At 42.3% G+C, this 288,358-nt stretch overlaps 7 protein-coding genes across 9 annotated transcripts; 6 read left to right on the top strand and 1 right to left on the bottom strand.

Annotated features, from left to right (window-relative positions):
* The first annotated feature begins 99,151 nt into the window (after positions 1 to 99,151).
* Positions 99,152 to 104,042, top strand: LOC109891888 (aquaporin-5-like). The gene is made up of 5 exons (XM_020484357.1): positions 99,152 to 99,352; positions 102,521 to 103,087; positions 103,303 to 103,464; positions 103,668 to 103,748; positions 103,875 to 104,042. Exons 1-5 carry the CDS (start codon positions 99,152 to 99,154, stop codon positions 104,040 to 104,042), a joined length of 1,179 nt encoding a protein of 392 aa, XP_020339946.1.
* A 1,252-nt stretch (positions 104,043 to 105,294) lies between these two features.
* itga2b (integrin, alpha 2b) lies at positions 105,295 to 120,393 on the top strand. The gene is made up of 31 exons (XM_020486317.2): positions 105,295 to 105,705; positions 107,057 to 107,187; positions 107,356 to 107,453; positions 107,842 to 108,013; positions 108,501 to 108,550; positions 108,752 to 108,797; positions 110,194 to 110,313; positions 110,573 to 110,617; positions 110,966 to 111,009; positions 111,100 to 111,165; positions 111,327 to 111,379; positions 111,554 to 111,629; positions 112,344 to 112,479; positions 112,790 to 112,975; positions 113,970 to 114,015; positions 114,126 to 114,233; positions 114,761 to 114,816; positions 114,916 to 115,067; positions 115,432 to 115,542; positions 115,701 to 115,768; positions 115,950 to 116,097; positions 116,334 to 116,426; positions 116,839 to 116,918; positions 117,232 to 117,312; positions 117,689 to 117,794; positions 118,029 to 118,181; positions 118,402 to 118,500; positions 118,781 to 118,897; positions 119,118 to 119,219; positions 119,394 to 119,516; positions 119,765 to 120,393. Exons 1-31 carry the CDS (start codon positions 105,524 to 105,526, stop codon positions 119,885 to 119,887), a joined length of 3,171 nt encoding a protein of 1,056 aa, XP_020341906.1. The 5' UTR covers positions 105,295 to 105,523; the 3' UTR covers positions 119,888 to 120,393.
* A 272-nt stretch (positions 120,394 to 120,665) lies between these two features.
* Positions 120,666 to 185,719, top strand: LOC109893207 (protein FAM171A2-like). Its single transcript, XM_020486316.2, has 8 exons — positions 120,666 to 120,930; positions 142,020 to 142,247; positions 151,858 to 151,950; positions 167,159 to 167,317; positions 167,895 to 168,074; positions 177,289 to 177,402; positions 180,500 to 180,626; positions 181,074 to 185,719. The coding sequence occupies exons 1-8, from the start codon at positions 120,765 to 120,767 to the stop codon at positions 182,722 to 182,724; spliced, it is 2,718 nt and encodes a 905-aa protein (XP_020341905.1). The 5' UTR covers positions 120,666 to 120,764; the 3' UTR covers positions 182,725 to 185,719.
* Positions 185,720 to 186,211: 492 nt separating this feature from the next.
* Positions 186,212 to 215,742, top strand: LOC109893206 (synaptogyrin-1-like). 2 transcript variants are annotated; one of them, XM_020486314.2, is made up of 4 exons: positions 186,212 to 186,785; positions 206,927 to 207,164; positions 208,136 to 208,281; positions 210,584 to 215,742. In XM_020486314.2, the coding sequence occupies exons 1-4, from the start codon at positions 186,672 to 186,674 to the stop codon at positions 210,791 to 210,793; spliced, it is 708 nt and encodes a 235-aa protein (XP_020341903.1). In that variant the 5' UTR covers positions 186,212 to 186,671; the 3' UTR covers positions 210,794 to 215,742. The 2 variants fall into 2 exon arrangements, with proteins under 2 accessions (XP_020341903.1, XP_020341904.1); XM_020486315.2 differs by lacking the exon at positions 210,584 to 215,742 and adding an exon at positions 208,926 to 209,810 and having other exon boundaries at positions 186,278 to 186,785.
* On the bottom strand, positions 215,647 to 222,440 carry LOC116374448 (serine-rich adhesin for platelets-like). Its single transcript, XM_031827184.1, has 7 exons — positions 220,725 to 222,440; positions 220,199 to 220,344; positions 219,948 to 219,984; positions 217,069 to 219,211; positions 216,409 to 216,806; positions 216,136 to 216,253; positions 215,647 to 215,965 (listed from the first exon to the last, which is right to left on the bottom strand). The coding sequence occupies exons 1-7, from the start codon at positions 220,773 to 220,775 to the stop codon at positions 215,853 to 215,855; spliced, it is 3,006 nt and encodes a 1,001-aa protein (XP_031683044.1). The 5' UTR covers positions 220,776 to 222,440; the 3' UTR covers positions 215,647 to 215,852.
* A 9,271-nt stretch (positions 222,441 to 231,711) lies between these two features.
* Positions 231,712 to 253,107, top strand: LOC109893205 (beta-1,4-mannosyl-glycoprotein 4-beta-N-acetylglucosaminyltransferase). The gene is made up of 3 exons (XM_020486312.2): positions 231,712 to 231,918; positions 249,148 to 249,436; positions 249,538 to 253,107. The coding sequence occupies exons 1-3, from the start codon at positions 231,893 to 231,895 to the stop codon at positions 250,852 to 250,854; spliced, it is 1,632 nt and encodes a 543-aa protein (XP_020341901.1). The 5' UTR covers positions 231,712 to 231,892; the 3' UTR covers positions 250,855 to 253,107.
* Positions 253,108 to 273,179: 20,072 nt separating this feature from the next.
* LOC109892212 (beta-1,4-mannosyl-glycoprotein 4-beta-N-acetylglucosaminyltransferase) lies at positions 273,180 to 286,593 on the top strand. 2 transcript variants are annotated; one of them, XM_020484647.2, is made up of 3 exons: positions 273,180 to 273,578; positions 282,167 to 282,437; positions 282,569 to 286,593. In XM_020484647.2, exons 1-3 carry the CDS (start codon positions 273,553 to 273,555, stop codon positions 283,883 to 283,885), a joined length of 1,614 nt encoding a protein of 537 aa, XP_020340236.1. In that variant the 5' UTR covers positions 273,180 to 273,552; the 3' UTR covers positions 283,886 to 286,593. The 2 variants fall into 2 exon arrangements, with proteins under 2 accessions (XP_020340236.1, XP_031683043.1); XM_031827183.1 differs by having other exon boundaries at positions 282,167 to 282,467.
* Positions 286,594 to 288,358: the final 1,765 nt, after the last annotated feature.

Raw genomic sequence — 288,358 nt, 5'->3', positions numbered from 1 at the left:
TAAATACAGTGTTTTTTTTTACTCTTACCTGTGTCCTGCGCCTGACTCCTTCGCTATCTTCTAGATAGACTCTGACAGTAGGGAAGCTAATGATCCATCATGTATGACATTCCTGGGAGTGTGTAAACTTATTTTTTTAATTATCATAGTATTTGTGTGTTCTCTATAGTTATGTACTTGAAAATGTATAAATTGACCCAATTTGGCACATTTGGGCAAACTCCTGGCAGATACAAAATATTGTGTGATTAGTCTAAAACTATGCACACACACACACTGCTGCCATCTTGTGGACAACATCTAAACAACAGCTAGAATCCTATCTCAATGTATGGTCTGTCTCTTACATTTCAAAGATGAAAAAACTAAATAGAAAACACATTGTTTTTTTGATTGTATTATCTTTTACCAGGCCTAATGTTTTATATTCTCCTACATTAATTTCACTTTTCCACAAACTTCAACGTGTTTTCTTTCAAATGGTATCAATAATGTGCATATCCTTGCTTCAGGTCCTGCCCTACAGACAGTTAGATTTCTTAAGGGGTTTTAATGGCTGTGATAGTGTAATGCTCCGGGTGTCGTGGGTGTGGAGTCAAACGCAGGAGACAGAGAGTGCAATGCTGTGCTCTTTAATGCACCACAGGGTGCTCACAATAATAACGGCCCCAAACACGGGGAATGAAAAATGTACAACTGAAAAATGCACGACCAGGAACATACACGTTCCTCTACTACAGAGCCGAAGGTTACAATAATTAATCCCGCACAACAAACATGCGGGCCGGCTGTCTAAAGAAGCCCAACTAATCAACACAAACAGGTGCTCCCAATAAACATACAAGGACGGGGAGGAAAGACAATCAGTGGCAGCTAATAGGCCGGTGACGACGACCGCCGAGCGCCACCCGACTGGGAAGGGAAGCCACCCTCAGTCAAACTCGTGACAGATAGGAGAAAACGGAGTTTGGATCAACAACAATCTAGTTACTCCACAATACTAACCTAAATGACAGAGTGAAAAGGAGGAAGCCTGTACACACACAATAAAATATTTTTTTAAATGCATCCTGTTGGCAATAAGGCATTAAAGTAAAACTGCAAAAAATGGAAATAAATAAACGTTATGCCTTGAATGCAAAGCATTATTTTGGGAAAAAAATCCAGCACAATCCATCACTGAATATCACTTCATACTTTCAAGAATGGTGGTGGCTGCATCATGTTATGGGTATATTTGTCATCGGCAAGGACTATGGAGTTTTTTTTTTTATATAAAAATAAACGGAATAGAGCTAAGCACAGGCAAAATCCTAGAGGAAAACCTGGTTCAGTCGGCATTCCAACAGACACTGGTAGACCAATTCACCTTTCAGCAGGAAAATAACCTAAAACACAAGGCCAACTATATAGTAGAGTTGCTTTGAATGTTCCTGAGTAGCCTAGTTACAATTTTGACTTAAATTGGCTTGAAAATCTATGACAAGACTTGAAAATTGCTGTCTAGAAATGATCAACAACCAACTTCACAGAACTGGAAGAATACTGTGCAAATATTGTACAATCCAGGTGTGCAAAGCAAACAGACTCACAGCTGTAATCTCTCCAAAGAGGATTCTAACATTTATTGATTCCGGGTGGTGAATACTTATCTAATCAAGATATATTAGTGATTTGATTTTCATAAATGTTTTCCAAATGTTGCACATTGACATAACTTGGTATTTAATTAACTTAGTACTTGAATCCCACTTTGTAACACGACAAAATGTGGAAATGTTTAAGGGGTCTGAATACTTTCTGAAGGCACTGTATTTGGGAATGAGTTAACAGAATATGAACTTTTAAAAGTGTGATTTTCACTGGACAGTTACTTTAAGCTCTCATATAGAAATATGGTCACATATGGACCTTATGGAGCTTAGTCTTGAATAGGTCTTGAATAGGCTTACATTGACATTTTGGTCAGTTAGCAGACACTCTTATCCAGAGTAAATTACAGTAAGTGTATTCGACTAGGGTATGATTAACTGTCACGGGCGTCGTAAGAAGTGGACCAAGGTGCAGCGTGGTGAGCGTACATATTCCTTTTTATAAGAATGTCGCCAACAAAAACAATAAACCTTACAAAATGACCGTGACGCTTAACTTTGTTAGAGGCATCATAGCACTGTTAACTACCCACACTGAATGGAGGAAAAAGGGCTACCTAGGTATGATTCCCAATCAGAGACAACGGTAGACAGCTGTCCCTGATTGAGAACCATACCAGGCCAAAACATAGAGATAAAGAATCCTAGAAAACAAAACAGAGAATGCCCACTCCACATCACACCCTGACCTAACCAAATAGAAAAATAAAACGGCTCTCTAAGGTCAGGGCGTGACATTAACGATGTCTCAAATTTGTCGTTTTGGTCTTTAACTCAACAGGCTAATTATGTTACTTTTCATAAGAAGCTTGGTGGTATGAGTTCTATGCCTTTAGCTCAGTCATCAGGACGAGAGAGTGTGGGCTGCTGTTCATGAATTAAAAGTGTTATTTTATTATCAACTAATGCATACTTGCCAATTTCTGTACATGCCAAAGGTAATGTAAGACATGCCAAAGGTAATGAAATACGCCAGCAAAAAATGACACTTCCAATTTTCTTCTTGAATATACAACACAGAGTTGAAGTCGGAAGTTTACATACACTTAGGTTGGAGTCATTAAAACTCCAATTTCAACCACTCAAAAAATGTCTTGTTAACAAACTATAGTTTTGGCAAGTCGGTTAGGACATCTACTTTGTGCATGACACAAGTCATTTTTCCAACAACTGTTTACTGACAGATTATTTCACTTATAATTCACTGTATCACAATTCCAGTAGGTCAGAGGTTTACATACACTATGTTGACTGTGCCTTTAAACACCTTGGAAAATTCCAGGAAAAGGCCAGCATCTCAGAGTCGCCTCTTCACCGTTGATGTTGAGACTGGTGTTTTGTGGGTACTATTTAATGAAGCTGCCAGTTGAAGACTTGTGAGGCGTCAGTTTCTCAATCTAGACACTCTAATGTAATGGTCCTCTTGCTCAGTTTTGCACCGGGGACTCCCACTCCTCTTTCTATTGTGGTTAGAGACAGTTTGCTCTGTTCTGTGAAGGGAGTAGTACACAGCATTGTACCAGATCTTCAGTTTCTTGGCAATTTCTTGCATGGAATAGCCTTCATTTTTCAGAACAAGAATAGATGATGAGTTTCAGAAGAAAGTATTTTGTTTCTGGCCATTGTAATTGAACCCAGAAATGCTGATGCTCCAGATACTCAACTAGTCGAAAGAAGGCCAGTTTAGCTGCTTCTTTAATCAAAACAACAGCTTTCAGCTGTGCCAACATAAAATGTTACAATTTTTAGCTAACACAACGTTCTATAGGAACACCGGAGTGATGGTTGCTGATAATGGGCCTCTGTACGCCTATGTAGATATTCCATAAAGAAATTCTGCTGTTTCCAGCTACAGGAGTCATTTACTACATTAACAATGTCTACACTGTATTTCTGAGCCATTTGATGTTTTTCTTTCAATAACAAGGACATTTCTAAGTGACCCCAAACTTTTGAACTGTAGTGTATGTAAATATTATACATCTTAGTCTAAACAACAACAGATATTTGAGTAGTAACATGTAGGCTATTATTACTAAAACATAATTTCAGTTGAACATTAAAAAAAACTCCATGCCAGCGGTGGCCCACTTTGTTCCACTGATCTACCGGGTGAGCTGACTTCTATTCCAGCCCAGCAATAGCACACTTGATTATCAATGACCTGTCCTATCGAATAGCTTGCACTCTCCCTTTACTGACAGCAGGAGCTTCAATTTCACCCTCTTTAATGCCTGTTATCTATAAATCTATTTGGAGACTGTGTTTTAATTTACAATGATTAAGTCAAGATAGCTAGCTAACAGTAAGTTAGCTAGCTGATGAAATGTCATTTACTTTGCTAAACTGTGTGTGAAGTTAGTTAGCTAGCTAGCTAGCTAGCAGATTAGTTGAGTTAGTCTAAAAAGTGTCTGGCTAGCTAGCTATTAATTTCTTGTTTTTTTACATTCAAAAAATGTATTTACTTACTTGAATAAGTAAATACCCACTGCCTAAGTTTTTTCGGTCCTTACAAATACTAAATAATGCGCAATCTTCACAATATTTTCAGTGGTAGCAAAGCGCAGCCACAAGAAAAAAAAACTCTTTCACCAGAGAGGTTTTGAAAGTGTTGTGACATTTGACTTTACCAGCGTAATCCACTGTCGGCCATGCTTCATAACTGGAAAATTGTCACTTGAAACTAGCATAGGCATCAACTACCTGAACTGAAAACAGTGACGCACATAACACACAACACCCCTTCTACGCGTGCGTGTGGGAGGGTTTTTGAACTGTAACCTCCAATCAAAATCTTAACCATTCAAACCATCTTTGTAATACAACATTCTTCAGACCTCTAAGGTAGGCGTGACAACTACATGATTTTGGAGGTGTGGCAATGCGAGACCACTCTTCGACTGACCCTTTCCACAAACCCTTATAATGTGGTTGCACTTCAGAGTGACGTTTGCTGGATGTGTCAAATTGCGTTAATCGATTGTGGCTAAAAGAAGCATCTGAGAACACAAGCAAAAGTTTTTGTGGAAAATGTGGTCTTGCCAAACATTCCGGCAGTAAAATTAGTTGGTTGTGATTTATTATGCAAGGTTAGTGTTTCTCATTCCTGGTGCCCACAGTGGTGCCCATGGAATTCTGTGATGGAATATTCCGGGCCCACGGATCCTCTGTCAGAATGTTGAAGCTGATGTGCTTGGCAGGTGCTACAAACCTATGTATGTGTGTGTGTGTGTGTGTGTGTGTGTGTGTGTGTGTGTTTGCATGGTGCTCTTCTTCTGTCCAACTTCATAACCTGTTGCAGTGCCTACTAAGTGTAATGAAAGGGCATAACCAAGGTGAGCTGTCTTTCATATCAGTTAGGAGAGCTCTCTGCCTTTGTTGCTGTAATGAAACCCAGAGTAGAGTGGTCGGGGATCGATAGGTGCTCAAGACCTTTGTACTCTCTAAACTGACAAGATACCAATGCGTGTGTTTGTACAGTATGTGTGTGTGTGCATGTACAGTGGGAAGAAAAAGTTTGTGAACCCTTTGGAATTGTCTGGATTTCTGCATAAATTGGTCATAAAATTTGATCTGATCATCATCTAAGTCACAACAATAGGCTAACACAGTCTGCTTAAAGTAGTAACACAAACAATTATAATTTTTCATGTCTTTATTGAACACACCATGTAAACATTCACAGTGCAGGTTGGGAAAAGTATGTGAACCCTTGGATTTAATAACAGGTAGACCCTCCTTTGGCAGCAATAACCTCAACCAAATGTTTTCTGTAGTTGGGGATCAGACCTGCACAACTGTCTGGGGGAATTTTGGACTATTCTTCTTTACAAAACTGTTTCAGTTCCACAATATTCTTTGGATGTCTGGTGTGAACTGCTCTCTTGAGGTCATGCCACAGCATCTCAATCAACTTAAGTTTCATCTGTCCACATAATATTTTGCCAGTAGCAATGCGGAACATCCAGGTGCTCTTTTGCGAACTTCAGCCGTCCATCAATGTTTTTTTTGGACAGCAGTGGCTTCTTCCATGGTGTCCTCCCATGAACACCATTCTTGTTTAGTGTTTTACGTATTGTAGACTCATCAACAGAGATGTTAGCATCTTCCAGAGATTTCTGTAAGTCTTTCTGACACTGTAGGATTCTTCTTAACCTCAATGAGCATTCTGCTCTGTGCTCTTGCAGTCAGCTTTGCAGGACGACCACTCCTAGGGAGAGTAGGAACAGTGCTGAAATGTCTCCATTTATAGACCATTTGTTTTACCGTGGACTGACGTTTAGAGACACTTTTGTAACCCTTTCCAGCTTCATGCAAGGCAACATTTCTTAATCTCTGAGATCTCTTTTGTTTGAGGCATGGTTCACATCAGGCAATGCTTCTTGTGAATAGCAAACTCACATTTTGTGAGTGTTTTTTTATGGGGCTGGGCCGCTCTAAACAAAATCTCCAATCTTGTCTCATTGATTCAACTCCAGGTTAGTTGATTCCTGACTCCAATTAGGTTTTGGAGAAGTCATTAGCCTAGGGGTCCACATACTTTTTCCAACCTACACTGTGAATGTTTAAATGATGTATTCAATATAGACAAGGAAAATACAATAATTTGTGTGTTATTAGTTTAAGCACACTGAGTTTGTCTATTGTTGTGACTTAGATGAAGATCAGATCAAATTGTATGTACAATTTATGCAGAAATCCAGGTAATTCCAAAGGGTTCACATACTTTTTATTGCTACCGTACCTGGGTGGCCTTGGTCTCTGGCAGAGTCTCTCACACCAAAGCCACAGGGCTGGCTGGTCCTCATGTCTCTACCAAACACCAGACCTCTACAGTCCCAGGCAAAGCAACATGCTCTGGATATAGTGCACACTCCCATTCCTCAAACACATTGTCATCAGTAGTCGGACTTTCCTGTCTCAGTGTCTGCACTCTTTCACTGAAGATATAATTTTCCTCATCTGCCGTGAATGGAAAAAGATTGGTTGATTTACCACTGTAGCTTGATTTTTGACTTGTTTTTCCCCCTTGGTGAATATTTTGTGTGAAACGGATGCCCATGCCACAGAGTAATTATTTTCTTTCCTGCTGGGTGACATTCAACCCACTCAGACGGACAACCCACACACACTGACAATGATCCACACGCACACGCACACGCACACACACACACACACACACACACACACACACACACACACACACACACACACACACACACACACACACACACACACACACACACACACACACACACACACACACACACTCCTCTACCGCCCCCGAACTTCCTCCCATGCCTGCTAGGAAATTTATACAAACTATAACCATGTAATGTCTTTGTCTCTCTTGGGAGACTAAGACTGATAATTATCTTATTTTGGCATCTTATGGCAATTTGTTACTGACTCACTTGGGCTTTCACTGCCACATATATTTTGAGTGTTTGTTCACCTATGAAGCTCTTTGATAAAGAGGTCTCTGTTTGCTTTTAACATGTTGGATGGGGAGTGCTTTGGAACAGACCTGTGTTCAGATAGTATTTGTTTTCTTTCAAATACTCCAGCTGTGCTTGATTGAGCTTGCCTGGCACATTAGAACCAATCGGATAGTCCCAAACATACCAAATTCTCCTGTCATGACGCTCGCCCCTTTCAGTGGATCTGCTAGGCAGAGAGGTGAACAACCCCCCCTGTTAGGAGGGGTGTCGATTTTGTGTAATTTTGTGACATCATGAAAGACAGTAGGACAACATCATTTATCTCTTAAACAACACAAATGACAAATTCATTCTCCTGTCATAACACTAGCTGGCTAATGTTATCTAGTCTTAGCCAGCAGTATACCACCCTGCATACCACTGCTGTCTTGCTTCTGAAGCTAAGCAGAGTTGGTCCTGGTCAGTCCCTGGATGGGAGACCAGGTGGTGTTGGAGGGCCAGTAGGAGGCACTCCTTCCTCTGATCTAAAAAATATCCCAGTTCCCCAGGGCAGTGATTGCGGACACTGCCCTGTTTATGGTGTTGTCTTTCAGATGGGATGTTAAATGGGTGTCCTGACTCTCTGAGGTCATTAAAGATCCCATGGCACTTATTGTAAGAGTAGGGGTGCCAGTGTCCTGCCAGTGTTAACCCCAGTGTCCTGGCTAAATTCCCAATCTTTATTTTAATTTAATAATTTTTTATTTATTTCACCTTTACTTAACCAGGTAGGCTAGTTGAGAACAAGTTCTCATTCGCCACTGCAACCTGGCCAAGATAAATTATAGCAATTCGGGACATACAACAACACAGAGTTACACATGGAATAAACAAAACATAATCAATAATACAGTAGAAAAAAATTAAACAAAAAGTCTATATACAGTGAGTGCAAATGAGGTAAGATAAGGGACTGAAGGCAATAAATAGGCCATGGTGGGGAAGTAATTACAATATAGCAATTAAACACTGAAATGGTAGATGTGCAGAAGATGAATGTGCTAGTAGAGATATTGGGGTGCAAATAAATAAATACTGTATGGGGATGAGGTAGGTAGATAGATTGGCTGTTTACAGATGGGCTATGTACAGGTGCAATGATCTGTCAGCTGCTCTGACAGCTGGTGCTTAAAGCTAGTGAGGGAGATATGAGTCTCCAGCTTCAGAGGTTTTTGCAGTTCGTTCCAGTCATTGGTAGCAGAGAACTGGAAGGAAAGACGACCAAAGGAGGAATTGGCTTTGGGGGTGACCAGTGAGATATACCTGCTGGAGCGCGTGCTACGAGTGGGTGCTGCTATGGTGACCAGTGAGCTGAGATAAGGCGGGGCTTTACCTAATCTGGCCCTCAAACCATCACGGTCACCTAATAATCCCCAGTTTACAATTGGCTCTTTCACCCCCCCTCCTCTCCCCTGTAACTATTCCCCAGGTTGTTGCTGTAAATGAGAATGTGATCTCAGTCAACTTACCTGATAAAAATAGTCAGAAATCTTGCTAAATAGCGGTTTTCATAAATTAACATTATGACAAAACAATAACACAAACATTTGTGTCTGCATTAAGTAACATATTCCTCTCAATTGCAATTGTTTTGCTTGACTCGTTGACATTATAACTATTGACATTTGGTTCCACCGTAATGTTTTGTCACCACTCGATATGATTGGTCATATAAAAACCTTGGGACCCAAATGCATAATGTGTGCTCTAACTCCCCCTTGTGGTGTTCTGGAGCAGTGAAGCCATGACGCGGGGTACCTCTAAGTCCCACGGTGCAAGACCGCAACTTTTAAAGGAGGAACCACTGTAGGTAATTATTAAAGTGACTTTGCATACATGATAACAACAGAGAGTACAGTGGTGTAAAAGGGGGAGAGTGACAATGCAAAAGGTCTGGGTAACCATTTGATTAGATGTTCAGGAGTCTTATGGCTTGGAGGCAGAAGCTGTTTAGAGGGGGCAATGCAAATAGTTTGGGTAGCCATTTGATTAGATGTTCAGGAGTCATGGCTTGGAGGTAGAAGCTATTTAGAAGCTTCTTGGACCTAAACTTGGCGCTCCGGCACTGCTTGCTGTGAAATAGCAGAGAGAACAGTCTATGACTGGGGTGGCTGGAGTCTTTGACAATTTCTAGGGCATTCCTCTGACACTGCCTGGTGTAGAGGTCCTGGATGGCAGCAAGCTTTTCCCCAGTGATGTACTGGGCTGTTCGCACTACCCTCTGTAGTGTCTTGCAGTCGATGCTGAGCAGTTGCCATAAAAGGCAGTGATGCAACCAATCATCTGAGGACCCATTGCAAATATTTTCCGTCTCCTGAAGGGGAATAGGTTTTGTCCTGCCATCTTCACATAAATAAGATGAAAATAAGATGTAAACTGCATTTATTTTCAGAAAACTTGTGTAAATGTGTAAATATTTGTATGAACATAACGAGATTCAACAACTGAGACATAAACTGAACAAGTTCCAAAGACACATGAAATGGAATAATGTGTCCCTGAACAAAGGGAGGGGGGGTCAAAATCAAAAGAGACAGTCAGTATCTTATGTGGCCACCAGCTGCATTAAGTACTGAAGTGCATCTTCTCATGGACTGCACCAGATTTGCCAATTCTTGCTGTGAGATGTTACCCCACTCTTCCACCAAGGCACCTGCAAGTTCCCATACATTTCTGGGGGGAATGGCTCTATCCCTCACCCTCTGATCCAACAGGTCCCAGATGTGCTGAATGGGATGGAGATTCGGGCTCTTCGCTGCCCATGGCAGAACACTGACATTGCTGTATTGCAGGAAATCTTGCACAGAACGAGCAGTATGGCTGGTGGCATTGTCATGCTGGAGGGTCATGTCAGGATGAGCCTGCAGGAAGGGTACTACATGAGGGAGGAGGATGTCTTCCCTGTAATGCACAGCATTGAGATTGCATGCAATGACAACAAGCTAATTTAGATGATGTTGTGACACACCGCCCCGACTATATGGACCCTCCACCTCGATCCCGCTCCAGAATACAGGTTTCGGTGTAACGCTCATTCCTTCGACAATAAACGCGAATCCGACCATCACCCCTGGTGAGACAAAACCACAACTCGTCAGTTAAAGCACTTTTGCCAGTCTTTCCTGGTCCAGCAACCGTGGGTTTGTGCCCATAGGCGACATTGTTGCCAGTGATGTCTGGTGAGGACCTGCCTTACAACAGGCCTACAAGTCCTTATTCCAGCCTTTCTCAGCCTATTGCAGGCAGTCTGAGTACTGATGCAGGGATGGTGCGTTACTGGTGTAACTTGGGCAGTTGTTGTTGCCATCCTGTACCTGTCCTGCAGGTGTGATGTTTAGATGCACCTACACATGGTCTGCCACTGTGAGGACGATTAGCTGTCCGTCCTGTCTCCCTGTAGTGCTGTCTTAGGCGTCTCACAGTACGGACATTGCAATTTATTGCCCTGGCCACATCTGCAGTCCTCATGCCTCATTGCAGCATGCCTAAGGCACATTCACGCAGATGAGCAGGGACCATGGGCATCTTTCTTTTGGTGTTTTTCAGTCAGTAGAAAGGCCTCTTCAGTGTCCTAAGTTTTTCATAACTGTGACCTTAATTGCCTACTGTCTGTTTATTGAACTGTTTTTATTTCACCTTTATTTAACCAGGTAGGCTAGTTGAGAACAAGTTCTCATTTGCAACTGCGACCTGGCCAAGATGAAGCATAGCAATTCGACACATACAACAACACAGAGTTACACATGGAATAAACAAAACATAGAGTCAATAATTCAGTAGAAAAAAGTCTGTAAGCTGTTAGTGTCTTAATGACCGTTCCACAGGTGCATGTTCATTAATTGTTTATAGTTCATTGAACAAGCATGGGAAACAGTGTTTAAACCCTTTACAATGAAGATCTGTGAAGTTATTTGGATTTTTATGAATTATCTTTGAAAGACAGGGTCCTGAAAAAGGGCTGTTTATTTTTTTGATAAGTTGATAAGTTGAATGATTGTGTATACGAATACTTTTGAAACAATAACAATGTAATTTAGTCTTCTAAATGAGAATTGGTTGTTTTATGGTAACTTATGCACAGTCAGTAGCCACACCCGGGTGAGCGCAAACATGATGAGACGGCCCCTTTTCTACCCAAGTATAAAAGCCACCGTGACGGAATTCACACCAGACCATGCAAACCACAGTGTAAGATAAAGCTGCAAATGGTTGAATTTCTAAGTCCAGAAAGAACGTGGGAGCTTGCGCCACACGTTTGAAATGGTTGAATTTCTATTAGGCCAATCTACACACGGTGTAAGCCTGGTGTTACAAATGGTTTGAAACTACAACTCTACCAAAAGACCAGACGGCGTGGAGTGCGAGCTACACGGCTGGAAATGGAATGAACTCTGAAATATTGATCATGAAAGAAGACATGAATCCTAGACTACAACCTGTATCAATCTGCAGATGAAAATGTGTGCAAGTCTAGTCCGAGAACACTGACAACAACCCGGAAGCATCTATAAAATGAGATGAACCTGTCACACCACTACGACCCCGAAGACTCTACAAAGGACAATGGTGATCTCTACTGGGAAAAACAGAGTCTTACCTCATCGACCAACTATCCTAGCCAGCTTCACGTAAATACATTGCATTACTTTTTCGAATGAGCGATATATTAGTGGCATATGTATTTGTATTTCCGTGAGCGTAGCTTCCCCATTGTCCTAGAGGCCCATTCATTTTTCTCCCTTCCTTCCCCCCTTTCTCTCTCTATCTATCGTGGTATAACTGTCATGTTTTGTTAAGTCCTCTAGGGAAGGTATTTACTGTATAATGTTAGGATGTTTTATATATTCTGCAATTGTTTAATTAGTTGGAAAATAAATAATTGAGCCAATATGTGTATGGATGACTCATCAAGTAAAGTCTGGGTTTGTGCAGACTACAAGGAATTACGACGTTCAAGAATGAGACTGATCGAGGTAGAATTCATTAATTAGCGACTGTTTTAATAAGATATAAACATATACAAATAGTTATTTTCAGGAAGTAGTAACTCTGTAACGACATTTTCCCGTGGTGCCCCGAATTCCTAGTTAATTCATGTTTACATTATTAGTTTAAATCACGTAATAATTAAACCTAGAGAATTGATTTGATAATAGAACAGTCTGCACTTTTAATGATAGTGAAGACACGACACTCCCCAACTGGTACTCCAGGCAGGCTCAATCAAACCCCCAAAAAACATTAAAAAGAAAACCAACAAGATTTGAACTCAGGTCTGTTTTAGAATGCTTTCAACAGGATACATGTACAATTATTCCAGTCATTGCTGAGAGGTTAACTCATCCATTGAGATCAGCAACTCAGAAAGAATGACCCACGCACACCACGCATCTTCTGCCGTCCTCCTCCTCTCTTACTTGCTCCATTTGACTTCTCATTGGAAGGCATTTAAAGCATTTTTAAATGTTAAAAAGAGGAAAGCGTGGCATCCGATTAAAGTATACTAGCATAATTGTGCTGGCGACGACGAGTGGTCCAACGAAAGCAGAGCACTGTGGTTCCACTCTCTCCGCCCATCCATCCATAGGTGAATGCATAATGAAGAAAGAGAAGATTGCAGTCAATCTGTCAATGAGTAATGGAGATGACGTCAACATATTTTATTCTCTTCAAAAAGCGCCAGGTGGCTTGGTTCTACCACCCACCACTGGGCACACATTGTTGAATCAACGTTGTTTCCACATTATTTAAATTAAATTACCTTGAATAGACTTTGATATGACGTCTATGCCCAAACAAAGCACAGCGTATTATTAGTACAATGAATGGAAATCAATGGTATGATAAGTCACCACCTGTTATCTGTTATTTCTAATGTTTAATTTAGTGTTGTTCAAATGCAACTCATTCATAATGTTGATGACAAACACTGATTAATCGTGAGAGGAGTCTGGCTATATCCTTCTGCTCCAGCTTGTAGGTGTACTACAATACCAGATTCAGTACAGGTTTGGCACTATATTGTTTAAAATGGCAAGTAGCTGTTTGCATGCAACCCCTTTTAGCACGTTATCAGTTAATGGTTTGTTTACACGCTAGCTGAGGGAGACGCTTTTGGAGAAAATTTGCTGATGTAAGCGAAGCGAATATTAAAAAGGATCCTCCCTCGGGAACCGATAAACTGAAGAAAAAAAAAAGAAAACTAGGTACTGTGAAAAGGAATATTAATAATTTTCTCTCCAAATAGGTCAAACTGCCTGAGGCAAGGGAAGGAGAGCATCTGAGGAGAAGCGTGCTTGCCTTTTCAATGCATCACATTTCACAGCAACACTCACATCAATGCTGAGGAGGGCCTCAGAAAAACTGCTCCACTTTTTAAGAACAAAAGTGTGGTGTGGTGTGTGTGTTTGCCACGTGTGTGCGGGAGTGTACTTTGAATTTGTTAACTAGGAAGGCAGAGGGTGACATGTAGTTTAAATTATTTGTTACCTTTAAGCTTTGCGTATACAACACACCATGTGAAATATTACTGTAATGCAACCACAGGATCAAATGAGTTCTATTCATCTGGCTTGCATGGATGTGCTTGTGTTCTTGTTGTAAAATGAGTGATGCTTCGCCAGGGTCTAAGCGATACCAAGTGTTACAGTAGCTATAAAAATGATTCATATGAGATCTGAAGACCACAATCAAACCTTTATATTGCTGCATTGTATCTGAAAAAGATTCAGAACATCCACTTGTCAAAGGGCAAGTCCAATTGTGTTTTTTTAATGAAAGTGTATGGTTGGTTCTATGCCTGGACCACGTCTATGACTCCCATGTGAGGTTAGGTTTGATATAGAGCTACTGTGAAAACTGGGGAAGCAGCAATGAGTAACAAGAGGGAATTATGTGTCATTATATATCATAACTAACAGAAGATAGTTGCATAGTTGTACTGATGTATCCAAGCCAACCAAACTGTATCTGTAGAAGTTTTCTGAAATTATGTTTATCCCTCTGGTATATTCATTATACATCATACCAGAAGTTTACTTAGTATTGCTTTTTCTTATTTTATAGTTTTCATTTTACTTAATGTTTTCAATCCAACCAAACTGTGCTTTCCTCAAGGGTGGTAGATTTGTGTTGTGGATTTGAGACTGTGTCCCCCTTTAGTGGTGCTGCCTGTCTCTGTAACACTCTGCAATGGTAGTGCCTGTCTCTGTAACACTCTGCAATGGTAGTGCCTGTCTCTGTAACACTCTGTAATGGTAGTGCCCGTCTCTGTAACAAGTGGTGACCACTCCTCCATGCCTGTTGATACGATCTGACTGTCATCCACAGCTACTGGATCCCTTATCGGTCTATCAGTGGAGGCTGCTGAGGATAGGACGGCTCATAATAATGTCTGGAATGGAGCAAATGGGATGGCATGCATTTGATACCACTCCAAATTGCATGCATTTGATACTACAGCCAATACCATGAGCCCATCCTCCCCAATTAAGGTGCAACCAACCTCCTGCGCTGTCTATGTGGGCTGAGGCTCAGAACAGCACCTGTGCACACTCACACTGATGGGGGGAGTAAATTGTGGTGAAGGCAAAGGCTGCCTGTTCCTCCAGCACACAGCCTGTCTGTCCTCTTCACAGCCCACAGCACCTCTCTGTGCTCGCTGGCTTTTACAGCCTCATCCATCATCTACTGCCTCAACGTGCTGCTCTGCAGCTCCTGTCCACTCACCAAGTCCACTTATTTATGGTTTCGACACCAAGCCAACAGCCAGGAGCCGTGTGTGTATGCGTGTGCACGTGAGTTTGTGTGTATTCTTTCTACTCTCTGCAGGGTAAGGCTCCATTGGTAATTAAGCAGACGTCTAGTCCTTCTGCCACAGCCTCTACCCCCTTGCCTTCAAACACACCAAAAGGAAGACAAATCTAAATACGGTTCAACAAAGATTCAGTCAACAAGACCATCCATGACTTTAAGCTTTATATCTCTGGCACCGTGTGGAACAAACAAATATAAGGGTCAAGTGATTACATGAAGACTTCCACACAGGGACAATATAATAATAATAGAGTATTTGTCTCTCCCTGTGTCTGGTTGCTCTAGTCTATACACAGCGTGGTGGCATACTCTTCTCTCTGTCCTTCCATTTCTTTCTTTCTTTCTTTCTTTCTCTCTCTTTCTTTTTATTTCTCTCGCCCCTCTCTCTGTCTCTGTCTCTCTCGCCCTCCTTCCCTCAGGCCCATGTGAGTCACACGCATCCCCCAGAGAGACATGGTCATTGATTAAAGCTTGAAATTAAAAGCTGTCTAAAAAGAGGCATGTCCGCCTCCAGGTGTATAACACAGCACCACAGTAATCAACCCTGTGGAGAAGGAGAAGGAGGGGTTTAAATGTCAGCTCTGGGGAGTGTTAGGGCAACCCAATGTCTCTCAATGAGTAGAATAACCCAAGAGGGATTTTTATTTGTCTGTTTTCTATACTGCCGCTATGAATACGGCTGATGGTGGGAGTTTGATGTGAGGGCATTGACAGTGCAAAAAGTATATATAATGTAATTTTAGAATGTAGTTGTTGAATGAAAAGTACTGTAGGAATATTGAATGTGAGTGCATGTGCTGTATAGTAACTAAAGTGGAGGAAAAGTGCATCGACAAGGGCTTTGCTGCGAACTGACTTCATAGTACAGTGGTGAGGGAAGAATAGGCTACACAGGGGAGCATGTAGGCCACACCGTAGTTAGGAGAGGAGATGCTCCATTCATCCTGTGGCCAATTTCATTCTGCGCTACCTAGGGCTGTACATCTTTCCACCGGACAGGGTGATGGGACATGATGGATGGCTGCAGCTGCTGTGGAGCCACTGCTGACATTACCATCTCAGGATGCATGATGGGATAGAGCCAGCTCTCTGCAATTACTCAGGTCTCATACCATTTACACAATGGGCAAATCTATTTTGCAGGGCCCCTGGTGAGTGGGGTTTGCTCATTTTCGATCATTCCATTGGTCCTAAGAAAAAACATCCTCCCCCAACCCAGGGCACTGGGCCATGCTAAATGAACTTGCCCATTATAACCCAACACCGAATATAAAGAAGGAGAGGAATATATTTACAGTGCATATACACTGGCAGCCAAGTATATTGGCACCCTTGCACTTTTCTTAAATAATTCCCTATTTCCTCACAAAGAAGTTGAAATATAACTCCAGTTAAAAAAAATCATTTAGTAAAGAAAAACAAATGGCATGGACAAAATTATTAGCACACAAGAGCTAACAGTTGGTTGTACAGCCTTTGGCCAAGATAACTGCTGACAAACCTTTCTTGTAGCCATCATTGAGCCTGCTGCGCCTTTCTACTGGAAATTTGGCCCACTCTTCAGCTGCAAACTGATCCAATTCTGCTATGTTTGTGGGGTGCCTTCTACCAACGTCTGTTTTCAGACCACATAAAAAAGGTTTTCGATGGGATTCAGAAGAACAGTCTAATGGTTCTTCTTGCACCCTTACTGGGTGCTTTTTGATGTGTGTTTGGGGTCGTTGTGCTGTAAGACCCACAACCTCCAACAGAGAACCAGTTACCAATGACCAAATAAAGCATTCAAATATATGTAAAAAAACCACCCTGCCTACAATCAAACAGGGGGAGGTTCGATAATTCTGTGGAGTTGCTCTTGTACTGGGGGCCTTGCACGTGTTTTACACTTTTTAAGATTCCAATATTCATCCCAGTGTCCAAAAAAACAGGGTCTCCAAAGACAAACAAAAATGTAATGGTTCTGCAATGTTGAAGATCAAATAACATGTCTGCAGACCAATTTTTTATTTTATATTTAAACATTATTTGAGAAGAAATAAGGTATTATTTAAGGATGCCTAAATATTTGCCGGACACTGTAGGAACAGAGGGAGTACACAGAACAGAGCATATCTAGAAGTGATTAATACAGTAGGTGTGACGGTCATCGTCGTCTGATGAGGAAGTATCGGACCAAAGTGCAGCGTGGTAAGTGTTCATGACTTTTATTAAACTGAACACTGAAACAAAAATAACAAAGTGCAAAACGAAACCGAAACAGCCCTGTCAGGTGCAGAACACTAAACAGAAAACAACTACCCAGAAAACATAGGTGGGAAAAAGCTACCTAAGTATGGATCCCAATCAGAGACAACGATAGTCAGCTGTCCCTGATTGAGAACCATAGCCGGCCAAAACAAAGACATACAAAAGATAGAATGCCCACCCCAAATCACACCCTGACCAAACCAAAATATAGACATAAAAAGTTCTCTAAGGTCAGGGCGTGACAGTAGGTTCCCCGAGTTGTGATTTTTCTGAGTAAATGCATTGCTACCATGTTGAGTCCTGAAGAGCCCAGAATTAGTTAGCAACCCCCCTGATCCCTGACAAAATAACTCACCAACATCTCAACCCCCACCTCAGCCTTTCTCATTTCAGCTCAATGAGGAATGGGATACATTTGCCAAATATATTAAGGAAGAGCAAGGTGTGTTCTCTCAAGAGGTGCATACACACACACACACACACGCTCACACGTATGCGCACAGGCAAACACACAAACACGGAGGCACACACACAGATGCACACACAGGATTTAACATTAACATACAGTGTCTTGAGGCTGGATGGTGTTGCCCCCATCGTTGATTATATGCCAGGCCAGATTGATGGCTGAGAAGTTTTCTGGATCACGTCCACTCGCTAGGCCTTAGAGGGTGACAGGCATCACATCTTCCAGCCAGCAGACAAGACAGTTAATAAAGCGAAGCAGACACACACACTTACACAGACACAAACACTTCATTATTTGCATAATAATGTAGTTGGTTCATGTATAAATTCCCTGGGTAATCGGAATCATGGGGCTGATTATCAATATAATTTTGTAATTTGCAATTCTAAATGATTCCTCTGAGACATGGACAGCAAATCCTCTTTGTAATATAGAGATCAAACCAGCAATTTCTTCCATTTTATTTATCTGAATATGCAATTACCCACGAGGAAAGCTACATGTAGTTAACTACTGATTTGACTAGTGCTAAATGTAATAATTATTGAACACTGTAAAGACTTCATATAGTTTAAGATTATGTTGATATCCACTCCCATCTATAATGAAAATAGTTAGTACATTTCTTCCATGAAACTGATGTATTATTTTTCATTACACTGATAAGCTATCTGGAATCTGAAAAAAAAATACCCAGATGGCATGTTTGATGCAAACCAGACTGTTTTTATAGTAGTTTTGGTGCTTTTCCACTGCAGGACCATGACATTCCGGGCTGTGAATATCAGGGTTCCTACTTAATTTCCATTTGCCCATGGCCTGCTTGATTCCTGGAGCCAAGCTGGATATTCAGCCTGGTTTGATATCTGGTACTGACATCGAACAAAGTAGGCCGGTGGGTGGAGTTACAAATACCCGTACTCAATGATTGGCCTCACGCAATGAGGTCACAGTGTTGCGTATGTTGTTAATACTCATGTTCGAGCCACTGGCACCATTTTTATAAGAGAAGGAAAATCTAACTACGAACATTACAGCTACACCAACGAATAACTCTAAATTTAAAAACAAATAATGGAAGCAGCAAATTGGTCAGTTGGAGATGTCCAAGCGATTTTGAGCATCTGGTCAGACTCCAGCATCCAGAGGCAACTGGATTCTTCCAGGATTGAAAAGGACTTCAAAAAAATATTGGATACATTAGCCGAGATGGGAGTCCATAGGTCAGTAAAACAGTGCAGGGAAAACATTAAGAAACTCAAACAAGAATATATAAAAAGATAAAAGACCACAACAACAAAAGTGTATCAGACAGCGATATTTAAAGCCATGATGACGCCGAGTATCGTTGACCAGCACGGTAATACATTGTTAGCTAGTTAGCTGTAGCGTGTGAGAATGAGAATGAGCACTGCGCTAGACGTGAACCAGGATTGATAACTCGTCATATAAATATGATTGGAAGGCCAACGCCATGGACTTAGCTATATGTTTGACTTTAGCCGGAGTATCTGAATTTACAATATACAAACAAACATACTACAATATACAAACAAACATTCCTGAACCTACAGACTCAGAAGAAGCTGCATGTGGAAATAGTGAAGCCAAAACCTCAGAGCCCAGCACCCTCAGACAACCTGAGCTCTGCAAACCCCTGAGCTCTGCACCCCCAGCCCAGGCACCAAGTGTCAATGTCAATTGATTGTCATGTTCACTTGTTTAGCCATAATTACACAATTTAGAGGTCTTCAAAGGGGGTGGGCAATGTCATCCACAGAGGACTTTTGTCATGGCAGTGTTATGAGACAGTGTGGATCTATGAATGTACAGTCTATATAAAACTGTCAAACTGATTCAATTAATCATATTCTGACCCAAGATCTTTATTATTTGCATTGGTATATCTGGTTGGCTCCACACTGGAAAAGATTTTAAGAAATTTCATGAGACAATACAAACTGCACTCACGCTGACTGCCCTTAGGTTTGCTTTGGAGTCTGTACCTTATCAATCCTGTACACCATTACGTCTGCCTATATACATTACAAAAGTATGTGGACACTCTTATTCCAAAATTATGGGCATTAGTTGGTCCCCCTTTGCTGTTATAACAACCTTCACTATTCTGGGAAGGCTTTCCACTAGATGTTGGAACATTGCTGCGGGGACTTTCTTCCATTCATCCAGAGCATTAGTGAGGTCGGGCACGGATGTTGTGCAATTAGGACTGACTCACGGTCAGAGTTCCAATTCATTCCGAAAATGTTCGATGGGGATTAGGCCAGGGCTCAGTGCAGGTCAGTCAAGTTTGTCCACACCGATCTCGACAAACCATTTCTGTATGGACCTCGCTTTGTGCACTGGGGCATTGTTATGTTGAAACAGGAACGGGCCTTCCCCAAACTGTTACCACAAAGTTGGAAGCACAGAATCGTGTAAATTGACACTGTATGCTGTAAAGTTAATATTTCCCTTCACTGGAACTAAGGGGTCTAGCCTGAACCATGAAAAACAGTCCCAGACCATTTTCCCTCCCCCACCATACTTTACAGTTGGCATTATGCATTCGGGCAGGTGTGCATAGTTTGCATTAACTGGTGGTCAGTCCCGTTTAACCTGTGTGCTTTTCCTTTCTTTAAACTTTATCTATAGTCGTGTCTTTCGATCGGACATTAGGTCTCACCCGTATACAACCTATAAGCTATTTTCCAGGGGTCGTAAATCCCTAGTCAGCACCCTATTTTTCTGTTGTTACTTGTTCTTTTGACGTTAATATCTCGTATCTCACTCTGCTATATTAGGCTTCCCTTTTTTCTACATTTTTGGGACTTTATTTCAGTATTGTCTTTTGAATCGGATCTATGGTTAATTCACTTTTGTTAATTGACCATTTGAGTTATCTAGTTCGCATAGAATTACCGTCCTATCTCACCAAACCTATTTTATATCCTCGCCTCTCTTCAATTTAGGAATTTATTTAGGTATGTCTTTTGAATTGGATCTATGTTTAATTTACTACTGTCACGGTCGTGAGGAGCAGGAACAGGGCGTACTGGACTGCCGAGGCGCACTGTAGGCCTGGTGCGTGGTGCCGGCACTGGTGATACCGGGCTGGGGACACGCACCTCAGGGCGAGTGTGAGGAGCAGGAACAGGGGGTACCGGACCCTGGAGGCACACTGGAGTCCTGGTGCTTGGTGCCGGCACTGGTGGTACCGGGCTGGGGACACGCACCTCAGGGCGAGTGGGAGGAACAGGAAGAGGGTGTACTGGACCCTGGAGGCACAGTGGAGGCCTGGTGCGTGGTGCCGGCACTGGTGGTACCGGGCTTGGGACACGTAACTCAAGGCGAGTGCGAGGAGCAGGAACAGGGCGTACTGGACCCTGGGGGCGCACTGGAAGCCTGGTGTGTGGTGTCGGCACTGGTGGTACTGGGCTGGTGACACACACCTCAGGGTGAGTGCGGGGAGCAGGCACAGGATGTACTGGACTGTGGAGGCGCACTGGAGGTCTGGAGTGTAGAGCTGACAACCTGTCCTGGCTGGAAGTTTATTTTTGCCCTGCAGGGCGCTGGCACAGGACGCACTGGGCTGTGCAGACTCACCGGAGACACAGTACGCAGAGCCGGCGCAGGATTTCCTGATCCAAAGAGATATACTGGAGGCCAGGAGCGCTGAGCCGGCACCCTCCTTCCTGGCTGAATGCCCATTCTAGCCCGGCCAATGCGAGGACCTGGAATAGAGCGCACCAGGCTAGAATAGCGCACTGGAGACACCGCGCACTCTACCGCATATCATGGTACATGACCAGTAACAAGCTCACCACAGTAAGCACAAGGAGTTGGCTCAGGTCTCCTACCTGCTCATGCAATCTCCTCGTGAGCCCCCCCCCCCAAAAAAAACTAAAACAATTATTGGGGCTGCCTCTCGGGATTCTGTGCTAGCCGTGTACCTTCATATCATCGCCGTTCCTCTATTCTCTGGTATTTTTCCTCGTAGTATCGCCGTTCCACTTTCGCTGCCTCTATCTCCTCCTTAGGATGGCGATACTCCCATGGCTGTGTCCAGGGTCCTGCTCCATCTAATATCTCCTCCCAGGTCCATTTCCTCTTTAAGCGCTGTTCCTCCTTTTCACGCTGCTTGGTCCTGGTTTGGTGGGTTTATCTGTCAGTCGTCATAATGAGGAGATCAAGGCGCAGCGTGATAAGCGTACATAACTATTTTAATGGAAATAGTGAACACTGAACAAAACAACAAAACGAACCGTGAAGCTATATGACTAGTGCAAACAGGCAACTAAACATAGAATATAACCCACAAAACCAAAATGGAAAATGACAACCTAAATAGGATCCCCAATCTGAGACAACAATAAAAAGCTGCCTCTGATTGGGAACCAATTCAGGCCACCATAGACCTACATTACATAGAAACCAAAACCCCATAGTTGTACAAAAACACACATACCACCCTCATCACACCCTGACAAAACCAAAATAATAAAGAAAACAAAGCTAACTAAGGTCAGGGCGTGACAACCACATGTTAATGAACCATTTAAGTTATCCTATTTGCACAAAATCACCGTCCTATCTCACAGCACCTATTTTATATCCCTTGTTAATAACCTCTCGGCCTTTTCTCACAGACCTCAAATATTAAGCTAGTTTTATTTATGGTAGTGCACAGGTTCCTCAGGTCTTTGCGGACCTGAATGATTTTGTTAATACACAAAGTATTAGACTGTCCCGGTGAATCTGTTTAGAATACCTAAGTTCCTATCCTTGATTAATTCTAGGTGTTTAGAATATCAAGTCCAAGATGTCTTAAAATATTCCCCCAAATTCGTGAATAAAGACTTACTGACCATGTCTCGTAGGCTGGGAAAAGCAATGTCGGTTGGATCACGTCACCGTTTCTGTCGCATACCAGTTTGCCACCGGCCTGTAAAGAACCCTCAGAAAGGGGCCAGGTCTTTAATCTACGGATGTTTCATCCGCCCGTGCACGGTTTCGGTGTCTCTCTGGACCGACAGAAGCAGGTATTGAGAAGCACGTATTGAGATCCGGCTCGAAGGACCAAATTGATAGGAGAATTTTGTTATCAATGTTCATAAACTTCAATTAACCTACTCAATCTGCAACCCAGAGTTTGTAAGATTCTGGTTGAATGAAGCAGACAAGAGTCCCAGCTTACACAAAATCAAAGTGTTTATTCACGAGGACCCCCAAGTCCGTTGTACAAAACCATTCATTTTATACTGGCTCCTTACGCACATACCTTCACACACAAACAGTAGGTATCCTACGCACATACTGTATGACTACCCAGCCGACAGTTCCATTCCACCCAGATTAGGGAGACCTTGAGAAGTACTCCCTGTCCTCTCCCAAATCTCTCAGAGGCCTAGCCAGGTTGGCGCCGAAGCTACGCCTCGCTCAGACAGTCTGTGTTTTTCCACTATACAGACACATGGTTTAACCTAATTCTGACTAAAAACTACACACATCATCAGATTATAATTTTATGATTCTAATCAATTTCATACAACTATAAGGTTTCAGAGTGAGTTAATTCATCATTATCTTTCAACATTAAATTATTTTATCAGGAACCCTGCTCTACACAATGTTCTCAGCCTGGTATTGACAATTTACGGGTTTGTCAATGCAATTATATTTTTTGTAAATGTTTTGTAAAAATAGATTCTTCGTCTTGTCTAAAAACATGCTATCTGGGTACTCAGACTAGGCTGTAGATATGCCATACAAGCTTTCACAGACTTCAAAACTATCTCCACTGAGTGCCACTGACAGCCAGACAATTACATTATATGACTTGCTATATATGACTGGCTCAGCAATTACACTAGGCTTATATGACTTGCTCAGCAATTACACTAGGCTTCTTCTCAATCTTCTTTCTACTGTGAAACCATAATTGAGATTTCAAAGCACTCGTACCATGAATGTCATAGATAGCTTCTCAGGTACTGTAATAACAGCATTCTGACTGCTTTCCTTGTAGGAATATTCACCTCGGCGAGGGTTCGTCTTTAATTGTAATAGAACGGGCTGTCAGGAAGAAAAAAGGTTGAAGTAAAAAGTGGACGCTCATATTCTGCCGGTTCTACGTTTCTCATTTCAGAGAATGGATGGGATGGGCGCTTTAAAGTTCAACTGCCCTTTAGACTGCTGTGCTTTGGCAAAGTGGGTGGGGTTATATCCTTCCTGTTTGGCCCTGTCCGGGGGTGTCCTCGGATGGGGCCACAGTGTCTCCTGACCCCTCCTGTCTCAGCCTCCAGTATTTATGCTGCAGTAGTTTATGTGTCGGGGGGCTAGGGTCAGTTTGTTATATCTGGAGTACTTCTCCTGTCCTATTCGATGTCCTGTGTGAATCTAAGTGTGCATTCTCTAAGTCTCTCCTTCTCTCTTTCTTTCTCTCTCTCGGAGGACCTGAGCCCTAGGACCATGCCCCAGGACTACCTGACATGATGACTCCTTGCTGTCCCCAGTCCACCTGGCCGTGCTGCTGCTCCAGTTTCAACTGTTCTGCCTTATTATTATTCGACCATGCTGGTCATTTATGAACACAGCCTGAAGAGGACTGGCCACCCCACATAGCCTGGTTCCTCTCTAGGTTTCTTCCTAGGTTTTGGCCTTTCTAGGGAGTTTTTCCTAGCCACCGTGCTTCTACACCTGCATTGCTTGCTGTTTGGGGTTTTAGGCTGGGTTTCTGTACAGCACTTTGAGATATCAGCTGATGTACGAAGGGCTATATAAATAAATTTGATTTGATTTGATTTAGAACCAACTTCTCTGGTTTTAACAGGCTTATGTGTCATCAATGAATTATAGTGTAAAACAAAATACTACAAAGTTGGATAATTTTTGTCATAAAGTCAGTCACATCCAAACAGAGTTTTGTAAGTGAGTCACGTCTTACTGTAGGTTTGGGTATGCATTACTTACATGCCTACTTTAGGAGAATGATACTGTAGCTAGTGAAATACATCAGCCTAATTTGCAATGTGATGTAGCATATCAGAAGAAGATGTGCATAGCTCACGTTAGCTAGCTACTTTGTTAACAACAGCTAACTATAGCCCATTGGCATTTGGGGTCAATACAGGGCAGGCATTTGGATACTAGCTTCCTAGCTAATAATAGGATGTAGCCATTATCTTTCATTACCCGAACTGGCTAGCTAATGATAGCTAGCCAGCCAACTAATTTCAACCCAGATTTGCAAGTTAGGTAGCTAGCTATCTAGCATTCGGGAGCTTCATCTGCTAACCCAAAATAACATGCCAATTCTCATAAAAGTTTATCATGTATTTTCTAGGGCAAAAACAAGTGGAGGATGGTACAAATATAACTATAACTCTAGTAGCAAATAGCAAAATGAATCAGCAAGAATTCAGCTACTTACACAGCTGATTGCAATGGCATTAGAGTTCTGTAGTTACAGTCCCTCTATTAGCATATAAATGACCTCCAAACTATATGTTATAGCTATATATTTATTGAGTGATGATATTTCATTTAATTCACAGGCTGTGTACAAAACCTGGTTGATTTGTTGTTCGGCAGCATCATATGGGAAGCCTGCTACCATATCAGGAGCATATCAGGAGCTTATTTACAATGACAGCCTACCAGGGAACGATGGATTAACTGCCTTGTTCAGGGGCAGAATGACATATTTTCACCTTGTCAACTCAGGGAATCAATCAAGTAACCTTTTGGTTACTGGCCCAACGCTCCAACCAATAGGCTACCTGCTGCCTCAAATGTAATCAGTGCTGTGTGTATTCACATACAAAACCTTCCTAATATTGAGTTGCACTCCCTTTTGCCCACAGAACAGCATCAATTTGTCGGGGTATCAAAAGATTTCCACAGGGATGTTGGCCAATGTTGACTCCAATAGTTCCAACAGTTGTGTCAAATTGGCTGGATGTCATTTGGGTGGTGGAGCATTCTTGATACCACACGGGAGTGTGAAAAACCTAGCAGCATTGCAGTTCTTGATACGCTCAAACCGGTGCGCCTGGCACCTACAACCATACCCTGTTTAAAGGCACTTAAATATTTTGTCTTGCCCATTCACTCTCTGAATGGCATACATACATAATCCATGTCTCAATTATTTCAAGGCCCTCTTCAACCTGTCTCCTCCCCTTCATCTACACCGATTGAAGTGGATTTCACAAATTACATCAATAAGGGATCATAGCTTTCACCTGGATTTACCTGGTCAGTCTGTGTCATGGAATGAGCAGGTGTTCTTAATGTTTTGTACACTCAGTGTATGTGTATCTTGTAGGTGCCAATGGACTACTCTTGCCCCCGAGTGAGTAATGCCAACCAGTCAGTGCCATGCTGGCACCTGTCCGTCATGAATTAGCTGTGAATCACGGTCTCTGATTGGCTATGTTCAACAGTATACTGCTAGCTTCCATGACTGTATGGTGACAGTCTTTCTCTCTCTCCCTCCCTCTGTGATATAAAGGAAAGGGGATACCTAGTCAGTTGTACAACTGAATGCGTTCAACTGAAATGTGTCTACCACATTTAACCCAACCCCTCTGAATCAGATAGGAGCTGGGTCTTATATAGGAGCCAACGTTCGTGAGAGGAGCCTGGAGGTAATCTATGCTGCCATAACCATCAGGCTTTCGCAAACACCTCAGAAGGGACAAAAGGTGATTACTAATAAGACAGTACATCACAAGTGTTTAGTAATATCACCCTTTAATTAGTTTCACTCATCAACACTTCCTAATTTGTTCTACAGACAGGCAGAAGAGATGCTTTCGAAATCAATCCTCTGATTGAATGACAGGTTGATACTGACGTATGAATTGGGAGAGCAATACAATTATGCAAGACATCTATTACTTTTCATTGTCTTTTGTTATTATTGAACCTAATGGTACTGTATTCTTGTCAGGGAACTCCTGTCTTAGTTACTTGGAACTGTTACACTTGAAAGTTATAAATACATTGTTCAGCAATTGCAATCTTCTCATATAGTCTGTAGGCTACTGACCAATGCAAAGATTCCTCCTGCATTACATTACATACAGTAGTTGGAAGGGACTTCATCACTCACTGGAGACTTTAAAGACAGAACCTCCCAAGAGAGCTGTGCATGTCAGTGAGAGGTTAGAAAGCCAAATCCTTATTTTTGCTCAAACAGACAAATATAATGCCATTCTAGTTCTGGTTAGACAGCTGAAGTTGTACTCTACACACAACTTATTTTAGTTTGCTACTTAATTTGTTAACTGTGAAATTGCATTTTTCCCCCAAAGTTTAGTAGGGGTTCATAACAGGCTGATTGGTCGACTATTTGAGCCAGTAAAGGGTGTTTTGTTATTATTAGGTAGCAGAATGATTTTTGCTTCCCTCCAGGCCTGAGGTCACACACTTTCCTGTAGGCTTAGATTGAAGAGAGGAGTGGCAATTTTGGCCTCTATCATCCTCAGTCATTTCCATCCAAGTTGTCAGGCCGAGGTGGATTGTCATTGCTGACAACAATACTTTTTTCACCTTCTCCACACTCACATTACGGAATTCAAAATTATAATGCTTGTCTTTATACAGTAATTTGGTCAGTTTTGCATATGGATGTCTAGGTTCAGAATTTGTGGTTGACATGACATGCCTAATTTTGCCAATGAACAAAATAATTAAAGTAGTTGGCAATATCATTGGGTTTTGTGATGAGTGAGCCATCTGATTAAATGAATGATGGAGCTGAAAACTTAATTTAAGGTGCTCCAAAGCTTTTTACTATTGTCCTTTATATAATGTATGTGTTTGATAGTACAGTTTCTTCTTACTTTAGTCACATGATTTCTTAATCTACAGTACAGTCGTGGCCAAAATGTTTGAGAATGTTACAAATTTGAATTTCCACAAAGTCACTGCTGCTTCAGTGTCTTTAGATATTTTTGACAGATTACTATGGAATACTGATTACTATGGAATACTGATTACTATGGAATACTGATTAATATGGAATACAAAATCAGCAGGGGATCAAATACTTTTTTCCCTCACTGTACATTTGTTTTATTTGATGACTTTATTATTTCATTATTATTATTTAATGATTAGCTGCTGCCTATGCTGTCTGACAAAATTATTATTTTGTAGTGCTTCAAAGTAAATAAGGCATACTTTTATGACTGCTGAATACCAACTATCAATCACTTAGATAAGGGATGGGCAACTTTGATGGGGTGGGGGCCATAAAAAAACTGATGTTATCAAGAGGGGCCCCAGTGGCTCGTGGGTCTGCCACTGGCTCGTGGGTCTGCCACTGGCTCGTTTTAAAGTTAATTTCCTGCAATTCTTTACATTTTGCCATCGGATATAATGTGCTGCAATTCTACACATTTTGCCATGGGGTGGAGGCAAATGTTTCCAGTTTTTAATATGATAACTGATGATCAATGGGCCCTACCCCGGTCGGTATTTCGACCATGCTTAGTAACTTACTAATCTAAAAGAAAATTGCTGACATGGGCTAATTGATTGACTACTGATGCGCAACCAAATTTCTAAATCGCACATTCTGTATTTTTTATTCTTACTCTCAACAGTAAATTGAGATCCTGACTGAGTCCCCCCCCCCCCCCCCCCCCCAAAAAAAAAGTCAAAAATTGGTCCACGGACCTACAAAAGGGGGGCCAGTTGCTCATCCCTGACTTAGATCATGTATTTTCAGGGAGAGATACCTTGCGAAGCAACAGTTGCTCTTTATATCAACTCACGAGACCGTGCATTCTTCTCTTTTCTGTAGCAGGGGTAAAAGAAACACAGACTGGAAAAATAGATGTGCGATGGATTTTGGTAATTGTAGTTCATTACCACGTTTTATGTGCTAATCTATGTAGAATTTTGGCCTGTTGGAAACAAACATTTCCTACTACATTACACAGTTCAGGCTGGATCTGATGTACTGTATCTCTAGAGAAACTGCAATGTGGGCATTGAGCACACAGAAAAACCCAACAAAATGGAATTCAAATGATAAAAGGTTAATTAGTTGTTTAAAAAAAGAAAAATAACCAACAAATTACCAGAATGTCAGTTAATCACTCAGCACTAGTTTGAAGCTTTTTCTTGAGTGGACTGATTGATGAAACCTCTCTGTTGATATCACATACAGTACATTACCAAGCATTTCACACATAATATCCAGATACGGACTGTTACCACTTGGTGGTCTATAGCAACTTCCCAACAAGAATAGGCTTTAGGTGAGGCAGAATTTGACATGAGATCCTCTCAAAGCTTTACAGGAATATGACTCTGAATATGTGTTCACATAGAGTATGCACCACTTCCTTGCTCTCTCTCTATGCTGAGTCCACTGAGCCGTTGGGCCTGCCTTGCTACCTTATTTGGATAATGGTGGGCAGGCCTCTTGCTAGCTGTCACTTCAAATTGAGCGGCTGTAGCTCAATGGCTAGAACTCGAATTGCTAAGGGGCTGACCCACATGGGGGGACATGTAGGGACAATGGCGTGGCACAGATTCAAGAAAACAGTTGCTTTCAAACTAGGAATTAGGTGGCTAATTGAGTTAAGACAGTAATTCTGCTCATAGATAAGGCGTCAAGGAATTCCACATTGACACATCCAGCCCAAAGCGGGAGGTTTAAATAAAATGCTTTCTTAGTCACCAAAGTACCAGAGCATGTCTTTAAGAAAGACAAGAACGGGTCAATTAAACAACTTCAAAAGTGATCTCTTTGATTTCCACAATGCTTCCCTAAGACCCAGTCACACTCTCCAACCTTTACATGACAACAGCCAATGGATGCAGCAAGACTAATCCGGACCAGACCTCATGGGTTCCAAAAGTATTTGTTTTACTACAAACGGACATGATCTCCCTTCATTACATTGCCTCTCATGACATGAATATTGCCCTTGGAATCGCCAATGCAATCCAGTAAGTACACAACCTTGTTACAGTGCATTCAGTGTGTTGAATATAGGCACATAAAAGTGAGGTGCCTCTCGACTTTATATCGACTTAATATCATCAGAGCCTTTGGAGATGCTTATGATATATTTTTCTCTACAAATGTATGACCTATGCACTATGTATGAATTGCAAAAATCGCTGAAGTTAGAGACTTTTATCTCCCTCACCAACTTCAAACATCAGCTATCTGAGCAGCTAACCGATCGCTGCAGCTGTACATAGTCTATTGGTAAATAGCCCACCCTTCTTCACCTACCTCATCCCCATACTGTTTTTATTTATTTACTTTTCTGCTCTTTTGCACACTAATATCTCTACCTGTACATGACCATCTGATCATTCATCACTCCAGTGTTAATCTGCAAAATTGTAATTATTTGCCTACCTCCTCATGCCTTTTGCACACATTGTATATAGACTCCCCCTTTGTTTTCTACTGTGTTATTGACTTGTTAATTGTTTACTCCATGTGTAACTCTTTGTTGTCTGCTCACACTGCTATGCTTTATCTTGGCCAGGTCGCAGTTGCAAATGAGAACTTGTTCTCAACTAGCCTACCTGGTTAAATAAAGGTTAAAAAAAATAAAAAAAAATAAATAAATAAATGTACTCTTGAGTGGGACCTGACATAAATATTACAAAGTACATCAATGAGACTATGAGGCTTGACTGACATTTTTTTTACAGGGTTATCTCTATGACAGTCACCGGCACAGCACTGCTGGAACGGTGCATGTTATTGGAGTTTCCTCGTCATTAGGCGGTAAACGTCAAGGAAATACCACCCGTTTAATCTCGCTGGGCATCGAGCCAAACTACTCTCCTCTTTGATTTTCGTTCTTTTCCGTCAGTTCTCTCTCTTTCTTCTTTATTCTCTGTTTTTTTTCTTTTAATCATTTGTCCTTTTTTTAACTCTCTCTGATTTGTAGCGGTGGCTTCTATGCTGGATATTCTCTCTGATATTGTCTCTGTTGCAGTGTCTCTGTCTCTCGTTCTTTCTTTCTTTCACTCTCTCTCTCTCTTACACATAGTAATTCCCAGGTTGGTAAGACAGGTCACATGATTACATCCATCTCTCCATTCACCCCTCTCTCCGTCCGTCTGTCTGTATGTTCATCTGTCCATGCGTCCATGCGTCCATAAATCCATCCATCCATCTCTCCATCCCCAGGAATGGCATCTGTTCCTGGTGACACTGCACTTGCTTTCTCTCTGGAGTTCCTCAATGGGTTCTGAAAGGCTTCATAACTCAACAGATTTCCTGCAGGTCATTCAAGCTGTTCATTCCACTGCTCACATCATTTCCTCTTCGGAATTGAACTAATACACTGCACAAAAATATAAACGCAATATGTAAAGTGTTGGTCCCATGTTTCATGAGCTGAATTTAAAAAAATAACAGAAATGTTCCATATGCAAAAAAAAAGCGTAATTTTCTCAAATTTTGTGCACAAATTTGTTTACATCCCTATTAGTGAGCATTTCTCCTTTGCCAAGATAATCTATCCACCTAAACAGCAAAATCATTACACATGTGCACCTTGTGCTGGGGACAAGCAAAAGCCACTTGTGCAGTTTTCTCACACAGATGCCTCAAGTTTTGAGGGAGCGTGCAATTGGCATGCTGCCTGAAGGAATGCCCACCAGAGCTGGGGGGGGGGGGGGGGTGCTGATGAGTATTTCTGTCTGTTATAAACTGGGCCTGGCTCCACAGTGGCTGCACCGCTGACCAGTTATGTGACATCCATAGATTAGGGCCTAATTCATTTACTTCAATTGATTGATTTCCTTACATAAACTTGAACTTAGCATAATCATTGAAATTGTTGCGTTTATATTGTGGTGCAGTATATATACAGTATGTGGCACTGCTAGTCTTGACATAATGCACTGCTGGTTATCTATTTTATTTTGTTTTGTCTCCCACAATGAAATCGGGAAGGGGACTGTGGATCTGTCTCCATTCGACCATAAGTACTTTTGTACATTGGGCGGCAGGTAGCCTAGTGGTTAGAGCATTGTGTCAGTAACCGAAAGGTTGCTAGATCGAATCCCCGAGGTAAAAACCTGTCTTTCTGCCCCTGAACAAGGCAGTTAACCTACTGTTCCTAGGCTGTCATTGTAAATTTAACTGACTTGCCTGGTTAAATAAAAAACAAATAAATTGAAATTATTCACACAAAGTCTCAGACAGCACTGGCCTGATTTTGATGAAACACGGGTGAATGACACGGCTTGCCACAGAGATCAGGCTCAATTTTGCCTCGGGACCCATAAGGTTCAGCATGATGGATTTTCCGCCATTTGGAATTTTGTGAAAAACACTTAAAACGTGACTCTTCTGGCGCCGAATGAACGATCTGCACAAAACTTGACATGTATCATCTATGGACAAAGGTCTCTCAACGCAATATTTCCAGACTAGTACCTAAAACACTATTGATCAATAAACATTCACGTAGGCGTGGTCTAGCACAAAAATGCATATAAATCAGGATATTTGTATTCTAACACAATTTGGTACACATGTTGCAAACACTGTCAACATATTCAAGAACATTCATTTCAGCCTCTTGGTTGCGCTATAACAGGCACGTATTTACATCTCTTGATCTGTTTTACTCAGAGCGCTGAAATTTGGCACACATGCTCAGGGATATAACCCACTCGATATCTCAGACACCACTAGCCCGATTTGTACAAAATTACATTGATTGACCCAAGGAGGACCCTGCAGCATTCGTGTTGTAAGACATGTTTACTGTTCACTTGTTTGTTTTTTTGCGCGTTGGCTGATTTGTTATGATTGGGAATAACATTTGTATGACTAGAAAATGAGTGTACAGATATAGATGTTTACAGGCAGAGATATCAGCTATTCAATCAGCCAAGGAATTTGGCATGAGTCCATGTAATTGATCAACTCCATAGTAGTCTACTAGCTGATCAGCAATCCCCTACAGTAGCTGCATGAGACTTAGCAATCAGCTTTATAAGAGGGGTGTGTGAGAATTACCATCACAGTACTGTCACATACTTTAGCGTGAAATCACTTAATGTAAGCAAACCCCACTGTTATCAGTCATCACATGATCATTGCATGATTTCAGTATGTCCATTGAATAACTTAGCTTTAATTTAATTAGATGACTTTGGCATAACATACAGTACGTGCCTACAATGAGATTGTGTGGACACATTCCCCTACTATTTTACCCATTTGCATAAAGTTTTCAGGTGAAATTCCTTCATATGGGGAATGCATGACCAGAACAGGAACACTCTGGGTGAATCTCTTTTGTAATCAATGTGTCTCCTCTGCCAGCTATGTATACAAGGAGGCAATTTACAGAAAGGGAAAATGCATATTGTAATGTCATATACATGCTCCTCTTACAAACACCAGGTGGTAAAGATTTAACCTTTTGGACACTGCCACATGCAATTAACTGGTACCAGTTAATTGCATATGGCAGTGTCCAACGGCTTCAAAAGACTAGTCATTATGGTTGTGTAGAACCGTTATAATTCAGCCCAATTGCTAGATGTGAAAGAGCAGCTAATGCATTGAGCGTTAATGCTGGTCTTTATCTTTGCTCACCAGCTTTGGTGGATTGTTGTGAAGGATTTGTATCCTCTAATTACTTTCGCTATTGATACCAATGACCTTTATAGTTCATTGCTTTGTCACACGATGTGATTGTGTGTGTGTGTGTGTGTGTGTGTGTGTGTGTGTGTGTGTGTGTGTGTGTGTGTGTGTGTGTGTGTGTGTGTGTGTGCGTGCGTGCGTGCGTGCGTGCGTGTGTGCAACACTATGGATAATTAACAATAACACAGGGCTTTCATGTCACGGTACAAAATCAACAACAAAAAATTGCGTCTGGGCTGAGTGTTTGTCAACATCTGTTAGAAAACTGAACGATGCCCACAGATCGAAAGAGACTTGAGCACACACACACACACACCCACATGCACACAGATAAATTGTCATTTCAAGTGGTATTTTTATGAACATCGAGCATATCTCTTTGAAACGATCACGACCCGAAAGGTGCTTGGAGTCTAATTCTAAGGGCTTTATTTAGTATGTCTGTTGAACATTAATATGGCGCCATAGAACACAGTACCAAAACAATGCCCAGATGCTCAACTCAAAATGGGAATTAATTTGAAAAGGAAAAAGAGATTACACTCTCAAAGTAATATCCAGGCAATAGGATAGCACTTTTCATTGGGTAGTTATTGCATTTAAAAAAACTAATTTCCAGGAAATACACAAAATTAAGACATGGAAATTTTTATTTATTTTTATTTTACCTTTATTTAACCAGGTAGGCAAGTTGAGAACAAGTTCTCATTTACAATTGCGACCTGGCCAAGATAAAGCAAAGCAGTTCGACAGATAAAACGACACAGAGTTACACATGGAGTAAAAACAAACATACAGTCAATAATGCAGTATAAACAAGTCTATATACAATGTGAGCAAATGAGGTGAGAAGGGAGGTAAAGGCAAAAAAGGCCATGATGGCAAAGTAAATACAATATAGCAAGTAAAATACTGGAATGGTAGTTTTGCAATGGAAGAATGTGCAAAGTAGAAATAAAAAAATAATGGGGTGCAAAGGAGCAAAATAAATAAATAAATTAAAATTAAATACAGTTGGGAAAGAGGTAGTTGTTTGGGCTAAATTATAGGTGGGCTATGTACAGGTGCAGTAATCTGTGAGCTGCTCTGACAGTTGGTGCTTAAAGCTAGTGAGGGAGATAAGTGTTTCCAGTTTCAGAGATTTTTGTAGTTCGTTCCAGTCATTGGCAGCAGAGAACTGGAAGGAGAGGCGGCCAAAGAAAGAATTGGTTTTGGGGGTGACTAGAGAGATATACCTGCTGGAGCGTGTGCTACAGGTGGGAGATGCTATGGTGACCAGCGAGCTGAGATAAGGGGGGACTTTACCTAGCAGGGTCTTGTAGATGACATGGAGCCAATGGGTTTGGCGACGAGTATGAAGCGAGGGCCAGCCAACGAGAGCGTACAGGTCGCAATGGTGGGTAGTATATGGGGCTTTGGTGATAAAACGGATTGCACTGTGATAGACTGCATCCAATTTGTTGAGTAGGGTATTGGAGGCTATTTTGTAAATGACATCGCCAAAGTCGAGGATTGGTAGGATGGTCAGTTTTACAAGGGTATGTTTGGCAGCATGAGTGAAGGATGCTTTGTTGCGAAATAGGAAGCCAATTCTAGATTTAACTTTGGATTGGAGATGTTTGATATGGGTCAAATAGATAATAAAATAAATAAGTAACAATAAAACCTCCCAGAAAGTGCTTACTGAGATGGACAAAGCCTTTCTTTCTCTGGACAAAACTTTTCTAAGGGTGTGGTCGAACAGTTTATGTTGATATAAATGCCAGAAATGTATAAATCCAATGAGCACAGCTTTGAAATATATATTTTTTAAATCTTTTTGGCTGCATGGTGTAGTGCAATCACAAGGGAGAGAGCATACGTCAGCTAACATGCTGCAATGCAAACAGAGATTGCTAACCCACTGCTAAAAGTGCCAGGTTGTTGGGCCTTTATGTACATTTTATGTTTATTTTGATTAGATACATTTTTTTTATGTAACCTTTATTTAACTGTACATAATGTACAAGTCTATTAACATAAATATATCTAGCTCTCATCTCCCTGTCTGTGCACATTCTCAGCCTGCCACAGAAAAGCTGTCTGGTAAACCTGGGAACAATTAATATTTCAGTCTAAATGGATATTTATAGAAAGAGCCTCCAGGCCTTTTCCTTATAGCTTAGTTCATTAATATCTGACTGCAGCCCTAACATGGACACAGTTTCCCAGGGGGAATGTACAGTGCCTTCAGAAATTATTCTCACCCCTTGACTTTTTCCACATTTTCTTGTGTTACAAAGTGGGATTAAAATGAATTTCATTGTAATTTTGTTGTCAATGATCTACACAAAATACATATCTATACTATCTACTATCCCACTATCTATACAGTGGGGCAAAAAAGTTTTTAGTCAGCCACCAATTGTGCACGTTCTCCCACTTAAAAAGATGAGTGAGGCCTGTAATTTTCATCAAAGGTACACTTCAACTATGACAGACAAAATGAGAAGAAAGAAAATCCATAAAATCACATTGTAGGATTTTTAATGAATTTATTTGAAATTATGGTGGAAAATAAGTATGTGTATATAAATAGAAAATAAAACATTAGATACATTACATACAGTATGTATTCAACCCCCTAAGTCAATACATGTTAGAATCACCTTTGGTAGTTATTACAGCTGTGAGTCTTTCTGTGCATGTCTCTAAGAGATTTGCAAACCTGGATTGTACAATATTTGCCCATAATTCTTTTTTTTTAATTCTTCAAGCTCTGTCAAGTTGTCATTACTAGACAGCCATTTTCAAGTCTCGACGTAGATTTTCAAGCCAATTTAAGTCAAAACTGTAACTAGGCTATTCAGGAACATTCAATGTCATCTTGGTGAACAACTCCAGTTATGTTTGCCCTTGCGTTTTAGGTTATTGTCCTGTTGAAAGGTGGATTTGTTTCTCAGTGTCTGTTGGAAAGCAGACAGAAACAGTTTTTACTTTATCCTAAAAAAATCTCTCTATCCCTTGCCAATGACAAGCATACCCATAACATGATGCAGCAACCACCATACTTGAAAAAGGGTGTGTTGTGTTTTCCCCCCCATTTTTTTTTTGCAGTATTGATTTAGTGCTTTATTGCAAACAGGATGAATTATTTTTTCTGTTCAAGCTTCCGTATTTTCACACTGTCATTTAGATTAGCATTGTGGAGTAACTACAATGTTGTTGATTCCTCCTAATTTTTCTCCTATCACAGCCATTTAACTCTGTAACTAGTCTAAAATCACCATTGGCTTCATGGTGAAAGCCCTGAGCGGTTTCCTTCCTTTCCGTCAACTGAGTTAGGAAGGACGCCTGTATCTGTGTAGTGACTGGGTGTATTGATACAACATCCAAAGTGTAATTAATAACTTCACCATTCTCAAAGGGATTTTCAATGTCTGCTTTTTATTTAATTTTAACCCATCTACCAATAGGTGCCCTTCTTTGGAAAACCTCCCTGATCTTTGTCGTTGAATCTGCGCTTGAAATTCACTGCTCGACTGAGGGACCTTACAGATAATTGTATGTGTGGGGTACAGAGATGGGGCAGTCATTCAAAAATCATAAACACCATTATTGCATACTAGTCCATGCAACTTATTATCTGACTTGTTATGCACATTTTTCCACCTGAAGTTATTTAGGCTTGCCATATATCAAAGGGTTGAATACTTATTGACTCTAGACATTTCATCTTTTAATTTTTCATTAATTTGTAAACATTTCTAAAAACATAATTCCACTTTGACATTATGGCGTATTGCATGTAGATCATTGACACAACATCTAAATGCAATCTATTTAAATGTTTATCGCAATCTCTTCATTCAAAATCATGGACACCCCTACTGACAGTTGTGGCTGCTTTGTGTGATGTATTGTAGTCTCTAACTTCTTGCCCTTTGTGCTGTTGTCTGTGCCCAATAATGTTTGTACCATGTTTTGTGCTGCTACCATGTTGTGTTACTACCATGCTGTGTTATCATCTGTTGCTGCCTTGCTATGTTGTTGTCTTAGGTGTCTCTTTATGTAGTGTTGTGTTGTCTCTCTTGTGATGTGTGTTTTGTCCTGTATTTATATTTATATTGTATTTAGGTTTTATTTTTCATCCCAGGACCCGTCCCCGCAGGAGGCCTTTTTCCTTTTGGTAGGACGTCATTGAAAATAAGAATTTGTTCTTAAAGGGCTTGCCAGGTTAAATAAAGATGAAATTAAAATTAAATGCAGGCTGTGACGCAACAAAATGTGTAAAGAATCAAGGGGTGTGAATACTTTCTGAAGGCACTGTAATTACTTATTTATGATCAGCACCTGAATAGGGGAATAGGAGATTACAGATGAGTTAGAAATGGAAGAGCTGTCACGTTCTGACCATAGTTCTTGTGTGTTTTCCTTGTTTTAGTGTTGGTCACGACATGAGCTGGGTGGGAATTCTATGTTGTGTGTCTGGTTTATCTATTTCTATGTTTGCCCTGGAATGGTTCTCAATCAGAGGCAGGTGTTAGTCATTGTCTCTGATTGGGGACCATATTTAGGTAACCTGTTTTGTGTTGGGATTTGTGGGTGGTTGTTTCCTGTCTTTGTGTTTTATGCACCAGTTAGGACTGTTCCGGTTTTCACGTTTATTGTTTTGTATCCTGTTCATGTTTGAGTTACCTTATTAAATTAACATGAACTCTAACAACGCTGCGTTTTGGTCCACCTCTCCTTCCCAGGAAGAAAGCCGTTACAAGAGCATGTAATGTAAATGTTCTAACTCTGCATGGGCTCAATCGTCAAGTCATCTATTATATGTTTTGTAACTTATTAGGCCCATGTTTGCTTCACTCTGACTGTCTGTCTCAATGTTAATGTCGACAATGTATGTGTCACGCCCTGACCATAGAGAGCGGGAGGCTCTGGCAGCTCTGGACAGGCGGGAGGCTCTGGCAGCTCTGGACAGGCGGGAGGCTCTGGCAGCTCTGGACAGGCGGGAGGCTCTGGCAGCTCTGGACAGGCGGGAGGCTCTGGCAGCTCTGGACAGGCGGGAGACTCTGGCAGCGCTGGACAGGGGGGAGAACCTGTAGGGAGGAGACAGAGAGACAGGCTGGTGCGGGGGGCTGCCACCGGAGGGCTGGTGCGTGGAGGAGGCACCGGATAGAACGGATCGTGGAGGCACACTGGAGGTCTCGAGCACCGAGCCTGCACAACCCTACCTGGCTGGATACTCCACGTAGCCAGGCCAGTGCGGCGAGGTGGAATCGACCGCACTGGGCTGTGCTGGCGAACCGGGGACACCATGCGTAGGGCTGGTTCTATGTACCCCAGCCCGAGGAGACGCACTGGAGACCAGATGCACTGAGCCGGCTTCATAGCACCTGGTTCGATGCCCACTCCAGCCCGGCCGATACGTGGCGCTGCTATGTAACATACCGGGCTATGCCTGCGCACCGGGGACACCGTGCACCTCACGGCACAACACTGTGCTTGCGCGGTCCACCTGTCTCCACGGTAAACACGTGGAGTTGGCTCAGGTTTCCTACCTGACTTAGCCACACTTCCCGTGTCCCCCCCCCCCCCCCCCCCCCCCCCCAATACATTTTTGGGGCTGCCTCTCGGGCTTCCTTGATCGCCGTGCCAACTCCATTCACCGGTATCCCTCCTCGCACTGTTCCAGAGAATCACAGGCGGGCCCCGGCACTCTCCCTAGTTCGACCGACCACCTTTCAATCTCGTCCCATGTTGTCACCTCCTCCAGATAGCGCTGCTCCTTACCACGCTGCTTGATCCTTTGGTGGTGGGTGATTCTGTAACATCGTCTTCCTCCTCTTCGGAGGAGGAGTAGTAGGAGGACCAATGCACAGCGTGGTAAGTGTTTTTATTTTTAATAATGTAATGAAAACAAATAAAAATGACAAATGAACAGTCCTGTATGGTGAAGAAAAACACAGACCAGAAAATAATCACCCACAACTCAAGGGTGCAAACAGGCTACCTAAGTATGGTTCTCAATCAGGGACAACGATTGACAGCTGCCTCTGATTGAGAACCATACCAGGCCAATCAAAGAAATCCCAAATCATAGAAAAAAGTACAGACTGCCCACCCCAACTCACGCCCTTACCATACTAAAACAAAGACAAAACTACAGAACTAAGGTCAGAACATGACCGTTGGTTAGGTCGGGGTGTGACTAAGTGTTGGTTATCTAGGTGAATATATATATATCTATGTTGGCCTGGTATGGTTCCCAATCAGAGGCAGCTGTTTATCATTGTCTCTGATTGGGGATCATACAGTGGGGAAACCTGTCCACACACTCAATCAAACAGACTCCAACCTCTCCACAATGGCCAAGACCAGAGAGCTATGTAAGGACATCAGGGATAAAATTGTAGACCTGTACAAGGCTGGGATGGGCTACAGGACAATAGGCAAGCAGCTTGGTGAGAAGGCAACAACTGTTGGCACAATTATTCGAAAATGGAAGAGGTTCAAGATGACGGTCAATCACCCTCGGCCTGGGGCTCCATGCAAGATCTCACCTCGTGGGGAATCAATGATCATGAGGACGTTGAAGGATCACCCCAGAACTACATGGCAGGACCTGGTCAATGACCTGAAGAGAGCTGGGACCACAGTCTCAAAGAAAACCATTAGTAATACACTACGCCATCATGGATTAAAATCCTGCAGCGCACGCAAGGTCCTCCTGCTCAAGCCAGCGCATGTCCAGGCCCATCTGAAGTTTGCCAATGACCATCTGGATGATCCAGAAGAGGACTGGGAGAAGGTCATGTGGTCTGATGAGACAAAAATTGAGCTTTTTGGTCTAAACTCCGCTCGCCGTGTTTGGAGGAAGAAGAAGGATGAGTACAACCCCAAGAACACCATCCCAACCGTGAAGCATGGAGGTGGAAACATCATTCTTTGGGGATGCTTTTCTGCAAAGGGGACAGGACAGGATGACTGCACCATATTGAGGGGAGGATGGATTGGGCCATGTATTGTGAGATCTTGGCCAACAACTTCCTTCCCTCAGTAAGAGCATTGAAGATGGGTCGTGGGTGGGTATTCCAACATGACAACGACCCGAAACACACAGCCAGGACATCTAAGGAGTGGCACCCGTAAGAAGCATCTCAAGGTCCTGGAGTGGCCTAGCCAGTCTCCAGACCTGAACCCAATAGAAACTCTTTGGAGGGAGCTGAAAGTCCATATTGCCCAGCGACAGCCCCGAAACCTGAAGGATCTGGAGAAGGTCTGTATGGAGGTGTGGGCCAAAATCAAAAGTGTGCAAACCTGGTCAAGAACTACAGGAAACGTATGATCTCTGTAATTGCAAACAAAGGTTTCTGTACCAAATATTAAGTTCTGCTTTTCTTTTGTATCAAATACTTATGTCATGCAATAAAATGCAAATGAATTACTTAAAAATCATAATGTGATTTTCTGGATTTTTGTTTTAGATTCCGCCTCTCACAGTTGAAGTGTACCTATGATAAAAATTACAGACCTCTACATGTTTTGTAAGTAGGAAAACCTGCAAAATCAGCAGTGTATCAAATACTTGTTCTCCCCACTGTATTAAGGTAGCCATTTCCCCATTGTGCTTTGTGGGATCTTGTCTAGGTATAGTTGCCTGCGAGCACTACTTTGAGCGTCACATTGTTCGCGTTATTGTTTTTGTTCTTTAAGTTTCTCTTCCAAATAAAAGGATGGAAACATACCCCGCTGCATCTTGGTCCATTCCTTATAACGATCGTGATTAATCCACTTCAAACCTAACCATTAGGTATCCGTTCAGTTGGTCCCAACAACAACATGGTCCTGTTACACTCTAAGTTAACTTTGTACTCTTTAACTATCTAAATCTATATCTATCTTGTTTTTGTAGAGATCATTCCACTTAAAGGGATTGGAGGAGTGGTTTACAAATGGGAGCATTGTCCTTTGACACGCTCCCACCAAATAATTCTAATTTATAGGATTTGACTTTGTTAACTTTGCACTATTAAAACATTCCCAACATATTTGATGTCTAATTTTAGTAGATGAATCCACTTAAAGGGATCATCTGAGTTGGTCACAAATGGGAGCATGGTCTTGTGACACGCTCATACTGTCTCCTACCGTTGAATCCTAATTAAAAGGATATGGTTCATGACAGGGTCGAAGAAGTTCCTTGTTGAGGAATGAGGCACCAACTGTCAACACTAATGCATATGTAACACTCCCCAGGATCAAGGCAGAGCAGGCTAAGATGTGTGGGGGTAGCTCCAGGGGAAGCAACACCTTAGACCTAGCCCATTAACACTTCTCATCTCTATTACCCACTGAAATGTAATGAGTTGTTTCAGGCACCGCTGTGTTTTTACTTTTACGGTGACAACCATTCGTAGTTACCCATGTACTAACTTTGGTTGTAGTTACTGTAGGCCTACCAACTTTTACAGCTATTCTATTTGCAATTGATTTAGGTCATTTCTCTCATTTCTGCTGTATTAATTGTTGTTTTTCCTTTGATTTTCAGATCATAGAAAGTTGTGCACGAGTACAGAAAAGTACAGTATGTAGCACAGGTACAGTATGTGCCTGCAGCATGTTGAAGTGAATAGGTTCAGTGCAGTACAGTTTCCTGAAAAGAGAATGATTGAGGACCAGTGCTTTTTTTTAGTCACAGTACATCTATGTCTATGCTATTGAGGTGATCTTGAACATGCTCATTATTACACCTTCATTCTAAAATATCCACTACAGACCACTTGACCAAAGATCCACTTTTTGATCGAAACATGGTGTAGGCCTAACTAGCCTAGTTACAATTAAGTGGTGGGGCAGTTGTGTGTGCAGGCCCTACTTTCTTTCTACAAGTTTTCTTTGGCCCAGCACCTCCTAACAATTGATGTGCATTGTTCTTAGACTGTTATGTCCGGAAGGATCCAAAAGGGACAGTCAGAGGAAGATGACCATGTGCTGGAAAAACAACTGCTCTGTCTCCTGTTGTCAGCTACGTCCCCCCAATTACTTCCTATCCAAAACGGTCTTTGTTCCTGCCTAAACTAAACTAAGCTCAATTCCACTTATTTATGAGGGATGTTCTGCCTGCACACTGTCTCTCACTGCTCTAAGCTTTTCATTTCAGTACTGTCAGATGTATTATACTGGTGGTTGCAAAGCTACCAATCAGAGAGGAAAACAGTTGTTTGCTCACCATCACTGCTTCACCAGAAGTGTTCTAGCTGCCCATTCGTTGAGCATCATTTAAAAAGGGATTAGCCATGCAAATGAACCCCTATCCCTTTAAGTGGGCTGAAAGTTCAGCAGCAGCTGAGTTCTTCTCTGCTAATTACAGCTGAATGACTGCTAAATTAAACTGCAAATTAGAGACATTTAGAAACATCAGCTGCTTAATATGATTCACACCCAATTTCCTCCTTGATGTCTGTCTCTTCTCTCTATAGCTGCAGATTTTTGAGCCTCTACTGTGATCTCTGAGAGATGACGCATTTAATCTTCCTTGAAGACCTGATTCTAAAGGGAGTAGGCTACTGCATACTTTTCAGGATGTAAGTTGACTTTAGGTGGCCACTCCAGGAATTGACCTGCTGCCACTTATCATATATTTCTTGGTGTTGTGGCCGTTAACAATGGTTGTCCAGTATTTTATTTGACCTTTATTTAACTAGGCAAGTCAGTTAAGAACAAATTCTTATTTTCAATGACGGCCTAGGAACAGTTGGTTAACTGCCTGTTCAGGGGCAGAACAACAGATTTGTACCTTGTCAGCTCGGGGGTTTGAACTAGCAACCTTCCGGTTACTAGTCCAACACTATAACCACCCCAGATGAGCTACATTCTACTATAATAGGCAGATCACACTGGCTAGCTAAACCTTATATCTTTAGAGTATGCCTAGCTAGCCACCTGACTAACACACTAGAATGGTGCATCATTGGTGATTCCAAAGATACCTCGAACCCTGAACTAAAAGAAACCCAAAAGAGTCTATTCATTTACATTCTCAGATACTGAAGTTGGACAGAATTGTATCACTGTGTTGTTAGGTTTTTGCAACCTAGGTTCAAAGGCCTTGCTTTCATCCTTTACCCCAGGCAAGAGTGAGAGCTGTGAGCCTATGCCATTATTACGGGTGGATATTAATTCCTGGGCACAGGAAGTGGAATGATCACAAGACCCCACTTATCTGAACTAAAGGGCTGATTTGACTTCAAAGGTCCATTCACAGTTGGTGGTATTTCTGGTTCTGAAGCCTGGGTCTGCCTCCACTTCTCCACTCTGGACTGTTATCACCTAGTTTGTGTCCCAAATGGAATCCTAGTCCATATATAGTGCACTACTTTTGACCAGGGCCAATAGGGCTCTATATATGAAATAGGGTGCCGTACTGTATGGGATGCAACCCTACACTGTTCAAATACCTCTGGTCCAAACCATGAAGGCACCGGCAGCCCCATGTTTTATTCAAATTTGCAATTTAATAAAAAAAATATGACCAATAGCTATGAAATGTGTCCTTGTGTGTGTGCACTTATGTAAAACCAAAGTTTAACTAGCCAGTGTTTTTGAAGACCATCAACAAAGGCGTGTATAGGCTGTTGGGATATTTATTTAGGACTCTGAGAACTGATTGTAACTTTTTTTGTTCCTCAGAGAATATTAAATACTTACAAACAGTAAATGCATTCAAACAGAATGAATGAGAGCTTATGGCAAATTGCTTTTCAAAACAAATGAAAGTTATTTTCTAGTTATCTTACAGGAGCGCATGAGTAAGCCCAAAGCTTTTTAAATGTTTAAACACATAATGAAAATGCATAACAGACAGTCGTAATTTTTCACAATAACACTACAAATAATTTTCCTTTTCATCATCTTACGCTTTCTTACAATATACAGTGCAGGAGTATATGGATGTAATGGAAGGTATTGGTATACAGTACAGGACTGTACGGGGTAATGGAAGGTATTGGTATACAGTACAGGACTGTATGGGGTAATGGAAGGTATTGGTATACAGTACAGGAGTATATGGATGTAATGGAAGGTATTGGTATACAGTACAGGACTGTACGGGGTAATGGAAGGTATTGGTATACAGTACAGGACTGTACGGGGTAATGGAAGGTATTGGTATACAGTACAGGACTGTACGGGGTAATGGACGGTATTGGTATACAGTACAGGACTGTACGGGGTAATGAAAGGTATTGGTATACAGTACAGGACTGTACGGGGTAATGGAAGGTATTGTTATACAGTACAGGACTGTATGGGGTAATGGAAAGTTGGTATACAGGACTGTATGGAGAATGGAAGGTATTGGTATACAGTACAGAACTGTATGGGGTAATGGAAAGTATTGGTGTAGAGGACTGTATGGGGTAATGGAAAGTATTGGTGTAGAGGACTGTATGGATAAATGGAAGGTATTGGTATACAGTACAGGACTGTATGGAGTAAAGGATGACAACTAACAGGGTGGAAAATAAACAAAGGAATTCAAGTTAATTTTCTAGCTATAGTGTGTTCCATTTCTACATTACAGCAGCTGTTGCTCTAGTCCTCTTATTTGTCAAAGATAATGAATTGCATTGATTGATATCCTTGATATCTCTGCAAATGAGTTCATCCCGGCATGGTCAGAGTCCCCCCCCCCCCTACCCCACCACTCCCCCTAAAATAAAAAAAATTGAATGTGTCAGCCAGACAGCCACTCACATACTATAGATTTCCGATCGCTGCCCATGATGCTGAAATTGCGATATGTCTATGCGGCTGCCTATCAAATTGATGATAGGCTTTCTGTGGTGCCAGGGCATGTAGCCTATAGTTTTGCTTTAGCTAATGGATACAGGTTTATTGGTAGGCCTATTTGGTCATCATTCTCATGTTAAGCCTAACATTTAACGGAGCTATGCACGGTGTCGCAATACTGACATTTAGACTGCTGACCGGCTGCAATAATATCATTTACTTCAAATAATGCAGATTGTAACAGCATACTAATCAGCTACCAATAGATTCTTTTTATATACTGTACAACTGTCCTGTATAGTGTACCTGAACCTGCATGACGTAAGCAATCCTCTTGCTCTCTCCCAACTTGGATAGAAAGTTGTGGTGCGTCAAACCAGTCTCTTAATGCTAAATAATACAGTCAGTCCACTCTCAAAACACTAGCTTACTTGGGATCGATTCATTATGCAGTATAGCCTACTATCTATAGGTACAGCATATACAGTATTAAGCTGCAATTTATAAACTTTTTATAAAAATGTAACATCAAACAGTCAAGCAATTTTCCTTAAGTATTCCTTGCTGTCTCTTTTCTCTTCTTTCTCGTAGAAAAAGGTTTCTGCGTCAATACTCTTTTTTTCTAAATAGAGGGCTATAGTAACTACAGTATGCGACTGTGTTGCCTTTTTACGACGGCCTGTAGGCCTAAGTTGCGGGCCCGACTGTTTTCCTATACTAAGTAATGACAACCCAGACAGTCTTTTCTGAGACGTGTATTATATGTACATTATGCTGCACACAATTTAAACTTAGTCTTGAATGATCTATGACAAGATAAGGGACTGTTGCTATTGCAGCCACACAACTGAAAAACCCGGTTCACCAGTACGAACGAAATCACAAACCACTTTTTGTTTGAGCCCTCAAGAACCGTTGTCCACTAAAGATGATAATCTGTTTGCGTCTACCAATTTATTGTCTGTCCTGTATCCAGACGATCAGTCCACAGAGCTTCCTTCACAGTTAATCTCTTTCCGTAATGTATTGAGGCCAAGTAAAGCTGTTGCAGAACCAACCCAGCCAGCCAGCAACTGCTTATTTCAAGCACCACTCCCTTCTGCCCAGTTTCCCTGATTTTGTTACGGCAATCAAGCTGTTTTTAACCATCCCTGTAACTGTCGCTTCTGCAGAGAGATCGTTTTCTAAACTAAAACTAATAAAGGACTACTTAAGAAGCATTAGACTATCGGTCTGATATGTGCCTTTGAAGACCTGATTAAGGTCCCACATTGCACTGGCGCCGTTGTAGACTTGACCACGGCATTTGTACATTGCACTGGTGGCGTCGCAGACTTGACCACGGCAGTTGTTCACTGATATCCCCACACTTTCAATCAGTTCAATGATTTATTTTTCGAGCCCTGAGGCACTTTAATCAGTCACATTCTTGAAGCCCAAGAAACAACACTTAGCTTTCTAGTATATATGGAAATTAAAAAGGTTTATGAATAAGTTATTGGAGGGTTACTGGCAAAATTATGTATTAAAAAAATGTTTGACTTCAATGGCAGGCGCATGGGGCCCCCCCTGCCTTGGCTGCGGGGGTGTCCGGTACGCCAGTGTCATGACAATGCTGAGAAGGATGAGTTCTTCTCCTCTCTTCTGGACTCCTTCCTTTGTGGTTTATAGTGCTATTGATCCAAGCCTCATACCATCTGTCTCTCCAACACATTGCTATTACTGCTGCTGCCTTTCGACTAACCCAGATTTGTCTCCCCTGTTTTTGATGCTCCTATTCTCAAAAAATATTTTTCTTGTGCACAGTTATTTGTGTCATAAGTGAGCATTTTGTAAAAATATATATTCTCTTCTATCCTTCATTTATCTTAAGGCAGATATGAAGTATGTTTGCAGTTTTTCACAATTGTTTACACACTAAAATTGGCGCGAGTGCAAAGGGTCCTACAGTGAGGGAAAAACGATTTGATCCCCTGCTGATTTTGTACGTTTGTCCACTGACAAAGAAATGATCCGTCTATAATTTTAATGGTAAGTTTATTTAAACAGTGAGAGACAGAATAACAACAAAAAAATCCAGAAAAACGCACGTCAAAAATGTTATAAATTGATTTGCATTTTAATGAGGGAAATAAGTAATTGACCCCCCCCCTGCAAAACATGACTTAGTACTTGGTGGCAAAACCCTTGTTGGCAATCAGAGGTCAGACGTGTCTTGTAGTTGGCCACCATTTTTACACACATCTCAGGAGGGATTTTGTCCCACTCCTCTTTGCAGATCTTCTCCAAGTCATTAAGGTTTCGAGGCTGATGTTTGGCAACTCGAACCTTTAGCTCCCTCCACAGATTTTCCATGGGATTAAGGTCTGGAGACTGGCTAGGCCACTCCAGGACCTTAATATGCTTCTTCTTGAGCAACTCCTTTGTTCCCTTGGCTGTGTGTTTTGGGTCATTGTCATGCTGGAATACCCATCCACGACCCATTTTCAATGCCCTGGCTGAGGGAAGGAGGTTCTCACCCAAGATTTGACGGTACTTTGCCCCGTCCATCGTCCCTTTGATGTGGTGAAGTTGTCCTGTCCCCTTAGCAGACAAACACCCCCAAAGCATAATGTTTCCACCTCCATGTTTGACGGTGGGGATGGTGCTCTTGGGGTCATAGGCAGCATTCCTCCTCCTCCAAACACAGCGAGTTGAGTTGATGCCAAAAGAGCTACATTTTGGTCTCATCTGACCACAACACTTTCCCCCAGTTGTCCTCTGAATCATTCAGATGTTCATTGGCAAACTTCAGACGGGCATGTATATGTGCTTTCTTGAGCAGGGGGACCTTGTGGGCGCTGCAGGATTTCAGTCCTTCACGGCGTAGTGTGTTACCAATTGTTTTCTTGGTGACTATGGACCTAGCTGCCTTGAGATCATTGACAAGATCATCCCGTGTAGTTCTGGGCTGATTCCTCACCGTTCTCATTATCATTGACACTCCACGAGGTGAGATCTTGCAGGGAGCCCCAGGCTGAGGGAGATTGACAGTTCTTTTGTGTTTCTTCCATTTGCGAATAATCGCACCAACTGTTGTCACCTTCTCACCAAGCTGCTTGGCGATGGTCTTGTAGCCCATTCCAGCCTTGTGTAGGTCTACAATCTTGTCCCTGACATCCTTGGAGAGCTCTTTGGTCTTGAAAGGGAGTCAAATACTTATTTACCTCATTAAAATGCTAATCAATTTATAACATTTTTGACATGTGCTCTTCTGGATTTTTTGTTGTTGTTATTCTGTCTCTCACTGTTCAAATAAACCTACCACTACAATTATAGACTGATCCTTTCTTTGTCAGTGGGTAAATGTACAAAATCAGCAGGTGATCAAATACTTTTTTCCCTCACTGTATGTGTATCTGGTGTAGAGAGTCAGGCGCAGGACAGCAGATATGAGTAATCAACGTGTTTTTACTCAATGTCAAAAATACAAAGTAACAAATACACGCACACCATGACAGACCGAAAATACAATAAACAATCACACACAAAAAAACATGGGGAACAGAGGGTTAAATAATGAACAAGCAATTGTGGGATTGAAATCAGGTGTGTAAAACAAAGACAAAACAAATGGAAAATGAAAAGTGGATCGACGGTGGCTAGAAGGCCGGTGACGTCGACCGCCGAACGCAGCCCGAACAAGGAGAGGGACCGACTTCGGCGGAAGAGGCACAATGACCCAAACCTGTAATTCATTTAGCAGAACCCTACATCAAATCTGAAATACTACAATACTGCTTCACACTCAGATTGCAATTCAATAGCAAACATTTAGCAAAACACAACACACTATTCTCTACCTTTGGTACAACCTTCACAACTGAAATGTATTTTGTGCAAATAAAAAGAAACACTGTTCAACAAGCTAAGCTCAATTACCAATTGATCACTTTCCCTCTTCACTTGTGCAAACACTAATTTCGTGAATGCAAAATTAACAATCAGACCTTTTGTGTGAATTAAAAAGACCACAGGTGTTTGGAGTACAATGGAAGCAAACTTGGCAGAGTAAAGAGAGTAAAGGTAAAGGTGGAGGTGGGGGTAGAGGTAGAGGAAGACCAAGAACAAGGAGAGTAATCTCTGATGAAATGCAGGCGACTTTGATGTACCATGTGGTCAACCAAGGTTTGACCTTGATAGAGGATGGGTAGAGAGTGAAGCCCAATCTGAGCATCTTCACCGTAGCATCCATCATCTGGACGTTACAAAATGAGAAAAGGTATGTATTGCAGACATCGGACTTTTCTACTACTTTTTACTACTTGACAGTAGTACAGCATAAAGCACAGAAAAGACTGTAGATTCCAATACATACTGTAAAGGGAAACAAAGTAAATGTTTAACGTATTACTGTATGTATGAAATTAGGAGCTATACTACATTGTAACAGGTTTGTCTTGTATACTGTATTACTGTAGTGTTTACTGTACTGTATGCTATGCTATTTTGATTTTGTAGAACGCGTCTATTTACAGACGAACAGCAGGCTGCCATTGTGCAAATGGTAGTTGAAAATAATGCCATAAGACTGTGGGAAATCCAAAAACAGATTATTGAAAACAACATCAGAGTGAGCTTTTCAACCATAGCCCGCATCCTGCATTTGTGTTCCTTTCTTGTTTGAGTACACACAAATACAGTGTAACAACAGCTTAGTCTTTACACTAAAATAACTTCTGATAGTAGTGTTTTGAATATGTACAATTAGTGTGATCTCGGTTGTCACTAAGTTAGAGTGTGTGTGTGTGTGTGTCATTTGTATGCAGAGTTTCATTTTAAGCAGAAAGTACATGATTTTGTTTGCTGTGTTTTATTGTGCTAGATGTCTGTGGAGTTTGGGGAAATTGGATAACTGTTTTGTTTTGATTTTTGTGTACCTGAGACGTAGTTTCAGCAAACGTGTGTTAACATTTGGGAAAAACTGTAATATGGCAGTGTATTTTTTGACTTACTTTAAGACATTTCGATAAAAAAAAGGGTCATATTGAATATGGTAATTCATGCACTCAGTATGATTGCTATTCATGTAACTGTCTGTCTTTGATTGTGTTTGTATGTGGGTGTGTCCCTCCCTGCGCACTAAAATATCTACAATGCCTTGCAAAAGTATTCATACCCCTTGGATTTCTATTTTGTTTTTTATTGTGTTACAAAGTGGAATTAGAATTGATTTAATTGTAAACAGAAATGTCAACAATCTACTGAAAATACTCTGTAATGACAAAGTGGAATATTTTTTGGTTTGTTTTTTGATTCATAAAAATGTAATAACTAAAATATAGTCGTTGCATAAGTATTCAGCCCCTTTGTTTAGGCAAGGCTAAATTAGTTCAGGAGTAGAATTTGGTTGAACAAATCCATAAATTACATGGACTCACTCTGTGTAAAATAATAGGGATTGACATGATTTGACATGATTTGTGATTTGTGACCCTTCCTCTGTCCCCAATACATACATCTGTAAGGTCCCTTAGTCAAGCAGAGATTAAACTACAGAGAGCAGTGATTGGTAGATGGATAACATTATCAAATCAGAAATGGAATATCTAATTAAGCATGGTCAATTTAATAATTATGCCGTGGATTATGTATTAAACCACCCAGATACATCAAATATACAGTCGTCCTTCTAAACTGAGCTGCAGGACAGAAATGAAACTGCTCAGTGACGATACCATGAGTCCATTGGTGATTGTAAAACAGTTACCGAGTTCAATGACTGTGATGGGAAAAAACTGATGAATGCAAAAAATACCAAAACATGCATCTTGCATGCAACAAGGCACTAAAGTAATACTGCAAAGAAAATGTGGCAAAGAAATTAACTTTATGTCCTGAATGCAAAGCCTTATGTTTGGGGGAAATCCAGCACAACACATCACTGAGTAACTGCCTCTTAATCTTCAAACATGGTGGTGGCTGCATCATGGTATGGGTATGCTTGACATCAGCAAATACTAGGGCAGTTTTTCAGGATAAAAATAAAGTAGATGGAGCTAAGCACAGGCAAAATCCTAGAGAAAAACCTGCTTCGGTCTGCTTTACACCAGACACTGGGAGAGGAATTCACCTTTCAGCAGGATAATAACCTACATCACAAGGCCAAATCTGCACTGGAGTTGCTTAACAAGAAGACAAGAAGGTTCCTGAGTGGCCAAGTTACCGTTTTGACTTAAATCTGTTTCAAAATCTATGCCAACATCTTGACAGAGTTTGAAGAGTTATTAAAATAATAATGGCTAATATTGCACAATACAGGTTTGTAAAGCTCTTAGAGATTTGATCAAGAAGACTGACAGCTGTGCCAGAAAGCTTAAATTCTTGTTAATCTAACTGCACTGTCCAATTTACAGTAGCTATTACAGCGAAAGAATACCAATCTCTTGTTTGAGGAGAGTGCACAATTTTGAACATAAAAAGTTATTAATAAACAAATTTGGCATATTTGGTCTTGAAACAACATTTTGAAGAGAAATGCCTTGGTTCATTGGATCAGTCTAAAACTTTTCACATACACTGCTGCCAACTAGTGGCCAAAATGTATCTTGCACCTGGGCTGGAATAATACATCATGGTCTTTCTCTTGTATTTCAAAGATGATGCTACAAAAAAAGAACGGTTGTTTATATCTTTGTATTATCTTTTACCAGATTTTTTGAGTGTTATTCTCCTACATTACTTTCACATTTCCACAAACTTCTAATTGTTTCCTTTCAAATGGTACCAAGACTATGCATATCCTTGCATCAGGGCCTGAGCTACAGGCAGATAGATTTGGGTATGTCATTTCAGGCAAAATTGAAAGAATTGGCAGATCCATAAGAAGTTTCAATATAATATAAAATGTAGTCATTGCATAACATTTTATTCCACTTTGACATTATTTCGTGTAGATTGTTGACACAAAATTACAATTAAATCCATTTCATCTCACTTTGTAACACAATAAAATGTGAAGAAATCCAATGGGTCTCAATACTTTTGCAAGGCACTGTCTGGTTGTCCCTGTTCTGTCTTCCTTGTCATCAGCAGCACCAGCCACCTGCGGGCATGTTTCCTCTCTCATCTCACCATCACCCCCATTCCAGAACTATTAAAAAGCATTGGCTTGTAGGCTTGGGAAGGGCCAAAAGCCATTTTAATTATTTGAATTAGTCTTAGTGGCAATCAAGAGCTAACCTTTCAGACTGCATCATCCCTTCAGGGAGTGTGAGGGGAAGCTTTGCAGGGGTGCTGTGTGTGTGTGTGTGTGCGTGTATGTGTACGTACATGCATACATGCTTGTGTGTGCGTGCGTGCATGTGCGTGTGTGTCTGAGGTTGTGACTGGTCACGGCAGGCCTCTGCACACACACAGGGTATTAATAATCTCATTCTCTCATCACCTAACATCAACCAACCGGATGTCAAAAAGCTCTGCTGTGATTTCAGTTGTATTAATACAAATAATCCAGTAGATGGGATTGATATAGAGCCAAATATGCTCCACAATATTGCAGCAATAAGGTCAAATAAAATAACAACAACAACAAAGTAAACAGGATAAGATAGAACAGAGGAGGCAGGAGCAAACAAGCAAGGAAACCACTTCCAGCCAAACACAAGCATTTCGATTGTTTTGGCCAACGGAATACCGAAATGTCCCATTCCAAGAAGAAGAGGAGGAACAGGGTTAAATTCACTAGTGTATATCGAACAATATATTTGCACTCAGATGAGTTTTGTTTGTACTTCATCTAATTGCCACAGGGGACAGGGAACTGATGGGCTGCACCTGTACAAAATGCACATGATATAATGTTATTATCAGTGAAGTAATACAGCATCACCTGGTTTCAGCTAAAAAGATGCAAAGCACTGCCAAACTGATGATTTCATTCTTCCACAAGCAGCATTTTCATAGCAGCTACGTCAGATGCAAATTGCCTATTTGTTTTTTCATCAAAAATAGCTCCCTATTTCCATAGCCTGTAAAACATGAAATCGTTCCACTCTATAATTGCGCGATAATCAATACAAATGTAGGACGTTTACAGATTACTGAGGCACAAGACTTTTATGGGAGCCAATCATTACATTGTTGTCTATGTCATGCTAATGGTACAACCAGTCAAGGAGTAAGCCTGCAGATCCATAGAATACAGATCATGTATTCTAAGAAGAGCTATAGCAGGAAGTCAGCATACGGTGCCTGGAGCATACGGATGTTTCTGTCTGTGACTCTGGTTATCATCTATCCCCAAATGGAACAATGACATATTAGTGCTATTCAAGTAAACAAGTTGTACTACTTTGAGATGCATCTCTACTAAAGGGACCCTGATCCATTATGAATACATTATAGCTATAATAAACTTCATAGGTGTTCAAGTTGGAGAGGATTTCAATTGAACCATTATTTTCTAGATCCTTCTTTTCCATTTCAAAGCTAGGTGTTCCAAGTTCACATATTGATCGTTGTTCAGAGGCCTTTTAGTGGAAACAGAACACTCACCATGCCCATCAATGTTCTGTCTATCGTCTGCAGTAACTCACAGCTAGGCCTCTGATAGGCCGTTGTCCTCTGAATGCAGCTGTGGAAACCACAACGTAGCACCCCATATAGTAAAGCACTGGCACTTCACACATACAGTTGGCAACCATTAGTGAGTAAGATGTGAAAATAGCACCGATTTTTTTCGAGGAGCTAGGCTTGGTACTCTAGCACAGCCCCAAGACAGTCAGATTGTACCTTAGAAGGGTGACCCATATCCATCAATACAGCATATATACTAAGAAGCTGTTTGTGTCTCTATAACTACACTAGATATCATTTTGAGTCCCTTTTATGAAGATCAAGCCCTGCCACAGTTGACGGTTTGCATAATTATACATACATGATTTAAAAAAAACACAAATAAACAGGCTAAAGAGCATACAGTTTCTAATCGTCAGAAAACCCCCATGTGGCTCACAAATGTGTATTACATGGTTAAATGATTAAACAATGATTGACTCATGAGCCAACGGCTGAAAAGAACTGATCTTAAATTCTGCCTGCTGTAGCATCTCTAAGCTACAGAATGTGTGTGGCTTTATCATCTGGTACAGTAGATCTACAGGTAACTGCCTAAATAAAAGAAATACAAGCAGGGGCTTCCACACAGGTGTGGTTCCTGAGTTAATTAAGCCTTTAATGCTTATAGTCTCCTATAAAAATGCCCAGTTGCCCGTTATTTTCGCTACCACGGCTAGAAGAAATCTCAGTGAGTTTGAAGGACGAGTCTCAAAGGAGCGTAGGGGGTTTAAGGGTGTGTGTGTGTCAATTACATAACAAATTACACCATTCATGGCATTAATTGACTCATCAAACAATGAGTCAATGACATTGGTGTTAAAAATTCCAAATGATGTTATATCACTTTCCCATGTATCACTCTATAATAAAAAAAAAAAAAGTGGAACCCCTCCTCTAGCAAAGTCTGCCTTTATATAATACCAAACATATTGCTGCCTGTCATCAACTGAAACACTTCACTGCGACATCCTAGCTAATCTGTGGAGAGATTAGGATGTGTGGAGTGGAGGAGCACATCGGAGTGGCCTCTTCCTGCTTTTATCTTAGACAAAAGACAGCACCTTCCCAACAGGTTGTTCCTCAGAACAAGTGTTACATAGCTTTGCTCTAGCCTGGGTTGTGTCTCATTACGGTTGGATGAGTTTTGTGTGTGTGTGCATGTGCGCGCGCGCGTGAGCGTACATCAGACAGAATGATGAATAGGTCTTCCGGTCCCCACAATTTCCCTGAGCCTTTATAAAGCAGGTGGCTTCAATCTGCTTACAGCAAATATGCCCCATCCAGTATAATGTATGTAAATGTACAACAAGTATGGCATTGATTATGGTAATCAGATGCACCGACCCAACGCTCACACATGAATGAGATTTAAACCCATAATTAATTTATGCAGGATGCCAGATTTATAGGTCTAGCTTCTCATTATACAAGTTAATTTGGGGTTCAGGAGTAGTATGGCAGAGTTATTTATACATATGGCACAGTGCTTCCACGGTGTATCTTCTAGCTTATCTCTCACAGGCGAACTGGAAGGGGACTAGCCATATAACATCCCGTGGGAGATATGGTTCCACTGAAGTCCATCTGGCAGTTTTTACAGGTGAACTGTTAACATCCCCTTCGACTTTTGCAAAGAGCTGATGCATTTATCCAGTCAAGCAACTCAACCTAGTGCCAGGGTTGAGGTCAATTGAGTTTCAATTCCAGTCAATTCAGGAAGTACACTGAAATTACATAAAAAATTCTCGGCAACATATTTCAATGAGGAAAATGTGGAATTGGAATTTGGTTATTTCTGAATTGACTGGAATTTAAAAGGAGTCCACCCCAACCCTGCCTGGTGCACATCTTGTTTTAGCAGAGTAGCCCTACTTATTAAAGCCATTGCACGGTTCTGACTGTGTTGCCGATTGTGAGATTGAGATTTACGCTTGCCAAATGTATTTGTTGCGTCGCTTGAAATAATTGGTAGTTGTGGTAGTTAATCTAATTTGGTAATGTACCTCATCTGGTGAAAACCTAGCCTGGTATAGTCCAGTCTGTTTCAAATCAAATCAAAGTGTATTTGTCACATGCGCTGAATACAACAGGTGAAGCCCTTACAGTGAAATGCTTACTTACAGGCTCTAACCAATAGTGCAAAAAAAGGTATTAGGTGAACAATGGGTAGGTAAAGAAATACAGTAAAAAAGACAGGCTACATATAGTAGTGAGGCTATAAAAGTAGCAAGGCTACATACAGACACCGGTTAGTCAGGCTGATTGAGGTAGTATGTACATGTAGATATGGTTATAGTGACTATGCATATATGATGAACAGAGAGTAGCAGAAGCGTAAAAGAGGGGTTGGCGGGTGGTGGGTGGGACACAATGCAGATAGCCTGGTTAGCCAATGTGCGGGAGCACTGGTTGGTCGGCCCAATTGAGGTAGTATGTACATGAATGTATAGTTAAAGTGACTATGCATATATGATAAACAGAGAGTAGCAGCAGCATAAAAAGAGGGGTGGGGGGTGGCACACAATGCAAATAGTCCGGGTAGCCATTTGATTACCTGTTCAGGAGTCTTATGGTTTGGGGGTAAAAACTGTTGAGAAGCCTTTTTGTCCTAGACTTGGTACTCCGGTACCGCTTGCCATGCGGTGGTAGAGAGAACAGTCTATAAATAACACTTTCAATATTTGGAAGACCCTCAGTCCTCTACACAATATTGTGCTGCTGATGCCAGGTGCCATAGCAGTCTCTTTCTGCTGTAAAGCAGAGGGTCACCAAGCATGTGGTGCAGGTGATGGGGGACTTCATTTAGCAAAGAACACAGTGACGCCTCCATGCTGTGCCCTTTTGGCCCCGAGGCTCATCCATGCCTGCAGAAATAAATTTGGGCAGATGAACACCACTTGTGGCAGGAGCAGAAGGGACAGAGGTAGAGGGGTCAGAACGTGGAGCATTGGTGCTGTGGTGCTGTAGCCAGCAGGCTCCTTGATGAGCAGCTCTCTGAAGGCTAGCTGTGAGATGGGGGGCTTTCCACAGCTCTTAGCCATTTCCTTGTGTAGGATGAATGCATTCACCACAGCAATGTCGATGAAATGATAGAAGAAGGTCTTGTACCATTTCATCGTCTTATGGAGAACATTGTAATAGCCTATCAGTGCATCTGACAGGTCCACACCTCCCATGCTCTTGTTCTAGTCCTTTATTGCAGTTGGAATGAGGATATTTTTTGCGTTCCATGCCACAGTAGCTCTGAGACAACAGGTGTCCGGCTGGATGAACCAGCTTCAGTGGGGGATGGACACCTTGGCACTGGGGGCTCCCATTCAGAGTCAGTGTCACTGTGAAAGAAAATGTTCAGTTAGAATAGTTTCACATTTGAGCCCTGTATCAACAGGTATAATATACAGATATATATAGAGTACAGGGAACATAAGGTTGAATATATTATTATAGAACTGCTAGATCTACTGTCTCATTTATATTATGACATACCAGCTAGATCTACACATATATACAAACATACCCCCACCCACAATATATAGCCAACGTGTACTTTACACATTTCATTACATTTTTATATATTGCTACTAAAATTTTAAAAAATCACAAATAATATTTTATATTATTAATTTCAAACAACGGCATTAGCATGAGAAGAACTTACCAGTCCAAAAAGATGTCCTCTCCGTTCCCAAAAAAATCCTCCATTTGGGAATCAAAGCTATGCTAGCTAAATTAATCGTCCTCCAACAATCTCTGTCTCACTTTCCCGATCAATTTCTTCTAAAATTGTGTGTACATCTGTATATCTAGACTTAGATTTAGCTTTCCCTGACTTAGTTGCCATACTGATTGATATATAAACAGCTGAAGATGCGCTTTACCAAAATAGTGCGTAACATGAGTGGTTCCTTCCAGTATCAACCTTCAATGGCGAATGACCCTCTTTACGCCGGGGTTTACTACATGGGTTGGTCTTCCAACACATAACCAATACATATTGCCGTTTACCTCAGCTCATTCGCTATCGACCAAGCTAGATTTCAAGACGATCAGTGGTCATTGGGTTAAAATACAGTCAATCAACAAAACAGCGGTCATATCATTGGTGCACAATGATGTCATTATTTGTTGTCTTCAAATCGATTTCTTTCAGTCAATACGTCCCGCGAAATTACCCATCAGTTTGGTTGTGTTTACAAACCAGTTGATTGCAATGAAACCAAACATGACTGGATAAAGTCACGTTTATTGTGTGTATTTACATCGAATGTGTCGTCGAAAATTGAATGAGACGGAATTCACGACACAAGCGGTTCACAAAATGTTTCGTGTTAGGCTATAAAAAAAATAATTATCAAACAAAAGACCATTCATTGTGTAACAATGAGCATTGGGAACAGAGGAAGATCGTCAAAGGTAAACAATTTATTTTATTGCAATTTGTGATTTTGTTACGCCTGTGCTGGTTGAAATGTTTTTTTTTATGGGGCTCTGTCCTCAGATAATCGCAGTAAATCCTTTTTTAAATCTGACAACGCAGTTGGATTAGCAAGATTCTAGGCTTTTGAAACATGAGACACTTGTATTTTCATGAATATTTAATATGACTATTTATGTAGCGATCATCCGTATGTTGTCGAATTTAATCCCGCTAATGGGTTCGGTGCGCAGAGAGGTTAACACAGTGTCCAAAGAAGGGCCAGAGGTATACAGAATGGTGTCGTATGCGTAGAGGTGATAAATAAGCATGCCCCACTCAAATAATGTAGAACTAAGAACAGATATAGCCCTTGGTTCAACGCAGTCTTGACTGCCCTTAACCAGCACAAAAACATCCAATGGCTTTCTGCATTAGCATTGATTAGCCCCTGTGATATGCAACTTTTCAGGGAAGTCAGGAACCAATATACACAGTCAGTTAGGAAAGCTAAGGTTAGCTTTTAAAACAGAAATTTGCATCCTGTAGCACTAATTCCCAAAATGTTGGGGACACTGTAAAGTCCATGGAGAACAAGAGCACCTCCTCCCAGCTGCCCACTGCACTGAGGCTGGGAAACACTGTAACCACCGCTAAATCTACGATAATCGATCATTTCAATAAGCATTTCTCCACGGTTGGCCATGCTTTCTACCTGGCTAACCCTACCCCAGCCAACAGCTCTACACCCCATGCACTTCTGGCTCTTCTTTGGACACTGTGTTAACAAACCTCCAACTGATCTTCAATGCCATCCATCACTCCTTCTGTGGCCTCCAACTCCTTTAATTGGTAGTAAAACTAAATGCATGCTCTTCCACCGATTGCTGCCCTCACCGGCCCGCCCGACTAGCACCACTGCTCTGGATAGTTCTGACTTAGAAAATGTGTACAACTACACATAACTAGGTGTCTGGTTAGACTGTAAACTCTACTTCCAGACTCACATTAAGCGTCTCCAATCCAAAATTAAATATTGAATCGGCTTCCTATTTCGCAGCAAAGCATTCTTCACTCATGCTGCCAAACATACCCTCGTAAAACTAACCATCCTACCAATCCTTGACTTCGGCCATGTCATTTACAAAATAGCCTCCAACACTCTACTCAGCAAACTGGATGTAGTCTATCACAGCGCCATCCGCTTTGTCACCGAAGCACCATATACTACCCACCACTGCAACCTGTATGCTCTTGTTGGCTGGCCCTCGCTTCATATTCATCACCAAACCCACTGGATCCAGGTCATCTATAAGTCTTTGCTAGGTTAAAGCCCCACATCTCAGCTCACTGGTCACCATAGCAACACCCACACGTAGCACACACTCCAGGAGGTTTATTTCACTGGTCATCCCCAAAGCCAACACCTGCTTTGGCCGCCTTTCCTTACAGTTCCCTGCTGTCAATGACTGGATCGAACTGCAAAAATCATTGAAACTGGAGACTTATACAGTATCTCCCTCTCTAACTTCAACCATCAGCTGTCAGAGCATCTTACAGATCTCTGTAACTGTACACAGCCCATCTGTAAATAGCACACCCAACTACCTTATCCCCATATTGTTATTTATCTTTTGCTCTTTGGCACCCCAGTACCTCTACTTGCACATCATCATCTGGAAACCTACCACTCCACTGTTAATGCTAAATTGTAATTATTTCGCCTTTATGGCCTATTTATTGCCTAACCTCTCCAATCTTCGACATTTGCACACACTGTATATAGACTTTTTTCTATTGTGTTATTGACTGTACGTTTGTTTATACTGTGTGCAACTCTGTGTTGTTGTCGCACTGGTTTGCTTTTTCATCCCCCAAGATCTTTCATTCGCTCTTTTGACTGTCCATCAGCTCCTGGCTGAACAGTATGTCACAGCCACTGACAAAGTACGTTCCTGCACTCCTTACTCTGTAGTGTAGCAGGAGTTCCATCACTGTAGCATATTCAGGAATAGATTTTTGGCCATTCATCTAAAATGCAGTTTCTGTTTGTCACAGACGGACAATATTAATATGAGATGAAAGGTGAGTTCCTAATGAGTTCAGGATGAGGGCAGACATTTTTATTAAGAGAGACCTTTAAAAAATATGCACATTTTCTCTAACAATAAATATACAAATGTGTATTTTACAGTTATAAGGAAGGTGAAATCTTATAGTATACATGTTTTATAATTTAATTATACTATATTGTAACGAGTGCGCTGAGAGTCGGGAAGTAAGTTCAGGGAGTGAGTGTTTTAATAAATAAAAGAAACGAAACACAAACAACACACTGATATGAAAACAGAGTCAATAACAACCGAGGAAAGTCCAAGGGGAGTGACAGATATAGGGAAGATAATCAAGGCGGTGATGGACTCCAGGTGAGTGTCAGGAGGCCCAGGTGCGCAAGACAATGGTGACAGGTGTGCGGGATAGTCAGCAGCCTGGTGACCTAGAGGCCAGAGAGGGAGTATACGTGACATATATTTAGAAGGCATATAAGTAATGTCAAGCCATATTCATACAGTTTTGTTGAATAGGACATCATAAAATAGTTAATATTTTAAATTTTTTCTAATATTTGTACTGTGTACTTGAGCTTGTGTCCTCAAAAGTGACTACATATCAGCAAGTTAACTATATGTAGTTATATTTAACTGGTTTAAAGCATGTTGGGAATATACAACACCATACTGTCACGACTTCTGCCGAAGTCGATGCCTCTCCTTGTTCGGGTGGTGCTCGGTGGTCGACGTCACCGGTATTCTAGCCATCATTGATCCATGTTTCATTTTCCATTGGTTTTGGCTTGTCTTCCAACACACCTGGTTTCAATCCCATTCATTACCTGTTGTGTATTTAACCCTCTGTTTCCCATCATGTCTTTGTCAGAGATTCTTTCTTGTTTCAGTTTCGTGTTGTTTGTATTTGGTGCGCGACGGGTCCTCGTACCCAATTTGTTTCATTTGTATTTATGGTTTCGGAATTATGTTTTGTTTTATTAAATTACTCCATTTATCGAGTTTATTCTCCTGCGCCTGACTTCCCTGCCACCAATACACACGTTTGTGACACATACTATGGAATACAATGGTTCAACCAAAAAAAGTATTCAGACCCCTTGACTTTTTCCACATATTCTAAAATTGATTTAACAAAAAAAAAACTCATCAATCAACACACAATACCCCATAATGACAAAGTCAGAACAGGTTTTACATTTTTGTTTGCTAATTTGGGGGAAAAAAGTACTTTGTTGAAGTATCTTTGGCAGCGATTAATGCAATTCTTCTTGGGTATGACACTAAAAGCTTGGCACACCTGTATTTAGAGAGATTCTTCCATTCTTCTCCCACTCTGCAGATCCTCTCAAACTCTGTCAGGTTGGATGGGGAGCGTTGCTGCACAGCTATTTTCAGTTCTCTACAGAGACATTCAGGTTCAAGTACGGGCTCTGGCTGGGCCACTAAAGGACATTCAGAGACTTGTCCCGGAGCCACTCCTGTGTTTTCTTGGCTGTGTGCTTAGGGTCGTTGTCCTGTTGGTAGGTAAACCTTCGACCCCGTCTGAAGACCTGAGCACTCTGGAGCAGGTTTTCATCAAGGATCTCTCTGTACTTTGCTCCATTAATCTTTTCCTTGATCCTGACTAGTCTCCCAGTCCCTGCCGCTGAAAAACATCCCCACAGCATGATGCTACCACCCCCATGCTTCACCATAGGGATGGTGCCAGGTTTACTCCAGATGTGACGCTTGGCATTCAGGCCAAGGAGTTCAATCTTGGTTTCATCAGACCAGATAGTCTTCTTTCTCATGGTCTGAGAGTCTTTAGGTGCCTTTTGGCAAACTCCAAGCGGGCTGTCATGTGACTTTTACTGAGGTTTGAGTTTCGTATGGCCACTCTTCCAAAATGGCCTGATTGGTGGAGTGCTGCAGAGATGTTTGTCCTTCTGGAAGGTTCTCCCATCTCCACAGAAGAACTCTAGACATCTATCAGAGTGACCATCTGGTTTTTGGTCACCACCCTGAGTAAGGCCCTTCTCCCCCGATTGCTCAGTTTGGCAGGGCGGCCAGGAGTCTTGCTGGTTCCAAACTTCTTCCATTTAAGAATGATGGAGGCCACTTTCTCTTGGGATCTTCAATGCTGCAGAAATGTTTTTGTAACCTTCCCCAGATCTGTGCCTCGAGACAAAGCATTTCTCAGAGCTCTACCAACAATTCCTTTGACCTCATGGCTTGGTTTTTTCTCTGACATGCACTGTCAACTGTGGGACCTTTAAATAGACAGGTGTGTGCCTTTCCAAATCCTGTCAAATCAATTGAATGTACCACAGGTGGCCTCCAAGTTGTAGAAACATCTCAATGATGATCAAGGCAAACAGGATCCACCTGAGCTCAATTTCGAATCTCATAGTAAAGGGTCTGAGTACTTTTGTAAATAAGCCATTTCTGGGGTTTTCATATAAATTCGCAAACATAGCTTAAAACCTATTTTCACTTTGTCATTTGGGGTATTGTGTGTAGATCTCTGAGGATTTTGTTTTAATTTAATCAATTTTATAATAAGACTGTAACATAACAAAATGTGGAAAAAGTCAAGGGGTCTGACTACTTTCCTAAGCCACTGTATGTGGATTATTTTCTTAACTAATGCACTGATGTGGTCCAATTTTACTGCTGCTCTCTAATTATTTGTTACCTTTCTTTCTTATTATTCTTTGGAAGGTATTTTTTCTTAACTGCATTGTTGGTTAAGGGTTTGTAAGTAAAGCATTTCACTCTAAGGTCTACCTACACCTGTTGTATTCGGCGCATGTGACAAATAAAATTTGACTTGATTTGACTATATGAAATAGGCTGTCAAGAATCACTACATGACCAAAAGTATGAACACCTGCTCTTCGAACATCTCATTACAAAATCATGGGTATTAATATGGAGTTTAATCCCCCTTTTCTGCTATAACAGCTTCCACTCTCATGGGACTGCTTTCCACTAAATGTTGGAACATTGCTGCGGACATTGATGAGGGCACTGATGTTGGGCCAGTAGGCCTGACTTACAGTCAGTGTTCCAATTCATCAGAAAGGTGTTTGATGGGGATGAGGTCCGGGCTTTGTGCAGGCCAGCCAAGTTCTTCAACACCGATATCGACAAACCATTTCTGTATGGACCTCGCTTTGTGCATGGGGGCATTGTCATGCTGAAACAGGAAAGGGCCTTCTCAAAGCTGTTCCCATAAAGTTTGAAGCAGACTCATCTGGAATGTCATTGTATGCTGTAGCGTTAAGATTTCCCTTCACTAGATTGGGGTGGCAGGTAGCCTAGTGGTTAGAGAGTTGGGCCAGTAGCCAAAAGGTTGCTGGATCAAAACCCTGAGCTGACAAGAGAAACCAAACTTTACAGTAGGTACTATGCATTTGGGCAAGTAACATTCACCAAACCCAGATTCTTCTGTCAGACTGCCAGATGGTGAAGCATGATTCATCACTCCAGAGAACGCGTTTCCACTGCTCCTGAGTCGAATGGCGGCGTGCTTTACACCACTCCAGCTGACGCTTGGCATTGTGCATGACAATCGTTGGCTTTTGTTCGGCTGCTCGGGCTATGGAAACCCATTTCATGAAGCTCCTGACAAACAGTGATTGTGCTGACGTTGCTTCCAGAGGCAGTTTGTACAGTGTATTTTCCCCATTCTATGCTTGATAAGTAGTTCCCTTATTCTACCGCTTGGCACTGTGTGTAGGTAGGCCTGTGCGTAAATTTACGCACACTTTCAAGCGAACATTCATATTGATAAATCTCACACTTTGCGTGGAAATGATCCTATGAGCAATTCACGCACAGATTGTGCCTACACATGATTGAAAAATAAGGCCCCTGAACTATAAAAACGGAAATTGTATGTTGTATAATCCACCCTGAAGTCTAGGCTCCCTTTGTGGTGAAACACGTTGATATGCATGAAGATGAATATTGAATGGGAAGGAGAGAGACAAATGGAGAAAAATGTGTTGATATCAAATTTGCAATAAGGCGATATTGTGAGAGCTAGCCAGTTTAAGGGCTTTATACCAATTCCATGGAGTAGATCTCTGATCAAAGGAAATCAGTCATTTGTTGTCGACAATTAATCAAACAGCTGCAGTGGCAGGTAACCTAGAGGTTAAAAACGTTGGGTTCGAATCCCTTAGCCGGCAAGGTGGAAAATGATGCTGTTCTACCCCCCCAATTAACCCACGAACCCACGGGCACTGATGATATTGATTAAGGACCTAGAAGTGCTCAAATATAATGTTGCACATCAAAATAATATCACTTTATATACGCATAATTTGTAGACAGGTTTTCAGTGGTATTGCGAGATGCGAAACAAGTTTGACAGGTTCTTTCCTATTCTGATCTAAAATGTTGACTGTCCTATACGATGTGCTGTAGTCTAGCCTGGTTACAACAGGATGTTAATACCTTGACCTCACACCTCACTGTCAGTTATTACTAGTATCTATACGTTTGATGATGTGTCTAGATCTCCCATTTTAATTTCCTCCAAGGGAAATGTGTTTCCAGATATCCAGAACAGATGTTTCCTAAACCAAAGCCGTGTCCTGATTTCATTAGCGTGCTCTGCCCTTCTCTGAACCCTAGATAGGGATACAGTCAGAAGGCAGTAGTGAATCACTTGGTACATGATAACTCCCTTTGTTGATAAGACAACCAAAGAAGCTAAGCAAGCCAAAGTGTGAGATCAAATGTTGGATGTAATAAGTCATATCTAATATGGAGTGATATTAGTGTCAACAGAAATGTAATCTTTTAAATATGTTTTCCAAATGTGTGTAAATGGATAGAGAACACATCTTCAGGAATTGAATAATTGAGTATGATTTCAGTTGAAGCTAAGCTCACTTCTGAATCTCAGATCTCAGCAGATCTTGTGCAGTGTACTTGACTCAGCTCTGTGGAGACTTCTGCTAAGGTGACAGGCAGGGTGAAACCCGTTTCAAGGGAAAATGCTGACATTGTCAAAATAACACCTGCCCACAGAATGAGCTCACCCCAGTCTACTCCTCTAAAGTAGAAACTTGCTTGTTGTTTACAAAGAAAAGTCAAACTTTGCCAATTAATGACCCTCAACGTTAAACGCCAGCGTTAGACGGTGAGGTAACAAACTCGATAGTCCAGCTGTTTTCAATGTGTTGGCATTTGTGACACGTTATGTTACCTTTCATGGGTAAATATAGTTATTTATGAAATATTACCAACACTTATTTCATTATGTATAAACCTTTCTAAGCAAGTATATGCGTTCACAATGGCTTGTTCATTAACGTTATTGTAATATGATACCTTGGCATTGTATTTGCTTGTTATTGCAATGATAAATATAGTCACATATTTGGTACTACATTTTAAATTATAATTCATAATAATTTATAAAAAAAATTGATTTTATTTTTTTCACATATTTTGAGCCAGTTGAGAACAAGTTCTCATTTACAACTGCGATCTGGCCAAGATAAAGTAAAGCAGTGCAACACAAACAACAACACAGAGTTACACATGGAATAAACAAATGTACAGTCAATAACACAATACAAAAAAGTCTATATACAGTGTGTGCAAATGGCGTGAGGAGGTAAGGCAATAAATAGGCCATAGGAGCGAAGCAAATTAACACTGGAGTGATAGATGTGCAGTTGATGATGTGCAAGTTGAAATACTGATGTGCAAAAGAGCAAATAACATTCATAAAAACAATATGGGGATGATTTGAGTAGATTGGATGCGCTATTTACAGATGGGCTGTGTACAGCTGCAGCGATCAGTAAGCTGCTCAGAGAGCTGATGTTTAAAGTTAGTGAGGGAGATATAAGTCTCCAACTTCAGCAATTTTTGCAATTCGTTCCAGTCATTGGCAGCAGAGAACTGGAAGGAAAGGCGGCCAAAGGGGGTGTTGGCTTTGGGGATAATCAGTGAGATATACCTGCCGGAGCGTGAGCTACGGGTGGGTGTTGTTATCATCACCAGTGAGCTGAGATAAGGAAGAGGTTTACCTAGCAAAGCCGTATAGACGACCTGGAGCCAGTGGGTATGGCGACGAATATGTAGTGAGGATCAGCCGACAAGAGAATACAGGTCGCAGTGGTGGATGGTAAATGGGGCTCCGGTGGCAAAACGGATGGCCTGTGATAGACTGCCTCCAGTTTACTGAGTAGAGTGTTGGAGGCTATTTTGTAAATGATATCGCCATATTCGAGGATCGGAAGCATGGTCAGTTTTACGAGGGTATGTTTGGCGGCATGAGTGAAGGAGGCTTTGTTGCAAAATAGGAAGCTGATTCTAGATTTAATTTGGGATTGGAGATGTTTAATATGAGTCTGGAAGGAGAGTTTACAGTCTAGCCAAACACCTAGGTATTTGTAAGTCAGAACCGTACAGAGTAGTGATGCTAGTCAGTTGGGCGGGTGCGGGCACCGATCGGTTGAAGAGCATACATTTAGTTTTACTAGCGTTTAAGAGCAGTTGGAGGCCATGAAAGGAGTGTTGGCATTGAAGCTTGTTTGGAGGTTTGTTAACACAGTGTCCAAAGAAGGGCCATATGTATACAGAATGGTGTTTTCTGCATAGAGGTGGATCAGGGAATCACCCGCATCAAGATCGTTGATATATACAGAGAAAAGAGTAGGCCCAGAAATTGAACCCTGTGGTACCCCCATAGAGACTGCCAAAGTTCCCGGACAACAGCCCCTCCGATTTGACAAACTGAACTCTATCGGAGAAGTAGTTGGTGAACCAGGCGAGGCAGTCAAGGTAGACAAAGAGGAATGTGTTTGCTCAAATTCTTCTTCTGATATGATATTGACACTGAACTATTGCCAGTTGTCTTTCAGACAAAATGTTCCTTCTCTATCCTCTAAGATGCAGCATGTTCTTTTTCATTGTTTGTCTTGCTTGAAAGGTCAGAAATGACTGATAGTTTTAGGCCTCAAAGCTAGAGATGTAACCTGTATCCCTTAAAAGAATAAACATCCAATTGACTTCATACGATATGTACCAAAACCAAAGTACAAAGTCAGTTGGTGGTATTTTTTGGGAGTGTCTGAGCAAATTCATATGTCAATGTGGTGTCCTGGTGAGAACCCTTTCATCTTGCCAGCATTACATCAACAATTGCTTTCTTATAATACTGTTTATTTTCCAAGATAGATGGCTCAACCCCTGTCTAAGTCCAAGGCCCATACACACATAAAAATGTATCAGTGTGATAAACCGATAGTTTTGCTGTTATAACAGAACCGCTTTAAATCAATATGTTTTCCCGCTTGTCTTAAATGCGGTGGTATGCTCCCCCGTCTGTTTATGTTAGGCAGGGGATGAAGATTTACCGGTGTTCCATCTTTCTTGTAACTGAAGAGTGCTTTTCTACAATGATTAGCAAAGCAGACATGGGACCTATTTTTTTAATAGGTCTCATCCACAAAAAATGTCAGACGTCTGCCAACTCAGAGGGTCTCGTAGACAGTGATTGTTGTTTAAACGCTTGACCACATTGCTTTATGTTCTTTCTTTTTTTCTTGGTATCCTTGAGACAAACTATGTGATGGCGGGGCTTTTGAGGTGGAGGGAGAAAATCTCTAACTATTGACAGCTTACTATATATTTTCATTTATATACTCTCAGATTTATATTGTGACAAAAATAACATTTAAGTGTCCCATTAGATACACCCCAATATATTGTACTAGGCTGATTTGATACACATGTGCAATATTATTGTAACGACCGTTGGTGGAAGAAGGTGAGGACCAAGATGCAGCGTGGTAAGTGTTCATCATTATTTTAATAAACTGGACCCTAAATACATCAAGGAACAAAAGAAACAACCGAAACAGCTCCGTCAAGTGCAAAACACACTAAACAGAAAATAACTACCCACAACCCATAGTGGGAAAACAGGCTACCTAAGTATGGTTCTCAATCAGAGACAACAATTGACAGCTGCCTCTGATTGGGAACCATACCAGGCCAAAACCAGAAATACAAAACATAGAACAAAAACATAGAATGCCCACCCCAACTCACGCCCTGACCAAACTAAAATATAGAGATAAAAAAGGAACTAAGGTCAGGACGTGACAATTATACATATTTAGGAACATAAGAACATTGTCAACATTGTTATTCTGTAGCTCCCCCTCTCTCAGTGAGATCATGGTGGCCTCAGCAAAAACATAAACATATCTTGTGTATAAGACCTGTAAACAACTATTTTATAAAACCATCCAGTGCTTGACTTGGACTGAGATATGTACCGGTACTGGTTACATCTGGGTGCTGGAGATCCACAATATTCGAAGCTTCTATTCGAGGTGTCGGTACTCAGCTGCGGTGAGCCCCTGCCCTGAAAATATAATCTTGTTTTCAGGAGAAAACAGCCCTATTGAACCCTAATCCTCAATCCCCTTTCATTAAATGTAATTTGTCTCTCATCTCGCACAATAGCGCACACAAAGCCATCGAATTGCGTCTGTATCTTATTTAAAGGTTTGAAGTTAGGCTGATGAAAATAGGTGTAGTAATTGAATTTTTAAATGCTGACACGTTGTGATATTCCTCTACCTGGGAAGGAAAGAAATCACCACAGATGAGTCCCCATGCTCAGGTGATACCCTCCGAATGCCTGAGGAATTGTAATGACTGCTCAAAACCTATTTCAGTAATTCCTTCACCAAAAACGTTGTTTTGTCCTATAAATGCTGAATATGAAGTGTACTGGATGAGATTCCATAACACACCAATCAATCAGGTAGGTCTTTTGGCCTGATGGCCACTCATCAGCCTTTTTGTTAAAGGAATATACTGTAATATTTGTACATATAGTAGCTCTATAGTCAACCAAATCAATAAATTCATTAAATATGGCACATTACAAAACAAAGCAGTTCAATCATTCTCATAGATCATTATATGATGTTAACATCCTAGATTAAGGGAAGGAAGGGGTTAAGGTGTGCATTTCTTAAGATTGAGGTCAATGTTCAAGCATCTTCATGAGTAGACACATACATGAACGCATATAGCCTACCCATATACATACGTAAACATCCGGTGCCCCTGGACACAGACCAGGACCAGTCCATGTCTGGAAAACCGTCCCTCAGGCATCCACATATCCATCCTCTCAGTTATTGGTAGAGATGGACATCAGAAATCAGGCCTGTAATTGCATCCCACATCTTGTTACGACGTAATTCAAAATTCAGGACTGTTTTTACAAAATACGTGTGTCAAGATAAGTTCTGATCCACATTTCCTCTGACACAACATCACTATTCTTCCAATTCAGTGACGTTTAGCACACATACACGAAAAGGACATTCAACTTGTTTCCAAGATGGTTCAATAGACATATCCAAAGGGACCTATATTCCGATGTTCCATTCCGATAAGGGCTGGAACTGATTTCAATACCATGGACCAGTATCGGATTCATTTAGGGTATTTCCAGATCATATGTATAAATCGTCCATTGCCACCACTACAGAGCTAACATTTGTCAGACACTTTCACTTTCAATGACTTTCAATTTCCTAGGAGTAAGATATGCTCTACGCAGAAATATTAAATGGATTATTTTATTCCGAACAGAGTTGGACTCTTTGCATGTTTTTCCAGATATTTCCCATGTTTCAGGAGAAAGGTGGACACTCAAATTATTCTCCCAGCACAGTGCTACACCGTGGCATACAGAAGATCTGGAATTATTAAGGAGTTTATAAAGTTGACTAGCTACAGTATGTGTCTTTTGGACAAAAACAATCCCCCCCAAAAAATGTTCGGTCTACTCTCCCACATGTTTTGAAAAAAGTGACCTTATTTGTAAGTAGAGTAGGAAGTCTTTATTAGGTAAATTGAATTAATTTCTGAGTTGTTCAAGCAATCTCATATTGTTGTCATCAAAGAAATCAGAGTCCGTGGAAATGGCCGCTCATCAGCCTGATTGCAAAAAAACATGATGTGTCCTGTTGAGTCAGAGACTGACTCCTAAATAGTTTCCTCGCACCATCTCCTTTCTGTCATTACCACTGAGAAGTCATAGGACTGGATAGATCTACACCAGACCTAGAGTGCCAGATGGGTGGGATTTGCACTTTTGGGACTATTGCACCAGTTGCACCAGGTAATATAAATCAAGCCTATTTGAAGCATCCGCAATGAATTGATTAGGCATGCTGAGCTCCTTCCATCAGATGTATGACTCAGGTAGTTAAAGACCATTGTGTTTGAGAGTAAGAGGTGGATCATGAGGGGTTGGTGGCTGCTGAGTGCTAAATGAAGGAATAGGTAGATGTCAGTGGAGAGGGTGCATCAGGGTTGCCTCGGGGGGTGGATGAGAGTGGGGTGGGGACATCATTATTGACTCCAGCTTTCTGAAGCTAATATGGATGATGACGCACATGATGAGTGGTGACCTGCCAACGTCACCGTAGGTGTTCATCTTTATCACAGCGGCTGCTTGCCAGTGAGGTGGCCATATGTCACTAAGCACATGGATGGATCGGCACAGCCTGCGCCCTCTGAGGGTACAGCCCACCTACCCAGCACAGAGGCCTGAGGTCTGTTCAGGAGGGTGAAACTGTAGAACTTTAAAAAACAAAACAGAGCAGACATAATTGGACTAACTTGCACATTGTTTGGAGTTTTGTGGAACAGGAAAAATGTACCCTAGAACATCCTGAATATTGTATCATATTGTTTGTTGTGGTTTGTGTACTGTTCAGTACCATTTTAAAAAGAGATTTCACCTTGTCATTTAAAAAAAAAATTCAACTGTAATTTGGAACTTACCTCTGACTCTCTGGTGTCTGTGTTGGTGTGGCCGGTAATCCTAAAACCTGAAAGGTTGATCTTCACTGTATTATCTCCAAAGGGAATTCTAGCAAGACGATGGAAGACGTTTGGTGTCTTGATATCTTTATATCTTTAATGTAATCGCCTTCATGACAATGCTTGTCTCAAATTAATTGGCTTATTTATCCCTTTTGTCAAGTAAGACATCTAAACAGGGTAACCAGAGGACCAAACAGGGTAACCAGAGGACAGAACAGAATAGAAACCAGGGAATCATTCAACAACCTGCAATTCATTGCTAGAAAACATTTAGGCCTAGGCTACAAGCTGTGATGTACACGGTGACAGTCAGTCTGTATAACAGTGTTATGTTGCAGCTTTCTGGGCTATGTTAATTCAGTGCTGTGTGTTTATTTTTAGAGCAGTCCTCTTGGAATTTCTTCTCTGAGTTGTTGCAGATTTTTTCTCAATGACTTCCCTGAGGAAGGAAGACACCATGCAGATTAGTTCATCCCTGGCACATAGGGCTCTGGTCAAAAGTAACGCACTATGTAGGGCTTAGGGTGCCATTTGGTTACCCAAGATGGCGTAGCAGTAGGTCGTCCTGTCCTGTCGTGTACCTGTATATATCGTTTCTTTTTCATTTTTTACATATTTTCTCCACATATCTCTTTGAAAACATTTTGCTAAACCCTAAGCTTCCAAATACTCTCCTGCAACCCGACTCACCCAATGTAGCTATTTTTCCTAAAGTATTTATATTTACTTCGGGACCCCTCAACTGAAGCTAGCCAGCTAACCAGCGGGTATGCTAGCGGTCTTCAGCTAACCGGTCATCAGCTAACATGTAGTTCGGAAAGTTCTCGCCTGTTCGTACAACGCGACTTTAACCAGAGCACAACGGACCTATTTATTTTTCATCCCCGGATTCCCACCGCAAACGGAACATCTTTCAGCTGGATTTTTCAGCAACTAGCTATCTAGCTAAACCGCAACCCCGGATTACTCCTGGCTAGCGTTTCCACCCACTTAGCTTGAAGCTAGCCCGGCCGTAGCACTTGTGCTACCACCGTAGCATACTCCTGAGCTACAATACCCGGGCCCACGACCGGTCTACCGATGTCATCGCATGAAGAGGAATAAACAGACTCACCCCATCGCGATGTCCCCCAAAGGCTAACTCTCTAGCCCTCGCTATCTCCCTGCTTGCTAATTCGGCCTGCTAACTGTTAGCTTGTCCAGCTCCGGTCCGCTAACTGCTACCTTGTCTAGCCCGGGCCTACAAACTGTTAGCTTGTTAGCACAGGCCTGCTAACCGCCTGAATCGCCGCGTCCCAAAAGCTCACCGGACCCATATTTACTTTCTATCTCTTTTGACTTTTAATTTGTTTATACCTTCCGGAAACCTGCCTCACCCAATGTGATACGGAATCGCTATTATTTTTTATTTATTTTTAGAACACACTCAAGAACCTCCAGAAGCTAACCAGCTAACTAGCTACAAGCTATTTAGTCATTTTTTAAAACCTGGATAACACTCGCCAGTCCAGCTTCCCTGCCCCATCCACCGCTGCCCCCTGGACACTGATCTCTTGGCTACATAGCTGATGCACGCTGGACTGTCCATTAATCACGGTACTCCATTCTGCTTGTTTGTTTTATCTGTTGGCCCCGTTGCCTAGTCTACGCCATTTTACCTGCTGTTGTTGTGCTAGCTGATTAGCAGTTGTCTCACCTACTGTTTTAGCTAGCTTTCCCAATTCAACACCTGTTATTACTGTATGCCTCGCTGTATGTCTCTCTCAAATGTCAATATGCCTTGTATACTGTTGTTCAGGTTAGTTATCATTGTTTTAGTACACAATGGAGCCCCTAGTTCCACTCTTCACGCCCCTGATAACTCCTTTGTCCCACCTCCCACACATGCGGTGTCCTCACCCATTACTACCAGCATGTCCAGAGATACAACCTCTCTCATCATCACCCAGTGCCTGGGCTTACCTCCGCTGTACCCGCACCCCACCATACCCCTGTCTGCGCATTATGCCCTGAATATATTCTACCATGCCCAGAAACCTGCTCCTCTTATTCTCTGTCCCCAACGCTCTAGGCGACCAGTTTTGATAGCCTTTAGCCGCACCCTCATACTACTCCTTCTCTGTTCCGCGGGTGATGTGGAGGTAAACCCAGGCCCTGCATGTCCCCAGGCACCCTCATTTGTTGACTTCTGTGATCGAAAAAGCCTTGGTTTCATGCATGTCAACATCAGAAGCCTCCTCCCTAAGTTTGTTTTACTCACTGCTTTAGCACACTCTGCTAACCCTGATGTCCTTGCTGTGTCTGAATCCTGGCTCAGGAAGGCCACCAAAAATTCAGAGATTTCCATACCCAACTATAACATCTTCCGTCAAGATAGAACTGCCAAAGGGTGAGGAGTTGCAGTTTACTGCAGAGATAGCCTGCAAAGTAATGTCATACTTTCCAGGTCCATACCCAAACAGTTCGAACTACTAATTTAGAAAATTACTCTCTCCAGAAATAAGTCTCTCACGGTTGCCGCCTGCTACCGACCCCCCTCAGCTCCCAGCTGTGCCCTGGACACCATTTGTGAATTGATCGCCCCCCATCTAGCTTCAGAGTTTGTTCTGTTAGGTGACCTAAACTGGGATATGCTTAACACCCCGCCAGTCCTACAATCTAAGCTAGATGCCCTCAATCTCACACAAATCATCAAGGAACCCACCAGGTACAACCCTAACTCTGTAAACAAGGGCACCCTCATAGACGTCATCCTGACCAACTGGCCCTCCAAATACACCTCCGCTGTCTTCAACCAGGATCTCAGCGATCACTGCCTCATTGCCTGTATCCGCTACGGAGCCGCAGTCAAACGCTCCCTAAAACACTTCTGTGAGCAGGCCTTTCTAATCGACCTGGCCCGGGTATCCTGGAAGGACATTGACCTCATCCCGTCAGTTGAGGATGCCTGGTCATTCTTTAAAAGTAACTTCCTCACCATTTTAGATAAGCATGCTCCGTTCAAAAAATGCAGAACTATGAACAGATACATCCCTTGGTTCACCCCAGACCTGACTGCCCTCGACCAGCACAAAAACATCCTGTGGCAGACTGCAATAGCATCGAATAGTCCCCGTGATATGCAACTGTTCAGGGAAGTCCGGAACCAATACACGCAGTCAGTCAGGAAAGCTAAGGCCAGCTTCTTCAGGCAGAAGTTTGCATCCTGTAGCTCCAACTCCAAAAAGTTCTGGGACACCGTGAAGTCCATGGTGAACAAGATCACCTCCTCCCAGCTGCCCACTGCACTGAGGCTAGGTAACACGGTCACCACTGATAAATCCATGATTATCGAAAACTTCAATAAGCATTTCTCAATGGCTGGCCATGCCTTCCGCCTGACTACTTCAACCTCGGCCAACAGCTCCGCCCCCCCCGCAGCTCCTCGCCCAAGCCTCTCCAGGTTCTCCGTTAACCAAATCCAGATAGCAGATGTTCTGAAAGAGCTGCAAAACCTGGACCCGTACAAATCAGCTGGGCTTGACAATCTGGACCCTCTATTTCTGAAACTATCTGCCACCATTGTCGCAACCCCTATTACCAGCATGTTCAACCTCTCTTTCATACCGTCTGAGATCCCCAAGGATTGGAAAGCTGCCGCAGTCATCCCCCTCTTCAAAGGGGGAGACACCCTGGACCCAAACTGTTACAGACCTATATCCATCCTGCCCTGCCTATCTAAGGTCTTCGAAAGCCAAGTCAACAAACAGGTCACTGACCATCTCGAAACCCACCGCACCCTCTCCGCTGTGCAATCTGGTTTCCGAGCCGGTCATGGGTGCACCTCAGCCACACTCAAGGTACTCAACGATATCATAACCGCCATCGATAAAAGACAGTACTGTGCAGCCGTCTTAATCGACCTTGCCAAGGCTTTCGACTCTGTCAATCACCATATTCTTATCGGCAGACTCAGGAGCCTCGGTTTTTCGGATGACTGCCTTGCCTGGTTCACCAATTACTTTGCAGACAGAGTTCAGTGCGTCAAATCGGAGGGCATGCTGTCTGGTCCTCGGGCAGTCTCTATGGGGGTGCCACAGGGTTCAATTCTCGGGCCGACTCTTTTCTCTGTGTATATCAATGATGTTGCTCTTGCTGCGGGCGATTCCCTGATCCACCTCTACGCAGACGACACCATTCTATATACTTTCGGCCCGTCTTTGGACACTGTGCTATCTAACCTCCAAACAAGCTTCAATACCATACAACACTCCTTCCGTGGCCTCCAACTGCTCTTAAACGCTAGTAAAACCAAATGCATGCTTTTCAACCGGTCGCTGCCTGCACCCGCATGCCCGACTAGCATCACCACCATGGATGGTTCCGACCTAGAATATGTCTATAAGTACCTAGGTGTCTGGCTAGACTGCAAACTCTCCTTCCAGACTCATATCAAACATCTCCAATCGAAAATCAAATCAAGAGTCGGCTTTCTATTCCGCAACAAAGCCTCCTTCACTCACGCCGCCAAGCTTACCCTAGTAAAACTGACTATCCTACCGATCCTCGACTTCGGCGATGTCATCTACAAAATGGCTTCCAACACTCTACTCAGCAAACTGGATGCAGTCTATCACAGTGCCATCCGTTTTGTCACTAAAGCACCTTATACCACCCACCACTGCGACTTGTATGCTCTAGTCGGCTGGCCCTCGCTACATATTCGTCGCCAGACCCACTGGCTCCAGGTCATCTACAAGTCCATGCTAGGTAAAGCTCCGCCTTATCTCAGCTCACTGGTCACGATGGCAACACCCATCCGTAGCACGCGCTCCAGCAGGTGTATCTCACTGATCATCCCTAAAGCCAACACCTCATTTGGCCGCCTTTCGTTCCAGTACTCTGCTGCCTGTGACTGGAACGAATTGCAAAAATCGCTGAAGTTGGAGACTTTTATCTCCCTCACCAACTTCAAACATCAGCTATCTGAGCAGCTAACCGATCGCTGCAGCTGTACATAGTCTATTGGTAAATAGCCCACCCTTTTTCACCTACCTCATCCCCATACTGTTTTTATTTATTTACTTTTCTGCTCTTTTGCACACCAATATCTCTACCTGTACATGACCATCTGATCATTCATCACTCCAGTGTTAATCTGCAAAATTGTAATTATTTGCCTACCTCCTCATGCCTTTTGCACACATTGTATATAGACTCCCCCTTTGGTTTCTACTGTGTTATTGACTTGTTAATTGTTTACTCCATGTGTAACTCTTTGTTGTCTGCTCACACTGCTATGCTTTATCTTGGCCAGGTCGCAGTTGCAAATGAGAACCTGTTCTCAACTAGCCTACCTGGTTAAATAAAGGTGAAATAAAATAAATAAAAAATAATCCAAATATTTGATTCCTCAGAACAATTAACCAATAGGATAGTCTATAGAAGTACATTAATAGCTTTTGAAAGAAATACACTGTCTGTTCTGGGGCTTTTTCTTTCTTTGTTGCGGCGGTTGTAGCCACAACACACCAGACCTGAAGTACTGTCTCAGCTCTGTCAAGGGAATCTCATGGAGAATGCACATTGGATATGTCACTTAAAAAGTATTTCTCTGTTGGTACTATAGGCTTCTATAGTCCATGTCACCTCCTTTCAGTCGTGATTATGGATGATATTTGTCAGGATTTGGCCAGGATTGTTCCGGTTTTGGCCCCTTGATGCCCCCATTGTGCCTTTTTGACCCTTTTGTTTTCCCTTGTTTCCAGTTATTATTTGCACCTGTGCCTCGTTTCCCTTGAATGTATTTAAACCCTTAGCTTTCCTCAGTTCTTTGCTCTGTGTTTGAATGTTAGCACCCAGCCCCAGCGATGCTGTGAACATTTGTTACTCCAGTTGGACTCTCTTGTGGTACCGTAATTGCTGGACTATTAAGCGCACCTGAATATAAACCGCACCCACTGAATTATTAAAAAATATGTATTTTGTACATAAATAAGCCGCACATGTCTATAAGCCGCAGGTGCCTACCGGTACATTGAAACAAATGAACTTTACACAGCCTTTAAACGAAACACGGCTTGTAACAAAAATTAAACAGAGGCCTACCAAGAAAGTCATAGGTCACTATCTTCCTCCTCCTGTGCACTGAAACCACTGAAGCCATCTCCTTCGGTGTCGGAGTTGAATAGCCTCAGAATTGCTTCATCCGATGTTGGATCGTTTTCATTGTCGCTCTCGTCACTTTCATCCGGAGGCAAATACCCTGCTGAGCTCATGCAGCCCCTTCAACACACAGTAGTCCAGCCTTTCGAAACCCGTTGATGATAGTGGATTTTTTGACAATGCTCCACGCTGTCAGGACCCACTGGCAGACTTGACCATAAGTTGCTCATCGCATGCGGCCCGTTTTAGTGAAGGATTTCTCCCCACTTGTCATCCAAGCCCTCCACTGAACAAGGAGCGCCACCTTAAATGCACGATTTACACTGATGTCGAGTGGCTGCAAATACTTTGGGCCATCTGCTTTTCTTCCCTCTGAAAGCTTTTGTTGTCTTTTTGCACTGAGTCAGTTCCTCACGCTGCTTTCCAACGTCTTATCATCGACTCATTAAGGCCAAGCTCCCGTGCAGCAGCTCTATTTCCTTTTCCAACAGCCAGATCGATCACCTTCAACTTGAAAGCTGCATCATATGCATTTCTCCGTGTCTTTGCCATGATGAGGGTGACAAAATTACTACCGTAATCAGAATGATGGGAAGTTTGAGCGCGCTCGATTTACGTCACATTATGTGACGGTGCTCAGTTTTTTGGCAGCATGAATCTTGTGAAAGCGGGAAAAATCCATAAATTAGCCGCGTCATTGTATAAACCGCGAGGTTCAAAGCATGGGAATAAAGTAGCGGCTTATAGTCCGGAAATTACGGTACTCTGTTTTTGTTCTTGTTTATTTATTTTTGATTATCTTTTGAGGCTTTTGCCTGCTGTACCTACCACCTTGTGGATTTTCCTTTTGACTTTATGACCTTTATCTCTTGGAATTACTTTTGACGTTGTGGATTTATATTTTTGCCTGAAGAACCTTCCTTTTTACTTTATTAAAACACCATCTCAAGTACTGCTGTGTCTGTCTCATCTTCTGGGTTCTGCCGACTATTAGTGGCTCAGTTTGCCAAGTGACTGTTTCTCACACTGCAGACCCGAGTTCGTAACCGGGTCCTGACAATATTGTGAGTGGGCTGCTCCCCTCTGTCACCTATATGATGTGTGACTGTGAGAAGTTGGAGGGGGTGGTGGGAGGAAGGTAGATGGTCAAAGGTGTAGCCCTGGTTTACACTTCATGAGTATTCAGGCTTCTGCACATATTAAAACCTGGTTTAGTTGACTAATTTGGTTCAAGCACAGGTGGAGACTTTGTAGGTATTTAAATTGGAGCTGAAGTACAGTAGACGTGTTTTTAGGGGGGTTATCAATATTGGGTTAGACGTGCAGGTGTAAACCTGGTCTGTAAGAATATTGGGTCTGAAACATAGCCGTGGGAAGTAGTTTGGGGGTGCTGTTTTAAAAATAGTACCCCTAGGTCCTATGGCTATGGGCTGAAATACAAGTGTAGACGTGGTCTGTATGAATTTTGAGGCTTTGTCGCTGGGGTAGACCTGTTTTATGTGAGTATGCGCATGGATTTACATGGTAATGGGGTGTAGGGATACAGAAAGCTCATACAGGTAATCTATTTCCCATTCAAATCCTTTCTGGCAGCAAGTTTGTGTTAGTAACAACAAGTGAATGGGGCTGGGGCACATGTGTTTTACCCCTTTACTATGAGTTTATCTATGAAATTATTAGCGTATACAGGTCAGAAGTCATAGGACTAAGATATGCAAATAACAAGGTTGGGATGTGCAGCAAATAGCTGGATATGGGTTATGCTTGGTGACTTTGGAAATACAGGCCTAAGTAAAGTGGGTAACAGGGCTGAGATAGGAAAGAAACAGGGATGAGGTGTATTGGCAAAGGAACTGGGGTCTATGAGTAACAAATTCATAGATCACTATTTGAAGCATCAAATAACACTATTTTCTGCATCAAATAAGCTTGTTGACTAATCAGCTTGTTGACTAATCGTCACTATTTATACATTGAGACCACATGTGCATTTGCCTAGCAGTTAAGAGTGTTGGGCCTAGTAACTGAAAGGTTGCTGGTTTGAATCGCTGAGCCGACTAGGTCAAAAATCTGTTGATATGCCCATGAGGAAGGCACTTGTACTTAGTTCCTCCTGTAAATCGCTCTGGATAACAGTGTCTACTAAATTACTAAAATGTCATGTAAATGTCTCTCTCTACATCAATCAGCTACATTGGTGACCAGGGATCCTTTTGATATGCCTATGAGGCCTGGGCTCACACATTTTCCTAGAGAGAAGCATGTGTTGTTGACAGTTCTACAGTCTCCATTAGAGGCCCAGGCTTTTGGCATAGTTGGTAAAGCTCTAATTTCTGCAATATAGGATTGTGCCTTCCACAGCACTTGATATACATTGATTGGTAGGTTACACTACTGAACAAAAAATATAAACGCAGCACGTTTATGATCCCATGTTTCATAAGCTAAAATAAAATATAATTTTCCATATGCACAAAAAGCTTATTTATCTCCAATTTTGTGCACAAATTTGTCAACGTCTATGTTAGTGAGCATTTCTCCTTTGCCAAGATAATCCATCCACCTGACAGGTGTGGCATATCAAGAAGTTCATTAAACAGCATGATCATTACACTGGTTCACCTTCTGCTGTGGGCAATAAAAGGCCACTCAGTTTTGTCACAACACACACACAGATGTCTCAAGTTTTGAAGGAGGATGCAATTTGCATGCTGACTGCAGGAATGTCCACCAGAGCATTTGCCAGAGAATCTAATGTAAATTGTTCTACCATAAGTTTCCTACAACATAATTTTAGATTTGGCAGTACGTGCAACCGGCCTCACAACAGCAAACCACGTGTAACCATGCCAGCCCAGTACCTCCACATCCAGCTTCTTCACCTGCGGGATCGTCTCAGACCAGCCACCTGGACAGCTGATGATACTGAGGATTATTTATTTTGGTAATGTGAGGAAGAACATATTCTGTGCCTCTGCCCAGCCAGGACTGAATGAGAAATCCATAGATTAGGGCCTAAATGAATTTATTTCAATTGACTGATATCTTCCAGCCAGTCAGAATGTGAAATCCATAGATTAGGGTTTAATGTGAATTTATTCCAATTGACTGATTTCTTTATGTGAACTGTAAAATTGTTGAAATTGTTCATGTTGTGTTTATATTTTTTATCAGTATAGATACGTCAAATACAGTCAGAGACACCTTTGCTGTTTGTCTCGGTACTCAATACATAAAACACCTTGTGATGGTGTTCTTTGTTCATGTGTAAATGCATGAAATGTACATTATGTAAAACATGTCTCACTCAGTCATAGTTAGTAGAATAATGAAAAGATTGGCAAGATTTTAGCACAGTTCACTTTTAGTTAGAAAGTTAATCATTTAAGCCACCTAAATATACACACATTCACTGAACATTTAGTATTTGAAACTCAAACATTCATTTCCCAACTGCTTTTTATATGATACTAAAGGCTCTTGATCATTCTCAATACCAGATATTCCAATGCATCCATCATTATGCATGCCCACCATTGTATTTGGAACTGCTATTTGAGAACTCATCTGGTTTAGAAATCAAACTCTTGTTCTCTTATTGCAGAGCACATTGTACAACTGTTTTTAGAGAAGATTGTATTGTAAGGTATGCTATATGTGTAGGCTATGTGTTACAGGTTTTGGCTTTTCCATTTCTGTTTTGAGGTTGGACTTTTAGCGTGTAAAGCACACTGATTGGTGTCACCTCGTTAATCAGTATGTGTTGCACCTGTGCTGGCTTGTCCATCTTGTTAGACGGAAGGTGTTTTACCTGTGCTGGCTTAGGTGATATTTAAGAGTGGCTGGCCTAGTTCTCCAATTGTCTTGAGAGATGTGGAGTCTACACCTTTAGTTGGCTTTCCCGATTTATATAAAAACGTTCCTTTGATCTTCCCTGTTTTCATTTTGCTCAACTTTTTGGTTTGCTTCCTGTCTTTAAGTTTGCTGTGGGATTTTTTGTTGCCTCTTAGTGGGCAAATTTGATGGTTGTCTTTTAGAATTGAGGCTGTTCTGAGGGCAAAAGTGTGTGCGACTCAATATTAGGAAAATGTTCCTAACGTTTTCTACACTCAGTGTATGATTGAATGTTTCTTGAAGCCTGCAGTTAGTTACTTGAAATAAGACGCTCAAAAATCAGCTCCTCCCTCGACGCGATCGATCAACTTCACGTTTAAAGGCTTCGGCCCACCACCTAGCTGGCTAGTTATTTTCATAAACTGAAGTTCAATTTCATGAAGAGAACAATGTTTCTTGAAGCCTGCAGTTAGTTACTTGAAATGAGACACACTGTAGAATCTTGACAAAACATTACTCAACTATTGAATTCACTGACAGAGAGAGATAATGAAACACAAATTGACGTGTACAGTAGCTGGCTAGTCTAGTCTCTAACGTTGGCTAGCTTTCAATAAATTGGATAAATGGTCAATGGAGTTACCTCGAGACAATTTGTATTGAAAGCTGTATATTTCAAGCGCACAGATATATCTTATTTCATTCTGGGAGATAGCTAGATATCTCTGTTCATCTTCATCAGACAGCAGCTCACATTTTCACAACATGCTGTGTTTACATTGTATTGGCTGCCTTTATCACAAGGGGTGCGTGTGGGAGTTCTGATTGGTTCCAAGTGTAGTCGTTCAGCAAATTTGCCTGAGTGTTCGAGTGTTGAAATATACTTTATGGTTAATCTGCAAGAATTGAAGGAGCCAACAAATGTTATAGTCATAATGTTTTACTGTCGTATACAAAAAAACAATCTCCTCCCTCGACGGGATTGATCAACTTCATGTTTAAAGGCTTCAGCCCACCACCTAGCTAGTTTATTTCATAAACTGAAGTTCAATTTCATTAAGGGAACAACAAGTGGCTGCCCAGTCACATGGCTTCCTAAATCATTGCTAAGAAAATGTAACATTATTGCAGTTTTCAGATTGGTTACATGCTAGTGCTACGTAGGAACTACAATCCTTTCTGAAAGTATTCCCACCTGTTTTTTTTGTCACTGGCAATACCCCATAATGTCAGTGAAATTGTTTTTCAACATTTAAAAAAATGTATAAATGTAAAGCTGAAATGTTCTGATTTAATAAGTATTCAACCCCTTTGTTATGGCAAGTCTAAATAAGTACAGGATTAAACTTTTGCTTAACAAGTCATACGTTGAATGGACTCACTCTGTGTGCAATAGTAGTGTTCAATGTGATTTTTGAATGACTAAATTATCTCTGTACCCCACACTTACAATTACCTGTAAGGTCCCTCAACCGAGCAGTGAATTTCAAACATAAAGACCAGGGAGATTTTCCAATGCCTCACAAAGAAGGTCACATATTGGTAAAAAAAAAGCAGACATTGAAAATATCCTTTGAGCATGGTGAAGTTATGAATTACACTTTGGATGGTGTGTCAATACACCCAGTCACTACAAAGATACAGGTGTCCTTCCTTACTCAGAGGAAGGAAACCGCTCAGGGATTTCCCCATAAGGCCAATGATAAGTGACTTTTTAAAACAGTAAGATTTAAATGGCTGTGATAGGAGAAACCGAGGATGGGATCAACAACATGGTAGTTACTCCACAATACTAACCTAATTCACAGAGTGAAAAGGAAGCCAGTACAGAATAAAACATGTTCTAAAACTTGCATCCTGTTTGCAAAAAGGCGCTAAAGTAAAAAATGTGGCAAAACCATTTTTTTCCCTTGTCCTGAATACCAAGTGTTATGTTTGGGGAAAATCCAATACAACACCTTCCATAATACCACGCTCCATATTTTCGAGCATAGGGGTGTCTGCATTATGATATGGGTATGCTTGTAATCATTAAGGACTGGGGAGTTTTTCAGGATAAAAAAAAGAAAAGGAATGGAGCTAAGCAGAGGCAAAATCCTAGTGGAAAACCTGGTTCAGTCTGCTTTCCACCAGACAGAGATGAATTTACCTTTCAGGAGGACAATAACTTAAAACACAAGGCCAAATCTACACTGGAGTTGCTTACTAAGAAGACAGTGAATGTTCCTGAGTGGCCGAGTTACAGTTTTGACTTAAATCTACATGAAAGTCTATGGCAATACCTGAAAATGGTTGTGTAGCAATAATCAACAGCAAACTTGACAGAGCTTGTAGAATTGCAGAAAGAATAATGGGCAAATGTTGCACAATCCAAGTGTGGAAAGCTCTTAGAGACGTACCCAGAAAGACACACAGCTGTAATCACTGCCAAAGGTGCTTCTGCAAAGTATTGACTCAGGGGTGTGGATACATATGCTCAACAAAAATATAAATGCAACATGCAACAACTGAAGATTTTACTGAGTTACAGTTCATATACGAAAATCAGTCAATTGAAATAATTAGGCCCTAACCTATGGATTTCACATGACTGGGAATACAGATATGCATCTGTTGATCACAAATACCTTTGAAAAAAAGGTAGGGGCGTGGATCTGAAAACCAGTCAGTATCTGGTGTAACCACCATTTGCCTCATGCAGTGAGACATCTCATTTGCAGAGTTGATCAGGCTATTGATTGTGACCTGTGGAATGGTGTCCCACTCTTCAATTGCTATGCGAAGTTGCTGGATATTGACGGGAACTGGAAAACGCTGTTGTACACTTCAATCCATACCACCCCAAACATGCTCAATGGGTGACATGTCTCGTGAGTATGCAGGACATCGAAGAACTGGGACATTTTTCACCTTCCAGGAATTGTGTACAGATCCTTGCAACATGGGATCGTGCATTATCATTATGAAACATAAGGTAGATGACAGCAGATGAATGGCAGGGCCCTTGAAATTGCAATCTATAAAATACAATTGTGATCGTTGTCTGTAGCTTATACCTGCCCGTACCATAACCCCACCTCCATCATGGGACACTCTGTTCGCAACATTGACATCAGCAAACCTCTCACCCACACACGCCATACACACCATCTTCCCGGGATAGTTGGAACAGGGATTCATCCTTAAATAAAACTTCTCCAGCATGCATACTAATGGCCATTGAAGGTGAGCATTTGCCCACTGAAGTCTGTGAGGAAGACGAGCATGCAGATGAGCTTTCCTGTTACAGGACAGTATGTGCATAAATTCTTTGGTTGTGCAAACCTTCAGTTTCATCAGCTGTCCAGGTGGCTGGTCTCAGACTATCCCGCAGGTGAAGAAGCTGGATGTGGAGGTCCTGGGCTGGTGTGGTTACACGTGGTCTGTGGTTGTGAGTCCAGTGGGACATACTGCCAAATTCTCTAAAACAGCTGAGGCGGCTTATGGTAGAGTAATGAACATTCAATTCTCTGGAAACAGCTCTGGTGGACATTCCTGCAGTCAGTATGCAAATTGCACCCTCCCTCAAAACTTGAGACATCTGTGGATTTGTGTTGTGTGACAAAACTGCACATTTAAAGTGGCCTTTTATTGTCCAAGGTGCACCGGTGTAATGATCATGCTGTTTAATAATTTTCTCTATATGCCACACCTGTCTGGTCGATGGCAAAGGAGTAATGCTCACTAACATGTAAACAAATGTGTGCAAACATTTTGTGATGTGATTATAGAAAATGTAGGATCTTTTATTTCAGCTCATGAAACATGGGACCAACACTTTACATGTTGCGTTTATATTTTTAGTCAGTATAAATGATATTTCTGTATTTAATTTAACAAATGTGCAAAGATTTCTAAAAACATGTCTTCACATTTGTCATTATGGGGTATTGTATGTAGATGGGTGAGAAAATAAATCATTTTAATCAACTTTGAAATCAGGCTGTAACACAGCAAAATGTGGAATAAGTCAATGGGTATGAATACATTCTGGAGGCACTGTAGCTACCCCAGAAGTTTCTAATAACATCTGTATAAACTATATTTGTGAGTCACTTTGTTATGCTGCAAACCGAAGTCAATGTACTAGGGACAATGTTGGCAAAATGATTGATTGATTATTTTTCTGTACTTTGACTAGCTAGAATGAATCAGGTGCAACTGTTTGGGATGTGGCTGGCAGGCAGAAGCATTTTACATGCCCAGTAGTGAATATTTATTGTCCCGCAAAGACCCAAACGAAGTTCCATAACCTGATGGCATATCTAGAACCAGACTACAAGATGCCATGTCTAAAAACAGTGATTGCCCGGATGGAGAAATTGTATAGATGTCCATCATTGCTGAGTGGGTAGAGGACAGCAGGAAGGTGAGTGCCATCTGGTAGCCATGACTGCAGTAGATGGAACTGCAGTGCTCCCTAGCAGTCATGCGTGGGGCCATATCTGCATTGTGAATTCACATGTCATTTTATGATTTTTTTTTCTTATCCTTGAGTAAACATTTAAGTATATAGCTTGGACACATTTGTGACTTCCAGGTCAAAAAGGTCAAACTCGGTGATTAAAGAAATGTTCCTTTCCCTTGAGCAACACTGTGCATAGGAAGTTAATGTACCGCTACCACCAATCCAGTCCTGAAAGCATTTAGTCACAAAAATTATGTTTTTTTCTGATTTTTTAAAAACATTTTCTCAATCGCTTTGGCAAAAATTTTTTTAAAGCACTCTTAATAACATTCTCTAAACTGTAAGTGCAATTGTCACAACTGTTTTATGGGATTTCACAACTCTATTGCATGTCTACAAAATGTGGTAACTCACCCAAAACATTGAATTCATGCTTCAAAACCTACTTATTAATGTTTTTTTCTTTTTTGTCATCGTGTGTGTCGTACTGGTTTAAAATGTTTAGATGTTTTTTCACCACGGCAGTCAACCCTAGAAATGTTTGTTATATACAGCTTTTTAGATACCAATTTCAACAGTAGGTCAAAGTTTACTGGGAAAAGTCAATACTGTACAGTACTGTAGTACACAGGAAAGGAAAAAGTGTAAACAGAAAATTTACATTTGCATGTCTATTTTTACATATTTCTTACATGTAAAGTCATATATAGTGAACAGAAAACTGGCCACAAAATGGCATCCATGCAAAAACAAATACCCGCAACAATGAAAAACCTGCTATAGTTCTGTAAAAAACAAACAATAAATTGTACCTCCTCACAGTACGTAACACTACAAGTTCCCATCTTCTTGGTGGACATCCTGTCGCTATTGTTGGTCTGGCCAGAGATTTGTCAACGTCACATCTGATGTTTTCACATCTGAAATCTCCTTGCGTGGCGCAACCATCCCCTGCAATGATCACCTGTGATGTCCTCACAAGCAGTATTCATGGCATCTAACAGGGACATCTGATCTTGTGTCCGATAGTCATATATTCCACCTCCATGCTGAAAAAAACTCTATCGGATTCAGGAACGGGGAGGATGGTGGAAGGAACTCCATTGTTATCCTTTCATGCGCAGAAAAAAAACTTCCCCAACAATGTTGGTTCTGGGGAAGCTGACATTATCCCACACAGTCACATAATTTGGCAAATCTGGTCTAACGTAATCTCTTTTGTGTTCTGGTACCAGGTGAAGTTGAGTGTTATAGGGCCCAATGTGTGGAATATGTGTGCTCACACCATTCTCAGAAATGGTAGCACACATTGTAATATTGCCCCCGCGTTGGCCTGGTGTGCCAATTGTGGCTCGCAATGAGATTGCGGCCACGTCTCCTGCCTTTGGCCAGATCGAACCCAGCCTCGTCCACAAAAACTAGAATGTTGGTAATTTCATGTCCTTCCAACTACATTATTCTCTATATAGTAACACAGACACAAAATATAAATTGAGTTTTGTACAGCCTATTCTAGAATCAGACAGTTTAGTAAAGTAGAAATGTTTTCTGTTCTTATGGGTATCTACAACTTTAAGAAGTATATACAGGCATCATTGAAGTACAGAACTCCCTCCTAGTCATTTGACTTTTTTCACAACTCTGTTGATATTTGCAAAGATATTGTTGTCATTTATGATTGCACTTTGGATCTCTCTTAGCCTGATGGAATTTTTGGCTATGACCATGTTGCACATTTCTTGTTCTTGTTGATGGCTGAATACTGCTGCTCTGCCACCAGCAGGTCGTTGTGCAGTCCTATCATACAGACAGACAGAGCAACATAGGACAAGCAAGACGTAGCATACAGACAGAGCAGCATAAAACAAAAAGCAGCAAGACAAAATTCATAAAAGCAACAAAGTGTTTCCACACCTCACAAGCTACAGACAACAGACAACATGGAGAGCGGCAACACACAGCTAGGGACCACAAATCTGATTGACCTTTAGCCATGTCTTCAAGCATTTTGTGAAAGTGTGATATGTGGTGCAGTTATGTGTGTCTGATGGCAGTGTATTCCAGACATGGGAAGCTCTCACAGAGAATGCAGATTTACTAAAGGTGCTTTTCCTTAGGGGAACTATACAGTCACCTCTCATGGCAGACCTTGTGGATCTGCTGCCATATGTCTGGGTTTTCTGTTTAACAAAAATATTGAGTGGAGGGGGAGCCAGGCCATTGAGGATCTTGAATACAAGACATTTTCAGACTTGCATTTACCTTTACAATAGTGGCTGTATTGTTGTGAATTAAATTATGTAACAAAAGTTTTAAAAATAAATTTATATATATTTAAAGTAAAGGACAAGTACATTATTTACCTGTTTTCCCTATGGAATGTTTGCACAATTGATGACACTGTGGACCTGTTTACATTAGGATGTACTCACTGACCAGCCTCTTCCATTGTAAGACAATGGTTTATGACATGGTCCACATTTGTGGCTCTGATTTCATCAGGAACTCTTAATCTTTGCCTTCTACCTCTTCGTCTATTATGTCTTGCCCTAACACCACCACCACACATTCAAACACATCTTATTTCTCTTCCACGAGCATGTAGCTGCTGTTCAGGGTTGTGATGTTCCTCCATGTTCAAAAATGGTAGTGTTTGTGCCGTGGGCAAGCTCCATATATATGCTACCAAACTTGATTGGTTGATTGGTTGATTGGTAAGATTGTGATTCCTATTTCATTACTATGTCACCTGGCACCAATTTAGCAGACATCACACACATTCCATGTCATAGATAATTATAGAAAATACCTGTAAGTGCATCGAGGACGTTGTCTCCACAGTGACTGTACGTACATACCCCAACCAGAATTCATGGATTACAGCTAACATTCGCACTGAGCTAAACGGTAGAGCTGCCGCTTTCAAGGTGTGGGACTCTATCCCGGAAGCTTATGCTATGCCCTCTGACGAACCATCAAACAGGCAAAGCGTCAATACAGGGCTAAGATCGAATCATACTACACCGGCTGCGATGCCCGTCTTATGTGGCAGGGCTTGCAAACTATTACAGACTACAAAGGGAAGCACAGTGGCGAGCTGCCCATTGACACGACCCTATGCTCGCTTCGAGGCAACCAACACTGAGGCATGCATGAAAGCATCAGCTGTTCCGGACGACTGTGTGATCACGCTCTCCGTAGCCGACGTGAGTAAGACCTATAAACAGGTCAACATTCACAAAGCTGCGGGGCCAGACGGATTACCAGAACGTGTGCTCCGGGCATGTGCTGACCAACTGACAGGTGTCTTCACTGACATTTTCAACATGTCCCTGATTGAGTCTGTAATACCAACATGTTTCAAGCAGACCACCATAGTCCCTGTGCCCAAGAACACGAAGGCAACCTGCCTAAACCTGCCTACTATAGACCTGTAGCACTCACGTCCGTAGCCATGAAGTGCTTTGAAAGGCTGGTAATGGCTCACATCAACACCATTATCCCAGAAACCCTAGACCTAATCCAATTTGCATACCACCCAAACAGATCCACAGATGATGCAATCTCTATTTCAGTCCACATTGCCCTTTCCCACCTGGACAAAAGGAACACCTATGTGAGAATGCGATTCATTGACTACAGCTCAGCGTTCAACACCATAGTACCCTCAAAGCTCATCAATAAGCTAAGGACCCTGGGAATAAACACCTCCCTCTGCAACTGGATCCTGGGCTTCCTGATGGGCCCCCCCTGATGGTAAGGGTAGGTAGCAACACATCTGCCATGCTGATCCTCAACACTGGAGCCCCCCAGGGGTGCATGCTCAGTCCCCTCCTGTATTCCCTGTTTACCCACGACTGCACAGCCAGGCACGACTCCAACACCATCATTAAGTTTACAGACGACACAACAGTGGTAGGCCTGATCACCGATAACAATGAAACAGCCTATAGGGAGGAGGTCAGAGACCTGGCTGGGTGGTGCCAGAATAACAACCTGTCCCTCAAAGTAACTAAGACTAACGAGAGGATTGTGGATTACAGGAAAATGAGGACCGAGCATGCCCCCATTCTCATCGACAGGGCTGTAGTGGAGCAGGTAGAGAGATTCAAGTTCCTTGGTGTCCACATCCCCAACAAACTAGAATGGTCCAAACACACCAAGACAGTCGTGAAGAGGCCACGACAAAGCCTGTTCCCCCATGGGAAACTAAAAGGATTTGGCATGGGTCCTGATATCCTCAAAAGGTTCTACAGCTGCAACATCGAGAGCTTGCATCACTGCCTGGTATGGCAATTGCTCGGCCTCTGACTGCAAGGCACTACAGAGGGTAGTGCGTATGGCCCAGTACATCACCGGAGCTAAGCTGCCTGCCATCCAGGACCTCTACACCAGGCGGTGTCAGAGGAAGGCCCTAAAAATTGTCAAAGACCCCAGCCACCCCAGTCATAGACTGTTCTCTCTACTACCGCATGGCAAGCGGTACCAGAGTGCCAAGTCTAGGACAAAAGGCTTCTCAACAGTTTTTACCCCCAAGCCATAAGACTCCTGAACAGGTAATCAAATGGCTACCCGGACTATTTGCATTGTGTGCCTCCCCCAACCCTCTTTTACGCTGCTGTTACTCTCTGATTATCATATATCCATAGTCACTTTAACTATACATTCATGTACATACTACCTCAATTGGGCCGACCAACCAGTGCTCCCACACATTGACTAACCAGGCTGTCTGCATTGTGTCCCGCCACCCACCACCCGCCAACCCCTCTTTTATGCTACTGCTACTCTCTGTTCATCATATATGCATAGTCAATTTAACCATATATACATGTACATATTACCTCAATCAGACTGACTAACAGGTGTCTGTATATAGCCTCTCTACTGTTATTTTTCACTGTCTTTTTCACTGTTGTTTTTATTTCTTTACCAACCTATTGTTCACCTAATACCTTTTTTTTGCACTATTGGTTAGAGCCTGTAAGTAAGCATTTCACTGTAAGGTCTACACCTGTTGTATTCGGGCGCAAGTGACAAATAAACTTTGATTTGATGTCTGACAGATTTTGATAATTGAATGGATCATGTTGCATGTGATGGTTCACATGATTAAAGAATGTTTAGAAGTTGTGAAGAGTATGACATTTTCACTGAGAATCAATTAATCCGTTTTGATCAGCAAGCCATGTGCACATAGTAATTGTGCAAATTGTAGACAATTTACTTACTCTTTTGCACACGTGCCAAAACACATGAAATTTGCTTAAATTATATATATTTTTTAATCTGGTTTGAACAAGAAACTTATTGTTCAGAGATTTTAACATATTGCTTTGAAAAAAAAAATCTAATTCGAGAATTGAGCCAAAGCGATTGAGAAAACTGTAATAAACGTTTAAGTCTATAGCTTGGATCATTTGTGACTTCCATGTTTAAAGGGTTCCCCCTCCCTGTTTTTCCACATAAACATGGTTGACTGAAATTTCCAGCCCTCACTCTTTGAGGTAGCCTCTAGGGAGGACATTTTTGAAATAAGCCCTGAATATCCCTACTGATTTAATGTCCTTCTGGTCATACAGACCCAGTTGATGATGAAGAATGGACTAGAAGACTGGTCTGGACTGGAGTATCCTCTCTGTCCAGCATCCAACACAAACCTGTTTTCCTGTAAAAACAGGGTGAAGATAACAAGTCTCTCTCCAGTATAAACAAGCTGAGAGATTTATTGAGTGCCTGCTACATTTGTTGGTTCCCCATTATAGAAGATTCTCATTCTTGAAATAATAATGAAAACACATTATTTTTTGTGAGTGGAGTGTCATTGCATAGTATGCATACAATACATATCTGGAACTCAGCAGGTACAGTATATGACAGGGAGAGAGGTCTAGCTAAATATTACATCATTTTAGCAAGTCTATCCAACACGATGAGACAATAAGTATGTGTTGTATTTCAACTTGAACTCTTCACGGTGATATGAAGCTTCAGGGAGGATCCCCAGTATCACGGTAAAGTGGTTCCAAAGAGCCAATGTCTCTCATCGAGCTCATTGTGATTGGTTAATGGGATGTGTAAGCTCCCATGGCTATTCCAGTGACATCTCTGGGTTTGTGTACTTTGCAGTATTCCCACTATGTCGAGCATGTACTGTTTGACCACAGAGGATAGCGTTTGTTTTGTAACCACTTTGTCAAAAGTGACTACATGTAATATGTAGCATGATAAAGGCTACCAGAATATTGTGAATAATTGTGCAAATGTATCTGCTTTTCTCTTAATGATGAATATAACATTTTACAAATACGGACATAATGGTTCTCCATGTGCTGAAAGTGTCCATTTAAGACGGTAAGTTGATGAAAATTGAACATACGCGTTTTGAACAGTTTGGAAAAAAGGACAGATCAAGAACAATTGAGCACTCTGTTCCAATCAGTGGCTTTATAGATATAGACAAGCACAGCTCCTCAAACTAAAGCAACTGAATGGAGAGGAGTGACCGATAGAAGCCCTAATATTCTGTCACAGTTCACTGTAAACCCTCTCTAGGCTTCTGCTGATGATCACCGTCTACCATTTAGCCATAGGAAACACTCTCAAACAATTGACCAGTTGAACAACACCCATTGGCGACACTACCATTTATTCAGCAATTAGATCCTGGTCCAGTGTCATCGTGATGCGACGTGAACACTCCTGGCTATCACTAATCTGTCCGGAGCTGGAGGACAGAGAACGGGAGACCTTGAAGGCCCGGGAGCCTCAACCTTGATCGTTTTCTGAGGCATGCGACTTGCCTGCCAACATAAACTTCTCTCCACGTCAGCTCTTATTTCACTGTAATGTCCGAATACAATACTGAGCGAGGCGCCATAGGATTGTTTGTGTTCCGCTGAACCACTGCCGTTTCTCTATCCAGCAGCCTTGCCTCTCTTGGATTCTTCCTGTCTCAGTGTCTCTTTCTCTCTCTCTTGTATAGTAAGTGACATATAAGAAATATGAACTAACGCATTGTACAATTACTTGGCTTTTCATTTCATCTTTATAGATTCACATGTACCCTTTAAAAGAAGATCATGGGATACTCTGAGTTGTTTGATTAGGCTCACTGCTTTGTGTCGGGGGGAGCCATGAAGCTCTGTTTTAAACGAGTGCAGATGTTACCAAGGTGATGTCAATTACGTGCAGACTTACTGTAGGAGAGGGATTTGCCGTCTTTTGGGGATGAAGGGTGGAGGTAACTCTCAAAATTGTGTTTTTAGCAGTTTATTTGCAAAACAAATCTGGAGCACTACATCAATGTACAAAAGAGATGAATGAACTACATTGTATTTTGAGAGAGGACCTGACGAGTGGATGTTCAGTTCAGTTAAGTGTTGTAGTGCTGGGCTGGTGTAAAAGCCTGCTTACTGAAGGTCACCAGAACAAGGTTTGGTGAGTACTACTACAGTATATCTGACTGAGTTGGTGATTTTTCAAAGAAGCAATGTTGCCCTCTAGTGAAAATAGTCTTTAAAAGCATGCTGTTCAACTTGTCCTTTTGAGCTTGTTTACTGGCTTTCTGAAAGCCATTAGAAAACTAAGGTTTAAGAACACATGCAGACATGTACGCACAAGTGCGTGCACACACACATTTTAAGCAGTCATCCATCTCCCCACATTATGCTCTTAAACCCTTTTTCTCCTTATCCCTCGTTCCCATTAATAATATTAAGGTTGTTTGACTGACGCATAGCTAATGATTTCACAAACACAACTTAAACCATAACGCCGCTGAATGGTTATTTAGCGTACCAAACAAGCTAACATTGACATTTTGCCACATTTATGATGTGCTTACTACAGCACACAAGCCTTTCCAAAAAAAGCTTTCCAGTCGTGCAATAAGAAAGTGTTTATGATTCCTTCATTAGATTAGTATAACTGCAATAAAATTTTAAAAAGCCAGAGAAGCTCGATAATAAATTCCCTGCTTCAGAAAACACTCTTTTTCAATAAGGTCTGACCATTTCCATCCTCAAATGGTTCTGGCAGTGTGCATTACGACTTCTGACTCTGCTGCCAAGGTCATATAGCCATCAACAAAATAAAACTTAGCTGCTAAATGATGTTGGCTGCGTCGCAAATGGCACCCATAGCCCTTGGTCAAAAGTAGGAGTGCTCTATGGACACTGGGCAAAATAAGTGCACTATGTAGGGTGTCATTTGAGACGTAGGCTGTGACTCAGTTTTTCCAGCCCAGTAGAAAGACATAATGAGACAATCAGACCATGAACAGCGCATTGGAACAGGTGTCATCGGAACTAATCACGATTTACAAGCCGTTTGCATTTGGCGTAACCCAACCCAGGACAGGCCAGGGGCCCCGAACAGGGCCTATATCAATGAGATCGTTGTGTTTTGTTTGACTCCTACACAGCTACAGTGCCTTCGGAAAGTATTCAGACCCCTTGACTTTTTCCACATTTTGTTAGTTTACAGACTTATTCTAAAATGTATTAACAAAAAAAAAGAAAATCCCTCATCCATCTACACAAAATCTTCTTGGGTATGCCGCTACAAGCTTGGCCCAACTGTACAGCTATTTTCAAGTCTCTCCAAAGATGTTCGATCGGGTTCAAGTCCGGGCTCTGACTGGGCCACTCAAGGACAGAGATTCAGAGACTTGTCCCGAAGCCACTCCTGGGTTGTCTTGGCTGTGTGCTTTGGGTTGTTGTCCTGTTGGAAGATAAACCTTCACCCAAGTCTGAGATCCTGAATGCTCTGGAGCAGGTTTTTATTAAGGATCTCTCTGTACTTTGCTCCGTTCATATTTGCCTCGATCCTGACCAGTCTCTGCCACTGAATAACATCCCCACAGCATGATGCTGCCACCACCATGCTTCACTGCTGCAGAGATGGTTGTCCTTCTGGAAGGTTCTCCAATCTCCGCAGAGGAACTCTGGAGCGATGTCAGAGTGACCATTGGGTTCTTGGTCACCTCCCTGACCAAGGCCCTTGTCCCCCGATTGCTCAGTTTGGCCGGGCGGCCAGCTCTAGGAAGAGTGTTGGTGGTTCCAAACTTCTTCCATTTAAGAATGTTGGAGGCCACTGCGTTCTTGGGAACCTTCAATGCTGCAGACATTTTGGTACCCTTCCCCAAATCTGTGTCTTGACACAATCCTGTCTCAGAGCTCAATTAACAATTCCTTCGGCCTCATGGCTTGGTTTTTGTTTGCTCTGACATGCACTGTCAAGTGTGGGACATTATATAGACAGGTGTGTGTCTTACGAAATCATGTCCAATCTATTTAATTTACCATAGGTGGACTCCAATCAAGTTGTAGAAACATCTCAAGGATGAACCATGGAAACAGGATGCACCTGAGCTCAATTTCAAGTCTCAACCCAATTGAGATGTTTTGGGATGTGTTGGACCACAGAGTGAAGGAAAAGCAGCCAACAAGTGCTCACCATATGTGGGAACTCATTTAAGACTGTTGGAAATAACATAATTGTGTTTGAGGTGTATTCTTTTTTGTCAAAGTAGATTAGTTTAAGACTACCAAGAAACACTGTGCCACCCTGATTTAGCCCACTGCAGTAAAAGGTTAATGAGGGGGAACACCTTAATCGGTATAAGACACAGGTTTGTGACAGGCCACCCATTGGATTGGGTCATGAGCAATACAATAGACCAGGCAAAACTTTAACAAATATATATAAAATTGCCATTACAATAAATACTTAGGACTACAATCACATTACTGTCACATTACTGTCACTTTTAGTATGGAGGAGCACAGGGAGTGGTACAAACTACAAACGAAAGCCTACAACCCTGAACACGGCGTGAACTACGTTTAGGACGGATGCCAGTATGAGTTAGCTCCAGCCAGAGCTCCGCAGCTCAGACTATTGCAGTTTTGCCTGCCATCTTGTACTCCAGCACCATGGCCACGCTCCTGCTCCCCCGCACTGCCCTAACAGCTGTGCACCACAGTTTATATAGGAGGCAATGAAAGAGACAGTAGCTTAGGGGATGCTCCAATCAGGAGGTTGGTTAAAAAGTTCAGACCTTTAGGCACAGCAAATCACAAAGTCACAGCACACACATGCAATCAATTAAGGTCAATCATTTGTGAGAGCATGCAAATATCAGTGGAAATTCTATTCATAGAAGAGCTAAAGTCCACCCTATTATTTATTGAACTGCATTGTTGGTTAAGGGCTTGTAAGTAGGCATTTACAAGACTCTGCTAGGTAAAGTCCCGCCTTATCTCAGCTCGCTGGTCACCATAGCAGCACCCACCCATAGTACGTGCTCCAGCAGGTGTATTTCACTGGTCACCCCCAGGGCCAATTCCTGCTTTGGCCACCTCTCCTTCCAGTTCTCTGCTGTCAAAGACTGGAACAAACTACAACATTCTCTGAAACTGGAAACACTTATCTCCTTCACCAGCTTAAAGCACCAGCTGTCAGAGCAGTTCACAGATCACTGCCCCTGTACATAGCCCATCTATAAATATCCCAAACAATTACCTCATCCCCTACTGTATTTATTTTGCTCCCTTGCACCCCAGTATTTCTACTTTGCACATTCACCTACTGCAAATCTGCAATTCCAGTGTTTTTAATTGCTATATTGTATTTACTTCGCCACCGTGGCCTTTTAATTGCCTTTACCTCCCTTATCTCACCTCATTTGCTCACATTGTATATACACTTGTTTTGTGTTGTATTATTGACTGTATGTTTGTTTTACTCCATGTGTAACTCTGTGTTGTTGTATGTGTCGAACTGCTTTGCTTTATCTTGGCCAGGTCGCAGTTGTGAATGAGAACTTGTTCTCAACTTGCCTACCTGGTTAAATAAAGGTGAAATAAATAAATACATTTCACGATAATGTCTACATCTGTTGTATTATGTGCATGTGACAAATACAATTTGACTTGATTTGACATATACACACAGACCTTTATAGGGCCTGTGGTACTTCATAGATGGGAGGCCTGTCAGAAACTTATGGAGCTCTCTGGTTCTCACTCCATCAGTCAAAATAATGACTGATGGCTTTAGATGCCACTGCCAATCAGCTCTTACAACTGAGTTATGAATGATTAACAACAAACATATTAATACTGTACATAAATTCGGCCTATTTGCTCTATCATGAAGGTCAAGACATTTGTACAGTCTCAGGGTTTGGGGCCCTGAACAAGACTGGACATGATAGCTCATCTCACCCATGGCTCTTTCTGAATGATTTTCTATGACGAATTGGCACTAAAGAGTTTCACATGGGCATAGAGGGAACACTGGGTTGTTTGTGGGCACAGATTTTTGGCGCTGGAGAAAAACTGATAGCCCAGGCAAACGCATGGCGCCAGAGTGTAGCCTACCAGACACCTCTTCTCTCTAAATTAGGTCAACGAGATGCAATGTCCCCGTCCTTTAGAAAAAAATATATAAAAGGAGCAGTGTAGGCCTACCGTTGAGAGATGTTGGAATATCGTTAGAATTTTACAATCCTCCTGTTTTTTAGTTCACAGGGTAAATATGTTTCCTTTAAATGTTCCCTTTTGGCAGCAATTACAGCTGTGAGTCTTTCTGGGTATGTCTCTAAAAGCTTTGCACACTTGGATTGTGCAGTATTTGCACATTATTATTTTCAAAATTCTTCAAGCACTGTCAAGTTGGTTGTTGATCATTGCTAGACAGCTTGCCATACATTTTCAAGACGAATTAAGTCAAAACTGTAACTAAGCCTCTCAGGAATATTCACTGTCATCTTGGTAATCAACTCCAGTGTGTATTTGGTCTTGCATTTTAGGTCATTGTCCTGATAAAAGGTGAATTTGTTTCCGTGTCTGAACAAGCAGACTAAACCAGCTTTTCCTCTTAGATTTTGCCTGTGCTTAGACCTTGCCGATGACAAGCATACCCATAACATGATGCAGCCACCACCATGCTTGAAAATATAAAAAGTAGTACTCAGTGATATGTTGTGTTGGACTTGCCCCATACATAAAGCTTTGTATTCAGGACAAAGTTCATTTCTTTGCCTTTTTTTGCAGTTTTACTTTAGTGCCTTATTGCAAACAGGATGCATGTTTTCAAACAGGCTTCATTCTTTTCACTCTGTCATTTAGGTTAGTATTTTGGAGTAACTACAGTGTTGTTGATCCATCCTCAGTTTTCTTCTATCATGGCCTTTAAAGTTCCCATTGTCCTCATGGTGAAATCCCTGAGTTGTTTCCTTTCTCTCTAGCAACTGAGTTAGGATAAATACAATATTGGCCTCTTGCTAGATTGAGGACTATACTAGATAAATGGATGTCAGCTCAACTGGATTTATAACTATTGCTGAGTGTTGAATTATACAAAAAAAAAGAAATATGTTATTTGGGGTCTCCTTTGACATACCAAATCACTGCTTAATTTTCATGCAAGGAAAACTGGGTCCGGTTTTGTAAGGGTTAAACACCATATGACGTGATTAGAAAAAAATCTGGGCCCGTCATAGCCCATATAAAACAATTTCACAGCTTTATTACAAGGGTCCGCAGTTGTATCTGGTTAGGTTAGCCTACCAGATCAGGAAAAACTCTGGGCCCCATGAAAATAACCTCACGCCTCGAAATGTTGAGATGGTATTGACGTTTATATTTTAAACAATGGGTGGTGGGAATGGGCATCCATACACTAGTGACATCTGCTGGTCAGGAATAAATATAAGCCTATTTGATGTTTACCAGTTCCTTCAGAAAGTATTCACACCCCTTGACTTTTCCACATTTTGTTATGTTACAGCCTGAATTCAAATGTATGAAATTTAGATTTTTGTCACTGACTTACACACAATTACCCATAATGTCAAAGTGGAATTATATTTTTCTAAATATTTACAAAATAATCAAACATTTTAAAGCTGAAATGTCTTGAGCCAATAAGTATTCAACCTCTTTGTTATGGCAAGCCTAAATAAGTCCAGGAGTAGAAATGTGCTGAACAAGTCACAATAAGAAATTCCTTTTGTGGAACTAGTTGCTCTCGTTCAGACTCACCACAAATCAAAGCCTTCAGTGATTGTCCAGAGGTTCAAATTTAACTTCCATTTTCAGAAATCAGGTCAGTCTGTTGCTAACTTTGTTGCGGAATTATGTGAGCTCTCTGAACATTGTGAGTTTGGGGCTGTTATAGAGGACATGCTCCGTGACTGATTAGTCTGTGGCATTAATGAGGACAGCACACAGCGCCGTTTGCTGGGGGAAGCCACACTGACTTTCAAAGAGAGCATTGGAACTACCTCAACGGATGGAAATGGCCACTAGTAAAATATTCAAAAGACCAACAGTGTCAGTTGTGCAGTGCATCAGATGACAAAAGAGGCAGGAAAAAGGGGAAAAGCAGTGGAAAGTTTCAGATGTGGGGGAAAACATTAGGCAAACAACTGTAAGTTCAAGGATGCGGTCTATCACAATTGCAACAGAAAGGGATAATTAGCAAAACAATGCATGGGTCCTAGGAGCAAGCAAGATGGTGGGCAGACCATGTTCACAGCATCGAAGCAACAGTCAGCAGCGCACCACCTAGAGAACGCAGGGGAGGAAGAGCATTGCTCCTACAACATGTTTAATGCGAGTGAGCCGCGTGCAGAGCCTATTAATGTTACAGCGGAGGTAGATGAGGATGGAGGTTGACACGGGGGCCTCTACCTCTGCTGTCTGTGAGGAGACCTACAAACAAATGTGGGGCTCGAAACAGGCTTCTGCCCTCACACCGGCAGGAATCAGACTGTGTACATACACCGGGGAGACCATACCATTGCTGGGGGCTCTGGAGGTGGACATTGCATACAACAGCCAGGAAGCGAGAGCACGGCTCCTGGTGGTAAAAGGGAATGGCCTTAGTTTACTAGGGTGTGACTGGCTCACCAAAATACAACTGAACTGGGGTGAGATAAAACACACACACACACACACACACACACGTGTGAGATTTTCAAAGATGAACTGGGCACACTGCAGAGCACTGCAGATAAGCTGTTCGTGGATCCTCAGGCCGAGCCTTGCTTTTTCAAGCCCAGGACAGTGCCATACACCATGAAAAAGAAAGTTGAGTGTAACGGTTTTCTTCCGTTGAAGGAGAGGAGGATCAAAATGCAGCGTGGTTAGAGTTCAACATGTTCAATCAAGACCGTACACGAGAACACTACAAAATAACAAATGTGAAAACCGAAACAGTCCTATCTGGTTCAATGACACAAAGACAGAAGACAATCACACACAAAATATCAACAAAAAAAAAACATGGCTGCCTAAATATGGTTCCCAATCAGAGACAACGATAAACACCTGCCTCTAATTGAGAACCAATCTAGGCAACCATAGACTTCCATAAAAACCTAGACTAGAAAACACCCCATAAACATACAAAAAACCCTAGACCAGACAAAACACATAAATCCCCCATGTCACACCCTGACCTAACCAAAATAATAAAGAAAACAAAGATAACTAAGGCCAGGGCGTGACATTGAAGATGAGTTGGAGCGGCTGCAGGAAAAAAAACATCATTACTCCCATTCAGTTCTCCCGCTGTGCAGCTCCAATCGTTCCCGTTCTGAAAAGTGATGTCACGGTGCATATATATTCCAGTGTGTCCCATGGCCATGTAAATGTCAAAAGTGAGTCAGGAGTCAAATGTGTTAGTGTGACCACTGCATGGGGAGTATTGGCAGGCCATTGAAAGTTCAGAATCCAGTCTCATAATTTAATCTCTGTTAGCTACAAACTGAGACATAGTCCTCCTAACGTTTCTGGGGAGTGGAGAGGAGAGGGACTCACAAATAAGTGGGTCATCATCGGATACATGGGGAATGGGCCAGGCATGGAAAACAGATTAGGCACACGTAGCCATCTGAGAGAATCGGCCCCATAGAAGAAAAACAAGTTGCTCGACCTTTGCAGAAAAGCAAAGGAGGAGGGAAAAGTAAAAGGAACAAGTGCACAACACCTTAGATTCTGTTACCGCCTACTCCCTGTGATGGTGCCATGGCACACGTGACTGTCACAGTCCAAATCCCCTATACCCATTTATCCATTAGTGGTAAGTACTGAGGGCCACTCAAAGCTGTTTTAATCAGGGGAGGGGGTGCATAAAGGAATTCTTTGTCAGTAAGGAAGACAGGAAAGCAGGAGAATGAGGAGACAAGGAGGCAGGAATCAGTAGAGATGATGGAGGATATGACAATGGATCGATGATTAATAACTGAAGGACAGCAGATTCTACACTAACTGAATTAATTGATATACCGTATTTAATTGCACAGCATCTGCAGCTAACCATTCTTAACTTTTGCTCTAGTTATAAGAAAAAAAAGACTATAGTCTGCTTTTTGAAGATACCCACCTCATGTTTTTACATGACAAACATTTCACAAATGCAGGCCTCAATAGTCTCCCCTTGTTAACACACACACACACACACACACACACACACACACACACACACACACACACACACACACACACACACACACACACACACACACACACACACACACACACACACACACTGTAGTTGTCACACCCTGACCATAGTTTGCTTTGTATGTTCTATGTTTTGGTTGGTCAGGGTGTGATCTGAGTGGGCATTCTATGTTGGATGTCTTGTTTGTCTGTTTCTGTGTTTGGCCTGATATGGTTCTCAATCAGAGGCAGGTGTTAGTCATTGTCTCTGATTGGGAACCATGTTTAGGTAGCCTGTTTGGTGTTGGGTTTTGTGGGTGATTGTTCCTGTCTCTGTGTTTGTTACACCAGATATGGCTGTTTTTGGTTCTGTTCTTGTTTTTTTTGTATATTGTTCTATTTTCATCTTTATTAAAGATGTATCAAAAATAACCATGCTGTGTTTTGGTCCGCCTCTCCTTCAACAGAATAAAGCCGTGACAGTAGTCTCCCTGTTTTCCATTTTATGTATAATGTCCTACTATGACATTCCCTGTCATCTACATTCATCCCCATCTCCACATGTTGTTGAAACACCATCTCTCCATATCATATTTTACAGTTATACCTGTCCTGACTCAACCAGCCTCAGGTACTGTATCAGTTTCCATGACCTTGGTAGGAAACGATCTCTGCAGGGGAATCTCAGTATAACTGTACTGCCATTGTTCCTAACTGACCTTCACATGCTTTACTGTGGTTGTGTTTAGTTCCCCCCCACCCTCTCTTAGTCACCCTGTTACACTAAAGCTTCCCTGGCCACTCTCTGTGATGAGAGAGCTTCCTTTGAGGGGATGAAAAATGCCTCTCTCTTGGCATCCTTTACCTGCTACGCTGGCTTAAAATGCTGTATCTGGATAGTTTTTGGGGTGGACAGTATCTTGATCAATTTATTTCAAATGATCCTAAACTCTGGTTGACCCCAGGTCAAAAGGAAAGTACAGCTTTTTGATTAATCCCAGGGCACCGCTAATTGCAAATCAGTTAGTTGGCTTTGGCTTGTTCAGCTCAATCCTCAGCCACACTTCTCTTCTACCTGGAAGATAGAAAGCTTCAGGTAACCATATAATCCTCTCTGGTGAAGCACTTTTCTTTGAGAAACAGAGGCAAGGGGGAATGTGAGAGAGTTAGAAGAAGGAAGAGGGGAGACTCCCCAGCTGCAAAGAGAGACCAGAAGTTAGCGCCCCCTCGCTAGTGGCCGCTCATTACCTATGGGTAAATCTGTGGCCCCCCGGAAAGAAGACACCACTCGACATTTACCGGCAGCCATCTGAGAGTACAGGAAAGCAGAAAGCCAAAACATGCATTGGCTAAGCTAAGCCTCCCCACCTCACCTCCACCTCCACCCTTACCCACCTTCAGAACACATCACAATACAAGCAGTATACTGAGGGGACAGGTAAATAATCGCAGTGGGGAAAGAAAGAGGCCACCTTCCTGATATATGCGTCACACAGCGGTAGATGCCCCCTCTATATAGGTTCCCATTGCAGTCCCTTGCGGTTGTTTGGTTCTGCTGCTGCTGACTCCTGGATGTGTTTCATGGCAGAGCAACAAACAAACAGAGAAACAGGACAACAGAGAGACAGAGATTCATTCATCCATCATGCAAGTCCTTTCCAGTCTGGCGTTGGTTCTGAAGAACATTTGGACACTTTCCTTCCTCCGGGATCTCCTGTGTGAATTTGTGGGCACTGCCATCTTCCTCTTCACCAGTCTGGCCTCAGTGGTGCTATGGCCCCAGCTCCCAGCCTGGGATGGGAGCCTCTCCAGTCCCACCAGTGATTATCATCTCCATGACTTGTCCTCAGAGTCCGACCCATCCTTTCTCTCGGACTCCCAGCCCCTCTCCGATTGCCACCCTGACCCCCTGCATGTGGCCTTGGCATTCGGGGCCTCCGTGGCTGTGGTGTCTGTGTGCCTGGGTCCTGCTACCTCTGGAGGAGGGGTCCACCTGAACCCGGCTGTGACCCTGGCTCTGGCTGCAGGACTGAGGGTGAGCCCCTGGAGAGCTATCCTCTACGTGGGGGCACAGCTCCTCGGTGCACTCTGTGCTTGTGCACTTCTCATGGGAATGGTGCCTGCCCCGCTCAGAGGGCATCTGGGGCTGAACGAGGTCACGAGTCACGTCTAATACATTTTTATTTGATTCTAGGTTGTAGTGAAGTATTGTTTTTCTGTAGTATTGTAGCTTCCGAAAAGTCATTATTAGAAATGTTTTGCCAAAAACGTAATGTATTTTTGTATGGGCTTAATTGATTATGGTTGTTTATAAACATTTTAACTTAATGAATCCAGGTCTGATATCTGTAAAAAAAAATATTTTTCCAGGTAGGTTTGGGTGTCCACCCATGCCAAGCCTTCACAGTGGAGACAGCCATCACCTTTCAGCTGGTGGTCTGTGTCCTCGCCACATCTCGACCCACATCAGCCTTCCACCTCCTGGGTCCTGTAGTGGTCGGCTTGTCTGTCATTCTGGGGAATCTCGTGGCAGTAAGGAAGATGCCAGATCCTATTTGTGTTTGTTTAAATTCTGTGTGACCATAATAGAGTTTCTATGGGTAATTTGATGGATTTTGTCTATTAAAACATTTTGTAGATCTTTACATTTTTTCCTATGACTTATCTTTTGATTTCATGCCCCCCCCTCTCTCTTTTTCTCCCCCTCTCTTTCTTTACCTTCAACCTTTGACCAGATTGAGTACACTGGCTGTGGGATGAATCCTGCTAGGTCTTTTGGTCCAGCTGTGGTCACTTTAAAATTTCAAAACCATTGGGTGAGTCTGGCCAAACACAAGTTGACTCTATGAAATTACAAAAGTATATTGACACCATTTACTAACATCACACCACAGTTCACACATACAAATCTACTTACAAAAAAGTTTCTCTCTCCTCTGCAGGTGTATTGGGTGGGGCCGTGTGCGGGGGCATTACTAGCTTGCCTACTACATGACTTGGTGCTCTACCCACGGTGGGGTAGCCCTGGCGACTGGTTGGCTGAGTTTAAGGAACTGTTTCCCAAGGATCCACTCAAACAGCCCACCACCTTGGAACACACAGTGGAGTAGAAATGGAGGCAGTTATCTTACCATTGTCTGACCATTGACCAAAGGTGACCACACACACCATTCTCTGATATCTGACCATTTGCCACTGGTGTACACAAGTGGTCATGCTAGCTGGGTCCATCGTTGAGTACCACTGAGTGAAGAAACTCAACATTTGTACACATCTACAGTATTCATGCACATCTACAATGTAGCTATGATAATATACTCTGCTGTATTCTCTGGGAGACTGCTTTCTCCTCTCTTTTCCTGAGTGTTCTGGATAGTTCCCTTTCTGGCCAGTTATCTGATATTTCAGAACTGAACAAAACACTAATCCACCATCTCAGGTTCTTCACAATCATGTTGTTTGTCAGTTTGACTTCACTTTGTGCATCTTTGTACCTCTCTGAGATGTTAAACCATCTATAGAAGCAGATCATGTATATTCAGACCAAAGCCTGGACATGTCAATTTGTGTCCAAGGCGATTTCATTCAGGTCAGTTAAAGTACGGGTACCAGCTGTATAATCATTCACATTATGCGACAGATCACTATAATATGTGTTTTTATATACCACTATCATGGTGTTTGTCTTGTTATACATATTTAAAAAACGGCTGTATGACTCAGTAAAATTTTCTTTATTATATCATGAATTTTACATTTGTTTTTCACTATATTGAAACGGAACGTAATGTTTTTCATGTCCTCTGTGCAAGAGTTTATTAAAGCTGAAAACCAAACTGAGTCGTTCTACGGTGTTTACATGGGGGGGTGTAAAGTGGGTGTGAAGCTACAGGAGTCATTTTGTGTCCGGTCCACTTACATGTTCCATCTGTTTCCATGAAATGTCATGCCCTGGGGAGGACTCATCTAGGAAGGAAGGGCTTGGGTGTAATTGACCAGTGTCTCCATAATCTCTCAAACCCAACAACCCTGCCCTGTGCGTTGTTCTGTGTGTCTGTATCTGTGTCTGTGTGTGTCTGTGTCTTTCTCTTTCTCTCTCCCAACAATGAAAAAAAAATAGAAAAATGTGTATTTGGATCCACGTCACGATAGTTTTATACCTTGGTAATGCACACTCTTGAATCGTGTACTTATTTTTTTCATTTATGTACTATGAGACATTGTTTACGGGTTAATATAACACTATAAATATATGTGCCAATGTGTCTGAAAGCTGCAGTTCTGTTCTGACAGACTGACATCTCTTCCCTTCATGTCACAAAATATTCTCTGCGAAGTCCTATCTGCAGGAAACAGTTAGTTACACTCCACTCAACACAAGCAATGAGAGCCGCAAATAAATTTTGCCTAGCAAGAAAAAAATCCTTCAACTCACATCAACAACTCTGCCCTATCTATGACAGCCCTCTCGGCATTACTGTGTAAGTTCCCTGACTTGCGAAAAACAACTGAAGATGATAAGAATTACTCACATAGGAAGAAGACATTTGGATTCCAGTTTCATTTGCAGTGAGGGAGACATAGAAGAGCTATGAAAAAGATGGAGGAACACCGGATTCATAGATCAATACAAATGATGGGTCTCCTGCTATTTGCTCTCCCACATTACTCTGACACCTTAAATCTAAACCTGGTTAACTTCACTGAGTTCTCTGGCCCTGAGGGAAGCTTCTTTGGCTTCTCTGCAGATTTCTATCAGTTTAGCAACAAAACGTGAGTATTGCAATATACTATTTGGTAAATTTTGGCTTTGCTTCATTCAGTAGGCTTTGCATCATTATTAGGGTATCTGTTAAACTACACTGTATAGTTAAAAGTATGTGGACACCACTTCAAATAGTGGATTCGGCCATTTCAGCAACACCCGTTGCTGACAGGTGTATAAAATTGAGCACACAGCAATGCAATCTCCATAGACAAACAATTGCAGTAAAATGGCCTTACTGAAGAGCTCAGTGACGTTCAACGTGGCACTGTCATAGGATGCCACCTTTCCAACAAGTCAGTTTGTCAAACTTCCGTCTTACAAGAGCTGCTCTGGTCAACTGTAAGTGCTGTTATTGTGAAGTGGAAACCTTTAGGAGCAACAATGGCCCAGTCGCGTAGTGCTAGACCACAGGAACTCACAGAACGGGACTGTCGAGTGATGAATCACGCTTCACCATCTGCAGACCGACAGATTAATTTGTGTTTTGCGAATGCCAGGAGAACGCTACCTGCCCAATGCATTGTGCCAACTGTAAATTTTGGTGGTAGAGGAATAATGGTCTGTGGTTGTTTTTTATGGTTCGGGTTAGGCCCCTTAGTTCCAGTGAAGGGAAATCTCAACGCTACAGCATACAATGACATTCTAGACGATCCTGCGCTTCCATCTTTGTGGCAAAAGTTTGAGGAAGGCCCTTTCCTGTTTCAGCATGACAATGCCCCTATTGACATCCAGGCTGTATCACAACCGGCGGTTATTGAGAGGCCCAGCGTCGTCCGGGTTTGGCTGGTGTAGGCTGTCATTGTAATTAAGAATTTGTTCTTAACTGACTTGACTAGTTAAATAAAGGTTACATGTAAAAATGTCAACAACAACAACAAAAATTGACAAAGCGAGGTTCGTACAGAAATGGTAACTCGAAATCGGTGTTGAAGAACTTGACACTCCTGCACAGAGCCCTGACCTCAACCCCATCGATCACCTTCCTGATGAATTGGAACGCCGACTGAAAGCCCGGCCTAATCGCCCAACATCAGTGCCCAACCTCACTAATGTTCTTGTGGATGAATGGGAGCAAGTCCCCGCAGCAATGATCCGGCATCTAGTGGAAAGCCTCCCCAGAAGAGTGGAGGCTGTTACAGCAGCAAAGGGGAGAACAACTCCGTCTTAATGCCCATGGTTTTGGAATGAGATGTTTGACCAGCAGGTGTCCACATACTTTGGGTCATGAACTGTATATGCTGGTATTACTCTCATATTAAATTGGGCAAGGTATGTGGAATTTGAATGGCTTTTCATTAGCTTCTTGTCTGAAATCCCAAAGAGAATATTTGAACCATAGTATTTTCTGTCCCACAGCATCAGTGTTGTGGTTGGGGCCCCTAGAGCCAACACCAGTCAGCCAAGAGTCACTGAGGCGGGGGCTGTGTATCTCTGTCCCTGGGCACAGACAGGAGGGGCCTGTACTACCATGACCTTTGACACAAAAGGTAAACTTTTACTTATCATAAGTCCTATTCATGCATTTCTCAATGTTTTCTAAAGCTGTGAACATGTTATCATACTGTAGATCAGTAAGTAAGTAAAGAAGATATTTATTTATTCTGGGCTCAATTACAAAAAAGGTTGACAAACTGAGCTGTCTGATGTAACTACAGGTGATGAGGTTTATCCTCACCAGAACTTAGTGATAAGCTCTTCAAAGTCCCACCAGTGGTTTGGTGCTACTGTGCGATCCTCCGGAAACTACATTGTGGTGAGTTTTTCCAGCCGTTGTGGCACAATACTGTTACCACTCTCTCACTCTTTGAATTCTCATAAACCAGTCACTCATTTTGCTTTGAGTCTGAAGGCTGCTATATACAGTCACTGTGCAGTATAGAATGCATCAGATATCGATCCTCTAAATCTTTTACAGAACCCCTCTCCCTCCCTCAATTTATTTTCCTTCCTCTCCCAACCACCGATCCCCTCTCTCTTTCTACCAATGTGTGTATGCCTCTGCTCCTTCTTAATTTGACTTTCTCTCTCTCGCGGTCATTCTCTTCATCACTTTGTGTTACCCTTCTCTATATCACGTTCATTCTCCCCCTCTTTCTCTTTCTCTCCTCCCTTCTCTCTCTCCCTCCCTCCCCCTGCACCAGGCCTGTGCCCCCCTGTTCCACTGGAACGTAATAGACGTGGGGGAACGTGAGGAGGCCCAGAACACTCCAGTGGGGACCTGCCTAGTGTTGAATACACTGACGGGGGAAACGGTCAACTTCTCCCCCTGCAGAGACGTCATGACTGAGAAAAATTACAAAGCCCTGAAGTACAGTAAGAGATATTAGTCATGCCAGTAGTACCTGTACAGTACAGTAAGAGATATTAGTCATGCCAGTAATACCTGTGCAGTACAGTAAGAGATATTAGTCATGCCAGTAATACCTGTACAGTACAGTAAGAGATATTAGTCATGCCAGTAGTACCTGTACAGTACAGTAACAGGTTCCTCTGTTGTCCACTCAAAACTTAAAGGCTGCATTTATACATGCAATCCAATTTTGATCTTTTGCCACTAAATGTTATTTTAACCAATCAGATTGGGCAAAATAACAGAATTGGGCTGCCTGTGTAAACACAGCCAAACAAGCATCTTGTCAGAAATCTTTTGGTAATTGAGTATCATTCTCACTGCTATGCCACAAAACACCTCGGGTATTCCTTCTTAAAATAGCAGTTGACTTCATGTTCAAACGTTTGCCTGCTGGTCTTTCTTTCTACTCTGTATGTTTTCATCTTTGATCCTAATCTTGATTCTCAGCTACCGACAGACGATACTGTGAAGTGGGATTTAGCTCTGACATAACAAAGGTGCCCGCCCTCCAAACATTTCTCATCAAACTTTTTCTTTTTGACTCATATAATGTTATATACTACACAGCAATGTACAGTAGCAGAGTAGATAAGTTAGATCCACATAGTTTATGATACTGTAAGGTAGTAATTACACCAACAGTGTTATGATACCATCTATAACAATCATTTGATTTGTTTCTTGCTGTACTATTCTAGGAGGGAAGGCTCCTTATCGGTGCTCCTGGAGGCTACTATTTTCAAGGTAAGATGTGCCATCTGGTGCCATTATTAGCCAGGTTAAACTAGATTTCACGCTACACCTGAGGTAAATCTGCCTGGGCATAAAATTGCTGGGGCATAACATTTGCTGCTGGGGCATTGGAGCTGGATGCCACACTTTCTGAGGCTGCTGGGGGATGGGGAGTTGGTTGCTTCCGCTGCTGGGGCATTGGAGCTGGATGCCACACTTTCTGAGGCTGCTGGGGGATGGGGAGTTGGTTGCTTCCGCTGCTGGGTATTGGAGCTGGATGCCACACTTTCTGAGGCTGCTGGGGGATGGGGAGTTGGTTGCTTCCGCTGCTGGGTATTGGAGCTGGATGCCACACTTTCTGAGGCTGCTGGGGGATGGGGAGTTGGTTGCTTCCGCTGCTGGGTATTGGAGCTGGATGCCACACTTTCTGAGGCTGCTGGGGATGGGGAGTTGGTTGCTTCCGCTGCTGGGGCATTGAAGCTGGATGCCACACTTTCTGAGGCTGCTGGGGGATGGGGAGTTGGTTGCTTCCGCTGCTGGGTATTGGAGCTGGATGCCACACTTTCTGAGGCTGCTGGGGGATGGGGAGTTGGTTGCTTCCGCTGCTGGGTATTGGAGCTGGATGCCACACTTTCTGAGGCTGCTGGGGATGGGGAGTTGGTTGCTTCCGCTGCTGGGTATTGGAGCTGGATGCCACACTTTCTGAGGCTGCTGGGGATGGGGAGTTGGTTGCTTCCGCTGCTGGGGCATTGAAGCTGGATGCCACACTTTCTGAGGCTGCTGGGGGATGGGGAGTTGGTTGCTTCCGCTGCTGGGTATTGGAGCTGGATGCCACACTTTCTGAGGCTGCTGGGGATGGGGAGTTGGTTGCTTCCGCTGCTGGGTATTGGAGCTGGATGCCACACTTTCTGAGGCTGCTGGGGATGGGGAGTTGGTTGCTTCCGCTGCTGGGGCATTGAAGCTGGATGCCACACTTTCTGAGGCTGCTGGGGGATGGGGAGTTGGTTGCTTCCGCTGCTGAGGCATTGAACAAAAATGGGGTGGACAAACACTAAAATACTAAGAACAAGAAATATAAAATGTCACCATACATGGTTCTTAGGCTGGTGGCTTCCATTATTGCATTGTTCAACACTCCTAGGATAAATGTATCGACTAATAGCCCTGTTGTTGGAACGTCTCCGGGAAGGTTGATGATGACTGAGCATGATTAATTATCATATTGTCATATAGTCTCGCAAATGCCAGACCTAGGGCAACAACATGTCAGAACATTGTTAAAGTGGGAGGCAACCTGCCTGCTTAATTTGACTAATGTTACTGAAAATATTATGAAATAAACATGTATAAACATGACTAAAGTGTCTTCTCCAAATGATGGTTGCGGTGTTTAACCTTTCTGTTGCAGGTCAGATCATCAGTGCAGGACTGCCTGACATCGTCGACAGTGCCAAGAGCCAGAATGCCAAACCTTATGTGGCAGGACAAACCCATTCCCCTGAGACTGGTGGATACGATCATTACCATGGTAAGAGGGTGGCATGCAAGACTTGTGGTCTAATGCAATGGTTTTCAAGCCTCTTCTCAGAGAGGCCAAGATGTTTCACAATTCTGTTGCAACCCTGAACTAGCAAACCAAATTCACCTAATTAAGTGCTTGATGATTAGTTGTATCAGGTGTTCTACCCCGAAGAGAGGTTTGAGAACCACTGGCCTAAAATATTCAGTACAAAGATATTCAGTGACATTCTTCTCAGTTCAATAAACCCGAAAGTTTTCGCCAACAGGGTATTCTGTGGCCACTGGCGAGTTCACTGGAGACTCAATACCAGGTGAGAAAGTTCCCGTCAAAAGTGTCCACACAACCAGATAATTACTAGCCCGGTCCCAGTTTGTACTGTCATTCCGACTCATTGTCATGCCAAACATTTATTCATGTTTTGCATGACAAAGAATGGCAAGGAATGGAATATTAGCACATAGGCCCATAGAGCGGTGCCCAGACTAGAGAATAACACTTCCTACGTTTTATGTGCCTGGTAGTGATGGTGACAGCTGTACAAAACCTTCAAACGTTTGTCAGTAAGATACAAAAGGTTGAAACGTTTCTCAATAATTTATTCATTAAGTCTGTTTTACTGTGTTTTAAATCTAGTACAAGTATTTATTTTCTGTTTCAGATTATGTGGTTGGAGTGCCTAATGATCGCAACACAGCAGGCTCAGTAAGGGCTCCCAATGGCGTTATGATCATTTACTTTTCATATTCATTTATTAGAGAGTGATCTAAGCTAATGTTGTGGCTTTGTATCCAGGTCAAAATCTATAATGGAAACACACCTGACTTTTTGGGAGTTAAACGCACATTCTTCGGCTCTCAGGTAAGACTGCATTTCCATCATTTCCATCACATTTTATTTTGATTGACTTGTTTACAGGAGAGTGATGAAGAAGTGTCTGTACAGATATGCCTTTGTGTTGATATCTGAGTCATGAGCCACGTAAGTCCACTCAAAACCACATGCAAACTTTCATCTTGCAGGTGGCCTCTTACTTCGGCCACAGCGTTGCAGTGACTGATATTAACAATGATGGGTATGTCAGAACTCTCATACTTACTTTTTTTTGTCCTTGATCATGGAAGTATTAAACGTGAATTAACCACCTGATTAACATCTAAGCCACTGGTTGCTGGCTTGGTGTCTCAAGGAACCATGAAAGAGAGCTCAAATGTCCAGCCATTCTTGCTCTGTCCTCTGTCCACTACAGAATAGACGACATCCTAATCGGGGCGCCCCTCTTCATGGAGCGTGTGTCGGGCCAGCAGTTGCAGGAGGTGGGCCAGGTGAGTGAAAACCTGATGAGTCCTGTGTGGTCTAGCACATGGGAGCATAGTGTGCAGCCTAGCACATGGGAGCATAGTGTGCAGCCTAGCACATGGGAGCATAGTGTGCAGTCTAGCACATGGGAGCATAGTGTGCAGCCTAGCACATGGGAGCATAGTGTGCAGCCTAGCACATGGGAGCATAGTGTGCAGCCTAGCACATGGGAGCATAGTGTGCAGCCTAGTACATGGGAGCATAGTGTGCAGTCTAGCACATGGGAGCATGGTGTGCAGTCTAGCACATGGGAGCATGGTGTGCAGTCTAGCACATGGGAGCATAGTGGGCAGTCTAGCACATGGGAGCATAGTGGGCAGTCTAGCACATGTGAGCATAGTGTGCAATCTAGCACATGGGAGCATAGTGTGCAGCCTAGCACATGGGAGCATAGTGTGCAGCCTAGCACATGGGAGCATAGTGTGCAGCCTAGCACATGGGAACATAGTGTGCAGCCTAGCACATGGGAGCATAGTGTGCAGCCTAGCACATGGGAACATAGTGTGCAGTCTAGCACATGGGAGCATAGTGTGCAGTCTAGCACATGGGAGCATAGTGTGCAGTCTAGCATATGGGAGCATAGTGTGCAGTCTAGCACATGGGAGCATAGTGTGCAGTCTCCATTCACCTTTTTTTTATACCCAGCTCCGAGACAATGGATGTGTGTAATCCTTTCCCAGGTGAGTGTGTACCTGCAGAGAGAGCGCTCCACCTTCCACTCCAAGCCAGACCAGAAGCTGACAGGTTCCCAGTTGTACGGACGCTTTGGCAGCACCATCGCCCCCCTCGGTGACCTAGACAAGGACGGTTTTAACGGTGAGGCTCTGATATACAATCATTTGACTTACAATATATGTCTCTTCCCTTCTAATATAGTAACTGCCTCAGGGGCAGCAGAATCAGTATTATCTGATTTTCTGGGTAACTTAAACAAGGAATAATATTAAATGTGAAAATATCCTCTTCAAAACACTTTGTTTCCGAAAGGAGATTAATCTTTGAGTTCATGATTCCCTCTTGAAATGCTACATTTTCTAATGGTGAGGAATGCTTTTGTCATAGCAGTGTTTCAGTGCACTCCGTCCGTGGATTACTCATCACTATAAAGTGTTTCTGTCTCTCTCAGATGTTGCTGTGGGAGCCCCATCCTCGGGCGTTGAAGGGAGGGTTTTCGTCTACATGGGGACTAGTGATGGACTGTCTCCCCAGTATACCCAGGTCATCGAGAGTCCCTTCCGGTCCCTAGGCTCTCCAGCACAGTTTGGCTTCACCCTGAGAGGGGCCACTGACATTGATTCAAATGGCTACCCAGGTTAGTCTGAAAACGAACTCTTCGGAAACTGTAGGCTTGTTTACCTTGATTTAGAATAGATGTGGATTAGATTATATTGGCTGTTGTGTTTTGACTTGATGTGTTTTGACTTGAAGTATTTGATTCCAGCCCAAAAAATGTGAAATAATAATCTCATCAAGATTTGAGAAGTTATGGAACAACAAACCTTACCCCGGCCAACAATTCCCAACAATGTCCCTACCTCTCTTGTTAAGCCACAGTGTCAATCCTGCCAAGGCCACTTGGAGATGTCAACCTGTAAGATCACGTGGAGGTCACTCTCTTCCCTTACAACTCCACAATCAGCCTCTGGCGCAGTTCAACAACAGCAGCAGCAAAGATTTCTGTTGTCTTTTTCATTGTAGTTGACTACTACCCAAGGACAAATTGCCACTACTTAACAAAGTCCTTTCAGTCCCAGTAAAAACGTCCTCTGACATGTTGTTTGTCTCCCGTCCCCCTGGAGACGAAGGCAAAGTTTCTCGGACACACGAGAGAGAAACAGAAAGGTCACTCATCCAGTAGAGTGGCCAACATTTGTCGGGGGAGAGCACTAAAATGGAGATACATTTAGTGTCCCTTGGAGACTAGTGAACTACTCTCAACACAGCAATGCTTTTTGATGTGCAACACCTCTGGCTTTTAAAGACACTCATGGCGCTCTTTGTCTCTTGTTCCCCCAGTGAGCCTGTTACAGTTCAACTTTTTTTTCAGCTGACCTCTTTTCCTGAAAATAGTTTTGTTTCCTACTTTAAGTTTCTTAGGAGTCACTGTGATATGAAAGCAGAGGTCCTGGCTGTTACCAAAGGGCAATCAATCCCATGGACTATTCTTTTGATAGCACTTTCTCATGAAAGGGTATCAATCATGTCATTTTTTCCAAAGCTGTTTCGTGACTTTATATTTCTTATGTTTCAAGACTAGAAAAATAAGAGCTTGCAACTTGTTATTGTCAATCTTTGTTGCCTCACAGATCTAATTGTTGGTGCATGGGGAGTCAATAAGATTGCTGTGTACAGGTACAGTAGTGTGAGACAAACAAACTGAAATGTTATCTGGAGCAAGGTTAACATTTGTATTCACAATGTACCCACACCGTCTATTCTCTGTTTGTGTGGGGTGGTACCAGGGCTCAAGCCGTGGTGATGGCCAAGACCCAACTCTCCCTCTACCCTGACTTCCTGAACCCAGATGTCAAGGAGTGTCAGCGCCCCACCACCAACGAGCCTGTGGCCTGGTAAAGATTCTTCTCATACCAGAGTATCATACCATTAGTGTGGGCATTATCCATAGCCGTGGGAAGTTGTTTGGGGGTTCGGGTGCTGCGTTAATTATGATGTGTATTTGATATTTTTGTATTTTCAAGGGGTGGTGGGGGTGCTGAAAAAACATTTTGCCTGCACTACAAACACTATTTTGGTCCGCTAATACAGCACTATTAAAGGTCCAGTGCAATACTTTTGTGACAAAATTTCTTTTAAATCAATATTATTTTTTATTGCAATTTTCAGGGGGTGCTGCAGCACCCAACTGGGAAGAACATTTATGATGGACAAATGTTGGTGGGCACGGCAAACGTGCACGTGTTGTCACCATGCAGAATTGCTGTAGTATCCTAAGTGCCAAACATTTATTAAGATGTGTGACTTGTCTGGACAGTTCCTGGTTGTGTTAGACTGATCTTTCCCACGATGATGTGTGAATTTGTTATTGTAAATTACGGAATGGCATTATGACTGATGCGGTCTGTCTCTCTCCTTACAGCTTCACAGTCATGATGTGCATTAGTGTGTCTGGCCACAGCATTCCAGAGGAGATAGGTAGGAGACGCATACTGTCATTTATTCCTGTGGAAACATACACATTCTCCTTGAGTTTGAGTTTTCTGTTTGTTGAAGACACTAAATCCACTCTTGTAGTTCTAGATGCAGAGCTTCAGCTGGACAAGATGAAACAGACAATGGCCAGGAGGACCCTATTTCTGCAGACCAATCTGCCCCAAGAGTATTTTCAGCTAACCATTCAGAGAGATGTGGGAGTGGTCTGCAGGAACCAAACCGCTTACCTACGGGTGGGTTGCTTGTGCCAGTTTAGCCAATTTATAGACCTGTATTTTGGTTTACAATGGTCAGTGCTCAAAACCTGAAATAAAACCATAATGGTGCAGCAGTGTTCTTATCATGCTGATGCCCCCAAGTGGCCATTCACTGAAGTGACACTACAACAGGCTCCAATTACAATACCATTAGTAACCTCACAAAAAGGTTGTGAACACTACCATTGTCAGTGGCAACAGACAAACCTGAAAGGGGAATAGATTTATATTGTCTTAACACTACGTGATCCACTAAACTGCAGTAGATCTTTACTGAATTTCAACTGAATTGAGGGTTAATTGCATCAATGTCAGTACTGCGTCCTGTCTCTCTTTCCAGCATGAGTCAGAGTTCAAGGACAAGCTCAGCCCCATCTTCATCTCCTTGAACTACAGCCTGTCCAACTCCCAGGAGGCCATGCTGCATGGCCAGAGAGCTGTGGTCGCACAGGTGACATCACGCATTACATTCTAAATGTATTAAAACATTTTCATTTGCAAAGGAATAACATTTATAAGTGGTAATTACACAGTCGAAACCTATGAATTAGCGTAGGTGTTTGTTTCTTTGGGTATAAAAATGTGTGTATGTGTCTGTGTGTTGTGCAGACCAGGATCATTCTGGACTGCGGAGAGGACAACGTCTGTGTCCCTGACCTGAGGCTGACTGCTGAAGCGTGAGTGTCAAACTCCTCTGAGTTCCTCATCACTCAGTAGTGTCATCTGTTTTCTTGGTCATTCTACATGTTCAGGAATTTGACCAAGTAAAGTCTCGTGGGATCAGTGTGCGGAGAAAATAGAGTTTAGTTAGAGCATGTTATTCCGGTCTACTAATACAACCCTTTGACCCATCCTCAGAGGTACTGACCGTCTTCTGATAGGGGATGACCACCCTGCCCTGCTGGTCATCACAGCAGAGAACAGAGGAGAGGGGGCCTACGAGACCGAGCTGGAGATACGCCCACCAGCCAACACACACTACCAGAGTATGGTGACTGACAGAAAGGTGACTGTGACTCTCCTGTTCATAATAAAAGGGAATTGTTAACAGAGTGGCATCAACTGTCCCACACCTGCAGGAAAAACTATGAGCCCAGAGTTTTGCTGGTTAGGTTATTTGGTCAGCATAGCCTACCGGCCCTACGTAAAACACACTGTCTGCGTCTGAAATGGCACCCTACTCCCTATATTGTGCACTACTTTTGACCAGAGCCTCATGTCTGAGTGTGCCATCTCTCCCAGGGCTTCAGCAAGTTGATTTGTGCTCAGAAGAAGGAGAACCAGACGGTGGTGATGGTCTGTGAGCTGGGGAACCCTATGAAGCAGGGCCAGAAGGTAACCACCATGTTATTAAATATAGTGTAAGTAAATACCCTTGCAAGTGCCTTGCATGAGTCAGAACGGCTCATTGGAGCCGGAGCCTATCTCCTGTTTCTGTAGCATGAGGCAGCTTGATGGACAGAACACTAATCTATCACCTTAATCTCCTGAATGCTGTCTGAGTGCCAAGCAGAGACTCATTGGGTACCTTTTTTACAGTCTGTAGTATAACTTGGCCGGGGATCGAACTCCCAACCTTCCAAACTCTGGCCGGACACACTGAGTTGGCATGGAATTACACATAGAGTAATAGCGCCGTTCTGGAGCTTCACTGTCAACGGACGTGGATGACATGTGACTGTGTTTGCAACAGCTCTGTCAGTCTGAATGATACAGTACAGTATGTTCTTCTCTCTGTCTGTCGTAGCTCCTGGCCGGTCTGTTCTTCAGCGTGGGGAACCTGGAGGAGGTGGAGAATCACGTGTCATTCACATTACAGATCAAAAGGCAAGAACAACACTTTCATCCCGTCTTGTGGTTTTAATGCCTTCGATGCTACCAAGGCTTTGTTTTTGTATTTTTAATACAACATTTTAATGGGGAAATTCATGATCACTAAAGTTAATGTTTAGTGTAGAGTGATCAGCACAATGTAAGGCATATTTAGGGTCTTTGAGATACACATGGTTTACATGCTTGTTAATCAAGTTGTCTGTATTTTAGACATTCAAGGTGTCAGCTGAAGGTTCATGGCCTTTCTAATGACACAAGGGAAATGGTCAACATTCATTCAGCTTCTTCCTTCCTTTATGATCTCTAGCAAGAACAGCCAGAACCCTGACAGTAATGTGGCCCATCTGAGGATTGATGTCAGCGCTGAGGCAGCTCTGGAGATGCGGGGGTGGGTGGGCCTTCCTTCATTGTCCTCCAATTATCATCAGAGCCATAAACTGTGCTGTTTTGTGCTACCATGGAAATGAGCACTACTCCTGACTCCCGAGACACACTTTCTGTGTGACAATTCAGAGCTGCCTATCCAGACAAGTAGCAGACTGAATATCTAATATCCAAAAGGGATGAGTGATGTTTGCCAATTGGAAGATGTTGTCCTAATAAGAGCGTAATACAGTACAGTAACACCATGGCTTCCTCTTGTCCTTGTAGTTATTGGCTTTCCCAGGACACGTAGTTACTAATTATCACTAGGACCAGGCTAGTGTTATCAGTGTTGTCCTCAGCGTTTGGTCCACCCTTGTAGCCTGTTGTTTTTTGGACAGGGGCTCCTCTCCACCTGAGTGTGTCCTGCCCATTGCCAAGTGGGAACAGAAGGAGCATCCTGCTGACCTAGAGGAGGTTGGCCCGCTAGTGGAACACGTCTATGAGGTAACCTTTTTATGGTTCACTCGGAAAAGAAACAAGAGCATTTAAGACATTTGTCTCTCTGAGGTTGGTGCAGTTTTAGGTCAAAATGAGTAACATCTATTTGAAGAGTCCATAAGGCCCTTCTAGAGTAGGTTTTGTATATGTTATGTCATATATAAGCAAAGACAATGAGATCCAACTTTAGTGAGCGAAATCTGAAAGGATGTATTTTGTTGTTGTTGTTGAAACACTCAGTTGAGAAACCTGGGTCCGAGCACGGTCAACGCCAGGGTGCAGGTAGAGTTCCCTACCCATCACCATGGAGACGTCCTGCTCTATGTGTTCGCCAATGCTTCTGAGGATTTCCTCACCTGCCACACTGACTCCCCTGACATCGACCCATATCAGGTGAGAGAGGTAGCATGATGTGGCCCTGCAGTGTGCCAGACAGCAAATCTTTCTATAGCGGGAAAACTATGTCGTTTTTCCATGAATTATGTTTCATTTAAAAGGAGATCCCTATTTTATTTTTTATTTGCCTTAAATAGAAGCAAAACCAGATTTTCTATTGTTCTTTTGATGATGTTTTGGTCATATGAAATTGGAGTACACTCTTCTGTTTTGGCAGTTGGTGAAGACCGGGAATGCTACTGTTGGTAAAGTGTATAAGGTCAAACAGAATGAGGTGGCACAGCAGGAGCCTCAGCGCAAAGAGACCGTTCACGTGGTAAACAAGTGTCGCCTCACTCGATTAACATAATGACATGCATCAGTGTACTTCTGACAGCAATACAATCAAACTGTCTTGTCTTTACTTGATACTGTACGATAGGCTAGTTCCTTTTTGCTGCAATTTCAGGGACAACTTGCAATATTCTATATGTGCCACAAGAGGGGGCTAAACAACAAAATATTACATTTCATGTGGATGGGTACATTCCATTGATGTGTAATGGGGGAAACAGGTTGACTCAGTTAGGTCTGTTCCTCTCTCTATTTCTCTACAGAACTGCACCAGTGGAGATACCTGTCTGAGGTTTGTGTGTGAGGCCACAGGTCTGGAGAGAGGCTGGAGCGCTGTGGTGAAGGTGATGTCTCGACTCTGGGTACAGACCTTCCTGGAGGTGAGAGGGAGGGAGGCAAAAAGAGGGAGGGAGAGATAGGGAAAGAGAGAATCACAGTGACATATTTTCCACACAATCTTTAACTATATCTGCATTCATAGGTGTAAAGGAAAAGCGCTCCAAGACAGCTCTGCATAATTTTGAGATAGCATTTTGTAAGATCTTACTTCGTTGACATTATTCCGTAATGATTATGGAACCCTCATTCTGTTTCCCCTAGAGGCCCTATGAGAATTATGTTCTCCACTCTACAGCACGCTTTGAGGTTATAGATATGCCCTCCAAGATCCAGCCTGAAGAGCTACCAAGTGGACAGGCTGAGGTAAAAAAAAAAAGTTTACCCTTTCCACTAGTGTATAGACAACACTTATTTACTAATGACATAAACGGCTGACTTGAGGCACATACACAACCGTATCTCACAAAGTAACAATTTCTTCAGTAGTCATTGGACAGATTTAATTAGAGCCAGTTGACCATGTGTGTATGTGTGTAGACCCAGACCAGTGTGGTGTGGAGGGCTCCTGATGGAGAGAAGGAAGTGCCGGTGTGGTGGATTGTTGTGGCTGTGGTCTCTGGCCTCTTCCTCCTTGCTCTGCTAGCTCTGATCTTCTGGAAGGTAATGTACTGACATCGTTAAAACAGCAGGTGGCGCAAGATTGGGCCCTATAACTGGGTAGCATTTAGAAGGTGCTACTCAGCTATCATCTAAGTATTGATCACTCAGTCTTTTTGAATGATATGTTTTCTTAAAATGGAGACAATTTAGAGGGGACATAAAGGAGAATGTCCTCAATGACACACGAATTAAACCCGGAATCGGGAAACAATATGTGGAAATGTAAATGTTTTGTGTTTATGCTTCAGGTGGGGTTCTTTAATCGCAACCGTCCCCCGTGTGATGATGATGACGATGCAGAACACCTAGCTGGGGCTGGACAGTCAGAATACGCTGAGATGCCCACAAACACAGAGGACAAGCAAGCATAAACAACTGCTGTATCACCCTGGAAACCCTGGTGTTTTATGTATTTATTTTGGTTTGACAGACGCCCACACGTTTTCCGAGTGTTAAACTGTTTCACATGGTTTGTAAATGTTGCTGTGGGCTTCTTGTTTTACTCCCTATAACTGCACATTTTCTAAAGATGCAACCTGAAGATGTTTTTTTTTTAAAGGGTAACTTATAGCTGTTGCATTTTGTATTAAAATAATCATATAATCGCGATTAAACACTTTGTGTCCTTTTGAAGCCAAACTGGCATTCCAATGTTCACAGAGGGGATATCCTTGTTAGTGTGATGGCATCGGCCTGCTCTCTCAGCAACCATTGTGTTGGGGAGACCATCATGACTCACTGAAGGCTGAGCCAGCTTCCTGTTGTTGTAGAGGGGAGACCCTAGTGATAATAACACTCAGACCCGGCAATCATGTGTTTATAATTAAAAAGAATAATAAATAAATACCCAGATATGGCAAGAAAAGTACAATACTTACACATGCTTGTTTTTTTGTTACATTGACATTTTATATGCATTTCAAAACAACTGCAAATGAATAGCGGCTATTGTGTATGCAAACAGATAGATAGCCTACTTTTAAGCGATATGGAACACTGTGTTCTTACATTTGTAACTACACCGTCCTCCTAATAGGGTTCGAGATGGACTTATAAGGGCCCATAGACCTTCATAGGGGCCCATCTGTGAACACACTCTACTTTGGTACCATTAGGGGGCGATCACGACCACCCACTAAGCAGAGCAAGAGTCCCCTCCCACGTAGGACAATGGAATTGTGAAGCCACTCCGGAGCGCGAGCCGAGCAAGGAGTAGGCATCCGAGGCAGCGTGAAAAGGGAGCAGTCAATGCCAACCTCAAAAGCAATATGGATGAATGGCCACCTAAGTGGAATTGGTGATGTCGCAGTGAGAATGCCACCACCGCACATATCACGTCTTCTTTTTCTCTTTCTTTTTCTCGGCAATCTCTGGGAAGGATTTGCTAAATCCATTCCGGACCAGGGAGCACTTGGTGAGTTATTCGTAGAGATTCGTCAAGGTTCGAGTTGAGGGGAAAGTCTGTGATGGCGAGTATGATAGGCTGCTATAGCTAACGCATTGGATGTTGTTATTATTTGTGCCCCTCTCAGTGATGAGGATGTGTTATTATGTAACCGTCGCATTTATTCAGCTATAAATCTCTACGCACGAATGAATACAATGTAGTCGCCGCATGCTTTGGTCTTGTGGCTACTTCATTGCAGAATAGGAAACAAAGGATACTGAAGTGCAGCACCCTCCCCTGATGGGCCATCTGTAGGTTAAATCTGTAAATCAATCTAATTTAACGCTAGGCAATATATCCGATCAATAGCAGTTGCATTATTCCGTTACGATGTCCAATAGCAATTAGGCTATGATGAGGCGTCAGCTTAGTTCAAACTTCTATCCCTGCCCGTTAACTTTATGTAACTTTGGAAGATCTCAACTAGATCTTTTCAATTAGCAAACGGTCAATTGTCAGACACCAATGGTTAGTAGAACTATTTTTAAAAAAATAATCTAAATCAATAAAATCATTCCATGCGAGAAAAATAGGCCTATAATATATTGTGCATTTGTGAATGCGAGATGGTCGACAAGCTTGTTTTGGCTACTGTCATTTGCACGCACCCATTGTTGACATTGTTCTTCTTGTTGTTGTTATGTCCCAAGAGGCCTCATGAATGACCAAAGGACATTTTATATTTTCAACAATGCTTGTTTGGGGTTCACAGGACTTTTGACACATTTCATTTATCCTGTTTCAAATCAGTTTCTCAGCAGGAATCATTTCACAATTTTATATTATTATTATTATTATTATTATTATTAAATAGGCTGTCCTGAGTCAGTAGACTATGGTTTGCAATTAAACAAACTGATATAGGCCTACTGCCTGTCATTGTAACTGAACAGGAGAAAGGGGGATTTTCAAGGTGCTTGAAGTGGATGCTAGTGTCAATGCTTGGTAGTGATTTAGACCCCCTCTCCCATACAGTTCCCTATCCTTCAACTGGTCCAAGCACGGTTTAGTTCAGATACTTTCAATATGTTGCATTTCCTTGTAGATGCCTCTTTTTATAGCTAAGCAGGCTTTTAAGAAGTCGTGTCCGCTATCTATATTTCATTAGTTGAGCTGTTTCCCACTGAAAGAAGCCTATTTCTGGAAGAGGTGCTTATTGCTTAGTGCTTTGGACAAGACTGTCAAGATGGGTAGAGCTTCTTAATAACCCATACATGTCAAATTCAGTGTCATTTAATATTTTAGCTTCTCTAATCTTATCTATGAATAACCATAGATTATCCATGTGAAGACCACTAGTTTCACAGACTCAGCAAACTGGTTGTGGTTGGTCTAATAGTTTGTCCTTGCAGTATAGCTATATAGATTCAACTTTCTTGAAACACTTTCAAGTGGGAAATCACATCAAAGTCTCTAGCACCTTGTTGTTATACCATGCTATTACACTGTGGGTTTATAGAAAGTATCCCAACTGGAGAGACAGGAAATGTTGATTCATTCATTTGAAGGTGTTGTCATCAACCATATTGATTTGTCAGACGATGTTCTTTCATTACTTTATCATAGAGCTCATGACCTCAATCTCTCCTCAGAAGTAGAGGTCCCTTTGAAGCAGTCAGAGAGTTTCCCATCCGAAGCGAAGTTGAGTCGCTGAAAGAATTAGGCTTTTGTGGATTGAACTGAGGTCGATGGGGAAAAAGCTGGAGTGTCTTTCTTTTTTTTTATCGCAGTAGAAGTTCCTTTCTTTTAACAGCTCAGTAGCTCAGCAAGAATGAGATGAATCACCACAGCCTATTCAAAAAAGTATCATATTACCAACGAAATGCTTGGTCTAGGAATTAAAAGGAAATTATTTCAGAGATCAGTGGAGGGTGATGCTGTGGACAAAGTCAAATCGTGACCGACTGTCGTCTTGTCAGCTCAGCTCCTCCTGAAGATTCATATTTAGTTATGGGTAGGTGTTTGTATACGTCCCAAATGGCACCCTATGTCCAATATGCCCGGGTTAAAAGTAGTGCACTTCATAGGGAATAGGGTGCCATTTGGGACGCACACTCTCTGCAGCATCGGTAATCAAGGCATACATATTAATGGATATACTGTTGAAATGTATTATGTAGGGATTAAACCGAGTCATGGGGATGTTATCTATTCATCATTTAGTCTAATAGCGCAATATTCAATGTAAGCCTGATGTCCCCAGAGAGCAGGTTTGTATGGTAGAAGAGTTAAGGATACTTAGAAATACTATATATGAAAATGGTCGCATTTTTCTTTCAAACAAATTTGACTTTTCACTGACATTAGAAATCCTCATATCTGAATTATTGTCCTGAAAAGGAACTTTTGATTCCAGGTCATCTTCAGTATGATGTTAACCGTGATCTTGATTTGTCTTAACATTATTCCATGCTGAATTCTGAGATCAGAGTGACTGAGTGGAACGTGTCTTCTCTTTGTCCTCTCTTCGTCACTTGATGTTGTTGCCATTGTAATCTGTCCATGGTGAGTCCTGCCCCTTCCCCTCTCAGTGACCTCTATGTTGTCTCCTACCCAGTTGAGGCAGTTTGTCACATGTCCATTTGTGGCTTTCTTTTGAAGATCGTGTTTATCTGTCTTACAAGAGCCAGGTGCTGTCTGTCATTCAGACAGAGATATTCATACGGTTGTTGATGCTTCTATGGTACAAATCCTTGATTTTTCAAACGTCTGAGGTGTATTGCTAGCTACTTAGCGCCTGAGGTTGGTTACATTTTTTATGCGAGGACGGAGGCAGTGTTGCTATTGTTGAGTTCAGGGGTTTATGTAAAAGCATCAGCTGTGTATACTTGCAGACTGACTGTGCCCACTGCCCAGAGCAACAACCAAAGCATGAAAAATGTGTGTTATTCTTGGGCTGTTTCTGCATGACCAACACCTAACTGTTCTAATCGGTCTGACAACCTTTGCAGCCTGCCCCGGTCTGCGGACAATAGCCTGCTGATGCCTGGCCAGGCAGGGGTCATATGTGAGATGACTGCCATGGATTTGTGTTGTCTGTACGCCCCATCTTTCTCCCACTGCCGCTGGGCAGGTGAACCATACAGGCTCAAATTCATAATTGTTCAGATTCGTAATTGTTTGGCAGAACAGTCCCTTCTGTGCCCTGAGATCTAGGTTTTATTGTGTTTTTATTGAGCAAAATTATACATTTTCTTGTTTGTTTTCTATCGATGTCATGGGGTAATTTAGTGACAGGGTGGTTGTTCTGTATAGCTACACGTCAGGGGTAGTCTGTCCATATCTATACACTGCTGCACTTTGAGCCTTTGAGTTTGTTTAATTTAGGAAAACTACTCACATGAATAAAACATTTTAAAGACACGTGATCAAGGTATAAATTGATAGTTATTTTAAAATACAATCCATTTTTGGGCTAAATTGTGGTCGATTTGCAGTGTACAAATTATTATAATTATGTTTCCGGCCCCCGGACCATACGCTCCAACAAAAATTGTCGGTTGGTGTTTTATCTTTTTATGCCTCCAGCATCCATATAGTTTTTCCTTCATTGTGGTCATTGGGGACCCCTTTCGCTTACGGTGACAACCTCTCCAGGTCATATTATTTGATGTTTAGCCACAAATAAAATCTTGTGGATCTTTTGAAAATCTCAAAATTTAACATCTGGTTAAATTGTGATGTGAAAATGCTGTCTCACTAATCCGTCCGGGGGAAATAGAAGGCAGTGTAGAGTCAACATACACTTGTGTCAAATATGGAAGCAATGTCAAGAAGGGGTCAGTTGTAATTAGCAATTCAATCGTTTCTTTTTAATTATACATTCTACTGCTGGGAGTGGAGCTGAGACACGGGCAAATGAGTTGGTTTCTACGGAAGAGTCGTAGCCTGGTCCATGATCAGTTTGTGCTGTCTTGCCAAATCATATGGTCACAACGACCATAGGAGTTGGCAAGACAGTATAATAATGATCTAGGACCAGGCTAGAAAGAGTGGTCTATCTGACTCAGGAACTTGCTCTGACTGACATCCTGTATTAGGATTCAGAGCACCGTGGACCAGGACCAGCCAGGCTGTTTTGCTGTAGCGGTAGCCTATGAAGGGGGGCTGGCTGTCTGCTGAGGAATTTTTGCCCAGGCAGCTGTACAGTGGGAGGAATCCGACTGTTGACACCTAACACCCTCTCTCCTCTCAGAGGAGACTAGTAGAGCTGTCTGGACATAGCATAGTAGCACTGCATAGCACCCCTTTGAAAATATAGACAGCCTAACACACCCAGCGCAGTCCTGCTACGACAGAGACACGCCCTACTCATTGAGTACTCAATATTTTCTTTTATTCTATAGAATGTCTTTATTGGTTGTTCTTAAAGCACAACAAAAGTCATGTCCGTACATGGATTACTTCACAGCAAAAGTTTTCCATGGTTTTTGTGTGCAGGACACAGGTTAATGGTGCTTCTTGTTTTTTAGACCATACAGTACTGTGTATATATAGGTGGACCGTCATTCAAGTTATACACACATGCACTTATTCTTCCTAGGCTGATGATGGCATATTTGAACAAATAGCATTCGTACTGGACATTTTGTTGACACAGGTCGCATTTTTTTTTTTTTTAAGTCTTTTAAGACCAACAACTGTTTCTTGTTTCCGCACAATGGGTGGATCCCTGAACCGTGGCTCTTTCCTCGAATTCTTGCCTTGTGATTTTATTTTCCTCCTAATGACAAGTTTATTCTGGAATGAGATTAATTTACTCCACAATTGAGCCTGATAAAATCTAAACAACCTGCCTTGTCTCGAAACAAGGACTGCCAGCAAGCAATACCTAAATACACTGCTAAAAAAAATAAAGGGAACACTTAAACAACACAATGTAACTCCCAGTCAATCACACTTCTGTGAAATCAAACTGTCCACTTAGGAAGCAACACTGATTGACAATACATTTCACATGCTGTTGTGCAAATGGAATAGAAAACAGGTGGAAATTATAGGCAATTAGCAAGACACCCCCCAATAAAGGAGTGGTTCTGCAGGTGGGGACCACAGACCACTTCTCAGTTCCTATGCTCCCTGGCTGATGTTTTGGTCACTTTTGGATGCTGGCGGTGCTTTCACTCTAGTGGTAGCATAAGACGGAGTCTACAACCCACAAAAGTGGCTCAGGTAGTGCAGCTCATCCAGGATGGCATAACAATGCGAGCTGTGGCAAGAAGGTTTGCTGTGTCTGTCAGCGTAGTGTCCAGAGCATGGAGGCGCTACCAGGAGACAGGCCAGTACATCATGAGACGTGGAGGCCGTAGGAGGGCAACAACCCAGCATCAGGACCGCTTCCTCCGCCTTTGTGCATGGAGAAGCAGGGGGAGCACTGCCAGAGCCCTGCAAAATGACCTCCGGCAGGCCACAAATGTGCATGTGTCTGCTCAAACAGTCAGAAACAGACTCCATGAGGGTGGTATGAGGGCCCGACGTCCACAGGTGGGGGTTGTGCTTACAGCTGCCTGCAACATCCTCCAGCATGACCGGTTTGGCGGTGGGTCAGTCATGGTGTGGGGTGGCATTTCTTTGGGGGGCCGCACAGCCCTCCATGTGCTCGCCAGAGGTAGCCTGACTGCCATTAGGTACCGAGATGAGATCCTCAGACCCCGTGTGAGACCATATGCTGGTGCGGTTGGCCCTGGGTTCCTCCTAATGCAAGACAATGCTAGACCTCATGTGGCTGGAGCCTCATGTGGCTGCAAGAGGAATGCATTGATGCTATGGACTGGCCCGCCTGTTCCCCAGACCTGAATCCAATTGAGTACATCTGGGACATCATGTCTCGCTCCATCCACCAACGCCACGTTGCACCACAGACTATCCAGGAGTTAGCGGATGCTTTAGTCCAGGTCTGGGAGGAGATCCCTCAGGAGACCATCCGCCACCTCATCAGGAGCATGCCCAGGCGTTGTAGGGAGGTCATACAGGTACGTTTAGGCCACACACTACTGAGCCTCATTTGGACTTGTTTTAAGGACATTAAATGAAAGTTGGATCAGCCTGTAGTGTGGTTTTCCACTTTAATTTTGAGTGTGACTCCAAATCCAGACCTCCATGGGTTGATAAATTTGATTTCCATTGATAATTTTTGTGTGATTTTGTTGTCAGCACATTCAACTATGTAAAGAAAAAGGTATTTAATAAGAATATTTCATTCATTCAGATCTAGGATGTGTTATTTTAGTGTTCCCTTTATTTTTTTGAGCAGTGTATATCGTTTGACTTGCTATATAGTTTTCAGTTTGGCTAGGATACTCACAGTTCATATCCAACTTTCCTGCCCTTAGTAATGGATGAATTTCTGCTCCTTGGAAAATGTGATATTTGAAAAGGCTTCCAGTAAGAAACCATATCAAATCCTCTGTGGATTGGCATTTAAAACTAAGTCCCCTCATTATTTTCTGTTTCTATTATCTCACTCTGTTAAGTAGGCTTCCACATTTTAATATGGATTATGTTTGAGAACAGTTGACTAATTTGGCATGTAAGCTTATTTGCCACACATACCCGTTTTATAAAAATGTCCAAGGAGAATTTGCTTCCATATTCCCAAAATACAGTTGGCACACAACGTATTCTGTAAAGAAAGAATGACTCAAAAAGACTGGTAAGCGAATAACTTTTTTTCAACGCTCTTATCCAAAGCGATTTTACAGGAGCAATGAGGGTTAAGTGCCTTGCTCAAGGGCACATCGGAAGGTTTTTCACCTAGTCGGCTCAGGGATTCGAAACAGCGACCTTTCAGTTATTGGCTCAATACTCTTACCTGCCGCTTTATGACATTGCAAAGAAAATGCAAAAAAGTTGCAGGAAATTATGGACACGACAATGTGGTCAGTTACGCAACTACCCTTTCTCGGTGTGAGGGTGAGTGAGCTACATCGTCGTATAACCGTCATATCTTTCCTTGATTTATTATGTTAGGTTAAGGCATGATCAGCCATAATTCAATTGTGAGATACTGACACTGTACACGGTTGTTGTATGTATGTCAGTGCCATATACTGTATGAAAGGCTCTGTGTATGTAATTCACCTCCACATGCTAGTTTCTCTAGCTACTCCTCTTAATCTTCTCACTGACCACATGCAGTACAAGCCAATGTCATGTCCCAGGCCAGCTTTAAACATCTGGGCTAGGCTGCAGAGATCCAAAACATCTGGACATGATGACCAAGTTGTATTACTGCATCCCAGCAAGCTGCCGTGGCCTCACTCTGACCACAGATTATTCTGAGTGTAACCAGATCGTGCAATTGTGTTTTTTTTCCCTTCCAGCAGCTGTTTGATTCAGATACCACTCTTTTTGCTCAGAGTGCTACGAGTGCCTAAACACTGTAGATTCAACTCTTCTGTAAGTTATGTATTACTATCCAACACAAAAGCTTTTGATACCATTAATATGTACTAGCTGGGGTTTTGTGTGGGCGCCGGGTGAGCGTGTTCGGCGATGATTGCCATGGTAACAAATTGCCGCATTCGGCCTGTTGTGTAGACATCAGGTGCTGTGGAATTGTGACTGTTAACTATGGAAGTGTCGTTCATTTGCACAACACTCATTCATGTGGTGAAATCATGTGATTTTATTGGATTATTCACCACTTCCTTCTTGTGCAAACGAGCAGAAACAATTACTGTTACCCAGCAATGAAAAGTAGTGACCCCCTTAATGATATGAATCAGTGTTCATAATTACAGATCAGAAATGACTATTGGTTTCATATGGAGCAGGATGGCACCGGTAAAGAAAAAGCAGGGACGGTGCATTTAACTCTGAGTTGATTGTAACAGTTATGTTTCTACTTCATCAATCAGAAATGGTGCCATCTGTTTGATTGGTGTGTATTATCCTGTTTTCTCATATCAAGAGTATTTAGTGTCCTCTCCTTTTTCCTCTGTGGTAATCAAGGGGACTAGCCTCTTGTCACTGGGATCCTGGCTCTCAGGGAGAACACAGTAGGGGGAACTGTTTGTGGACTTTGGCTTGGAACTGTGTTTTCCTGTACTAGAACAGTCTTGATGTGTCCTGTGAGGCTGTGCTTCCACATGGAACAATGTCTTGCACCAGGGCCAACACTGTCTGACCGGTGGATGGGTTTCCTCTCTGGGGACACTAAGCAGTAGTTTGACACTTGGAAATCAGCCATATCAACCTGTGTGTACTTTTCATTTCATTGAAACTTTTACTCATGTAATGACAAGCTAAGCTATCATCGCTTGCAGAGTTAGTCAGAAACCTCCACGCATGTTACGACAAAAGCAGCAAATCATTCACTTTCTAAGCTTATCTTATGCTGGAGAGGAGCTGTAATTATTCTGAAATGTCTTGCTAAAGATAAAGTGCTTTTGGGGCCCTTCTTGTGTGTAACCAAAGATAGCATTTTTAGCATGTAGGTGGTAGGGTTCAAGCTGAAAGTCTCATCCAAAGCTGTAACCCAACTTTAAGGACCCCTAACAACCTTCACACACCATATAACTCTCCCCCTGGGCCCTGGTAGATAATGGTGTTGAGGCCTGAGAGAGATCCTCTCTACTGATGTACTCCAGCTGTGGACCTAACCATGGACCCCCCCCCCACCCACCATGTCTCTCTCTTTCCAGCTCTCTTTGCTCTCTCTCTCTCCTCTCCCCCTCTGAGGAAGTCCATCATGATGACTTCCAGCAGGTCAATGCGAGTAGGGAGGAGGTGATTTGGTTTGATTTATCTCCTCTTAACTCTCTCCTCGCCCTTGGTACCTCTACCTCAAACCCTTTGTGTTTCATTTGCGTTAAGAGTGAGTCAGTCTTCTTAGATCAAAGAGTTTCCAAGGAGGTTTGACCTTGCTCACAGCAGAAGGACAGACTGTGATTGTGACACGTAAGCCTTCCATCCTATCTGCCCTCTCAGGAAACTCACCCAAACAGTTTTACAAGGCTGTCCAGATTGAGGAAGCCCTTATGGGGGAAAAACCCCACCAGATTTCACATATTTTGCACATGCAACAATTGATTTTATAATGTTATTATTATAAATAATGTAAAACCATGTGGTTTTGGAAAACTTCACGTGATGCTATTTCACGTGAAGTTCTGTGAAATCTGACCATGTACTCTCTCATCATTGATTACATTTTTTTAATCTGAATGGTTTTCAAATTGCTGAGAGAAGTACATTTGATCAATGATGAGAAAATGGTCAGATGAACAAATAACTAAAATAGCAGTGCAGACGGCACTCATTTGCTACGTGCAGAGATGTACTGTATTATAGGTAATGAATGTGTAGGGGACTTTGAGAATTCTACAACAACAACAAAAAAATTTAGCTCAACAGTGTGCCATTTAGCTTGAAGCTAAAAATCCTTCATTGAAACAATACCAAAGCTGTCACTCCACCTGTGTTTTGGTGAAAAGCTGAGCGATGGGCCTGGAGAAATGTAACCCACTCTCAAATTCGTAGACAGAGCAAAATGATATTTTTAGCCATGTTTTGTGGCTATACAGTGTTTGTTTACATTTGCTGTTTACAAACATTGTAGTAAAACAAGCTTGTATTTTGGGTTGAACTAAGCTGATGAGGCATTTATAAGTTATATTCTTCAAGAATCAATGGGTATATACAGTTGAAGTCAGAAGTTTACATACAGCTTAGCCAAATACATTTAAACTCAGTTTTTCACAATTCCTGACATTTAATCATAGTAAAAATGAGGTTAGGATCACCACTTTATTTTAAGAATGTGAAATGTCAGAATAATAGTAGAGATAATTATTTAAGCTTTTAAGTCTTTATTAACTAACATTCCCAGTGGGTCAATACCAATACCACTCCAATACCTCGACTTTGTTGTCCTTAAGCCATTTTGCCACAACTTTGGAAGTATGCTTGGGGTCATTGTCCATTTGGAAGACCCATTTGCGACCAAGCTTTAACTTCCTGATGTCTTGAGATGTTGCTTCAATATATCCACATAATTTTACTGCCTCATGATGCCATCTATTTTGTGAAGTGCACCAGTCCCTCCTGCAGCAAATTTCCCCCAAAACATGATGCTGCCACCCCCGTGCTTCATGTTTGGGATGGTGATCTTCGGTCTGCAAGCCCCCTTTTTCCTCCAAACATAACGATGGTCATTATGGCCAAACAGTTCTATTTTTGTTTCATCAGACCAGAGGACATTTCTCCAAAAAGTACGATCTTTGTCCCCATGTGAAGTTGCAAACCGTAGTCTGTCTTTTTTTAATGGCGGTTTTGGAGCAATGGTTTCTTACTTGCTGAGTGGCCTTTCAGGTTATGTCGATATAGGACTCATTTTACTGTGGATATACCTGTACCTGTTCCTCCAGCATCTTCACAAGGTGCTTGCAGTTTTCGCACTGAAGTACGTTAATCTTTTGCCAGGTCGCAATTGTAAATGAGAACTTGTTCTCAACTTGCCTACCTGGTTAAATAAAGGTGAAATAAAAAATAAATAAAGTAAAATCTCTAGGAGACCGAGCGCGTCTCCTTCCTGAGCGGTATGACGGCTGCGTGGTCCCATGGTGTTTATACTTGCGTACTATTGTTTGAACAGATGAACGTGGTACCTTCAGACGTTTGGAAATTGCTCCCATGGATGAACCAGATTTGTGGAGGTCTACAATTTTTTGAATATCAGAAGCTTCTAAAGCCATGACATAATTTCTGAAATTGTCCAAGCCGTTTAAAGGCACAGTCAACTTAGTGTATGTAAACTTCTGATCCACTGGAATTGTGATACAGTGAATTATAAGTGAAATAATCTGTCTGTAAACAATTGTTGGAAAAATGACTTGTGTCATGCACAAAGTAGATGTCCTAACCGACTTGTCAAAACTATAGTTTGTTAATAAGACATTTCTGGAGTGGTTCAAAAACAAGTTTTACTGACTCCAACCTAAGTGTATGTAAACTTCCAACTTCAACTGTATCATTAAGTCCAAAAATGGATATAGCAACTAAGGATTTTTTAAAAAACATACAATTTCATTACCTACCTTACCAAAACAACGTGTGAAATCATATTTTCACATATGTTCACACGTTGAGCTGAAATGTTCATGTGAAAACTTAAGACACGTGTGATGTCCGTTGTTCACGTGTATTCAATGTAGAGTTCACATGATACCACCACCTTTTCACAGATGAGGAGAATACCATTTTTCACCTCACATGTGAATTGCAGTTTTACAAGAAATTAGCATTTGTTGTTTACAAACATTGTAGTAAAACATGCTTGTATTTTGGGTTGAACTAAGCTGATGAGGCATTTAAAAGTTATAATGTTTTTATAAGTTAAACATTCAAATGTTGTCATGTGTAGTTTCGTGGTATCACATGTTGAAATGTTGCATCCCCATTTATTTCACATTAAATCATGTTTTCACATGTGCTCAAATGTTTTCACATGTGTAGTTTCTTGATATCGCATGTTGCTTTTACATTTTATCACATTAACTTCACATAAGATCACGTGAAATTCATGTGGTTTTTCCATAAGGGAAGTTCTTACCCATGTCAGATACAAATTCTACAGAGCTATTCATCAGTCAAAGTGCTCCACCATATCAAGCAGTCTCAGGAGAGCTGTCTGTCTGTCTGACTGACTGGATGGAGGGCCAGAGTCTGCTGGCTACTGATGAGGGTCACAGGCAAGGACAGACATTCCTGCATGGCTGTGGTCTGTATGCTCCTGCTCCCCCCACCTCTCTCTTCTTTAACAAACAAGACCGCTATCTCTCTTTGGCTCTCTCTGTGACGGAGCCCTTGTTACTGAATTGCATTCTGGAACAATTACTGCTTGCACTGAGACCACCTGATAGTGAGTGTGTAATCGATGGCACATTTTAAGAAGAGACCACAGCAGTGTGTATAGAGGCATCGGGACAGAGGAGCTAAAGACACACAATGAAGATTTTACACCCTCGTTCAGTGGAGGCATCCTCCTCTGTGAATTTCATAAAAATAGTGAAACATTAAAGTTATAATTTTTAGATTCAACTATACTGAATATATTCACATCACCAAATAATTGATTAAAACTAGAGGTCGACCGATTATGATGTTTTCAATACCGATACCGATTATAGGAGGACCAAAAAAAAAAAGCCAATAGATTTATCGGATGATTTAAAAAATATAAAAAATGTATTTGTAATAATGACTAATACATCAATAAAATAAATGTAGCCTCAAATAAATAATGAAACATGTTGAATTCGGTTTAAATAATGTAAAAACAAAGTGTTGGAGAAGAAAGTAAAAGTGCAATATGTGCCATGTAAGAAAGCTAACGTTTAAGTTCCTTGCTCAGGACATGAGAACATATGAAAGCTGGTGGTTCTTTTTAACATGAGTCTTCAATATTCCCAGGTAAGAAGTTATAGGTTGTAGTTATTATAGGACTATTTCTCTCTATACCATTTGTATTTCATATACCTTTGACTATTGGATGTTCTTATAGGCACTTTAGTATTGCCAGTGTAACAGTATAGCTTCCGTCCCACTCCTCGCCCCTACCTGGGCTCGAACCAGGAACACATCGACAACAGCCACCCTCGAAGCAGCGTTACCCATGTAGAGGAAGGGGAATAACTACTCCAAGTCTCAGAGCAAGTGACGTTTGAAACGCTATTAGCGCGCACCCCGCTAACCATTTCACATCGGTTACACCAGCCTAATCTCGGGAGTTGATGGGCTTGAAGTCATAAATAGCGCAATGCTTGAAGCACAGCAAAGAGCTGCTGGCAAAATGCACGAAAGTGCTGTTTGAATGAATGCTGGTGCCTACCATCGCTCAGACTGCTCTATCAAATCATAGACTTAATTATAACATAACACATAGAAATACAAAATACATGAATATGGTCGAATCCGTAAACTATCATCTCGAAAACAAGACGTTTATTCTTTCAGTGAAATACGGAACCGTTCCGTATTTTATCTAACGGGTGGCATCCATAAGTCTAAATATTCCTGTTACATTGCACAACCTTCAATGTTGTCATAATTACGTAAAATTCTGGCAAATTAGGCGGCCCAATCTGTTGCATATACACAAGAGAAGTGACAATTTCACCTGGTTAATATTGCCTGCTAACCTGGATTTCTTTTAGCTAAATATGCAGGTTTAAAAATATATACTTATGTGTATTGATTTTAAGAAAGGCATTGATGTTTATGGTTAGGTACACATTAGAGCAAGGACAGTCCTTTTTCGCGAATACGCACCGCATCGATTATATGCAACGCAGGACACGCTAGATAAACTAGTAATATCATCAACCATGTGTAGTTAACTAGTGAATATGATTGATTGATATTTTTTTATAAGATAAGTTTAATGCTAGCTAGAAACTTACCGTGGCTTACTGTATTTGTGTAACAGGCGGGCTCCTCGGAGTGCAATGAGAGGCAGGTGGTTAGTGCGTTGGACTAGTTAACTGTAAGGTTGCAAGATTGAATCCCCGAGCTGACAAGGTAAAAAAATCTGTTGTTCTGCCCCTGAACAAGGCAGTTAACCCACCGTTCCTAGGCCGTCATTGAAATTAAGTATGTGTTCTTAACTGACTTGCCTAGTTAAATAAAGGTAAAAAAAAAAAAAACTGCCAAATCCTTGTCCAAAAATACCGATTTCCGATTATGAAAACTTGAAATCGGCCCTAATTTAATCAACCATTCCGATTAATTGGTCGACCTCTAATTAAAACACACTGTTTTGCAATCAAGGCCTACAGTAGCTGCCGGAACTCTATAGGGTAGCACCATGGTATAGCCGGAGGACAGATAGTTTCCGTCCTCCTCTGGGTACATTGACTTCAATGCAAAATCTAGGAGGCTTATGATTCTCACCCACTTCCAAAGACATGCACAGTAATTATGACAGCTTCCAGAGGACATCCTCCGAGCTCTTGCAGCATGAACTGACATGTTGTACACCCAATCAAAGGCTCAGATAATGAATCTAGCTAGTTTGCACATCAGTGCATAAAATGAAGAAGCAAGAGAGAGAAAGAGCCAGCTATATATTTTTTTCTCTCACTTTCACTTACAGTATTTGATCCCCTGCTGATTTTGTACGTTTGCCCACTGACAAAAATATAATTTTAATGCTAGGTTTATTTGAACAGTGAGAGACAGAATAACAACACAAAAATCCAGAAAGACGCATGTCAAAAATGTTATGAATTGATTTGCATTTTAATGGGGGAAAAAAGTATTTGACCACCCTCTCAATCAGAGAGATTTCTGGCTCCCAGGTGTCTTTTATACAGGTAACGAGCTGAAATTAGGAGCACACTCTTAAAAGGAGTGCTCCTAATCTCATGTTCACAGAAGCAATCAATCAGATTCCAAACTCTCCACCATGGCCAAGACCAAAGAGCTCTCCAAGGATGTCAGGGACCTACACGAGGCTGGAATGGGCTACAAGACCATCACCAAGCAGCTTGGTGGGTAGGTGACAACAGTTGGTGTGATTATTCGCAAATGGAAGCAACACAAAAGAACTGTCAATCTCTCTCGGCCTGGGGCTCCATGCAAGATCTCACCTCGTGGAGTGTCAATGATCATGAGAACGGTAACGAATCAGCCTAGAACTACACAGGATGATCTTGTCAATGATCTCAAGGCAGCAGGGACCATAGTCACCAAGAAAACAATTGGTAACACACTACGCTGTGAAGGACTGAAATCCTGCAGTGCCCGCAAGGTCCCCCTGCTCAAGAAAGCACATATACATGCCCGTCTGAAGTTTGCCAATGAACATCTGAATGATTCAGATAATAACTGGGTGAAAGTGTTGTGGTCAGATGAGACCAAAATGGAGCACTTTGGCATCAACTCAATGTGTTTGGAGGAGGAGGAATGCTGTCTATGACCCCAAGAACACCATCCCCACCGTCAAACATGGAGGTGGAAACATTATGCTTTGGGGGTGTTTTTCTGCTAAGGGGACAGGACAACTTCACCGCATCAAAGGAACAATGGAGGGAGCTGAAGGTTTGAGTTGCCAAAGTCATGTTTTGCAGAGGGGTCAAATACATATTTCCCTCATTAAAATGCAAATCAATATAACATTTTTGACATGTGTTTTTTTTGTTGTTATTCTGTCTCTCACTGTTCAAATAAACCTAGCATCAAAATTATAGACTGCTAATTTCTTTGTCAGTGGGCAAAAGTACAAAATCAGCAGGGGATCAAATACTTTTTTCCCTCACTGTAGCTAGTGAATGCAGCTAGCTTGTTCAGCCTACTCAAACACCAGGCTCTAACGGCGAAGGATGCGATGTTAGATAGCTGGTTATGGCTATCCAACACTGTAACTCTTCCAAGTTAAGGTAAGCTTTTGGTTTTATTAATTTATTGCATCCCGGGGCCCACCGGTGTAATTACTAAACTGCTAGCTGACTGTACACTGTACTGCATGATTCTAGTGGGTTTACAAACATGTTAGTTATAGTAGTTATGTTGACTATGACTGTAGCTAATATGGTGACAACGATGTAGGCTGTGTGTAACAGTTATATGGTTTGGCTTGGATTTTTTTTTTCTTGATCTGAGACAGCTGATGTGTTGTGCACTGAAGTCCACAAGCAAAGGGAAAAGGTAAGGGAGTGCGTAGATTCGAGTAGGAGTTATACAACGAGCAGAAATTATCATGCTGTTTGTATGTGGCTGCTATGAAAGTAAACTGTGTTTACGTGTTATCAAGTGTGTATTCATTCCGCCGATTCTGTTGAAAAACATTTCTTAAATTGAAGCAAACGGAACCAAACTGGGATTACAATATAAACTATTTTGCAATTGTTGGACTGATGATTACACCCTAGATCAACTTGATGCAGGCAAGAGTGTGCAAGGCGGTATTGAATGTGTTACTGTCTGTCACCTTGATTACTCAAATGAATTCCCTCAACCTGTGTACCTACGTTATAAACTTTCATTCATAGGCTACGTTAGATTGTTGCAACCTCATGATGGGTATAGGGAAGATTTTAGCCTAAACCTATTGACGTTACATTGAGCTGGGTGAATGGAATATGAATGACAGTCATATTCTGTAATAGAAATAAGGCCATGCTCATAATAAAAAACAACTTCTCCCTCATCTTAAACGTCACCGACCGGCACTGTCCTCGTTCACCCCCTAAACCTCATTGTTAGTAACCCTCACGTATGCTTGAATAGGTTTGTGCGTCATGTCTGGGGAGGCTAAAGAAAGAAAGTGTGTGAACGTTGAATAACAGATGATTTCTATTCAAATAGCCTACAGTACCTCAATCAGCAAAATCACCAATTTATATTGAGTTGTGTAGTGTGAGCGAGGTGTGAAGTGACTAGATGAGATTTGGCACGTAGCCAGAATGAGATGGCTCAGATCAGATCGTGGTGGGTAATGTGTGTGTTAAACAATAGAATGGAAATGAGCCTACTGCACATACAGGAAGAGCTGGCTGTGAGCAAACATGGAAATGGGACATTGTTGGATTGCAGGAATACTTACCTTCCTATTCCAAGGCCACCCTGCTGCTCAGCTTCCCTCAGCCTTTTCTGAATACCCATCTGCAGAGGGAGGAAGGGAAGGAGAGAGAGAGAGAGGTGGGGAAAAAGAGGTACCAGAGGGAGGGAGAGAGAAAGAGGAGTGAGCGAGGGTGGGGGAGCCTATTCTCATTGACGAAAGTTGAAGGAGCGGCACTGCAACAAGATTTTAATTGACATATGTGCATACACTTTTCAATTTACATCACATCTTTGCCTTACCTTTTGTTGCAGCTGGCAACATTCTTGCTCTGCATCTCCAATTTGCCTTAAACATCAGAGTAGCCACTAGCCGATAAACAAGTGTAACGGCGTTAAAACCTGTTATGGCTGCAATCCCCCTATCGGGATAAGTGTCATCAACAACCGCTGAATAGCATAGCGCTACATACAATAAATATTACTATAAATATTCATGAAATCACAAGTGCAATATAGGAAAACACAGTTTAGCCTTTTGTTAATCTACCTGTCGTGTCAGATTTAGAAATGTTGCTTTACAGCGAAAGCAATCCACGCGTTTGTGTAAGTTTATCGATCGCACGATAAAACATTAAGTACACTTAGCATCAGGTAGCTCGGTCACGAAAATCAATCATATCAATCGTTTACCTTTGATGATCTTCGGATGTTTTCACTCACGACTCCCAGTTACACAACAAATGTTGATTTTTATATCCAAAATACCTCAGTTTGTTTGTCACGTTATGTTCAGAAATCCACAGGAAAGAGTGGTCACGACAACGCAGACGAAAAACTATGTCTGAAGACTGTTGACACGACAGGAAAAGGAATCTGGTTCATATCCCTTTAAATCCAGCAAAGGGAGGCTATGGAACATGGAGTTTTCAAAATAGAAGCCACTTCCTGTTTAGATTTTCCTCAGGGTTTCTCCTGCAATATCAGTTATGTTATACTCAGACAATATTTTGACAGTTTTGGAAACTTTAGAGTTTTCTATCCAATACTAATAATAATATGCATATATTAGCAACTGAGACTGAGGAGCTGGCCGTTTACAATGGGCACCTTTTCATCCAAGCTACTCAATACTGCCCCTGCAGCCATATGAAGTTAAGAATGTGCCATAAACTCACTTCAGAGCTAGCTTGAAATGTTGCGGATGGAGCCATCCAATCAGTAACTTTGAGGTGTATCAAACTGTTGGTACGTTGTCAAGGAGTGCGGTAATGTGTGTTGCAAAGCAGAGGTTCACTGGTTCAAGCCCAGTATGGGGCAATTGGACAGTGGTGGAAGCTAAGCACACTGATCCCCGCAAGCAACTTTTCATCTAAAACAACGCTTTTACACTCTTAAATAATACAACCAACCCATATTACACTCTTGAATATTGCAACAATTCACAACCATATGCAAACAATTAAAGGGTTTATTTCTTGTTCGTACATGCATTAAATTAGTTTGCATAGCTGGCTAGCTAGTAACGTTTGCATATCAAACATGAATGTTGACCCCTCATATGAATATAAAGGTACAGTAACTATCATACAGTGTCGTTCATAGTATAATATCTACAGAGCTTGCTTGGTAGCAAACTAAACTAAATGATTTCTGCATTCTCCTTTGCTACATCAGCTAGTTAGCTGAATGCTGACGTTAGGGGACATTAGCTGAACCATAGCTAGATAGCGCTTAGGCCTACATTACCACTTCAGCGTATTACATGAAAGGCTCACCCATTTTGAATGTTATATTGTGTTTGTGCATCTCTGAGTTATGTTCTATTGATTCTCTGGGTCATTTCATGTTTTCATGTGTATCTGAAATATTGGCATTCAAGCAGGCAAACTTCACGCCAGTATGACATAGCACTGATTAAGTCGCTCTCACTACACTGGAAGTTAATAGGAATACGATTTTTAAATTGCGAAAACGTCTTTCTTACATGTCAGATTTCAATAATGGCTGATATCATAACTCGGGAGGATGTCTTCTCTCGAATAAGCCATTGATCATATTTTTGCGATATTCCTATCTCGAGAAATGTGTAATTTATTGGAGGGTCTAGCACATTTTTCCTACTCGTCTGCCTCTTTAGTCCAGGGTGCATTGCATGGTGCCGTTGCCAGAGATATTATAGAAATGAGATAGGAATCCAATGAATGAAGGATCGTACAACGCCCGACTGGTCGACCAATCGCGTTCATGCTGTGTCACGCGGTTGCTAAACTAATCTCGAAAGTACGAAATTGAATGATTCCAAAGCTATACGATATTACAGATAGCAAGTTAATTATCTCACCTCTCAGAAAAGAGGTTGACGAAATTCATGCACATGTTGAGTTTTTGAGCTAGCGCTCAATAGACTCACATTCATAGCTTGAAGGAGAGCGCCCCTTGTCCCAAAATCATCCAGAATGCAACGCGTGACCATTGGCGTATCATTTTCAACGTTTCCGATCTCCTCAAAAGTTTATCTACCTTGGCGAATGTTAGACTCCACTTTGAGAGGCACATTGATCTGCAGGTTGAACATGGTGAGATTGTAGAGTCCTAATTTGATAGCTGTAAAATTACCTAAACAAACTGCGCTAACTAGCTACTTTACATTCTGGTATTGTGCGTAGTTACATTTGCTAGTACGAACAAGAAATAAACCCTTTAATTGTTTGCATATGGTTGTGAATTTTTGCAATATTCAAGAGTAATATTTGCAAATATAATATGTCTTAATTTCAGTTGTTTCAAAAACATTCTGGGCTATTGCAATTTACACAGCACTAGTGTTGGGCTCAACGAGATAATTCTGTTTATATTGCCCTGCTTGGAGAGGAGCGAGTGTCGTACACAACTTCAGGACGTAGTGGTCAAGACGTGGCAAGTTTACAAGTTTACATTACAGTAATAAGTCCATTCTCAGGATTTTGTTTGATACCTCTCGAGAATCTCCTTCACCTTTCATCAATGTAAATAGAACCAAAGAGATATGTACCAGAGAGTGTTGTTGGAAAGATAGCGAGAGAGAGAGGGGGGTACTGTAAGCCAGTTCAGTGTCAGGTTTAATATGACATTTAATTTGCATCTCCTTGTATTTCCTGACATGATTTCAGCCTTTTGGCTCTGTATCCTCAAAAATCAAGGAGGCACTCTCAACAACCTCAGCTTGCTGCATTGGCACAATAATATTCTGCCTAGCACTACAGTATATGGTGGACCACCAACAACCTACTGAAGTCTCAGAGAAAGTGTTTTTGTAATCTGGGCACATAGAGGAATTGAGTACCCCTATTGAGTACAGGTTCATACAATGTGATTTCCCTCATAGCTTCATGTGGGTTGTTGTGTTTGTTGATTCATGTTATATGTTAATTATGGAGATGATATCATCTTCTCGGTATGGCACCATGGAATCACTGGGCCTTGTCCTCCGTGCTAGATGGAGCTGGCAAGCGACCCATTTTCCCAACATTCTTATCTGGGGACACCTCATAGCAGCCTGCATCAATTGAGCCATTGACCCATTTAGAATCGAAAGAGTTTTCTGAAGGACACTCTGGAAAATGTGAACTGGGCCAATCAATGGTCCTGTGAATTGGCTAGCCGTACACACTTTTTAAAATTGTTTTATTTATTTCACATTTATTAAACCAGATAGGTTGTTGAGAACAAGTTCTCATTTACAACTGCGACCTGGCCAAGATAAAGCAAAGCAGTGCGACAAAAACAACACAGACAGACACACACACACACAATTCTGCATATTGTTATCACCTACAGAGTCTGTATCACGGTATGTTGAGAGAGAGTATCACAACCAATAAAAGCAACTGTTAACTTCCTGTCAAAAGACCTTGGACTGTGTGTGTGTGTGTGATCTCATGTTCACGAGAGAGGATATTTTCCATGGAATATATTCTTGAACTGAATAACTAGAATTGTACTGAACAGCTTATAAGGAGTATGCCTGTATGATCCAGGTCATCACCATGGGTACTAGAAAGCACATGGTCATAGCAGTGGAATCAGCCAGCAGTTCTGCCCCTCCAGACAGTTTGGCTGGGGTTTGGAGGATCAATCGAATCTGATGGCAGAAGTCCCAGCATGTCCTCATAGGGTCGGGCACTGTACCGCTAAAATCCATTAAATGCTTTTTGATCTCATGGTAAACAACGATGAGTCATCATGCCTTGTCAGCTGAGAACTAGAACACCTGAACAGAGACAAGCTTGCCCAGTCACCTACTTTATGTAGGGTAAGATGACACTTTAATTTTTTTAAATAAGAGCAACACATTTCCTATCGTTAGCTGCAAGGGAACTTAGAAATTACAACCCAGCTATATGTGAAAAAGCAGAACAATCTGCATGTTCTCAGATTGTACGATGGCATACAAGTGTAGCCTCCAACTTTTAATCAAAACCAAACAATACTTTTGTGCGTTCACTGCAAATTATCCTGTTGATTTCTGATTTAGTTTGAATAATTGAATCATTCTATTTCCTGTCTCTCCACAGAGGTGCTCATCAGAGTCCAGGTGTTTGACAACAGTGACCTTTCACCTCTGGCAGAGGCTGCAGTGGAGGTTTATGGGAACCAGTCTAACTTGGCATCCAGCAAGGCTGCCAAAGATGGTGTCGTCATGGTCACCTTCCTGTACCGCCCTGGCACCTGGGTCATTGTCACGGCAACAAAACAGGGCTTTGTCACTAACTCCGCCCCCTGGCATGCCAGCCGCATCCCCTGTAAGTATTGCGTTTCATCCCTAACATATCACTCTTTCACCTCAGGAACGAAAAGAATGTTGTGTTGTTGTGGTTTACCACCATTCCATCAAAGTCTTATTCATGCTACTTTATGCGATCACGTTATGAGAACTTACTCCTCACAAAGCTATGTTTTAAATACTGATGGTTAAACTATGCAAGTAATTGAAGAATTACCAGAATCCTTTGGGACGTTTGATGGAATCCAACAAGCCGTCTCTGCCAATCTATCCTCTGTGGGGTGGGGACAGTCCTACCCTGTTGTTGTTGTTTAACCTCAAATCCCCACCCCATTTCCCCTCCATTGCCTTCTCCTCTCTGGGTCCACTGCCAGGGTGTTATCCATGTAACACAGTCTGCAGTATCTCTGTGTCCACCCGCCCACCCCATCTCACCCAGTTGTTGCTGTAGTTATATCCCACCCTCGGAGCTGCAAATTCAGCGGTAAGGGAAAGAGCTGTCCTGTCGGCACTAGCGGCTGGAAGCCACTTAGCTATTAGTGCTGGTTTACTTTTAGCATTAGAGCCAAAAGGTGACAGGAGCCCGGGCCTGTATGAACTGTATGTTGTCTTCCACCATTCACCCTTAAGAGTTAAGCAACCCCATGGTTACATCATGGGCCCTGGTCAAAAGTAGTACACTACATAGGGAATAGGGTGCCATTTGGGATGCAGGCAATGGCTGTGGTGTTTTTAGAGCATCTCCTCTCTGACATGCACTGGTTCTTGAGGGTAGAATTGCATGGATGCCGTCATGCCATGGATAGGGCTGTGACATTTTTTTTTAAATAACCGTGTAATCGACAATTATGGATGAAGACCGGTCATGAAAAGAAAATAACCGTCATAACGGTTTTAATAAAAAAAAACTAACCAATTTCATATTCAAGTCGACAAATTTTACACAAAAGCCGCAAAGTAAAAGTAATCCTGATTTTACATCTAACAGCCAATATAAGGACAAATGAGAGGAAGAAAAACTAGCCAGTTTTAGAATTTGATGTTTTGGAACAAACAGCTAACTGAAGATGGGATGGCCGGGCAATCAAAAAGAGGACGTGCGGTAGGGTTGGGCGGTATCCAGGTTTTCATACCGTCATAGGTTTCTGTACCATACAGGGGTATACGGTATTACCAGAAGTGCACACAAGGGCCGCTATTTACATAAATTTTTTAATTATATTTTTTGGGACGCACAAAACAATTTAGGCAACAGGGCTCTTGATCCAGGAGGGGATTGAATGTCTCTGCTGTAACCAAGAAGCTTGATCTTGACCTCAAGCCACTTAGCTAACAAATGAGAAAAACCAAATGTATAGCTGGACCCCTGAGCTGGACATAATTTATTTTACACATTAGATTTGTTATAGTTATACTTAACTTATAATCCGTGCTTAATTTGACCCGGATCCTGCCAGGACAGATTTGACTTAGTTTGTTCCGGCACCTATTTGCAGAGATCCGGTGCCTTTCACGGCATGATTTATTAATTGTGTCACAGTTCGCACTATAAACATTCTAATAAAAGTGATCAGAGTTAAGTCAAGTTGCCTCCTCAATATTTCTACCGCCCACTCAGAAAAAACATATTGTCAAAGCGCAGCGATCCTTCACTGATTACAGACCTGGTCTCTCATTTCTACATAGAGGTTATGGGGAAGGTCGGTGGGGTAAGTAGCTGATCTTGACACAGGTCTTGGTAGTGGTGATCAGCTAATGAAGAGGTCCCTATGTAATCTTGTCAATCTTGTCTTGCCAAATTAAAAATGGATAAAGAAAGACAATCGAGTTTTATGACATTTTCAAGCCCAAAAATAAAGAGAAAGATCGTGAATCGAACCCGAAACAAGCCGGAGAAGAGGAATGAGGGGCAAATTGTTCCTGATCGCAATGCCTTAGCTAGCAGTGCTGCTAATCCCGCCAGTTCAGCACCACCATAGGCATTTCCGCTAGCTAGTAGGCCTACTGGTGAGTCAGACTCAGCGGGAGAGGGGGACTGGGAGCTGGGGAGGGTTTGGGGGACAGTGAATCCACTGACGAAGTGCTTGGAGCAGGTGCAGTTTGGACGGAAGCTCAGTTCAAGAACAAGCAAATGTATAACTCCTGGTGTTTCATGCAAAATTCAAAGCTGGGCTGTACAACATGCAAAAAAGTAGGGAGCTTTGGTCTAGAAAAGACTAGAGGGATTAAAGTAGCAAAAGTCTGCAAAAGACCTGAGACTGGGATGGAGATTTGTCTTCCAACAAGACAATGATCCAAAACATAAAGCAAAATCTACAATGGAATGGTTCAAAAATAAACATATCCAGGTGTTAGAATGGCCAAGTCAAAGTCCAGACCTGAATCCAATCGAGAATCTGTGGAAAGAACTGAAAACTGCTGTTCACAAATGCTCTCCATCCAACCTCACTGAGCTCGAGCTGTTTTGCAAGGAGGAATGGGAAAAAATGTCAGTCTCTCGATGTGCAAAACTGATAGAGACATACCCCAAGTGACTTACAGCTGTAATCGCAGCAAAAGGTGGCGCTACAAAGTATTAACTTAAGGGGGCTGATTTTTCAGTTTTTGATTTGTTAAAGTTTGAAATATCCAATAAATGTTGTTCCACTTCATGATTGTGTCCCACTTGTTGTTGATTCTTCACAAAAAATACAGTTTTATATCTTTATGTTTGAAGCCTGAAATGTGGCAAAAGGTCACAAAGTTCAAGGGGGCCGAATACTTTCGCAAGGCACTATCTTTCGTCAAAGGTTATGATGAGTATTACTGTTATCTGGCGTAGCTCTCTGTAATTACTCCAGATATTTTGGAGCCATTTCTGAACATGGCGTCAATGTAAACTGAGATTTGTGGATATACATATGCATTTTATCGAACAAAACATAAATGTATTGTGTAACGTGATGTCATATGAGTGTCATCTGATGAAGATTATCAAAGGTTAGTGATTCATTTTATCTCTTCTGCTTTTGTGACTATCTTTGGCTGGGAAAAATGGCTGTGTGTTTTTTGGGGATTTGGTGGTGATCTAACATAAATATATGTTGTGTTTTCGCTGTAAAACATTTTTAAAAATCGGACACGATGGGCAGATTAAATGGACTTGACATGGGGAGAGTCATTGTGGGAGATTTTGAAAACTAAGGTAGAAATACATTTTTCCTTTACAAACTAGGCCATTCCAAGACATTTAAATGTTTCCCCTTAAACCACTTGAGTGTTGCTTTAGCAGTATGCTTAGTGTCATTGTACTGCTGGAAGGCAAACCTCTGTCCCAGTCTCAAATCTCTGGAAGACCCGAAGCCTTATCTTTGTGCTTAGGGTCGTTGTCCTGTTGGAAGTTGAACCTTCACTCCAGTCTGAGGTCCTGAGCACTCTGGAGCAGGTTTCCCTCAATAATTTCCCTGTATTTAGCGCCATCCGTCATTCCTTCAATTCTGACTTGTTTCCCAGTCCCTGCCGTTGAAAAACATCCCCACAGCATGATGCTTCACTGTGGGGATGGTCTCTCGGGGTGATGAAAGGTGTTGGGTTTGCGCCAGACATAGCGTTTTCCTTGATGGACAAAAAGCTCAAATTTTAGTCTCATCTGACCAGAGTTCCTTCTTCTATATGTTTGGGGAGTCTCCCACATGCCTTTTTGTGAACACCAAATGTGTTTGCTCATTTTCTTTCTTTAAGCAATGGCTTTTATCTGGCTACTCTTCCATAAAGCCCAGCTCTGTGGAGTGTACGGCTTAAAGTGGTCCTATGAACAGATGCTCCAATCTCCGCTGTGGAGCTTAGCAGCTCCTTCAGGGTTATCTTTGGTCTCTTTGTTGCCTCTCTGATGAATGCCCTCCTTGCCTGGACCGTGAGTTTTGGTGGGCGGCCCTCTCTTGGCAGGTTTGTTGTGGTACCATATTCTTTCAAAAATAATTATAGCTGATTTAATGGTGCTCTGTGGGATGTTCAAAGTTTGGGATATTTTTTTTATAACCCAACCCTGATCTATACTTCTCCACAACTTTTTCCCTGACCTGTTTGGAGAGCTCCTTGGTATTCATGGTGCCGCTTGCTTGGTGGTACCCCTTGCTTAGTGGTGTTGCAGACTCTGGGGCCTTTCAGAACAGGTGTATATATACTGAGATCATGTGACACTTAGATTGCACACAGGTGGACTTTATCTAACTAATTATATATTCTGAAGGTAATTGGTTGCACCCAATCATATTTAGGGGCTTCATAGCAAAGGGGGTGAATACGTATGCAGGCACCACTTTTCAGTTTTTTAATTTTTTTAGAATTTTTTGAAACAAGTTTTTTTTTTGTCACTTCACCAATTTGGACTATTTGTGTACGTACATGACATGAAATCCAAATAAAAATCCATGTAAATTACAGGTTCTAATGCAACAAAATAGGAAAAACTCCAAGGGAGATGAATACTTTTGCAAGGCACTGTATACTCGAGTATGTGGGGTGTTCTGCAGTGACATCTAAAATGCTTTAAATTAATCAGCACCTTGGAGAGCTCTGTCCATTTCACCACCATAGATAGTAGTCTACTTGGCTCTTTAGTTTGCCTGCTTCAGATGGAATGGAGCATTACTGTAGCTCTTTCCTCCATTATACCAACTGCAGCATACTTTTTTTTTTTACCTGCGCTCTCTGATACTTTAGCCTGCATTTAATGGCATATGGTCATAATGATTTAATGAGAAACAATGTTAATCCAAGTGGTAAACCTCTTGTCTTTTTAGTTCTCTTTTTGTATTTCTTTTTGTGTTTCTCATTTTCACAAACCCTTTTAATTGCTCTTTTATTTCATGCCTGCATTTGTCCCTAGCCATTGTTGTCTCTGTCAACAAGTTCTCTCCACAGAGCACACACACTGTCAGCAGACCTTAACATTGTCTATTTCTGTATACCCATAATTCCAAACTTCATTGTCCTCAAGTTATCCCCCTGGGCCCTGCCTATTAACCCAATTAAGTTTCCATGGATTCTGGAATCATTCTGAAGTGAACTGGATTGATTAAATTAACTTCACTTGGAATATATTTCATAATATATGTATTCTCTATAGGTCTATACTATAATCCTATTCTATTTAATTACAGTATATCCATATAAATCCTGAGACATTTTAACAAGGCATTATATGGAAATTCGAGAGGGCTGCAGAGTGCTGACAACAGAACAGAATCATGTCTTTGATGATTGTGATAATGAGAATCCGCTCAGTCTGTTTGCACTTCACAAACTTTATAGACACTTAAGCCATTATGACATTGCAGAAATCTGAAGGGGGATGCTAGCCTGGTCCCAGATCTGTTTATATAGTCAACTCATACGGTCGTTTATCATAGGGTAGGATTTGGCAAGACCGCACAAACAGATCTGGGACGAGGCTGGCGATATACACCATTGTGTCCCTATCACAATAACTACCATATATTAAAGAATAACTATGGGTAACTGTTAACGTACTATAACCATGACTCAACAATCTGAGAGAGGGTCAGCCATGCATCCTTTGTCCCTTATGCTTTCAAACCCAAAATGCCTTCCACCTTAGAGAGATGTCTCTTCAACAGTCTCCGTCAGTAGTGTTCTGTTTATCACTGACTTTGTTCGCCCCTCTATTCTTCGCTTGTATTTTATTATCGTTGGTCTAAGAGAGATCAACATTTTTTTTTAAACTGCAGTGTCCTACAGCCCGACTAGGCTATCCCCTCCAGCTCTTCTATAATCTGTGGTTGTCATGCAAGTCCCAGGGATGGATGACTCACTGCCATCGCTCAAAATATTCCTTGTGCAGCGAGACGAGGTGTCTCTTGCTCACAGCTCTTGATTGACTCAGCTGAAGTCAGAGGACCGAACCCGAACTGAACACAACCTGGAAGGATGGATGATAAAACTGGTGTCTTGGAGGCATTTTAGCGTTGCTTTCTTGTTATGTTGACTCTCTTTCCCCTAATGTGGATTCTCTCTCTCACTTTTCCCATCTCCATCTGTCTTTCCTCCCCATCCCCCTTCCCTTCTCCCCTGTGTCAAATTCACACAGAAAATGTCTCCCTCTGTTGCACAGTCTTTTCTGGCTCTAGCTCTGGCTCTAGCTCTGGCTCTTGTCTCTCCCTCCATCTGTGCCTCAGGCCCAGTGCTGTATATGCTCTGGTTTGACAAGCAGTCACCTTCCCTTTTCTCTGCTTCCCATGGTGGAGAATATTAGGCACTGTGGGATCTGCCTGTGTGTGTGTGTGTGTGTGTGTGCGTTTGCGATCTGTGTGCTTGCGTGCTTGTCTGTGTGTGTGTGTGCATGAGAGAAAGGGACGAATGTCCCAGTTCTCTCAGTTAAAGCAGCGTCTATGAACCTGGGCTGGCGTAAGCTGCCAGGCTCACGCTAACTGTAGCTCTTGGAAAGCATCCACCCACACACACAGCATACTCATACAGCCTAATAATTCAAGCTGCAGGGAACAGTGTAAACACTGCATGCTGCTTCGACTCTCCTTGTCAACCACAGTGACTTCAATACAGACATCTGCACACAAAGCTTTCCCTTTATGGAGTGATCAGCATTTAACATGCAATACACAGTCTATATCTTACCAAGCTGTAGATATATTGTGCATCTAGTATAATAAAATATATAATAATAATTTTAATTATTGTCTTTTTAGCTCTTGCAGATTGTATCAAGCAAATGACAACTGTATACCAATTGACGTATGCAGATGAGTGTGCACTTTTACTGTAAGGATCTGTGCAATGAAAAAATTCACAAAAAGCTTGATAAATGTCTTGATGTCTCTGCTGCCTTATGCACACAGGCTTATAGCTCAGGGGGTACATCAGTATCAGCAACAACCTGATTCTTCTCAATAACAGATTTAAAATTTTTATTTGACCTTTATTTAACTAGGCAAGTCAGTTCAGAACAAATTCTTATTTTCAATGACGGCCTAGGAACAGTGGGTTAACTGCCTTGTTGAGGGGCAGAATGACAGATGTTTTACTGGTTAATTCATTCATGGTTCAGTCCGGTTAAACCAGGCTAGATAGGCACTGGGCACTGCAGCTTACTCCAGCCACCATGCTAATGTGTCCTAGAGAGTAGCCAGCACTTGCTACAACTTCAGAGAGTCCAGACAGCCCAAGGCTACACTGGTCAGTGGGTATAGTCAGATCCCTAGAGACAGATGGGGGATAAAATGTTCTGGAGAAAACAATGCCCAAATACCACACAGTTGAGTTGTCATTTCTGCTGATGCTAAGCCAAGTAAAAAATGCCATTCAATAAGTTACTCTACTTCAGTGGTTCCCAAACTGTGGGGCGGGAATGGCCTCCAAAAACTCAGTCCTGCTTTCAACTTACTCCTGAAAGTTGTGATAGTATAATGCACAAGGTGCAATTTTTGAAATTGGGTAGTGCATCAGCAGTTTTCCTCTTGTCAAGTCAGTTATTACAGAGAGCTATTTGTAACTTAGAAATGTCCAGATCAGCTAAAGTTTTTGTAGCAAGGTTTTTTTTAATCACATGAACACATAAGATATGGGGAAACGTGTAGAATTGTAGAAAATGAGCCATAAAACTGCAAATGTTTTCTCTGCACCCCATGAGAAAGTGTATCGAATTGCAGGAAATTAGCTTTAACACTAGAACCGCTAGGCCTTTAAGATAATGAGCAGTAATTCTGACTGCAACGATCTAACAGTGTAATTAATACATTTCATATATGCTATCGCAAAAATTATAATTTTGTTGTGTTTATGAAGGTCTTGGGTAAGATTAGATTTTTTTTAATACATTTTATTTAAAATAAAAATAGGATTTTCATGAGTTTGTTACTGTAGGCTATATGTAAAAACAAAAAAACAACTAAAAACACCAACATTCAAGTGTTCAATCTGTTACCAGATGTCGCGTTCTAGTTTCTTAGTCATCGAAATGGAGGTAGCGCATGATCTCTCTCTGTAGCGATCCCGTGACATGCTATCTCCAAAGAAAGGTATCCAATACATTTTGGGCTGATAATCGTCCCGTAGCATTGTCACCGGCTTGTTCTATCCAAACGGTGCTGTCCCTTCCTCACTCCTGTCTCACGGTTTCATTTTGTGGTAGCCCGGTCAGCTTTTTTTGCTCAATAGGCCTCGGAGGTGTCATGGTTAATTTCTTCCCCACCATTTAAGTTGTTTTCATTCATATTTTTGAAAATGTACACACACACTCACTGTGTATTCCAAGTAGGCCAGAATAGACTGTTTGGGCTGCTGTTCTTCATTCACAATTGGTGATTACATGATTATGTATCATTCCCTTCCTCTCTCTAATCAACTCACCTATTCTCCCCCATTATACTACTTTTATTTATTTCATCTGTTGTAATACGTGTGAAATTATACTAGAGAAAGTGCCGTGAGAAGGAGCGGAGCAAGCACTACTGTCGGGAGACGGAGAGGCAATAGTGGAAAACCATTAATAAAATGACATGCCTTCTTAACTGATCATAACTTCCGTTCTGTTTGTGCTATTAAGATTCTAACAACGACAGTGTGTTATGTAGATTTGTTAGGAAAGGGCAAGGACAGAGGGGGACATGACTTAACAAGTGTAAGAGTAATATTTATTTTTCTTTCATGAGCAGTCCAAATGACGACAGCTTTTCTAGTGTTAAAATGGCAACAACAAAAAAGCCTCCATCCCATGGAAAAATGTGTAGAATGGCAGGAAATAAGCTTTAAACCTGCAAAATGTTTTCTCCACCAACAAGAGGGATGTGAAACATTTGTGTCATGAATAGTGCTTGTACCCATAGAAATATATATATACCCGGTGTGGGATGTTCCCAATGCTGGAAGGGTGGCCTGAGTGAAACATTTTGAATGGCAGGAACCATGCTCTCTGTAATACCCCACTTATACCTAATGCTAATACCTGACAACAAACAAAGACAGGTCCTAGGTTTCACCAAATAGTGCTGCTTGTTTAGTCTACACCCTTTCGAGATTTATAATCCAATACATGTAACTCTCTTGACCAGCAAAGCATACACCTGTCACGAGTGTAAAGAACGCTCACATCCTTCCACGCCCCCTGAACACAAACGCGAAAGAATAGAGATGCTTGTCAATGTCAGGAGTGTTTTGAATCTATCCTGAGCGCTTTCCCTCTGGGTGGATTTCAATGCCTCGTCACAACTGTTATTGCTCATTGCCAGTGTCTCCTCCCCTAGTGGACTCGGGTTGCAGACACACACACACACACCTCTCAGACTGCCTGTCAGGGAGGGAACTCTCAGGTGAGATGCACTAGGATTTCCTCACCACACGTGTATATAGTATCCTCTGTGGACCGCTGATGAATGAGGTGGCCTGGTTTCTTTATATAACCCCACGCTGGCTGTATTTTTGTCTTGCTGCAAGGCTGGAAACACTTTGAAGGGAGCAAAATAGGTCATGACTGTCTCTCTGTGTTTGATAAACATTGTTTTGTTATGACTGGGAGTGGGGGGGTCAAAACGGCAGCAGTCAACAGAGACAGGTGTCTGTCTGATTGATGACAGATCTGTCATACCTAACTCTCTCTCTCTCTCTCTCTCTCTCAGTGTATGCTACAGTCAGCCTCTACCTGCTCCCCCAGCGGCCTGCCACCCTGATCCTGTATGATGATGTAGTCCAGGTGCTGCTAGGATCCCCAGGTGAGTCTCTACATACTATACGTGCCTGGTCCTGTATGTGGTTCTGTATGGCTCAGTTGGTAGAGCGTGACACTTGCAGCACCGGGGTTTGACACTTGCAGCATTGTAGGTTTGTTTCTCGGGGCCCACCCATTTGTGAAATGTATGTATGCACGCATGACTGTCAGTCACTTTGAATAGAAGCATCTTCTAAATGGCATATACAAAAATATGAAAAATATATACCTGTCTCCACATTATACTTTCACGTATCTCTCCTCTTCTTCCAAAGGCAAATCTCCATTACAAAATTGCTGGCTTGTGGCTTTTTAACACGTCTCCATATGGCCTTAGATCAGTAATCACACATTTGTAAATATAAATACTAAACATTTTCACATGGTTGAGGGCCCAAATATATTTTCACAGTGGACTGTTAGGGTTGAAATAACACATAAAGCATAGCATTGGGTTCAGTACACCCTAGCACAGACAGACATTGCCGTCAGCCATCAACCATTGATGAAATGCTTCCTTTAAAATCAATGAGAGCTGCTTCACTGCCTGTGTTGCGCTCACGTTGCGTCACGCCCAATGGCAGCATCCAAGCTCAAGAATCGCCATGGCTAAATTCTCTATGGCTGGCCTCCCGAGTGGCACAGTGGTCTAAGGCACTGCATCGCAGTGTTGCGGTGTCACTACAGCCTGGGGTTCGATCCCAAACTGTGTCACAACCGGCCGTGACTTGGAGTCTCATATGGCGGCGCACATTTGGCCTAGCATCATCCGGGTTCGGGGGGGGCTTTACTTGGCTCACCGCGCTCTAGCGACTGCAGAATGACTTTGGTTGTCATTTGAACGGTGTTTCCTCCCAACACATTGGTGCAACTGGCTTCTGGGTTGAGCGAGCGAGTGTTAAGAAGTGTGGTTTGGCGGGTCATGTTTCGGGGGGACGCATGACTCGACCTTCGCCTACCCGAGCTCATTGGGGAGTTGCAGCGATTAGACAAGATCGTAATCATGAAATTTGGGAGAAATGGGGGGGGGGGGGGGGGGGGGGGGGGTGTAAAAAATTACAAAAGTAAAATGGCTGACGCGCGTGCGTGTCCATTCTATCATGTGAATTTAAATAATGACATCACGAGAAGCTACTACTAGCTACATTGACTAGCTAGGTTCACAATGTAAACAAAAACAACTTGTGAAATCATTTAGAAGAACCACTAGCAACAATTTAAAGGTTCATTAAGGCAGAAAATACTCTGCCATTTCCTGGTTGCTATGTTTATGTGACAAAACAAACATAGAAAATCATTGTACCATCTATACTATATATTATATTATTTCAATAATCCAGCTTTTTGAAGCTGGTTTACAAAAACGAATTTAAGAACAGGAGGCACAGAAATCTACCACTTCTTAGACTTGCTTTCAATGAGACTGACAGATCTATAACTCTTGAGAATTTGGTCTGGTCGCCCAAAAAGTTACATATTGCAGATTTAATGAGTACCTGCGAAAAACTGGACCAAAGCTATTGTACTTACGCATAATCGTATAGAATAAAGATGCTCTCCCTCTCTGCTCTTCTCCGCTCTCAAAACAACGCTCGGTGTAGCAGGTAAAACGCAACACAAGCCTTATAGTGGAGCTGAAGAGTAATTGGCAGAACAAATGGAGCATGCTGTCCTCTGACAACGCGGGCCTCTCTGTATTCAAAGTCAGTTACATCACTAATACATCACTCGGCCGCTACACTACAGCAAAAGAGAAACAGGCTTTTATTGTCTAATCAGCTAATCACAGCTCTTAATTTTGTGTGTACGCGTGCGTATGCAGATGGTGTGTGTTGTGTTTATTACCCGACCGGTAAATCAATACAGAAAATGAAGCATCCAAACGAAATCGACCTAGATAGAGTGCTGTATATCTGCCTCAAGGCATTTCTAGGCAAACCAAACAGGCTGTAAATGTCTTCCAGAATTTACACCTGTTTAGGAATTGGCTGGGTGTAAAGTCCACGCTTAGTTCATCTCTAATAAATCAATTCAAGAAAGACCTATAGATTCACTGGTCGTTGTTCCATATGATTTTAATAATTGCTTTCACAGCAGCAGCGGCAGCAGTACGTACTATTGTTGTGTTGTTATAGCCCACATTATGGGATGTGATAAACGTGATAGATACTGTCTGTTTAGTGATACCCTCTGGGTGTGAACATCTCATTTAAAACCCCTTTTTTACATCAGCAGTTGTCACAAAGTACTTTACAGATACCCAGCCTCAAATCCAAAAGAGCAAGCGATGCAGAGTTGGATGCACAGTGGCTAGGAAAACAATCATGACATGCAGTTGTGGGTGTGTGTGTGTGTGTGTGTGTGTGTGTTCCGGGGAATGCTGGGTAGGAACAATACTCAATTTTAGAAAATGTTCCATCTTTCCCTCTGTACTCCTCTTAAATATACAGTACGAGGTGTTAGCAATAGGCACATTGTACACCTCCCTGTCTTCTCGCCATCCTTCTTCCTCATTCTCGTCATCTCTGTCAGTTTCTCTGCTTACGCTGCCAGTACGGTGCTGTACGTGGTGCCACAGCCCTCAACGTCCTGTCACCTGTCCAGTCCAATGAGTGAGCCAGAATGATGTAATCCGCTCCAACCAAGGCCCCTTAAGAAAGCTGTACATGCGACATGCTCCCACTTTCTCTGTAGATCATGCTCTCTCTTTCTCTCTCTCTCTTCCTTTCTCTCTCGCTTTCTCTCTCAGACCCACACAACACACATTCTCTTTACTGTCGATCAACTGAATCTCCATACCTCCTAAATCTCTCTCTCTTCCCCCTCCTCTCTGAACTGTCAAGCCCAGGGCCCCTGATGCAGCGGTTTTCCCTGGTCTCCTTAACGATCCCAGAATCCGGGACTGACGTGACTGTATTTGTGCGTGTGCGTGACAGGATGAGAGGCATTTATTGTGACTGCAGCACATAGATTTTTGGTAGCAACAGCCTCAATGAGAGCCCTGTCTGTCCACTTCATTTATGCCCCAGACAGTTTTCTTTATTCCTTTGCTATTCCCTCTGTCCAAAGGGCCTTTCATGCCATAATTGACTACATATTACTCCACCCCCCCCCCCCCCCCCCTGTGGGATTTTAGTAGTGTGTTGGTGATTTATGTGGCGAGGAGGGGCATCCTTTACTTGTTCAATTGATTTGGGTCTACCTGAGGTAGTTGTATGTACAGCTGTTGTACAAACGTAACCCACCAGACATGTCTTTTCACTGTCCCCAAATTCAGAAAAAAAACTCCCTTCCATCTCATATTGCTCAAATCAACAGCCAGCCTGGTTTACAAAAACAGATAAAGCAACACCTCACAATGCCTCTCCCCCATTTTACCTAGATATTTTGTGTGTACTGTATGTATTGATATGTAGGCTGTGTGTGCCATTTCTTTTTATTTATGTAGTTCTGTCCTTGAGCCGTTCTTGTCTATTAATGTTCTGTAATATGTTTCATGTTTTGTGTGGACCCCAGAAATAGTAATTCTGCTTTCGCAAAAGCTAATGGGGATTCTAATCAAATTGAAGAGAAAAAAAACCTAACCAGATTGATTACCCCTGTGTTCTTAGTTAGTTAGTCAGGTTTGAATAATACTTTAATTGAATCAGGATGAGATACAGTTACCCAACTCTCTTGTTAACACGTTGGAGCATCTGGCAACTTTTATAGAGGGACATGAATGGAGGATGTGGTTGTTTTGCTGACACACACACACACACACACACTCTCCCACTCTCTCTCTCAATGCCTCCAGGGTAGTCTCGCTCAGTCAGTTAAGCGAGGAGCAGTTTAGTACGTTTGCTCTGCTGTATCTTTAAGTGGTAGAGACGAGTCTCTCAGGAGGACCAAGCACGGTAGTGTGTCGCGACGAAGGCTCTAGTATCAGGGAGAAGACAGACAGTAGATCCCTGTGCTGACGGATAGGAACTGATGAGAGGCCATCTGAAAGTGCAGCTCTCAGTGCTGAGGCTAGTCACCATGGAGACGACCCGGTGGCAGGAAACTAAAGTGTTTTGAAGAGGTGGAGGAGTGCCAGTAAGGGGGGGGAGAGAGGAGAGGGGGGTACTTTTCAAGCTGTGTTTGACAAAACCCAAAATGCTGTGTTTGGTAGAATGAGATTGTTGGTGTGACTGTGTACTTGAAAGCATGTAGCACGTGATTGGCGTAATTAAGCTGTGTAATCACAAGGTATGTTAGCTGTTTAGTAAACATTGTAGCCTGTTTGAGTGTTAGTGCATTCTGTGTTATTGTCATTATGGTTGAAACATCATTGCGCAAGTAGTAGCAGCCAATGTATATCATTCAAGGACGGCCTGCAATGAATGCATCATTGTACAACCTTGATCTTTTTACCTCTTTTGTTACATTGTTGTAAAGATGATTCAATATACGTTACCCACTTAACACCATCTTTGCCCATAAAACCTACCTGTTAAGTCTCTTGGGTCAGACGTCATGATAATGCATTACTGGCGATTAAAGCAGTGTTACACACAATTCATTGGAGCAACACGGAAGGCAAAGTTATCCCCTCGACAGTCTTTTGGTGGAGGCATATGCAGGCTCTGGAGGTATTATGCTGCGAGTGGTTGTTAGCCAGTCATAGGCCCTAGAAGTGTGTTTACTCATCTGGTTGTGTGTCTTATCTGTGTGCTTCATGATAGGAACCATAGCAGGGATATCAACAAGGCTATTTCTCAGCTGGCATTGAGCCTGATGTGTCCACATCGACAGAAAAACCTCCAGGGAAGTGAATTGGTTGTCACAAAAAAAATGGGCAAACACATACAGTGTCAGCAGTAAGTGACTGTAACCTAGCTAACACAAATCGTGCTGTAATTCAATCAATCACTGCATCCCAGCTGCACTTCTAACTCAAATATCATGCCTTTACAACACACACACACACAACATTATGTACATTTAGAGCGGCCTCCGCGTCTGGCATATGCTGCTCTGTGGTGGCTACGCTCGGTGATCACACTTTCCCATCATGCCTCCCTCCATATGCTCTGCCCTGTCCATTGTTTTTCTCGATGCTCTGTGATGTCTTACTGAACACCTGGGCCTTGTCCGTTGGTATGGAAACAAGGGAACAAACTTGTTCAATCTCATTCCGCTGTCTCTAAGCCTAGCCATGTCGCAGCATCAAGCCATTTTATATGTTGAATAGTGCTGTGGCGTATAGCACAAGTATTCAGCAGCACCCATTTAGTACGAAGCCCTGTCTTTGAGTCTGGATGAGGTAAGGGGCATACATTTTTGTGAGTATGGAACATTTCTGTGATCTTTTATTTCAGCTCATGAAACATGGGACCAACACTTTACATGTGGCGTTTATATTTGAATTCAGTGTGTATATATACAGTTGAAGTCAGAAGTTTACATACACTTAGGTTGGAGTCATTAAAACTTGTTTTTCAACCACTTCACAAATTTCTTGTTAAACAAACTATAGTTTCGGCAAGTCGGTTAGGACATCTACTTTGTGCATGATACAAGTAATTGTTCCAACAATTGTTTACAGACAGATTATTTCACATATATAATTCACTGTATCACGATTCCAATTCCAGCGATCGATTATTTGGTCCCCATACACCAACAGCGATCACGACACGCAGTTTAAAATATCAAAACAAACTCTGAACCAATGACATTATTTTGGGGACAGGTCGAAAAGCATTAAACATATATGGCAATTTAGCTAGTTAGCTTGCACTTGCTAGGTAATTTGTCCTATTTAGCTAGCTTGCTGTTGCTAGCTATTTTGTCCTATTTAGCTAGCTTGTAGTTGCTAGTTAATTTGTCCTGGGATATAAACATTAGGTTGTTATTTTACCTGAAATGCACAAGGTCCTCTACTCCGACATTTAAACCACACATAAAACAGTCAACCAAATTGTTTCTAGTCATCTCTGCTCCTTCCAGGCTTTTTCATCTTTGAACTTGTATGGTGATTGGCATCTAAACTTTCATTGTATTACTACACCAACCGGCAACACAGTTCGTTATTCAATCAGCCACGTGGGTATAATCAATGAGGAGATGGCACGTGGGTACCTGCTTCGATAAACCAATGAGGAGATGGGAGAGGCAGGACTTGCAGCGCGATCTGCGTCAGAAATAGGAATGACTTCTATTTTAGCCCTTGGCAACGCAGATGCTCGTTGACGCGCAATAATTGAATAACATAGATTCCTAAATTTATTTTGCAGCGCACGTGACGCGAGTGGTGTGGTCAGCCTGTAAGTTGACTGTGACTTTAAACAGCTTGGAAAATTCCAGAAAATTATGTCATGGCTTTAGAAGCTTCTGATAGTCTAATTGACATCCTTTGAGTCAATTGGAGGTGCACCTATAGATTTATTTCAATGGCGTACCTTTAAACTCAGTGCCTCTTTGCTTGACGTCATGGGAAAATCAAAATAAATCAGCCAAGACCTCAGAAAAATTGTAGACCTCCACAAGTCTGATTCATCCTTGGGAGAAATTTCCAAATGCCTGAAGGTACCACGTTCATCTGTTCAAACAATAGTACACAAGTATAAACACCATGGGACCACGCATCTGAAATACCGCTCAGGAAGGAGACGCGTCCTGTCTCCTAGAGATGAACATACTTTGGTGCGAAAAAAGGGGGAGGAAAAAGGGGGAGGCTTGCAACCCGAAGAACACCATCCCAACTGTGAAACACTGGAGTGACAGCATCATGTTGTGGGTGTGCTTTGCTGCAAGAGGGACTGGTGCGCTTCACAAAATAGATGGCATCATGTGGCAGGAAAATGATGTGGATATATTGAAGCAACGTCTCAAGACATCAGTCAGGAACTTAAAGCTTGGTCGCAAATGGGTCTTCCAAATGGACAATGACCCCAAGCATACTTCCAAAGTTATGGCAAAATGGCTTCAGGACAACAAAGTCAAGGTATTGGAGTGGCCATCACAAAGCCATAACCTCAATCCTAAAGAAAATGTGTGGGAAGAACTGAAAAGGTGTGTGCGAGCAAGGAGGGCCTACAAACATCAGTTCTGTCAGGAGGAATGGGCCAAAATTCACCCAACTTATTGTGGAAAGCTTGTGGAAGGCTACCTGAAACGTTTGACCCAAGTTAAACAATGTAATGGCAATGCTACCAAGCACTAATGGAGTGCATGTAAACTTCTGACCCACTGGGAATGTGATGAAAGAAATAACAGCTGAAAGAAATCATTCTCTCTGCTATTATTCTGACATTTCACATTCTTAAAATAAAGTGGTGATCCTAACAGACCTAAAAGTAGCCACCTTTTGTCTTCATGACTGCTTTTCCAACCGTCTTGAAGGAGTTCCCACATATGCTGAGCACTTGTTGGCTGCTTTTCCTTCACTCTGCGGTCCAACTTATCCAAAACCATCTCAATTGGGTTGAGGTCGGGTGATTTGTGGATGCCAGGTCATCTGATGCAGCACTCCATCACACTCCTTCTTGGTTAAATAGCCCTTACACAGCCTGGAGGTGTGTTGGGTCATTGTCCTGTTGAAAAACAAATTACATTACCACTAAGTGCAAACCAGATGGGATGGCTTATCACTGCAGAATGCTGTGGTAGCCATGCTGGTTAAGTGTGCATTGAATTCTAAATAAATCACCAGCAAAGCACCGCCATACCACCTCCTCCATGCTTCACAGTTGGAACCACACATGCAGAGATCGTCCATTCACCTACTCTGCATCTCACAACCAGCACACTCTAATTGAAGATGGTCTGGCCCTTCTGATAATTGTCAGAATTGCCAGACCGCCAATCTGCCCATGCCATGGGAGTTTTTACATGGTGTGTCCATCATGATAAAGTACTTAGAGTGCCTCCAGAAAGACATTGGAAAGCTGTCAAACCATCCCAGACCACAGGCACCTCTGCCCCCTCAGCCAGCCACTGAACTCTAAACTCAATGGGGTTAGCGTTAGCATTGGCTCTACAGCGCAGCACACAAAGAGTTGCTCCCCAGTCCTCACTCACTGTGTTTTCCAGTCTTGTTGACAGATGGCACGCTTAGGCTGAGCTTTCACCCCAGCCAAACCCTGGCTCTGGGCGGCATCAATAAGACGAGATCACACAATGCAGGGCACCGCCATTCATTTGTCACCTCTAATGGCGGTACCCCCTCAAGGTCAAAATCACTCAGTTGTATGCCTGCACGTTTAATGCAGAAGGCAATGCGTTTTCTATCTTCTATGCATGGCCTTACTTTTTGTGAGTGAATGAGTAATTACATTATATGGCCCAATGAAACTCCAACACGCTTTGTGAAATGGAGTGCAGTACTTTTAACTGGGTGGAATGAATCATTGTCCTATTCCCTCTGGGGGTCTCTTCTTAATCGTACTCAACCAGGCTTTCAGCAGATATGTAGGTGATGGATGACCCATGTTCTCTCTTGGGACCCCTACTGCCACTCTCCCCCTTTGATCCCTTTGACCCCTGCAACCACCCCACCACTCCCTCCTTGGCCCTTCCCTCCTCTCAGAGCAGAACCCAAGGAGTGACTCAGTCTGCCTGCCTCTCAGGGCCATTGCAGAGTCCTTTTGAGGTTTGTTTGTGTGAGTCTTCAAACTCCCCTCTCCTCAGTCCTCTTCTCTCTCCAGCTTTCCTTTATGCCATTGCATCCTCCTCAGTCTGGCTGGGATCCTGCTCTGCTTAACAGACGGGCACTGTTCAGAGCTCCTCATGGCAAGAGGACCCAGAGAGGACCACCTGTACCAACCAATCAGCTCTGTGTTTTCTAGAGCCATGCCCCAGATCACGTCCCTGCCCTGGGCTAGCTTCAGTGAAGGAAGGGCAGCAGCTTGGCCCCTCTGATGGAGGGGGGCTACAGAAAGGAAGGAGCACAGAGGCAGGAAAGGGATGGTGAAGAATAAGAAGTTAAAGCACAGCTCCACCAAGGAGTGGTCTGGCTTCTATGAGGAAGTCCACACTTCACAGGTCCATATAATTATACTGAACACAAATATAAACACACATGACAGGTGTGGCATATCAAGAAGCTGATGAAACAGCATGATCATTACTCTGGTGCACCTTGTGCTGGGGCAAATTAAAGGCCACTCTAACATGTGCAGTTTTGTCACACAACAAAGATAATTTAATGTTAATTTCTCTACCACAGGGATGTCCATGATAGCAATGACAAGTTTCAAGTTCATAGACCACTATGGGGTGGATTTACAGTGGTTTAAATGGACACGTAAAATCTGATTATTTTTATTTGTCTAACTCTTTTGGCCAATCCCTTAGCTTTTTTTCTGAAACTATGTTAAGCCGTGTACGATTTAGACTCATTTGGTCAATCTCAATCTCTTTAGGGACTATTGTGATGAGTCCAAAGACCAACTTTGGAGTGAATCTGACTTTTACTCTATGAGAAGACACATCTTTTCTGATTTATTTTAAGCATTAGCGTTACATAGTCCAAAAAGTTTTTTTAAAGATATCAATGCCAAACTTAATTGTTCATCATGTTAACGTCGTTGATCACCTAGCAACTCTCAGGTTGATAGGCCATTCAGAAGTGGATTTACAAAGGATTTACACTGAACAAAAATATAAATGCAACATGCAACAATTTAGAAGATTTTACTGAGTTACAGTTCATATAAGAAATCAGTCAATTGAAATAAATTCATTAGGCCCTAATCTATGGATTTCACTTGACAGGGAATACAGATATGCATCTGTTGGTCACAGATAGCTTTAAAAAAAGAAAAATAAGTTGTGTGGCTCAGAAAACCAGTCAGTATCTGGTGTGACCACCATTTGCTTCATGCTGCGCAACACATCTCCTTCACATATTGATCAGGCTGTTGATTGTGTCATGGGGACTGTTGTCCCACTCCTCTTCAATAGCTATTCGACGTTGCTGGATATTGGCGGGAACTGGAACACACTGTCATACGTGTTGATCCAGAGCATCCCAAACATGTTCAATGGGTGGCATACTCTGGTGAGTAAGAACTGGGATATTTTCAGTTTCGAGGAATTGTGTACAGATCCTTGCGACGTGGGCGTCCGTTATCATGCTGAAACATGAAGCGATGGCGGCTGAATGGCACAAAAGTACGCCTCGGGACCTCGTCACAGTATCTCTGTGTATTCAAATTGCCATTAATAAAATGCAACCGTGTTTGTTGTCCGCAGCTTATGCCTGCCACCGCCACAATGGGGCACTCTGTTCACAACGTTGACAACAGCAAACGACTCGCCCACACAACGCCATACACACGGTCTGCCATCTGCCTGGAACAGTTTAAACTGGGATTCATCCGTGGAGAGCACATTTCTACAGCGTGCCAGTGACCATCGAAGGTCAGAATTTGCCAACTGAAGTCGGTTACGTAGCCGAACTGCAGTCAGGTCAAGACCCTGGTGTGGACGACGAGTTCGCAGATGAGCTTCCCAGGTGTTCTGGGGTTGTGAGGCTAGTTTGACATACTGGTAAATTCTTGAAAACGAAGTTGGATGCAGCTTATGGTAGAGAAATTAACATTAAATTCTCTGGCAACAGCTCTGGTGGACATTCCTGCAGTCAGTATGCCAATTACACGCACCCTCAACTTGAGACATCTGTGGCATTGTGTTGTGTGACAAAACTGGACATTTTAGAGTGGCCTTTTATTGTCCCAGCACAAGGTGCACCGGTGTAATGATCATGCTGTTTAATCAGATTATTGATATGCCACACCTGTCAGGTGGATGGATTATCTTGGCAAAGTTGAAATGCTCACTAAAAGGGATGTAAATAAATTTGTGCACAACATTTTAGAGAAATACGTTTTTTGCGCGTATGGAACATTTCTGGTATATTTTATTTCAGCTGGGACCAACACTTTACTTGTTGTTGCATTGATATTTTTGTTCACTATAAATGGACACACAAAATCAGATTTCCTGATTTATCAATAACTCAGCCATATCTTAACCAAGCTTTTCTCAAATTATGTTAAAAGATGTACCATGGACCTACACCCGAATGTTGTGTTATTTGCACTTATGGTTCACGAGAAGAAGTTCCACGATGGAGGAAAATCTATCCTGAAAGACCTAATGGGTCTTTGAGGCAAATTTGTTCAGCATGAGGAAAGACGTACAATGACTGTTCAATGATCCATGACCAGCTCAGATAATCCCTACCATTGTGACAATGAGTCATCATTAATGCTGCATCAAATGCTGCATCAAATGTACATGATCCTAGGGGCATTGGCAAACACAGTGTAAGTAACTTCATTTATGTGCCCCTAATTGCACCGAATACTTCTGTTTATCCTACAGCTATTGTATGCAGTAATCATGAGCCTATGAACCAGAGTTACACTGTTAGCACTGAGGTGGTGTGCCCTAGTAGGAAGACCACTTTGTGCAGCTCACCCTGCACTACCAGCTCCAATATAACTAACATGAGTAAGTCTACTTCTGATAAATTTCCCAGTAAAGCATTAAAAACAATCAAGCAACCCAGAAAAGTGCTAAAAATAGCCCATATTAACATAAGCAGCCTGAGAAACAAGGCCCATGAAGTCAAGAACTTGCTTGTAACAGATGACATTCTGACTATCTTTGAGACTCACTTAGATAGTACCTTTGATGATACAGTGGTAGCAATACATGGTTATAACATCTACCGAAAAGACAGAAATGCCAACGGAGGCGGTGTTGCGGTCTATATTCAAATCCACATTCCTGTTAAGCTTAGAGACAATCTAATGTTAAATACTGTTGAAGTAATATGGCTACAGGTTCATCTGCCTCACCTAAAGCCCATTCTTGTGGGAAGCTGCTATAGACCACCAACAGTCAGTATCTGGATAATATGTGGGAAATGCTTGATGCTCGTATGTGATATCAAAAGAGAAGTATATTTTCTGGTTGATTTAAATGTTGACTGGCTATCATCAAGCTGCCCACTCAAGAAAAAACTTCAAACTGTAACCAGTGCCTGCAACCTGGTTCATGTTGTCAGTCAACCTACCAGGGTAGTTACAAACAGCACAGGAATGAAATGATCAATATGTATTGATCACATCTTTACTAATGCTGAAGAAATTTGCTTTAAAATGGTATCCAAATCCATAGAATGTAGTGATCACAATATAATAGCCATATCTAGGAAAAACCAACGTTCCAAAGGCTGGGCCTAATATAAGAGGTCACACAATAAGTTTTGTAGTGATTCATATGTTGATGATGTAAAGAATATTTGCTGGTCTGTGGTGTGTAATGAGGAGCAACCAGATGCTGCACTTAACACCATTTATGAAATTGCTTATTCCAGTTACTAATAAGCATGCAACCATTTAAGAAAATGACTATTAAAATTGTTAAATATACCCTTGGCTTGATGAGGAATTGACTAATAATATGGTTGAGAGGGATGAGGCAAAAGGTATGGCAAATAAGTCTGGAAGCCCAACTGATTGGCAAACATACTGCAAATTAAGAAATCATGTGACTAAATAAACTATACTTTGAAACAGATAAATTATATAAAGAATGATAGTAAAAAGCTTTGGGGCACCTTAAATTACTTTTTTTGGGGGGGGGGGGAAGCCAACTCGGCTCCATCATTCATTGAATCAGATGGCTCATCACAAAGCCCACTGATATTGCCAACTGCTTTAATGACATTTTCATTGGCAAGATAAGCAAACTCCGCAACAAACGCTGACGCTACACATCCAAGTATATCGGACCAAATTATGAAAGACAAGAATTGTACTTTTGAATTCTGTAAAGTCAGGGTGGAAGAGGTGAAATAATTATTGTTGCCTATCAACAATGACAAGCCACCGGCTCTGACAATCTGGATGGGAAATTACTGAGGATAATAGCAGATGATATTGCCACATCTTCAATTTAAGCCTACTAGAAAGTGTGTGCCCTCGACTGGAGAGAAGCTAAAGTCATTCCGCTACCCAAGAATGGTAAAGCCCCCTTTACTGACTCAAATAGCCAATCAAACAGCCCGTTACCAACCCTTAGTAATCTTCTGGAAAAAAATTGGACCAGATACAATGCTATTTCACAGTAAATAAATTGAAAACAGACTTTCAGCATGCTTATATAGGGAAGGACACTCAACAAGCACAGCACTTACACAAATGACTGATGATTGGCTGAGAGAAATTGATGATAAAATGATTGTAGGGGCTGTCTTGTTGGACTTCAGTGCAGCTTATGACATTATTGATCATAGTTTGTTGCTTTTGTGGACAAATAGTTACTTGTCTAACAGAACACAGACGGTGTTCTTTAATGGAAGCCTCTCAAACGTAATCGAGGTAGAATCAGGAATTCCCCAGGATAGCTCTTTAGGCCCCTTGCCTTTTAAAATGTTTACACTTAACAAAGAGTTGCAGTTAGTTTCAGAGTAGGTGGCAAGGAATAAGTTAGCCTTAAATATTTCTAAAAGTAAAATCATTGTATTTGGGACAAAACATTCACTAAACCCTAAACCTTAACTAAATTTTGTAATAAATGTGGAAATTGAGCAAGTTGAGGTGACTAGACTGCTTGGAGTAATCCTGGATTGGACACCCATGCATACCCCACAAGACATGCCACAAGGGGTCTCTTCACAGTCCCCAAGTCCAGCACAGACTATGGGAGGTACACAGTACTACATAGAGCCAAGACTACATGGAACTCTATTCCACATCAAGTAACTGATGCAAGCAGTAAAATTTGTTTAAAAAAACAACCTTATGGGACTGTGAAGCAACACAAACATGCATACAAACACGATAACATACGCACTATACACACACATACACATGGATTTAGTACTGTAGATATGTGGTAGTGGTAGAGTAGGTACCGGAGGGCACACAGTGTCTTGTGAAATCTCTGAATGTATTGAAATGTTTTTAAATTTTATGAATTGCCTTAATTTTGCTGGACCCCAGGAAGAGTAGCTGCTGCCTTGGCAAATACAACGTTTCAAGTATTTAGATCAAACAGGGCGACAGATATGAGGGTTTAAGTGAGACCGCTTATAGCAAACGGTGGCATTCTTATTGACCAAGTTACTCATGGCATCTCAGTGCCGAATTAGAAAAATAGTTACCAATCTATGCTTGAGTTATTTGACAATGTCAACAACAACAACAATTATTCAGAGAATAACAATAGGTTTCAACCCGTAATGAGAGTAGAAAACAGATTAAGAGAGATATCATCTCCAATGCCGGGACAGAGAAGGTGTCAAATGGGGATATGTGAGTGAAAAGACAAACTGAACACGTCTCATAGAGATTGACAAAGAACCTGAGAAAAGAAGTGCCAACACGCTACTCTAGAGATGAGGTGGAATGGAATGATGAGGGAGAGAGAGAGAGAGAGAGAGAGAGAGAGAGAGAGAGAGAGAGAGAGAGAGAGAGAGAGAGAGAGAGAGAGAGAGAGAGAGAGAGAGAGAGAGAGAGAGAGAGAGAGAGAGAGAGAGAGAGAGAGAGAGAGAGAGAGAGACTACAATACAGCCGGCCTGGGGTGTTGAGTATAGTATAGACCCTCTGCATGGACATGCTCGCCTGGCTGTCTGCACAGATCAGGCCCCATGGTCACCAAATACTAATCATATTAGACAAGTGGCACCGTTACGAGGGGCCAGTGTATTTTTAGGCCTCTTTTTTTCCCCTTGTGGCAAGCCGAATCAAACGGGGAGAATGGGATTATAGTATGACAGGCAGGTAGACTGTTGTCCAACCTGCAGGGTTAGTCTCTATTGTCTTACTATAGACCAGCAAATCCTGCTAGCTGTCACAATCCCTGGATGCTGCCACTGTATGTGTGCTGGTTGTCATTTCAATTTGAGGGTTGGAATGATCCTGTGGTTAGGTTCTGTATAATCAGAATAAATTATACATAAATCATTTAGTGTCTCTCTAAAACTGTTTTGTGGGGAGGAAATATTGTTATTCTATTATTACTAGTATTATAAACAGTACTATCTATATTCCATGAAAACTGTCTACAACTCTTCACTTTGTATTATCCCATTTCATAGGCCATATGATTGCCACACCAATGCCGGAAATGTTATGCTGCTTGTTCAGTTGCACCCCCAATCTCACAGACTCCTCCTCTCTCTCCTCCTTCCCCCACTTTCTCTCCTCTCTCACCCCTTCCCCCTCCAGGAGTCAAAAACCAGCCATGGATACAGCTCCAGAGGAAAGCAGTGACTCTGGCCCTCAACTCTACCAACCCAGAGCTCTCTGCTGTGCTGACCTCCGCACAGAGTCAGTATGAGATAGGAGGTTTCCCCTACCCATTGGGCCTGGAGAGCAATGCCACCGGTGAGAAATAGAGGGAGGGGGTGGAGGGTGGTTTGGGACGGTGGAAGAAGAGAGGGCGGAGGGAGGGAGGGAGGGGAACAGGAGGATGGAAAAGGAGAAGGTAGGAAACAGGAGATGAGATAGGAAGAGAAGGATGGATGGAGGGGAATACATGGGTAGAAGACAGGCTGAAAATGCAGAATTGCTCAAGTGGAAAATCCAGCGATTTTGACCAAAATAGATTTCTGTCAAAAACTCCCAAATTATGAGAAATGATGGCAGGAAACCATGGGAGAAGTATGATTACATAGTATTATGTCTGAGTGTCATGAATGATGAGAAGCCAATGCATGGTGTCTGTTGGAAAGACTCTTCTGACAAGTGTAAACCAGGTCAACCATGATGATGATGCCTTAGAATTGGTGAACAAACGGTAAAATGCTGAGGGTGAATATTGTGATGTTTGCATGATGATGGTAGCGTTGGCGTTATTTGTGTTGAGAAGCGTGGTAGCGAGTCTTGTTTGGGATTTTCTACTGTCGGGTTCCACACCACACTGGTGTTTGGTCTAAAAACCTTTTGTGTCGTCTCTCCCCAGGGGCTAACAGTAGCTGGGTGGGCCTGACTGCGGTGGCGGCGGTCAATGCCCAGCTCTTCAGTCGTAACGGGACCAGTGTTCAGGTGTGGGACCCCGTCCATATCTGCATCCCCCTGCCCTTAGACACACCCCTGCAGACAGCCACCAGTGTCCCCGTGTGGAGGTTCGACGACAAGACAGGTAAAGGGAACCACCCACCATCATAGCTGACCAATACTGAGAGCCCTCCAAGTGTCATCAATTTGTTTGATTGAGTTCTGACTCTTGAGTGCTGTCAGTTGAACATGGTTTCCCTAAAAAAAAAAACATCCTTGTATACAGTAACATCCTCGTACATACTTTAGCCAGTTTCATTTGTTCATCAACATTGGGCTTGCTGCTACACTCAAATACATACATAAAAAATGCCTGTCAATAAAAAAAACTGCCATTGATAGTAAGCCACCGTCCGTCGGACCACAAATCTAAGGCATATAAATGGCAGTGGTCTGAGCTTGGAAAGGGGCGAATAAGAGGAACCTCCAATCCATCTGCTCTAACTATGGCTGCCTGGACTCCCAGCTGGTCACAGGTAGCCTGGTTCAACCAGACTGAACGCTGTGCCCAGCAGTGTTTTCCTCAGTTCAGTGTGGTTTACCCAGGCTAGCTGATCCTGTCTCACATGGGTTAATCCTCTTCTGCGCTGCTCCTCAGTGTCTAAAATATCGCAGTTCACTTGGCTGACAGTACTGTTATACAACTGCTGTGCATGCTTTCATAGGGAGGGAGCCACACAACGCTCTCCATCTCTTTCTCTCTCTTACACATCTCTCTCTTTCTGTCTCTCTCTCACACACACAAACACACTCTTTCTCCCGTTCATTCTGTCTCCCCCCTCTCACGCTCTCTTTCTCTCACATACACACTCTCTCTGCCTCTCTCTTGCTCTGCATCTGCCTCCCTCTCTCTCCCTCTTGCTTTCTCTCTTTTGAATGTTTTATTTTAACGTAACCTTTTATTTAACTAGGCAAGTCAGTTAAGAACAAATTCTTATTTACAATGACGGCCTACCCCGGCCAACGTTGTGCGCTGCCCTATGGGACTCCCAATCACGTCCGGATGTGATACAGCCTGGAATCAAACCAGGGACTGTAGTGACGCCTCTTGCACTGAGATGCAGTGCCTTAGACTGCTGCTTCACTCAGGAGCCCCCTCTTTCTCTCTCACGCACACTCTCTCTTTCTCTCTCTCATACACTCACATTCCTCTGTTGCTTTATGCAGTGGTGTAAAGTACTTAAGTAAAAAATACTTTCAAGTACTACTTAAGTCCTTTTTGGGGTATCTGTACTTTACTTTTATTTATATGTTTTACTACTTTTACTTTTACTTCATTACATTCCTTAGGAAAATATTGTACTTTTTACTCCATACATTTTCAATGACACCCAAAAGTACTGGTTACATTTTTAATGCTTAGCAGGACAGGAAAATAGTCAAATTCACACACTTATCAAGAGAACATCCCTGGTCATCCATACTGCCTCTGATCTGGCAGACTCACTAAACACACATGCTTTGTTTGTAAATTATGTCTGAATGTTGGTGTGTGCCCGTGGCTTTCCGTAATTAAAAAAAAAATTAAAATGGTTCCATCTGCTCTGCTTAATATAAGGAATTTGAAATGATTGATACTTTTACTTTTGATACTTAAGTATATTTTAAACCAAGTACTTTTAGACTTTTATTCAAGTAGAATTTTACTGGGTGACTTTTACTTTTACTTGAGTTATTTTCTATTAAGGTATCTTTACTTTTACTCAAGTATGATAGTTGGGTACTTTTTCCACCACTGGCTTTATGGAACCGATGCCTAAAAACTCCAGACCAGGGTTGTTTCTTGTCCTGACAACCGGTCCGGACTTCCCATGGCAGCCATTGTTCCAGTGTGTCTGAACTGGAACAGGCAGATCACTGCAGATCTCATTGACATGCCTGGCATTTCCCTACCGAGATTCACATTACCATAACTATGCTGAAGAAACCCTGGTAAACACTTCCTATGAATGCCCTCTTCATTACGCAGTATGGATTTAGTCATAGATGTTTATGACCAGTTATTAGTGCCTATGTTGTGCATTATTATGCATGATTCGTAGCTAAGGCGTTCTAAATGTGATTATAATGCATTATGAAGAGGGTATTCATCGGAAGTGTTACCGAAGCCATGGGCCTATTTCTACAGATCTCCATGATAACCTCAACTTCTTGAAGTTGGATGTCAAGGATGGGACAGTACACAATGGACTGAGAAGAGCAAGTCTAATGAATAAAAAGTAATAACCAACCAGACACTTGCACTGTCTGGATAGGTCTTCCCAAGGGTAGATGATGAAGCACCTATCTGGCAGGCTCCATTTGGATTCCCGGGGTCCTTCCATGATTGTATCTTCAATACAGAGAGCAATATGCATGCGCAACTCCGAACTATCGCATTTAGAAATCATGGGCATGCATTGATCGGCAGATCCCAATGATGCACAACAGATGGGTGTGTCATTCCGATACCATAGTTGTGTGTTCAATGTGCAGCAAACATGAAAACAGACTTTGTGTGAACATCCCTTTTTTAACACCTTGTGGGAAAACTGCAGCTGAAGAGTGTTGTTGTCCTGAAGCCTGATGATTTGATTAGGCCTGTTATGTAGCTCCAGGAGGCCTGGGACAGAGGAGGCAATGTTCCCCACCTCTCTGGTCCTATGTTGTCACGGTGACATGTTATGAGATGCAAACAGAGACACAGATGGACGGAGGGAGGGAGGGAGGGAGGGAGGGAGGGAGGGAGGGGAGGTTTGAAGGGTTAGTGTTTTTGAGTAGAGGAGAAAGGGGACAACAAAGCTGTGGTGGAGGGAGAGATTTTTGATAGTGGGGTGAGCTGGTCTGTTGGAGTTAGCTGTAGGCTATTGCTCACATCCTGTCAGGGTAGCTAAGATGACTGAGGATTAATGGTTGTGAGTGCTGACCCTAACGTTCAGTGTTGGGACAAAACAGGTTACTGCCAATTGACTAGGCACCCCCCACTAACAACAATCTATCACTCTCGAGCTCCATTAAGTGGCTTATATTGTGGGTATTTGTGGGTGTTGAATTTAGTAGTTTGCTCAAATTCGATGCATGCAAATGTTTTACTCTGTACCGTAGCTGAGAGAAAATGGAAATCAAATCTTTACAGTAAAACCCAAAAGAACAATATAGCACAGGATTTAAGCAAACTGATTAGTCAAACAGAGCGTTGCAGCGTTAGGTTCATGCATTATTTAACTGTATGGGTCTTTATACAACCGTCCACTAAGTGGGAGGCCCAGAGCTCATATCTCATTATCTGCAGTGACGAACGAACAGTTAGCTAGGTGGTGAGAGGCTTACTGATTATAATGTGGACACCAGGGTGGATGTGTTGTTTAACCGTGTCATCTCTAAAGGGGTCACCTCTAATTCCACCATGCACACACACATACACACACCCTGCTCTGGGGATGTGGGCTTTTGTTTGCTTAAGAGGGGAGAGTGCCCCCCACTGACCCTCATGTAGTACTGCAGCAAGTGGTGTCCTACAGTATGTCTCGAGTGCTCTATACAGTATTTCACTATATATTGTATACATAAAAGCGGGTTCACTTCTGGATAACAGCGCGCAGGAATAAGGAATTCTTTGTTTCCGTCATGGTTTAGTTTACGTCCAACGAAGTCACGTTCTTTCCCTGAGTTATCCTGAGTTTTCCCTGACCTATGCAGAAGCAGTAAACCTGAAGGTTTCTACTCAAAACAAATCAAGTAACATCGCAGGTTCACCCAATGTCAACAAGTACTAGACAGGTTGAATCCCACACAGAGCAATAAAAAAAACTCCCGTGGAGCTTTAAGATCAGTGTTGAGTAGAGAAATGGGCCTCTAGTCTAGTATGCCCAGGGGGTCCTCTAGATTTATGAGTTACTGTAAGTCTGGATGCCTGGGCCTCTCTTCCAAAGTTAGGTTTTACACCAGATTTCTCTCTCACACACACACACTTGCAAGACTTTGTGCTAAGGCTTTAAATCCATAGTGTGTTTTGTAGATGTTTGGGGCAGAAGGGGAGGTTTGGGAAACCTGCCAGGAGCACTCGGAATACTCTAGCAAATAGAATCAGGTGCTGCCATGGAAGCCTTTAGTTGGTGGGTACTGTAGTGTACTGTGGCACTGTGACAGATATATCAAGGAAGAGCTAAATGGGCTGTAATGCCAGGCTGCTGACTGTCAGTCTACATTGAGACTGAGAGGAAATTAGATTTTAGAGTGAAACATGGAGAAGATTAATATTCATTGGATGTGGGTGGATGGCCAGAGTGAGCTGCTGCTGAAGAGAGAAATGGATTTGTTTCGGACTGAATCACACGTTTGTGTGTATGTGGGTGTGCGTGCAGTCTGTGCGTATCCATTTGCACATATGCATGACACTTGAGTACAAGAGAAAATGCAGTGTGATGATGAGTCAAAAAAGTTGAATCAAAGTTGAACATGACCCTTTTGTCAGGCGGGAGGAAAACTCTTTCTTTCTCTCTCTCTGTCCATGATGACCCCTCCCATGTGATCTCCTCCCATCCTCCTTCAAGGCGTCTTTAAAAGGGAAAGGAGGAGGAAGAAGGACGACACAGTGTTTCTTGTTCCATATAGCCCAGGAGACTCTAAATCAGAGGCGCCATTATCTCTCCAGACTCAACTGTGTGTCTGTGTTTGTTTTGGAGACGGATCACATGCATGCACACATTCTGTCAGGGGGTTGTGGGGGGTGGCTTGGAAATCCCCCTGCCTTATACTGAGGCGATAAACAAAAGCCCCTACTACTGTTCATCTGTGTGCATGGCGACCCCTAGTGGTCGACATACAGAACTACATCCATGGTCGAGCACTTCCTAGATAAGTGATCTGGCATGACACACATTCACACTTCAATTCACTCTCAACTCCCTTTTACCCTACTTTAGAGGATTGTTGAGTGTGTTTCTATTCACACCACTTAGGTTGTGTTAATTAGAGCTTGGCTCAATATGTAGCCTAGAAGTCCTATGTTGACTTCTCAGGTGGTTCAATGTTTGAGGTTGTGGATGCCAGATCGTCTATTAATGTCTAAAAATAGATGTACTGTAGCCAATGGGCAGTAAAGCTGTCCTAATGGATTTTCAGGCCTCCGTCTGTATTCACAAAGCATCAGTAGAGGTGCTGATCTAGGATCAGTTTTGACTTTTAGATCATAATGAATAAGATGACCTGATCCTAGATGAGCACTTTTAATTAATACAGGCCCTGGTTGTATTGCTGCTGTGATGACAAAGGCAATATATTCACAGACTTTCCTTGCCTGGGGTATTAGCACTACAAATGTTTGTAGTCTAAACAGATGATATAGATCTAATAGTTATTTAAGCTAATAGTTGTATTGCTTATTCGATTTGAAAGGCAATGTTATGTTTATTTTTTTTTTAAATATGTTAATTGTTAATCATAAGCTATATCTTACTTTAAACTTGACATTTTTATTTTAGACCACTGTTTGCATTCTCCCTTACAATGTGTTAAAATCATTCAGGACACTTGCATAAGTAACATGTAGGCCTAATCATAACCTGCTTCTGTGTTTGTTTTCTGCAAATTGAAAATTCTAACGAGAATGACAGAAATTAAAACTATTTTAGGAGCGGGAGGATGATGTAGAAGGGGACCTTGGGTGTACTGTGGGCAGAGGTCTCCCTGTCAAGACGCATTAAGCTACTGAATCCTGACCCTCTCCTCAGGGCGCCTGGCATCATGGGAAATGGTTCTTCTCTTCTTCTTTTCTCTTTTTTTTGTGACCAAGTTTTTATTTATTTTCTCTTTTTAATATATTTTTTAAATATTTTCTTTCCCCCTCGCTCCTCTTTTGTTATTGTGGATATGGTCGGAAAGCATCTCCCTGGACTCAAAGCTGTCTTCCTTCCCTGAATCACGTTATTCGCTCACATCATTTGTGTATGTTCTGTACAGACGAGCTACGCATCACTGGATATGAATGCATAACACCGCTGGCCTTATAATGTGAAGTAATAGATTCACAGCACATGTTCAGTACAGTAACGATGGAGCTGTTCCATCTGCTCACTCCAGGATTACATAGAATATACTGTGTACAGTGGGGAGAACAAGTATTTGATACACTGCCGATTTTGCAGGTTTTCCTACTTACAAAGCACGTAGAGGTCAAATTTTTTATCATAGGTACACTTCAACCGTGAGAGACGGAATCTAAAACAAAAATCCAGAAAATCACATTGTATGATTTTTAAGTAATTAATTAGCATTTTATTGCATGACATAAGTATTTGATCACCTACCAACCAGTAAGAATTCAGTTTTTTCCTTAAGAATCCCTCCTGTTCTCCACTCATTACCTGTATTAACTGCACCTGTTTGAACTCATTACCTGTATAAAAGACAACGGTCCACACACTCAATCAAACAGACTCCAACCTCTCCACAATGGCCAAGACCAGAGAGCTGTGTAAGGACATCAGGGATACATTTTAGACCTGCACAAGGCTGGGATGGGCTACAGGACAATAGGCAAGTAGCTTGGTGAGAAGGCAACAACTGTTGGTGCAATTATTAGAAAATGGAAGAAGTTCAAGATGACGGTCAATCATCCTGGGTCTGGGGCGCCATGCAAGATCTCACCCTGTGGGGCATCAATGATCATGAGGAAGGCGAGGGGTCAGCCCAGAACTACACGGCAGGACCTGGTCAATGACCTGAAGAGAGCTGGGACCACAGTCTCAAAGAAAACCATTAGTAACACACTACGCCATCATGGATTAAAATCCTGCAGCGCACGCAAGGTCCCCCTGCTCAAGCCAGCGCATGCCCAGGCCCGTCTGAAGTTTGCCAATGACCATCAGGATGATCCAGAGAAGGAATGGGAGAAGGTCATGTGGTCTGATGAGACAAAAATAGAGCTTTTTGGTCTAAACTCCACTCACTGTGTTTGGAGGAAGAAGAAGGATGAGTACAACCCCAAGAACACCATCCCAACCGTGAAGCTTTGAGGTGGAAACATCATTCTTTGGGGACGCTTTTCTGCAAAGAGGACAGGACGACTGCACCGTATTGAGGGGAGGATGGATGGGGCCATGTATTGCGAGATCTTGGCCAACAACCTCCTTCCCTCAGTAAGAGCATTGAAGATGTGTAGTTGATGTGTCTTCCAGCATGACAACGACCCGAAACACACAGCCAGGGCTACTAAGGAGTAGTTCCATAAGAAGCATCTCAAGGTCCTGGAGTGGCCTAGCCAGTCTCCAGACCTGAACCCAATCGAAAATCTTTGGAGGGAGCTGAATGTCTGTATTGCCCAGCGACAGCCCCGAAACCTGAAGGATCTGGAGAAGGTCTGTATTTTATGTCATGCAATAAAATGCAAATTAATTACTAAAAAATCATACAATGTGATTTTCTGGATTTTTGGATTCCGTCTCTCACAGTTGAAGTGTACCTATGATCAAATTTACAGACCTCTACATGCTTTGTAAGTAGGTAAACCTGCAAAATCGGCAGTGTATCAAATACTTGTTCTTCCCACTGTATATGTGATTATCCTTGTTGTGTACAGGGATTATGAGCATGCTTTGGGAAAAAAAGAAATTGGAAATCAGTATTGTTCGTGCAGAGCAGGGATACTCACACAAATACACTGCTCAAAAAAAGTAAAGGGAACACTAAAATAACACATCCTAGATCTGAATGAAATATTCTTATTAAATAGTTTTTTCTTTATATAGTTGAATGTGCTGACAACAAAATCACACAAAAATTATCAATGGAAATCAAATGTATTAACCCATGGAGGTCTGGATTTGGAGTCACACTCAAAATTTAAGTGGAAAACCACACTACAGACTGATCCAACTTTAAAACAAGTCAAAATGAGGCTCAGTAGTGTGTGTGGCCTCCACGTGCCTGTATGACCTCCCTACAACGCCTGGGCATGCTCCTGATGAGGTGGCGGATGGTCTCCTGAGGGATCTCCTCCCAGACCTGGACTAAAGCATCCGCCAACTCCTGGACAGTCTGTGGTGCAATGTGGTGTTGGTGGATGGAGCAAGACATGATGTCCCAGATGTGCTCAATTGGATTCAGGTCTGGGGAACGGGCGGGCCAGTCCATAGCATCAATGCCTTCCTCTTGCAGGAACTGCTGACACACTCCAGCCACATGAGGTCTAGCATTGTCTTGCATTAGGAGGAACCCAGGGCCAACCGCACCAGCATATGGTCTCACAAGGGGTCTGAGGATCTCATCTCGGTACCTAATGGCAGTCAGGCTACCTCTGGCGAGCACATGGAGGGCTGTGCGGCCCCCCAAAGAAATGCCACCCCACACCGCCAAACCGGTCATTCTGGAGGATGTTGCAGAACGTTCTCCACGGCGTCTCCAGACTCTGTCACGTCTGTCACATGTGCTCAGTGTGAACCTGCTTTCATCTGTGAAGAGCACAGGGCGCCAGTGGCGAATTTGCCAGTCTTGGTGTTCTCCTGGCAAATGCCAAACGTCCTGCACGGTGTTGGGCTGTAAGCACAACCCCCACCTGTGGACGTCGGGCCCTCATACCACCCTCATGGAGTCTGTTTCTGACTGTTTGAGCAGACACATGCACATTTGTGGCCTGCTGGAGGTCATTTTGCAGGGCTCTGGCAGTGCTCCTCCTGCTTCTGGGTTGTTGCCTTCCTACAGCCTCCTCCACGTCTCCTGATGTACTGGCCTGTCTCCTGGTAGCGCCTCCATGCTCTGGACACTATGCTGACAGACACAGCAAACCTTCTTGCCACAGCTCACATTGATGTGCCATCCTGGATGAGCTGCACTACCTGAGCCACTTGTGTGGGTTGTAGACTCCGTCTCATGCTACCACTAGAGTGAAAGCACCGCCAGCATTCAAAAGTGACCAAAACATCAGCCAGGAAGCATAGGAACTGACAAGTGGTCTGTGGTCACCACCTGCAGAACCACTCCTTTATTGGGGTTCTTGCTAATTGCCTATAATTTCCACCTGTTGTCTATTCCATTTGCACAACAGCATGTGAAATGTATTGTCTATCAGTGTTGCTTCCTAAGTGGACAGTTTGATTTCACAGAAGTGTGATTGACTTGGAGTTACATTGTGTTGTTTAAGTGTTAAGTGTTCCCTTTATTTGTATACATTTTCAGTTTTGGGAATATATTTTGGAGTGATAAGTATCTTAATGGAAATCTACACACACATCTCTTAAATTGTTAAGGAAGTTGACGCACAATGTTTAATGTAATTCCTACTCTAATACTAACTAATTCTGCCCTCATGCTGATTTCAACAGGACTCTGGGTCAGGAAAGGTACCGGATACATCAAGAAAGAAGGAGCACAGCTGACATGGAGTTTTGTGGCCAACCAGCTAGGATATTGGCTGGCTGCCTTTCCCTCAACCACAGGTACAGTAACTATGTCCAGAGATGGGCAGTATTTCCGTTACATGTATTTGAAATATGCAGTTAAATTACTTCTGAGTATTTTGCTATTTGTATTACAATGGGCTGAATTACCTCTGTAATTTGTATTTTCAAAAATACTTTTATATACCATTTATTTTTATTTTTATAGCTGTTCACAATTGTGTGTCTCCCTTTCACCCTGCATTGGTATCAGAAGTCTTATGGCACTATAATTTTTCTATGTTCATTTTGGTAATTTAGCCGACATTCTTATCCAGTGACTAACAGTCCCTGCATTCAACTAATCTAGATAAACAGCATATCACAGTCATAGCAAGTAAAACGATTCTGTAACCATTACTGAGAATGTTGTTGCTGCGGGCCAACTACTTGCAAATGTATTTTCTTGTTTTAAAATACATAATACATGCATTTTAATGAAATACATTTCAAAATACAAGTATTTCGTCATTTATTTTTGATACATAGATTTTTATGGTATTTTGTAATTGTATTTTGTGTTTTTTTTTTGACTATGTCAACAATGTTGACATAGCTCAGGTTTGCATCAGTCTGACATTTTTTCTACAGCCCCACTGTAGGCCCCCTACTGGCGGCCCTTGGGTGATTTTATTTGGCCCCCTAAGTTTTCTAAGCAAAAATAAATTGTTTTTCATTTTGTAAATCTGTTCCAAAGTATTCCCACGCATAATAGAGAGACATATGTGATTGTATACAAATGTATGCAAGGTTTGAAATGATTATGCTTTAGTCTGTTTGAACCTTTTGAGGTCAATTTGCAGTCTACTGATTATTTCTAATTATGTTACGGCCCCCTGACCATCCGCCAAAAAAATAAAAATAAACGTCCCGCGGCTGAATCTAGTTGGTGATGCCTGTCTTAAGACTATGTCAATATGAGATAGAAATTGAATAATGAACACTTTTTGTGCACTCTTGCGAAGAAACTGTGTAGCTAGGGGTTGTGGTCTGTCCATTACAAAGCTTTTTATAGGGAGTCCTGTTGCAGACTTGGCCCATCCTAGTATCTTATTTATCACTAACAAATTTCTGTGAATTTACTGCTAAACATTTTGTTAGCTATTGTAATTCTATATTAATGTACAGTACTCTGCAGAGCAATGCATTATGGGGGCTCAATGGCATTCCGCTACACTGCGGAATTACAGTAGAGTACTGTATTACCTGTTTTGCTGTATATTTACAGCAGCATAATGTGAATGATGGTATATTGTGGGAAAATGTTGTGGGCGGGGAAAGAATCTTGGTCTATTTAAAATATTTAAAAGCATTCCTTGTAATACGCTATATTTGTTGCACCCATTAGTGAGAACGCTGTACACCATAGAATACACTACCATACTGTATTTTTGGAAACTAAAAACCTTGACATGTAAATTGACAGTAATTTACTGACTAATGTGCTGCCAGGAATTTACTGTAGTACAGTACTAGATTGTATTTTTGGAATCTAAAACCTGTTCCGGTAATCTACAGTAAAGGAACAAGATTTGGCTCATTAACATATTCCGAGGCATGCCTTATAAGTAGCTACATTTTTTGCACCAGTTAGTAAGAATACTGTACCATCTGAACTAATGTGGTAGTAGTGCCCTAACAATTGAATGTGTATAGGGACAGGTCAGAGTGGCAGCAAGTCTTAAACCTTTACTGTTTGAGTGTTTTGCCAAGTCTGTTTTGCCCTGTAATCTATCGATGTTATGTTTGATACTGGCGTTCCGAGATGTATCACTTTATCAGAAGCACATGATCAATGACGTCCGAAAACAACCACCTGATTGGTTTTGGTAGAAGACGTCATCTATATAAGTTGTCTGTTCTAAATGATTTTGACCAGCAGGTGCCACTGGTGTACACTGTGTTGATCAAAGCCTTGAGTAATGAACCTGTTTTTGACACAATTGGCTGGAAAAGCCTCAATGCTACTAGAAGCTTTGTTTCCCGCCCACTACTATAATCACGGACAGTTTGGAAGCCTTTGTTTAGGCCTCTAGAAGTGCAAGTGATATAAAACACCAAATATTCATAAATATGCTGTAATATACACATACCTAGCAGCCAACCTGCTTGCACCAATCCCATGTAATTGCAGTAAAATACCAATATTACGTTTACAGTAGCATTTACTTTCTTACTGTACTGTATCGTTGCTCTGATATTACAGTAACTTACAGGAACCTAGTAGCAAGTTCCTGTGAATATTACAGTAATGTACTTTGCGCTAGCCAGATCTGGGCAAAGATACATCAAAAGGTATCTTGTTACAAATAGAAAATACCTTGAAGACCAATGTATCCTTAACTACAACACCATTCTCAGTAACAGTTACATTTTACTTGCAATGACTGTGATATGTGTTTTTGTTTAATGACTGTAAGTTGCTCTGGACAGAAAAGTCTGCTAATGACCCAAATGTCAATTTTAAAAAGGAACACATCCAAAGCAAACTGCTGGGTATTATTCTAGTGAGTTCCACACTCAAACTATTTGTTTGGGGGTGGAGCTCATTAGAATAATACCCAGCAGTGTGTGTTGCAATTGTTCATTTTTACATTTTGGTAATTCACTCATCCAGAGTGACTTGCAGTGAGTGCATTAAACAAGAATGTTGTTGTAATTAAGCGGGCTACTTGCAGGTTTATTTTTGTATTAGAAAATACAAATACATGTATTATAATTAAACTGTTACAAAATACATTAATTGTACTTCAGGCCAGTGAAATACAAATGATTGGTAGTGAAATACCTAACAGATATACTGCCCATCATTGGCGCTAGCTGGCTACACTGTAAATCTGCAACAGTTTACCAACCACTACACTTCCAGTAATGCACTGTAAATTTGGGAAAGACAGCATGTAGCTGTAGTCAGGTGTAACAGTAATATTTTGTACATTTGTGTTTCAGTAAAGGTCCTGTAAATCTACAGTAATTTACTGGCTTCTGTGCTGACATTATTTTACTGTAGATTTACAATAAGCAACAGGCTACTGTGCTGCCAGTAATTTACTATAAAATGGCAGGAAATGTTTTACAGTGCACCCCTATGTTGCAGGCTCAGCTTTGAACCCCATGGGCCTGCGAGACATCACCACCTACCACACCATCTTCCTCCTAACCATCCTGGGCTCCATGGCTCTGCTGGTGCTGGTGCTGCTCTGTCTGCTGCTCTATTACTGCAGGTTGGTATCAGGCCCAACGTGTCTCAACTCAGGTCCTGGAGTAGTCAGTCCCAGTGTGGCAAATTTTTGTTCCAACCCAGCACTAGTTTTGAACTAGCTACTCTATGAGTCATCAAGCACCAGGTTTAGGGTAAATTCCATTTAAATTCCAGTCACTTCAGGAAATACATTGAAATTACAATGCCAATTCTCTTCAATGCTTTTCAACAAGGAAAATGTGGAACTACTTTCTGAATTGAAATGGAATTGACCCCAACCCTGTCAGGCACTTGCCTAGTTGAATCAGTGGCGTTATTACTGGCCTGGGTCCAAAGTGTAAAATAAAAATATAACCAATCCGGGACTCTCTTTGTTGTTTAATTTCCTGTTTACAGGGAGTCAAATGTGATACATGGATGTGTGTGTTTGGTTGCATTCTCCCTTTAATCCTTCCCTGTTTTGTTTTAGGCGGAGATGTCTGAAACCACGGCAGCAGTACCGTCATGGCAAGATGCATGTCTCCTCCGGCATGGACGGCTCCAAAAGAGATCAATGCACCTCCATGTCCCACCTCAACCTCATCAGCTCAGGCCACATCCACATCGACACAGCTTCCTCCACCGGGGGTGACCCAGACGCCCTCAAAACAGACCTGTCCTCCACCCGGGATCTCCACAGCTCCAGAGAGGATTTCTTCCGGCACACGCCCCCAGGAAAGGCCCAGCGCCACTCCAAGGTGAACACGGACAGTATCACCAGACGTGGCGGTGGGGAGAGTTTTCCCATGAAGGTGACAACACGCTCTACTAACACTAACAACTTGGACCCTCAGCTGCTGCTCCACAACGACACCCGCAGCTTCTGCTCAGCGGAGGATAATACCCATGATCCTCGACGTCGCCACAATCACAACGCCAATGACAACCAGGCTTACTCCTCAGATCCACCATCTCCACCACCTTTACTGCCTCCCTTCGCCGGGCACTACCAGGAGTACTCTGGCCTGCCCCCGGAGTACTCAGTGTCCCAGACCGGGGACCTCTTAGCCAGGCCCAACTCTCTAAACACCCAGCCCGGCCAGCTCATCTTCTGCCACTCCATGGACCAGATGAAGGAGAGCATGTACCGGAGTGTGGTGCCCACGCTGGTCATTCCGGCCCACTACATGCGCCTGTCGTCGGACCTGTCTGCTGTGGAGCAGGCCTTGGAGAGGCAGCAACAGATGCAGCATGACATGGAGGGAATCCAGGTTAGCATGACTCTGCCCAGGCAACAGGGACAGGTACACCAGAATCAGCAGCAGAAACCACAGAACCAGCAACAACAGAATCATCAACAGGAAGATGAGGAAGGGGAAGAACCAGGCCAGCAGAGGGAGGACTCAGAAGGACACTCCAACTGGGCCTCGGACCCTAACGCGGCTCCAGTCCACATCCCGGTCCTGTTCAATGACAACACCATATCTCAGATGAACGGAGAGTTGAAGGCGCTGACGGAGAAGAAGCTTCTGGAGCTGGGGGTGAAACCGCACCCCCAGGCCTGGTTTGTCTCCCTGGATGGTCGCTCCAACTCCCTGGTTCGCCACTCCTACATCGAGCTGGGGGGAGACACTCTCAGCATCCCTGGAGGGGGGGGTGGAGGAGCCACGGGGAGTCATCATGACAACCGAGTAGACGTCGCTCGCGAAGCCAACATGAAGCAGCGGAAGGGAAAGGAGGAGAGGAAGGCCAAGGAAGCAAAGGAGGCTGCAGCTGCGGTTGAGAGGAAGGGTCACGCAGGGAAGACCTATACTAAACTCCCCTGCATCGACACCACAGACCCCCCCAGCAGCAGCAGCGAGAGCCAGGCTGCCATGTACTCGCCAGAGGACAATTCTCTGGCACCGCTGCTGGTTGAGGCCCCGGAGACGACCCCCCGTGGGGGCACGTTCCCCCGGAAGAGCCGTAGCCAGGATAACAGCGCCCGGACCAGTACCACCACTACCACCAGCGAGGTGACATGCAGGGACTCAGCCACCAGCCCCGAGGATGGGGAGGATGCCGATGATAAAGACGAGGAGGGGAACAAGAAGAGTCCCTGGCAGAAGCGCGAAGAGAGACCCCTCATGGTATGGAAGTAAGATATACCTAGGAACATTGAGCTACAAGAGAACAGGGAGAGAAAAACCACTGTGTCAATGAACGCCTAATTTCTGACTGTGTCCCTTGTAGATTCTCTACAGAAAGAAGAGCAGAGAATATGAGAGTTTGTCTTATAGAACCAAGAGAAAGACGTGTGTGAAAGAGATTATGAAGTGAGAATGGAAATCAAACAAAGAAGCACAATTGTCACGAGTCGAGAAAGGACCAGGTGTTTTGAAGACCCACATTTGCTTGTAGTTATCACAGAGATCAGTAGCTATATCTGCATCTCTAAAAACATCACTGAGATCGGTAGCTATATCCGTATCTCTAGAAATTTCACATGGCTGTGGATTTATTTATTTTTAAAATCATGATCCCTAAGCATGTGGATGGGAACAAATGGGAGAGGGAACAAATGGGAGAGTTCCTCTGACTGGTTGGTATTCTGAGATTCTTGAGAAATGCTCAACAATGTTTTTCTCCACTATGCTGTTTGTAGAATTCCTTGGAAATGTTACCTATCTGATTTTGCTGTTACCTTAGCATTAACCTCAAGTCATTTTTACAGACCTTTTGGGAGGTGTCAGCTGGCCAAACAGAAACTTTTGATTCCTATGGAAAACCAAGACTGTCGGCCAGAATTGGAATGAATTAGTATATATATTTTTCAACTCTTTAATCTTGTTTTTTTTTAACAGATTAGATGGCCTTCTTTTTATGACTGAGTGGTACTTAATGTCATTGAGGAGTCAGCTCAATGTATTAAACATTGGAAAAAAGGTTGCTGTTGTGATTGTGAAATCCTAATAAGTAAGTCCTAGAACCCAGGGTTTACAACAATGTTGTTGTTTCATTTTGTACTCTTAACATTTTCCTTGGAGATAATGGCAGAAAACCACCTCCACGTTACTATCACTGAAGCCTGGAGAATAATGCAGACCGTTTTGCGTTGCCATTTTCCTTACTGACAGAAAATGTTAGTCATGTTTTTTTCTTCCTTTACTAACCTGCTGACCTGGTGACTTGTAACGTTAAAATCTATGGAAGCATGTACCTGACAAAATGATTTGAAATGTTTATTAAGCAGTATGGCTGGAAACAAATTAGAGCATCACAGAAAGGTTTGCTAGAACATGTTTGTTAGCTTAGCATTGCAAGTCTGTACCTTTTGTTGCAATATCAATTTAAAGTCAGACTTGGATTGGATGATACCGACATGTAAGACATTAGCTTAAAAAAAACAGAATAATTGGGTATTATTGCAAACTTGAAAGATGTTGTGAAAGGAAAAGACACTGAGTTGACTGAGTGGAAATCACAATGACCTAATGTTCCCATAAACTGTCCCATATTATATTGTCAGTAATCTCCACTGGCGCATCTTCTCAAAACATCTAATCATTAGCCTTCAGATCAATAAGACAGGAGTCCATCCAGGTTTTCTCAGACCTAAAAATGTTAATGTCCAACAAATCACACCAAACAATTAGTCTCTTAAGTGCCTTTTTTTAGCATAAAAAATAGTGGCTTGGATTCAAGGCCTCGGTATGTTAACCCAGCAGTTGTACCATTGTACAACCATTCAGAAAGCAACTGGCTAAACCTGGGGTTTAACACATACTATGTAACATGGTTTTTCTCATTATTTTCAGGTTACGATATTGAGTCATACACAATGTTAAGCTATCGTTAGCTAATCAACTTTGATTTAAACAAACCGTACACAACCTTGATGATCAGGGGTCATTTGAAGGCAATCAAGCCATACACACACTATCAGGTTTATGAAGTCCAGTTGAAGTTCTATCACGTTGCCTTGTGGACTAATATACAGCACGGCCTAAAGGAAATCAGGTGTAGGGCCTTGCTTAAGATGCACAGCAATGGTCCTCTTCATTTCAAACCTGCATTGTCACAATCCCTGTTTTAAACCCACTGTTTTTGGGGGGGATAACAACACTGTCACTGCTCTCTCTCTCTCTCTCTCTCTCTCTCTCCCCCCTTTCTCCATTCAAAAATAAGTGAATGACCCTTAAATCTATTTTTAAAGTTTGACACTTTTCACATTTTGAGTTACTGAGTTGATACAAGTTTGTGAAGTGGTTTCCCTGTTGTTTGAGACTCAAGATTACAACGAACATGCATGTTCCTCTTCTCATAAGCATTTGTGCAGTTGTGGTCTTTTTTCAGCTTCTCTCAACTTCAAAATGGTTTGATGTTTTAAGCTTGCAGAATTGAGCCACCTGTCTCTGTGAATTATCCAGCTCAGCTCTGATATGGAATCTCCTTAGACTATTTCAGAGAGAGATGCTATGTTTGTTTCTTTTTTGGGGGCCAGGGTATGTTTTTGGGATGAAGTTAACATCCAATGTAATTTTAAGGGATGAGGTTGGCACATGAACACTACTAGTTATATTGGCACTACTGAATAGTGTGTTCTATGTGGCGTCATCAGAAATTGACATCAGAAATTGTTCTGAGGACAAGGATAATACTGTTGTTTGACGTCTATAAACAAGACAGTCAGAGCTTTGAAAGTGTGTCAAGTCTCTCCACCCCTGTCATGCAGGGCAAGCCACTGATGAAACTACCCATATTATCAAGTGCAGCATCTGTGAATTCTGACAAAAGACAGCCTACCACACGATGGTGTCATTGCTGGAAACAGTGTAAATTGGGTGTGTTGTGTTCTGATTTAAATATGACTTGAGAAAGTAATTTTTGTTAACTTTTTTTTTTTTTTACAGTTATTTTTATATTTGTGAATGCCTGGCTAATCTTAATTCCAATAGGCCTACTGTTTGAGTGCTTATACATGGTCAGTTGTTGTCTCCTAGGCAACAGACAGAGGGATGATGTGCTGTTATGGTAAACTGGTGCCACCTCCTTTCCCCCTCAGATCTATATTTCTGAGGCAAATCTTTGCTAACTTTTATTGCTTGTTATTAATAATGTTAATATACAATCCAATAATTAAAGCATTTAACAAGTCATCTGCGTGCTTGGAATATGTACCATGTGCGTGGCATCAGCAAGCTCACTTACAAGTGTTTTTCTATGCATTTATTCTCCTAATGTCATTCAGTTAGCTTTGAAGAAAAAGCAATAGGCTTATAAATCTATCTTTTTTGTGGTAATGTCACAATTTCTCATGAAATATAATTTTACGTTGGGATTTGTAGGCAGCTCTTTAGGCCCTGGACTAAAAACTCAGTCTGTAAACTACTTGAACATACATTCTAGATTTATAACCAACACAATGCATAGTCATTAACAATTTTTGCCTAGTGAGAGCCACTGCCAATAGTTATCCGCCAGGTGGCATAGGCCTCTCCTACACCGTAGACTGGGGAGACGAACAGATTGAGCAAAGCAGTTGATCCCATTTGTAAATCAGGAAGAGATCGCTGATTATCCATCCATATATTGAATATGTGAGCCTGTAGTGAGTGGGCTTGTGTTTCTCCCCACTTCAAGTTCTAGCGTGTACGTTTCTTTTTAAATAGTGATTTTTTTGTGTTTGTGAATAAGATCATGTTTTCTGTCAGGAGCGCGCCTGTGATTGTCGAGAGTGAGTGCGCGTCAAAAAACTTGACTGCGCCGTATGCGCGCGCTACTCACAAGAAATGCTTGTCTGCTCGGTTTATTTCTCTCCACCTTTCAGATGAGAAAGGGCTATATAGGGAGAAGGGGGAAGAGGTTGTTTAGGGAAATAAATTAGCTTCAAAACCACAGAAAGCAGCCACGGGTGGAAGGCTTTGGATTGGCAAAGGGGCAGAGCAGATACTAGAATACATTAAACCCGAGTCAATCCCGTTCCAACGGGCAGCGTTATAATCATACCAAGGTCAATACACCGAACGAGCCCACAAACCCACGTAATTTAACGTATTAGGCTGGGTACTGAATTCGGAGACGGGGAAATCACCACCAGAAGCTGAAGATGGAGGGGGTGATGCAGGGGATGCAAGCATACGGAGCGGGGAAGGCTGGAGGAGCCTTCGACCCTTTGACGTTCTTTCAACAGCCTCAAACTATCCTTCGGCTTGTGTGCTGGGTGAGTGGTCATGTTTTGTGTTGTTTATTTGAACATGTCGTTTTAATAATAATTCGGGCATCTGTGTGTGGACAGCAAAATATCTACAAACATTCGTTGGATTTTAAAGCAAACCGATTGATTCCTAGGCAATCTGTTAACCCCATAGGTAAGGCTATGTACCCTGTTTACGCACACATTTGAGTGGAAGGGCGTTAATGGGGCGCACAGAATAAATATTGTTTTCAGACTATCATAATATTTTACTACTGACTATAGCTACCTTGTCTTGAAAACCATTTGTCTTCAATTAAAATGTTATGGCTACCATTGAATAAAAGACCCCTATTTTATAGACCACTAAATGTCAGTTAAAGTGGCAATCAGTAGTTCAAACAATTCAAAGCCACGCACCCAGCCACTATTACCCCAAAAAGCTGAGGAATGGAGCGGAAGTAATGTAACCACTCTCAAATTCATAGACAGAGCTATGGATCCAAGGACTGACCATCCATACTATTAACATTCTAGTTTTAACCATGTTTTGAGGGTATTGAGTGTTTGTTTACATGTACTTTGTTTACAAACATCGGAGTAAAAAAAGCATATATTTTTGGGTAAGACAGTTGAACTAAGCTCATATGGTATTTCTAAGTTATACTGTTAAAGAATCAATGGGTACATATCAATCATTTGTTTGTCCAAAAATGGATGTAGCAACTGCAGATTGCCCCCCTTTTAACAGGCTGCGTTTACACAGGCCAACCTGGAATCAGGGGCAGACGTAACATAGTAAATCAAAATCCGGGACATTGAAATAAGCATGATTTGTCGATGTCATCTATTTCGAATGATATGTTACGAATTACAATTCGTGTGATATTTTACGACTTGCAATTAATACAATGTGTTACGAATTTGCAATATTTATGATATGTTACCAATTCCAATTTGTTGTGGCTAACATTAGCTAGGTAGCTAGCTAGGTGGCTAACGTTAAGGATTGGGTTAAGTGTAACCTGTGTGAAATGGCTAGCTAATTAGCGGTGCACGCATTTCAATCGGTGACATCACTCACTCTGAGACCTTGAAGTAGTTGTTTCCCTTGCTCTGCAAGGGCCATATCTTTTGTCGAGCAATAGGTAATAATGCTTTGTGGGAGGCAGTTGTTGATGTCTTCAGAGGGTCATTTGTTCGAGCCCGTTGGGGTGAGGAGAGGGATGTAAGCAACACTGTTATGTTGGTGCCGGATCACTGGTTGCGGCAGAAAAGGAGGTTGTCAAAGGGGGAGGAGTACGTTTAACTGGTGTGAAATGACTAGCTAGTTAGTGGTGCGCGCTAATAGCGTTTCAATCGGTGACATCACTCGCTCTGAGACCTTGAAGAAGTTGTTTCCCTTGCTCTGCAAGGGCTGCGGCTTTTGTGGAGCAATAGGTAACAATGCTTCGTGGGAGGCAGTTGTTGATGTGTTCACAGGGTCCCGGATTCGAGCCCAGGTTGGGGAGAGGAGAGGGATGGAATCAGCACTGTTACATAAGGATGGGGTTAAGGATTGGAGTTGGGTTAGCTAACATGCTAAATAAACTTAGCAAAAAAAGAAATGTCCTCTCACTGTCAACTGCATTTATTTTCAGCAAACTTAACATGTGTAAACATGTGTAAATATGTGTATGAGCATAACAAGATTCAACAACTGAGACACAAACTGAACAAGTTCCACAGACATGTGACTAACAGAAATTGAATAATGTGTCCCTAAACAAAGGGGGGGTTTGTAAGTGGGACAGCGCCCGCTTACAAAAGCATACAAACATTTTCCAACCAAGTAGAGGAGTCCCGAAAGTCAGAAATAGTGATAAAATGAATCACTTACCTTTGAAGATCTTCAGCTACACAAATGTTTGTTTTGGTCGATAAAGTTCCTCTTTATATCCCAAAAACTCAGTTTTGTTGGCGCGTTTTGTTCAGTAATCCACTGGCTCAAAGGCGGTCAAAACAATCAGACAAATACATCCTAATAGTACCGGTAAAGTTAGTCAAAACATGTCAAACAATGTTTATAATTAATCCTCAGGTTGTCAATTGTCTAAATAATCGATAATATTTCACCCGGACAATAGTGTATTCAATAGAAAGGAAAAAGAACGAAGGGCGTGCAAACCAGCACTACACGCTTCCCCAATCCCCTCACAGAAAGGTCTCATTCTTCTTAATTTTTCAGAAAACAAGCTTGAAACAATGTCTAAAGACTGTTGACATCTAGTGGAAGCCATAGGAACTGCAATCTGGGTCCTAACCCATTAGATACGCAGGCATTCAATTGAAAACCACCCACATAAAAAATATCTTATATATATATATTTTTTTTTTATATATATTTTTTATTATTAAACATGTTTTATTTATTTATTTGTAATAATGACAATTACAACAATACTGAATGAACACTAATTTGAACTTAATATAATACATCAATAAAATCAATTTAGCCTCAAATAAATAATGAAACATGTTCAATTTGGTTTAAATAATGCAAAAACAGTGTTGGAGAAGAAAGTAAAAGTGCAATATGTGCCATGTAAAAAGCTAATGTTTAAGTTCCTTGCTCAGAACATGAGAACATATGAAAGCTGGTGGTTCCTTTTAACATGAGTCTTCAATATTCCCAGGTAATAAGTTTTAGGTTGTAGTTATAGGAATTATTGGACCATTTCTCTCTATACCATTTGTATTTCATATACCTTTGACTATTGAATGTTCTTATAGGCACTTTAATATTGCCAGTGTAACAGTATAGCTTCCATCCCTCTCCTTGCCCCTACCTGGGCTCGAACCAGGAACATATCGACAACAGCCACCCTCGAAGCATCGTTACCCATCGCTCCACAAAAGTCGCGGAACAACTACTCCAAGTCTCAGAGCGAGTGATGTCACCGATTTAAAAACGCTATTAGCGCGCACCCCGCTAACTAGCTAGCCATTTCACATCGGTTACACCAGCCTAATCTTGGGAGCTGATAGGCTTTGAAGTCATAAACAGCTCAATGCTTGAAGCATTGCGAAGAGCTGCTGGCAAATCGCACGAAAGTGCTGTTTGAATGAATGTGTATGAGCCTGTTGCTGCCTACCATCGCTCAGTCAGACTGCTCTATCATATATCAAATCATAGACTTAATTATAACATAATACACAGAAATACGAGCCTTTGGTCATTAATATAGTAGAATCCGGAAACTATCATTTCGAAAAACAAAATGTTTAATCTTTCAGTGAAATACGGAACCATTTTATCTTAACGGGTGTCTAAATATTTCTGTTACATTGTACAACCTTCAATGTTATGTCATAATTGCGTAAAATTCTGGCAAATTAGTTCACAAAGAGCCAGGCTGCCCAAACTGTTGCATGTACCCAGATTCTGCGTGCAATGAACGCAAGAGAAGTGACACAATTTCACCTGGTTAATATTCCCTGCTAATCTGGATTTATTTTAGCTAAATATGCAGGTTTAAAAAATATACTACTGTGTATAGATTTTTTTTACAGACATTGATGTTTATGGTTAGGTACAGTCGTTAGGTACAGTCTTTTTTGCGCGCTTTTGTTAAATCATCCCCCGTTTGGCGAAGTTGGCTGTCTTTGTTTTGACAATTTCCCTAGTTAAAATAAATTCATGTTAGCAGGCAATATTAACTAAATATACAGGTTTAAAAATATATACTTGTGTATTGAATTTAAGAAAGGCATTGATGTTTATGGTTAGGTATACGCTGGAGCAACGACAATCCTTCGCGAATGCGCACCACATCGATTCTATGCAACGCAGGACATGCTAGATAAACTAGTAATATCATCAACCATGTGTAGTTAACTAGTGATTATTGATTGATTATGATTGATTGATTTTTTGATTGAGAATTCATTTCACTGAATTGATCTGAGAGTCACCGGGCTATGGTGAAGCTCATATATAATTAAAGATGGACTTTATAATATAACTCTGACTTGTGTGTGTGGTTTGCGCTCTCAATGTTTAGTAATACAGGAAATTACCACGACACTCACCGTTGCCACTTGCTATAGACCACCCTCTGTCCCCAGATGTGACCTGGACACCATATGTGAATTGAATGCCCCCCATCTATCTTCTGAGCTCGTGCTGCTAGGTGACCTAAATTGGGACATGCTTAACACCCCGGCCATCCTACAATCTAAGCTTGATGCCCTCAATATCACACAAATGATCAATGAACCTACCAGGTACAACCCCAAATCCGTAAACATGGACACCCTCATAGATATCATCGTAACTAACTCGCCCTCCAAATACACCTCTGCTGTTTTCAACCAAGATCTCAGCGATCATTGCCTGCATCCGTAATGGTTTTGCGGTCAAACGACCACCCCTCTTCACTGTCAAATGCTCCCTAAACACTTCAGCGAACAGGCCTTTCTAATCGACCTGGCATCCTGGAATGACATTGACCTCACCCCGTCAGTAAAGGATGCCTGGTTATTCTTCAAAAGTGCCTTCCTTAAATAAGCATGCTTCGTTCAAAAAATGTAGAACCAGAAATAGATATAGCCCTTGGTTCACTCCAGACCTGTCTGCCCTTGACCAGCACAAAAACATCCTGGGGCGTTCTGCATTCGCATCGAATAGCCCTTGTGATATGCAACTTTTCAGGGAAGTTCGGATCCAATATACACAGGCAGTTAGGAAAGCTAAGGCTAGTGTTTTCAAGCATAAATTTGCATCCTGTAGTACAAACTCAAAAACGTTCTGGGACACTGTAAAGTCCATGGAGAATAAGAGCACCTCCCAGCTGCCCGCTGCACTGAGGCTAGGAAATACTGTCACTATCGATAAATCCACAATAATTGAGAATTTCAAAAAGCATTTTTCTACAGCTGACCATGCTTTCCACCTGGCTACCCCTACCCCGGTCAACAGCCCTGCGCTCCCCACAGCAACTCGCCCAAACATCCCCCACTTCTCCTTCACCCAAATCCAGATAGCTGATGTTCTGAAAGAGCTGCAGAATCTGGACCCTACAAATCAGCCGGGCTAGACAATCTGGACCCTCTCTTTCTAAAATTATCTGCCCGAAATTTTTGCAACCCCTATTACTAGCCTCTTCAACATCTTTTTTGTATCATCCAAAGATTGGAAAGCTTCCGCGGTCATCCCCCTCTTCAAGGGGGGAGACAATCTAGACCCAAACTGCTACAGACCTATATCTATTCTACCCTGCCATTCTAAGGTCTTTAAAAGACAAATTAATTAGGTGGCAGTATTTTCACGTCTGGATGAAAAGTGTGCCCAAAGTAAACTGCCTGCTACTCAGGTGCAGAAGCTAGGATATGGATATCATCAGTAGATTTGGATAGAAAACACTCTGAAGATTCTAAAACTGTTTGAATAATGTCTGTGAGTATAACAGAACTGATTTGTCAAGTGAAACCCAGAGCACAATCCATGCAGGGTTATTTTCTTTTGAGGTCAATCTGTTTTCCATAATTTTTCTATGGTAAGCCCTTTTTAATAGGAATCTGGTTGCAGTTCCTATGGCTTCCACTAGATGTCAACAGTCTTTAGAAATTGGTTGATGTTTTTCTTTTGAGAAATGAAGAAGTAGCCCTGTTATTTCCACGTGTCACTCCAGGTGGACTCTAGTCTTTTGGTGCGTGCGACCTGGAACGTGCTTCACTTTGTTTTCGTCTGGTATTGAACACAGTTTATCCCGTCATCGATTATCAATTATTTAAGTTTTACGATACCTATGTTTGGATTAGGAACGTTGTTTGAAATGTTTGGACCAAGTTTACAGGTAACTTATTAGATACTTTGTAGTCATGTTGGGTGAGTTTGAACCGGTGTATTTTCTGAATCAAGCGCGCCAAATAAATTGACATTTTGGGGATATAAAGAAGGAATTTATCAAACAAAATGACCATTTGTGATGTTTCTGGAACATTTTGGAGTGCCAACAGAAGATGACCTTCAAAGGTAAGTCATGAATTATACCGTTATTTCTGAGTTTTGTGTCACACCTGGCTGGTTGAAATGTAATTTTCATGTGTTTGTATACGGGGTGCTGTCCTCAGATAATCGCATGGTATGCTTTCGCCTTTTTGAAATTTTACACTGCAGCTTGGTTAACAAGGAGTTAAGCTTTATTTTGATGTATTATACGTGTATGTTTTGTGAATTTTTATTATGAGTATTTCTGTTTTTGAATTTGGGCGCACTGCAATTTCACTGGATGTTGTCAAATCAATCCCGTTACCGGGATCTGAACGGGAAGGGATCACTAAGAAGTTAACAGATTACTGACCTCCCTCACTAGCTGTCAGAGCAGCTCACAGATCACTGCACCTAGCTCATCTGTAAATAGCCCATCCAATCTACCTCATCCCCATACTGTATTGATTTATTTATTTATCTTGCTCCTTTGCACCCAAGTATCTCTACTTGCACATTCATCTTTTGCACAACCTACCATTCCAGTGTTTAATTGCTATATTGTAATTACTTCCCCACCATGACCTATTTATTGCCTTACCTCTCTTATCCTACCTCATTTGCACATGCTGTTTATAGATTTTTCTACTGTATTATTGATTGTATGTTTGTTTATTCCATGTGTAACTGTTGTTGTATGTGTCAAACTGCTTTGCTTTATTTTGTCCAGGTCGCAGTTGCAAATGAGAACTTGTTCTCAACTAGCCTACCTGGTAAAAAAACAAACAAAAAATGTAAATGTCCACTTTGGCCACAATGAATGGATTTTTTTAGGGGGCATTATTGTCATACAAGGGAGCATTGATGGGCCATCAATGCCACCAGGGAATCCGAGCCCTGGTAACCATACCAAATGTAACCTATAAAACTAATTTGAGAGGCCCTGATTTTCGTTTACTATGTTACGTCTAGTCTGAGACCAACCTGCACAGGCAGCTCAATTCTGATATAAAAAAAATTCTCACTAATAGGTCTTTTGACCAATCAGATCAGCTTTGTAAGAGAGCTGACGTGTAAAGATCTGATTGGTCAAAAGACCATTACTTGGCAAAATATTAGAATTGGTCTGTCTGTGTAATTGTAGACAGGCTATTTTTGGAACCATCTCAGAACTCCGTAAACAAGAATGGAAGGATTTTCAGTCTGACACATCAATGTGATAACCAGAGCTAGATTTCCTCTCGTTAAAGGGAGATTTCGGGATTTTGGCAATAAGCATGCTAGTAGATATCCATATACTTATTGCGCTAACACAAGTTAGCATTGGCTCTCAAAACTACCTCTAACTTCCTTCATACTGGACACAGAGACATAACAATGGTATCTGACTAGATAAAGGGCTTCATTGCCAAAATCCCAAACTATCCCTTTAATGTTATTGTTATTATGGGACTCTTTGTGCACAATTAGTAGTGACAAGGCCTTTGTAGGCTAGTATTTACAAAGACAATGATCAGCAAGCTTAGGATTTAAAGAGTTAGTAAGGACAAGGCTTTGTAGGCTGTGATTACAAGCTCAGGTACAGTGGCGGCACGAGCCTGGCGCCTCGTCAGTGTCTGCGGACCGTCAGGTTCAATCACTGGAGCCAAAGATTCCTGTCTGCTATAGGCTAGGTTCAATTACAGGGGTGGCAGGTAGCCTAGTTGTTTAGAGCGTTGGACTAGTAACCCGAAGGTTGCATGATCGAATCCCCAAGCTGACAATGTAAAAATCTGTCGTTCTGCCCCTGAGCAAGGAAGTTAACCCACTGTTCCTAGGCTGCCATTGAAAATAAGAATTTGTTCTTAACTGACTAGCCTAGTTAAATAACGTTTTTTTTTTTTTAATGTTCAGGTTCTCAGGCCCTTAATGTTGCAAACAGATGTAAATGGCATGAAGGCTATTATTTTGTATCTAAACTAACTAGAGAGACAAAAATAATACATGTTCTCTTGTTCTGGTGTTTCATTTAGATCTGAGAAATGACTTGCATAATGAATGATGTTTCCAAATAGTCCTAATCAATAACTGTAGTAATCAATAGCCAAGCCTAAAATACAGCATCTCTCAAGAGTGTGTGTCTCTGTGATATGTGTGAGTGCAGGGATGGAAAAAATTGACAAAATATCATAAAGATCAATATTAAAATGAACAAAAAAAAACTTGTAGTTTGAAATGTATTTAATTAAAAACATTAATTTGGTATTTTTAAATACAGAAATACATTTGCAAGTAGCCAGCCCAAACAACAACAACATTCTCAGTAATGGTTACAGAAACATGTTACTTGCTATGACTGTGATTTGTGGTTTATCTAGATTAGTTGATTGCAGGGACTGTAAATGGATAAGAGTGTGTCTGCTAAATGACCTAAATGTATATGTGAAAATGAGCATACCTAAATTAACTGCAGAGCACATTGGGTATTATTATTATTATTATTAGCCTTTTGTGGGAAGGAGCACATTAGAATAATACCTAGCATGCTTTGCAATTGTTCATATTTACATCTACATGTATATTTAGTTCATTTAGCAGATGCTCTTATCATACCATAGTGCCATCAGACTTCTGATAACAATGCAGGGTGAAAGTGGAGCCACAAAATGGTGCGCTGGTGTAGAAAAGTATTTTGCATTTTGAAAATACAAATTGCAACTCTTGGAAGTAGCTTGTTACAAAATACATTGTAGTGTAACCCAGTGCAATACAAATGACAAAATACTCTGAAATAATTTAAATACATGTAACAAATACTGTGTGTGTCTGTCTGTCAAGCATAGTGATTAGAGAAAAGGTGTACAACACTATATAGGACTGCAGCATATTTGATGTTCAGCAAATTGGGGTGGGAACTCCAATGATCATGGAGGTTTTATTCCTCATTCAGCTACGATCCAGAAATGTGTGATCAGAAACTGCTTTCACGAATACTAAGGCAAAACAAAGATGGACACCAACACATTTGTCTTGGTGGAGAGATCTGCCATTGTATATCGAGAAAGGGAATGTAAGCTCAGCCACTCCCATTTTGAAGTCTGCCATTGTAGCCCTCCGTGCTGTGGTGATGATGATAGGTTAGTATTAACTTGTTGGCCCACAGCTCTCTCTCCAGGATAAGAGGGAGGCGCCCCCCCCCCCCCCCCGACCGAGATCCTGATTGGCTGATTGAGATCTGCTGCGTTGGCATGACGACTGTCAGAGACCACCGGCAAGATGTCACCGGCAAGCACACTCATGAGAAAGGGATGCAGGGAGGGAGGAATGGGGACAAATAAGAGGAGACTTGCTCACGACACAAGTATGTTATTCACCAGAGGAAGGGGATAGGGACGGTCTTCAGAATGGCTGGATCTTTTATATCATGGCAACCTTATAACTAGGGGTGTTATAAGAGGTCATGTAACGTGACAGTTTAGTACATATCATCCCCTTTTAGTTCAGCTTTCTTTTCCTTGTCCGATCAAGTGCTGCCTTTTCAGTGTGAAGCCTTTGTCTGAGCAAATAGAATAGTCGTGCTTGCGGGTCATGAGGGAATGTGGAATGAGTTGTCTGTTTTTTTTCTTCATTCAATGGAAGCAGTCTCTGAATAACATGGTTATTTTTCTCTGCTACTCCTGTTAATGTTGTCACTGGGATCTGTCGAGTGATATTGGGTGATGCATGATGGTGTCAAATTGGGAAATGCCTGTCACCAGATCAGTACAAGCTTTATTGAGCTAATTGATGAAGGGGACCTGGAAATAGAGAAGCATTTTCTTTGGGTGGCTCTCCGGTCCTGGAAGGCTGCAATGTCTGCTACTTTGTCAATGTTGTTACCTTGTAATTAGCAACTGATGCTTAGGTTTGGTAAATCAAGAGAGTGTAGTCTCTATTTAGTCAATGTGTTTAATTAACCAATAAGGCACAGAGGCTCAAATAAATTAAAAATGTAAATAGACACTTATACCCTATTCACAAAACTGAGCAGAGCCGAGCCAAACTCTACTGCACTGGCCTGATGACGCATCCACCATAGTTGATGGAACTGTATTAGACAAGACTGTGTGGGTGGGTGGCATGTTCATTCAGATGTCTGAGTCACTATAGCCAGAGCACTATTAGTTCATTTCCACAGTCAGGCTTTGCACCGGTGTTTGGCAGTAATGCTGGGGACATTGGGACAGATTTGAAATGTTCTCCAGCCAAAGAGGAATGTTTGTTTGTTTGTTTGGTATGTAAGATTAAAAGGTGACAAGGTTTGGATGTTGAGCTTTTTTACCTCTGCAGAATGTTGCTAGTCCTGGTCCTTTTGACTCGTGCTTGCTTTCCAAACCATGTTCAGTAGGGAGAATTGTAAAAGAAAATGTGGAGTTACCACCAGGAACTTGTTTTTTTTTACGTTGCAAAACGTTTTGCTACGGTGTGTCCTGCTGAAAGCCACAGACTGTTCTTTCTTATGCCACATGGCAAGCGGTACCACTGCACAAAGTCTGGAACCAACAGGACCCTGAACAGCTTCTACCCCCAAGCCATAAGACAACTTAACAAGACTGCTAAATAGCTAATCAAATGGCTACCTGGACTACCTAGGTTTACTTTTTTGTTGTTGCACTAACTCTTTTACACTGACACACACCAACTTTCACACTCACCACATATGTTGCTGATACTGTTTTGTTATCCATCCTGTTGCCTAGTCACTTTACCAGTACCTATATGTACATGGCCACCTCAATTACCTCGTACCCCTGCACATCGACTCGGTACTGGTACTATGTAGCCATGTTATTTTTTTAAATCTTTATTGTTATTCATTATTCACTGTGTATTTATACCATGTGTCACTATTTAATCTTGTTGGAGAATGACCCGTAACTATGCTATAACTATGACCCGTAACTATGCATTTCATTGTTAGTATACACCTGTTCTTTACAAAACATGACAAATTAGATTTTTAAAAAAGCAGCTGTTGAGGTAATAAGCCCAGAAGACTCTGCTGGGACCTGGTGAAATGTGATCTAGTGTTCATGTTTTGGATGCTCTCTGTTATTTTTCAGCTAGCAAATTAATCAAATGTGGTCTGTTTCTTTTTGACAGTGTGTGTGTGCCATGAGTGTGTGTGTGTGTATATATAATATATATATATATATATATATTACACACACACTATGGTACAGCAGCTAAATGTCATTCTAAAGCTACACTTCACCACCACAATACCAATGCTATCTTTCTCTTCTCTATTACGAGCACTACGTTCTCGACTAGCCGTGTCTTTTCCTTCCCTCTCTCCTTGTGCTTTGTGTGATGATGATTCACTGCGATGTGGAGAGGACCTCGGAGTCTGTGTGTGTGTGCGGCTCGTTGGAGCAGAGCTCTAATACAGTTACCCAAAACAACAATGACCGTGTCATTGAGTGTGGTTTTCACACTTGTTTTTAGATAATAGTTGTCCTGCCAAAACCAGCATCTGGATCTAGACGCTCTACTGGGCACATGGTTTTCGCCACAGCCTTTTAGGTGCAGATGGACTGGGACATGTTATAAGGACTTATGATGTAAGTAGCTGAGGCCAATCTACTCCGAGAAGACTAGTGGAGAATATGGACATCACTTAGCTTTCCAGGGACATGGTTGTAGTAGGTAGTGGTGTGTTCAAAAACACTGTTTAGCCTTTTGTTTTGAAGTTGCAAGTGCCAACCTTGCTCTAGCAATCGGTTTTCATTTTGTAACTGGTTTTCGTTCTGTTTTTACTGTAACTAGTTAACATTGTTCTGTTGATATTTCCATAGCAAACATTGGGTTTGAAGGTTGGTTTGTCTAGGATGGAGGTGCCTTTTCCTCCTGTGTTTGTTTTCGTTGAGCTGTATGCTAGCTATGCGTTCAAGTGTAAACCTGTAACCTCATGGTAGGCCTATATTCAGCTAGTCATCTCTATGTAGGGAGTTGGCGTTTCTGGTTTCCTGGTAGTACTTATGTGGGCATTAGGATGGAGAAAGACTTCCAGTCTTGTGACTCAAAGAATCTGACAGTCTTGGTTGCTCCGGCTCTCTCTCTCTCTCTCTCTCCATCTCTGTGTGTGAACACAAGGTCACAGAGATTAAAATGGAATGATTGTGGGGGAGGGCAGAAATGTGGTGCCTGGCCAGCAAGTGGTCTGTGTGATAGTGTGTGTGTGTGTGCGCGTGTCCATGTTTGTTTGTCAAGGACTCCTTTGTGTACTTCTGTATCAATGGTACTCCATGATGGAGGAGACCACATTGACGACTGAAGGAGACTAGCACAAGCAGATTAATTGAGGGGAGAGAAGGCATCCAGTGCAGTCTGCTCACAGTATTGCTATGACAGCAAGAGTGAATGGCCTCTGTAGGGCTCTGTTGTAGCTTGCAGCAAAGCTAAGGGGCTCTAGCTGTGATGGTGTGCATAGCCTGATTGACTGGTAGGCCTGCCTGAAAGACACCCTGCACACTAATAGAGCCAACCTGGAACTCAGACAGTAATCCAACAGGATGTATGAGATGTATTTAAGTTGTAGTGGTACAGCAGTGAAATTGTAACAGACAGCCAGTGCTGCTCAACTTGAGAAAGTCATGCATAAGCAAAGTTGTATTATTTGTTGATCACATGATACACACACTAAATCCCATCAGGAGCATAAAAGGCCTACTGCTAATGATCACAGGATCAGGATCCCACGTGGTGCCAGCCACAATGCCTGCCTTCATATGTCTGTGAGGTGCTGGGGCCTTGTGTTCCAGACAGGACTGAGAGCGGTGCTGCTAGCCTGGTAATTATAGATTGGAGTAGGTGAATGGACCAGGAGGGAGACCACACCAGCAGACAACTAGAGAGTAGGGAATTCACAGATTTTATGAAATCCTGACCAAAGATCATGTCCACAAGCAGAACCGCTATCCTCTTTGCATTATCAAAGTTTGTCATGCGCACAGGCTACAGTGTAAACGGTGCAATGAAATGCTTACATTAGGAACTATAAAGCATGGTTAAGAGGAGTTTGGGATGAGAAACGAGGGCAAAGCAAGACTATCACTATTGCGATCAAATAATGCAGGAAATTATGGAGCAGATTTTTATTTAACTAGGCAAATCAGTTGATGATGGCCTACCCCGGCCAATCCCTAACCCGGATGACGCTGGGGCAATTGTGCGCCGCCCTATGGGTCTCCCAATCACAGCTTATTGTGATACAGCCTGGAATCTAACCAGGGTCTGTAGTGATGCCTCTTGCACTGAGATGCAGTGCCTTTAGACTGCTAGGCCATTCAGGAGCCCAAAATAGCAGCCAAGGGGCAGTACTCTTTTATTTATTTATTTAAATTTTCAGAACATGGAAGAAAGGAGGCAACGATACAATCTTCATATAAATACTGGACGGTTGAAACTAGGCATTGTGAAGAGATGCTAACAAGCATGTGATCACTTAAAGTATTGAGAATGTAATACCTCATCTGTCAAAGGATCTGGTTATATAGTCTTTGTAGTATTTGGCTTTCAGTTCACCTTGTACCCTTGAGAATGTAATAACATGAAGTGCCCCCTTGCTTTCTCTTCTGTCAAGGGATCTGGTTATATACAGTAGTCTTTAGTATTCAGCTTTCAGTTCGCCTTGTACCTTCGACATATTGTGTATATACAGTCTGTATACACACTATATAGTGTATGTTTCGAAGGTAGCATATTCACATTGAATGAGTATCAGTTTAGTCAAAGAGCAGTGAGCGTACTGCTCAATTGGTTATGGGCCTGAGGTGTTGGGAGTTCCTGGCAACCAGGGTGGGCCAGCTTCAGCACAGCTAATAATGGTTCAATGGGAAAGATGCACATTGAAAGCAGGCTAAAGGCCATTACTCTCTCGCTCTCTTTCCTCTCTCGCTCTCTTTCCTCTCTCGCTCTCTCATTCCTCTCGTATATATGGTGTTTTTATCCACTCATCTGGATGCTTACCAGCCACGATCCATCAGATTCCCACGCTTCACTTGACAGATGGCTGGGTAACCATCACACACACTCACACTGTGTATAGGGAATTGATTGACAGCAAATGGAAAAACTCTGCCGAATTACAATCTATTCTGTAAAGGCACTACAGTGTGTATTTTCTGATCAAACACACACACTTGCGGCTCACCAAACACACAGTATTACATCAGAGATGCTCTATCATACCACCCCACCCCCTCGTGCATGCTCTCTCTCTGTCTTACACACACACAAAACACACACACAGTGCTGTCTGATGAAGAGGCCAGCTGTTAAAACTAGGGATGCACCGATATGATATTTTTGGCCTATACCGATATCTGATATTTTCCTGGACAAAAAATTACAATACAGATGTTTAAAATTGTAGCAGACTTTTAAGCATTCTAGTACAGTTAAAGACACACACAGACCAAAAAGTTATTTTGTTGGCATTTCCGTATGTCCCCATTACCAGTAAAACCTCATCAAAACCTATCTCTTTCACTTACTTGCTGTGCTGTTTCGTTGTTCAGTCTTTTCATTCTCAACCAGGATTTCATCATACATGTCAAGCAGTGAAGTTTCAGCTCTCTGTCCATGGCCTCTTCTGTCGTGGGTCCTCTTCCTCGGTGCGTACTGTCACTGTCCATTTCCATCTTGTCCAGCTGTGTCTGTAACGTTTCACGTAAACCCTCTTTCTTGTCTACATTGAAGTAGCGGTCCTTGTACCTACCATCGAGCATGGTGGAAACATTGTAAAGAGTCTCCGAGAACGCCACCGAATCGCTTGCCTCCTAGTAGAGTACTTTTGCAAGTTTTAGGTGGGGTAGCGTTTCAATGCCATAAGAGGGTATCACATCTGCTGCAGATGCAGTTGATGAGTTTATTTCTCGAGTAAATTGTTCGAATGGAGCTTGGAGTGTGTTCATGTTCTCAAATGCCATTGAAATGGCAGCAGCGGTATGAAAACTAGCACATTCTTGAGCATGCAATACGGCTTTCCTCAGTACGAAATACTCGCCGACCCACTGTGCTCTGACTCCGCATGCTCATGGGGCTGACATTGCTGGTCCAAATGTCAGTTGTGAAGCTAATAGCAGTGACGCCCATAGCAAGTAGCTCATGGATGTGCGTTTCAGCACTACTGTGTAACTCCAGTAGGGCAACATCTGAAAAGTAGCGCCTACTTGGTAGTGTGTACCGGGGCTTGAGGTGCTCGACCAGTTGGCGAAAGCCAACATCATCCACAAAAGGGAACGGTTGATTGTCAAGGGCAGGGGTTCTTAAACTTAAACTATCAGCCTGGGACCCAAATGAGAAATTCTGTGTTTTTCTGGGACCCAAGCTTAGGAAAATTTGCAACTATACATAAATATCAGTACATTTAAATTGCCCTTATGCCTAAAACAAATGCAATATAGACAAAAACAAATAACAATGAAATTAAATATGTATTCATGTTTATTTTTGCCCCATTAAAAACACTCTTACATATCTGTCTAGGTTGGAACTATTGCTAATAAAATAAATAATTTTCATTCTGAACTGGAATAAATGGATTGATCACATCACACAGATGAATAACAACACACACAAGCTTTTTGATAGTGCAACCCTAAGTAACAGTACAGATGAAAAATGATCAGGCCTACTGCACTTCTTATTGTAGAAATTATTGTTAAAATTCAATACATGTTTTTTTATTCTGAACTGAATAAACTGATTGCTCACATCCAGAAAATAAACACACAGACCTAATGAGAGGTGTGTGGCTGGTTGAAGTTTTCAACAAGCATGTCTATTCTGGGCTCTGTTTTTGACAGTGCAACATTGAGGTCATACTCAGCAATGAGACTGTTTCTGTACTTGTTCTTAAGTATGTTAGAGTTGAGGACCCTGACTCGCATAGGTATGTGGTACCAAACTGGATCAGAACATCTACTGTTTCCCAGTCAGGCGGGAGACTACTTCCTGCTGTCGATGAACAACCCAGAACTGAGTGTGTTTGCCTCAAAAAGCATTTTGCATCAATCAATTTATTATTGTATTTTAACAGCAACAGTTCCAACCTAGACTAGTTTTCAACAATCATTTCTACAGTAAGATGTACAGTAGGCCTGATAATTGTTCGTCTTCAGCTGTACTGTTACTTAGGGTTGCACTAAGTAAGTAGCTAGCTTGCTTTGGCGAATGTTAGCTTTTAGCTGTGTACAAGGTCAGGGGATTGTTAGAAAGAGAAACTCACATATGAGTACTACGAGTTAGTTAGTACTCCCATATTACTGCGTATATTAAGTCTGTATACTAAGTCTATTTCCACTCTCCATTCTAAAGTCCCCAGGAGGAAAAGGCAGTTTACCCCTGTCATATCCACACTGTTCATGTTGACAAGCTGGAGTAAGGCATATTACAATGTTTGATTACAGTGTAACTCCTCAGGAATGGGAACTACCAATTAAAAAACAAAACACTTCAATTTGTTATAAAATGACAATGCCTTACTAGCTGACTTTTCCACTGTCGAAGCACTGTTTCCTGACGCATTATGCCCAGTTCTGAAATAACTCCTTGTGGATGTTTGTTCAGGACGTGTCGTTTTATTAATTTGTTCATTATGCGAGTCTCATTACTAAGCAATTCTACACACAATACACATTGTGGGCGCTCCTCGTTATAAGTGTGTATGAAAGAGAGCGAAACTAATCGCTGTATATGCCTTTCATGACAATTGAACTCGTAACTCGTAACTTGTGGCTAGTATGAGTACATGAGTACATTTGATGCTAGCGGTGAGTGGAAATGACAAGTCAGTGGCTGACAGCACATCATCTGCTGCCTAAACGACTGCGCTACATCGTGTGTGTTGCGGAGTGATCTTCAAGAAGACTGCATAAAAAAAGATCCGGTAAACCGCGAAGCACACGGGCATCTCCCTCACACTCTCGCAGCTGCCAAACTGAGCAAAGGCCGCTGTTTAAGCAGAAAGCGATCTGAACAGAGAGCGCAGATGTACATGGCCAAATCAATTCCAGTAATTAATGAAACAATTATAAATGTAGACTGACACGTCGCGACCCACCATTAACAGGTCCGCGACCCACTTTGGGTCGCTACCCATACTTTTAAGAAAGGCGGAACAAGGGCAATGAATGCCATTATCTTGTCATTTGAGTTGCCTCGCTGAAATGTTCTTACTCTTTCAAATGACTGCTCGACTTAGTGTGCACTTAATTTTTTTCTGCTTTTGTTCTAAGAAGTAGCTGAACGTCTGGGGGTGATGAACTTTTAAATTAGGTTTATGGTATTGAAAGATTTCACTCTCCCCTCTGGAAATAATAGCAGCACAAACGTTGCATATGTTATCTTGTTTTTAAACTTCAAAATAGATCCACAGAGCAGACATTGTGGACTAGGTTATGAATACTGTGTTGCACGTGTAGCGCTGTATTTTTCGTGGCGTCATTGCGTCATCTACGTTCATATAGGTATGCACGTCAGTTTTGACAACGGTTTTGTAGGCGGATGTTGTCATTTTTAGCTAATCTCGGCCGATTTTTCCACTATACTTACCGCTATATCGTGCATCTCTTTTTAAAAGCGCAGGGCTTTGCCAGGACGGCTCCCACGCTAACCCCTCACATACCTAGTGCTGGATAGGGAACTCTATATACAGACACACGGACGGACGGATGGGTATGCCTGTGGTATATAACACAATATACACACCCCAAGTGGAGTCAGGACTGTGCACAGCTCCTTCAGCGAGCAGGTGCTCAAACTGACATTGGAAAGAGAGAGGGCTATCATCTGATCGTTGATGATTGATGGAAATATATATATATTTTTACAGTTTGATCTATGTCTTATGCTTTCAAAGATAACTTCATAATATTCATAGTCTTCTAACTCATGATATAGCTAGTGGCTTGTGTGGATAGTTTAGTATATGGTGGTTAAGCTAGTCTAGACTACCTGTGCTGCCGATTGAGGAAGGGATGGAGTTGGGTCGGAGCGAGGGTCGTTGATGCAGCTGCTCCTCTCTTTCTGCCTTTCTCTGCTGCGTGTATCAACCAACCAGACCGAATATCAATAATAATGTTAATCAAATGTTATGCTGCTGAGGCAGTACTGTTTAAACTAGTTGGCTTGCTACACACACTTGACCGGTGACCTCATCTTAAACCATGCATGTTTGCACGCCCGGTATCCAATCTCAGTACAGGCCAGACCATCCGGTGCAACCAACGGACCGGTTTGGAGGTGGCGCACTTGACATCACAACGACATGTGGGCAATGGGTTCAGAACAACAACGACAAAAACGTATACATAAAATAATAATTATACCACCACGCAAAAGGGCACTTGGCGAGTGGGAGTTCAAAGGAGCATATGCTGGGCACAGGTTGACTCCATCTGTGCACGTGCCTGAGCGTAATAGATGCAGTAGTATACACAAGCCCCCTAATATCTTTCCATCTCATCATCAACAAAACAAACATCAACCCTGACCTGAACCTAGATTAAAGCAGTTGGGACGTACTCCAGTATATGAGTCATTTTTCTAATGTATGTGAATTAAATGAGTAGAGGTTTTTAATGCTGCTATAATGCTAGATGGTTTTATGATGTAGTTACTGGCATTGGTGCAAGAGGGGCCAGTTTTGACTTTGCTTACTGTTTCACATTGTGTCATTAGGATCTTCCTCATCTACACTCATGTCAGATCAGGTCCTGTCATGCATGTATCTGAATGTAGACAACTGGGTACAAATGTGGATGTGTAGGTTTTTGGATTCACCTTACCCCAAAGTGTCAGTTAGCCTAATTGAGGTGGGTGGTGCGATGATATGATCATGTTGTGTCTTCTCTGCATTACGCCATACATTACTACAGTGCATTCGGAAAGTATTCAGACCCCTAGACTTTTTCAACATTTTGTTACGTTACAGCCTTGATTGATGAGGAAAAACATGTATTTAATTTGCACACAATACCCTATAATGACAGTGAAAACAGAAAACATACCTTATTTGCATAACTATTCAGACCCTTTGCTATGAGACTCAATTGAACTCAGGTGCATCCTGTTTCCATTGATCTGGGGAAGGGTACCAAAAAATGGCTGCAGCATTGAAGGTCCCCAAGGACACAGTGGCCTCCATCATTCTTAAATGGAAGACGTTTGGAATCACCTAGACTCTTCCTAGAGCTGGCCACCCGGCCAAATTGAGCAATTGGGGGAGAAGGGCCTTGGTTAGGGAGGTGACCAAGAATCTGATGGTCCCTCTGACAGAGCTCCAGACTTCCTCTGGGGAGATGGGAGAACCTTCCAGAAGGACAACAGTCTCTGCAGCACTCTAACAATCAGGCCTTTATGGAGTGGCCAGACAAAAACAAAAAAAATCACATGACTGCAAGCTTGGACTCTGACCATGAAAAACAAGATTCTCTGGTCTGAAACCAAGATTAAACCCTTTGGTTTGAATGCCAAGTGTCACGTCTGGAGGAAATCTTGCACCATCCCTAAGGTGAAGCATGGTGGTGGCAGCATCCTGCTGTGGGGAATTTTTGCATCGGCAGGGACCGGGAGACTAGTCCGGATCGAGGGAAAGATGAACGGTGCAAAGTACAGAGATCCTTGATTGAAACCTGCTCCAGAGCGCTCAGGACCTCCGACTGGTACGGATGTTCACCTTCCAACAGGACGTCAACGCAGGAGTGGCTTTAGGACAAGTCTCCGAATGTCCTTGAGTGGCCCAGCCAGATCTCAAACATCTCTGGAGACCTGTAAATAGCTGTGCAGCGACGCTCCCAATCTGAGAGAGCTTGAGAGGATCTACAGAGAAGAATAGGAGAAAGTCCCTAAATACAGGTGTGCCAAGCTTGTAGTGTCATACCCAAGAAGACTCGATGCTGTAATCGCTGCCAAAGGTGCTTCAACAAAGTACTGAGTAAAGGGTCTGAATACTTATGTAAATTAGATATTGGAAGAAAAAAAAACGTTTTACTTTGTCGTTATGGGGTATTGTGTGTAGATTTTACGAAAAACTTTCATTTAATACTGGAGCTACTGATTTTGCCGGGTTCTTCTCCTTTGCATTTCTCCTTTTCAACCTACTCTAACCTCTCTCTCCTCAATCCACTTTCTCACACCCTTTCTATATTCCCTTCCTCTCTTCTTCCCCCAGCTCTTCTCCATCGTGATCTTTGGCTGTATAGCCAACGAGGGCTATGTGAACCGGCCTGACGAGATTGAGGAGTTCTGCATCTTCAACAGGAACCAGAATGCCTGTAACTACGCCGTGGGGATGGGCACCCTAGCTTTCCTAAGTTGTGCTGCCTTCCTGGCCCTGGATGTCTACTTCCCCCAGATCAGCAGCGTCAAGGACCGCAAGAAGGCTGTGCTTGCTGACATCGGAGTATCTGGTAAGCTCTGGAGTGTAGTTTCCCCTAGGCACCGATCTAGAAACAGCTTCTCCTCCCCCAAGCCTAACCTTAACCATTACTATGGTAAATGCAAAACTGAACACAGATCACTGTCTAGGGACAACTTCACCCCACACAGGAAGGATGTTGTTTTGGCTTGTTGGTGTGGGTCTATGCTATCTTTGACTGGGGGATGGTGGAGGTTATTGTGTGTTCGTTAACAGCAAAGATGGGTTGTTTTAGTTGAAGTTGGTCATGATAAGAGTTTGTTGTGTGTTTGGAGGCACGTGGTTTTTCTGGGGGCTCTGTGGAGATTCGGTTCAGAGGTGGATGTGGCCTTTGTCTTTAGCCTTTCTAAACTCTTAGGAAACACTGATCAATACATGGACATTGATAAAGGTCTTGTTTCTTCAATAGCCATTAGGTGTGCTGGGGCCCTGTCTGTATAATCCCTCCTTCCTCCTTTCCTTGATGCAATCACTCTGACGTGACTGGGTTGGCGTAGAAGCAAGCTCTTCACTGCATTGCTCTCACAAATTATATTATATCAAGGAAAGGATTAAAGAAGGATGCATATTAATAGTATTGGAACAGAGCCCTGGAATTTGAATCACCGCTCTAGGACATTGGCAGACTTTAGTACTGTAGGTGCCATTTTGTATGTGCACAGGTTCCCCCCTCTGGTTAGTTGTGGTGTGACTGATATACCCTAATATACTCGTTATGAACTGAGGCTCGGTTTTGATTACTGTGAGGCTTGTAAAATGGTTGCAAAATATGTTGTCTAATGTTTTTATATTGTTGCATGACCAGTCTGTTATTGGCATGACATTTGTAATCTGGTATTACCGAGTATGTTACATTTTAAGAGCAGATTTTTTTTCTTTAGTTTTACCACCCATAGTATTAATGGTTTCTGTTTGTAATTCTCCCTTTCTCTATCTCTATCTATCATTCCTTCCTTCCTGTAGCATTCTGGTCATTTGTCTGGTTTGTGGGGTTCTGTTTCCTGGCCAACCAGTGGCAGGTTGCCAAAGAGGAGGACAACCCTTTAAGGGAGGGCGCGGACGCAGCCCGAGCCGCCATTACCTTCGCCTTCTTCTCCATCTTCACCTGGGTACGTACAGTACAACAGCCCACCATTTCATTAACCTTCCTGTCTGGAGTAATGGCCATTTGTGCATCTACAATCTAGAAAAGATTATGTCTATTACACAAAATGTATTCATATCACATTTTTCCATCAGTGCCCTTCAAATAAATTGGTTACATAGCGCCTCTGCCTTCTTCATCAGGCTCTAATTCTGCTCTGTCTGAAGCTTGGTCCTAACATTCTGCTCCTCTTTGTCAGTCTTAACTTACCTCTGTTTAACACTGCTTTTCTTCATCTTTAGAAGTGTCTACTGTCTCTGTTTTTCTGCAGTTTTGAAACCTGGATCTCAACTTTCTCTCCTTATTTTATCTTCTCCTTTTGGGTCTGTTTCGATTTCTCTTTTTCTCCATTGCAATCTTTGTCTATGCTATATTGTTGTCCACAGTAACGTCTAATCTCTGTTTTAGCTAGATCTGAACTAAGTTTCTCCCTCTTTGCCAATTTAATCTTTGCTTCTGTCTTTTAAGAAAAAGCTTAATATTTTTGTTATAAAATGTTACTTTACTTTATGCAAGGATTGTATCTGGTGAATATTGGGGTCATCCTCACCACCCTTTCTACCATAACTGTCCACAGACTCAGTCCCTGACCTGTCTGTCTCTCTCTAGGGTGCCCTGACAATGCTGTCCCTGGAGAGGATAAAGAGAGTGTCGTTCGAAGAAGAGTACAACAAACTGTTCATTCCACAGCCCACACCACCACTAGCCTAATGATAGATATCCTGACCCTCATCCTTAACATTATTTCCCTCACACCAACTTCCCATCCAGGCTGTCTGAATGATATCCTCAGATGGCCAAACACAGTGAAGGAGTACCTTGTATTTGTTTACTATGATTGGCTAGTGTTTACAGCTAGGATATGCTTGCTGGATTCAGATTGCACTTCCAAAGTGCCTTGATATTAAAACATTGCCAGAAATTAGTGTCTTTGTGGTGTTAAAACAGTGGTACTGTTGACATATTAGGTTCTCATTGCCTGGCATAGGAATCCACTTTATCTATGTTTACCTTTGCTGCTTGTCTCAATATATTTTTATGGAAAGTATTATTTTGTTAAGAACTTTTTGGTGAAATCATCTGATTCAAATTCAAATTAGATTGAACATTTTCTGTAGAGCCACTTTGCATGGTTGGGGTCAATTCGGGAAATTATTAGATGGTGACAAATATTTACAGCGTTCATACCAGTTTGATCCCAGACCTTGATAGATTGTTTCTTAGATATGTAGTAATGGTTAATTTTTCACATTGTATTTCAATGCCTATACTGCAAATCTGTGAAGTAAAAGCCTAGCTATGAACAACTCTGTTGAACTCCTTTCCCTAATCTAGCCTTATGCTCCCCCATACACACATGCCACAGCTGTAGCTAACTACTACAGCTTAATGACGTGCCTTTAGTGTTACCTGGTCCAGCTGGCTGCAACCACTGTGAATCTTCCTCTATTATTTTGTATTATGAGTTAGGATTAAAATCAGATTTTTAAAATTTTGTTTGGATATTTTTGCTTTGTATATGACACTGGGATAATTTGTGAATGTTTATTATTAAATCGTTGTTGTGTTGAAAAGACAAAACAAAGACGGTGCCTGATCAGGTGAAAGGTTACTCACTTCATTCCAAGACCACTCACTGTAATCTGTTTTGACACTCCCCACTTAAAGCCGACTAACGGATTTAATCCTCCCGCTCTAACATTTTCTCTCTTCCTTCCTTCCTTCCTTCCTTCCTTCCTTCCTTCCTTCCTTCCTTCCTTCCTTCCTTCCTTCCTTCCTTCCTTCCTTCCTTCCTTCCTTCCTTCCTTCCTTCCTTCCTTCCTTCCTTCCTTCCTTCCTTCCTTCCTTCCTTCCTTCCTTCCTTCCTTCCTTTTTCTCTCTTGTTATCCCACCATTCTTATCATCTAACTACCATTCATCCTCCTAATCTTACTTCATACCTTTTTAATCAATGCTACCTGATATACCCCCCTCCCCAACTATCATTGGTTGAGTCGATCGTGTCATCTCATTCTGCCCATCTGTCATATTCAAATCCCACCCACACAACCCCATGTCTCTACCTTTCCTGTTTATCCCCCCTACATATTGTTTTGCTATTGCTTTCATGTTGTTGCCCATCCCCTTTCCAATCGCTCGCTGCCCCTTATGGTCTGTGCTCCCTCTTCCCTTCTCCACGCATACATTATTTTGCCATCGCCTCTATACTATTGCCCATTCCCTTTTCAATTGCTTGCCCGACCCATAACACCCTCTCTGTTCTGAAGGCGGTGCAGGCCTTCCTGGGCTTTCAGAAGTACAAGCTGGGGGCTGACTCGGCCCTCTTCTCCCAGGAGTATGTTGACCCTACCGCCGACCCCAACGCTGCGGCCCCCATGGGCACTGACTACACGGGCTACACCGCCGACATTGACCCCGCAGCCAGCACAGAGCTAGCCTTTGATGGCTCCACTGGCTACCAGGGCCAGGAGTACTGAGCCAGAGGGCCAAGGGAGGAGGAGAAGGCCCAGCGAGGGGTATTCAGCATCAGGGGTGGTTTGTTTGTGGTTTATGGGACATGGGGTGGCTTAAAGGTAGCCAAGTCCCTGATCTGTTTGTGGTAGGTGTGATAATGAAATACAGAGCCTTCAAAGTATTCAAACCCTTTGACTTTTTACACATTTTGTTGTGTTGCAGCCTAAATTTCAAATTGATTCTATTTAGATTGTATCACTGGCCGACACACAATAGCCCATAATGTCAAAGTAGAATTCTGTTATTAGAAATGTTGACATTCATTTAAAAAAAAAAAACATTTTAAAGCTGAAATGTCTTGAGTCAATATGTATTCAACCATTATTTCTTTTATGGCAAGCCCAAATAAGTTCAGGTGTAAAAATGTGCTTAGTTTGAGCATGGGGCAGTTATTAATTCGAATTTGCATGCTGTATCAATACACCCAGTCACTTCAAAGACACAGGCATCCTCCTAACTCAAGAAATCATCTCAGAGATTTCACCACGAGGCCAATGGTGACTTTAAAACAGAGTTTAATGGCATTGATAGGGGAGAACTGAGAATGGATCAACAACATTGTAGTCACTCTATAATACTAACCCAAATGATAGTGAAAAGGAGGCCTGTACAGAATTAAAATATTCCTGTTTGCAAAAGGCACCAAAGTAAAACCTGCAAAAAATGTGGCAAAGAAATTAACTTTATGTCCTGAATACAAAATGCTATGTTTGGGGTAAATCCAACACAAAATAGCACTGACCACCACATTATTCATATTTTCAAGCATGGTGGTGTCTGCAACATGTTATGGGTATGCTTGTCATCGGCAAGGACTAGGGATTATCTTTATATTTTAAAAAAATAAAAATTAATGGAATAGAGCTAAGCACAGGCAAAATATTAGAGGAAAACCTGGTTGTCTGCTTTCCAACATACACTGGGAGACAAATTCACCTTTCAGCAGGACAATAACCAAAATCACAAGGGCAAATATACACTGGTGTTGCTTACCAAGATGGCATTGAATGTTCCTTAATGGCCTAGTTTACAATTTTGACTTAAATCAATTTGAAACTCTATGACAAGACTTGAAAAGACTGTCTAGCAATGATCAACAACTAACTGGACAGAGCTTGAAGAATTAAAAAAAGAATAATAGGCAAATTTTGTACAATTTAAGATGTGCTAAGCTCTTAAAGACTTACCCAGAAAAACTCATAGCTGTAATCTCTGCCAAAGGATCTAACATGTATTGACTCAGGGGAGTAAATACGTATGTAAATAAGGTATTTCTGTATTTAATTTTCAATACATTTCCTAAACTTTTTAACAACATGTTTTAACTATTGTCATTATAAGGTATAAGGTACATTATTTAATCAATTTTGAATTCAGGCTGTAACAACGAAATGTGGAATAAATCGAGTGCTATGAATACTTTCTGAAGGCACTGTAGGAGTTGGCAAGATAGCACTAACAGATCTGAGACTTGAGTACCTGACAGGGACTTTGGGTGGCTAACAGGGTGGAACAGGATCACGGGTTGGCAATCACTGTGTGTGTAAGTGAGTGCTACAACATTGCCGGGGAGGTGGAGGCAGGGTATGGGGAAAAGCGAGGGACTTCTTAGAGACCATGGTCGGTGTCTGGAAGCAGTTTGCCTTTAGTGTGTGTGGGGGGGGGGGGGATGGATGGATGCAGTTTTGGTTGGCCACTTCCATGGGATCAGACAGAGTTCTAACCAGAAGAGGGGTTATTTTCTGCAGCCTTACTTCACTTCTGTGTGTCCCAATTGTCCACACTTCTCCCAAAGTGTGCACTTGCATACTCCCCATCATGGATAAAAATGGGATTGGTGTAAGCATCGGCTGGAAGGAGTTTCCACCAACCCTTGGTGGGGAGTGCGCAAGGGCTCACTTTGGGAGAAAGGTGGAGAATCAGGATGCAGTCTTGGAACTCATACACACCTATACTCCCACATATATCAACACATATTAAAGAAGGAACCGTAGGTATACAATTGATGTGCATAACTACCTGATGATATAGGTGATGAGACCAGAACAACACAAGTCCTACGTAACACCACTGTGTTTTGTGGGCCTCAACACTGTGGCCCAGTCATTGCACAATGACCTAGCTTGCCATATCTTTTCTGCCAGTTTAGCTTTCTTTGTTTGGTGTCTACTCGTGGTCATGGAGGACTGCATTGTTTAATGTTTTCTGCCTATCTATGCCAAGTTAACACCCAAGCCAAACCTACTGTTAACAGTGCTAAATCTGAAAGGTTATCCCATCATACAGGCCAAAGGACAGGGTATGACATACAGGAACCGAACAACTAACAGGAACCGAACAACTAACAGTAAAGCACAACTATAGACAAGCCACAATTACACATATTGAGCTGTTACAGATGTGTAACCAAACTCTATAACGATGACGTGTAAGCACCAATAAAGAAGACAGACGTACATAACCAACTTAAAAGCCATGTTGACAGCCAACCAAAATGTGACCAACACTGGCTTGACACTAGTAACTGAGATAGAATATGTCCTTAAAATCAAAGTGAGAATGTCAATTGCATACTCCTGTCCTCTCTCCTCACCTTCTCAAAACCTATTGGAGGAGAAAGTCAGAGGGTTGGGGTGGGATCTCTCATTTGACTTAGCACTAGAATACCAGCAGTTGATTTCAGACAGACCAGTGCTTGTTATCTCTTCTTTCATGCCAACAGCTGAAGACCTTAGTGATTTCTGTTTCCAAATGTTCGTAATGATCCATGTATGTTTGACAGAGTTTTTTTCAAGGCAAAACATGCTCAAGAATTGTATATACGTTAAAAAAATAGTTTGAGATTTTTAGTCCAAAGTTTGAACACACCTACTCATTCAAGCGTTTTTCTTAATTTTTTTACTATTTTCTACATTGTGGAATAATAGCGAAGACATCAAAACTATGAAATATCACATGGAATCATGTAATATCCAAAAAAGTGTTAAACAAATCAAAATATATTTTATATTTGAGATTCTTCAAAGTAGCCAACCTTTGCCTTGATGACAGCTTTGCACACTCTTGTCATTCTCTCAACCAGCTTCGTGAGATAGTCACCTGGAATGCTTTTCCAACAGTCTTGGAGTTCCCACATATGCTGAGCACTTGTGGCTGCTTTTCCTTCACTCTGCGGTCCAACTAATCCCAAACCATCTCACTTGTGTTGAGGTCGGGTGATTATGGAGGCCAGATCATCTGATGCAGCACTCCATCACTCTCCTTCTTGGTCAAATAACCCTTACACAGCCTGGAGGTGTGTTTGGGTCATTGTCTTGTTGAAAAACAAATTATAGTCCCACTAAGCACAAACCAGGTGGAATGGAGTATTGCTGCAGAATGCTGTGGTAGCCATTCTGGTTAAGTGTGCCTTGATTTCTAAATAAATAACTGAGAGTGTCACTAGCAAGCACTCCCACACCATCACACCTCTTCCTCCATGCTTCATGGGAACCACACGTGGAGATCATCCGTTCATCTACTCTGCGTCTCACAAATACATGGCAGTTGGAACCAAAAATGTCAAACTTGGACTCATCAGACCAAAGGACAGATATCCACCGGTCTAATGTCCATTGTTCATGTTTCTTGGCCAAAGCAAGTCTCTTCTTCTTATTGGTGTCCTTTAGTAGTGGTTTCTTTGCAGCAATTTGACCCTGAAGGCCTGATTCAAGCAGTCTCCTCTAAACAGTTGATGTTAAGATGTGTCTCTTACTTGAACTCTGTGAAGCATTTATTTGGGCTGCAATTTCTGAGGCTGGTAACTGTAAAAAACGTATCATTTGCAGCAGAGGTAACTCTGGGTCTTCCGTTCCTGTGGCGGTCCTCATGAGAGCAAGTTTCATCATATCGCTTGATGGTTTTTGCGACTGCACTTTGAAGAAAGTTTCAAAGTTCTTCAAATGTTCCGGACTAACTGACCTTCATGTCTTACTACATGATTGTGTTATTTCATAGTATTGATGTCTTCATTATTACTCTACAATGTAGAAAATAGTAAAAATAAAGAAAACCCTTGAATGAGTAGGCGTGTCCAAACATTTGACTGGTAATGCATATACCACAGATATTATGAAAAAACAGGACATTTTTATTTTGTGGCATACATAACAAATGTGTAATTATATATGTATGAAATAACATTTTTAATACATTATTATTAACCAGATATTACTATGTTATAAACTTAGATAATATATTGTACCTAAAATAGCTTATGTCTATATGTATTAATGCATTTAAAGTGTGTGTGTTTCAAAATAACTGACATCTTCGTCTTTCATTTTGTGAGGTACGGCATTGTTTTCTGAATCAGGAAACATTTTCTTTGTCTTACTAGTTTTACTGTTGCAAACCTTTCTGGGGCGAAACATTTAGGTAAAACTTTCTTTGGATTGTCCGAAGTAGATGGGTTGTAGATGGTCATTAGATGTTCAGTAACTGTCAACAACAATTCAACTAATTATTGACTAACCCTAACATTAACCATAATCCTAACCCTAACCGTAACCTTAGCAGGCATTTGCTTATCAACAGCTACTTAGTTTATACTATAACCATCTGTAGTTCATCTATATGGGGCTATAAAAATAAAGTGTGACCAACAATTATAAAGATAAACTGGGCTAACGGGACAAAACTACCAATTATATAGACATTGTGTAAAAATGATGTGGTCTTTGTGTGCTACTACAGAGTTGGAAAAAAATAGTTGTAATGCTTTTGATGTAATGATTTTTGATTAAATTAATCAGATAATTAATTAGGGATAAATGTACATAATTATTACCTGTTTGTTGCTTGTTTGTGAAAGATCTGATGTAGATGTGGTGGACTTTGTCGGGAGACGATCAATAAAGGAAAAGCTGTGGTATGTTTGAACTTGAGTGCAATTATGTTTGTATATTTATTTATGTGGGTTTTACTATTTAAACCCAGCGTTGAAATATGTCTGGTGTTAACCTTTGTGGCTGATATGATTCTCTACTGTCTGATCTTCTTCTTCATACCACAGCATCCAAAAAAGAACCTGACGAAGGCAGCGGACAAGCAGGAGCCAAACGAGGGTTTCTTGGGTTTCTCTGCAGCAGCTGAAACTACAGATCAACAAGAGATCAGTACTCTGACAGGCCTGTAATAGCTGCTGTCACCTGTATTTAAATGGTACACAGATTAACACAATTCCCCACAATGGATTTAGCTGATTTCCACACAAAATTAAAAGGTAACCTGCAATGTGAGCATTTGTTATGTTAGGAAAAATTACCATGCAGGGGTGCCACTGAATTATTGAATTTCTTTCCTTTACAAGGCTTGGATGATTTCTTCTGGCGTTTGTTCTGAAACTTCGCTGTCTTCGATAGAGTTGTAGGCACCTTAGGCTGCTGTTAACAGCAGAAGTACAACGTGACATTGACTTGACATTCATTTGTTTGCTATAATGTAGTTTTCTAATCAATTCATTGAAATGAAGATACTTCATTTCAATGTATTTGAATGTATAATAGTCTGTGAGATATAGTGATAACAGTGTTGTTACCTCAATGGGAGTCCCCTCAGCAGTGTGGCAGCAGGGGATGCAGTACCAGCCTTTGTGACCTGCTGCCCCTGTCCTGCTCTGAGTTACGGCCATGTTCTGACGGTCAGCTGTTAATGCAGCATTGTTAGCAGAGCTGAGGTTTACAGTCTCCAGTGAGGCCAGTGAGGAGGCATCTGATGCCTTGAAGGAAGTCTGGCTGGGAATTGACTGCCTGAAGGATGAGGTGCTGTGCTCTGTGTCGGCTGAGTCCACTGATTCAGCTCTGCACTCGTCCAGTTCCCCTGTCATCCAAAGGGAGTCAGGGTTCTTCTCACAGCCAGTGACATCACTATTAGTGGCCTCAGCTTCAAGACAATACTTGGACGAAGTCTTTGACATCATGGCCGGCATCATGCAAGCTGGAGATGCACAACAGTTACATCACAAAGACAATTGTGTCCTTATGTCATGTTGATACCATCAAAACTCTATACATGCACATATCTTAAAGAAATGTGACAGTGCTATGGTTGTGCACCATATAAATACCATGTTGTTAAAGTGAGATTTCTTTTCTCCAGTACAGAAATATCTGACTTACTAATCATCTTAGCATTGTGTGGACACTTTATGGACAGGCCTATGTTGATCAAACCAAATATGCCTGTACAGATACCTTACCGTTGTTTGAAGTATGTTCAACCTCGTCATCATCACACGCCTCTTGGAGACGTTCGTCCACTCTGGCAGCAGTCTGATCAAGCTCACCCTCATCACGACACTCTTGGAGAAGTTCTCTGACACTGTCAATGAGCATGTCAGATAGAAGAGCATTGATGGTTTTCCTAGAGCTGGGCTTGATGATGCCCACTTCACCTGACTGTTGTGTGATTGTGGAGTCATTATCATTCTCCAGGCATGCACTACTGCTTCGAGAGAGGGTGGGAGAGACCACCCAGTTCCTCTCTTCCATGCAGCTGTAATCCTCCATGAAGGATTCCACAGGAGGGCTGTGTGGAACACTCAGGAAGGTCTCCAGAAGGTTCTTGACCGCCCCCTCCACAAAGCTGTAGAGGAGCTCATTAGGGAACTCTGTGGACAAGTCAAGGCCTCCACTCCGGTTGTCAACTGTCGTGTATGAAAAACACTTTCTCACAGACTTCGTCTTCGCCATTTTAGACTCCAGGATCAGTTGCGCCACGTGCCAGATCAGTTGCTGAGAGAAGCGGCGGAGGTTAGGACTCCGAAGGAACCCTGCTAGGTCCTTGGAGTCCAGGAAGGCACGCATGGGGCATGTATACTGAGAGCCCCCACTGGATGAGGTGGACCTTCTGTCCATTTTGGGATTCACCAGATCCACGATGGAGGAAAATATAGAGTTGGCGGTGATGTTGGCCTCATAAGCCATGTCCTCATCTTGGAGGGAGATGTGGTTCTTATCCACAGCTATGTCTGAGGAACACCCTGGAGTCTCCATTGTTCTGTCTGGGATCAGCTCTGAGGTCTCCCTGGTTACAGCTGGGATCAGCTCTGAGCTCTCCATGGTTACAGCTGGGATCAGCTCTGGGGTCTCCATGGTTCCATGTGGGATCTGCTCTGTGGTCTTCAGGGTTGAGTTGTCCCCCTGCACCACAGGAAACTGGGCATCTAGCATCAGCAGACTTTTCAGGGTCACCATCACAGAGTTGACCAGGCTTTGGCTGATAGCCTTTTCCAACTCTGGCCTGGCGACCTCTTTGGACAGAACAGCACCAATAGTGTCCTTTAGGCTGTGCAGAACAACAGACAAAATGTTGCTGGCTGCCAGGCTGGTAGTGGGAGTGGTGCGGCGAGAGCCTAGTGACACAGCTTCACACAGCTCAGTGGATCCAGAGGCTTCGTCCTCACTGCCCTCTGTGATGATCTCCTCCACAGCCATGATAATCCTCTGCTTCACCTCTGGAGTGAAGAACTCGTCTGGACTCTGACGACCAGAGGAGGAGGAGGCAGTACTTTGCCCTGACGTCTGGCTGCAGTGTGAGGAACATGAGAGAGAGGGAGCCCTGCCTGTCTCTTCCCCAGCCGTCAGGCAGCACTGGGACTTCTGACACAGCGGTGATGGAGGAGACAGGGTTCTGTCATCAGTGAAGCCTAGAGATTTGTCCTCCAACACAGAGAACCTGGCGGTGCTGTACGCGCTGGTCACCATGTCTGAGCAAATACGGCTGATGTGCTCGTCTGAGAGGAAAGACCCTGGGTTGATTCTCTGTCCAATGTCAACCATCTCCAAGAGACTCTGACTTTCAGAGCTTTCTCTAGCTGCAGCTACAGCAGAATTCAACACCATGGGGATGTTCTTGAGAATGCCTGAGAGAAGAGCCCCCATCTCAGGGTCGCTGGTGTCTTCTGATGTCATAGTCCAGACCCCCTGTAGAACCACAGCCAATACCCTGCTAGCCATGTGTTCTAACTCAGCATCCGTCCTCACCTCTCCACCTAAAAGGGATCCAAGGGGCTGTCTCTCCAGAAGGCGACCATTAGCTTCACCCTGGCCTGTGAGGAAGCTGGACATTTTGCGGATGATTCTCAGTCTCTCTGGGGAGGCACCAGAGTGTGGAGGTGTTGATGATGTTGATGTTGATGGGGCCTGTAGCAGCGAGGCCTCTGATGGGGTCCTTCTCTGTGGATCCTGCTTAGTGCTGGAGGAGGTCCTAGAGGATCTGGAGGTGGATCTGCTTCTCAGAGCTTTGCACAGGGAGATGGAAGGGAGGAGAACTTCAGTGGTGACGGTCAACACCCAGTCGATGATGCCATCCGAGGCGTGACTGAGTTCCTCCAAACTAATCTGAATTTTGAAGAAAGGAGCAATTAAAAACATTTCAGTGGCGGTTCCTTTTTAACCAATGTGTTGTTGAGACGTTGAATCAATTCATAACGCTTTAGTCGGCAATGAGATACATGGAACCTTTTTCAATGTGACTGAAAGGATAGTTACTGAAATCTCTGAACTAATATTTATATTAATAACTAATACCTTAAAGGGGCAATCAGCAGTAGAAACATTAACAAAACAGAATGCCCCTGTTTCAATAAAAAGCTGAGGGATGGGTTTGGAGAAATGTAACCACTTTCAAATTCATAAATAGAGGATGCCAAGGATTGACCATCCATGATATCAAGACTATTGTTTTGATCATGTTTTGAGCCATGTTCTGGGCCTGTTTTGGGCCTGTTTTGAGCCATGTTTTGGGCCTGTTTTGGGCCTGTTTTGGGCCTGTTTTGGGCCTGTTTTGGCGCCTGTTTTGGGCCTGTTTTGAGCCATGTTTTGGGCCTGTTTTGGGCCTGTTTTGGGCCTGTTTTGGGCCTGTTTTGTTTACATTTACTTTGCTTACAAATATTAGAGTAAACAAGATTATATTTTGGGTTCTGATGGGGTACGGCAGTCAAACTAAGCTCATGAGGCATTTATAACTTATGTACCCATTGATTCTTGAAGAATATATCATTCATTTATAAGTTCAAAAATAGATATCGCACCAACTGATTGCCCCTTTTAAACTCTACACAATGGTTAGACTCACCACACCATGTAGACATTCATTCGCGATCCTCTGTTCTCTGAGATTGTCAACAGGGAGATTATGTAGTTATAATTACCTGCACTTCGTTCATTTGTAACATATTTCACATTAGGCTCCTTATATTACATTTAATTAAAATAAAACAATTTTTCTTTTTTTTAGGGAACTTCTTTTGTGGAGTGGTTATACACAATAAAAAACTACACATATATAAAAAAACAACAGTTTACATACACTGTAACTGAACTTACTCCGTAGACAGTTTCTGTAGTACACTGAAGCCCTGTTGGGAGCGCTGTTTGCTTGGTTTCTGAGGACGCTGCTCTCCACTGACTCTGGATCCAGAGGCCACTGCAGCCTGACTTGTCTCCCTACAGCCAGAGGAACTGGAGGAAGACTGGAGGTGGACAGTAATCATCATTCATGGGTGCATTCCAAGTGGCACCCTATTCACTATATAGTGCACTCCTTTTGACTAGGCCTGTTAAAAAATAGTCAGGCCCTAGTCAAAAGCAGTGTACTACATAGTGGATAGCTTGCCATTTTAGACAAAACGTGTGACTTGTGAAAAAACTATTTGCAGTGTATATAAATTACATGTCTCACTCCAGTCAAGCAGCCCAACACTTACATTAATGGGCAAAATGTCAGAAAACTGCCAGTTGTACTTGAGTAAAGTGATAAGAGAAATCAAGTGCTGTCAATTACCTGACAGATAGGCAGATTACAAAACCATGCATCTGCTGTTACAACAATGAAACATTGTGGGCTACTTACTGTTCTATGCTGGTCCTCCAGCCCTGGGACTTGAGGGTTTGTATCAGTCATATAGGCAACTGGATTTTTAAAAAGAAAAGTAATTTGCGAGAAAAGCTAAAAACAAGAGAACATCATCTTAATCTCATAATTTATAATTATTACTCATGGGATCTCTTGAATTTCTCCAGTTGTTGATCCAAGGACCTAAAAATATACTTAAACTATACGAATCCACAACAGCCTACAGATAACAAGATCTGCGTATGTTAGAAAAGTGATCGATATACCTATTTTAGAATACAGTTCATGTCACTAGAACTCTAGAATTTTATTTCACTAGAATGATATTTCTATGGCAATTGCCTTTGTGACGTCACTGATCAAAACCCAAGTGGAGGTCGCGTGCGTTCGCATTGATGTGAGTAGCTTTATCAGTGTGAGCCCATTATGGAAATCCATCACCTACCATCAAGTCACAACACGTTCGGTTTCTCAGTTTAGTTTCTCATAATTCACTACTCAAATATTCCCTTATCTCCACTAGATGGAGGCAAAGCTTTGAAGTGAATTTGCAGGTGGCGCTCATACTAGATTTATATCACATGTTCTGTCTGATCTAAATAATTACATACTTAAGCGAAAAAAACAACAACTGAATACATTTACGGTAACACTTCCTTTAAACACACTAGTACACCACAGAGTACATGTAATATCTGCATAAGTACAATGTAATTACTATGAGTTACACAGGATATGGCCTTTTCTATAATTACTTAGGCCTACTATTCATTACCAAGTGAAAATACATACAAACAATAGATGAGCTTCTTCTTTAGTCAACTTTATTGCAACATGTAAAAAATACCTAACATTTCTTGCAAAAAGAAATTGTTTTATTGTTTGTTACATTTTTATTGTTAGATTAATGATTTGATTAATTAGATTAAACCAATATATAACATCAAAATAGCTATTCTAGTGGTGAATCAAATATGTAGCCTATAGAATCGTGAGTAGCCAGATAGCTAATTTAGAAAAATTGGATTGTCTTTTTCTCCTCTTTTTAATATTACAAGAAACAATGGAAATCAACAACTCTGTCTCTATCGTCCTTTGTTTCTTTCTTGTCCTAGAGTCTGCGACCATGTGAAAATCTGCGGTAGAGAAGAAGAATGTGTGACAATTTAGCATTAGACACTACGTTACCCTATGCTAGTTATCATCATCATGCGTTCAATAGTTTAGGCCTATAGCTAGAGAGGCCTAGCAAGCTACCTAAGCTAGTTCTTGTGTTATCCTGCATATTATGTTAGGGAACGCCTACTCTGTGTAGTGTGCGTGGGCAATAACTAATTTTTCCCTTCTAAACAACACAATTTAAAAAAAACTTTGACAAAGGGTAAAGTCTACTAAACTTAGTCCACTGAGTCTGTTGGTAACATATTGTAGTCTTGGGAACAGAAAACTGTATTGAGATTGACTGTTTAATCAGCAGAATGTCCAGTTCCATCTCGCTCCTTATCTCCCACTGCCAGCTACTGAGCTTCCTATCCCCACCATATTTGTCTGGGAGAGGAAACTCCAACCGGATGCTTCACATTTACACTTCCGGTGAAACAGCTGGGCCATTGTGGCTTACTGGTGCTCTTCCATGCCGTCCCTAGGAGGGGTGCGTCACTCGAGTGGGTTGAGTCACTGACGTGATCTTCCTGTCCGGGTTGGCGCCACCCTTTGGGTTTGTGCCATGGGGGAGATCTTCGTGGGCTATACTCGGCCTTGTCTCAGGATGGTAAGTTGGTGGTTGAAGATATGTCCCTCTAGTGGTGTGGGGGCTGTGCTTTGGCAAAGCGGGTGGGGTTATATCCTGCCTGTTTGGCCCTGTCTGGGGGTATCGTCGAATGGGGCCACCGTGTCTCCTGACCCCTCCTGTCTCAGCCTCCAGTATGTATGCTGCAATAGTTCATGTGTCGGGGGGCTAGGGTCAGTCTGTTATATCTGGAGTATTTCTCCTGTCTTATGCGGTTTCCTGTGTGAATTTAAGTATGCTCTCTAATTAGCTCTCTTTTTCTCTCTCTTTCTCTCTTTCTCTCTTTCTCTCTTTCTCTCTTTCTCTCTTTCTCTTCTTTCTTTCTTTCTTTCTTTCTTTCTTTCTTTCTTTCTTTCTTTCTTTCTTTCTTTCTTTCTTTCTTTCTTTCTTTCTTTCTTTCTTTCTTTCTTTCTTTCTTTCTTTCTTTCTTTCTTTCTTTCTTTCTTTCTTTCTTTCTTTCTTTCTTTCTTTCTTTCTTTCTTTCTTTCTTTCTTCTTTCTTTCTTTCTTTCTTTCTTTCTTTCTTTCTTTCTTTCTTTCTTTCTTTCTTTCTTTCTTTCTTTCTTTCTTTCTTTCTTTCTTTCTTTCTTTCTTTCTTTCTTTCTTTCTTTCTTTCTTTCTTTCTTTCTTTCTTTCTTTCTTTCTTTCTTTCTTTCTTCTTTCTTTCTTCTTTCTTTCTTTCTTTCTTTCTTTCTTTCTTTCTTTCTTTCTTTCTTTCTTCTTCTTTCTTTCTTTCTTTCTTTCTTCTTTCTTTCTTTCTTTCTTTCTTTCTTTCTTTCTTTCTTTCTTTCTTTCTTTCTTTCTTTCTTTCTTTCTTTCTTTCTTTCTTCTTTCTTTCTTTCTTTCTTCTTTCTTTCTTTCTTTCTTTCTTTCTTTCTTTCTTTCTTTCTTTCTTTCTTTCTTTCTTCTTTCTTCTTCTTTCTTTCTTTCTTTCTTTCTTTCTTTCTTCTTTCTTTCTTTCTTTCTTTCTTTCTTTCTTGCCCTCTCTTGGAGGATCTGAGCCCTAGGACCATGCCTCAGGACAACCTGGCCTGATGACTCCTTGCTGTCCATAGTCCACCTGGTTGTGCTGCTGTTCCAGTGTCAACTGTTCTGACTGCTCCTATGGAACCCTGACCTGTTCACCGGATGTGCTACTTGTCCCAGACCTGCTGTTTTCAACTCTCTAGAGACAGCAGGAGCGGTAGAGATACTCTGAATGATCGGCTATGAAAAGCGAAATGACATTTACTCCTGAGGTGCTGACCTGTTGCACCCTCTACAACCACTGTGATTATTATTATTTGACCATGCTGGTCGTCTATGAACATTTAAACATCTTGGCCATGTTCTGTTATAATCTCCACCCGGCACAGCCAGAAGAGGACTGGCCACCCCTCATAGCCTGGTTCCTCTCTAGGTTTCTTCCTAGGTTCTGACCTTTCTAGGGAGTTTTTCCTGCCACCATGCTTCTACACATGCATTGCTTGCTGTTTGGGATTTTAGGCTGGGTTTCTGTACAGCACTTTGTGACATCAGCTGATGTAAGAAGGGCTTTATAAATACATTTGATTGGTTGATTGTTCTATCTGCACTAACACTAATAAATTAGTGTTTAGCTACATTGAAAAGGAACTCACGTTACTCATAGTGTGTGTTGACACACCTAGCTGGCTAGCTATGAATGACTATGGCTTTTCATGTCACTCAGAAGTGCTATTTGCAGAGTTTATTTTTTTAAGCTATTCCCCAGTGACCAAAAACATATGGGCAGTATGTTGCTTTGGTCTGTCAGCTGTTTAGAGTCCTCATTGCTTTGTTTTTCAGGTGTGCACTGGCATTGATATTCTCCGTGTCGTCCGTGGCCACAAGAGGTATACCATTTATTTATCTTTATTATTTTTATCAATATTTGTGTTCTTTCCTGGATCAGCTGATGATGATCGACAATATCACTAGACAACTAGCCTTCAGCTAGACACCAATACACATCCAATCCATCCAACAAGTAGGCTATAAGCCATGACAGTAGCCGAGGCCTATATATAGTTGACTCTTTCGGTTAGAAGCATTCGATTTTGCAATGGCAGATTTGTGTGCCGAGAGAACGGTGTTTACTGCGCTGCGAAACATAATTAAATGTTAAGTAGGCATAGTTACACTTACAGTGCATTTCTCCATGATCCATGATCCAGATCTCCATGATCCAGCATTCCTATTGGGTTGAAGTTCAATGCTCTAATTCTATTGTTAAATGCCTAATCATGATAAATAATATGGTCATAAATGTCACTAATGTAAGGAAAGAAAGGTAGTGTTTTATGACACACACAGGAGGCTGCTGAGGGGAGGACGGCTCATAATAATAGCCGGAAACCATGTTTGCTGTATTTGATACCATTTCACCAATTTCACTCCAGCCATTACCACGAGCCCGTCCTCTCCAATTAATGTGCCACCAACACACTGTCTGTGAAGACTCCAAGCATATTTTACTGTTTACAATGCCTTTATCAATTAATTGTCTATGTTTCTAAATGGTGATTGTGTGCTGACAAGATATAACTGCTAAAACCGTGTGAAATCTTAATAGTGCTTTCAAGACAACTGGGAATTCTGGGAAAAAACAAGGTCAAATCATGACGTCGTTGATCTTCAGGTCGGAAAGTTGGAGTTCTAGAAAGATGCCTGTGTTTCTGACATTCAGAGTTGGATTACCATTCAAAAAATGTTCCCAGTATGAGCTGTTTTTTGGGGGGTTTTGTCTTGAACACGCTGAAGTTGGGATTTCCGAGTTCCCAGTTGCTTTGAACGTGGCCTCAGCAGCTTTATCTGAAACCTGTGTGTGTTCATGTGTGTAAAATTGCCTCGGCTGTGAGTGTAGGCTGCTAGCAGTGGTGTAAGCCTAGTGGAGGGTAAACGCAGTAAACTCACCTTTTTCAGAAAAATGCATTGAAAGTAGAGAGAGCGTTAAGCATGAGCATCATCCACATACCAATTTTTTTCCAAACTTTGCTTTTTGTTTCAGCAATTAACATTGTTCTTAGGGCTGACAAGGTAAGAATCTGTTGTTCTGCCCCAGAACAAGGCAGTTAACCCACTGTTCCTAGGCCGTTATTGTAAATAAGTATTTGTTCATAACTGACTTGCCTAGTTAAATAAATAAAAAATGTAAACATTTAATCGGAGTTTACACACCTATTTATTTTACCACACTAGGCTACATCACTGGCTACCAATAGGCCTGTTTGAAGTTCAAGTTTGGATGTTGGCATTATTTTGGAGTGGATGAATATACAGGCACCCTACTTTTTGAAGTGGTTTGTTTGACAATCAGATAATAAAAGCTAATTCATCCATTAAATTACATCTTTACTATTAGGACCATTATAAAAATGTGCTACGAGTTCACCCAATCATAGCCGCGGGAAGCAGGGGTGCTGAGGGTATTGCAGCACCCCTTGAAAATATCAAAAGAAAATATATATTTGTCAAAATTATTATAATTATTTAAAAAGTAATTTGTTAATGGTTTATTCTCAAAAGTAGTGCACTGGACCTTTTAGTAGTCCTGTATTAGCGGGAGGACAACATTTTTACTGAGGATATTAGTTTCCAGACCGGGCTAGTTGAAAATGTGTTTAACTAGCCTGCTGGCTAGTGACATTTTGTCTTATCTAATATCTCAGGGCACAGACTTTGCACCAGGGCAGCTGGGCTAGTAAAAATAGTGGTCTACTAGCTCAACTTGCCAGTGACCAAAATCCTTATGTTCCGTTCCAAGTGGGGAACAAGCGTGATTGCACATTGGATGATACCTTCTCAGCATGGATGAGTAGTATGTTGATATTTGTTGCTTACTTTATAAGTGTTTACTAAACAGTACATTCTAAATAGTATATAGTACGATTAGTACGCAGTATGCAGTTTAAGTCAATAGTAGGCAAGGCAGATTTTGAACAAGGCCACAGTGTTGCCTTCTAAAGCCAAACATTAATGTTTAATTTTTCAAATTCAACAAACATTCATACCATAGCTACATTTCTTGTCTTTCTGAAGTCCACCCCAACTCACAGAAAAACACTAATCAAACCATGTTTATGTTGTTTATTTTACAGTGAAGGCAAACATGAATTTGTATTTTGACTCAAGTTTTTATACATTCAGCTCACTGTTAGCAAAGTTTGTTGAGTGAACAAACATGAACACATTAGCTACATGTATTGTCCTTCTAAAGTCCACCCAACTCACAGAATAGAGCTGATTAAGCAATTGGTTAAGTTGTCTGTTTTACAGTGTAGTTGCAGCGACTCAATCAACCATCTGTCAGCTCAGTCACTATTATTATCCCATGTGATTGTGATTAGTACACTAGCATATGACTGTCTAACCGATGCTCAAAGTTTAAGTTGAGGGAAACAATGTGTTGCGTGTATTTTGACAAAATATCCACTTTATTCTTATCAAAACATAATTTTGTAAATCATTTTTACCTGAAAGAAATAGATCACAAAAATATAGTTCTTTTTGCTAAATTAATCCTACAGTAAGTTAGCATATTCTGTCAAATGAAAATATAAAGTTCCCTTATATAATGTGCAGCTTTTTTCCAAAGTACAATCCACATTAGTACTGAAAAGCTGATTTACTGTCATTTGATTGCAGTATCGTTTAGTTTTTAGGAGTTTGAAGAAAATATACATTTTGTCATATTTTTGTGGTAAAAACAACTGCCATTTAAAGGGGCAGTACACCATCATTTAAAATATACTTAATTTGATTGAAAAAAAGTGATTCATCCAATCTCTGGCTCAATAACATATTTGGGGGGGGGGGGCCTTGTAAGTGGCTATATTTGTTACACCCCTTAGTGAGAATGCTGTACCCCACAGAATACAGTACCATACCATATATTTTTAGTATAAAATATTTTTTTCCTGTAAATCTAAAGTCATTTACTGGCTACTATGCTGCCAGTAATTTACTGTAATTCAGTATCACCCCACAGAATACAGTACCAGATGTATTTTAGGGGGAGTGCAAAAATCCTTTTAAACACTAGTGGGTGCATGCTATTGTTGTTTCGGGGTCATTAACATATTTTGAGACGTGCTTTGTAAGTGGCTATATTTGTTGCACACGTTAGTGACTTCTGTAACAGTTGACTTCTGTAACCGTAAAAGCCTTGGTTTCATGTATGTTAACATTAGAAGCCTCCTCCCTAAGTTTGTTTTATTCACTGCTTTAGCACACTCTGCCAACCCTGGTGTCCTAGCCGTGTCTGAATCCTGGCTTAGGAAGCACACCAAAAACCCTAAAATTTCCATCCCCAAATATAACATTTTCCGACAAGATAGAACTGCCAAAGGGGGCGGAGTTGAAATCTACTGCAGAGATAGCCTGCAGAGTTCTGTCATACTATCCAGCTCTGTGCCCAAACAATTTGAGCTTCTACTTTTAAGAATTCACCGTTCCAGAAATAAGTCTCTCACAGTTGCCGCTTGCTATAGACTACCTTCTGCCCCCAGATGTGCCCTGGACACCATATGCGAATTGATTGCCCCCCATCTATCGTCAGAGTTCGTACTGTTAGGTGACCTAAACTGGGACTAAAATCTAAGCTAGATGCCCCCAATCTCACACAAATTATCAATGAACCTACCAGGTACAACCCCAAATCCGTAAACACGGGCACCCTCATAGATATCATCCTAACCAACCTGCCCTCCATATACAACTCTGCTGTTTTCAACCAAGATCTCAGCGATCACTGCCTCATTGCCTGCATCCGTAATGGGTCAGCGGTCAAGCGACTTCCACTCATCACTGTCAAACGGTCCTTGAAACACCTCTAATCAACCTGGCCCGGGTATCCTGGAAGGATATTGACCTCATCCCGTCAGTAGAGGATGCCTGTTTTTTTTTAAATGCCTTCCTCACCATCTTAAATAAGCATGCCCCATTCAAGAAATTTAGAACCAGGAACAGATATAGCCCTTGGTTGTCTCCAGACCTGACTGCCCTTAACCAACACAAAAACATCCTATGGCGTTCTGCATTAGCATCGAACAGCCCCTGCGATATGCAACTTTTCAGGGAAGAGAGAAACCAATATACACAGGCAGTTAGAAAAGCCAAGGCTAGCTTTTTCAAACAGAAATTTGCTTCCTGCAACACTAACTCAAAAAAGTTCTGGGACACTGTAAAGTCCATGGAGAATAAGAACACCTCCTCCCAGCTGCCCACTGAACTGGGGATAGGAAACGCTGTCACCTCTGATAAATCCACTATAATTGAGAATTTCAATAAGCATTTTTCTACGACTGGCCATGCTTTCCACCTGGCTACCACTACCCCGGTCAACTGCACTGCACTGTACCCCCCAAACCTTCCCCATTTCTCCTTCTCCCAATTCCAGTCAACAAATCAGCCGGGCTAAACAATCTGGACCCTCGCTTTCTAAAATGATCTGCCGAAATTGTTGCAACCCCTATTACTAGCCTATTCAACCTCTCTTTCGTGTCATCTGAGATTCTCAAAGATTGGAAAGCACCCGCGGTCATCCCCCTCTTCAAAGACGGGGGACACTCTTGACCCAAACTGCTACAGACCTATATCTATCCTACCCTGCATTTTTAAGGTCTTCGAAAGCCAAGTCAACAAACCGATTACTGACCATTTCGAATCCCACCGCAATCTGGTTCCAGAGCTGGTCATGGGTGCACCTCAGCCACACTCAAGGTCCTGAACGATATCTTAACCGACATCGATAAGAAACAATACTGTGCAGCCGTACTCATTGACCTGGCCAAGGCTTTCGACTCTGTCAATCACCACATTCTCATTGGCAGACTCGATAGCCTTGGTTTCTCAAATGATTGCCTCGCCTGGTTCACCAACTACTTCTCTGATAGAGTTCAGTGTGTCAAATCGGAGGGCCTGTTGTCCGGACCTCTGGCAGTCTCTATGTGGGTGCCACAGGGTTTAATTCTCGGGCCGACTCTTTTCTCTGTATACATCAATGATGTCGCTCTTGCTGCTGGCCAGTGAAATACAAATGACAGAGTAGGTATTGACATACCTATATCAAATGCTTTTATGCACGTAGTTGGCACTAGTTACCTACACTGTAAATCTACAACAGTTGATTAACCACTGTGCTTCCACTAATGCACTGTCAATTCTAGAAATACAACATGTTGGTGTAGTCAGGTGTTACAGTAATATATCGCTTAAATTTGTGTGTCAGTAAAGGTCCTGCAAATCTACAGTCATTTACTGGCTTCTGTGCTGCCATTATTTTACTGTACATTTGCAGATACCTACTGGCTACTGTACTGTCAGTAATTTACTGTAAAAATTATAGCAAATGTTTTACAATGTGCTTTTGGTCTGTTTGTCTGTTCCTAAGCATGTCAAGGCTCAGTCAGCTCATAAAGGGTTGGGTAAGGTAGGGTAAAGGTCATCTATGAAGTTGGAGAGTGTGCTTGCAAACAGACAATGAACACTCACAAGCACATTAGACTCAACCAAGTAATGTGACCAAACCATAGACCAGTCATTTAAGGTTGATATTAATGCGTTGTACATATTTTTTAGAAGGGCTAGGCCCCTTAATTGTTTACATTTGTCCTGGGCCCCCTATTGGCTAACACCTGCCCTGGCAAGTGGCAACACATTGCCATGAGTGCTTGTGCTCTAAATTTCAGCAATTGTTACTGGTCAGGCAAGTAATTTAAGCTACTCAGAGGTGTCAAACATTCGTGCCATTCATGCTTTGTTGTTGGTGTTGTTGATAGGATGATCATAGGATTATAACCCTTGGGATAGATTATTTAAGACAGATTTCAGCTTGATGGATGTTCATGTATGATACATGTGAATGTACAGAATGTGTGCTTTCATATCCATCTGGGTTCCCGTCTACTTTCTCTACCACAGTTAGAATACAACAGAGCACAATCAGACCTGGAGTGACTAAGGGGGCAGTTGAAATTGACGAGGGGGCACAATTTTTGTTGCGTTCTTGCTTTGGAATTATATTGAATTCTGCTTATATCACGCTATACCACAATAAACATAAAGTTCAAATGCGGAGACTCCGAGATCATTGAGCGCTTTTGAAGTGACAGGTTGGTGTGAAATCCGTTGCCTATTTCCGCTGCGCTGTATCAGCACATTGAACAGCGTAAGGCCATTTTGGTAATGAATATAGGCTATAAGATAGATAGGCTGCTTGTAATAGGTGAATTACCCTATGTGAATGTAGGCATGCACACAGCTGTCTTACCAAAATATTGCAAACTAAATGTTGAAAGTAGTAGCCTAGTTATTCATGCATGCAAACAAAAATACTGAATAGCACTTTGGCTTACAATACCAACACAACTGCAAATGCGAACGAATACGAACAAAACAGTGGTATCTCGTAGTAGGCCAGGTAAACAAAATATCAGATCGATAAAGTCATGGCACAATCTATATTTAGGCTAGTTACATTAACAGTAAACGAATGCAGTAAATAAAAGACGAATGGTTTAATCTTTTTCACATCTAGAAAGTCGGCTCTCTGGGCCTCTACCAGTTGGCTGTTGCGTTCACTGAATCGTTCTGACATTTCACCAATGACAGCATCCAACGTGCTGAAGAACAGTGTTTTACACTCAGTCTTTACTCCTCTGTCTGTGTCGGCCTACTGTACTGTCCACCACGTATTGCTGGATATTATACTTACATAATGTTGTCATTTGCTTGGGGCTGGTTGTGCGTCAGTACCACAGGCACTGCACTATGCCCAAATGGCTTTGAACTCGATGTTACACCTCAGCTTCTTGATGCACTCCAACGCACTGTGGATTTTGTTACATTACAGCCTTATTCAAAAATGTATTTAAAAAAAAATGTTTTTCCTCATCAATCCACACACAATACCCCATAATGACAAAGCAAAAACAGGTTTTTAGATTTTTTATAAATTATTTACATAAGTATTCTGCGATACTAACTCTCAACAGTAAATTGAAAACCCGACTGAGTTCCTAAAAAACAAATAATAATAATCTGGGTCAAGCAACCGTTTTGTGTCATGAGCCTCCCCTGCTTTTCTCTCTCTCTCTCTCTCTCTCTCTCTCTCTCTCTCTCTCTCTCTCTCTCTCTCTCTCTCTCTCTCTCTCTCTCTCTCTCTCTCTCTCTCTCTCTCTCTGTGCATTGTTGTAAATTCAGTTTGGTAGCCTGGTGGTTGTTGTCATATCATTCATTGTTGAGGCCACCTGCCGCTGTATTGAAGCTCTACCAAATAGTTCAAACAATGTAGCGTAACAGAGTAGTGCAAGTATTGGAGATGTTGAAAAGAGAAGAGGGAGTTCTAAATCGGAAATAACACTTGCCAACAAACCAGCATGGCTAGACTTTACCGGCAAGGGAGGTACTGTATGTTTAATGACATTCTCTCTTTCTCTCCTGCTCTTTCTCTCCCTCTGTCTCACACTTTCTGTTTTTCGTTCCCTTTCTCATATTTTACTTTCATGTGCTCATGTGCAACTGCTTTAAGCTGCATTTGCTAAAGGGTATTTCAACATACTCTTTATTACAACAGCATATTTCAGTGTTATCACAGTAAAACATAACAGTTTTATCTAGCATTCAGGTTCCCTTATCACATCATAGACATCTTTGTTACTGGTTGTACAATCTTCTATTGGTGTGTAAAGCCTAGACTTCCTGGTCCCACATCTGTTTGTTCTATCATGTCAACTCCATTGCGGTCAACCCGAACTGCTGCTGTGTCAACCCAACTGACAATTTAAATAAAAAAACAACTGACGTTTAAATTAACTCAACTAACTTGGTCAAAATGACCCAGCATGTGTTCTGTCCAATATTTACCCAGAGCTGGGTTACCAAATAACCAAATTGGGTTGTTTGTAGCCCAGCATTTTTTAGACTGCACAAACAGACCTGCACAGTCTATAGACTCCCTATGATGACAGCTGTACTCATGGGAAAATTGAGTTGTGGGTGATTGAACTGGCCCTACTGCTCAGTTCAACTTCCCTTTTCTTAAGGAAAGCCTTACAGTCAAGCCCTGATAGGCACTCTGTCACATTTCCACATTAACACGGGCTGTGAGACCATGATTTGTGATTTGTCATGGGGATATATTTTGGCTAGCTACGTGTGGTTAGCTAACTAAACAATGCCACTTTATATAATGTTTACATACCCTACATTACTCATCTCATATGTATATACTGTACTCTATACCATCCACTGCATGGCCATTCGGCCATCGCTCATTCATATATTTTTATGTACATATTCTTATTCATTCCTTTACACTTGTGTGTGTATAAGGTAGTTGTTGTGAAATTGTTAGGTTAGATTACTTGTTAGATATTACTGCATGGTCGGAATTAGAAGGACAAGCATTTCGCTACACTCGCATTAACATCTGCTAACCATGTTTATGTGACAAATATCATTTGATTTGATATTTCATGGGGTCTGTGGGTCATTCTCTCAGTATATTGTGGTCCAGGAGGTGGGGTTCATATATATATATGATCTGTTTTTATGTACTAAGTTGAGGAGACAAATTACTTGGTGTTACCTTAAATTATAAACTGTCATGATCAAAACATATGGTTGTAAAGATGGGGAGAGGTCTTTCCATAATAGAGAGATGCTCTGCTTTTTTTGGCACCACGCTCCAAGTCCTGCAGGCTCTAGTTTTGTCTTATCTTGATTGTTGTCCAGTCACGTGGTCAGGTGCTTGCTCTTCATTGTATTCAAAGGGCTAATATAAAAACTATTACATGCCAGTCTATCTTGGCTAAGAGCTGAGGAGAGACTGACCACATCACTTCTTCTTTTTTATAAGAAACGTTAATGTGTTGAAAGTTCAAAGTTGTTTGCAAGTCAACTTACACACATCTCTGACACACACACTTACCCCACCAGACATGCTACCAGGCGTCTATTAACAGTCCCCTAATCCAGAACAGAACAAATTCAAGAACCAACCTATACCAAGATGGAGTAGCAGTGCGGATGTGTTTGTTGTTGTCCCATGTAAATTTGGTCTTTTTCATATATTTTTTTGTATATATTTCAATCTCTTTTTCCATTTTTAAATTAAATATACCTTCCGGCAACCTGCCTCACCCAATGTTTTACGGATCTGCTATTTTTAGACGTTATAGCTAGAACCTCCATCAGACGCGAGCTGTCAGATGCTAACCAGCTAATTAGCTACTAGCTATTTAGTCATTGTTAGCCACTGCCTTTACCTCTAGCTCAGACACCAGCCGCTTTTACCCTGGATAATACCAGCCAGTCTGCACAACGCCATATCAACCCTGAGCTTTGACTGCTTTTCTGACTGCTTTTCTCCACCATTACTCCAGATTACTCCATTACTGGACCATTACTCCAGATCATCGCAGCTAGCTAGCTGCTACCGATTGGCCCAGCCCCGAAGCTAGCCTTTGAGCCAGGCCCATCTCCCGGCCTGCTCAGTGGACCCTATGATCACTCGGCTACACAGCTGATGCCTCCCGGACTCTTCACTACCACTACTAGAAGCCACTACATCGCCGGATTCCTGCCGTAAGCTCTGGCCCTTTGCATCGGATCATCGCAACTAGCTAGCCCCTTGTCCCGAAGCTAGCACCTCGAGCCAGGCGCATCTCCCGGCTACCAAAATAAATTACTCCAGCTACAATAACTCTTTTGCCAATTGGCCTGGACCCTTTGTCAACACGGAGCCTGTTTCAGTATGATATGTTGGATAAAGGAATAAAGACAGACACCAATGTCAGGTTCAATAGCCTTGTTTGTGCATTGTACAAATCCCTACAACTAGAGTCCGGGGAACAGTCCAGCTAGTCGATTACCTATCAACTAGACTCCGTAACATCATCCTTTTCAATAGAAAGTGCAAACATAAAGGCATAACATTAAGTTCTTAACAGTCAGGTCATAACAATAGAAAAAGCATTACATTTTCTTTTTACTTCAGTTGTCATCTTCCTTTTTTAATTTAATTATTTAAGAAAAAATATATATTAAAATTAACCGAGGGCAAGTTAACAGTCCCTTGCTTACAGAGTAAGCCTGTCCGGTGGCTTGCACAGCCGACCCACCCGTGAGTAAGTATTGACTCTGACAGGGGTAGGATTAGGGGCACGAGCTGGAGAGCTTGGTGGGGTAGAAGCCTCACCTTCAGTTGGCCCATATCTCAATTCTGCGCCCCTTACCCTTAGGCCTGGACTGTGATCCAGCTCATCTAGGTGAGTGTATGGCGTGTTCTGGTTTGTCTGCTCTGCTACGTGCAGATCCACCCAATTGCGACGATAGAGGGAGCCACCAACATCCACCAGGTAAGAACGTGGTGCAACTCTCTGCAGGCATGTGCCCAGCCTCCAAAGTCCTGTGTGGTCTCCCGGCAGCGGTTTCATCCTTATCGTTTCACCCACCTCCAGCTCTGGTAGGTCTCAAGCAGTCCGGTCGTAGAAGCACTTAGCGAGCTGCTTTCTGTGACGCAGTTTGTCCGTGACGCCAACCATGACGCAGGGCTCAAGTAGCTTGTTGGCTACGGGGATGGTAGTCTTCAGACGTCTGGACAGAAGGCGTCGTGCTGGGCTGCTGTCCATGTTTTCGGTGGGTGTGTTCCTCCACTGTAAGATCGCTTTCCATGGGTCGTTAAGCAGGCAAGGGCCTGCTTAACAAGTTTTTTTGCAATCTTGACAGCTGATTCTGCCTTGCCATTTGCTTTTGGGTGTCATGGAGAGGAGGTCACATGATCAAACTCCCATTCTGAGGCAAAACGCTTGAACTGTGCAATGAATTGTGGGCCATTGTCCGTGATTACCTTGTCAGGCTGACCTTGCCTTGCAAACTGCTCCTTGCAGCTCTTTATGACCGTCTCTTCAGACAAGTCAGGGAGCAGTTTCCCAAAAGTCAGAGTAGTGATCAACGATGAGAAGATAGTCATTTTGTCTGTGGCTGAATAAGTCCATGCTGACGATTTGCCAGGCCCTTGTGGGCAGTTCGTGTGACATCATGGTTTCCTTTTGCTGTTCATGAGCGTACTCGTTGCATGTGGTACAGTTGCTGACAAAGTCTTTAATTTCTGCTTGCATGTTTGGCCAGTATAATGTTTCACGAGCCTGGCGGTAGCATGCGTCACCTCCAACGTGACTGGAGTGAATGCGGGTAAGCATCTCTGGACGTGATTTGGGAATAATGACCTTCTGACCTCTGAACAAGACGCCATTTTGCACGCTGATCTCATCTCGAAAGGTTCGGGTATTCTCTCACTGTGAAAGGTGTCTCCTCTTTCAGGTATGGCCAACCTGCGAGAGCCATGGACTTCAGTGACTGTAGGTGTTCGTCCTTGTCAGTGTGTTGCCTTATCTGGGCTAGGCGGTCATCTGTGACGTTTAAGTAGTCTGCCTGATTGATCTGTTGAACATCTTGTTGTTCCTGCTGTAGCGAACAGATGGCCTGCCGCTGATAGACAGTGCCTCTGCCTGTACATTGTGTTGTTGCCCTGCTCAGTGTGTCGCTGATGTACATCTCTGGTCCTGGCTTGTAAATGACCTTCAGGCTGTAGTTTTGCAGAGTCAGGAGCATGCTTTGAAGTCTCTTGGGCGCGTTGAGGAGAGGTTTACTGAATATGGCAATGAGTGGTTTGTGGTCAGTTTCAGCGGTGACCAGGTCTCGCCCATATAAGTAGTGATGGAATCGCTGGCAGGAGAAGACGATGCTGAGGCACTCTTTCTCAATTTGTGCATAGTTTTGTTCGGTGGGGGTGAGCGCTCCCGAGGCAAACGCAACGGGCTGGCCTTCCTGCATAAGGCAGCATCCAAGTCCCCTTTGGCTGGAGTCGCTCTGGATTGTGACAGGCTTCATGACGTCGTAGTAGCGCAACACTGGCATGGATGAAGCCAGAGATTTCATCTCCTGCACTGCGGCCTCGTGCTTGGGTAGCCAGTGCCATGGTGTGTCTTTGTCCAGCAACCGGCGCAGAGGCTCACAGACTGCTGATAGGTGTGGCATGAACTTTGCAAGATAGTTTGCAAAGCCGATGAGACGCTGTACTCCTTTTGCATCAGACGGGTTTGGCATGTCGAGGATCGCTCTGACCTTGTCTGGGTCCGGCTTCAGCCCTTTTGCCGAGAGAAGGTGGCCATGGAAGTGGACGTTTTTCACATTGAACTGCAGCTTCTTCAGGCCAAGGCGAAGCTTAACTGATCGGCAGCGCTCCATCAGTGCCAGGAGCTTCACATCGTGGTCGCGTTCTGCTTCTTCGTCTGTGTCACCACAGCCTACAATCAGGACATCATCTGCGATGGGTTCAATGCCCTTGAGCCCAGCCAGTAACTCATATTGCTTACGTTGGTATATCTCAGGCGCGACTGAGACACCAAACGGGAGCTTGAGCCAGCGTTTCTGACCCCAGGGGGTCCAGAAGGTAGTCATGAGGCTGCTTTCTTCATCCAGCTTGCATTGAAGGAATGCATCTCGGGCATCCACCAAGGGGAAAATCCTGGCCTTGGGAAGCTTATAGAGGACATCCTCTAGTGTCGGCATGATGTATTGGGATCGTTTCAGTGCTTGGTTCAGATGCTTTGGGTCGATGCAGACCCTCAGCTTCTCTGTTTTTTTCACTATGACCATATTGCTGATCCAGTCAGTTGGTTTAGTCACAGATGTCATGTGGCCATCGGCCTCATACTTGTCCAGCTGGGCCTTCCACAGCCACTTTCATTGCAATGGACACATTGCGAGGAGCACACTGGACTGGAGTGATGCTCTCATCCACTTCAAAGTGTACCTCCCCAGGCACAGATTCAACGGGTATGTTGAATACATCGTCATATCTGCTGAGTAGTTGTTCTTTGGACAGGGGTCCATGCTGGACATTTCGCTACACTCGCATTAACATCTGCTAACCATGTGTATGTGACAAATAAAATTTGTTTGATTTGATGTGCAGGTCATTTGGTACAGTGAACTGCATCAGTCCCAGGCGTTCGCATGTAGAGCCTGAGAGGAGAGGATGTTGACTGGTTTTTACAATCTCAAACTCCCGCTTGTGTTTGCGTCCCCGAATAACACATTCGGTCTCAAAGGTGCCCAATTCAGCTTTTTACTCAGCTTTTACAGCCTGAGTACAGCTTTCAGTCTAGTATCGCTGGGCAATAGATGTGTGTCAGGTGCCAGATTGATTTTGTCTTTGTAGCTCATTAAGTTGCATGTAGCACCAGAATCCAGTTGACATTGTTGTTGCTTGTTGTGTAATCGTAGTGTCACAAACCATTTCAAACCATTTCACAAACCATGCATGTAAATGTCACTTTCACTGTTCAGCTCTGAACATTGAGTGACATCACCAACACAGTGAATCTTGCCCTCACTCACCCTTCTTTTGCTTTTGAGACACACTTTTGCAAAATGATTATTAGTTCCACAAACTCTGCATGGTTTTCCGTAGGCAGGGCAGTGCTCTTTGCCACGTGTGTGTGTATTCCCACAGTATTTACATGCTACGGGGCTCTCTGTGTTCACCGTTCGTGGTGAATTGCTCTGCCTCGATTGGTTTAGTCTGAATGTCTGCCTAGCAACAGCGTGAACAGTATCAACGTCGGAGCGTGGGGTTTCGATTTCCATTGCTCTCATTCTCATGTCAGTGACTTCAACAGTGTGGTACATTTCGATGGCAGTTACTAATGTTAAGTCTCTCTCTCTCAGTAGACGCCGGCGTGTATCCTCATTTGCAATTCCCAGCACTATTTTGTCACGAATCAATTCATCTTTCAATCCCCCGTATTCACAAGTGGCGGATTTCTCTCTCAAACGGGTTACAAAGTTGTGTACTGACTCACCCTCTTCCTGTTTGCAGCTTCCAAAAACGAACCGCTCGTAAATTACGTTTCTGGCGGGTTTGAAGTAATTCTCCAGACTTATGTTCCTCATATTTCATACATTGCATGCAGTCGGGGTTGGTGAAGGTGAATTCAGGTGCTGCATGGCTGTTGTCTTGGCAGGCTTGGGTTTCCATGGCCTCATTCTCCCTGTGCTCCATCTACAGATGATGACCCTGCACCAAACAGAGCTCGCACTCCTCCTCTTCAAGCTTCACAAAGCTGATGTTCCTTCTCTTTACCGCCTTGCGATAGGTTTCGTAACCACAGCTGGCATCTTTGTTCTTCTCCATGTAGTCATTATGTATGAACCGAATATTGACATCACTAGGGAGGTAGAGGCGATGTGGGGAATGCTCTTGTCTGTACTGGTTGATTTGGGGATGGAAGGACGCAATGTGTTGCAAAATTGGATTCATGTTCAATTTGCTCGCTGAAGCTTTCTTTCCCCTCTGATCCTTTGGTGGAATCAGTTTGGTGGCGATTGACATGCTCATCATCGTGACAATCAGCCTGTCATTTTTGGGGTGGTAGCCCAATGTTGTCAGAAAAAACACTTTGCACACCTGTTGTGCAGAACCGCTCTGGTTTGGTAGATGGTACAGAAACGACCTGCTGCGTCGACTGTCAGCGTCAACAGTGATATCTTTCTTAGATTGCCTTGCCACCATGTGGAAGATCTATGTCCTCTTCTCCTTATACTTCATCTCCCAATACTTTTCCCATATTTCCTTTTGCCTACCCTCTGAAATATTCTGAGTACGTTGGCTCTTGTATTTGGGACCACATGGCTTACCCATTGGTGAAATCTTGGATTTCTTGTTTGATAGGTTGTCTGAAGTTGTGTCCATAGGCTCAGCTGCCACTTGTGCTGGAACATCCAACTCTGAAGGTGGATGATAATCTTCATCATCATCATCGGAAATTGATTTCTCATCTCAGCTGTGTTAACAAACCTCCAAACGAGCTTCAGTGCCATACAACACTCCTTCCGTGGCCTCCAAATGCTCTTAAATGCTAGGAAAACTAAATGCATGCTCTTCAACCGATCGCTGCCCCCACCCGCCCGCCCAACTAGCATCACTACTCTGGACGGTTCTGACTTATAATATGTGGACAACTACAAATACCTAGGTGTCTGTCTAGACTGTAAATTCTCCTTCCAGACTCATATTAAGCATCTCCAATCCAAAATTAAATCTAGAATCGCCTTCCAATTTCGCAACAAAGCCTCTTTCACTCACACTACCAAACATACCCTTGTAAAACTGACTATCCTACCGATCCTCGACCTAGGCATTGTAATTTACAAAATAGACTCCAACACTCTACTCAGGAAGCTGGATGGAGTCTATCACAGTGGCATCCGTTTTGTCACCAAAGCCCCATATACTACCCACCACTGTGACCTGTATGCTCTCGTCGGCTGGCCCTCTCTACATATTCGTCGCCAGACCCACTGGTTCCAGGTCGTCTATAAGTCTTTGCTAGTTAAAGCTCCGCCTTATCTCATCTCACATGTCACCATAACAACACCCACCCATAGCACTCGCTCCAGCAGGTATATCTCACTGGTCATCCCAAAAGCCAACTCCTCCTTCGGCCGTCTTTCCTTCCAGTTCTCTGTTGCCAATGACTGGAACGAATTGCAAAAATCGCTGAAGTTGGAGACTCATATCTCCCTCACTAACTTTAAGCATCAGCTATCTGAGCAGCTTACCGATCACTGCAGCTGTACGTAGCCCATCTGTAAATAGCCCATCCAACTACCTCATCCCCATATTGTTTTTATTTACTTTTTTGCTATTTTGCACACCAGTATTTCTACTTGCACATCATCCTCTGCACATCTATCACTCCAGTGTTAATTTGCTAAATTGTAATTACTTTGCTACTATGGCCTATTTATTGCCTTACCTCCTTACTCCATTTGCACACACTGTATATAGATTTTTCTATTGTGTTATTGACTGTACTTTTGTTTATCCCATGTGTAACTCTGTGTTGTTGTTTTTTGTCGCACTGCTTTGCTTTATATTGGCCAGGTCGCAGTTGTAAATGAGAACTTGTTCTCAACTGGCCTACCTGGTTAAATAGAGGTGAAATTTTAAAAAAAGAAAAAGAAAGCGTACTGTACTTTATTGGGCTATTAATGCATGGAACTCCATTCTATCTCATATTGCTCAAATTAACAGCAAACCTGCTACAAAAAAAACAGATACCACCTCACAGCACAACGCCTCTCCCCTATTTGACCTAGATATGTGGTGTGTATGTTTTGATAAATCAAATCAAATCAAAGTTTATTTGTCACGTGTGCCAAATACAAAAGGTGTAAACCTTACAGTGAAATGCTTACTTACAGGCTCTAACCAATGGTGCCAAAAAAAGGTATGTGTGTGTGTGTGTGTGTGTGTGTGTGTGTGTGTGTGTGTGTGTGTGTGTGTGTGTGTGTGTGTGCGTGCGTGCGTGTAGGTAAGTAAAGAAATAAAACAACAGAAAGACATTTGAAAAAAGAGTAGCAACGCTATATACAGACACCTGTTAGTCAGGCTTATTGAGGTAGTATGTACATGTAAGTATCGTTAAAGTGACTGTGCATATATGATGTACAGAGAGTAGCAGAAGCGTAAAAAGAGGGGTTGGCAGGTGGTGGGACACAATGCAGATAGCCCGGTTAGCCAATGTGCGGGAGCACTGGTTGGTCTGGCCAATTTAGGTAGTATGTACATGAATGTATAGTTAAAGTGACTAAGCATATAAGATAAACAGAGAGTAGCATCAGCGTAAAAGAGGGGTTGGGGGGGGCACACAATGCAAATTGTCCGGGTAACCATTGGTTACCTGTTCAGGAGTCTTATGGCTTGGGGGTATAAGCCTTGTTGAGAAGCCTTTTAGTCCTAGACTTGGCACTCCGGTACGGCTTGCCATGCGGTAGTAGAGCAAACAGTCTATGACTGGGTTGGCTGTCTATGACTGGGTCTTCCTATGACACCGCCTGGTGTAGAGGTCCTTGATGGCAGGCAGCTTTGCCCCAGTGATGTACTGGGCTGTACCCACTACCCTCTGAAGTGCCTTGCGGTCGGAGGCCGAGCAATTGCAGTACCAGGCAGTGATGCAATCGGTCAGGATATGTAGGCTATGTCTGCCATTTTAAAATGTATGTAGTTCTGTCCTTGAGCTGTTCTTGTCTATTGATGTTCTCTATTATGTCATGATTGCTGTTTCATGTGGACCCCAGAAAGAGTAGCTGCTGCTTTAGCAACAGCTAATGGGGATCTTAATAAAATAACAAAACTACTATAGGTCTATGTAGCTGTGAATGTCCTCTAAGGGTGCATCCCAAATAGCACCATATTTATAGTGTACACATTTTGACCAGGGCCCATAGCACACATTGTCTGTTCCCCTTTTCCCATTTTTCCCGGACTTTCCAGTTTGGTCTGTTATTCATTCTGACTTTCACGGAAGCTTGTGTTGTTGATGGTTGCTGTTAGACAAATACATTGTCAGAGCAAATGTACTTATTTCCAATGCGCAACACTGTAGCCTCTGCATTCGTGTGTGGGCAGGGATGTTATGTAATGATGATAATTTTTCCCAGACACAATACTAGCACTGTGGGACTGCCCTGGTAGCCTATCCCCAACCTTTGTAAGGAAGCAGCACACCGGAGGATCAGGTGTGTGTGTGTAACCCTAAGCTAGAGGACCAGAAGGAATGAGCAGAGCAGCAGGTTGGAGGGTATGTGGGTAAGGGAAGGGGGACAGGAGGAGGGGGAAGGTTTGGAGAAGGAAAGTATTGTAGTGCACTGTGCACAGAGTAACAGAGAAAAGAGGGTGACATTTGAGCATGGTGAGTGGGAGAGAATAGCTTTCATTGTACAAAAGGGCACTGGGCTGGCTCTCTCTCCAGAGGATGAAGCTGAGACTTCCTTGTCACAGACTAATGTTTAATGTGTAACTTCTATGACTTTTATGATAGCAATCACATGTCCTCCACTGCCTTTCTGCAGAGTTGTAAACAGTCCAAGGTCTCATTCACATTACCCAGGAATTAACATGTGATGTGCCACCACATGCACCCTCAAATATCTTAACGATCAGTCACTCACCTACAGTACACTAATTCCATGTGTGACCAATCAGCAGAATTTCACTCACTGGAGATCTTTATACGTCTAAGTAAGCTCCTAGAACAGCAGGGTTATGCTCAAACAAAATTATTGGCTAAAAACAACTCAATTTGGATTATTTGGTAAACCAGCACTGGGTAAATCTTGAACAGAACACACGCTGGGTTATTTTGACTTAGCCAGTTGGGTTGCGTGAATAACCCAAATGTTGGGTTGTTTGGATTAACCAAACACGGGTTAATTTAACCTTCAGTTGTTTTGTTTTTTTTAACCATCAGTTGGGTTGACACAGCAGCTGGGTCTTTTTTCATGTAAACCATCGGTTATTTTCAGAAATTGCGTCCTATTAGAAAATTATTTGTCACTTGTTCAACATGTACAATGCAAATAAAAACGTTCCTTGAATATCTTTGCACATTACATATTTATATATAAAATTCATAACATTTATTATTTACATACCCCAACAGTGAGATATGCATAGGCTCGAGGAACTCTTACAATAGTGTAAGCCTCATCAAAGCTTCAATAGTTTCAGTGTTCAATCTTAAAATGTGATAACAATTCAACAGAACAGATTCACCGGAATGACATTTAAACTCACAGGTGGCCAAAATTATCTGAAAGCCACACCCCTACTAAGCAAAACCAGTGTTCTGAACTGACCCGTTGGGTCGTATCTCAATAACCCAGCAGTTTGCAAAGAAAACAACCCAACTAAGTGACCCATCGCCTTCAAAACATCTGGGTGCAATTGAGTTGAACTTGCATTCACATGCAATAGCTATTTTTTTCCTTTATACGGTCAAATAAAATCCCAGAATGGTTTTAGGTACTTTTGCACCACTATGAGGTTGAGTAGACTCCCAGATCCTGATTCCAGGTTTCACAATAGTAGCAGGAAGTACATCAGGAAATTGTAGACTGTGTACACACAGATCGGAGAAAAACTGTACAAAAAGGACCTGACTCTTGACATTATTACCTGTCTGTCAGAGTTCTTCAAGAACAGTAGGTTTGGAGTCAGGCTCGGAGAGCAGAAGGTTCGAATAAATTGATATTTTATATTCCCTGAAAAACGTTCACGCCAAAAACACAAGGCGCATTAACTGACCGGCCCATACACAGGACCCAAAACTGTCCGGAAAAATAAGATACAAACGACCATCAACAAACTAACAGCATAGCAATCCCGCACAAACCTAGGTGGGCCTAACAGGCTTAAATAGACAAATATCAAGAAACACAAAAAGGAACAGGTGCAACTAATAAGACCAAACGAACAGAAAAGGAAAAAGGGATCGGTGGCGGCTAGTAGACCGGCGACGACGACCGGCGAGAACTGCCCGAACAGGCAGGGGAGCCACCTTCGGTGGGAGTCGTGACACTGTCTGTCAGACATGAACATTTCAATACACTTTGATGATTTAATTATTATTGTCACATCCTATTGTACCTCCTTGCTCCATATAAAAGTCACATGGAATGAGATACGGAAACAGGTCATACAATTTTTTATTGTTGTTTTAGCAAGTTGTAAAGGGACATTTCATGTCAGGATGTATCAAATAAGGTGGGTGACTGAAGGGATGACATGCATTACAGTTTGGGCCTGCTGTATTTATGTGACAGTAAAAACATGCTCCCCATGAAGGGTTTGAGAGAGTGATACTGTATACTAAACTTGTGCATTACTTTCTATCTACATGATGTGTACAGTATATATATGGTACACTTTATTTGAAGGGTCTGTAATAAATCATTTCTAAGGAATGTATAAGTTGTGTTTTCAGCATTTGTTAATCATTACTCTCACACGTATAAACCATTTACCAGTCATTAGTAAAGTTATATTGGTGCCAGAGGAGATGGCTGTCGTTTTACAGGCTCCTAACCAATTCTGCTATTGTATGTTTCTTCACTTTATTTGTAACTTATTTTGTACATAATATTTCTGCCACTGTCTCTTATGACCAAAAAGATGCTTCTGCATATCAGAACAGCGATTACTCACCTCGTACTGGACAAAGAGTTTTTCTTAAACGAGTCGGAGGTGAATCAGACACAGGACAAGGCCCAAATCCCTGTCTTTCGCATGAAGAAGAGACGGAGATACAGGGGTTGTAGGTCGGGGTGCCTTGTAAGAATCCGACGGTGAGTGGGTAACCCGCCTCTACCATCAATCCTACTAGCCAACGTGCAATCATTGGATGATAAACTGGACGAGCTCCGATCAAAACTATCCTACCAACGGGACTTTAAAACTGTAATATCTTATGTTTCACCGAGTTGGGGCTGAACAACGACATGGGATAACATACAGCTGGCTGTGTTTTCCGTGCATCGGCAAGATAGAACAGCTTCCTCCAGTAGGACAAGGGGTGGCGCTCTGTTTCTATTTGTAAATAACAGCTGGTACTCAAAATCTAATATTAATGAAGTCTCTAGGTTTTGCACGCCTGAGGTAGAGTATCTCATGATAAACTGTAGACCGCATTACAGCTACATTTGAATATCTGTACAAAATGTTATATCATACACTGCATTTGAGAAAACAATGGGAAAGTAATTTTGCTTTGAAAGTTGATCAACTGTCAACTCCCTTTTGAGAAAACTGTCTTTCAATGTTTTGGTACTACTATTGGAGAGCCCTTCTTTGTCTATACCCATTCAGCATTGTTCACACCCTCTTAAGCCTTAGCCCCACCCATCTCTTTAGGGTTGATCCAAGCGTTCTGTACTAACTTGCCAGCTACTTCCAGACATCTAAGGTTGCTGCTACTCTGTTTATTATCTATGCATAGTCACTTTATCTCTATCTACATGTACATATTACCTCAATTACCTTAACTAACCTGTGTCCCCACACATTGACTCTGTACCGGTACCCCTTGTATATAGCCTGGCTACTTTAAATACTTTTTTATTTTTATTTATTCTTATTTTTTTCATTTTTATTTTTATTTGTTTATTGTTTACTTCAGTTTATTTAGTAAATACTTTCTTAACACTTATTTTTTTCTTAAAACTGCATTGTTGGTTAAGGGCTTGTACGTAAGCATGTGACAAATAACATTTGATTTGATTTTGATTTATTTTCCCTAATCTAAAGTGGATGCTATTTTCACTTTAGAAATACTTTAGAAATGTTTTGAGTTACAAGTGCAATTTCTCACAAAAAGATGGTGATGCCATTGGTAGACATTCCTGCAGTACCTGGTAATAGAATAAGCACACAACACAGGATGTTTAAGGAAATGTATATACATCTGTGAATAACTACCTTACTAAAATGTACAAATGTGGGAGTAATGATTAATAAATGGTGAGAAAATGGTTTGTAAATGCTTTATAAATTCCTATTAAATGGTTTATTATGGACCCTTAAAATAAAGTGTTACCGTATACAGCTGAAGTCGGAAGTTTACATACACCTTAGTCAATTACATTTAAACTCAGTTTTTCACAATTCCTGACATTTAATCCTAGTAAAAATTCCCTGTTTTAGGTCATTTAGGATCACCACTTTATTTTAAGAATGTGAAATTTCAGAATAATAGTAGAGAGAATGATTTATTTCAGCTTGTATTTCTTTCATCACATTCCCAGTGTGTCAGAAGTTTACATAACTGAGCCAGGTTTGCAGGCCTCTTTGCTCGCACACACTTGTTCAGTTCTGCCTACTAATTTTCTATAGGATTGAGGTCAGGGCTTTGTGATGGCCACTCCAATACTTTGACTTTGTTGTCCTTAAAGCCATTTTGCCACAGCTTCGGAAGTATGCTTGGGGTCATTGTCCATTTGGAAGACCCATTTGCGACATCTTGAGATGTTGCTTCAATATATCCACATATTTGTCCTTCCTCATGCTGCCATCTATTTTGTGAATTGCACCAGTCACTCGGTCTTGGCTGATTTCTTTTCATTTTCCCATGATGTCAAGTGAAGAGGCACTGAGTTTAAAGGTAGGCCTTGAAATACATTGACAGGTACACCTCCAATTGACTCAACATATGTCAATTAGCCTATCAGAAGCTTCTAAAGCCATTGCATCATTTTCTGGATTTTTCCAAGCTGTTTAAAGGCACAGTCAACTTAGTGTATGTAAACTTCTGATCCACTGGATTTGTGATACCGTGAATTATAAGTGAAATAATCTGTCTATATACAATTGTTGGAAAAAAAACTTGTGTCATGCACAAAGTAGATGTCCTAACTGACTTCCCAAAACTATAGTTTGTTAACAAGACATTTGTGGAGTGGTTGAAAAACGAGTTTTAATGACTCCAACCTAAGTGTTATGTAAACATCTGACTTCAACTGTATCTTTGATAAAGCCAAAACAATAATAAGTCATCCGTACAGTGTACAGTCCTTTTCACAAACACAGCTTAGAATGGCTGTCCTTCAAACCGACCTCTGATTATGCACAAGTAGTGTCAGGAGCCATGTCAACCATTAGGCGTCAGCTCTTACAAAGACAGTACTTCCCACGACTTGAAGAACCTCAATGTCTTCATACTCACCTTTCACTGACCAGCAGCACTGCTGGCATTAGCTGGTGGATGAAACAACATTATACTCCAGCACCAAAGGCATTATGATGTAACAATATAACAACAGTTACTAAAGAAACGTGAGATGATTCATTTCAATGAACAGATTCATTGGTCACCTTTGGGTTTCGCCTACAGTGTAATGTTATGAAATGTAGACAATAAAAACATCTACTGTAGGCTACTAGTAAATATTCATACATCATATAAAACTGTCACTCATCCTTTCAGATTTTCAGGATAGAGGGGGAAATAGGGGGAAACAGTAAGAGCTGGAGGGATTGGATTAACTAGTGAGTCTCACAGCAAAGCTGCAGACATAGCAGTCCACTGCTCAGATTTCTCTTGCTTATGAGACTGCAGTGAGGACATATTTCGTTCTGAGATTTGGTTCACAATGGAATGGAGAGGTCTCCATTCTGATAGACCATTTCTTTTTGGATTAAAAATAACATCATGGTATTCAGGACCCTGTCTTTCAAAGATAATTTATAAAAATCCAAATAACTTCACAGATTTTCATTGTAAAGGGTTTTAACACTGTTTCCCATGCTTGTTCACTGAATCATAAACAATTAATGAACATGCACCCGTGGATGTTGGTCTTTAAGACACTAACAGCTTACAGAAGGTAGGCAATTAAGGTAACAGTTATGAAAATGTATGACACTAAAGAGTTCTTTCTACTGACTCTGAAAAACACCAAAAGAAAAATGTCCCGGGTCCCTGCTCATCTGCGTGAAAGTGCCTTAGGCATGCTGCAAGGAGGCATGAGGACAGCAGATTTGACCAGGGCAATAAATTGCAATGTCCGTACTCTGAGACGCTTAAGACAGCGTTAAGACAGTGTTACAGGGAGACAGGACGGACAGCTGATCGTCCTTGCAGTGGCAGACCCTGTGTAACAACACCTGCACAGGATCGATACATCCGAACATCACACCTGACAGGTACAGGATGGCAACAACAACTGCCCGAGTTACACCAGGAACGCACAATCCCTACATCAGTGCTCAGACTGTCCACAATAGGCTGAGAGAGGCTGGACTGAGGGCTTGTAGGCCTGTTGTAAGACAGGTCCTCACCAGACATCACCGGAAACAACGTTGTCTATGAGGACAAACCCACCGTAGCTGGACCAGACAGGACTGGCAGAAAGTGCTCTTCACTGACGAGTCGCGGTTTTGTCTCACCAGGGGTGAAGGAATGAGCGTTACACCGAGGCCTGTACTTTGGAGCGGGATTGATTTGGAGGTGGAGGGTCCATCATTTTCTGGTGCGGTGTGTCACAGCATCATCAGACTGAGCTTGTTGTCGTTGCAGGCAATCTCAACGCTGTGCATTACAGGGAAGGCATCCTCCCTCATGTGGTACCCTTCCTGTAGGCTCATCCTGACATGACCCTCCAGCATGACAATGCTACCAGCCATACTGCTCGTTCTGTGCGTGATTTCCCGCAAGACAGGAATGTCAGTGTCCTGTCATGGCCAGCGAAGAGCCTGTATCTCAATCCCATTGAGCACAACTGGGACCTGTTGGATCGGAGGGTGAGGGCTAGGGCCATTCCTCCCAGAAATGTCAGGGAATTTGCAGGTGCCTTGGTGGAAGAGTGGGGTAACATCTCACAGCAAGAACTGACAAATCTGGTGCAGTCCATGAGGAGGAGATGCACCACAGTACTTAATGCAGCTGATACTGATACTGACTGTTGCCCAGATAGTGTAGCGGGTGGTTTCTTCTTTTTTCTTGGTTAGGTTCTTCTGATTTCCTAGTTTGCAGATACTTTTTTTTTTTTACCAGTGTCATTTATTAACAATGGGTGATGAGATAAAAGGGTTCAAATCTACTATAGGTCATGCTTTTTAGTTTCTTTATGCCAAGTTGTTGTTTTACTTTATGTAAATAGTTATTGATGAGCATGCATACAATGCCAAAACAACCGTAGTGATTATGTGGGCCTAACTGTTAAGTAACCAAGGAGTTTGTAAACTTCCATTTAGCTAAAGAGTTTTGTTAATGTATCTGTTTTTCAGGACAAAGATGCGACGACACAAGGTCTTTCTCTTCGGCACATTGGCCTTGTGTGTCCTCTCCCTGCTGCAATACTGCAAGGCCCTCCACCACATGCTTATGCTGAGAGAGCTGTATACTGCATCCGTCAACCTCGAGGCCCTGGGCTTCCTCTGGAGAGGGAATGTTCGCTCAGGGATGAAGCCCCTCCCTGGGTCTCGACCCTCCGACACGGGCCTGTGGGAACCAGGGGATGACCGGGGGGACCAAGGGAATGCAGAGGTGGAGAGATGGATTGGGCATGGCGGTGAGGTGAGGGGGCAGATGACATGACTTTCCCTATACATTGTTTTGGGTCTATATGACATTGTCATTGATATGTTTGATTTTCCTCCTGTTGCTCTCCCACTCAGGACCCGTGGGGTAAGGAGCAGCCTGACTCAGGGAATGTTAACAGAATGACGGTCACTCTCCCAGACCCCAATGGACCATGGGGGGAACTTCACAAACGGAGCTTCCGTCTTCGCGATGACCCCACCCCGTTCTTTGCGCGCACCATGTCTGGAGCATATTGCTTCCGAGAGGGGACGGAAATGGCTTTTCTCAAAGACGACTCAGGGCAAACGGTCCAAGCAGCTCGAGAGGGCCAGCGTAAGATACTGCATGCACAGCAAGAGGAACCCAAGTCAGCCCATGGGAAATACGCCCAGAGGAAAAGGCTGGTGAAGTGTATGTGTCGCCAAGGCTGGCACGGCCCTCACTGTGGCATCCCCACCATGGTGCAACACTCCAACCTGCCGACTAAGGGAAGTCTGATGCCCAGGATGGTTCCACGGAGGGTCATCAACGCCATTAACATCAACCACGAGTTTGACCTCCTCCACGCCCGCTTTCACGAGCTGGCCGACACTGTTGACCTCTTCCTGGTGTGTGAGTCAAACTTCACGGCCTATGGAAATTCCAAGCAGCTGCACTTCCTACGCCTCCTGCTTAACGGGACCTACAACTACATGCGCCACAAGATCCTCTATGTCTTCCTTGATCACTTCCCTAAAGGTGGCCAGCAGAACGGGTGGATCGCTGACAACTACCTGCGGACGTTTTTAAGCTATGACGGGATGTCCAGAGTACAAGGTGCCAGGCCGGATGATGTCTTTCTCATCAACGACGCAGATGAGATCCCGGCCCGCGAGGGCATCCTCTTCCTCAAACTCTACAATGGCTGGACGGAACCTGTGTCCATCCACATGAGAAAGTCCCTTTATGGTTTCTTCTGGAGGCAGCCTGGGACCCTGGACGTCCACTCCGCCTGCACTGTTGCCATGCTTTTTGCCGTCTACGATGGAGATGGGATATCACTGAGGCGCAGGGATTACTACTCCATGCCGGGTTTCCGGAACTATCAGAGGGAGAGTGGACACATCCTGGTGCAGTGGTCCATTGGGAGCCCCGTCCACTACGCAGGCTGGCACTGTTCCTGGTGCTTCAGACCAGAGGGAATCTCCCACAAACTAATATCTGCCCAGAATGGAGACTTCCCCCGCTGGGGCGACTACGTGGAAAAACGAGACCTGAACTACATTAAGGGCTTGATCCAGACTGGGGGATGGTTTGATGGCTCGGTGGGGGAGTACCCATCCACAGACCCTAAAGAGCCTATGTACGCACCCAAATATCTATTAAAGAACTTTCCGCTGTACCGCTACATACTTGAGAACCCATATGTCTGAATTTGGTAGAAAATCGGTAAGGATTATTTTCTCATTGCTGATTTCAATGGAAGGATTTTTAACTTCAAGGGGTGTTGTCTTAACACAACTATGAAACCTCCACCTATGCCTCTGATTGAAGGGCAGGCCCTCCACTTCCTGTCTGAAGAAGACGTAGCTAGTGGTTGAGAGGGAGTGTAATGAGTGACATCTGAGACTCATTCTATCTGATTCTATCCCTTTTCAATCACAATATTTAAATGATAGTTAAACAATCCTCAATGACAAAGGCCCCTTCTACTCCAGAGCATTCAAGGACCGGTTTACGTTTGGGACATTGACTTTTGTACAGTTCCTAACTGTAGACGTGATGGCAGACAGGTATATATGTATAGAAGATCTATCTGATGATGGCCAATGGCCAGTGATACTGTAGTTTTCCCTCAGTCAGATCATCAATGTGCTTCTAGTGTCACCAGTTTTGCGTTTCCAGAGAACTCTGTGAAGAAAGAGACCTGAAAAACGATCAGTGCACTTTTCTGGGGTGGTGGTAAAACTGTGTTACTGTGCTGAAATGGTTGTTCGAACAACACAGGGAAATATAGCGGGAAAGGGAAAGTCGGTTTTATATTGTTTAATACAAATTCAGGTTTCCCTCACTAATGTGGGCTTGTCTTAAACGTTGCTTAATTTGACTACACAACTTTCTCATAGCCTTCTTGTAAACAGATTGTGTATGGTTTACAGGTGAATAAATGTGAGGCCAAAAAGAATATGTCATTAGAACCATGGAATCAGGCCAAACAATTGTCACATTGCTTTTAGACATTTCTGTCATTTGTGTTCATTGTTCATTGAGAGAGAAAATTCTTGAGAAACAAAATCCATTTCTTCTGCTATGGTCTCGTGATTCACATCACGTCTGGTAATTCAATCTGTTCTAGACACTCAATTTGACATGTATATAAGCCAACGCAATGGTTTCCTTGGTTTCGTCCTTAAAAATGGATTCCAATTCTTCAAACAACCAAATAATGAACATGATAATAATATTCCTACAGATCTTAGGGACATATCCCCTGTGAATAGGATGTATAGCAATGACAATTATTAATGTATTCATGCTTAGTTAAGAAACAACAGACTGTCTGCCATCAATCGGTTCAGCCTTCGATACGCTGCAAGTCATTTGTTCCTACCTGAATTACAATAGAGTACACTGAGGCCTATTCAACAGAAACCAGTGCGTCAACAAAACAAAAGCAAAATGTTTATGTTGTGAATATCTTAGTTTGTTCTTGTTTCGCACTGCAGACCATGTTTTGTTGAGTAGCTATATGAACCCAAACCTACTGGCAGTAAAAACAGTTAACAGGACAACATGAAGACAGACAAAAGTGCATAAAAAGGAGTAATTTATTAGTATACTTTAACTTAAATTTTGAGTCATTTATTAATCATGCACCTTTATTTCCAGATAAACTTACAATGTTGGGAAGGTTAAGACTGCTGTTTACTGTTGTTAAATCATGTCGTGTCAATGTGGACACTTTTGTTCAGAATTAGCTTTAGCACTTACTTGTCTTGGGAGAATGACTTTGGGAATAAGGAGATAATAATATTTGATTGGTGTATTGACAATGTTTCTCTTGGGAATCTGATGCTTCGTCAATTGATGCTCTGACTTGTAGTTTGCACACATTCTCTCACAGCCTTTAAAACGACTTACTCTGAACTCTGGTACACCTCTTGTTTCTCAACACCTCTCGTTCCTCAATCCATGTTTTGATTATTCGTGCACTCAACTTTTAAACTCCCTCTTGTGTGTGTGTGTGTGTGTGTGTGCGTGCGTGCGTGCGTGCGTGTGTGTGTGTGTGTGCGTGCATGCATGCGTGTCTGTGTGAATATGTATTTCATCTATCTTGTTAGAAATTATTTGTAAGGTGCCACTTTTCGATACCTTTCTATCTGGAGTCCACATGATGAAAAGTGGGACTTCCACAGTGGCTACATTTAAAGGCCAGAATCTCAGGAATATTAGAGAATGGCATGTGAATGGCATGAATGGCAACTATTCAAACTGCACCGTTGTTTAAGGTCCACAGCATGTTTACTGCAAAAAAATGCCTTGGATGTTGTTGACTTAGCTTTTTTAGGGGGATTTCTTTTGTAATTTCTGGATGGTGTCCAATATTTCTTTGTACAACTATGAGGTACTACTCCTGTGTTCTAACTAAAAAATAATAATTGTTGAAGTAAAAATCAATAACTAATCTTATGTGACTTATTTTGAATCTTGTGCAAGTCCTGAGTTTTTTCCTTCATCAATCATTCCACTATATATTTGTATTGAGCTAGTACGTCCCAATGTGCTAAATTTTTCAGAAATAGCTGTTCAGTTGACAAGAGTCAAAGTTAATCTGTTTATTACCTAGCATTACCTACATACTATACTACACTGTAACTACACTGTGCCAGCCCAACGACCATGTAAAGACACAGGTATTAATTAAGGACACGTTTTGTTTCACCAACTTGTTTCAAATCCAAAAGTGATTATCAGAAAACGCATTATGGCACGACCTCTTGAGTCTAGACAGGAATACCACACTGCCAGTGACTCCGGTTAGGTCTGTCTTTCCTAAAGCAATGTATAACGAGACTGGATGCCTTCTCCATGCCTGAACTCTAGATGGCCGTCTATAAGAAAAATATGAATTTGAAGGAAATAATTCTGGGAGATTATTGCGGCAGAATTGACAGGGAAAGTTATCATTGATATGGCTCTCTTTCCTGTAACATGGGACTTTTTATTCAATACAATTTTATTTAATTAACCCTAATTTTACTTGGTAAATTGACTGAGAACATATTCTCACTCACAACAACAACCTGGGGAATAGTTACAGGGGGGAGGGGAGGGGGGTGAATGAGCCAATTGGAAGCTGGGGATGATTAGGTGACCATGATGGTATGAGAGCCAGATTGGGAATTTTGCCAGGACACCGGGGTTAACACCTCTACTCTTACAGTAAGTGCCATGGGATCTTCAGTGACCATAGAGTCAGGACAACCATTTAATGTCCCATCCATAAAATGGCATCCTACACATTTTTATTTATTTATTTTTATTTCACCTTTATTTACCCAGGTAGGCCAGTTGAGAACAAGCTCTCATTTACAACTGGGACCTGGCCAAGATAAAGCAAAGCAGTCGACAAAAACAACAACACAGAGTTACACGTGGGATAAACAAACATACAGTCAATAACATAATAGAAAAATATATGCACAGTGTGTGCAAATGTAATAAGATGTAGTAAGATTAGGGAGGTAAGGCAATAAATAGGCCTAATAGTACTGTGCAGCCGTCTTCATCGACCTGGCCAAGGCTTTTGACTCTGTCAATCACCACATTCTTATCGGCAGACTCAACAGCACACTGTGCTAACTTAACTCCAGATGAGCTTCAATGCCATACAACTCCCCTTCCGTGGCCTCCAACTGCTCTTAAATGCAAGTAAAACTAAATGCAAAATCCCCTGCAAAGGTCTACTATTGACAAGAATGATCTGTCAAAGACAGACATGTCTTTGAGATGAGGAAGGGAGTTTTGGTTGTGCAGGGTTGTGCTTAGAGACAGTAAATGTATTGTTGAGTATGAGAGTGATTAAGAGGTCCCATTTCTCTTTAATCTCCCATACACAATCATTCCTACTGTGTAAGAACTGTCCTCCTAAGACTTTTCACATCTTCTTTAGCCCTCCAGCCCATTCACTTTGTTGACTGAACTTTCCTCTCAAAAGCAGCTCCCATTGTCCCTCATTGTCCCTAAACAATATGCTAGCCGTTCCCATACAGTGGACATCTTTACCAACAAAGGTATGTTGCCCTAAGTCCCTTCCACAAAAAGTGTAAAATGCTAACACCACTACCATGTCTTTCCAGGACATGTGCAGTACCAGCAAATCTTCTGCAAGAGGACCAAACAGTTGGTGGTTAAGAAGCCCTACCACACTTTTGTCAGAGTCTAATTTAGCTGGCCGTTCACCGCAGAGAGGACAAGACCATTCACCATAGGCACAAAGAGTTTCAGCTTCCCCAGCCCACCATGCCGAACACCATTACCAGTGTACCGAAGCCGGATAAAGGACTATGGCTGCGTTTCCACAGGCAGTCCAATTCTAGTCTTTTTTTCACTGATTGGTTCTGCAAAATATCTGATATGAAAATATCTGATGTGATTTAAACCAATTACTAGAAAAAATATCTGAATAAGACCATGTAGAACCACCATAAAATAAATACTGATATTTTCTATGAATCTTCTAAAATTGTCTGCATTTATGGATTCACAGAAGATATTTATTTAAACTGTACAGAGATCTGTAGCTTCATACAGATGCTAGACATTCAGATATGTACAAAGAATGTTTATTTGTCAAAATCTAAAAAACAGAGGAGTGTACACTATTTAATGCTAACTCAAAAAAGAGAACTGGGTATTCAACAATAATGTTATATGGTAAAAGTAACATACAAAAAAGAATTGTATGAACAGTTTAGTACAGTTCAGTGTGTCCAATTGTGTCTCAAGTGTAGAGACACACAAGTACAGAGAACTGTAACTACAGATTATTTCACCAGATAATGTAATTTACCCAAAGATTTTAGCAGACTTTTTGTCCTTTATTAAAATAAACACTTTTTTTTGCTCCATGAAGTAATTCAGGAGTTGGGTGCAATTGAATCAGTGAAGGTAACCTGTAGTGGACTTGTTGATATTTGTTTGTGTTTCTTCTGACCAGAGGGAGCGAGTGCTCCGTGTCATGCAACTTGGGTCAAGATCTGTTTCTTGCTTTGCTCTTAGGAACAGGGCACCATTGAACGTAGGGATTTTTGGGTGTAGCGTTAAGTGTGGAGGAATTGAAGTTGAAGATTCTTGGTGTTTGCGATGCCTGCCGTTTGGTGAGACGCAGACCCGGTGGTTGAGCGTGAGTTTTGAGTCTTTTCCAGATGAAGTCACGTTAGGATATATCAGTTATCCTGTTAGAGCTTTTGTGCTGAATAAACTCCCCTGTTTCAGGTGCAACGTTTATGGTCATGTTGCAGAAGGTTGTAGGAGGGAGATTCCAATATGTGGTAAATGTGCAGGATGGGATTTGTGTAGTTTCAGTGAATAAAGATGTGTGTAAACTGTAGGGGTGACCATTTATCTGGGGATTGGAAGTGTCAGGTGTAAGAAAGACAGATTGAGGTGGCTAGAGTCAGAGTAGTGCAGAAGGTGTTGTATGCTGAGGCAGTAAAGGAAGTAGAGGATGATGGGTCAAGGGTGAGGATCCCTGTGAGTAGTAATTCTGTTTCAGCACAGAGGCATAGGCCAAAGAGGGATATATGGTTCAGTAAGTTTGGCTTCTTAGCGTTCATAGCAATGGTCATCAACTGTACCTCAGAATTGGGACATAAATCACTGACAATAAATGTTGTGGTGGCAGCTGCAGAGAAATATTTGGGTGTATGAGATTTGACTTTGGAAGAATGAAAGGGTGTATTGAGTGGTAGTGTCCCGTCCTCCCAGGCCTTTGGAATTATGGTGGCAAAATTGGGGTGAGCTGTTGTAGCTGCTCAAGGTTTATGCTCTGTTCTGTATTGAACTGTGATGCTGTGCATTTCGTAGACTCATGTTATGTCTGCACCCTAACACAAGGCCATTCTGTTCTGGAACTTTTGCTTGTATATAATAACTGTTGCGTAAACAATATGATTGTAATATCACCTCCCACTATATAAGGGACATATAATCATTTACTCTTCAAATCAAATCAAATCTAATTGTATTGGTCACATACACATGGTTAGCATCTAGCATCTAGTTCTGACAGTGCAGCAATATCAACAACTAATCTAACAATTCCACAACAACTACCTAATACACACAAATCGAAGTAAAGGGATGGAATATAAATATATGGATGAGCAGTGACTGAACGGCATAGACCAGAAGGCGCTATTGAGCATGGCCACGCAGTCATGGGTGAACAGGGAGTACAGGAGGGGGCTGAGCATGCACCCTTGTGGGGCCCGAGTGTTGAGGATCAGTGAAGTGGAGATGTTGTTTCCTACCTTCACCACCTGGGGGCGGCCCGTCATACAGTCCAGGACCCAATCGCACAGGGCAGGGAATAATTTTGCACGACCAATTTTTCAGTTTTTGATTTGTTAAAAAAGTTTGAAATATCCAATAAATGTCGTTCCACTTCATGATTGTGTCCCACTTGTTGTTGATTCTTCACAAAAAAATACAGTTTTATATCTTTATGTTTGAAGCCTGAAATGTGGCAAAAGGTCGCAAAGTTCAAGGGGGCCGAATACTTTCGCAAGGCACTGTATATTATTCTCTGAGGCTACCCGGAACATGTCCCAGTCCGCGTGATCATAACAATCTTAAAGCATGGATTCCGATTGGTCAGATCAGCATTGAATGGTCCTTGTCACTGGTACTTCCTGTTTGAGTTTCTCCCTAATGGAGGGGAGAAGCAAAATGGAGTCGTGATCAGATTTGCAGAACAGAGGGTGGAGGAGGGCCTTGTATGCATCGGGGAAGTTAGAGTACCAGTGATCCAGTGTTTTGCCAGCCCGGGTACTACAATCAACATGCTGATGGAATTTAGGTAGCCTTGTTCTCAAATTTGCTTTGCTAAAATTCCCAGCTACAATAAATGCAGCCTCAGGATAAATGGTTTCCAGTTTGCATAGAGTCCCGTTGAGATCCTTGAGGACCGTTGTGGCTTGAGGGGGGATATACAGTGCCTTGCGAAAGTATTCGGCCCCCTTGAACTTTGCGACCTTTTGCCACATTTCAGGCTTCAAACATAAAGATATAAAACTGTATTTTTTTGTGAAGAATAAACAACAAGTGGGACACAATCATGAAGTGGAACGACATTTATTGGATATTTCAAACTTTTTTAACAAATCAAAAATGGAAAAATTGGGCGTGCAAAATTATTCAGCCCCTTTACTTTCAGTGCAGCAAACTCTCTCCAGAAGTTCAGTGAGGATCTCTGAATGATCCAATGTTGACCTAAATGACTAATGATGATAAATACAATCCACCTGTGTGTAATCAAGTCTCCGTATAAATGCACCTGCACTGTGATAGTCTCAGAGGTCCGTTAAAAGCGCAGAGAGCATCATGAAGAACAAGGAACACACCAGGCAGGTCCGAGATACTGTTGTGAAGAGGTTTAAAGCCGGATTTGGATACAAAAAGATTTCCCAAGCTTAAACATCCCAAGGAGCACTGTGCAAGCGATAATATTGAAATGGAAGGAGTATCAGACCACTGCAAATCTACCAAGACCTGGCCGTCCCTCTAAACTTTCAGCTCATACAAGGAGAAGACTGATCAGAGATGCAGCCAAGAGGCCCATGATCACTCTGGATGAACTGCAGAGATCTACAGCTGAGGTGGGAGACTCTGTCCATAGGACAACAATCAGCCGTATATTGCACAAATCTTGCCTTTATGGAAGAGTGGCAAGAAGATATCCATAAAAAGTGTCGTTTAAAGTTTGCCACAAGCCACCTGGGAGACACACCAAACATGTGGAAGAAGGTGCTCTGGTCAGATGAAACCAAAATGGAACTTTTTGGCAACAATGCAAAACGTTATGTTTGGCGTAAAAGCAACACAGCTCATCACCCTGAACACACCATCCCCACTGTAAAACATGGTGATGGCAGCATCATGGTTTGGGCCTGCTTTTCATCAGCAGGGACAGGGAAGATGGTTAAAATTGATGGGAAGATGGATGGAGCCAAATACAGGACCATTCTGGAAGAAAACCTGATGGAGTCTGCAAAAGACCTGAGACTGGGACGGAGATTTGTCTTCCAACAAGACAATGATCCAAAACATAAAGCAAAATCTACAATGGAATGGTTCAAAAATAAACATATCCAGGTGTTAGAATGGCCAAGTCAAAGTCCAGATCTGAATCCAATCGAGAATCTGTGGAAAGAACTGAAAACTGCTGTTCACAAATGCTCTCCATCCAACCTCACTGAGCTCGAGCTGTTTTGCAAGGAGGAATGGGAAACAATTTCAGTCTCTCGATGTGCAAAACTCATAGAGACATACCCCAAGCGACTTACAGCTGTAATCGCAGCAAAAGGTGGCGCTACAAAGTATTAACTTAAGGGGGCTGAATCATTTTGCACACCCAATTCTTCAGTTTTTGATTTGTTAAAAAAGTTTGAAATATCCAATAAATTTCGTTCCACTTCATGATTGTGTCGTCCCACTTGTTGTTGATTCTTCACAAAAAAATACAGCTTTATATCTTTATGTTTGAAGCCTGAAATGTGGCAAAAGGTCGCAAAGTTCATGTGGGCCGAATACTTTCGCAAGGCACTGTACATGGCTGTGACAATAACCAACGAGAATTCTCTTGGGAGATGATACAGTTGGCATTTGATTGTGAGGAATTCTAGGTCAGGTGAACAGAAGGACTTGAATTCCTGTATGTTGTTACAATTACACCATGAGTCGTTAATCATGAAACATACACCCTTCTTCCCGGAGAGATGTTTATTCCTGTCGGCGCGACGCACAAAGAATCCCGGTGACTGTACCGACTCCGACAGAATGTCCCCAGAGATCCATGTTTCCGTGAAACAGAGTATGTTACAATCCCGAATGTTTCTCCAGAAAGCAACCCTTGCCCTAATTTCATCCACCTTGTTATCTAGAGACTGGACATTAGCAAGTAATATACTCGGAAGCGGTGGGTGGTGTGCGCGCCTCCAAAGTCTGACCAGAAGGCTGCTCCGTCTACCTCTTCTGCGGAGAAGTTGTTTTGGGTTAGCCTCTGGAATCAGTTCGAATGGTTTGGGTGGTTTGAACAAAGGATGCGCTTCGGGAAAGTCGTATTCCTGGTTGTAGTGCTGGTAAGTTGACGTCGCTCTGATATCCAATAGTTCTTCCTGGCTGTATATAATAACACTTAAGATTTTCTGGGCTAACAATGTAAGAAATAATACATTTAAAAAAACGAAATACTGCATAATTTCCTAAGGACTAGAAGCGAGGCGACCCACTCTGTCTGCATCACATCCGAGCTCCTTTCCTGACTGAGATCAGAGACATATCTACCTTGCAGCTGCTTGTATTAAAGATTCACTATTATACTTTAAATTAGTCTCTGCCTATTCTTTGGATTGAGTTTTCCACTAAAGCATGGTGTAGGAGCAGATAGGGTCAAAGTAGTGGAATGGTGTATTGGGTTTTTAATGGGTGTAGGGTTTGTTGCAAGCGCGTTTTTTTTTTTGTTTAAATTTTTGGGGGGTCGTTTTTTATTTTTGTAGTTTTTCTTTTTACCTTTTTCCCATTTTGTATCAAGTATAATGGATGTATATTATAGTCCAGTTGATAATGCAACATATTGGATTCCAACCGCCATTAAACTCCAAAGAAGAACAAGAAAAGGAAGCAGGGTGTATCATTTAGCACAGAAGCCTGACCTGTCTTCCTCCTGGGCAATTATGCGTGAAACACGTCACTGTCCTAGAAATGCCTTGGACATGATGAAAACAAGCCCAGATTCCCCCAGGGTGAAATCCAAATTTAAAAAAGGTACTTAAAATATATGAAACCACAACAGAAAACGTGTAGTCTACAGATAACAAAATCTGCAGATGTGAGAAAATGGATTGATAAACCTATAAGAATGCAGTTCATGTCACTCTATCTAGAATTCTATTTAAATGGCGATATTGCCTTTGACTTCAATATTCAAAACCTAAGTGTTGGTCCTGTGCGTTCGCATTGATATTGTGAGTAGACTGCTGTCCATAACACAGACAATGAGCTATAATAAGAAGGTGTGAACCCATTAGGGAAATCAATAACCTTAAAGCTGTCACGAATATTACCGAAGGTGACTCCCCTTCTTGTTCGTGTGGCGCTCGGCGGTCGTCGTCACCGGTCTACTAGCTATCACCGATCCTTTGTTCTGTGTTCGTTTGGTTTTGTCTAATTGGTATCACCTGTTTCTTGTTTGGTTGTTAGGGTGGGGTTATTTAAGTTTGTTCAGCCCGCTTCTGTTTCGTGCGGGCTTGTTCGTCTGTTTTGTGTTAGAGTGTATTTTTGTTTGCATGTTGGGTTCCGCGCTGTCCGCTAATATTTCTGTTAATTTGTTTTCCTACTTTTGTTCATGTTATTTTTCCTGGACATTAAAGCGTGTTTTTTCCCACATCCTTTTGCTCTCTGCGCCTGACTCCACACCTCTTCACTCATTGCACGTTACAGAAGCCCGCACCTTAATATGGAGTCAGCAGGAGCAGCGACCACTCCTCTTCCCACGATGGAGGAGAGAGTCCTTCATCACACGTCCATCCTCCATCGCCTCGGATCAGCAATGGATCAAATGATGGAGAGGATGGATCGTTGGGAGAGGAATGGTCTCCCTATTACCCCACCGACCCTCCCACCAGCAACTCTACCATCTCCCCCATCGGGATCCGGTTCCAGCGCTCTGCGCATTACGCCTCCGAGGGAGTACGATGGAGCAGCGACGGGGTGCCAGGGATTCCTGCTTCAACTAGAACTCTACCTGGCCACCGTTCGGCCGGCTCCCTCGGACGAGGAGAGCGTGTGTGTCCTCATCACATGCCTTATGGGTAGAGCCCTTGAGTGGGCCAATGCGGTCTGGAACGGGCCCGACTCAGCGAAGGGCAATTACCCGGAGTTCACCCGCCGTTTCCGGGCCGTGTTCGATCACCCTCCAGAGGGTCGAATGGCGGGTGAGAGGTTGTTCCATCTCAGGCAGGGGATGAGGAGCGTGCAGGACTTCGCGCTGGAGTTCCGGACCTTGGCCGCTGGAGCAGGGTGGAACGACAGGGCCCTGATAGACCATTACCGGTGTAGCCTGAGAGAGGACGTTCGCAGGGAGCTGGCTTGTCGGGACACTACACTTAGCCTGGATGGACTGATAGACCTGTCGATCCGGTTGGACCATCTGCTAGCTGCTCGCGGACGTTCTGAAAGGGTCCTGTCAGTTCTACCTCCTGACCCTCCCGCTCCTATCCCGATGGAGCTAGGAGGGACCGCGTCTAGGGAGATCGGAGGAGGAGGCTCCTCCTGTACCAGTTGTGGCCGGAGAGGGCACACGTCTGGTCGGTGCTGGAGGAATTCATCTGGGAGTCGAGAAGGCAGGCAGAACACTCCTCGGTCACCCCAGGTGAGTAAGCACCACACTCTCCCAGAGTTTCCTGTTGGTCACATGTTCTTATTAATTTGTTTCCTTAATTATTCTCCCTCTCTCAAGCATAAGGCACTGGTAGATTCAGGTGCAGTTGGGAACTTTATAGATCGCGGACTCGCTCAGAGGTTGAGGATTCCGTTAGTAAAGTAGACCCCCCTTTTCCGTGCACTCTTTAGATAGTCGACCATTAGGGTCAGGGCTGGTGAGGAAAGCCACAATTCCGTTGGAGATGATTACGCAGGGGAATCACAAGGAGCGAATTAGTCTGTTACTCATCGATTCACCTGCGTTTCTGGTGGTGCTGGGGATTCCCTGGCTAGCTATTCACAATCCTACGATTTCGTGGAAACAGGGAACTCTCCAGGGGTGGTCTGATGAGTGTTCAGGCAGGTGTGTAGAGGTTTCCATCGGTGCGACAACGGTGGAGAGTCCAGACCAGGTTTCCACCGTGCGCATTCCAGCTGAGTATGACGATTTGGCTATCACTTTCAGTAAAAAGAAGGTGACCCAATTACCACCCCATCGTCAGGGGGATTGCGTGATAAACCTCCAGGTAAACGCTGCACTCCCCAGGAGTCATGTGTATCCTTTACCCCAGGAGGAGACGGTGGCTATGGAAACATATATCACCGAGGCTCTGGGACAGGGGTACATTCGGCCCTCCATGTCACCTGTCTCCTCAAGTTTCTTTTTTGTGAAGAAAAAGGATGGTGGTTTGCTTCCGTGTATTGATTATAGAGGTCTAAATTCCATCACGGTGGGTTTTAGTTACCCACTACCTCTCATTGCTACGGCAGTGGAATCATTTCACGGAGCGCAGTTCTTCACGAAACTGGATCTCAGGAGTGCGTATAATCTGGTGTGTATTCGGGAGGGAGATGAATGGAAAACTGCATTTAGCACTACATCTGGCCATTATGAGTACCTCGTCATGCCATACGGGTTAAAGAATGCTCCAGCTATATTTCAATCCTTCGTGGATGAGATTCTCAGAGACCTGCCCGGACAGGGTGTAGTGGTGTATATTGACGATATTTTTATCTACTCCACTACACGCACTGCGCATGTGTCTCTGGTGCGCAAAGTTCTTAGACGACTGCTGGAGCATGACCTGTACGTGAAGGCGGAGAAATGTGAGTTTTCTAAACGATCAGTTTCCTTCCTGGGTTATCGCATTTCCAGCTCTGGGTTGGTAATGGAGTGTGACCGCGTAAAGGCCGTGCATAATTGGCCGACTCCGACCACGGTAAAGGAGGTGCAGCAGTTCTTAGGGTTTGCCAATTACTACCGGAGGTTTATCCGGGGTTTTGGTCAGGTAGCAGCTCCTATTACCTCACTGCTGAAGGGGGGGGCGCTGCGTTTGCAGTGGTCAGCAGAGGCGGACGGAGCTTTTCGTAGGTTGAAGGCGATGTTCACTGAGGCGCCGGTGTTGGCGCATCCGGACCCTTCTTTGGCGTTTATAGTAGAGGTGGACGCATCCGAGGCTGGGGTTGGAGCGGTGCTCTCACAGTGTTCGGGTGCGCCACCGAAGCTCCGCCCCTGTGCCTTTTTTTCGAAGAAGCTCGGGCCAGCGGAGCGGAATTATGATGTGGGGGACAGGGAGTTGTTGGCTATGGTTGAGGCCCTGAAGGTGTGGAGACACTGGCTTGAGGGGGCTATGACCCTTTCCTTATCTGGACTGACCACCGTAACCTGGAGTATAGCTGATCAGCTAGGAGACTGAATCCTCGTCAGGAAAGGTGGGCCATGTATTTCACCAGATTTCGTTTTACTATCTCGTATCGACCAGGTTCCCTCAACACTAAGGCCGAGGCGCTGTCACGACTCTATGACACTGAGGACAGGTCCATCGATCCTACTCTCATCATTCCGGCAGCTAAGCTGGTGGCACCAGTAGTATGGGAGGTGGACGCGGACATTGAGCGGGCGCTAAGGGAGGAGCCTGCGCCTCCACAGTGTCCGGAGGGTCGTAGGTACGTGCCGCTCGCTGTTCGTGATCAATTGATTCGATGGGCTCATAGTCTACCCTCGTCGGGTCACCCAGGTATTTCTAGGACAGTGCGAGGTCTTCTGAGGAAGTACTGGTGGCCCACTTTGGTCAGGGTGGTGCGATTCTATGTCTCCTCCTGTTCGGTGTGCGCCCAGAGTAAGGCTCCTAGGCACCTGCCATGAGGTAAATTACAACCTCTCCCCGTTCCACAATGGCCATGGACCCATCTATCGGTGGATTTTCTTACTGACCTTCCCCCCTCTCAGGGTAACACAACGATCCTGGTCGTTGTGGATCGGTTCTCTAAGTCCTGCCGTCTTATCCCATTGCCCGGTCTCCCTACAGCCCTACAGACTGAGGAAGCTCTTTTCACCCACTACGGGGTGCCCGAGGATATAGTTTCTGATCGGGGCCCTCAGTTTACCTCCCGTGTATGGAGGGCATTTATGGAACGTCTGGGGGTCTCGGTCAGCCTGACCTCAGGGTATCACCCGGAAAGTAATGGGCAGGTGGAGAGAGTGAACCAGGAGGTGGGTAGGTTTCTGCGGTCGTATTGCCAGGACCGGCCAGGGGAGTGGGCGAGATACATTCCCTGGGCAGAAATGGCCCAGAACTCACTAAGCCACTCCTCTACCAACATATCACCATTTGAGTGCGTGTTGCGGTACCGGCCAGCCGGTCCTGGCACCTTGGCATCAGAGCCAGACTGAGGCTCCTGCGGTGGAGGAGTGGGTGCAGCGCTCTAAGGAGACCTGGAGGGCTGTCCAAGAGTCATTATGCCAAGCGAGTGTAAGGCAGAAGAAGAGCGCTGACCGTCACCGCAGTGAGGCCCCCGTGTTTGCACCCGGGGACCGGGTCTGGCTCTCGACCCGAAACCTGCCCCTCCGCTTGCCCTGCCGGAAGCTCGGTCCGCAGTGTATAGGGCCATTTAAAGTCCTGAGGAGAATAAACGAGGTTTGTTATCGATTATTACTTCCTTCGTATTATCGTATTAACCCCTCGTTTCATGTGTCTCTTCTCAGGCCGGTGGTAGCTGGTCCCATGCAGGAAGGTGAGGTTCCGGAGGTCCCTCCGCCCCCTCTGGACATCGAGGGGTCCCCGGCGTACACTATACAAGCTATTCTGGACTCGAGACGCCGGGTGAGGGGCTTGCAGTACCTCTTTGACTGGGAGGGGTACGGTACGGAGGAGAGGTGCTGGGTTCCGGTGGGGGATATTCTAGATCCATCTATGTTGAGAGAGTTCCATCGCCTCCGTCCGGATCGCCCGGCGCCTCGGCCCCCGGGTCGTCCCCGAGGCCGGCGTCGGCGCGCTGCGGGAGCTGCGCGTCAGGGGGGGGTACTGTCACGAATATTACCGAAGGTGACTCCCCTAATGATTCACAACAGAAATATTCCCTTATCTCTACTAGATGGTAGCAGAGCTTTGATGTGAATTTTCCAGTGGTGTGAAGACTACACTGAAATCACAAGTTCTGCCAATCTGAATAATTACATAATTCAGCGTAAAAAATATATATATATATTTTCTGTTTTACAGTTTGCGAGCAAACACACACACACAAAATTGCACAGTGGTAGGCCTACTGTTTTGAATAACAATTTGAATTTATTTGACTTCATTTGAATTACCTGCGCTGTAATTTCTTTTTGAAAAGAGATGATTTCAACGTACAATTGTAAGGCAACCAACTGCAATAGGATTGTGAGTTTGCTCAACTTTTGTTAATCAAATTTTTAGCAAACTCACAATCCTATTGCAGCGGGCTGTAAGTTTGCTCAACTTTCGTTAAACAAATATTTTTGTTGGGGGGGTGGGGTGCAACAGGACAATGCAAATAGTCTGGGTAGACATTTGATTAGCCATTCAGGAGTCTTATGGCTTGGGGGTAGTCTGTAATAGTTTGCAAGCCCTGCCACATCCGATGAGCATTAGAGCACGGTGTACTATGATTCAATCTTAATCCTATATTGACGCTTTGCCTGTTTGATGGTTAGTCGGAGGCCATAGCAGGATTTCTTATAAGCTAAACTTAGAGTCCCGCTCCTTGAAAGTGGCAGGTTGGGATATGTTATTAATGCAATTATTGATGAAGCCCCTGACTTATGTGGCGTACTCCTCAAAGCCTTTGGAAGAATGCTATTGCAGCTGGCTGCCTTTTATTTGTACATTGAATCAACCTCAATGCCATTTTGTTGAGCAAACTCACAATCCTATTGCAGCTGGTTGCCTTAAAATTGTACATTGAATCAACCTCACTGCTTGCAAAGGGAAGCGTACGTTTCCTATTGGAATCCACCAAGAGTGGGGAAACCAACAATTGAAACTTTGAGAATGACTGCCATGGTAGTAATAATTATTTTTGAGACTTCCTAAATCATATAAACTGGAACAGCCATCTCAAAAGGTTCAACTCCTAACAGGTTGGAATAGTTTAGAAAAATGTATGTTATTTATGTTTGTGTGGAATAGGATTAATCAACCAATCAATGTACATGTAAAAACATATTGCAAAATAAATATTCTGAAATAGAGCATGCTGGGAAATATTACGATGATGGGAGTGCTTTTCAACAAACATACATTTGTAATTTTACTCAACAAGTTTGTTCAAATTCAGCTCCCTTCGAGGAGAGTTTGTTGAATCAACATACAATTGTAAGGCAATCAGCGCAATAGGATTGTAAATTGGCTTAACATTTGGGCATATAGTTGACCCAACATACAGGCCATGTTCGAATACCCATACTTGTGTCCTAAATAGGAGGCCTTTTAAGTAGGCAAAAAAAATGTGGTTATATAGTATGTGACATTAGGAAAATCAAGACTTTTAATGCCCGAATGTCATACTAATTTCTAGCAGAATTCCTTGCAACCTATTGAAGAAGAGAAACATTTGTTCAAAACCACGTTTGTTTGAAAACAGGTGACGTTCCCTACAAAAATGAACGAATCGTGGGGGACAGAGATTGAAATTAAGCTAGTGGCTAGTCCTGTTCAGGCCGGTCTAGTTGAAATGGGCCCAACTAGCCCGCTTGCTAGTGGCATTTTGTATTTTCTAATATCTCAGGGCACAGATTTTACACCAGGGCAGCTGGGCTAGTAAAAAATGTTGGTCGACTAGCCCGACTAGCCAGTGCCCAAAATCCTTAAGTTCCATTCATGGTGGGGAACAAGCGTGATTGCGCATTCGATGATGCCATCTCAGCAATGTTCCCTGTAATGTTTTTCATCACTGAGCAAATTTCAAGTCTGCTGAGTGCAAACAGCTTATTCAAGCCTGTCTCAAAATACACCACTGCCCCTGTAAGACAAAAAAAAACTCTTTACCTGAGTCGCTTTTCAAAGATGTCTAGAAATGTACACGTTTTGTGCTCTTGTAGGAAGCAATCACAATCATCATTGCTGACTACAAATTATATATAACTGGGCTAATAACCCACTAACTAGCAAAGGATATGAACAAATGTACAAATGTGCACACGTCGCTACATGTAGTTCTCTTGATCTCAAAACAAGCACATTTACCCACAACCGCTGATGCTGTAAAAACAGTCCAGTTCAAAGTGAATGGCACAGATCCGTATATGACAATGGTCTATTTGCATATAGCAGCTCTGATTGGTTATGACGCACTGGTCTGTGTAGAGCATGTGCCTGTCGATGCAGTAGAATCCTACTCCAATGCGTTCTGTCTTCAACAAAATCTCTTGTATGGTTAGCTTTGTTTCAGTATGTTGCATTGAAAGTGGCTACTATTGCATTGATTCGATCACAATTCCGACAGTAAAGGGAAACGTTGATAGTGTTAACTAACGGGTAAAACTCTAGAAAGTTGGTTGAAGTAGAATCTCATGCTTCTCTGAGTTTAGAGGGAACATTGCTTCTCAGTATAGATGTCTGGTCAAAAAGAGTATGACTTTGTTGCCGCCCATAGCATTGATTGTTATAAAATAATAGCCAATCAGCGTTGACCTAAACTAAGTGAGCTCAGCTGTGAATGGTCCTGGAGCACCAAAAAAAGTGTCAAGGGAAGCCCGTTTGAATTTGGCTTCACACCAATAACATCACATAAGAAGCTGAATGTCATCGACAAAAACAACTTTAATTGTTACATTTCGTTGTGTCGTTGTCCTCCGGTGGCTAGCTAGCTAAAATGGTCCCTTTCCTAAATAAGCCATGGGGATAGGGATTTGGACATATTTCTCCGTACTGGCCAATGATTAAAATGGCGATTCTGATCCAACCACAAATTCATATATTGTATCCCTAGCCTGAGAGGATGAAAGTTCAACATGTAATAGCCAGATCCTATTTAGCTTATGTTGATTGGACTAAATCATTTTTGGTATCTTTTAGTTGTCAATGTATTAGACTAAACATAGGGGATTAGATGATGTTGAAATTTTGAAGCTGGAGGCAGCATCTGTTTTCTTTGTGACTTACAGTAACAATCCGTGGTTCTAAATCAGTGGTTATTTAGTAGTCCGAAAATGTCGGAAACTTGATCATGGGGTAGGTTATGGGACTGTTTGTTCCATGCAACATTTGTGGACTTCACCGGACAGATGTTGCTCTCCAGTTTTGGGATGAAACAAAGGTGTGGTTGAATTTATTCTGCCACTGTGTCTTCTTATTGTCTCAGCCTTAGGCCTATATATCACAGTGTCAAGGCATATCAAATCAAATCAAATTGTATTAGTCACTTGGGCCAAATACAACAGGTATAGACCTTACAGTGAAATGCTGATTTACAGTAACCAACTCTCTGGTTAACACTAAAACTGCCTTACCAGCTCTGCTAGGGAGAATAAAATGGTCAGCGGGGTCTCAATTGTGTCAGGATGTAGCTAGCCAACCCTAATCCTCGCCGGAAAGTCCAGTGTGCACTCCGAGAGCGAAACGGTCTGAATTTACAAACTGACAATTTTTCTCTGAATAATAACACCATAATATTAATCAAATTAATTAACACAAATTTTCTCATCTATCCCTTGTACTATGTTATTACAAAAAAGGTTTTAAATTCTCTGGTAATGCCAATACGGAATACTATCAAATGCTTCTCAAAGATGCCTCTGGTGGTCAAACTAGCAATAACTTGCAGTAACAGAATAAATGGCTGAGAATTAAATGACGTGCCACAGAATGCTGCAGCAGCACTCAGGGTGTGCCGCAATATGACACAATTTTTAAAGGAGGAACCACTGTAGAAGTAGTTTAGCTCGTGTCACTGGGCAGCTTTCAGCTGTGCTTCCCTTTGTAGTCTGTAATGGTTTGCAGGCTCTGCCACATCCGACAAGCGTCAGAGCCAGTGAAGTATGACTGGATCTTAGTCCTGTATTGACACTTTGCCTGTTTGATGGTTCGTCGGGGGCGGGCATAGCGGGATTTCTAATAAACTTCCGGGTTAGAGTCCCGCTCCTTGAAAGCGGCAACTAGCCTTTTGCTCTGTGCGGATGCTGCCTGTAATCCATGGCTTCTGGTTGGGGTATGTACGTACGGTCACTGTGGGGACGATGTCATCGATGCACTTATTGATGAAGCCAAGGACAGATGTGGTGTACTCCTCAATGCCATCGGAGGAATCCCAGAACATATTCCAGTCTGTGCAAAACATTTCTGTAGCTTAGCATCTACTTCATCTGACTTTTTTATTGATCTAGTCACTGGTGCTTCCTGCTTTAAGTTTTGCAGAAATCAGGAGGATGGAATTATGGTCAGATTTGCCAAATGGAGGGTGAGGTAGAGCTTTGTATGCATCTCTGTGTGTGGAGTGTAGGTGGTCCAGAGTTCTTCTCCCTCTGGTTGCACATTTAACATGCTGATAGAAATTTGGCAAAACTTATTAAGTTTCCCTGCATTAAAGTCCCCGGCTACTAGGAGCGCCACCTCTGAGTTAGCATTTTCTTGTTTACTTATGGCGGAATACAGCTCATTCAATGTTATCTTAGTGCCAGCCTCTGACTGTGGTGTCTATGTAAACAGCTACAAAGAATATAGATGAAAACTCTCTCGGTAGGTAATGTGGTCTGCAGCTTACCATGAGAAACTCTACCTCAGGCGAACAATAGCTCGAGACTTCCTTAGATATTGTGCACCAGCTGTTTACAAAAATACATAGACCGCCGCCACTTACCAGGCGCCGCAGTTCTATCCTGCCGGTACATCGTATAAACCAGCCAGCAGTATGTTGATATTGTCGTCGTTCAGCCACGACTCAGTGAAGCATAAGATGTTACAGTTTTTAATGTCACATTGGTAGTTTAAACTTCCCAATACCGTGTCCATTTTATTGTCCAAAGTTTGCATGTTTGCTAGCAGAATTTAAGGAGTGGGGGTTTATTCGATCGCCTCCGACTCCTCAAAAGGCAGCCCTCCCTCCGGCCTCTCTTTCGCTGCCTTTCTCCGAACTCACAGGTTATAGAGCAAACAATGCAATTACCACAACACATCGATTGTTATATGTTTGTTTTTTCCCTGGCTTGGCTTCCCCGCTCCGGAATGGACTTGAGTGTGCAGTTTTATTATGTGCATTTTTTTACTTAATATGTTACATATGTTGTTGTATTGGTATTTGTTGTAAGTTCATGCTTACATGATTTTCACCAAAGGACACACTAATTATTATTGTAGCCTAGTGGTTAGAGTGCTAGATCAAATCTCTGAGCTGACAAGGTAAAAAATCTGTCGTTCTGCCCCTGAACCCATTGTTCCTAGGTTGTCATTGTAAAGAAGAATTTGTTTATAACTGACTTGCCTAGTTAAATTTTAAAAAATTATGAACATTGTGTGATTCTGTAGCAGCTGTCAAATTCACTGTATTTTGTTTTGACTTCGTACAACCCTCTCTGGCTGATGTTTAGAGAACATTTGGCACTGTCTGACTAAGCAGGGTCTGTTTTCTTTGCGACTTACTTTAACTCTCCGTGGTCCTAAATCAATAGTTGTTTATAAGTCTGAAAATGTCGGAAACATTAACTTGCTTGACCAGGCTGTAGGTTTATCTAACTGTTTGTTACATGCAATATCTTTTGTGGACTCTCCAGGTTTTGTGATGAAACAAAGGTGTGGTTGAATTTATTCTGCCACTGTCTTCTTTTTGTCTCAGCCTTAGGCCTTTATATCACGTTGTCAAGGCATATTAACAAACAGGTTATAGAGCAAACAATGAAATGATCACAACACATAGCTTGTAATGTGTATTTTATTTCTGGCTTGGCTTTTCATTTTACCCACGCACTGCTGTTGTCCAAGACTTTAATGTGCAGTTTTATTATGTGCATTTGTAACTTAATATTCTTTATTTTACACATGCTGTTGTGTTGGTATTTGTTTTAAGATTATGTAAGTATATGCTTACATGATTTTTACCAAATTACATTGTACCTGTCGATGACATTATAAACACTGTGTGGTTCTGTAGCAGCTGGCAAATTCACTGTATTTTGTTTTGACTTCATGCAACCCTCTCTGGCTGATGTTTAGAGAACATAGGGTACTATCTGACTAAAGGTCCAATGACGCATGTTAGACATTTTCTATGTCTCTGTTCTGGAGGTGTCTCCTTGAATTCTTGTATTAAACTGTATTGATCTTTGATTCATATGATCAACGACTGCTCTCCTTTTGTTCTGCTGGAAATTCCTGTTACAGACTAACATGGTTATCACTTTATTTTTTAAATACTGTATCACATCTCCTTACAAGAACAAGGAGCAGTCACTGGAGGTCGATAGTAATGCATGGTCTTTTGTGCATATTTTCTGAAGGGCTAATTGTTTTAATTGTAATTGCCCTGGGAAGTGGCGACACATGCCATGAGTGCTTGTGCTCTGAAGAGAATATCTACATTTTGGCAATTGTTACTTATCAATGAAGTCACTCAGGCAACTCAGCAGTGTCAAGCATGGGTGTCAAACATACATTTCTCTCCCATTGTTAAATCATTGGTTTATAATGTAGTAGTAGTACACTAGTATTACAGGCTTTATTGTTGGTGTTTTTCATAGGATTATCAAATAATTTAAAACACTTGGGATATATTCTTTAATCCAGAGTTTGGCTTGATGCCTGTTCATCAGTGGAGGCTGGTGGGTGGAGCTATAGGAGGATGGGCTCATTGTAATGGCTGGAATGGAATAAAAGGAGATTGAGTCAAACATATGTGGTTTCCATATGATGTATGTGTTTGACACCGTTCCATTAATTCCTTTTCAACCATTCCAATGAGCCCGTCCTCCCATAGCTCCTCCCACCAGCTTCCACTGATGTCCATGCGTGTTACATGTGTAGGTACAAATGTGTGCTTTCATATCCATCTGTGTTCCCGTCCGCTTTCTCTACCACAGTTAGAATACTGCAGAGCACAAGGTAGGCTGTATGAGGGAGAAGTTGAGCGTGTGTGTGTTTATGTGTGTGTGTACGTGCGTGTTTGTGTGGAAGCTTGTGTGTCTGTGCTTGCATGCATCTGTGTGTGTGTACTTGTAATCGTGCATCGTTGTGTGTGCACGCGTGCCTGTACTGTATGTGTGTGCGGCGGGAGGGAGGTTCCAACCTAGTTCATTCCCAACAAATCCCAGCTAACATATTTGCTCAGTGGGCATTGAAGAGATTAGATGCCCCTTCAGTCCGATGGGCCTATGCTTACGTGGTCCTCTGGTTCTGCCCTGGTAACTGCCAAGCACTCCTGAGAACATCTAGTAGAAGGTAAGAGGAGAGGAGGGTGGAGAGGAAGTGTAGAGTAGGTTATGAATAAGTTAATTGTTCCTTATTTAGTGTTGCACAACATTACCACATGCATGTATGGTGGAATGAAGCCTGGATATTTTGTCAGCCCATTGCTTTCTTGTCGTATTTCCCCATTCTCACAAATCTTATGCAGCACAGTGAACAGTCTTCATTCATTGTGCTGTAGATTGGTAAGAGTGAATGTGGAGTGATATGTAAAGCTGTTCCTTATTTGTTTTGGAATGGCCACCTGTGTGTGTGCGTGTGTGCATGCGTGTTTTTTTGTGTGCATGCTTGTGTTTCTATGCTTTCGTGCCTGCATCTGTGTGTGTGTGTGTGTGTGTGTGTGCACACGTACCTGTGTGTTTTTGTGTGAGTGTGGATGGGTGGGTGTGTAGGTGTGTGCCCTTGTTTGTGTGAGTACTGTGCATGTGCGTGCACTTACTTGTGACGGACATGAAGACCCCAGAGGCAGAGTACAGGAAAGATGTGTAACTGTTCCACCAAGGGCTCCACCCTGCTTTTCTATTTCACGCTTTCTTTTTTTATCTCTCTGCGCTGTTGTAAATCCAGTTTGATGGACTGAATGAATGATGCCACCTACCACATGTTGCTGCATGGAAGCTCTACCGACTAGTTCAAATAGAGTAACTAAGGAAGTTTTGGAGACCTACCGTACAATGTAAAATAAATCTGAAATAATAGTTGGGCTCCACTTGCCAACAAACCAGCATGGCTAGACTTTTCCTGCATGGGAGGTATGTTTAATCACCTTTAGTGTTTTTTTTTTCTCCCTCTCTCTCTTTTTACAGTATTTGGGAACGTTTCAATGGATTTTGTTCTGTTTGGAGTTAATCATTAATAAGATACCTCTCTAGATTTGTTGCAATTAATTTTCACTTTCATGTACTTACAGTTGAAGTCGGACGTTTGCATACACCTTTGCCAAATACATTTAAACTTAGTTTTTCACATTTCCTGACATTTAATTCAAGTAAAAATTCCCTGTCTTAGGTCAGTTAAGATCACCACTTTATTTTAAGAATGTGAAATGTCACAATAATAGGAGACAGAATTATTTATTTCAGCTTTTATTTCTTTCATCACATTCCCAGTGGGTCAGAAGTTTACATACACTCAATTAGTATTTGGTAGCATTGCCTTTAAATTGTTTAACTTGGGTCAAACCTTTTGGGTAGCCTTCCGCAAGCTACATAGTTCACTTACTTACACATTTGTCATGACAATGTGTGACAATGAGTTGGCATGGTGACACAAACAGACTGGCACTCATTCTATAGAGTCAATGATGAGAGCTATTACAGTATCATGGGGAAGTGTTGTGGGGAAGTTGATATTGGGATGTAGTATACTTAAGGTATTAGTGAGTCAACTTTTCAGTCAATTCCTCTGTTATAACATCTATATTTCATGTTCATAGGCAGGGATAGAAATGCACTTGCCAATCAGGAAAGTCAGGAGTATTTTAGGGTTGCTGGAATATTAAAATCACTTTCCTCGAAATTATAAATGATCTATTTACACGCAAAAATACTTTTCTTCTTTTCAGTTTTAGGCTTCTGTTATTTTCTGCAGTTGTTTTCAGTCAAAAATGTCACCCACAGAGAACTCAACTTGCCTGACTGCTGAGTTCAACTTCCGTTCCCTTGCTCTGGGTATTAGGGCAACCCTTAATGTCAACCCCTGATAGGCATTGTCACATTTCCACATTTCATCTGTCGCAATTACTCAAAGGGTGTGTGCAATAGGACATTATTTGATTCGTATTTGTCCTGTATTTTATTTACTGTGTTTATGAATTGATATGTAAAAAAAAAAACATGATTGTATGTGCGGAAAGACACAGACAGATACATATTCCCTTGGGGGAAGGGAAACAGGGGTTAACCATATATGTTTAAGTACCATATTTAATTCAGTAGTTGTCACTTGTTAGTTTATGATTATCTGTTGTAATTGAGTACTGATTTTCTTACCTGTTTAACTGTCAGTATCAAAGTGTGACAGTGATGAATGTTATGGTTAAGGCTTGATGCCAGACTGGATTCGAGGACACACTGATAGTTTATCTATGCACTGTGTGATTATGTAGCAGCTGATGTTGTGACTTCCTACAAGCCTCTCGGGTTGATGTTTACAGAACATTGAATATGCTGTGTGATTAATGTACAAGGGCGGCCTCGTTACAAATGTTCTGGAGGTGTTCTTGCTGAATTCTTGTAATATACTTGGATATTATCAACAACTGCTCTCCTTTTGGTTCACATGAAAATTCCCATTATACTGTGAGACCATGATTTCTGATTTGGATTTGTCATGGGGATATTTATGATCATGTTCCTTTCGGCAGGTGTATTGACGAGAGCAAAGAGCCATTGGTCAGGAAATGAATATGGTCTGTGAACTGATACTGCGGGTCATTCGGGTCTCACAGTATATTGTGGACCAGGAGGTGGGGTTCATGATCTGTTTTTATGTGAACTATGTAGCTGTGGCCTTCCTTTAAGGTTGCATCCCAAATGGCACCTTATTCCCTTCATAGTGCTCTACTTTTGACCAGGGCCCATATGAAGTCTGTTCCCTTTGGTAACGTTCCACCATAATTGGCATGGTTGCATTTCTGATTTCCGCCGAACCTTGTGTTCCTAAAAACCTAAGAACGTGTCAGAGCAAACTGACTTATTTCCATTGCTCAACACACTGCAGCCTCTGCGTGTGTGGTTGTGGATGTCATCAATGATAGTTTTTCTCAGACACAATACGAGCACTGTGAGACTGCAGAAGTAGCCTGTCCCCACCCGTTTTAACAAAGCAGCTCACTGGAGGATCAATTGTGTGTACGGAGTTCTGCCTGCCCTTCTCTAGTAAGGGCTCCCATGCAGCAGGGCTAAAGGTTTCTTCAGGTCAACTTATCATCAAATCAAATCACATTTATTTATATAGCCCTTTGTACATCAGCTGATATCTCAAAGTGCTGTACAGAAACCCAGCCTAAAACCCCAAACAGCAAGCAATGCAGGTGTAGAAGCAGAGTGGCTAGGAAAAACTCCCTAGAAAGGCCGAAACCTAGAGAGGAACCAGGCTATGTGGGGTGGCCAGTCCTCTTCTGGCTGTGCCGGGTGGAGATTATAACAGAACATGGCCAAGATGTTCAAATGTTCATAAATGACCAGCATAGTCAAATAATAATAATCACAGGCAGAACAGTTGAAACTAGAGCAGCAGCACGGCCAGGTGGACTGGGGACAGCAAGGAGTCATCATGTCAGGTAGTCCTGAGGCATGGTCCTAGGGCTCAGGTCCTCCGAGAGAGAGAGAAAGAAAGAGAGAATTACAGAGAGCATACTTAAATTCACACAGGACACCGGATAGGACAGGAGAAGTACTCCAGATATAACAAACTGACCCTAGCCCCCGACACAAACTACTGCAGCATAAATACTGGAGGCTGAGACAGGAGGGGTCAGGAGACACTGTGGCCCCATCCGATGACATCCCCCGGACAGGGCCAAACAGGAAGGATATAACCCCACCCACTTTGCCAAAGCACAGCCCCCACACCATTAGAGGGATATCTTCAACCACCAACTTACCATCCTGAGAAAAGGCAGAGTATAGCCCAGAAAGATCTCCGTCACGGCACAACCCAAGGGGGGAGGCAACCAAACTTATCACGCTGTTCTTCCATTCTGTAATCGCATGGACCAGTTTTGCCTACACGTTTTCTCCATTTGTTTACAAAACATTCAGTTGCAATTGAGTTGAACTTGCAATAACTTGCAATAGTTATTTCTCTTTATATGGTCAAATAAAATTCCAGAATGGTTATAGGTACTGTTAAACCTTGTTAAACTGTGTGTTCGCAGGTAGTAAGTCAAATCTAATCTAATCAAATTGTATTAGTCACTTACAACAGACCTTACAGTGAAATGCATACTTACGAGCCCCTAACCGACAATGTAGTTAAAAAATATGGATGAGAATAAGAGATAGAAGTAAGTAATTAAAGAGCAGAGGTAAAACAAATAACAATATATACAGAGGGGTGCCAGTACAGTGTCAATGTGTGAGGGCACCGGTTAGTTTAGGTAGTATGTACATGTAGGTAGAGTTAATTAAAGTGACTATGCATAGAAACAACAGAGCGGTGGTGGTGGGGGGTGCAATGCGAATAGTCTGGGTAGCCATTTGACCAGATGTTCAGGGGTCTTATGGCTTGGGGGTAGAAGCTGTTTAGAAGCCTCTTGGACCTAGACTTGGTGCTCCGGTATCGCTTACCGTGTGGTAGCAGGGAGAACAGTCTATGACTAGCGTGAAAATTTGACCATTTTTAGGGCCTTCCTCTTGACACCGCCTGGTATAGAGGTCCTGGAGGGCAGGAAGCTTGGCCCCAGGGATGTATTGGGCCGTTCTCACTACCCTCTGTAGTGCCTTGCGGTCGGAGGCCGAGCAGTTGCCATACCAGGCAGTGACGCATGCTCTCGATGGTGCAGCTGTAGAACCTTTTGAGGATCTGAGGACCCATGCCAAATCTTTTCAGTCTCAAGGGGGAATAGGTTTTGTCGTGCCCGCTTCATGACTGTCATGGTGTGCTTGGACCATGTTAGTTTGTTGGTGATGTGTACACCAAGGAACTTGAAGCTCTCAAACTGCTCCACTGCAGCCCCTTCGATGAGAATGGGGGCATGCTCTGTCCTCTTTTTCCTGTAGTCCACAATCGTCTCCTTTGTCTTGATCACCTTGAGGGAGAGGTAGTTGTCCTGACATCACACGGCCAGGTCTCTGACCTCCTGCTCCCTATAGGCTGCCTGGATGTTGTCGGTGATCAGGCCTACCGGTGATCATCGGCAAATATAATGATGGTGTTGGAGTCGTGCCTGGCCGTGCAGTCATGAGTGAACAGAGGGAGTACAGGAGGGGGCCGAGCACGCACCACTGAGGGGCCCCTGTGTTGAGGATCAGCATGTTGTTGTTACCTACCCTTACCACCTGAGGGCGGCCCATCAGGAAGTCCAGGATCCAGTTGCAGAGGGAGGTGTTTAACCCAGGGTCCTTAGCTTATTGACGAGCTTTGATGGCACTATGGTGTTGAATGCTGAGCTGTAATCAATGAATAGCATTCTCACATTGGTGTTCCTTTTGTCCAGGTGGGAAAGGTAAGTGTGGAGTGCAATAGACTGTATCATCTGTGGATTTGTTGGGGAAGTATGCAAATTGAGTGTGTCTAGGGTTTCTGGGATGATGGTGTTGATGTGAGCCAATACCAGCCTTTCGAAGGACTTCATGGTTACAGACGTGAGTGCTACGGGTCGGTTGTCATTTAGGAAGGCCCTTAGTGTTCTTGGGCACGGTGGTGGTCTGCTTAAAACATGTTGGTATTACAGACTCGGACAGAGAGGTTGAAAATGTCAGTGATGACACTTGCTAGTTGGTCAGTGCATGCTCGCAGTACACATCCTGGTAATCTGTCTGGCCCTACAACCTTGTGAATGTTGACCTTTCTAAAGGTCTTACTCACGTCGGCGTGATCACACAGTCTTACGGTACAACTGGTGCTCTCATGCCTGTTTCATTGTTATTTGCCTCGAAGAGTGCATAGAAGTAGTTTAGCTTGTCCGGTAGGCTCGTGCCACTGGGTAGCTCTCGGCTGTGCTTCCATTTGTAGTCTGTAATGGTTTGCAGGCCCTGACACATCCGATGAGCGTCTTAGTCCTGTATTGACGCTCTGCTTGTTTGATGGTTCGTTGGAAGGCATAGCATGATTTCTTATAAGCTATAAATAAAAGGTAGGAAGTTACAAAGTGTGCACAATGGATTAAGTGGGTGTCTATATTTATTTGTCCTATTTCACACATGTACAACTGCTTCATTATAAAGTTTATATTTTTTATTTGTTTTATTTTACCTTTATTTCACTAGGCAAGTCAGTTAAGAAGAAATTCTTATGTAGGGATAGGTTTTCTCCCCAGTCCCACAGTGCTCGTAGTTTTTCTCAGACACTATCTTAAGTGATAACGTCTCCACCCACATACACACAAAAGATTAGAGGTTGCAGTGTTGAGCAATGGAAATAAGTCAATTTGCTCTGACATGTTCTTAGGTATTTGTCTAACAGCAACTGTCAACAACAGAAGTTTCCATGGAAGGCAGAAATGGAACCAGGCCAATAATGGTGGAATGGGTCAACAAATGTATGTGACAGTATACGCATGCTACCCCACGCAGGGTTTGTGAGAGTGATACATTGGACTGATATCCATGACTGTTTACATGCTGTGTACAGTATAAACTGAGTGGACCATTCTTAATACATCCCCCCCCCCCCACACACACACACACACGACGGTTGAGCTTACGTGCACTAATGTGATTAGCACAAGGTTTTAAGTATCAAGACAATTTGCCAGGACATAGACATATCTGATATGGGCAGAAAGCTTAAATTCTTGTTAATCTAACTGCACAGTCCAATTTACAGCAGCTACTACAGTGAAAGAATGCGATGCTATTGTTTGAGGAGAGTGCACAGTTATGAACTTCAAAATGTATTAACGATGCAGGAAGAGTACCAGTGTTGGGAAGTTGTGAACTATATGAACTACAACATTTTTCAGTAGCTTGATGGTAGTTGAACTAAATTCAAATCTAGGTAGGTTTTTAAAGATTGGAACCGGTTTTACTTCTATTGATTTGTTTTTCTGATGCTTAATTATTGAGTTCATTATGAGTTTATGAATTTGGTTCGTTATGAGTATACAGTAAAAGTAAAACGTTTGGACACACCTACTCATTCAAGGGTTTTTCTTTATTTTTACTATATTCTACATTGTAGAGTAACGATGAAATAATAGACATAAAATCATGTAGTTAACAGAAAAGTGTTAAAATATGTTATATTTGAGATTCTTCAAAGTATAGCCACCCTTTGCCTTGACAGCTTTGCACACTCTTGGCAGTCTCTCAACCAGCTTCACCTGGAATGATTTTCCAACAGTCTTGACGGAGTTCCCACATTGAGCACTTGTTGGCTGCTTTTCCTTCACTCTGCGTTCCAACTCATCCCAAACCATCTCAATTAGGTTGAGGTCGGGTGATTGTGGAGGCCAGGTCATCTGATGCAGCACTCCATCACTCTCCTTCTTAGTCAAATAGCCCTAACACAGCCTGGAGGTGTGTTGGTTTATTGTCCTGTTGAAAAACAAATTACAGTCCCACTAAGCGCAAACCAGATGACCATGCTGGTTAAGTGTGTCTCCTCTGAACAGTTGATGTTGAGATGTGTCTGTTACTTAAACCCTGTGACGCATTTATTTAGGCTGCAATTTCTGAGGCTGGTAACTAATTAACTTATCCTCTGCAGCAGAGGTAACTCTGGGTCTTTCTTTCCTGTGGTGGTCCTCACGAGAGCCAGTTTCATCATAGATTGTTTTTGCGACATAGATGGTTTTTGAAATGTCCCCGCATTGACTAAGCTTAATGTCTTAAAGTGATGGACTGTCATTTCTCTTTGCTTATTTGAGCTGTTCTTGTCATAATATGGACTTGCTCTTCTACCAAATAGGACTATCTTCTGTATACCAAACCAACCTTGTCACAACACAGGTGATTGGCTCAAATGCATTAAGGAAAGAAATTCCACAATGTACTTTGAACCTTTTAGGGATAGGGGGCAGCATTTTCACTTTGGATGAATTGCGTGCCCATAGTGAACTGCCTCCTACTCTGTCCCAGATGCTAATATATGCATATTATTACTATTGGATAGAAAACACTCTGAAGTTTCTAAAACTGTTTGAATCTGGATCATCCAAATGCTCTCTAGCAAACTTCAGAAACACACCACTGCCCTTCTTCTTCCCGGAGAGTTCTTTATTCCTGTCTGCGTGATGTACTGAGAACCCAGCTGGCTGTACAGACTGGGACAGTATATCTGGAGAGAGCCATGATGTCTCTCTGGGAGGAGACCCTCGCCCTAAGCTCGTCTACTTTATTGTCCAGAGACTGAACATTTGTGAGTAATATACTCAGAAGCGGTGGATGGTGTGCTCGCCTCCTGAGTCTGACTAAAAGTCCACTGCAAGTACCTCTTCTCCGCCGACTGAGTTTTAAAACAGCCTCTGGGATAAGTTCAATTGCCGTGGGGGGTGCAAACAAAGGATCCAATTTGGGAAAGTCGTATTCCTGGTCATAATGCTGGTGCGTTACCACTGCTCTGATATATAAAAGTTATTTCTGGCTGTATGTAATAACACAAAAAAACATTCTGGGCTATTTAATGTAAGAAATAACCAAATACTGCAAAGTTGCTTAGGGGCTAGAAGCAGAGCTGTCATGTTTGTTGGCGCCATCTTGCTATGTAAACAAATATCCAACTAACCATTTGCGCTCCACTGCGCGGGAATCTACTACCCAAACAGGACAACTAAGCTGTCAAACCTAGCAAACACGACAAACCATAACCTAAGCCCAAACATAAACACAAATTACTCTAGCCAATCACTCAAGCTCCACCACTGATGTGCTTGCCTGTACCAACCAAGTATCATTACATGACTTGCTAATCTGTGAGCTATTCCCCAAATTTCACAGCATCAAACATCGACAACATCAAACATATCTGCTGTTTACTTATTTCACTCACCTCGACATCATCGCATCAAGTGCAAGGACATGTGCAAATCCGTATCACATCCGTATCTGCAACCAAAATAGATAAAGCCTCTTTCACAGCTTCTTTCAAAAGTAATGTCTGCTTCGACACTGTCATTTTGAGTAATGAAGTTTCAAAAAACTTTGAAAAGTAAAACGACAGCATATCCTATTTCTGGTTCCTGGTTGTTGACGACAACAACCATGTGAATACAACAACAGGTGTTTAGCAAGTTAATTTTCTGAAATTGACACAGATATTATTGTTAGAATAACAAGGCCATTCGCGTCAGCTATAGTAATTTAAAGAAAGGCCGTTGATGGCCGCTATGGGTTAGAAAGGGTTCATGTAAAAATGATTGCGTTCTGACCCCAGTGCAGCTCAGTTTAAACAAGCGTAATGGTAGAATCTTCTGGCAAGGTAGATAGCTACAAAGGACGGGGAACCAACGGACGGGTTGAGGGGTGGCGAATAACAATGACAAAAAATGTATACAAAAAAATATATTTTGGTGGGAAATTATACCACCACCTAAAAGGGAACTTTGAAGACTGTAAGGGGCATGTGCTCTGCACAGGTAGAACCAGATATGTGCACATGCCTGAGTTACAGTTAAGTAAGGAGTTTGTAAACTTCAGTTTAGGTAAAGAGTTGTATGTGTGTGTTTGTTTTTCAGGATGAAGATGCAAAGGCACAAGTTTTTTTTCTTCTGCGCATTGGCTCTGTGTGTCTTCTCCCAGCTTCACAACTACAAGGCCCTCCACCACATGCCTATACTGAGTGAGCTGTATGCCTCCTCTGTCAATGCCCTGAGTTTCCTCTGGAGAGGGAAGGGGAACCCTTCAAACAATGCTCACCCAGAGAGGAGGCCTCTGCCTGGGCCTGTACCCTTCGACACTGGCCTGTGGGAACCAGAGGCATACCGGGAGGACCAGGGAAACGCAGAGGTGGGGAGAAAGATTGAACGTGGCAGTGAGGTGAAGGGGCAGATGACATGACTTTCCCCATACATTGTTTTGGGTCTATATGACATTGTCATTGATATGTTTAATTTGACTCCTATTGTTCTCCCACTCAGGACCTGTGGCGGAAGGAGCAGCCTGACTCAGGGAATGTTAACAGAATGACGGTCACTCTCCCAGACCCCAAAGGACCATTGGAGGAACTTCACAAACGGAGCTTCCATCTTAGCGATGACCCCACCCAGTTCTTTGTGCGCACCAAGTCTGGAGCATACTGCTTCATAGAGGGGACGGAAATGACTTATCTCAAAGACCATTTAGGACAAAAGGTCCAGGAACCCGGAGAGGGCCAGCGTAAGATCCTGCATGCACACCAAGAGGAACCCAAGTCAGCCCAGGAGAAAACAGCCTGGGGGAAAAGGCTGGTGAAGTGTATGTGTCGCCCAGGCTGGCACGGCCCTCACTGTGGCATCCCCACCACGGTGCAACACTCCAACCTGCCCACTAAGGCTCGTCTGACACTGAGAGAGGTTCCTCGAAGGGTCATCAATGCCATTAATATCAACCACGAGTTTGACCTCCTCCACGCCCGCTTTCATGAGTTGGCCGATGCCGTGGACCTCTTCCTGGTGTGTGAGTCAAACTTCACAGCCTACGGAAATTCCAAGCCACTGCACTTCCTGCGCCTTTTGCTTAACGGAACCTACAACTATGTACACCACAAGATCCTCTATGTATTCCTCGATCACTTCCCTAAAGGTGGCCAGCAGAACGGGTGGATTGCTGACGACTACCTGCGAACATTTCTAAGCCGTGACGGGATGTCCAGGGTGCAAGGCGCCAGGCCAGATGATGTCTTCCTCATCAACGATGCAGACGAGATCCCTGCCCGCGAGGGCATCCTCTTCCTCAAACTCTACGACGGCTGGACGGAACCTGTGTCCATCCACATGAGAAAGTCCCTTTATGGTTTCTTCTGGAGGCAGACTGGGACACTGGAAGTTCTCTCCGTCTGCACCGTCGCCATGCTCTTCACTGTCTACAATGGAGACGGGATATTACTGAGGCGCAGGGAATACTACTCCATGCCGGGTTTCCGGAACTATCAGAGGGAGAGTGGACACATCCTGGTGCAGTGGTCAATTGGGAGCCCTGTCCACTACGCAGGCTGGCACTGTTCCTGGTGCTTCAGACCAGAGGGAATCTCCCAAAAGCTCATCTCTGCCCAGAATGGAGACTTCCCCCGCTGGGGCGACTACGTGGAAAAACGAGACCTGAATTACATCAAGGGCTTGATCCGGACTGGGGGATGGTTCGATGGCTCGCTGGGGGAGTACCCACCCACAGACCCTAAAGAGCCTATGTATGCACCCAAATATCTATTAAAGTACTTTCAGCTGTATCGTTACATACTTGATAACCCATATGCCTGAATCTTGTAGAAAACTGGTGAGGATTTATATTCTCAATGTTGATTTCAATGGAAGGATTTTTAATTTCAAGGGATGTTTCCTGAACACAACATCTCTCTGAATTTGGATCTATGAAACCCCCACCTTCCCCTCTAATTGAAGGTTCAGGCTGTCCACTTCCTGTCTAAAGATGAAGTAACTAGCAGGTGAGAGGAGGGATGATGAAGGACATCTGAGGGTAAATTAACTGCTGTTGATCTTGTGGGGGTTTTGCACAGATTTTATTAGACTCATTCTATTCAACTCTGTCCCTTTTCGATCACAATATTAGTAGTTAAACATTCCTCAAAGACAAAGGCCTCTTCTGCTCCAGATCATTCAAAGACTGGATTCCAGTTGGAACATGATGACTGACTTTTGTACAGTTCCTAACTGTAGACGTGATGGCAGACCGGTATATATGTATAGTCTATCTGATGATGGCTAATGGCCAGTGATACTGTAGTTTTCCCTCAGTCAGATCAACAATGTGCTTCTAGTGCCACCAGTTTTGAGTTTCCAGAGACCTTTGTGAAGAAAGAGACCTGAAAAACGATCCGTGCACCTTTCTGTGGTGGTGGTGGTGGTAAAACTGTGTTACTGTGCTGAAATGGTTGTTCGAACAACACAGGGAAATATAGCGGGAAAGGGAAAGTCGGTTTTATATTGTTAAATACAAACTCAGGTATCCCTCACTAATGCACTATGGGTTTATCTTAGTCGTCGCTTGCTTGACTACATAACTATCTCATAGCCTTCTTGTAAACAGATTATTTATGGTGTACAGATGAATGAATTTGAGGCCAAAAAGCATATGCAATTAGAACCATGTGATCCTGCCAAACAGTTGTCACAATGCTTTTAGGCATTTTTGTCATCTGTATGCATTGTTCATCGAGAAACAAAATCGTTCTTCTGCTATGGTCTAGTGATTCACATCAGTCTAGTATTTCAATCTGTTCTAGACAGTCAGCTTTACATTTATAAGAAAACATAATGGTTTCCTTGGTTTTGTCCTTAAATGCATTTCAATTCTTCCCAATTTAAAACCCTTCACAATGAGAATAGTATTCCTACAGCTCATAGGGACATGTCCACTGTGAATAGGATTTATACCAATGACACCGATGAATGTAACTGAGAGTTTATCGCATTGTGCCATCAATCAGATCAACCTTTGATAGACTGCAAGTCATTGGTTTCTGCCTGAATAACAATAGAGTACACTGAGAGGCCTATTCAGTGGAAATTGGTGATCAACAAAACAAACACAAATGAGTGATGCAATGAATGTCTTAGTTCATTCTTGTTTTGCACTGTAGACATTGTTTTGTTGAATAGCTACAGTACATGAATCCAAACCTACTGGCAGTAACAGGATGACATAAAGACAGACAAAAGTGCACAAAAAATAAGTCATTTATTACTTTTATTACATAATTATTTGTATATTTTTAGTTACATTTTTGGTCATTTATTAAATGCATTTCTTTTTTAATCATGCCATTTACCGTGCTTGGCTTGGGCAGGAGCTCAGCTGAGTTGAGTACTGGCACCTCAAATGTTCTACTGCTTGAGCTCCTATTCCTTTGATAGAATATTAGCTCAGAAGTATTGTGAAGCTCCTGCACCTGAATACAAACAGTGCCAGCACCCAAAATGAGTACTGGAACCTATTTCAGTTTAAAGTCAAGTACTATCTATTTATCCCTAGAGAAATATACAATATTAAGACGTTTAAGACTGCTGTTTACTGTTGTTAAATCATGTCATGTCAATGTGGACACCGTTGTTCACAATTAGCTTTAGCACCTCCTTGTCTTGGGAGAATGACTTTAGGAATAAGGAGATAATAATAATTGATTGGTGTATTGACAATGTTTCTCTTGGGAATCTGATACTTGTGAATTAATGCTCTGACTTGCACACATTCTCAGCCACCGTGTCTACATTTAAAGACCAGAATCTCAGGAATCTTAAAGAATGGCATCCGAACAGTTGTTTAATCAGGCAGCATGTTCACATTAACAAAAAAAGCCTTGGATGTTGTTGACTTTGTTTTTAGGGGGATTTAGACATCTGCATGGTCATTTGTCATTTATAATTTCTGGATGGTGTCCAATAATGTTTGTGCAACTATGAGGTATAGCTCCTGTGTTCTAACTTCATGAACAGATTGTTTAAATAAATCAAGAACTAAGTTGACTTCATTTTGAATCTTTCCTCTTCCTTTATCAATCATTCCGCTACATATTTTATTGTAAGAAATAGCTGTTCAGTCAAAAACGAGTCGTTTAACAGCCATAATGAAAGTGAATGTGTTTATTACCTAGCATTACCTACCTATTAGAGTGGCAGATAACCTGGAGGTTAGATTGTTGGGCCAGTAACAGAAAGGTTGTGTCGCTCTCGCTCTTCCCCCCCCTGGCACTCGAGGGCACCAGGCTCCCCAGCATTACACACTCCTGCAACCATCATTACGCACACCTGCCTTCCTCCCGTCGCACGCACCATCGATTATTGGAATCACCTGGACTCAATCACCTCTGTCATTACCTCCCCTATATTTGTCTGTTCCCCCGCTCTGTTCCCCGCTTCAGCATTGTCGTTTGTTGTTTACCCGTGTGCTGACGCTGTTCCTGTTTTGTTACCTGTCTGTTCCTGAATAAATGTTGACTCCTAGTACCTGCTTCTCATCTCCAGCGTCAGTCTTTTACAGGTTGCTGGTTTGAATACCAGAGCTGACAAGTGAAGAATCTGTCGATGTGCACTTGAGTAATGCACTTAACACCAATTTTCTCCGGGGGTGCCGTACTGTTATGGCTGACCCTGTAAAACAACATCATGCACTTTTTTCACTACACTATAACTGTGCCTGCCTAACGACCATGTAAAGACACAGGTATTAATTAAGAACACTTTTTGTTTCATCAACAAGTTTCACGTCAACAAGTGATTATCAGGAAAGGCATTATTAAGTTACATTTAGAGTCTAGACAGAAATACCACACTGCCAGTGACTCTGGTTAGGTTAGGTCTTTCTTTAATAAAATATTGTAGAGCAAGACTGGATACCATGCCTGAACTCTAGATGGCAGTCTAGAAGCAAAATCTGAATTTGAAGAAATACTTCTGGTGGATTATTTGAGGAAGAAAGACAAATGTTAATTCTTAAAATGACATTTCTATCAGGGTGCTTTGGATATTGGGTCTTATGCAATTGATACTCCATTATTCCTAACAAATGGTGAACAATAAAATAATGAAAAAAAAAAGTTACTCATAGCCTTATCCCATTTACTGTACAGTCTATTCTGTTTGAACAAAACATTTGATAATGTCTATATAGGTCTTATAGGTCTTCGGTGAAACTTTTCAATGATGTGTGTCATTGTTGATTTATGGCAAGGAGGTATTTATTCTGTAGCACAAACACTCCCTTCAAACACTCCCTAAATTGTGGTATTGAATGTTTCAGCAGACTTTTATCCCTCCATAACTGCCTACGAGACTATTGCAGCTCTGTGGGTGTAACATTTATTGACAATGTTGATACCTCCTGGAAACAAAGCTTGTTTTTTAAGGAGGATGGGATGCAACCAAATCATTTTGGTTCCTGGATCCTTTCACAGGCAATGTAAGGCTGCGTTAAGACAATGATTTATCAATGACCCAATCCCAGCTCAGTTAATCCCTACCATTGTGCTGCTGAGTTGTCATAATGCCAAAGCACATGTACATTATCCAAGGGGCGCTGGAGGACATAATGTAAGTAACCTAATGTATGTCCCTCTTACTGTCCTGAATGCCTCTGCTGACCCCACAGCTATTGTATGCAGTAATCAAGTGCCTATGAACCAGAGTTATACTGTTAGCACTGAGGCGGTGTGCCCTAGTAGAAAGTCCACTGTGTGTAGCTCACCCTGCACCTACATAACTGACATGAGCATGTCTACTTCTGCTAAGCTTCCCAGTAAAACAATGAAAACAATCAAGCATCACAGAAAAGTGCTAAAAATAGCCCACGTTAACAATTGTAACTTAGGAAACAAGGATCATGAAATCAATAATTTTCTAGTAACATATGACATTTATATTCTGACAATTTCTGAAACTCACTTAGATAATAGCTTTGATGAACAGTGGTAGCAATACATGGCTATAACATCTACATAAAATACAGAAATGCCAAAGGTGGAGGTGTTGCCATTTATGTTGAGAACCACATTCCTGCAAAGCTTAGAGGGGATCTCATGTTAAATACTGTTGAAGTAATATGGCTATAGGTTCATCTGCCTCACCTAAAGCCCATTCTGATGAGAAGCTGCTATAGACAACCAAGTGCTAACAGTATTTATCTGGATAACATGTGTGAAATACTTGATAAAGACTATTTGTTGGTCTGCGCTGTGTACTGAGGAGCAACCAGACGCTGCACTTGACACATTTATAAAA

The sequence above is a fragment of the Oncorhynchus kisutch genome, linkage group LG6 (genome assembly GCF_002021735.2).
Source record: "Oncorhynchus kisutch isolate 150728-3 linkage group LG6, Okis_V2, whole genome shotgun sequence".
Taxonomy (NCBI): domain Eukaryota; kingdom Metazoa; phylum Chordata; class Actinopteri; order Salmoniformes; family Salmonidae; genus Oncorhynchus; species Oncorhynchus kisutch.
This window is presented reverse-complemented; position numbering and strand designations above follow the sequence as displayed.

What these genes read in the sequence shown, in the direction of transcription:
- LOC109891888 (XM_020484357.1), top strand. Translation starts at nt 99,152, where the DNA reads ATGGAGGTTGACACGGGGGCCTCTACCTCTGCTGTCTGTGAGGAGACC. An exon ending in GGCATCTGGGGCTGAACGAG is followed by an intron (nt 103,088 to 103,302) that starts GTCACGAGTCAC and finishes ATATTTTTCCAG; the next exon opens with GTAGGTTTGGGTGTCCACCC. An exon ending in TAAAATTTCAAAACCATTGG is followed by an intron (nt 103,749 to 103,874) that starts GTGAGTCTGGCC and finishes TCTCCTCTGCAG; the next exon opens with GTGTATTGGGTGGGGCCGTG.
- itga2b (XM_020486317.2), top strand. Translation starts at nt 105,524, where the DNA reads ATGAAAAAGATGGAGGAACACCGGATTCATAGATCAATACAAATGATG. An exon ending in TGGAGGCTACTATTTTCAAG is followed by an intron (nt 108,798 to 110,193) that starts GTAAGATGTGCC and finishes TTTCTGTTGCAG; the next exon opens with GTCAGATCATCAGTGCAGGA. An exon ending in TGATTCAAATGGCTACCCAG is followed by an intron (nt 112,976 to 113,969) that starts GTTAGTCTGAAA and finishes GTTGCCTCACAG; the next exon opens with ATCTAATTGTTGGTGCATGG.
- LOC109893207 (XM_020486316.2), top strand. Translation starts at nt 120,765, where the DNA reads ATGCCAACCTCAAAAGCAATATGGATGAATGGCCACCTAAGTGGAATT. An exon ending in CCTGGAGAGCAATGCCACCG is followed by an intron (nt 167,318 to 167,894) that starts GTGAGAAATAGA and finishes GTCTCTCCCCAG; the next exon opens with GGGCTAACAGTAGCTGGGTG. An exon ending in GAGGTTCGACGACAAGACAG is followed by an intron (nt 168,075 to 177,288) that starts GTAAAGGGAACC and finishes TGATTTCAACAG; the next exon opens with GACTCTGGGTCAGGAAAGGT.
- LOC109893206 (XM_020486314.2), top strand. Translation starts at nt 186,672, where the DNA reads ATGGAGGGGGTGATGCAGGGGATGCAAGCATACGGAGCGGGGAAGGCT. An exon ending in TCCTTCGGCTTGTGTGCTGG is followed by an intron (nt 186,786 to 206,926) that starts GTGAGTGGTCAT and finishes TTCTTCCCCCAG; the next exon opens with CTCTTCTCCATCGTGATCTT. An exon ending in TGCTGACATCGGAGTATCTG is followed by an intron (nt 207,165 to 208,135) that starts GTAAGCTCTGGA and finishes TCCTTCCTGTAG; the next exon opens with CATTCTGGTCATTTGTCTGG.
- LOC116374448 (XM_031827184.1), bottom strand. Translation starts at nt 220,775, where the DNA reads ATGACTGATACAAACCCTCAAGTCCCAGGGCTGGAGGACCAGCATAGA. An exon ending in ATGAATGTCTACATGGTGTG is followed by an intron (nt 219,212 to 219,947) that starts GTGAGTCTAACC and finishes TTCAAAATTCAG; the next exon opens with ATTAGTTTGGAGGAACTCAG. An exon ending in TGAACATACTTCAAACAACG is followed by an intron (nt 216,807 to 217,068) that starts GTAAGGTATCTG and finishes GTGCATCTCCAG; the next exon opens with CTTGCATGATGCCGGCCATG.
- LOC109893205 (XM_020486312.2), top strand. Translation starts at nt 231,893, where the DNA reads ATGGCTAGACTTTACCGGCAAGGGAG. An exon ending in AGACTTTACCGGCAAGGGAG is followed by an intron (nt 231,919 to 249,147) that starts GTACTGTATGTT and finishes TCTGTTTTTCAG; the next exon opens with GACAAAGATGCGACGACACA. An exon ending in GGATTGGGCATGGCGGTGAG is followed by an intron (nt 249,437 to 249,537) that starts GTGAGGGGGCAG and finishes TCTCCCACTCAG; the next exon opens with GACCCGTGGGGTAAGGAGCA.
- LOC109892212 (XM_031827183.1), top strand. Translation starts at nt 273,553, where the DNA reads ATGGCTAGACTTTTCCTGCATGGGAG. An exon ending in AGACTTTTCCTGCATGGGAG is followed by an intron (nt 273,579 to 282,166) that starts GTATGTTTAATC and finishes TTTGTTTTTCAG; the next exon opens with GATGAAGATGCAAAGGCACA. An exon ending in AGATTGAACGTGGCAGTGAG is followed by an intron (nt 282,468 to 282,568) that starts GTGAAGGGGCAG and finishes TCTCCCACTCAG; the next exon opens with GACCTGTGGCGGAAGGAGCA.